Here is a 288,358-nt window from a genome sequence, read left to right on the forward strand (position 1 = left end):
ACGTAAAATGGTATCTTCTATGATTTTAATTCACATCTCCCTGATGACGCATCATGATGGACACTTTTTCATGTGCTTATCAGCCATTTGGGTTTCGTTTACTGTCTGTGTGGGAACGTGATTCTCCTGCCTCAGCCTCCCGAGTAGCTGGGACTACAGGTGTGCGCCATGACGCTGGCTAATTTTTGTATTTTTAGTAGAGACGGGGTTTCACAAGGTTGGCCAGGCTGGTCTCTAACTCTTGACCTCAAGTGATCCACCCGCCTCGGCCCCCCAAAGTGCTGGGATTACAGGCGTGAGCCACCGCACCTGGCCAAACTACTTTGTTAATCCACTGAAATGTGGTCCTGTTTCAAGAGTTAGAGCATTAAGTACCCTGATTAAATATAATCCCCTCAACTCTTTCTTTTCTCAGCATTTAGTTTGCCTTTGCACCTCACTAGTAGGCCTTTTGTTTTCACCTCTTAGATCCAATGCACTTTCTTTCTTCCAAATCTGGGGGGGAAATGTGTTTAAAAAAGACCCATAAGAGGCTGGGTGCAGTGGTCCACACCTGTAATCCCAGCATTTTGGGAGGCCAAGGCAGACGGATCACCTGTGGTCAGGATTTTGAGACCAGCCTGGCCAACATGGCAAAGCCCCGTCTCTGCTAAAAATACAAAAAAAAGAAAAAAAAAAATAGCTGGGTGTGGTGACAGAGTGAGACCCTATCTCAGAAAAGAAAAAACAAAAACAAACAAACAAACAAAAAATCCTCTACTGCTCAGGTCACTGGAACATTTATTCTGTTTTATGGAATGAAGTGTTACCCGATTCTAGAATTGTAAATAAAGCCAATTAAGATCTTTCAAACTAAGTTTGTTGTAATTTTGTCATTTGACAAATGTAATGGTTATATCCTCAAAAGATAGACAGGAGTCAGGGACTGGCCAGAAAACTAAAAGTTTAAGCCTGGATTCAGATTATAGGGACCAAGGGAAACTTCCCCTTCACCCTCTGAAAGGTCACTGAAAAATCAACTCACAAAAGGCAGATTAATTGGAGAAAAGGCATACACATTTTATGAACTGTACCCGGGGAGAAGCACAGAGTGACTGCCCAGGCCCCAGGGTGGTTCAGAAGCTTATACTCCATCCTGGCAAAACAGTTTATGGGAAGGGGGAGGAAGATGAATTCTGTTGAGGGGTTACTAGGAAGGATGAATGGATCAGGGAACAGAGATTAATTTGTACAGTGTTTTGTGAAAGTTTCTGTTGGTGTGGCTGGATTCTTGGTCTTACAGGGAGGGGAAGAAAAAGCAATTGTTTATTTTGATGGGTCTGGTTCTTAGGCAGATAAAGGTTTTGGGAGAGATGTTGAGGGGGGATATCAGAAAGACTTTGAGGCTTCTTCAGTTCAGCATGTCAAAGCGCCACATTCGGGTGTATTGGTTTCTTTCTTTTTTTTCTTCTTCTTATTTTTTTTTTAGACAGCCTGGCTGTCTCGTATTTTTAAAGTACTTTTAAAAAAGGAATTTTTTGGTGGGGTGAGACGTTTTGCTGGAGTGCAGTGGCATGATCACGGCTCACTGCAGGTTGGAACTCCTGGACTCAAGTGATCCTCAGCCTCCCGAGTAGCTGGGTCTATGGGCTTGCGCCACTGCACCTGGCTACATTTTTGTATTTTTAATAGAGATAGGGTTTCTCCATGTTGGCAAGGCTGGTCTAGAACTCCTGGCCTCAAGTGATCTGCCCACCTCAGCCTCCCAAAGTGCTGGGACTACAGGCATGTGGTGCCACACCCAGCTAATTAAAAAACATTTTTTGTAGAGACGAGACCTCATTATGTTTCCCAGGCTTTAGGTTCAAGAGATCCTCCCACCTCAGCTTCCCAGTTAGCTAAGACTACAGGTGCGCACCACCACGCCTGGCTAAGTTTTTTATTTTTGTAGAGATGGGGTCTCACTATCTTGCTCAGGCTGGTCTCAAACTCCTGGCTTCAAGCAATCCTCCCTCCTTGGCTTCCTAAAGTACTGGAATTGCAGGCATGAGCCACTGTGCCCAGCCGGGTCTTGGTTTCTGAGCCTCATCAAGATGATAATCGTGAAAAAGTAAGACTTCATGAAGGCAAAGTCAACAGGACTTAGAGATTAAGCTGATGTAGAGAATGAGGAAAAATAAAGACAAAAGTGACACCGAGGTTTTGAACTCAATGATTGGGTGAAGTTAACAGCCCTTCCTTCCAAAGGAAGATCTGATTTGAGGGAAGGTGATTTATGGGTTGGACATGCTGGTGGGATATCCAAATGAAAATTGCCAGCAGACAACTAGAAATGTGGGACTGACGTGTGCTGTGTCTCATCTTCCATTTCTTCATTCCTGCTTTTGAATAAAACTAATCTGACTAATCAATTTGAACTAAGCATATTAAGAAATGATAAGCCGGGCACGGTGGTGGCTCACACCTGTAATCCCAGCACTTTGGGAGGCCAAGGCGGGCAGATCACCTGAGGTCAGGAGTTTGAGACCAGCCTGGCCAACATGGTGAAACCCTGTCTCTACTAAAAATACAAAAATTAGCCGGGCGTGGTGGTGGGCACCTGTAATCCCAGCTACTTGGGAGGCTGAGGCAGGAGAATTGCTTGAACCTGGAAGGCGGAGGTTGCAGTGAGCCGGGATTACGCCACTGCACTCTAGCCTGGGTGACAGAGCGAGACTGTCTAAAAAAAAAAAAAAAGCTCCATGTCCAAATATAATCACATTGAGGGCTAGGTCTTCAAGAAGATATGAATTTGGGAGGCAGATACAGTTCAGCTCACAGCATAACATTTATTTGTCAAAACTCATAGAACTATACACCAAAAAGGGTGAATTTTTAAGCCATATATAAATTATACCTCAATAAACATAATTTGAAAAGTAAAAAGAGGCCTGGTGCATTGACTCATGCCTATAATCCCAGCATTTTGGGAGGCTGAGGCAGAAGGATCACTTGAGTCCAGGAGTTCAAGACCAGCCTGGGCAACCTAAGGAGACCTCGTCTATATTGCAATAAAAATAATCAGAAAAAAAAAATGGAAAGTGACAAAAATGGTGAAGGGGGAGTAAATCCTGAGAAGACAAGAAGCCAGACAGTGCTGAGCTGACCCTGGACTTCCAAGCATGCCTTCCACATGGAGGGGGCTCTGGCCATGCCCTTTTGTGTAGGGATTTCATCCTATACAGTTCACTGGTAAAATTAACTAGATTGGGCTTCTTTCTAGAATGAGTTGCATGGATGTTTTTAGGCTTGAGGTGAGAAATCGAAATAGAGAAATTCAGATGGGTGGAATTACCTAACACTATCAAAAATCCTAGCTCCCACGCTGTTAATCCGGGAGACAGTCATAGGCTTTAGTGTCACCAGCTTCAAAATAGCTCGGGTCAGCGTTGCCTGGGAGCTGCTGATTCAGGGCTGCCTGCGCAACTGTCGAGGTCTCCAGGAGCTCTGTTGTGCAGAGGTATTCCAAACCCTCGGAACTGTCCTTGGCTGAACTGCCTACTCCCCCAGGCCTTCTGAGCTCTATTTGAAGAGCTTGCAATTTAAAGAAGTGAAGAACCAGCAAATACATAGGGGTGAAAATGAAAAACATTTTCTCCAGGGTTAAGCTAAGTCATGGGGTTAAGACTTGTTAGTGGAGCCCACCTGCTATCCTTTTAAATAGATAAAAGACTTTTCAGTCTCTTACCGTGAAAAACTACATCCACTCCCCCGCCCCTGCTACTCTCCCACACCCTGCTTCCCCCACCCCCAAAACCCTATAATTAAAAAGGCTCTTTTCAGACTGGAACACAATTCAAGCACAATCATTATGAAAACCCTGCCCTGTTTCAGTGGTTACTGACAACTCCCTTTGTGTAAATCTCATTAAATCAAACCAGGGACTCTTACGTTTTTGTGTGTGACAATTTCTAGGAAGAGAAATCTATGTGGATTTAAGAAATAATGTTGCAAATCTTAGGTATGAGATTTCTTTGGATTAGAAAGTAATATTATTTATCTCTCTGAAGCCACTAACAAATCAACCATGAAAAATGGGTTATTGTCACCCAGCATCCTTTCTCTACCCTGGTCGTGTTCTCTATGTTTAATAGGAAGGGGAAACAGAGTGCTTTCCTTGATGGGCTATTTTATTTTCAGGCCTTTAAGAAGACAAATGAAACTACTAAAAATATTGCCTTAGAAAGTATTTTCAATTCATTTTCATGCTATACGTGTTTGGTACTTATGAGCTATTTGCTTCTATTTGATAAGAAAAATGATTTTTCTTCAAAACATACACAACAATGAGTTTTCTCTACATCCTGAAAAGCTTGAAAAGTAAAACGATTCTTATATCAAATTAAAGACAACAGTGAGATTCCCCTGAACCTTACAGAATAGCCTACAACATAGACTACTTACACATTTTTTCTGGGCCTTGAAGTTGTGGTAGCTGTTAATTATCTTTTCTTTTCCTTTTAATATTGTTATTTCTTTTTTCTCTTTTCTTTTTTTTTTTTTTTTTCTTGAGACAGAGTCTTGCTCTGCAACCTCTGCATCCCAGGTTCAAGCCATTCTCCTGCCTCAGCCTCTCGAGTAGCTGGGATTACAGGTGTGTGCCAACACACCCGGATAATTTTTGTATTTTTAGTAGAGACACGGTTTCGCCATGTTGGCCAGGCTGGTCTCGAACTCCTGACCTCAAGTGATCTGCCCACTTCAGCCTCTCAAAGTGCTGGGATTACAGGAGTGAGCTACTGTGCCTGGGCAAGTTTTGTTATTTCTATTCCCATTCCAGAATTTCCAAAGTTCTTAACTGTAAAGAGGTTCCTCTTCTTTTGTATCTTTTTCCATCAGTGGATATAAATGGCTTTGACACTTCCTTACCATCAAATGTCTAAATAGACTACATTGGGCACAACTGAGTACTACCAAAAAATGGCACTTGTATGACCCCATGTTCTGGTTTCTTGAGTTTATAGATGCATGTGCCTTTCTTTGTTTTCTTTGGCTCTTTCTTGCCGCTGTGCTAAGTCCTAGTGACTAGAACAAGCTCCTAGAGGGGTTCATTTAAAGGATTAATGTCTGCTTACTCACACGTCTTATGGGGATCTTCCTCATACCTTGCCTCACCCAAATGCATGCTGATTTTCTAACTTTCCACATGGTTCTGCCGTCAATAACAAATCTTCAAGTTAAAAAGAGGGGTACAACCAGGATGAGGAGAAAGAGGTGCATAGCTAGAATGGAGCCTCTGAATGCCACACAGCCCAGAGGTGCCACCGTCTCCACATCTCCAGGCTCCTCCTGGTGCCTGCTCTCTAACCCCATATGATCTCCCAGGGCTTCTGCTTTGTACTTCTATTTGCGTGGATTTCATTCCACTATTGATTTTTTTTTTTTTTTTTTTTTTTTTTTGAGACAGAGTCTCGCCCTGTCACCCAGGCTGGACTACAATGGCGTGATCGCTGCTCTCGGCAACCACTGCCTCCAGGATTCAAGCGATTCTCCTGCTTCAGCCTCCCAAGTAGCTGGGACTACAGGCATGTGCCACCACGCCCAGCTAATTTTTGTATTTTCAGTAGAGATGGGGGTTTCACCATGTTGGCCAGGCTGGTCTTGAACTGCTGACCTCAAGTGATCTGCTCATCTCAGCCTCCCAAAGTGTTGGGATTACAGGCGTGAGCCACCGCGCCTGGCCTCATTCCACATGTTGTTGCAGAGCGTGTTTCCCTTGTCTTTATCCTGCACCAGACTATAAGGTGTCATCCTTCTGGGTGCTCCCCTGGCCCCAGCACACTGCTCTGGCCACAATGCCCACGCGATGAAGAGAATCTTTTAGTATCAAGGAAGTATTGATGCCGGAGAATCTGCAGCTGTTGAGCCATGGTCAGATACACTTTGCAGAAAAAAAAATCACCTTCTGGTAGAATAATCTTCCAAGAGAGATAAATACAGCAAGCATTAGATCAGAACCAGAAATATCTTTACCCTGAATGAGATCTTGAAGGCCTAGGAAAACCTTAGGAGGCTTAGGAGTGGAGAAAAAAAGAGTCTCAGACAAAGGAAGGAGGGAGGAGAGGGCAAAAGGGTGCAGGATTACAGGGCCACACCCTCGTGAGATTGCGTAGTGATTAGCACAGTGATGATGAATATTTATGAAGGCAGTACTGATTATTTTACAAGGATTCATTTGAATAATCATGAATATGTTTCCATGCATTTGCACCTAATGGGATGGTTTGCAGTCTTTAATGAGGCATTGGCGCGTGTTTGAAGAGCAAGGGAGGGCAGAGAGATGGGAAAGAACAATGCAGGTCACAACGTTCATGCAGCATTTTCTTACTGTACTGACCTCTTGTCCCTGAAGTCCTGTCTGTAAAGAACGAGGTGGGAAATGTCTAAAGCATGCCTGGGGGTGCCTATCCGTGCATAGGCTAAAATGCTTTGCTGTTTCTTTTAAGCCTACTCTGTTCTTGAAGAGAGGGAAAACCTTGACACTTTCTTTGACCTCTCAGGCCTTCCAGTTTCAGGAATTTTTCACATGGCTATACAATGGCAAAACCTTTTCCGCCGGGCACGGTGGCTCACGCCTGTAATCCCAGCACTTTGGGAAGCCGAAGCGGGCGGATCACTAGGTGAGGAGATCGAGACCATCCTGGCTAACAGTGAAACTCCGTCTCTACTAAAAATACAAAAAAAATTAGCTGGGCGTGGTGGCAGGCGCCTGTAGTCCCAGCTACTCGGGAGGCTGAGGCAGGAGAATGACGTGAACCCGGGAGGCGGAGCTTGCAGTGAGCCGAGATCGCACCACTGCACTCCAGCCTGGGAGACAGAGCAAGATTCCGTCTCAAAAAACAAACAAACAAACAAAAAAACTTTTTCCAAGGTCACATGGCTATACATTGGCAGATCCATGCCTTCAGATCCCTGTCTCTTCCAAGCACCTGGGGTGAAGTGCCACCTTTGCCAGAGTCAGTGCTGGGTTGCGGGATTGTCCTACCCTAATTACTAATAGGCTGCTCCTTTCACTGGCAAAATTGTAACAGGGTTTTAAGTAATCTGTTTTGTTCAATGGTTTGAGGAGAGCAGCCGTTTGTTTCTTTTCCCTTCAGTCCCTTGCAGGATGTTAGTTTTTAAGGGAGAACTGGCAGGACGGCAGGGTGGGGGGAGCAGGAAAGGCCTAGAGGGACAGGAGCATCTCTGTGACCTGCGGAGTAGCTCAGCGGGCGGGAGGAGCTGGGGCCGCAGGAGGACTCCCAACGTGGATTAGTTTCAGCCTTCACATACTGAGATGACTTGCATCGCAGGGAAGGAGGACCTGAAATCAGCCCGCAAAAGGCAGGGGCCTACACCGCAAGGCCCATTTAGTTAATTTCTACCAAGAGTCCCAATCATGCTTGTGTGGGCGGGACAGGCAAGGGGTGGCCAGCTGATCCCGCACCTGGAGCTGGGCCATTCCAGCTCTTCCCTTTCCGGTGTCTGCAATTTGACCTTGGACGTGCCCTCTAGCTCTGCAAGCTTCCCCAGTTGGAGACTGGGCTGTGTGAGGCCGAAATGCAACTTAGGCTGTAGGCAAGTGCCTAGCCGGGATGCAGACAAACACAAGGGAGCTATTATTAGGCAGTTTCTGTCGGCGGAAGCGGAATTGCAATCGGGTCGCCAGCTCCGCGGGAGAGGGAGCGGGGGCGGTAGGCGGCGGTTCAGCTGGCGGCTGCGTCCTTCCCCACGCGGGGATACACCTGCCACATCAGCTGGCACCTCCCGCGGGGAAAGGTTCTGGGTTCCTCACGGTCAAAGCAGGATTCCGACTTAGTGTATTTTCCCAGGTTCTAAACTCACCGACCCCCCCTTGTGATTGACACATTCTTTCTTTAGATATGCTAATACCTTCAATTAGATTACTGTCTAGGCTTGCCTTGGCCGGCAGGCTTTGTCTCCTAAGGGGACTTTGCCCATCTCAGGCCTTTTACATTAGATTTTTTAATAGTTCACCTCTAAGGAGTCACATAACCTTAATTCTTCAGTGGCATCTTAATCCGGATATTCCCAACTCCGACCTCGGTGCATCCATTCGTGTTTTCATTCAACAAAGGCTTACTACTGTGACCTTAGGCTTTTTTTTTTTTTTTTTTTTTTTTTGAGACGGAATATCAGTCTGTCGCCCAGGCTGGAGGGCAACCTCCGCCTCCTGGATTCAAGCAATTCTGTCTCAGCCTCCTGAGTAGCTGGAAATTCAGACACACGCCACCACGCCTGGCTAATTTTGTATTTTTGGTAGAGACAGGGTTTCACCATGATGGCCAGGCTGGTCTCAAACTCCTAACCTTGGGTGATCCACCCTCCTTGGCCTCCCAAAGTGCTGGGATTACAGTTGTGAGCCACTGCGCCTGGCCCAGCCAATTTTTTTACACAGAAGAAGCTCCATCTAATTTTCCTAATGTATGAACTGGGTTTTTTGGTGTATTGTTATGAAGATGATATAAAGTAATCCTTGAAGAAGGATTAAATGAGAAAAGCTTGAGTACCATAGTGTATGGTGTCTAGCAGGCGCTCGATAAATGTGTTCAATGGGTGAATGAATAAACTTTACCTGTGATTCCTGTCACTCCTGCAGGGTGCCTCCGGCACTGTGCTACTCTTTGGGGAAGTAATGGTGAACCAGACACAGGAGGTCCTGCCCTCAGGGAGCCTGTAATCTACTCTGTGAGGGATACAGACAAATAAAGCAATCCCAGGACTGGGGGATAAATGCCAACTACTTGCGAAATTCTGAGCTGACTGGAGCTCCCATCAGGAGGACCTAACCAGTGTAGAGGTCTCCACAGCTCCCAGGAGGAAGTGGGCTCTAAGCTATGACGCAAATGGTGAGTAAGAGTTAGCCAGGCAGAGGGGGAGGATCTGAGTGATAGTTAAGGGACCGCCCTGATGCAAAGGCCTCCAGGCAAGAAAGTCTTTCTTCCAACCAAACAGACGCTGAGGAACTATAGGAATGTTGCTTGCCAGGGGATTTGGGCCAAAGAGGCTGGGGAGGTAAGCCAGGGCTGGACTTTGGAGGGCTGAGTAAATCCTAAAGTCTTAGGATTTTATCCTAAGAGCTATGGAGTGTTTAGGAGATAGGGGTCCACAGGCTCAATAAAAATTGGAATATGGGGCCAGGCACAGTGGCTCACACCTGTAATCCTAGCACTTTGGGAGGCTGAGGCGGGCAGATCACCTGAGGTCAAGAGTTCAAGACCAGCCTGGCCAACATTTTGAAATCTCGTCTCTACTAAAAATACATAAAATTCGCTGGGCGTGGTGGCGGGCGCCTGTAATCCCAGCTATTCAGGAGGCTGAGGCAGGAGAATCACTTGAACCTGGGAGGCGGAGGTGGCAGTGAGCCGAGATCATGCCATTGTATTCCAACCTGGGCAACAAGAGCGAAACTCTGTTAAAAAAAAAAAAAAAAAAAATTGGAATATGGTAATCCCAGCTATTTAGGTAGCTTAAGAGGGGAGAATCGTTTGAGCCCAGGAGTCTGAGAGTTTGAGTCCGGCCTGGGCAACATAGTGGGACTCTAAAAAATATATATTTAAAAAAACAAAACAAAACTGGAGCCTGGAGGAAGAGGTAAAGGACTGTGATGACTCAGAGCTTTCAAGTTCAAACTCCAAATCCAGCAATATGCAACAGATCAGGGCGCCAGACTGCCTGGGATTGAGAGTGACTCCTTGCTTGAAAAAGTGACCTAACCTCATTTGCAAACTTGGCTCATCACAGGCCCCAAGTCGTAGGTTTGTGAGAGACAGTGTGTGAAATAATTACAGAATGAACTACTTACAACAGTACCTGGCATAGAGTAAGAGCTCTATAGTGTTGGCTATTATCCATTCTACTCAGTTCCCAGAAGTCACAGGTCCTGCAGACCCAGCTATTTTTATTTATTTATTTATTTGAAATGGAGTCTCGCTCTGTCACGCAGGCTAGAGTGCAGTGGCGTGATCTCAGCACATTGCAACCTCTGCCTACCGGGTTCAAGTGATTCTTGAGCCTCAGCCTGCCAAGTAGCTGGGGCTACAGGCGCCTGCCACCATGCCTGGCTAATTTTGGGGTTTTTTGTTTTGTTTTGTTTTGTTTTGAGATGGAATCTTGCTTTTGTTGCTCAGGTGGAGTGCAATGGCACAATCTTGGCTCACTGCAACCTCCGCCTCCCAGGTTCAAGCAATTCTCCTGCTTCAGCCTCCCAAGCAGCTGAGATTACAGGTGCCCACCACCATGCCCGGCTAATATTTGTATTTTTAGAGAGACGGGATTTCACCATGTTGGCCAGGCTGGTTTCAAACTCCTGACTTCAGGTGATCCGCCTGGCCTCGGCCTCCAAAAGTGCTGGAATTACAGGCATGAGCTACCATACCTGTACCCGGCAGAGCTGGCTATTTAAAACACTGGGGAGGAATGCAGGGGGAGGGGGAAATTTACAAACCGCAGGATGATGTAAACTCCAGGAACTGTGAACTCCTCCTTTTATAATAGTTTAGTCATGGTCCTTGCAAATTTGGTTGATTTCAATAGCTGATTAGAAAGGAGAAGCTGCCAAGCAGGTCCACTAGGAATGGCAGAAGTAGTAATTCCTTCTTCCAGGAGTACAGCTCAAGGAAAACTGTGGAGGTACCATAAGGAACAGAGGCAAGACCCCAGAAGTATAGCAAACTAGCAGATGGTGGTCATTTAGAACAGAGGGCAAGGGTCTTATGCATCCAAAGTACACTAAAGACTTCACTGTACTGTAGTACAATTATCGAGCACTTAAAGGCTCTGTTCAGATTCCAGCATTAGAGTAGGAGGATGTTTCAGGAACTTGAGAAATAACATTATGTTGGACAATGGAATCAGACCAGGCACAGTGGCTCAAGCCTGTAATCCCAGCACTTTGGGAGGCCAAGGGGAGTGGATCGCTTGAGGCCAGGAGTTAGAGACCAGCCTGGCCAACATGGCGAAACTCTGCTTCTATAAATAATACCAAAAAAAAAAAAAAAAATTAGCCAGGCTTGTTGGTGCGGGCCTAGAGTCCCAGCTACTCAGGAGGCTAAGCCAGGAGAATCGCTTGAACCCGGGAGGCGGAGGTTGCAGTGAGCCAAGATCGCGTCACTGCACTCCAGCCTGGGCGACGGAGTGAAACTGTCTCAAAAAGAAAAGAGAAAAAGGCATACCTGACAATTTATTTGTATGAAGGCAGATGTTTTCTAGTGTGTTCCCTCCCTTAGTCCCCTGGGGGTGGGGGGGGGTGAGATTTGGGGCAAGCAAAAGAAAAAGGAAATTTGGCTTCCCTCTGCATGAAAACTCTTAAAATTCAAACCTTGGCAAGAAGCATTTACTTTCTGCTGCTGGATAGAAAAGGGGTGCTTTTGGGGCTTTAACCTCCTTTCTGGCTTCCTGCCTCTGTAAAATGCCCATGAGAGGAATGCCGGGGGTCACAATAGTTACTTAGCTGAGTAAATATACATGAGTGATTGAGAGAGAATTACAAAGTCTCCTCTAAGTAATGGAGTCAAAACTAACAATACTCAGTTGTCAGAACATCTGATGGAGCTGCCCAAACTATCACCCTAGACACAGCCAACTATTTTAAAGACGAGCCTTTGAGGACAATATCTGATGGATATAGTTTGGTTTTCTAGCTTATGGGAACTGAGCTCAATGGACAGTAACAGTGAATGAAGTTAGAGGAAGGAAATGCAGTGATTATGGGTGGGGGATACTTGGCAAGACAAAGAATGAATAGGGGTATGTTTAAAAAATTATTTTTACTTCCAAATTTATGGCTTAATTTTGATTTGTGTTAGTAGGATTTGTTAGCTGTTATTTGCCCGGGGTTTGGCAGTTTGGTATGTACTGGTGGTCTTAATCTGGTATCTGGACCAGAAAGCAAATGTTTGCATCCTTGGAATCCCCGTTACAATTGAAAAATTTCCGAGGAGACAGCCAAGGCCAGATGGGAATGCGGCATGAATTGCCCCGTTAGCACTTAAATCCTCTGTTGGTGCAGTCTTGCTTTGTGCTTTCTTTCTTCATTCCTTAACACTTAGCAGTGCCCAGCCTGATAAGGACCCAGAACACTAGATGTTGGGGATTAGAGCAGTGAATCCAATAGACCACACCTTTGCCACATCTGCTGAGGGCTGTTTGCATCATAATATGTTGGAAGGCATCACACAGAGACTGACTACCTGTGAGAGTGCAAGTGGGGACCAAACTCACTTTGTTTTTCTTCTTTTTTTTTTTTTGGAGATGGGGTTTCACTCTCGTTGCCCAGGCTGGAGTGCAGTGGTGAGACCATGGCTCACTACAACCTCCACCTCCCGGGTTCAAGCGATTCTCCTGCCTCAGCCTCCCTAGTAGCTGGGATTACAGGTATGCGTCACCATGCCCAGCTAATTTTGTATTTTTAGTAGAGATGGGGTTTCTCCATGTTGGTCAGGCTGGTCTTGAACTCCCCACCTCAGGTGATCCGCCCGCCTCCACCTCCCAAAGTGCTGGGATTACAGGCATGAGACACCGCGCCTGGTCTGTTTTTCTTTTGAGATAGTCTCTGTTGCACAGGCTGCAGTGCAGTGGCACAATCTCGGCTCACTGCAATCTCCACCTCCCAAGTTCCAGCGATCCTCCCATCTCAGTCTCCCAAGTAGTTGGGACTACAGGCATGCACCACCATGTCCAGCTAATTTTTGTATTTTTTTTTTCTGTAGAGATGGGGTTTTACCATGTTGCCCAGGTTGGTCTTGAACTCCTGGGCTTTCCCAACGGGGGAGAACTGCTCGAGCCCAGGAATTCAGAAGCAGCCTGGGCAACATAGCAAGACCCCATCTCTACAAAAAAAAGTAAAAATCAGCTGGGCACAGTGGTATGTGCATATAGTCCTGGTTACCCAGAAAGCTGAGATGGGAGGATCACTTGAGCCCAGGAGTTCCAGGCTACAAAAATAAAAGAAGCCTGGCTATGGTGGCTCACACCTGTAATCCCAACACTTTGGAGGCCAAGGCAGGAGGATCGCCTGAGCCCAGGAGTTTGAGACAAACCTGGGCAACACAGTGAGACCCTGTCTCTCCAAAAAATTTGCTTAAATTAGCAAGGTGAAGTGATACATGCCTGTACTCTTGGCTACTCAGAAGGATGGCTTGAACCTGGGAGGTCAAGGCTACAGTGAGCCGTGATCACGCCACCCACCACACTGCTGTCTGGGTGACAGAGTGAGACCCCGTCTCAGAAAGAAAGAGAGAGAGAGAGGAACGAAGGAAGGAAGGAAGGAGGGAAAAAAGAAAGAAAAAAGAAAGAGGGAGGAAGGAAGGAAGGGAGGGAAGGGAAAAAGTGCGTATTTGCTATTTAAAGGACAGTAATAAAAAGGTTTTTTTTTTCCCCCTCTGTGACGGGTTTCCTACAACAGAGACAGGGACAAACCAAGAAGTGTGGTGCCACTGAGTAACAGCCTGGTGGTGGAGGACAGAAGAGGAGGAACTACATTTTTGGACCTCCTGAGTTGGGAGTTGTTGTGGGACACAATGCAATTCGTTGTGATCTGGAATTAGAGGAGAGATCCAATCTGGAAACATAGATGTGGAATCATCAGAATAGACCTGAGGCCCTGAGAGCAAATGTGTTTCTCCAAGAAATGCAGATTTCAGAAAGAAGAGGGCCAAAGATAGGCCCTGGAGAACAGTTCATATTTCACAAAGGAATGAAGGAAAGTTAGCCAAGGAGGAAGACTGAGAAGGAATGGCTTTATGGAAAGAGAGAAAGTTGTCTTGGAAGCTAAGGGAAGATAATTTTAAGAATGGGCTGGTGGGCAGTGCTCCCTGCAGAATTCCCTAAGTAGGGGGAGTCTTTCAGTCTATAGAGTTATGTAGTTTCCCTGAGGGAGATAGCCAAAAAAGGGGCCAGGGGGCTTATCCTATGCCCCAAGAGAAAGGGCCTCTATTCCTTTTAACTTAATCTGTATTTAAAGGATAGGTGTAGGATGGACTAGGTGAAAGAATGGACAGACGCCAGGCGTGGTGGCTCACGCCTGTAATCCCAGCACTTTGGGAGGCCAAAGTGGATGGATCACTTGAGGTTGGGAGTTTGAGACCAGCCTGACCAACATGGAAAAATCCCATCTCTACTAAAAATACAAAAATTAGCCTGGCGTGGTGGTGTGCGCCTGTAATCCCAGCTACTTGGGAGGCTGAAGCAGGAGAATTGCTTGAACCCAGGAGGCAGAGGTTGCAGTGAGCCGAGATCGCGCCACTGCACTCCAGCCTGGGTGACAGAGTGAGACTCCATCTCAAAAAAATAAAATAATAAAATAAAATAAAAAAAATCCCAGCTACTCGGGAAGCTGAGGCAGGAGAATCTCCTGAACCCGGAAGGCAGAGGTTGCGGTGAGCCAAGATCACGCCATTGCACTCCAGCCTGGGCAACAAGAGCGAAACTCCATCTCAAAAAAAAAAAGGAATGGACAGATGGACAGCACCTGCAAGGGCTTATTTAATGCTTTCTTCTCAAAGTTACTTAGCATTACTATTATTATTTTTTGAAATGAAGTCTCTCTCTGTCGCCCAGCCTGGAGTGCAGTGGCACGATCTTGGCTCACCATAACCTCTGCCTCCCGGGTTCAAGCGATTTTCCTGCCTCAGCCTCCCAAGTAGCTGGGATTACAGGCGTGTGCCACCATGCCCGGCTAATTTTTGTATTTTTAGTAGAGACAGGGTTTCACCATGTTGGCCAGGCTGGTCTCGAACTCCTGACCTCGTGATCCACCCGCCTTGGCTTCCCAAAGTGCTGGGGTTACAGGCGTGAGCCACTGCACCTGGCTCAAAGTTACTGAGTTTTTTGTTTTGTTTTGAGACAGGGTCTCTTTCAGTAGCCCAGGCTGGTGTGCAGTAGTATGATCACAGCTCACTGCAGCCTCGACCTACCTCCTGGGCTCAAGCGATCTTCCCACCTCGGCCTTCCGAGTAGCCGGGACCACAGGTGCACACCACCACACCCAGCTAATTTATTTTTATTTTCTGTAGATACAGGGGTCTCCCTATGTTGCCCAGGCTGGTCTCGAACTCCTGGGCAAATGATCCTCCCACCCACCTTGGCCTCCAAAAATGTTGGGGTTACAGGCATGAGCCACTGCACCTGGCGCTACCTAGTTATATGCACAGTGCAGGGTGCCTAAGGCCTGAGGTAGCTTAACTGGTTGTAGTTTATGCTCTAATTTTTTCACAGGCTACAGTCAAGTTGACTGACTGTTATGTAGGATGGCCTCGGTTGGACAAGATGGTAAAAGAGAAGAGGCACTGCCAGAAGGGGGTACCCAGGAACTCTTTTTTTTTTTTTTTTGCGATAGAGTCTTGCTCTGTCGCCCAGGCTAGAGTTTAGTGGTGCGATCTTGGCTCACTGTAATCTCTGCTTCCTGAGTTCAAGTGATTCTTCTGCCTCAGCCTCCCTGGTAGCTGGGACTACAGGCGCCTGTCACCATGCCCAGCTAATTTTTGTATTTTTAGTAGAGATGAAGTTTCACTATATTGGCCAGGCTGGTCTTGAACTCCTGACCTGGTGATCCGCCTGCCTCGGCCTCCCATAGTGCTGGGATTACAGGCATGAGCCACTGCACCTGGCCTAGGAACTCTTTTTCAATGGTGCAGTGTAGACTCTTGAACATTTGGTCAGAGGTTGAGATGGAAATTCCAAAAGGGTGTGGTGAGAATATACTACTTGTGCTGTTCAAGTGGCCTTGTCAAACATAGCATGGGTATGATATATTTCCTTTTTTATTTTTCCTTTTTGAGATGGAATCTTGCTCTGTCACCCAGGCTGGAGTACAGTGGCACGATCTCAGCTCACTGCAACCTCTGCCTCCTGGGTTCAAGCGATTCTCCTGCCTCAGCCTTCCGAGTAGCTGGGATTACAGTTGCGCGCCACCACACCCGGCTACTTTTTTATATTTTTGGTAGAGACGGGGTTTTACCATGTTGGCCAGGCTGGACTCGAACTCCTGACCTGAAGTGATCCGCCCGCCTCGGCCTCACAAAGTGCTTGGATTACAGGCATGAGCCACTGTGCCCAGCCGATATATTTTGTTGAGTTATCTATCTGATACTCGGAATGGGTTTATTCAGGGACACATGTTTTATTTCTGCAAGTCTAGACTGTTGGTGAAGTGACACCATAGAGTAGACGTATTTTTACAGTGCAGAGCAAATTTGAGCTTGTCCACTTAGACAATTTTTCTAACCCAGTGACCTTTGTAGTCTTTGGATCACACCTCAAAATTTTTTGAGTATTCATCTCAATTATTCACTTATAATTTATAAAAATTAACTTACAGCTTAAATATAGTTAGTACTATCCTAATATGTATATTAAAAAAGATATACAGAAATAGAAATTAAAAAACGTTGAAATGATGATGGACTAAACAATACCATTAACATTTAATTTTATTTACTAGCAGTAGAAAATAATTTGCTCTTACTACAATGCTTAATATTTGAGGTATGATTGAATATGCTTCTCTTTTTTTTTTTTGAAATATTGGCATAATAGTGTGATAAAATGATTTGAGGATTTTACTCTGTTTAGTTTTTTCAACCTTGGTTATTTAAAGGGCTGTCCTAGTGGGAGAGGATGCCTTGCAGTTTTCTGCCAGTAGGAAGAGATAGATTATTTTAACCATTTACTTTTTTATTTTTATTTTTTGAGATGGAGTTTTGCTCTTGTTGCCCAGGGTGGAGTGCAATGGTGCTATCTCGGCTCACTGCAACCTCTGCCTCGCTGGTCCAAGCGATTCTCCTGCCTCAGCCTCTCGAGTAGCTGGGATTACAGGCGTTCGCCACCACACCCATGTAATTTTTGTATTTTTAGTAGAGAAAGGGTTTCACCATGTTGGCCAGGCTGGTCTTGAACTCTTGACCGCAGATGATTCACCTGCCTTGGCCTCCCAAAGTGCTGAGATTACAGGCATGAGCCACCTCGCCCAGCCGTTTTTACTGTTTACTTAATCATAATGCTCATTGCTCAATCTCATCCATCAGCTATGCAAAAGGTTTTAGTTGACATTTGGGTGGTGAGTTGCTGTTTGCCAATATCACTCAATTGTTTCTGCAATGTAAATTGGAAAGTGTTGAATTTGCATTTTGATATTTTAACTGAATCGGTGATATATTTTGTGTGTGTTGGAATTTTCGTAATTTAACCCCAGAATTTTAAATTCCTGTATAGAAGCTACTCCATTCATGGTTACTATTCCTGTTCTAAATAAAATGATATAATGTTTTGATTAAAGGGATCATTTATTGTTGATAATATACCTTCTCTGCTAAACACATGTTTTAGTGGTTCATAAAAAACAAGTGTTTTCAGGTGTGTCATCATGAGAACAGGGCAAGCAGATACCTTAAGCAGAGGCATTCAACAGTTGCACAAACCTCCCACACTGTGTAATCTGTTCTAATGTGTTTCTTTAAATCTACAGCAATATTTTCTTTCTTTTTTTTTTTTTGAGACGGAGTCTCGCTCTGTCGCCCAGGCTGGAGTGCAATGGCACAATCTCGGCTCAGTGCAAGCTCCACCTCCTGGGTTCAAGCGATTCTCCTGCCTCAGCCTCCCAAGTAGCTGGGACTACAGTCACCTGCTACCACACCCGGCTAATTCTTTGTATTTTTAGTAGCCAGGATGGTCTCGATCTCCTGACCTCGTGATCCGCCCTCCTCGGCCTCCCAAAGTGCTGGGATTATAAGCATGAGCCACCACACTTGGCCTACAGCAATATTTTCTAAGCATCTTCCAACTGTTTGCTGACAAATGAATGTATTTTATGTTACAGCCATATTTTCTGGTTATTATTTTCATATTTTAGCATTTGTTTTTTGTTTATATATGTCAATTATTATTATTCGTTTTTAAACTTTTCCAGAAATAACCACTGTTCTCCCAGTGACATGTGACTTCTAGTCTTTTGGTATTAAATAAGAAATCTCAAAAGAGACTTCAAAATAGTCATCATTAAGTTTAGCAGAAAATGTTAAAGTATTTGATCATCTTTTATCTTTGTCATTGGAAAAAAACCCCCAAGCCTTATAGGTGTTAATCCTGGTGTTCTGAGCACTTAACTTTTAGATTTTTTTTTTTTTTTTTTTTTTTGAGACAGAGTCTTGCTCCGTTGCCCAGGCTGGAGTCAAATGGCATGATCTCAGCTCACTGCAACCTCCACCTCCCGGGCTCAAGCAATTCTCCTGCCTCAGCCTCCCAAGGAGCTGGGATTACGGGCGCCCGCCCCCACACCCAGCTAATTTTTGTATTTTTAGTAGAGACTGGGTTTCATCATGTTGGCCAGGCTGGTCTTGAATTCCTGACTTCAAGTGATCCAGCTGCCCCGGCCTCCCAGGGTGCTGGGATTACAGGTGTGAACCCCCACATCTGGCCAATACACAGGACTTAGATAAGGAGGTTGTGAAGGGTGAGGAGAGTCTTCCAGAAAGCGGGGCCGGCATGTGCGCAAGCCTGACAGTGACAGGAAGTAGGTGATATTCAAAGAACAAAAAGGCAAGCCTGGATCTTGAAATGTGAGGATGGAGGGGCAGGGACGTGGGCAGGCAAATGGGTCGAATTGTGAAGAACCTTCTAAGTCACAGTTATAATCTGGACCTCATTCTAAGGACAATTGAGTCATCTGGAAACATGTGAGCAGAGGAGTGACAAGATGGTATCGTTGGAAAGATTCCTCAAGGTTTAGTGTGCAGAATGCATTGAACGTTGGCAAGGTTGGAGGCAAGGACTCAGCGACCAGTTCCACACTGGGATTATGGGCCTGAGGTTGGGTGTGCGTGATGTCAGCCAAGAGAAGGGATTGGGATCAATAGACACTTGAGAGGTGGAACCCTCCCAGCCTGTGGTGATGGAGCAGATGAGAGGGAATGAGGGTCGTTTTCTGAGAGGGCAGGTACTGCGGAGATGAATCTGGTTTGGGTGGGTGTCTCGGGCTGCGGTGCTGGAAACAGACCCTGAATAATCTTTGGAGATACACTTGTGAGGGACTGAGGAAGGCAGGATTAGAAAGGAGGAGTTGACCCACAATGCTATGGTGATTGAGGCCTCAGCCAATTTACAGGGAGCTCTGGGGCTGGGATGACCCTTCAGAGTTGGCCCAAATAAAGGCAAAAGGGCCAAGTTTTTCTATCTCTACATTGGCCAGATGTTGGCTGCTTCTTGGAAGTGGGTGTAGCCTTGGGCAAGACAGCTTCCAAGAACTGTCACAAGACAGCGGCCAAAGCAATTTGCAGTGAGGGAGTCAGCTGCGAGTAGTCATTAGCCAATATTCTTAGCAGCTAGGGGATGAGGGTGTATACTCTGAAGAGAGAACCTAGACAAAACACTACTGTATCCACTACAATAGCAAAAGCACTTAGGTTTAATTGGGGACATATTTACTTTTAGGTGCCTCTGGGTTCATTATCCATTCCTTAGTTCACTGATAATGTTAATTATGGGATGTACAAAGCATTGTGCCAAGTGGTGGTGATGGCAGGGATGATGAGGGCAGGATGGGAAGATGAAGTCAATATTAGCGCACGCATAGTGCTCAGGGTAGTGTCCGCACTGCAGGAGACCAGTGAGATTCCTTCTCAGGAGGAACTGGGTCCCCATTTCCTGTGTGTTCCCTTCTCCTTCAGGTAGGCCCTCAAAGGATTAAGCCTTTTCCTTTCTCAGATACCTCCTTAGGTTCTTCTTTTTCTTCCCCTCCTCTAGGACTTAGAGAGCAGAGAACAAACACAAACCCAAACACAAGTTTCTTTTAAGGAAGCCCAAATGTAATATAAAAAAGTTACAAAGGGTTAGGAAATTATAAAGTTCTCTACAGATTTCTCCTTTGGCCCAGTTTCTGCAGATGAATCTTTACCAGGATCCCAATCCCCGTACTTCTGGCTCTCCTTTCACTCCTGAAGGGAGGGCTCATAGAAGCTACCCACTTTTCTCTGTCCCTACACTTCTCAACTCTTTCCTTGGACAAGGCCAGCTTTCCAGCATTTAGGCCTACAGAGACAGCAGGAGGTAAGGATTAGTGGATTCATCCCGTAGCCAGGACCTAGGAGGTCATTCAAATATCGAGGGGCCTCCTAAATAATGCCCGATGCTGAGCCCAACCCCCACCCGCTTCTGGTCTCTCGGTTAAAGGCCTTTACAGGCATTTCCAAACTGAGGTTCAGAAAAGGAGAGGTGGTTTTGCCACATAAATCTATTTATGAAATCGCGAACAAAGGATAAGGGGAATCCTCTACAGTCTATTTCTGGCAGGCTAATAATAATTTAAACTTGGTTATGATTTCTTTCAAGGGTATGTTTTTGAATATAAAAAAACCTGATTCTATCCATATTTTGATGTTCTTAAAAAGAAAAGGTAGATTTTTGTTTTTTCCTTTTTCTCTGCTGGCTACCCTGCTACAAATCTTTAAATTATGGTGCTAGGATTGAACGGTGTAATAATTTCTTTAAAAAGAAGCTAACACATTTAACATATTAATCTCTCTATAAACCCCTAGGCTTAGCTTGGTTTCAAGCTAAAAATGTGTAGTTCAAGGCATGAGACTGCTCGGTTTAGTAGTTAGTTCCACAGGGCCTCTGGATGGTAAGATAAAGAAAAGGTGTTTCCTTTTTTCCTTCTACTTTCCCTCCAGGAACACACCTTCTGTGTGCTGTACCTAACAAACAAATTTCCTAATTTCGTAAGGGCATTTGGAGGGAAAGTATGATGATATTTACATGCTTCTGCAAAGCCGACTTCCAGCCACAAAAGATTAAAGAAAAAAGCTAGGATTTTGCAATACACTGATTGGAGGAAAAGCCAAGACATTGAGAGTTAGCAATAAAAACAGCAACAACAAAATCCCAAAGGGTTTGGAATTCCTTTAGTTTCTATTTGGCATAAGAATCATATGATTTATTTGTTCTGCCCTTCCTTATCGACTGCACTCAAATGATAGTTTTATTTCATTCTTGCAGTCAAGTGACTGATTCTATTGTTGCTCAAAGCAGAGAGGTGCACAAGAGAGCCTTACATATGTAGAATAATAGAATGAACCTTTTTGTATTGTGTTTTTGGATGAGGGGTAGTGTCTGCTTTAAAAAAACAAACAAACAAAAAAAAAACCCAGAATAAATGCTGTCTTTTCAGCTGTGAAATTTAGTGATTTTGCAAAATGGACTAAGACGGGTGCTTTGCTTTTAACTACTGGTCTACCTGGCAAAGGGGTTTCTCTGAAATCCTCCTTATAAAAATAGAACTGAGATAACTTGCAATAAAATATCTTTTACTTTTTATGATATTTAAAAGCAGATGCAATGTTATTTGTTGCCATTTGTGCAAATGATCAATCGTGTTTCTAGACCAAATTTCTTCCAGCCGAGGCTCCGGCTAAATCACTGGGCTTTGTACAAAGCCCTGCTCAAAAAAGTGTTTGGCATGATGAAGCCACGAGGCAGTTGTATAGCTGAAGGCTCTTTATGATAAGCATTTCAGACTTTAGTTTTGGTAGTACAACTCTTGTAACCATTCAAATGCTGCTTTGCTGTCATTTCAACTCTTAAAAGAAGGGAATGGGGGAGGGGCAAGAGCGTCTTTTAAGTAAACAAAGATCCCAAATCCATGAAACCTAGGATTTATCATGGTATGTACATTATGAAATTCCATATATTGTAAACTGTGTAGCATGTCAAGATTTCAAATTAGCAGGTCCTACTGTACTCTTCAATGCACATACGGTTTTTATATGCATATTAATAAAGGCCCATCTGTGGGAGAAGAAAAAAGGCTCCCTTTCAAATGAAATCAAGCCCAGGTAAAGCTGAAACCCAACCCACAGAGTACTGGCACCGTTTTCAGGCCATAAGAAGACAAGGGTTTCAATTTCATCATCTTGTAATGCTGATAAATGGGATGCTGTGACTGGCAAAATTTGCAGATTACATAGGTCTTTCTAAACGTGTGTAAATATGCAAATATGTATTCCAATTTATGTGCAATTCCAAACAATTTGCTGTTTGAAATTAAAGACCAACAACTCTTCTGTGAGACAATAATTCGGGTCATTTACATGAAAAGTCTTAAACAGCAAAAATGCTACTTGCAATTTACATCATACAGTGCTCCCATCACAGAGAACAATGGCTTCCTCAATGGAAGTTAACGCAGTAGAAAGGTATACTCAGATTTTTTTTTTAACTTTTCAGCACACTTTGCAAATACTAACCAATGAATCAAATTATCACTGCTACTTGAGTGTTATTTTTGTGTCTTCAGATTCCTATCAAACAGGAGTGAACCTTTTTAACAGGTTATGGTGACATTTTTTCAGATTCTTCCATTTTGTCCTATTTCCACTGTCAGCACAATTAGCTTGACTTGGGGGTTTCTGTCTGGTTTTGAAAACCTTTCAATGGAGTGCACGTCTGTTAACAATAAAGGAACGAGGACACGCGGCTGGGAAAACAGCATACCTCATCTGGAATGGAAATCTATCGTCTCTCGCCCTTGCACGGGTCACGATTATACACCTTCGTGACCTTTACCGGGCTTACATATGTATCTTTTTGTGTTCCGTAGGCTATGACCACCTGCTGTATGTACAATATGTGCTTGTTACATTTGTACACCATCTCCCTTCTAGAATTTAAAGACCTAGCTATTACATCTTGTTTACTCAATATCATTCCCCCATTAAGGAAAAAAAAAACCTACATGAACTGAACATGCCATGTTTCAATCTGGCCCCAGTGGCTTTTTCTCTGAAAGCAAACGTGTGTCTTTTACACCAGGGCTTTCTCCCCACCCCAGGGGGTGTCTTCCATTCTTTGTGGCTCAGTTGAAGGCGAAAAGGGCTCCAAACCACTAACTAACCAGAGGAGAGCCCCTTCTTCCACCTCCAGGGAGAATTTCAGATTTAATTTGTCCGAAGATAGCGTGCTCTCTTCTTACTTATTTGCCACCATTACAAGGAGAACAAAACACCACCTTGGCTTCAAGATCCTGGGTAGAGGCTCACGGTCTTTTCAACCATCTTTGGCGAGGCCTTGCTTCCTTCCACTCGAGTAAGTCGCGGCTTGGGGCCACGGAAAGGACTGGGTGAGAGCCCGCAATGTCGTTGGAAAAAAGCAGCCCTCCCTGCGCCCCCTCACCAGCCCCACCACCCCGCTCCGCTCCCGGGGCGAAGCCGCGAGCCAGCGGCCCCGTATGGGCGAGACTTGGCAGGTCCGCGGGGCGCCTTCTCGCCGCCGCCGAACTCGGGGCTCCGCAGCGGCCGGGCGTCGGCGCCCGCCGGCCGCGGGGCTTCGCGCTGCCGCCGCCCGGCTCCCGGAGCCTCCCTTCCCCCACCGGCCGCCCCCTCCCCCTCGCCCGCGCTCCCTTTTGTTCGCTCGCCGCCCGGGCCGAGCCGCCGCCGCCGCCGCCGCCGCCCGGGCCCGCACCCCCAGCCGTAGGCCCCGGCGTGGCGGGCCGGCCGCCGCCGCCGCCGCGCGGCCTAGAGCGCGGTGCCCGGGGAGGCGCGGGGCCCGGGCCGGGCGCTGGCGAGGCCCGGCGGCGGCGGCGGCGGCGGCGGCCGGGGAGCCCGGGAGGCGGCGGCGAGGCCGCTCCACCGCACACGCACACACAGACCCCGGCAGCGGGAACGCAGATGACACGCCCGTAACATGGAAGCCGCCGCCGCCGCTCCGACGACAGCAGCAGCAGCCACAGCAGCAGCCGCCGGCGGCGCCGCGCTGAACAAAGGTCATCCGAGCTGCGGCCCAGACGCCCGGGCTTGACCGCCGTGAAGGCCAACCCCGGGAAGGGGGTGGGTGTGCGCCTCTGGGGGTGCGGGGCGGCGGGAGGCGGCCGGGGCGAACGAGGGGCGCAGGGCAGCCGGACGCAGGGGCGCGGGTGGGCGCCGGGCAGAGGCGGGGTGCGGCCCCTCGTGCCCATTCCTGCGGGCCGGGGTGAGCGCGTGAGGCTCAGGCCCTTGGGCCTGCCCGAAGTGGCCTGTCCCACCCTGGTCTTGGGAACAGCCGGCCTTCGCGCCCCGCCAGCTGGCTTGGGGGGCCGAGGAGGAACCGCCCGGGCTAGGCCCCGCAGGTTACGAGAGGGGGGCCACGTGAGCGCGGCTCTCCTACTCCCCCCGCCGGCGCCGGCCGGGCACAGATGCGTTTCCAGAGGCCTCCGTGCCCCCTCTCCCACTGGTCCTGCCTTCGCCCCCCGCCCCCTCCCCAGACAGCCCTAGTTTTCTTCCCCCGAGGTGAAGGGATTTGGACTTCTCCCCCCAGGTGCTTGAAAGAAGAGAAGGTTGGAGGAGGAGGAGGAGGAGACTGGGGGGCTGCTGGTGGTGGTGACAGGGCTGGGAGAGAGAGGAGAGGGACGGAAGGGAGGAGGGGGCTGGGTGGGGTGGGGGTGACAGCAGAGAGGAGCCTGGTCAACAAGCCAGCACCACTGTGCTAGGAGGCCAGGCCGGCTCTGCAGCCGACGCATCCCGTGTGAGCAGACACACATAGCTCGCTTTCTTGGGGGCTCTTTGTCAGCCACCAACACAGAGAGCACACACTGACACACACGTACACAAAGATCTGAGCCAGGTTGTGGGAGGTAAGTGGGGGAAGGAGAAGGAGGGGGAAACAGTGTCTGCGGTGGGCTGTGGGGTGGAGGGGAGGGGGGATGGGCCCTGAGGGGCTCTGGGGTGCTTGCGAGGTGAGCATTTCCAAGGCTGTGTGCTCGTGGGGTGGGGGGACACACGATGACCTTCTCTTCCTCAGGAAGACCTAAGAGGGAAGAGCAAACCCCAGCGAGATCCCCCCTGTGCTGATGATTTTCAGGGACTTGTTGGCAACTCAGCGAGGGTTGCCATAGCTTTTTTATGTAGGGTGACCAGAACCGGCTGAAACTGGTTTGAGGCAGATCAGCTCCTGAACACAATGCAGTCACTGAGCTACTACAGTAGGATAGCAGCTTCCTCCCTTCATGGCAGCCAAAAGCAGAGGAGCTTGCAGGAAGGTACCATCCCTACACAGTATGTGAATGCACACTTAGACACCACACAGCACTGGTACGTGACTAATGGAGCCCTAAAAGATTCTGGGTAGAGAAGATGGAAAAAAAGGTGCAGGTTTGCAGGGTCTGAGATTACTTGGGCTTTTCCTGCCTTTTTCTTTTGCTTAAGGGATGGACAAGGAGCTGAGATTTATGACCCTTATTAGAGAAAAAAATGTGCCTTGCTAGGGTGGGGACACTTGGTTGATGCAGTCTCTCTCTCTCTTTCTCGGTGTTTATAACAAAACAAAACCAAAATGAACTGAGGGGTTTGTAATGGTAGTTTGTTTGTTGCTGGAGAATGCTACTTTGCATGCTTTTTTTCTCTTGCAGGGTATGTTCTGTCTTGTGCTTTTTCTTTTAGAAGCTACTAAAGGGTGTTGGGGATGCTTCTGACTATTATGAAGGCCAAAAGGTAACAATATTGTTCTAGGAAATGAGCATAAATGCATTCCAGTGATGCTGTTAGCCATACATGCTGTCTTTTTTTTCCTTGTAGGCCTGTTGACTGGGGCTGCTTTTAACCCTTTCCTATTTGCTGAGAATGCAGCCGTGTGACAGTAACTGAACATTGGTCTAAAGTCTTTCCAAAAGGTCAAGGTTCACAAGGTGAGATACGCTGTTTTGAGCATGAATTTAAATATTTATTTGCAGATCCATTTAGACACAGACGGACCGTGGATTGCTACCCAGGAGATAAAATTGGGTTCAGAGTGGAGAAGAAATGCTCTTAATGTTATCCCAGTTTAATGGGATTAGAGTGACTTTATGATGGTATTGCGATCAAGGCGAAATCTGAATGCCTTCATTAAATCGCATGTGTCTGGGCAATTGGGAGAGTCAGGCCTGGAAGGAAGCGAGTGTGGAGAATGGTAGGCGTCAGGGCCTTGTAGAGAATGTGCTGTTTTGCATAAGACGAAAGCAGTACACATGTGGCATTTTCCCGATGATTATAAGAAAAGGAAGGGCTTCACCAAATCGAGGCAGCCTAGCCACCTTTTTAGGATTTGAGGAGTCTGAAGGTAGATTTTTGCCTTTTGTTCATTCATCACCTTTCTTTTACCTTGCTCTCTTGTGTTAACCTGAAAGGTTTTTCACTCCGAGTCAAGTGGTGGAATGTCTTTTATTGATTTTGGGGGCTGTTGACGGTGAGTTCGCCATTGGATTCTTTGTGGCATATGTTTAATGTGGAATACTAATGCAATACCAGGAGGAAGCCGGGTAGTCTGGCTTCATCTGTGAAAAGATGCCTGTTAACTCAAAGCTGTACTGGAATGGGTGGTAGAAAATGTCTGATGCCTTTAAAGATCGCAGTTAGGTTTGAGCAGGCATTTTAATGCACCCTCCAAAACCAGAGGTTGGAGAGGAGAGGAGAGAAGGAAGGAGTAAGGAGAGTAGCAAAGTGAAGAACAAAGGCTGAGGGGGCTTACAGGAGAACACTCAACATTTTGCCTTGGGTTCCTTGTGAAAAGAACTGCAACTTCCCCAAACAGGAAACCAGCAGCTCCAGAATGGGATCCAGTGTGATCTCAACAACAGATAGAACTGGTCCTGCCTTTCTGCTGGTTTTTGGTAAAAGTACAGTCAAGAGGAGCCCATAGAAGACATGACTGAAAATAAAATTTTCCCCTACTTCGAAGTGGGCATTTTGTTCCTCTCCGTGTTCCGCAGAATAGGGGCTTTTCAGCAGTGCCGAGGATCTTGGAATTGGTTAAGTTGTGTGCTGGCAGTTGGTGGGCAGGATATCTGCAGTGAAGGACGTCAAGTATGCAAGGGTTTTATAGTTAAAATGTTTTTCATTTGGCTACAGAACATCCACTATGTGATAAAACTGGCAAAAGGGAAACAAGAGTGCATGGTTAGCTCAGAATACTTTATGGAGTATTTAATAGAGATAAATGTAATCTCGGACGGATATACCAGTAAATAGCTTACATGATGGAACAAAATTCTTTACAAATCACTGTGCTAAAATTGGTTTTCAATTCTCCATCATTTCTGACTGCCAGAGGTTCTGTGTATGAGTGTGGCAGGAATATGCTTGCGAAGCAGATCCGAATCCACGCTGCGCGTGGTGTGCTGCTTCTGCGTTTCTGATGTCAACTAAAACTCAGATGGCTAATATGATAAACCTTAATTAGCTTAATACAATAAGCTGTTTTATTATTTAGTCCTTCGTTCTTGTCTTTTGAGAGTCAGTGATTTTTGTTTAACTTTGACAGCTAACCCCTTGCCACGGCTATACAGTGCGAATATGTTTAAAAAAACCTCTTCGTAGGGCATTGCATGTCATGGAATGTTCTGGTTTTCTGTCTTGGTGGTTTTGAGCTTTGTTCCTCTCCCTCCCCCTTGAAGTCTCCTGAAGATAGCATTTGTTTTGCATTTAGACCAGTCTTTCCAGCTGCAAATGCTGCTGAGGGTTGGAGAGCTGGTTCTCTGGGGCGGGAGTCATGAGCTCATCTTGGATTGGAGCTTGTCTCAGGTGTTGATCTCATGCTGAGGTATAACAATGTAGCAGGCCCAGGCCTCCCTGGAGTGGGGAGAGTCTTCTGGGCTGGGGAATGTGGATGTGAGTGTGCAGGATGAGCTAGGGCATGTTCCTTCCTGGGAGAGCCAGGGGGGACCCGGTGCCTGCAGTTCCTGTCACCGTGGAGCCCAGAGCCCAGCCCCTGGTTGACAGTGCCTGTAGCAGGCTCTAAGGACGACCTGCGGTCCATCCCCTCTGGAGCAGGAATGTGTGGGTTTGGCCCAGGAGAGCACACTGGAAAGAAAGTGTAACTGGGTGTTGAACCCTTCTTGTTTTTATCCTTTGCCTATTCAGTCATTTTTTCCATGTTGAAGAACGTTGGAGCCAGGGCGTTTGGAACTCTCAGCGCAACCTTGTTCAGGAGCACACACGCTGTCTTTTTCTTTTGCTCTTTTCTCTGAGCGATTCCCTGCCCCCACCCACCTTGACTCATTTTAAGGAAGGTCTAGGAAGGAGGTTGCCAACTTGTCAGTAGAATCTTCTGATGCCTTTGACTGTGAGTTAGGATTTTAGGGTTTGTGTTCTCCCATCTCCCATTTATTTCTTCTCTTGAAATGTTCTCTTGGACTTTTCTGTGCAATACAGTCGCTCTCCAGTTGGCTTTGAACAACCTTTACCGTATCCTTGGTAGAACGCCAGCTGGCTAGTTCACAGCTGAAGCAGAGGTTGCCAACACAAGGGCAACTGACTCCATTCCCCATCATCTACTCCTAATCCCAGGACCATCAGAACAAGAACTACAGACTTGATAAACATGGAAACACACACCTTTGTGTTCATTTTATTTTAGGGCTGATCTTTAACCAAGTCATGGTTAAAGAATTAGCTTAAAAAAATTTAAAATTTGTGTACAGGAAAATTTACTCTGTGGTGTACAGTTCTGTGGGTTTTGGCATATGTATAGAGTCACTTATCCACCACCACAGGCGAAGCAGAACAGGCCCATCACACCAGAGCATTTCCTCTTGCTGCCCCTCTGTAGTCAGCCTCTCCTACCCCTGGCATCCACTGTCTCACTATAGGGACATGGTTCTCTCTTCCTAGAGTTTGGGCTTTCTAGAATGTCAGTTAGCAAGATGCGTTTCAGATTCATCCATGTTTCTCTGTGTTTCAATACTTGGTTCTTTGTCATTGCTGAGTAGTATTCTGCTGTATGGATGTACCACAGTTTATTCATTTGCTGGGTGAAGGACATTAGGGTTGTTTCCAGTTTTTGCTAATTGTGAGTAAAGTTGCTGTAAACATTTGTGTGAACAGGTTTTTGTGTGAACATAAGTTTTTATTTCTTTTTGCTAAATGCAGTCACGTGTCGATTAATGCAGGGGTACATTCTGAGAAATGTATCATTAGACAGTTTTGTCATTGTGCAAAGATAGAATGTACTTACACAAACCTAGATGGTGTAGCCTACTATAGCCTACTGTATACCTAGGCTATATGGTGTAGGCTATATGCTCCTAGGTTGTAAACCTATACAGCATGTTACTGTACTGCATATTGTAGGCAGTTTTAACACAATGGTAACTATTTGTGTTTCTGACCAATCTAAAAATATAAAAGGTACGGGAAAAATATGGTATTATAATCTTATGGGATCACTGTGTGTATGTGGGCCATTGTTGACCAAAATGTTGGTTTGCGTTACATGACTGTTCTTAGAATTGGGATGGCTGGATCATATGGTACATACATAAGAGTTAGGAGTTTGAATGAAAATAAATCCAACTCGTAACTCACAAAAAAGATCTAGCCTTGACAGCTGCAGTTAAGACTCCCAGAGAAAGAGATCGTAGTGAACATTGTCTGAAGACACACGAGAGATGATCATGATAATAGAACACTCTCTAATGGGATGACATGCTTTATAACCCTGAACTAATCAGAATTAGCCAAAAGTGGAAACAAAAAACTGCAAGTGGTAAAATATCCTTTATTTCCTGCAGCAATTATTTTTAATCTCTTCAGAAACATTTGGCAGTCTAATTTTTACATTCAGGTTCAATAAAACACAAAACAACAATAGAATAGAAATTTTGGAAAGTGATACCACAGATCTTTGTTGAAATCTTAGTTGTGTGTAAACAACTTCTGAATTATAATTTGATTTATGGACTGCCAAAGTATTGGGGTCATTTTATTAATAATATTTGAAGTTCTTCAGCTTTTATGTGTTTTTAGGAACTGAAAATGTTTAAGCAATAGTCAGTGAAAGCAGTGAAGAGGGGAGATTTGGAAGATTTGTTTGGAAGATTTTGCAAGATTCGTTTTTTTTTTTTGAGTTGGAGTCTCGCTTGGTTGTCCAGGCTGGAATTCAGTGGCGTGATCTCGGCTCACTGCAACCTCTGTCTCCCAGGTTCAAGCGATTCTCCTGCCTCAGCCTCCTGAGTAGCTGGGGTTACAGGTGCATGCCACCATGCCCTGCTAATTTTTTGTATTTTTAGTAGAGACAGGGTTTCACCATGTTGGTCAGGCTGGTCTCGAACTCCTGACCTTGTGATCCACCCGCCTCAGCCTCCCAAAGTGCTGGGATTACAGGTGTGAGCCACTGTGCCCAGCCCAGGTTGTTTTTTTTTTGTTTTTTGTTTTTTTTTTTTAAGGATAAAATAGCTTTCAGGATTGGGAAGAACAGAGAAAGGTAATGGTGGTACAGATGGAGGGGAGCCCAAGAAGTGGGACATGATGTTAACCTGGGGATTGCCTTGTCATTTAACAGACGCTTACTGAGTGTTTAAGCACTGGGTATTGTGCTAAGCACGGGAGTGCAGAGGGAAAAGGGCCCCAGGGAGAATAATCTAGTGGAAGGAGCCCCCAGAAGCTATGATAGGAATGTGAATAGGCCACCTCATGCCAAATGTCCACAGAGGAGCTGTGAAAGACCGGTAAGAATATGTGAGGCAGTCAGAGCCTGGGAGAGCATGTAAGTCCATGCAGCACACTTGGAAAGGTCTGGGGAGAGCTTGGTGTTTCGAGTGGGCTGTGGGTGTGTGAGGGGATGGAGCTGGAAGGCAGTTGAGGGCCACCTGATGAGGCCTTTTGGTGCAGTCACTTGAGGGTGGACTTCTGTGTAGGCAGAAAAGACGGACCTTTCGTTACAAAGGTCCTGTGGCAGCCCCATGGAGGATGGAATAGAGGCTGTACGGGCTGAAGGTAGGGAGGCCAAAGAGGGAACCAGCAATCCAGGAGAGAAAGGATGAGGGTCTTTCATCCCAGGTGTTGTTTGTGGGGATGGAGTGGTAGGTGGGGGCTGCTTCAGGGGGCCAGGTAGTGCCTGATTGGAGGATTAAGGCTGCTTCTTAGGTGGCCGTCTGGGGGTTGCTTGGAGACTGGGTGTTCCTGTCTTTGAGATAGCAAATTCCAAAGGCGGAATAGATTTGGAAGAGTGGAGGTGGAGGGACTTGATACAGTGAGTTCAGTTTTGGGCTCCAGTTGCCTCTGGCTCTGTGAGTCTGGAATTTAGGAGGGTTGCTTGGGCTGGAGGTCAAGATTGGTAGTAATGAACATACAACAGAGAGGATAGAAGAAAGGTGTTTTAAAAGGGGTTGGGTTTGGGTCCCCTAAGATAATGGCTTATGTAGTAAAAACCCATAAACGAAGCGGCAGGGGTGGCTGAAGAACTTAGAACCTGTGCTTTAGCAAGTTGGAGGGCAGAAGATTCCCAGGAAGGTAGAAAATGACACCAGTAGCTAAAACCTGCAGATGCTGCAGTAGGTGATGGCACTTTACGTCTGTTATCCCATTTTTCTGATTTTTAAACCTTTTCTTAGAGGTGGGGTCCTGCTATGTTGCCCAGACTGGACTCAAACTAGCTGGACTTGAACTCCTCGGCTCAAGGGATCCTCCTGCCTCGGCCTCCCAAGCAGCCAAGTAGCTGGTACTATAGGCATGCACCACCACACCAGCTATTATGTTACCTCATTTGATACCGAAATAATGAGAGGAGCTGTACATGTTTATCCCTGTGGTACCAGTGGGGAAACAGACAGAGACCCTCCCGGCTCGTAAGTGGAAGTGGAAACAGGATTTGAAACATGCTCCTTCTCACTGTGCTGTTCTGCCTTGGGGGAGCACAGTTTGGTGGACTGAGGGGTCAGCATGGAAGCTGTTTCAGGGTGTGGAGGTGCCCAGAGAGGGCACAGCAGGTGCTAAACAGCAAAGACACTGACGCCGTTCACGTTGGAGGTGATAGCTGATGACTGCCAGCGTGAGAATATGCAGTGGAGAAGTTTGAGGTCCACTCTGGGCCTTTGTATTTAGCCAGATTTTCCTGATTGTAGTCAGCACAGAGAGCAGAGCATCTGTATTTGCACCAGAGACAGCTCTAGAAATAGCATGTTGAAAAGACTTATTTTATTGGGCACTGGGATGAGGATACAGATTGGAGGGGAGAAAGGCTAGAAAGATGTATTTGTTTTATGTATTCTTTGAAAAGGCTGAGAAAATCAAAGCAAATTGAAAGTGGTGCCGAGAAGAATCTTTTGTTCCAACAATAAATAAACACAGTTTAAAGAATTCTTTGAATCATCTTCTACGGCAGGAAGTTCTATATTCTGGCTGTTTTATAATGAGGGAGAGCAAATTCTGTTTAATCTAAATCTGGAGACTGAAGTAAGTAATTTTTAGACAGACGCAGAGCGGCTTTTTTAGCTGTCTCACATATTCCTTACAAAGGATCACTCTTTAAGGATGGTCTTCAGGGGCCCCAAATGCAGATTTTGTATTCTTCTGTTTTCAGTCAGTTATTATTACAGCTTTACATAATTAGAGCTTTTAGACATCTTGAGTGATCCATGGAGACCTAAAGATAAAATCAGGGTGTTGTGGTTCTTGAACTGTTTTCTTACCATCAGCCTTTGCATTTTGGGACACAAACTCCTCCTTTCCCCAAGGCTGACTCCTGGGGCTAGTAATGGGTATTGATTTTATCATTTTCTTTTGTGAGGAACAAATTCTTTCTAGGGATTTGAATAGTAAGAATTAGATCATTGAAAAACCTAATAAGGTTAGAAAATTCAAAGCCCTCTGTTTTAAAGGACCCCATAGCTGGAAGTACTTCACACGATTGTAGTTATCTCATTTTCTACAGTGAGCCCACATTGGAGGGTGGGGCCATCAGGTAGCCAATAGCAGGTTTAGAACTGGAACCCAGCACTATAGTCCTAGCCCAAGACCGCATTCATCATTACCTTCTCTCTGCCTTCCAACATTTTTCTTTTTTTTTTTTGAGACCGAGTTTTGCTGTGTCGCTCAGGCTGGAGTACAGTGGCATGATCTCGGCTCACTGCAACCTCCGCCTCCCAGGTGCAAGCGATCCTTTTGCCTCAGCCTCCTGAGTAGCTGGGATTACAGGCATGTGCCACCACGCCTGGCTAATTTTTGTATTTTTAGTAGAGATGGGGTTTCACCATGTTAGTCAGGATGGTCTCAATCTTCTGACCTTGTGATCTGCCCACCTTGGCCTCCCAAAGTGTTGGGATTACAGGCGTGAGCCAACACGCCCGGCCTAAAACTTATCTTTATGTTTTATTTTTTTGAGGCAGGGTCTCACTCTGTCACCCAGACTGGAGTGCAGTGCTGCGATCTTTGCTCACTGCAGCCTTAACCCCCAGGGCTCAAGTGATCCTCCTACCTCGGCCTCCCACCTCAGCCTCCTGAGTAGCTGGGACCACAGGCACATGCCACCACGCCCGGCTAATTTTGTTTATTTTTTGTAGAGACGGGATCTCTCTATGTTGCCCAGGCTGGTCTCAAACACCTGGGCTCAAGTGATCTGCCTTCCTTGACCTCCCAAATTGCTGAGATCAGAGGCGTGAGCCACTGCACCCAACTATGTTATGTTTTGATGGTATTTAATCCTCCTATTTATAATCTTTATGTGAACTTGAAAACACGAGTTGATTAAGTTAAGCTTTACCCAGGTACTTGTTGAGAAGCTGGTCTTTAATGGTTTTGCTGATTTTTTTTTTTCTTTTATTTTTTTCTGGGATGAAGTCTTGCTCTGTCGCCCATACTGGAGTGCAATGGCGCAATCTTGGCTCACTGCAACCTCTGCCTCCTGGGTTCAAGCAATTCTCCTGCCTCAGCCTCCCAAGTAGCTGGTATAAAAGGCGCCTGCCACCATGCCTGGCTAATTAATTTTTTGTAGTTTTAGTAGAGACGGGGTAACACCATGTCTCTATCTCCTGACCTCAGGTGATCCACCCACTTCGGCCTCCTAAATTGCAGGTGTGAGCCACCGCACCTGGCCAGTTTTGCCGATTTAACCTAACAAGAATGGGAGAGGTAATTTGAAAACTGATTTTGCTTTGTGTTCTAGTGAAATCTGGGCGGTAAAGGCCATGGAGATTTTCACTTGCCTTTGCCCAGCTCTCAATGATATAAACCTGATTGCCTAACTGTCAATGATGTAAACCTGTGTTTTGCCACTTACTAGCTGCGGGACCTTGAACAGGTTATGTAAATTCTAAACCATACGTTTCCTGAGGGTTGTTAGGAGGATTAAATGCATATAAAGTGTTTAGCAGAATATGTGTGGTGAGTCCTTCCTACAATCTTAGCTGTTGTTTTGTGGTCTTTGGTCTCTGTTTTGGGAGAGTAGCCTTAGTCCCAGCACTTTTTTTTTCTTTCTTGGAGGGTATTGTCTCCTGTTCTGCCTTACCTCATTGGCAAGTATATTTGTTTTTGACCATGAAAACAGACTGTGTGTCTCCTCCTTGTCTCTAGAGTTTTAGTTACAGCTGCCCTATATCAGGTTAAAAGTGGGTGAAGTAGGCACAAGGGTAGTGTATTTGTTCTTACTTGGCTCTGCTTTCATTTGTGGTTGGAGAATCTTGTCAGAATTTTGTATTTATTTATTTATATTTTATTTTATTATTTTTTTGAGACATAGTTTTGCTCTTGTTGCCCAGGCTGGAGTGCAATGGCGCGATCTCGGCTCACTGCAACCCCTGCCTCCCAGGTTCAAGCGATTCTCCTGCCTCAGCCTCCTGTGTAGCTGGGGTTACAGGCGCCCACCACCATGCACAACTAATTTTTGTATTTTTAGTAGAGACTGGGTTTCACCATGTCAGTCAGGTTGGTCTTGAACTCCTGACCTCAGGTGATCCACCTGCCTCGGCCCCCTAAAGTGCTGGGATTACAGGCGTGAGCCACCGCGCCTGGCCTGAATTTTGTATTTGTAATCTAGTACTTGAACATTTTTTTGCTCCTGGAAAAATTTTACACTGAGTGGCTGTACTTTAGGTTGTCTGTGGGTGCAATTTACATTGACCAAAGTTTAAAACAAAACAAAACTTGATGGTGAAAATATGCCAGGTTAGCAAAAGCCTATATTCTGACCCTTTCCCCCGGCACTTCGCTTCCCATGTTTGTTTGACCATGCCTAGATACTTATATTCTGCACACTGGGATTTGGGGGTGATAGAAGGGTGAGTGGAGAAGGATCTATGAGTAATTATTTTATTTCTGGAACTACTCTGTTCAGTAGTATGGTAGCCACTAGCCACGTATGACTACTGAGCACTTGAAATATGGCAAATCCTAATTGAAATAAGCTGTAAGTGTAAGATACATATCAGGTTTTGAAGATGTAATGGAAAAAAACCAGAATATCTTGTTTTTTATATTGATTACATGTTGAATTCATAACATTTTGGCTATTTCACCTTCTTCCCCCCTTTTTTTTCTCCTTTTCAAAAAAATGAAAACTTTTTTTCCTGGAGATGAGTGTCTTGCTGTGTTGCCCAGGCTGGTCTCAAACTTCTGGACTCAAGTGATCTTTCCCACTCAGGCTCCCAAAGTGTTGGGATTATGGGCATGAACCACTGTGCCAAGTCCTTTTTTTCCTCTTTTTAAAATATGACTGCTAGAAAATGTAAAACTAGATATGTGACTTTCGTTATACTTCCCTTGGACAATGCTGTTCTGGAATGGTGGGTGGACATTTAAATAAATTTAGCAATGAAATTTTTCTGGTGCCCTGCAGTATTCATATTTGTTGATAACGTTGAGTCTCCTTCTGTTAACAAAGATAGTGCTAGTTTGGCCCCTTTTTCTCTCTCAGGTGTTCCTAATTCACGTGTCTCCATCACAGGTCTACACAGCCATGCTGGGTTGGTGTTTGCTTCATTATGGAAAGGGAACTAGTATTGATCACAGGTTTGCTGTGTGTTGGATGCCTTATACTTACTGTCCCCTGTAAGGTTATACTTCACATCCCTGTTGAGACTCACAGCTTGAGTGACCAGCTGAAGAATGCTGCACTAGTAGGTGATCGACCCTAGATTTGAACCAGGGTCTGGCCAGCTTTGAAGTTCTTTTCTGTTTCTACCACTTTGTGCATCTTTTCCGTGTAAAAGCTCCAGTTTGCTGCTGGTGTTCCGTACCTCTCGGGAGCCCTTGTCGTCTAGAGTGTACTTCTCACACTTTAGTTTGCATACAGATCACTTGGGGATCTTGTTAAAATACAGATAATGATTCTGTAGGGCTGGGATGGGCCCAAGACTGCATTTCTAAGTAGCCTCCTGGTGCTGTTGACCCTGCTGGTTCATGGCCTGTCATGCTCTGAGTAGCAAGGCTCTGCTCCTCCCTTGGTCTCGGACCTGCTTCCTCTCTGCTTCCAAAGCGATCAGATTCTCCAGGCCTTCCCTGACACCACAGGGACTTACCCTCTAGCTTGGCATGTGGTGCTAGCAGTGAGCAGACATGGGGGCCAGGACTGTTTTTTTTGATCACAGATGCCCTGTTCTGGCATGAATGCTAATTTCTGAGTACTCAGGATCTGACTGGATCCTGGGTTTATTCCTCTTCCTATGTTCCTGCATTACTCCACCTTTGATATTGTGATCCCTTTGACACTTGTAGTCTGATAAGACGGAAGATAATTTTAATATTGTGATTGTATGCAGGAGATGTGGCAAAGTGCCTGTTATGACTTCATGAAGACTGTCAGGCCTTAGATCAGCACAGACAAGTGACTTTGGGCCTAGTGCAATGGCTCACACCTGTAATCCCAGCACTTCGGGAGGCCGAGGCTGAGGTGGGAAGATCGCTTGAGGCCAAGAGTTTGAGACCAGCCTGAGCAACATGGTAAACCCCGTCTCTACAAGAAATAAAATTAGCTGGCTCTGGTGGTGTGCACCCATAGTCCTTGCTACTTAGGAGACTGAGGCAAGAGGATCACTTGAGCCCAGGAGTTAGAGGCCGCAGTGAGCTAGGATCACACTACTGCACTCCAGCCTGGGCAACAGAGTGAGACCTTGTCTCAAGAAAAAAAAAAAGCAGAAAAGAAAAGTGACTGTGCTATGTTTGGTTCATGGATTTAGTATCCAGTGAGAGATGCGGACTGAAGGCAGTTAGCCTGCCACTGTTTCTGCCCCCTTGCCTGATGAGGAATAGAGGTGACTTGGGAGTTTTCCTCAGAATGGGGGTTAGAAGAGCCACTTCATGTAGCAGTGTTGGAAAATGGCTAGTCACATCACCTCTCCAGCACGTGATGGAGACAGCCACCATTGGGTCCTTGGGTGAAGCTGTCCTGGGGAAGGTTGCCTTGGGGCCTGGACCAAACAGGAGATTGAGTTGCAGGAAGGAGTTCACTGTGTTATATGTTTAAACTCTTATGTAAGAGACTGGAGAATTTTACTTAGTGGGTTTATTTTACTTTGGGAAGGCACATTGATTAAGTCAGCTATAGCAATAAATCAGTGTCTGTTGCATGAGTTCAGTTACCTTCTCCTTCTCTCTACAAGAAAGTCTGCCATTTCACAGAAATTCTAGTTGAAATTTAGATCTTATTGGACATCTGGGCACTGAGAGTTCTGTGTTATATGAATCTGGCACATTGAATTGGATTTATTAGTCGTTGGCTAAGTCTGTCAACTCCCTGTGCTGTGCAGAATCCTGTGCCTGGCATGGTGACAGTATCAGCTCTGGGCCTGTGAGTGTGGCCCTTATGGAATCACAGATTGTTGGAAGGGGAGTGGAGTGGGGTTTGGAAGAATAGGGACAAAGTTGGGTGTGTCCTAAGGATGGTCAAGGCTGTGGGGCCAGCCCTGGAGGAAGGAAGTGGAACTATGGAAGTTAGTCACAGTTGGGGGGTGCGTTCAGAATGTAGCTAGGGCGGAATGTTGCCATAGCATGCCAAGAGTCAGAGTAAGTTAGGAGTCAGAGACTGGGCAGGTTGGCTGGGCATGGTGGCTCACACCTGTAATCCCAGCACTTTGGGAGGCTGAGGTGGGCAGATCAATAGAGGTCAGGAGTTCGAGACCAGTCTGGCCAACATGGTGAAACCCAGTCTCTACTAAAACGACAAAAAATAGCTAGGTGTGGTGGCACGCACCTGTATTCCCAGCTACTCGGGAGGCGGAGTCAGGAGAATCGCTTGAACCTGGGAGGCAGAAGTTGCAGTGAGCTGAGATTGAGCCACTACACTCCAGCCTGGGCGACAGAGCAAGACTCTATCTCAAAAAAAAACAACAACAACAACAACAAAAAAACCACTGGGCAGGTAGACCTTCAGAGGACATCAGAAGGCCAAAGATGATGGGCACAAGTCCGGTGAAATAGGCAAGGACAGGAACACATACAGATGCAGGACAGATGGCCATGCACAAGTGCAAGATGGCAGGAGTCGGCAGTCCGAGAGCTCTGTGATCCATGGTGCTGACAGGAGAGGCCCCCTGAAGGAAGACCGTGGAATGAATGAGTGAGTTGGTGAATGAATGAGGACCATATGATGAGCTACCAGTTCCAGTGATCACTGGATAACTGCAGCCTGAAGCGGAGCCAACTTCACCCAGCCTTCACATGGAGTGGTGACTGAGGGCCCCCGTGGCCCTGGTGGCTGAGGTGAGGGGTGTGCATTGGGAGAGGCAGTGTAGCTCCTTGCCTGGCAAACTTCATACAAGAAGGCTCTGAAAGACTAGATTGTTTAGAGTTTGCATGATTTGTAGGACATGATCAAGCTGTGCAGTAAGAAAGGCAGCTCATTCTGAGGCCCAGGGTTAGCAGCTGTCAGGAGGACCTGACATCAAGAACTCAAGCGTCATCTTGCACTAAGCTTACTCCACATTCTTTTGAGGACCACATGCCCTTGGTTGTCTCTTTTGCTTCCCCCTTAGTAGAACTTCTTTACTATACACATGGCCAAACAATGCTGTTCACAGGCCCTGTGTCTCCATGTCCTCATTTTAAATACTAGTGGACATCACCTGTAGTCCTCTGTCCTACTTGCAGTTCTCAAGGCCAAAAATCTCACTGGGCCTGGTTTAATCAGCTGTGGAGGGCAGGTTGTTCTTGTTCTTAGCCCTAAATAGGTGACAGTAGCCTTTAGTGAAGGTGGCCAGTGGGGTTGTGAGACACGCCCGGCGGGGCCTGCTACAGTAGGAGCCATAGAGGCAAATCTGATACATTAGCGTCTCCTGTGTCTGGCCAAGGCATTAAATGCGATGCTTTCTAGAGAATGTCATTGTGAGAAAAAAATCTTTGTTCAGACATTGGCAAAACAATTAAGTAAATGAGTAAAGTCAATGAGAAATGAGCTATGCATGTTTATTGGGTAAGCGTAACAAGCTGGCGGCAAAAAGGCAATGCAAGTGGCAGCTGCCTTTTCTATTTTTTTGAGAGGGATTCTCGCTCTGTTGCCCAGGCTGGAGTGCAGTGGCGCAGTCTCGGCTCACTGCAGCCTCCACCTCCCGGATTCTCTTGCCTCAGCCTCCCAAGTAGCTGAGATTACAAGCGCTTGCCACCACGCCCGGCTAATTTTTTTGTATTTTTAGTAGAGACAGGGTTTCACCATGTTGGCTGGGCTGGTCTCGAACTCCTGACATTGTGATCCACCTGCCCCAGCCTCCCAAAGCGCTGGGATTACAGGTGTGAGCCACCACGCCCGGCTGTTGGCAGCTGCCTTTTTCTATAGCATGTACTCTTGTTCATACATTAAGAACAACACTGTTGGCCAACAATTGTTTTTTTCAGTGGTAGGGATGGATTTTCCTTCGTTCATTCCATCTTTCATCTGTTCTGCTTACAGCCTTGAGCACAGAGTTGTTACTTGGCTGTACTGTTTTGGGGGTGTAGTTTGTAGCTTTGCCTTAATTCATTATTGTGAGAAAAGAACTTACCCGTAAGTAAATTGGATTTGTGTCCTTAACTTTTAACACAGTTTTCTGACATGCTTACGTGGATTCTAGGGGCAAGGACAGGATGAATACAAAAAAGGGAAGGATTGGATCCAAATAGAGGTTCTGAAAAAGATATTTTGGTGGAAGTGTGAAAAAAGAGAGGGATGGAGTTGGACAAAAAAGAAAGGTGATCCGGAGAGGGAATGGTGGGAACACTTAGCAGGAGAAGAAAGTGTGCAGAGGCTGCTGAGCATAGCTGTCTGGCTCGATAGACATTTGTTTGTTAAGAAATGATGAAAAGCAAGAGTTGCAATGAAGATGAGCTAATGGTTGACTTGGTCACCTTGGTAAAATGCAGCTAAGGAAACTGTTTATTTGGAGCCATTTTGAGATCTAAGTTGTTAGGCCTCAGAGCAATGCTGAAAAGTGGGTCATCTTATTATCCCACTTTATTCCTGAGGAACTTGAGGCTCAGAGAGGTTAATGGATATGCCAAGGCTAAGTTGGAGTTGGCATTTGTACCCGGGTCTTCCTGACCCTGAAGTCTGTAACCTTTACTGTTCTTTAATACAATTGCCAGAGTGGATGAGCTCTTTTGAGTGTGGAAAGTGAATCTTTTTTCTGTTTTCTCTTTACTCAGAAATCACAAAAACAGTATGTCTAGCTTGCAGTATTAGCTCCATAAATGCATAGCAAATGCTGGTTGTCTGAGTAATGTATTGGACTGAGACACTGAAGGTAGGAAATTTGGCCAAATGACTGGTGGAATTGTTCAAACCTAAAGTTCAAGGTCTTTTATAGGTACATAGATGTATATTTGAGCCCTCTCATAGGCACAGTGTGTGTGTGTGTGTGTGTGTGTGTGTGTGTGTGTGTGTGTGTGTGTGTGTGTGTGTGTGTGGTCTGTGGTGTGTGTTTGGAGCCCCTCAGAGGTATATATCTGGCAAAATGCAAGTCTGGTTTATCTGGCCAGTGTTAATTTTGGAAAAGATTAAGCACATAGTTTAGCACTTGATGTAATAATGTGATTAGCCTTTACTGCTTTTGATTTAGATGGCTCAGAATTTTAAAATTCTCTTCTAATCTTGAGTGTTAGGATATTACTGACTTCACTTGAAGTTTCAGATTGAGCTATAACATCTTTGGTTACACAGTGGTCTGATTTCAGGTCACTGAGGATAGGAAAAATCTGTTCTGCATCTGTTTTGCTTCTTTTTTTTTTCTTTTTTCTTTTTTTTTTTTTGAGAGAGAGTCTCGCTCTGTCGCCCGGGCTGGAGTGCAGTGGCGTGATCTCGGTTCACTGCAGCCTCTGCCTCCTTCAAGTGATTCACTGCAACCTCTGCCTCCTGGGTTCAAGTGATTCTCCTGCCTCAGCCTCCCAAGTAGCTGGGATTACAGGCGCCTGCCACTACGCCAAGCTAATTTTTTTGTATTTTTAGTAGAGACAACAGGGTTTCACCATGTTGGCCAGGCTGGTCTTGAACTCCTGACCTCAGTTGATCCTGCCTTGGCCTCCCAAAGTGCTGGGATTACACGTGTGAGCCACTGCACCCAGCCTGTTTTACTTCTTAAAAGACCTTGCTGGGTTGTATTCTGCAAGGGGCACGTAAGTTGAGGATGCTGTTTATCATATTGCATGTGGTTCTTGTAAATTTTGAGGACATCTATCTCGTTATCACCTATGGAAGTTAAGTCACTTGGTTAGAATTTTGTAACTTCTAAAAGGCAGAGCTTACCTCAGTTTGTCTTACTACAAAGCCCATGCTTTTAATCACCTACAGTGTCCTGTGGTTTATAGGTGTCATTTTTATAGCTAATTGGTGGCAGTCTCAGATATCTTTGACGTTCAAAGCCACTGCTAGGTCAACCAGTATTTCTCCTATTGTCAAGAGCCATGAGGCATTTCTTGCTTCAGGAGACTGATGTGGCTGTGCCTACTCAAAGTCCATGAACATTAAAAGATCTTGTGCTGCTTTTATTTATTTTTCTTCCTTTACAGTATATATGTGTGCCTACTTGTGTGCATTTTACAATACAAATAGCTTCTCTTTGGAAATACTTCTAGAACCATCAAACAAGGTTTTTTATTTTTTATTTTTCGAGACAGGGTCTTGCTCCGTCGCTTTGGCTGGGGTACAGTGGTGCAATCTCAGCTTACTGCAACCTTTGCCTCCCGGACTCAGGTGATCCTCCCACCTCGGCCTCCTGTGTAGCTTGGGACTATTAGGTGCACGCTGCCACGTCTGGCTGGTTTTTCTGTTTTTAGTAGAGATGGGGTTTCACCATGTTGCCCAAGCTGGGAACATAGTTTTTATAATCATTTCTATGGCATGAAACTTGAGGTGGTGTCTCTTTAGAAATACTTCTTCATTCTTGCTCTCCCTCCATAGTTGGAGATTTGTTAATTTGTTAAGTCATCTTGGGTTGATGCAGAGGTGTGTCTGGAGAGGAAGTACTGCCAAGAAAAGCATGGAGTTAGAGTTGTTAGGAAAATGGGCTGGAAGCGCCTCCCTCACATGATAACTGTAGGATGCATGCCTGTTTCCCAAAACCAGTTCCTAAAGAGAATATATTTTTAAGAGGCAGGGTCTTGCTCTGTTGCCTAGACTGGAGTGCAGTGATGTGATCTCCGCTAATGGCAGCCTTGAACCTGTAGGCTCAAGCAACCCTCCTGTCTCAGCCTCCCAAGTAGCTGAGACTGCAGGCGTGCAACACCATTCCTGGCTAATTATTATTTTTATTTTTTGTAGAGATGGGGTCTTGCTTTGTTGCTCAGGCTGGTCTCAAACTCCTGGCCTCAAGTGATCCTCCCATCTCGACCTCTTGTTGTGATTAGAGGTGTGAGACACCATCCCCAGTCTCCAAAGACAATAACTTCTTAAACCCGGCTTCACATTTGTCCCAGAGATATCTCATCCTGAAAGAGTCCAGCATCAGGTAAGCTTGGATAATGCTAAAGCCCTGGATCCCCACTTTCAAGATTCACACTGGAGGTTCATGTTAGCTCTGGAAAGTTCTGAGAAGCCTTGAGAAAAGAAATCAGGCTATGTGTGTGTGTATTTAATCTAACATTTCTCAAATTCCTAGACTGTAGAACCCCTTCTTCCCCTTTCTTGGGCGGAAAGTTTAGTAACAGGGGAAACATTCCTGGGTAAATATTCTTCCAAGCTGTTGGTGTCTTTAATGAAATTAATGAAAACTGAGAGAGGGCCTTGTGAGGAAGACTCAGAGGGTTTCATCCATCCTCTTCTCAATATAACATAATGATTGATATACTGATGTAATTAATTCTCTTTCTCTGTGTTTTTTTCCTGTTTTCTGTCCACTCCAGGAAGAGAACTTTTAAATGAATTGATTTTTAAAATCAACGGCAGTGGGCATTCTGTGAGTGATCACTGTGGGGGATGCTCTCAGACATATTTTTTAGATGAAAGGACTGTGTTTCAGAATTCCAAAAGTGTTTTAAGTGAATTTGGTATCTAGTGAGAATTGTTTCATGATTAGCCAGTGGCATCATTTTGGAGGATGAGAACAGCTGTGATACGTGTGCAGGGAGCCTATTTGTCCACTCCCTCAATTCATGGGAGAGGGCCAAGGTCAGGGTTGGCTGGAACAGAGAATTGCTACTGTCTGTATACTAGGACATGGCTCTGGCATGGATGACCGAAGCAAGCAGGTTTATTATGATTCCAGTAGGATTAAGTATTGGTGGGAGGAGGATAGGGTGATATAGGGAAGGCGTTCCTGCTCACATAAGCAGAGTTTTTTAACCTCAGCACTGTTAGCATTTAGGGCTGGATAATTCTTGATTGTGGGGAGGGCTGTCCTGTGTGTCTTAGGATGTTTAGCAGTATCCTTGACCTCTACCCACTATATGCCAATAGCATGCCTCCTCCCCTGAGTTAGAACAACCAAAATGTCTCTGGACATTGCTAAATATAATTGGTGATAGGTCACCCCAGTGGAGAGCCACTGACTTGAAGCCTTGTAGTAAGAACCATACTTCAAAACCTCAGGGGATGAAAATTGCAAAAGACAGACCTCTGTTGAGGGAAGCAAGCCAGTCAGCCTCGTGGACCTGTAAAATCCCCAGAGAAGTACGTTACCTTCAGCTACTAATTTTCTCTTCCATGTTTTTTAATGCTGGAAGTCTCAAAAAGTGTTTGCAAATATTAATATTTTAAATTTAGTGCTTAAAATTTAAAAATTTGGCCGGGCACAGTGGCTTACACCTGTAATCCTAGCACTTTGGGAGGCCAAGGCGGGCAGATCACCTGAGGTCAGGAGTTCAAGACCAGCCTGGTCAATATGGTGAAACCCCGTCTCTACTAAAAAGTACAAAAATTAGCTGGGTGTGCTGGCGCGCTCCTGTAATCCCAGCTACTTGGAGGGCTGAGGCAGGAGAATCGCTTGAACCTGGGAGGTGGAGGTTGCAGTGAGCCAAGATTGTGCCACTGCACTCTAGCCTGGGTGACAAAGTGAGACTCCATCTCAAAAAAAATTTTTTTTAATTGACAAAGTAAATGAGAAGAAGCAGCGACTATTGCTGATAGTTCGGAGCATTTCAGGGACAAAAGCTTCTGTGCAGGATTTACGACTTACGCACAAAAATGTAGAAGGCTTATTTAGGTGACAAAGGAAAATTACTTTGAAGTTATTCTTTTTCTATACTCAAAACATCACTTCTAATGTAGGAAATCAATATTTTGAAGCTACAGTTTTTAGAGATGCTACTAAAAAACATGGTACTTACAAAATGCCAAAGGAATGTTTCTAAAGTTGGTATGAGTTTTCCTCCTAAACCAGGAATCCCTTGTTACTTGTATTCACACAGATAAGTAACTTCTTAGTTTTGAAATATTAAAATTCATCAAACATGCTTCATTAAGGGAAAAAAAGGCAGTTTGTATCTAAACAGTAAAGAAATTTATAAATTTTTTCCTGTTTTCTCATTGTGAAGCTATTTGAATAACCCGTTGGAAGCGAAAGTTATCATGGATTTTCCTGAAGTTTATTAAAAGTGACAGGTTTAGCCTAGACCCTTTCAGTATTTCTGTAAACTCACTGATGAATTAGTAAGCCACCAGTACAAGGGTTTTTTATTTTTTGTTTTTTGTTTTTTTTGACATGGAGTTTCACTCTTGTTGCCTAGGCTAGAGTTCAATGGCATGATTATGGCTCACCGCAGCCTCCGCCTCCCAGGTTCAAGCGATTCTCTTGCCTCAGCCTCCCGAGTAGCTGGGATTGCAGGCATGCGCCACCATGCCTGGCTAATTTTTGTATTTTTAGTAGAGACGGAGTTTCTCCATGTTGGTCAGGCTGGTCTCGAACTCCCAACCTCAGGTGATCCGCCCGCTTCGGCCTCCCAAAGTGCTGGAATTACAGGCGTGAGCCACAGCGCTCGGCTGGGTGTTGTTTTTTTTTTTTTTAAGTTAAAAGAATGTATAGCCAGTGGAAAACAGAGCTTGTACAAAAGTACCTTTGACAGAATTGCCAGGATTGATGATTGTAGGAAATTTGTTATTATCTTCATTTACAGATATACATTATGACCTTCAAAGTTTGCGGGAAATTTAAATTTCCACCTCCTGCCTTTTGTGCACGTATGAGATTTTGAAAATGCAAACCTACACTTACGTGGATGAATTTTGAAAAAATTCTTTTTAGTGTTAGAAGAATACAGTTGGGACCGGGCACAGTGGCTCACGCCTGTAATCCCAGCATTTTGGGAGGCCAAGGTGGGTGAATTACTTGAGGTCAGTAGATTGAGACCAGCCTGGCCAATATGGTGAAACCCCATCTCTACTAAAAATACAAAAATTAGCTGGGCGTGGTGGCAGGCGCCTGTAATCCCAGCTACTCAGGAGGCTGAGGCAGGAGAATCACTGGAACCTGGGAGGCGGAGGTTGCAGTGAGCTGAAATCTGCATCATCGCACTCCAGCCTGGGTCGAGACAATGTCTCAAAAAAAGAAAAAAAAAAGTTGGAAGTAGAGAGTAAAAGCTCAAAATTTCTCTCACCCCGTTTCATAGCCTTTTAAAGCTGGGGGTCCGGATCTGTGGTGGCATCCTTCTGAGCCTTTCAATGAATTTTACTTTATTTATTTATTTATTTTTTTTGAGACGGAGTCTCGTTCTGTCATCCCAGCTGGTGTGTAGTGGCGCCATCTCAGCTCTCTGCAGCCTCCGCCTCCCAGGTTCAAGCAATTCTCCTGCCTCAGCCTCCTGAGTAGCTGGGACTACAGGTGTGTGCCACCACGCCCAGCTAATTTTTGTATTTTTTTAGTAGAGTTAGGGTTTTACCACATTGGCCAGGCTGGTCTCGAACTCCTGGCCTCAAGTGATCCTTCTGCCTTGGCCTCCCAAAGTGCTGAGATTACAGGCGTGAGCCACCGCACCTGGCTCTTTCATTCAATTTTATGTATCTAGGAATTTTACATGTCTATATGCTTAAATATAAAAACATATGCTTATTTTATTTTAGGGTAGTGTATGTATTGTTTTGTGACCTGATTTTTTTTTTTTAACTTAATGTTCAATCTTGATTGTTCCGCTTCAGTACTTAGTGACTCTAACCTTACTTTTAATCAGGGCATGGTACTCCATAAAAAAGGAATGTGCCAAAAACGATGTGAACGCACTTAACACTGTTGAACTGTGCATTTAGATATGGTTACCATGGTAAATTTTATGCTATGTGTATTTTTACCACAATTTGAAAAATAAAGGATGTACCATGATTATTACATAATTGTTTGTGTACCATTGTCATGGATATGTATATGATTTCTGGTGCTTTGCTGTGTTACAAATAACTCTGCACCAAACGTCTTTGTATATGTGATCCTCAATTTGGGAGATTTTATTTCTGTGGTTTAAAACATTGCCCCTGTGCCCTGAGATCAATAACATGTCATCCAGATATAGCACATAGAGGCCTTGCCCATTTTTCTTTAGGAATAACTAGGGGAAGAGTAGGTTTTTTCTATATGGATTTTGAGAATTTATTGGTTGTGGGTATGCTATTAGAGAGAGACTATCCTGTACTAATCTCCTTAGTTGGAGATGTTCTTTCATTAGCTTGTAATCTCAGTAGGTTCCTGGGGAAGCCCTGCCCAGAGCTCATTTTCACTTGTCCTTTACCAGATACCTGCAGGGATGGTCAGCTCCGGTAAATTACCTGGTTCCTAAGGCTTTCCTGACGATGAAATGAAGAACATCCTGAGGGAACACAGGCAGATGATGGAGTTCCGATAGCATTGTTAGGTGGCTTATTCCATAACACAGTTGTGTAGGGGCCCCGAGGGGCCCTGGGCAGCACCCAGGCCTTCTGGTCTCCTGCAGTGGTTTGGTATTTAGTAAACTCTTATGTGTTTGAATTTTTCTGTGCAGAACCACGGTTTTGAAATGCTAATCTGAGGGCAGTCTTGCCCTTTAAATGTACATTTTGTTTTCTGAAGAGAAACATGGGGCAGGTATTTTTGGAGGCTTTATATATTCAGTACGTAGATATTCCACTGTTCAAGAACCTTCACGCTCACAGCAAGTCAGCACAATTCTATTTTTGACTTTTGAGCAAGAAAAAGAAAACACTGGTCATGTGAATTGGCTGGAGTTGCTTAATTTGGTTATTGTTCGATGCATATTTACTTCCAGGGTGATGCACCCCTCTGCCTCTCATGTGTTTGGGGTCAGTTGGGTGGTCTGGTGGGAGAAGAGGGGAAGAAAGAAAATGGGTAGTCTGATGCATCATTGTGTGACCTGTCATCTTCCACCTGGGCTTAACACAAAACCACAAACCAAAACAGAACCCCCACGCTCACAGGAGGGACCGTCATGCAGGACTAGGCAGTATTGCTGGTTGTGGTTAGTGTCCTCTTCCCAATCCTAGGGCCTATCTGAAGGCTGGAGACCACACCGAGTCGGGGCGAGCTGCGGTCAGTGCCACTTCCTGAGGAAGTGACTGAGGCAGCCGGGCTTTGTGAAAGCTGCTTTATCCCTGCGTCCCCCGGGGCGGAGGGGAGCAGAAATAATATGCCAGTGGCTTTTCCTGCGGAATTAAAGGAGCCCTCCCCAAACATCTTTTTATTAGGTTAGAGCTTTGCGTTCATAAATTATTTCTAACTGCTCTCCTATTCTAGTTCTCAGAAAATGGAAGGAGCAGAACTTCATATCTTTAAGGATTTTCTGGGATTATGCTCTAATCTAAATTATGAAAACTTAATATATTTTAAAGGAATTTACTCAGTTGAATAATAAACCACAATCATCATGAGTATTTTATTTTATATAGGCAGACAGCATAAAACTTTTAGATAGTTCATTAATAGAGGAAAATTGAGCATTTTGGAACTTTCATGTGATTTTAGCAAACTGCAAATCAGTCAAATATTAAATCCGTTAACTCCATGTGAAAGTAAAGAATCACTTAGAATGTACAATGTCACGTTTTCTAATTTTATAAATATAAAATCAGATATTTTCCTTGTAAGTTTTCTTTTTAGAAATGAAAATATGGCCGGGTGCAGTGGCTCACGCCTGTAATCCCAACATTTTGGGAGGCCAAGGCGGGTGGATCACCTGAGGTCAGGAGGTCAAGAGCAGCCTGGCCAACATGGTGAAACCCTGTCTCTACAAAAATACAAAAAATTAGCTGGGTGTGGTGACGCACGCCTGTAACCCCAGCTACTTGGGAGGCTGAGGCAGGAGAATCACTTGAACCTGGGAGGCGGAGGTTGCAGTGAGCCAAGATCACACCATTGCACTCCAGCCTGAGCGACAAGAGCGAAACTCTGTCTCCAAGGAAGGCAAAAAAAAAAAAAAAAAAAAAAAAAAAAAAATATATATATATATATATATATATATATATATATATAAAATTTATACAGGCTGAGTATCTCTTATCCGTAATGCTTGGGACCAGCATTTAGGTTTTTTTATTCCAGATTTTGGAATATTTACATTATACTCACCAGTTGAGCATCTCAAGTCTAAAAATCAAAATTTGAAAGTTCCAAATGAGCATTTGAGTGTTAATTCGGCACTCAAAAAGTTTAGGATTTTGGAGCATTTCAGATTTAGAATATTCAGTGTACTTCTCCCCCAAACCCCTTACAAATCATGTTATCTCTTTCTGTGATTTTATTTCTCTCTCTTTTCCAAGCATTTTAGATATGTATGCCCAAGTAGTTAACACATAGAGTTAAAAAGCTCTGAAGTTAGCTAGATAGAGGTGAATAAACCCTCCTTGGGCGCTTCCTGTTTCCAGGTAACTGCCACAAATAAAGAGGGATGCTTGTTCCAGGTGTACCTGAAATTTATCAGGTTGTCTTTCTTGAGCCATATAACACATATCCATGTACTTGTACTTTTTCTGTAAAATACAGTTAGTAAGAAAATAGCACTTACATTAACTTGTACTTTCTACTTAAAAGGATATTTTTCCAAAAGTGGAGTGGGTGTTTAAGAAATACAAACTCTTGGCCGGGTGTGGTGGCTCATGCCTGTAATCCCAGCACTTTGGGAGGCTGAGACAGGCGGATCACTTGAGGTCAGGAGTTTGAGACCAGCCTGGCCAATATGGTGAAACCGCCTCTCTACTAAAAATACAAAAATTATCCCAGCTACTCGGGAGGCTGAGGCAGAAGACTCTCTTGAACCCGAGAGGTGGAGGTTGCGGTGAGCTGAGATCACGCCACTGCACTCCAGCCTGGGTGACAGACTGTGATTCCATCTCAAAACAAAAAACAAAAAAACCCCAAAATTTGGCTAGGTGCGGTGGCTCACGCCTGTAATCCCAGCACTTTGGGAGGCCAAGGCAGGATCACCTGAGGTCAGGAGTTCGAGACCAACCTGGCCAACATGGTGAAACCCTGCCTCTACTAAAAATAAAAAATTAGCCAGGTGTGGTGGCATGCACCTGTAGTCCCAGCTACTCAGGAGGCTGAGGCAGGAGAATCGTTTGAACCCGGGAGGTGGAGGTTGTGGTGAGCCGAGATCGCGCCACTGCACTCCAGCCTGGGAGATGGTGAGACTATGTTTAAAAATAATAATAATAATAATAATTAGCTGGGCATGGTGGCACACACTTGTAATCCCAGCTACTTGGGAGGCTGAGGCAGGAGAATCACTTGAACTCAGGAGGTTGGGGTTGCAGTGAGCCGAGATTTTGACACTGCACTCCAGCCTGGGGAGGAAAATATATATATATGTATACACGTTATATATGTATAAGAGTTTTATATATATATAGTGTGTGTATATATATATATATACACACACGTATATATATATATATACACACGTATATATATATATCACGTATATATATATACACACGTATATATATATATACACACGTATATATATACACACACGTATATATGTACATATATATACACGTGTATTATATATACACACGTATATATACGTGTATATATAGTACATATATACGTGTATATATACACATACATATATATAGTGTGTGTATATATATATACACACATATAAAACTCTTAAGTAAAATTAAGTACCCTGGTTAGTACTTAACTGTTACAACCTGGGTTTATCTAAATATTTGCTTTTCTTGTACCTAGAGGGCCGTTATTGTGCCTTTGACTCCAGTTTGATCCTTATTCTTTTTTTGATATAAAGGTGGTTCCATCATTATCTCCTTAATGACTTCTGGGTTTTTTTCTTTTTTTTAAACCTTAAACTGTACCTGGTATCTCCTTGCCAAAATCCCAGTGACCCCACATTGCTCTGTTACAGGAATTCTTTTCCCTCTGTCCTCGCACTAACCGCCCCCCATTTTTTTTTTGAGAAATTTAAAAAGTAAGGAAGGATATGTGAATTACTTATTAAGTACTACCTGTATTCTCACCAGTCACTGTAATGTGACTCTGTATGCCCAGTCTGTTCCCTCTCCCATTCTTTTTCTTCATCCTGCCCTCTAGCTTCTTCTTCCTCCCCCTCCACTCCACCTCTTCCTCTTCCTCAGACCTCTCCACCTCTTCTTCCCGGTAGGTAAATGGTTCCTCTCCTTCCTTTTTTTTTTTCCTTCTTAAACTATTTTTTTAGATACGGGGCTTCTGTCATCCAGGCTGGGGTGCAGTGATGCTATCATAGCTCACTGCAGCCTCGACCTCCTGGGTTCAAGCGATCCTCCCACCTCAGCCTCCTGAGTAGCAGGAATTACACACATGCCACCATCTCGGGCTAGCCGGGTTCAAGCGATTCTCCTGCCTCAGCCTCCCGAGTAGCTAGGACTACAGACGTGTGCCACCATGCCTGGCTAATTTTTTGTAATTTTTAGTAGAGACGGGATTTCACCATGTTAGCCAGGATGATCTCGATCCCTTGATCTTGTGATCTGCCTGCCTCGGCCTCCCAAAGTGCTGGGATCACAGGCATGAGCCACTGCGCCCGGCCTCTCTCTTTCCTCTTAAAAGGAACCTGGAGGCCTGGCCTGGTGGCTCACGCCTGTAATCCCAGCACTTTCGGAGGCTGAAGTGGGTAGATCACTTGAGGCCAGGAGTTTGAGACAGGCTTGGCCAACATGGCGAAACCCTATCTCTACTAAAAATACAAAAATTATCTGGGCATCGTGGCGCACGCCTGTCATCCTAGCTACTTGGGTGGCTGAGGCACGAGAATCGCCTGAACCCAGGAGGCAGAGGTTGCAGTGAGCCGAGATCATGTCACTGCACTCCAGTCTGGGTGACACAGAGAAACTGTCTCAAAAATGAATGAATGAATGAAACCTGGGATGCTTGTACTTATGAACATTTAAAAAATCAGGTAAAATGGATCACGCTTTGTAAGTGTGATTAAAAAGACTTTTTACTGTTGGTTTTGGTCTGTGTTCTTGCATGTGTTTTAAGCTTTTTACCTAAAATAGGAATTTATTTATAATGAGTTTGACTAAGGATCTCTTAGAAAGTTGGTTAACCTTCTCTGTTCTGACCAGCCCTCGTTTTGTTGTTGAATGTGCCATCCTCTTTCCCACCCTGGTGTGATACTAAGTGCCAGCTTATGCCAGTCTGTCCTCCCTCCTAAAGCTGGATAAACTCCTGGGTTCACGTTTACCTTGAGTTGGGGGAAGTAGTTTATTATTTGGAATAGAACATTCCCTTCAGGCCAAGATCCTTTAGGAAAATGAAAGTAAAAGTGCTAAAATACCAGCCCCCACTCACCCATAAGCAAGGCTGGTTTACTGTGAAATCAAGAATATATAGTATCTTGATGGATAAGAGCATGAGTAAATTATTTTAATGTCTCCATTTCTCTCATCTTTCATTTTATCGTGAGTTAAACATATGTCTTCAGGATTTTAAAGCAAAAGAGTGAAACACAACACTGTGTCTCAAAGGGTTTTTTTCTTTTTTTGTTTAATAAGAGTTCTTATTTTTGTAAGAATTTATGAAGAAAGGTTGTTTTTGTGGTTACTTGCTTTGGCTTTAAACTCTCTTTGGAGAATATCACAATCTAAATTTAAAGGGTACTCTTGAAAACACTGTTGAATTGACACGGAGTGTCTGATTTGATGGAAGCCCCGTAGACCTGGAACAATATCTGTGATATATTGCTGAGTGTGAAAATGCCTATATATGTGTATGTATATTTATGCTTATGTATGCATTTAGAAATCTGTATCCCAAATGTTACCAGTTGATCTCTGGTGAGGAGGCCTCCCAGAGGCCTTTGGTTTCTGTTGCTTATACTTCTGGGTGTTAGAGCATTGGCAAAGAGCACATAATACTCTTACAATAAAATCCAGGAATGAAAGAGGTCCATTTGAACAAAGGGCAGCCTGTTGTCTAAATAAAGCGCTTCACAACGATGCTAGTTTGGCATTCAAGTTTGAGCAGTTGTGATGCAGAAGCAATGTTTGTGTAGAGATTTCGAATCTAAGAGGTTCTGTTGGCTGAAGGTTCCCCAAGTGGGGGTGTGGCAGAGACAGGAGGGGAACCATCATCACTGCAGTAGAACTCATACAAGAGAATTCAGTTTGCTGCTGCTGGTGGGTGAAATGATGATATCTGCGACTGCAGTTTCGGTAGTACTCTGCAAAGACAGTCCCAAGGAATGCTTGTCAATTAACTGAGAGCAAGTCCGGTACTCCAGATTATCAACTCAGCAATTTCTGATTTGTACTTTCTTTTTTTTGAGATGGAATCTTGCTCTGTCGCCCAGGCTGGAGTGCAATGGTGTGATTTCAGCTCACTGCAGCCTCAGCCTCCCAGGACCAAGCGATTCTGCCTCAGCCTCCCGAGTAGCTGGGATTACAGGCGTGTGCCACCACATTCAGCTAATTTTTGCATTTTTAGCAGAGGTGGGGTTTCATGTGTTGGCCAGGCTGGTCTTGAACTCCTGACCTCAGGTGAGCCGCCCGCCTCGGCCTGCCGAAGTGCTGGGATTAAGGGCGTTATGTACTTTAAAGAATAAAAAAAGAATAATTAGAAGTGTCTGAGTTGATTTAGAAATCAGTGAATCTCTTGCTATTATTATGTTAATAGTTTGCTTTTAGAAATGAGATAACTAGTTGCCTGGTGCCTGGCGTGGCGGCTCACACCTGTAATCCCAGCACTTTGGGAGGCTGAGATGGGTGGATCGCTTGCCCAGCTTGGGCAACGTGGCTGTGGCGAAACCCTGTCACTACAAAATATCAAATATTAGCCGGGTGTGGTGGCTCATGCCTGTAATCCCAGCTCCTCGGAAGGCTGAGGTGGGGAGGATCGCTTGAGCCCGGGAGGTTGAGACCACAGTGACTCGTTATCACGTCACTGCACTTCAGTCTGGGCGACAAAGCAAGACTCTGTCTCAAAAAAAAAAAAAAAAGAAAGAAATGAGATAATTGGGAAGCTCTGTGAATTTTGGACCCACATGTTTATTGTATTGATCTGTTAGGACTGCTTGAGAGCTAACTTGTCACCTGTGAAATGGTTGGCTTGATATTTTGATATTTAAAGGTTTGCCTTTTGCTTCTGGTGGGTACAAGCCAGAGAGAGCAGTGGTTACATGGAGGTAGAATGGTGACTCGTTTTTACCTAACTGGATCAGCTGGGTGGTTCCTGAATCTCCTCACTGGGCTGATTGTGGCTCTTTGCTTGTCCTGTATTTACTGTCTGGTGGTGAGACAGAAGAACCACCATGTTCTTCTGGTTCTAGACTCAAACTACGGAGAGAAGGAAGAGATGTGCCTGGCATCATTTCTGTGTTGGAGTAACTTTGTGGTAGATTGCTGTGGCCTTTCCTTATGGCCTGTCACTTGTCTTACATTCTTCAGAGCATTTATGCACAGGAGCATAAATATATGATTTTCATCTTGCCATTGAAAGTAGACTTTCCAGCCGGGCGTGGTGGCTCATGTTTGTAATCCTAGCACTTTGGGAGGCCGAGGTGAGCAGATAACTTGAGGTCAGGAGTTCGAGACCAGCCCGGCCAACATGGTGAAACCCCATCTCTACTGAAAATACAAAAAAGTTAGCCGGGTGTGGTGGTATGTGCCTGCAATCCCAGCTACTCGGTAAGCTGAGGCAGGAGAATCGCTTGAACCTGGGAGGCAGAGGTTGCTGTGAGCTGAGATTGCACCACTGCACTCCAGCCTGGGTGACAACAGCGAGACTCCATCTCAAAAAAAAAGAAAATAGACTTTCCTTGGTCTAGGAAGAGTTTAAATAATGGAATAAGTGAAAAGGATGTTCTTACTAATCAAATCCAGTAAACTATGGCTTGTTGTGGGTATTAATTTGCTAGGCTTTATGAATATTGACCTCCTTATTCTTCCCTAAGGAAGTAATTAATCATTTGCCTTTTGTGTGGTCTTGATCTTCCTTTTATGCACCTTGTTTTCATTAGACTTGATGCCATCCTCGATTTTCAGGCACTACTTCGCATTTTACGAACAAACTACCCTGTCAATTTTTCTAGATATTTTAGCATATTTTCTAGGTTAATGTTGTTGTCTACTTGGAATATTTAGAGATTAATGTACATGAACATTTTGGGAGCTGGACATGGTGGCCTGTAGTCCCAGCACATGGAAGGCTAAGGCAGGAGGATCATGTGAGCCCAGAAGTTTAAGACCAGCCTGGGCAACATAGGCCTTGTCTCTGTAGTTTAGAAGGAAAAGCATTGTGGAACTCAGAGAAAAGTTACTATCCCACAGGAAAAGCCAAAAGAAATTGTGCCTGAGCCATTCTCCTTCTTTTCCCCCATCCCTGTGGCACAGAGCCATTGGCAGAGGCTCTAATTGGGCTTTTCTGTGTAAATTGTTGCTAAAGTTTGACCTAAATCGGCTTGCCCAACTTCAGTTTTCTGCCAGGGTGCCAGTCACAGATGGTATTGGTGGCCCTCCACTGAGCAGTAGCTACGTCGTCTTCTAGATGCTTGCAGCCTCTGTCTCACATTTGGCTGCAAAGGAACAGACGTGTGTCTTTAAGGCAGTATTTCCCAAAAGGGCACGTACACCTCCCAGATGCTGTTAGGGAAAAGAGAGTCCAGAGGTCAGATAGATTTGATAAATATTTTATGCTCTAGCCCTTCTTGGCGATTCAAAATGTGCTTTAATATATTAAAGCTCTCAAAGTGGGTTGGGGATAAAGATTTGGGGAACTCTTGTGGCAAAGAAACCAGTTTAAACTTTGTTTAACCATTTGACCCTAAGATCTCCTTTGTTCCTAATGTCTATAAACATTCTGGGAGACAGTGATGGACGTGCCTGCCTGTTGGAGCTGGCTGAGGCTGGCTGCCAGTCTATATCGTACGTGTCTCTTCCCAGCTCCACCAGGACATCTTGTTAGTAGCTTGAAATGTATCCCAGTGGGAGGATCTAAGTCACAGAAATGGGCAAAGGCTAAAAACCGGGGCTCCCCTCCTCTCACACTCCTTGTTGCTAAAGGTTGCTAGCATGTTGCTGGTATTTATCAGCCCATTTCCCTAAAGGTATCACAAGGGGTGCCAGACATTAGAATACAGTGCATTTCTCAAATCTTCACTTTTTTTTTTGAGACGGTCTCACTCTGTCGACGAGGCTGTACTGCAGTGGCATGATCGTAGCTCACTAGCAGCCTTGAGCTCCTGGGCTCAAACAGTTCTCCTACCTTAGCCTCCCAAGTAGCTGAGACCCACAGGTACATGCCACCATGCCTCACTAACTTTAAATTTTTAAAATAGAATGAGGTCTCACTCTGTTGCCCAGGCTGGTCTTAAACTTTTGGCCTCAAGCGATCTTCCCACCTCAGCCTCCCAAAGTGTTGAGATTACGGGCGTCACCCAGCCAGATCCTTGCTTTTCAATGCAGTGTAACTTTCTTCCCTGTTAAATCTAGCAGTGTGTGTTTTTTGTTGTTGTTGTTTGTTTTTTGAGTAAAATATACATAATATTTGTCATCTTAACCATAAGTGTACAGTTCAGTGAGATGAAATATGTTACCCTTGGTAAAACTTTTTCATCACCTTGAAAAAAAGCTCTGAACCAAATAAATAACTCTCCCTTCTCACCTTCCTCCTGCTTGTGGTAACTTCTCTTCTACTTCCTGTCTCTTAATTTGCCTATTCTAGGCACTTCAAGTAAGTGCAGCAGTTTTTATCTGGCCAATCTGCTGTGACCCAGTCAAGCCACCACCCATGTCTGGGCTGGGAAGGTGGGGAAAGAGGCTGCTGCACATGCTTGGGATGTCTTCAGCCATATGCATCTGTCCATCTGTTCATCCACCCATCCGTCTGTCCATCCGCCCACTCATCTATCTGTTTATCAAGGTATAACAAAGAGGTACAGCTTTTTTATTCCTCTCCCTCTGTACCCTATTTGGGCCTTATTTATGTTTCTCTTCTTATAAACCACCTCAGATCTTTCTGTAGAGGTATTTATTAAGTAAAACAACACCACCACATGACGGACATAAATACTGAAAAGACCAGTCGATCGGAAGGATTAATCAGTAGAGGGAGGTGTTTTCAGGGGCTTTAGACAGGAGGAAGATAGCCTAGGCTGACAAATGGAGCAGATGAAGATAAATCGGCAAAATAAGTAGGGAGACAAGATCCCTGTCCCATGTGACCATGCATTTGCAAGCAGGCAGCCCAGCGAGGTAGAGGCATGAAGGGCTGTAAGGACTGCGCTCTTCAAAGGGCTGTGGTTTTGTTCTGGGGTCTAGTCTTAGGGTGTAAGCTTTTTTCTCTTCTCTTTCTGTTTTTCCCCCAGGGCTTGAACAGATTCACAAAATATTCTCAGGGTTGGAATTTCTCTTTGATTCTGGTCTTGGTTAGCAGGGGTGGGGGGGATTGTTATGAACATTTCATTAGGTGTGTGTGCTCTTAGATATGGTCAGTTTGACTGAACAGTTGCTCTGTTTCTGCATTAAGAACATAATTTTGTAAGTTTTGTAGCTTTTTGGAATATAAAGTAGTTGAATACTTAAAGCTCCCCCTGCTGCCTTCCCTTTATTTTTAACTTGGACTGAGCAAGGTTCTTCTAAATGCATTGAGGTTGGGGGGAAAAAGACCTAAAAAAGAAAAATACACTGAATAATACTTTCGACATATACATGAAACCTGATTTTGCAATCTAAAATGACTGTTTTTGGGTTTTCAATTATGGAACATTTTCTGACAAATAATAGAATTTGCTGTATTTCACTGTAAACAGTTTTGAGAATGCGCTAAATGCAGCAACAACCTTAGGATTAGTTATCACGACAGATTGGCATTAGGAAAAATGATGAGTATATTTTCTGTTCTGGAGGAATGAGACTTGAAGAGCAGAGCAATTTTTAAGTTATTTACATCGAGGGAAGAGATGTAAAGTTAAGATTGGCTGGGCGCGGTGGCTCACGCCTGTAATCCCAGCACTTAGGGAGCCCGAGGCAGGTGGATCACCTGAGATCAGGAGTTTGAGATGAGCCTGGCCAACATGGCGAAACCCCATCTCTAATACGAAAATTAGCCAGAAGTAGTGGCAGGCGCCTGTAATCTCAGCTAGTTAGGAGGCTGAGGCGGGATAATCGCTTGAATTCAGAGGCGGAGGTTGCAGTGAGCCGAGACCATGCTACTGCACTCCACCTTGGGTGACAAAGCAGTGGGACTCTGTCTCAAAAATAAATAAGTAAATAAATAAATGAATAAAGATTATTACTTACCTCCTTTCAACAATTTAAAATTCTTTGTCAAAGTAATACATGTACGTAGATAAAAAAATAGTACTTTACATCATAATTCCCTTAGGCAGTGAATTTGAGTTTTTTGGTTTGTTCTGTTATTTCTAAATAATGTGCTTACACCGCTAAACTTGGACTTGTTCATTTGAGATAGTACCTGCTGACTGTGTGTGGTCAGAGAGAAGGTGACAGGCCTGGACTGTGGAGGCAGAATCCCCTTGCTCACTAGCCACATGTCCTTGAGCAAGACACTTAAACTTCTGTGTCTTATAGAATAGGAATAATCACCACAATCATCATAATGGCTCCGAGGCCTACCTTTAATGTTTGTAGGGCCTGGGGCAAGAGTACTAATGGAGACCAGGTGGCTAAATATTTAAAAGGTATATTTAAATATTTACAAGGTACGTATGATATGCCTAAATATTTAAAGCGTTCAAATCTAGCTCTGTCTATGGCCTGGCCCCTGTGTTCACCCAGGGCCTTGCAGCCTACTCTCCCTGAAGACCAGAGTCTAACAGACAGCCTCACACTTGGACCAGCCCTGAGCCAGGCCCCGGCGTCTGCCCCGGCAGCCCAGCGTGGATGCTGCGCTAGACCCGCTGATCCCAGGTGTAGTCTTGGCAGCTCAAGCTTCCCAGGAGCCTGTCTCCATCTAGGGTGATTTTATCGTATTCCCTCACACCTTGATTCTCTGATTTCCAGGCACTTCTAAGCACCTCCCCAAAACTGTACCATCTGTGCTGGGGAAATCAGGGAGCCTGTCCTGCCTAGACACCCACTTTTTCTCTGGTACCCCAGGGCAGGGGCTGTGATCTGCACATACATGCCCCCGCTTCCCCACTCACCTGTCTCTCCCAGAATTCCTTCTTGTTCAGCCAGTTTCCAAAATTAAAAGGGAATGAAACAAAACTTTCCCATGAGACTGAGAAGCATAGTCTCTGGCTTTCAGCGCTGGAGAGAAATGGGTTGTCTACCACGCAGGCTGGGGCAGAGCCCCCCTTGTCTGGAGGCACAGGTGCTGAGTGCGGGTAGATTGCTGTGGGGATCCATGCGCTCACAGCGGCAAGCCTCTTAAAATAGAGTCCGGACACAGCGAGTCTGTGTGATTGTTGGTTCTGCTGCTTCGCTTTTTGGAGCTCTGTAATTTCACTCCAGTGTGGACTTCTTTCCACCTCTTGTACTGGGCCAGCAGAGGTAGAGAGTTGTCAGACTTAGCAAATAAAAAATACAAGATGCTCAGATAAACAGTGGAACATCCTTACACTACAAGATGATTTGTTTTTCTGAAATTCAGATTTAACTTGGCATCCTCTATTTTTCTGGCAGCCTAATGAGGCCCTTTCAATTGGATTGTCTCCTTTTGTCTTGGGAGATGTTCGTGTGTTATTTCTGTAATAATGTCCTCTTTACATTTTCCCTTTCTGAAACATTTTATTTATTTATTTATTTTTTTTGAGATGGAGTCTTGCTCTGTCGCCAGGCTGGAGTGCAGTGGCGCTATCTTGACTCACTGCAACCTCCGCCTCCCGGGTTCAAGCGATTCTGCTGCCTCAACCTCCCGAGTAGCTGAGACTACAGGTGCGTGCCACCGCGCCCAGCTTATTTTTGTATTTTTAGTAGAGACAGGGTTCCACCATGTTGACCAGGGTGGTCTCAATCTCTCAACTTCATGATCTGCCCGCCTCGGCCTCCCAATGTGCTGGGATGACAGGCGTGAGCCACTGTGCCCAGCCTGAAACACTCTTTTTAGTCAGATTTTGGACCAGCTGGATTGAACTTTTAATTTTCATACCTTTTCTCTCCTATCGTCTGTCTTTATTTTCTAGTTATACTCTTGGGGAGTGATCATGATTTCCTTGACTCTGTTGTTTCACCTATTTTATCTTTCATTTCAGTTATTAATATTTATAATTTCCAAAAGTTCCTTCATAACTTCCTGTCCATTTTTCTCTGAGGATACTAATTGTACATATATTCTTTTCTTCCTCTCCTTGTAGCATCTCTGTCCTCTTTATTTTTGATTTTTGTTTTGATTCGGATCTCTTTTTGTCTAGCGGTTTTCCCATGCATCTGGTGATTGTTTAGGGATGAGGCTGTGGAGAGCTGCCCGGGAGCTCTGTCTGCACAGCTGCGGCCTGTCCTCCAGGGGCTTCTCTGTGATTCCTCGTGGAGCTGGACTCATCAGAGGATCGCAGCAGTCAGCATCCGGAATCTTTTCACTGGAGCTTTTGTTTTCCTAGGAGACTTGTCCATGCTTCTGCCTGGGGGATAAACTTGGCTTTATTTAGGCTGTAGGGCTGGAGGAAATGGAGGTCAGGCTCTCTGTTCTGGTTTCTGTCTCATGCTCACCCTGTGGCCCTGAACCCTGAGCTTCCACGGCTTTGATAGCCCAGAGATTCTCCTCTCCCTTCTCCCTAGCTTCCCCAGCTGATGCAGGGTCGGGGGCTCCCTGTTTCCAGCCCTGCCCCGCTCCCTGCTTCCTTTGCTGGGTCCAAGGCCTGGGTGTCTCTGCAGCTCTAGGACTGACCGTCCCCACCTCCATGGCAGCCTCCTACCAGACCTTAGGACGGAGCTTCGTGACCTGGCGGTCACCTGCCCCTTCCTGTCCTCCTCCTCTTCCCCAAACTTTGTTGATGCCTCACCTTGGCTTTGACTCCATTCTCACAGCATATTGTTTTTGGTAACCATTATTGAGATACAGTTCACATACCATGCCACTCGCCTCTTTAAAGCACACAGATCAGTCGGTCTAGCACTTTTCTTTTTTTCTTTTTTAGAGACGGAGTCTAGCTGTGTTGGCCAGGTTGGTCTTGAACTGCTGACCTCAGTCCTCCCGCCTCAGCCTCCCAAAGTGGGATTACAGGTGTGAGCCACTGTGCTTGGCTTCTGGCAGTTTTCAAGCGTCTGTAGAGCCATTGTGCAGAGGAGTTGCCTTGGGGAGCTGAGTCCAGGCCCCTCCGATATCTTCTTGGTTCAGAAGTAGAGGCTGTGGGCTGTGTGAAAATAGATAGGACTTTTAGTCACTTAATGTATTTTACTATGATGCATTTGCTCTTTAGCCAGCACCTGCTCTTTGGAGAGCACTGGTGTGGGTAATTTTGCAAAGTGGAATCTGGAACTCTAAACCAGTGAGGGAGAGAAGACAAATACACAAGCAGACAACAGTACCTATTACAAGTGACAATGAGTGCACCTGCGGGGGTGGAGTCACCAGTTAGCGTGGCCTAAGGATTGTCCCGAATGGGTACTGGCCTCATCATCCTGGCTGCTCCTGGAGAACCTTGTCCCCATCTCATCTGGAGCTCCAGGATTTCTTTGTTGGCTTCGCACCCCACCCTGCTCTCACAGCCTGCCTGGCTAGTGCTGACTTGCTGGTGGCCTGGCCAGTGGGTGCCCACTGGCTCCCCTCCCTGAGGATCTCAGTGGTCTCACTCTGTCACCCAGCCTCCCTGAGGCTGCCTCCCTTCCAGAGAACTGGACAGCTAGGAGTAGACACGTTAACAGCATGGTGAGGACTTCTTAGCCCACTTCCTCTTTGTCTTCTCTCTAACAGCAGTTTCTCCATGCCTGTTCTCCTCCAGCTTCTCTTAGAGTGTTTGTTTCGGGGCTTGGGGACCACTGCTATGGTTTGGGGTTCCTGGCTCATGTCACATTGTGGCTGCGCATCCCAGTGCTCTGCTCTCTGTGGGGCCTGGTCTGTGAGCCCGACCCTGTGCAGCGGTGTTGTCTGTGTCAGCATGGTGTGGAGGTGTGGGGTGGGCAGGGTTAGACGGGGGCGGTTGAGATCATAGCCCATCTTTGGTTAGTGCTTGATGGGGAAGACACAAGTCTCAAAGTCAAAAGCAAGAGTCACAGGGGACCCAGAAATGCTGAGATGTTTTGTGGATTGATGAAATTTTGTTGCCCTTTTTTTTGAGATAGGGTCTCCCGCTGTTGCCCCAGACTGGCTTGCAGTGGCGTGATCATTTTGCTGCCTTTTAAGAGAAACCTGTGCATTCTTTTTCATTTCTGAGCTCCAGGTGACCCTTCTCCTTTTTTTTTGAGATGGAGGTTTGTTCTTGTTGCCCAGGCTGGAGTGCAATGGCGCAATCTCGACTCACTGCAGCTTCCACCTCCCAGGTTCAAGCGATTCTCCTGCCTCAGCCTCTCGAGTAGCTGGGATTACAGGCATGTGCCACCACACCCAGCTAATTTTGTATTTTTAGTAGAGACAGGGTTTCTCCATGTTGGTCAGGCTGGTCTCGAACTCCCGACCTCAGGTGATCCACCTGCCTCGGCTTCCCAAAGTGCTGGGATTATAGGGGTGAGCCACCACACCTGGCCCCAAGTGATCCTTCTAGTGGCCAATACCTAGAGTAGGACTGGAGGTACATCCACATTAGGAGAAAGGCTGTGCTTTTGAAAGTGAATGAAATGCACTAGGGAACCGGTGCCAGCACTCTGCGAAGTACCCAAGAATCCCCTCATTTTTCTTTTTCCTCTGATCATACCATCATCACCTCACAACTTCTTCACTTTCTCTTCTCAAGAATATTAATTTAGTTTTTCCCATTTAATTTTTAGAATAAATAAAGGAAGAAAATAGCCTTTTAATGTCTGTGTGCTTGGCGTTTTCCATGTTACTTGTTTCCATTTGTAGAATAACCCTGTGATACGGCTGTTAACTATTAGTTCCCCTTTTGGAAGATGAGGAAATTGAGGCTCTTCCTTCAGTAGAACCTGAAGAATGAGTTCTTCATACTTGGCTAATGGAGATAAGTGTGTGTTGGGGGAGGCATTCCAGGTCAGAGGCTATCCAGAAGGGCAAACCAAGAAGGAAAGCTGGGCCTGCGAAAAACACATGCGGAACCGCAGCAGCTCATGGTTGGGGGCAGATTGTATTGGGAATTTGGTGTGAGGCCAAGGAGTTTGGACTTAATTTGGAAGGTGATTCCAGGATTTTTAATAGGAGGAGTGATAGCTATAATTAAAAGGAATTTTAGAAAGATTTATCTGGAAATTCTGAATGAGAGGCTGGAGACAGGGAGAACAGAGCATTGGTCTCGGTGTGAGATGAGATGGTCAAAATAGAGGACTGACAGCGATTATAAAGAGAATGAGGGTGCAGCTGCAAAACAGCGCCAGGGAAGCGGGCAGGGCCCAGGGAGAAGAATTGGAGGTGAAATTCTTAGTTTGAGAAAATAGTGGTATTGAAAGAGAGGAGTCTGATATTGAGTAAGAGATGACGAAGTTAGTTTAAGAAAGCTGAAATGGTTGTGGGATATCTGATTGTAAATACCCGCAAGGCACTTGAACTAGATATCTCAAGAAAAACAAAAACCAGATTTGAACCTCTCTGAAGTGAAGTGACCGTGGTTTGATGTGGGGGTGTTTACTGAATACAGTTTTAAAAAATCAGAAGTCTGAAGTTTAAACCGTGGACAATGTGTGCATTTATAGATTGCCCTTTAGAGATTTAAGAAATTTTCAGCATACATTGGGAACAGTTGAACTAATTTTTTAAAACTTCCCCTGCATGTCCTCCCTTGGTAATAATAGGTGGCCTTTTTGCTTTTATCGTTCAATATGTTCTTCATATAAAAATTGTATGCGGCTGGCCATGGTGGTTCATGCCTGTAATCACGGCACTTTGGGAGGCCGAGGCAGGTGAATTGCTTCAGCTCAGGGGTTTGGGACCAGCCTGGGCAACATAGTGAGACCTTGTATCTACAAAAATATAAAAATTAGTCAGGTGTGGTGGTGTGCACCTGTAGTCCCAGCTACTTGGGAGTCTGAGGTGAGAGGAATGGCTTGAGCCTGGGAAGGGGAGGCTGCAGTGAGCCGAGATCACACCACTGCATGCCAGCCTAGACAACCTAGCGAGACCTTGTCTCAAAAAAAAAAAAAAATTAATGTATACGGTTAAGATGGTAAATTTTATGTTTGTGTGTTTTACCATGATTAAAAAAAGCTAAATGTACACGTGGCTATATTTTAAAGGGAAACGGTAGTTCCTATTTATGGGTGTTAATTTTTAGAATTGAAAACCCAGTTATATTGCTGTTGTGGAAGGAAAGGCTAGCACTGTTAGACGATACCTGAAGGATGGAGAGAGAGAGAGAAATAATTTCTTTCCTTGTGACCCCTATAACCAAATTCTTAGGAGGGACCTATTGTTTTTTAATAAGCTGTTATTTCATATATTAAGTGATCAGTGATCCAGTTGTTGTGTTGTCTACCATTGGCCAAAAAGATAAATCAAATAAATCATTTATCATCTCCGGCCACAGACTGGGGCTGGCTGTAGTCGTGGAAGATCATCTCAATGATTTTGCATGCAGAAATCATAGAGAATGCAAACTTTTGAAATTCTATTTTTTCTTTTTTTTTTTTTTTTTTGAGACTCGGTCTCACTCTGTCACCCAGGCTGGAGTGTAGTGGCACGGTCTTCGCTCACTGCAACCTCCGACTCCAGAGTTCAAGCAGTTCTCGTGCCTCAGCCTCCCGAGTAGCTGAGATTACAGGTGCGTGACACCATGGCCGGCCAATTTTTGTATTTTTAGTATAGACAGGGTTTCACCATGTTGGCCAGTCTGGTCTTGAACTCCTGGTCTCAAGCGGTCTACCTGCCTCAGCCTCTGAAAGTGCTGGGACTACAGGCGTGAGCCACCAAACCCGGCCTGAAAATTGTGTTTCTAATAACCTATGGTTTAAAAGTTGCTACATCATTTTGATTAGTCGCTGACCTTGAGGCAGTTTACTGGTGAGAGGAGAACATGGAAAGCCAATATCTACATATCCAGAGCTGTTAAACACTGTAGGAATTACTTCTTTTTTTAGGTTGCTTTTCACCAATATTCTTTGGAAGTAAAAGGATTATAGTACACAACATCTCATCCCGGCTCCCCCTGCATTTTCACACTCCCAGGTTCTCCTCTTTTTTTTTTTTTTTTTTTTTTTTTTTGAGACAAGGTCTGGCTCTGTCGCCCAGGCTGAAGTGCAATGGCACGAACATACTCACTGCAGCCTCTGCCTCCAGGGCTCAAGCCATCCTTCCACTCCAGCCTCTGGAGTAGCTGGGACTATAGGTGTGCTCCACCACGCCCATGTAAATTTTGTGTTTTTTGTAGAGATGGAGTTTTGCCATGTTGTCCAGGCTGGTCTCAAACTTGTGAGCTTTTGGCCTCCCAACGTGCTGGGATTATAGGCGTGAGCCATCATGCTTGGCCAGTTCTCTTTAACTATTCACTATTTCTATCTTACTTTAAAAACAACCAACCAACCCACCACCAACAACTAAAGTCTGTGCCTTATTTGGATTTCCTTAGTTTTTACCTATTGTCCTTTTTCTGTTCCAGGAGTCCATCGCTAGGATATCACGTTACATTTAGTCTTCAGACTTTACTTGGCCATGACCATTTCTCAGACTTACCCTTGTTTTCCATGACCATGACAGTTGTAAGGAACACTGGTCAGAGATGTCGTAGGAGGTCCCACCGTTGGGATTTGTCTGATGTGTCTCCTGTGGTCAGGCTGGGGTAGTGTGTCTCTGGGAAGAAGGTCTCAGAGGCAGTGTGCCATTCTCATCACAGCCCAGGGACATACCATCCGTGTGACTTACCGCAGTTGATGCTGACCTTGACCACCTGGCTGAGGTTGTGTTCATCAGGTTTCTTTCTCCACGGTAAAGTTGCTTTTTTCTCCCCTTTCCGTACTGTCCTCGGAAGAAAGTCATTGAAGGGGCAGGGAGTTCTTCACTGCATAAGGGTGGGGCGTCTACATAAATTACTTTGGAACTTCTGCACAGGGGATGGTTTGCATATCCTGTTTAGTTATTCCATCATTTATATCAGTATGCATTCATGGGTATTTATTTAATATTTTGGGTTGTAACACAACACTACTTTATTTTGTTGCCTGGATTGTTCCAGTTTTCCATGGGCTTCTATGTCCCTTTGACACGCCCCATCAGTGTAGTTTTTTTTGGGTTTTTTGGAGGCAGGGGGACATTCAGCTCTTTCTTACTTTCTGACACTATAAGATTCATTGGTAGGTGCATTTCCTGCCCATTCTTAGATCAGTCATTTCTCCGAGGAGCCCTGGCTTCGTTCAGTGGATGGTGTGGGAAATGCAGCTCCGGGCAGGTTGTCTTCCTCACTTTTGGTTGTTGTCAGGCACCTGCACTGGTGCTGAGTTCACCCTCTCCCACGACCTCACTTTCTTCTTTTTCCTGTCTAGTTTTGCCGTAGATTGCCCAGCTCTGATTTTTACAGCTGTCAGGTTTTTAGAAGACCAAGCTAATACAAAATTATTATTACTTGAATGAGAAATTGACTGCTTCTTTATGTGATCTGAATTCCAGTATTAATACTACGTAGGAATCTGGCTGTAAAGATTGAGTTTGGATTGATAGTGTTTTTGGACTGTGATTTGTCTTTTATTACAGCGTCCAGGAACTTTACAGATTTATGAACCATAGTGAAATAGTTAAAAACTTATTAAAGTTAAATTTTAACAAAGACCCAAATCTCAGAGTTTTGCATTTCTGTATAATTCTTGGGGTTCCCTTGGGAAAACTCACTTGCGAGGTTCCTGAGGACCTGGAAAAGATGGCTCACAGGTCTCACCTCCTCCTCCACCTATCTACAGAGGAGACAGCCTCATGTTTTGCAGGGCGCAGAGAAGCAGGGGTCTTTTCAGATATGACCATTAAGGCTCCTGCTGCTGCTGCTGCTGCTTATGAGTTTTTTTTTTTAAAGATGGAGTCTTGCTCTGTTGCCCAGGCTAGGGTGCAGTGGCATGATCTCGGCTCACTGCAACCTTCGCCTCCTGGGCTCAAGCGATTCTCCTGCCTGAGCCTCCTGAGTAGCTGGGATTACAGACGCGTGCCACCATGCCTGGCTCATTTTTGTATTTTTAGTAGAGATGGGGTTTCACCACGTTAGCCAGGCTGGTCTTGAACTCCTGACCTCGTGATCCCCCCTGCCCACCTTGGCCTCCCAAAGTGCTGGGATTAGAGGTGTGAGCCACTGCACCCAGCCGAGAAGTTTTTTTTTTTGAAATGGAGTTTCATTCTTGTTGCCCCAGGCTGGAGTGCAGTGGTGCGATCCCGGCGGAGAAGTTTTATACCCAGTGAAGTGTTGTGTCTGTGTATATTCGTAATTGTGTTGTCATTTGGGGGCTACAAAGATCAGGAGGGTTCAGGAGAGGATGATCAGGTAGCTGTGCTTCCGGTCAGCATGTCTTCCGTCTGCCTCCCAGGTTCTGACCTGGTAGATTGGTCATTTGTGCTTCAGCCTCTAATTCTGATCTCTCCCAAGGCTCACTCCCAGCCAGTGGTTCTGTTTCTGACAAGGTGAGCCCCTGAGCTTCCCACAAGACTTCTAGCACCAGCCCTTCCCCGTAAGGATGATGCCCACTTACCTTCTTTCCTTCTTTTGCTGAAAGCTGCAGTCTGACTAGGAAGGTTAATAAATGAGATGACCACAGACTGCTTTCCTGAATGTGATTCTGGCCAAATAGGTCTCCTGCCTGGTTGTAGGTCTCTTTTCTGTGATTCTTAAATGAAAAGGGTAGGAGTATTCTTTGACATTCTCTAACCACTGGTCACTCATTGTTTGAATGTTATGCTGTTTTGTGCTGTCTGTTTAATTATGACAAGCCTCCCTCTAAATATCAGTAGCCCCTTTCCATATCCCTGGGGTTGAGTGTATGCTGTTATCCTCATTTTTTAGGTGGAAAATTTTTGGACACAAAGAAGCCAGGAACAAAGGGAATGCTGGTGCTGGAATGGAATCATGTTGCCACGGGTGTTGTGCTCTCCCACTTATTGTTTGTGTGTTGTGTAGCTGGGAAGTTAAGTGCTCTTTTTCTTCACGAAAGTTTGTCCGTAGACAATTTATTTCAGGGAACTGTATGGATAGGCTTTGTATGCCCTTGCTTATTAATAAATGACAAGACTGTAGATCGGTAAGTTGTTTCATGGAGCTGAAGAAAGAAATAAACAGGAAATTCATCAGCTCCCTGCATCCATTCATTCATCATTCATTGATTTATAACTAGCAAAAACGTAGGAGAAAAAAGTAAACATTCAAATAATAGGAAAAGTGAAATACAGTAAGGCATCTTTTTGTTGCCTTTGATATTAGCTAATAATGACATTAGCTTATGAAGTTGGGGGACAAGATGCAGTAAAAGTAACTCTAATGCATAATTTGCAACAATAAAAGTTTCTGCAGCCTTTTGGGAAATCATTTTGGCATTTGTATTCATGGATCAGAAAAAATGACCTGCAGTTAGATCAAAATTTGGTGACTATTGACATCCTTGTTTTTGGAGATTTGTAATACTCATTAGCATAATATTGGCTCTTGCCTGAAAGAAATCTGTTTAACTTAGGAAAATCCAGCATGTGCTATGTGCATTTCAGTCTTGTCTTTGTGAAAGACCTAATAACATCCTACAGAACTAGTATCTGTGTTTTATGGTTTGTGAAATGCTGCCTGAAGATTTTTTTTTTGGAGATTGAGTTTCTCTCTTGTCCCCCAGGCTGGAGTGCAGTGGTGCGATCTCGGCTCACCGCAACCTCTGCCTCCTGGGTTCAAGCAATTCTGCGTCAGCCTCCTGAGTAGCTGGGATTACAGGCATGCACTACCATGCCTGGCTAATTTTGTATTTTTAGTAGAGACGGGGTTTCTCCATGTTGGTCAGGCTGGTCTCAAACTCCCGACCTCAGGTGATACACCCACCTCAGCTTCCCAAAGTGTTGGGATTATAGGCGTGAGCCACTGCGCCCAGCCTGCCTGAAGATTTTTAATGTTTTCCTAGAGCAGGTGAAGGTCGTTGACAAAACATAGGATTTAGAGGAACATGTTGGGAGGGAATATGAGGGCTTTAGTTTTAAGTTTAACCTCGTGTAGGGAGAGCCAAGCAGAATATCATCCCAGCAATGGAAAGACGACTCTTAAGGCAGAATTAGGGCTAAAGGTAGAAACCTGTTTGTTCTGATTGTTGTGACCATGGGAGTTGCTGAGGTTGCCTTTGAACAAAGGTAGATAACAAAAGAGAGTCTGAAGGGACTCATGAAAGGAGAGAAGAGGAAGAGCCAGTGAGTCAGGAAAAGCCAGGTGAGCTTGAGGCAGTGCTGTGGGGTCCACGAGAGGAAAGGATGACCAGAAAATGAAGTTCTGCGGAGGTCACAGGCAACATGAAAGATGATTAGCAGCAAAAACAGGCACACGGGAACACGGATTGGGAATGGATTGTTGCTGGAGTGTTTTCTGGCTGTGAAACTACACTGTTCAGCGACGGCATGCACTTTCATTTGGACCCAGGAGGAAGGGCCACTCAGGGAGGTGCCGTGGCCACCTCAGGTCACTAGCTAATAGTAGTAAATAGGACAGCAAGTATTTCATCTCCAAAGCTGTCTCCTTTGTATTATGTCACATAGCCTGGGTTTTCCCTTTTTAACTTTTATGTTGAAATAATTTTAACTTAAAGTTTTGGCTGGGTACAGTGGCTCACACGTCTGTAATCCCTGTGCTTTGGGAGGCCAAGGTGGAAGGATCACTGGAGCCCAGGAGTAACCAGCCTAGACAACATAGCAAGACCCTGTCTCTACAAAAAAAAGAAAAAATAAATGTTGCAAAAACAGGACAGAGAATTTCTGTGTACCCATTTACCCAACTTTACTTAAAGCTCACATCTTGTAATTCTAACACACTTGTGAAAACTAAAAAATTATCATTCGTACAATACTACTAACTAGATTTCAGCAGTTTTTTACTAGAGGATAGTGTTTGTGCATGGTCCTTTTTCATTAGCCTTACAGTGTATGGTCATAATTTTGTTTTCTGAGTTGTTTAGGTTAGTTTTTTGTTCCCTGCACCCTTCAGTGTAGTCATGTTATTCATTTGTATGAATGACCAAAATTACAGTTGGTCTTAATTTTGGATGCCCCCTCCCATTCCTGGTTTTTATTTTTAAATTTAATATTTACACACAGTGAAATTCTCTAGTTTATTTATTTATTTTTTTTTGAGAAAGAGTCTCGCTTCGTCACCCAGGCTGGAGTACAGTGGCGTGATCTCAGCTCAGTGCAACCTCTGCCTCCCAGGTTCAAGCAATTCTCCCACTTCAGCCTCCCGAGTAGCTGGGATTACAGGCATGCACCATCAAGCCCAGCTAATTTTTGTATTTGTAGTAGAGAGAGAGAGGGGGTTTCATCGTGTTGGCCAGGCTGGTCTCAAACTCCTGGTCTCAAGTGATCCACCCGCCTCAGCCTTCCAAAGTGCTGGGATTACGGGCATGAGCCACTGCACCTGGCCTGAAATTCTCAAGGGTTTGACAGATGCACAGAAACATGTCTCCACTACCACATTTGTGATACAGAACTATTCCATGAGCCCTAAAATTCTCTCCTTCAGCCTGGATTTTTTTTTTTTTTTTTTTTTTCCTCAAGAGACAGTGTCTTACTCTGTTGCCTAAGCTAGATTGCAGTGGCGTGATTGTAGCTCACTGTAGCCTCGACTTACTAGGCTCAACCAATCATCCTGCCTTGGCCTCCCAAAGTGTTGGAATCACAGTCATGAGCCACCACGCCCAGCCCCGCCTGGATTTCAATGGTGGTTTCGAGAGAGTGGATTGTCAGAGGGCTGGGGAGATACTGGGAGGAGCAGGATATGTCCCAGTACTGGAGAGCTTGAGCCATGAAGGCTGCGTGGCAAGAGGACAGAGCACCAAGGGTTCCAGGGTAAGGCTGAGGGAGATCTCTCTATGCCACTAGGCAGATGGGATAGGAATTACCCAAAATAGAAGGGACAGACCAAGCTCACTGTGGAGGATCGGCTTGGCAAAGCCAGCAGTGAAGGTACAGGCAAGATTTGAAGGAAGTAAGCTGTGGGAGACCTCTTGACTGGTGACTATGATTTTTTTGTTAACCTCAGAAAGAAAAGGGGGGACGGAGTTTAGAAGAGGGAGAGATTAGTAATATCTGCAGGCCACAGCCTTAGGCCAGGCAGGGTTGCTCAAGCCTTTAATCCCAGCACTTGGGAGGGGAGGCTGGAGGATCACTTGAGGCCAGTTTGAGACCAGGGTGGGTGAAAGCGAGACCCCATTACTACAGCAAATAAGAATTAGCTGAGTGTGGCGGTGCTTGTAAGGATCGCTTGAGCCCAGAAGTTCAAGGCTGCAGTGAGCTATGATCATGGTACTGCACTCCAGCCTGAACAGCAGAGCCAGGTCCTGTATCAAAGGAAAGAAAAGAAGCAGCCCTTGTCTCTTGGCAGGACGGGAGTTAATAAGGAAAAACAAAATTGCAGTGCTAAATGATGCTGAGGACCTGCTGTGGAGGGCCACAGGCACGCCCTGAATTTCCCTGGAGCTTCTCTCCTGGAAAAAGCAAAGGAGATCTCACTGTAGCTCAGCTTTCGTTTTGACCCAGGAGAGCTTGGAGTTGGGGAGCGAGCTTCCTTAGAGAGCTGTGATGTGAGAAGTAGGCCGAGTGGGGGAGGTTGAGCTTTCAGAGAAGGCTGAGGTTTGTAGGGACGGGGACTTTCCCTTAGTTGCTCCTGATGTGCGAGGGGGGAATGGATGGGGGCGGGGAGCCTACTTGTATAACCTTGAGGGAGGAGTGTGGAATAACTGCAGCAAAGGGCTGGGGCTGGCTTCACTCCTCTATTTCCCAAGGTCGTGCCCTGGTTCGGGGCATTAGTAAGTGACTCCTGTGTTGGTATTTCCGAAGCAGTTTGAATTTCAGATCAGGAAATCTGTTATATTTCAGATCAGGAATATCAAGTGTTAGCTGAAGAAGAAAACATACTACCTTGAGCAAAGTATTTGTATATCCATGATTGGTATCATCAGGTTTAAGGAAACCAGTAAATATCTATTTTGGATAGTAGCAACTATATTTGCTAATTTCTTGTTACCTCACACAGAATTAACAAAACATGCATTTGTTCTTTGACTGTGCATATAAACTGTATTTGTACACTGTGTGTTACCCTGGTGTAGGCTGCTTAGAAAATGAAGCTCTTCTGCTGAAAGGGGGCAGAGTGTGATCACGGTGCCCAGCAGTGCTGACAGGTCAGAGGGTCCAGGCGAGTTGTTGGTGTCCCATTGTGTCAGCTTTCTTCCCTGTGGCCAGAGAGGAACCTTTAGACCTGCAAGGTGCTCTGGGCTGGCTGTCTCGACTTAATCAGGGTCTGACTAGTGTGAAGGCTAAAGATAAAATGAAACTTTTCTGTGGCATTTGTCACTGGCGTGGGACCTTCAGATGGCAAGTAATTAAGAGATTCCATAGCTTTTTTCGTAATTGCTTTTCTTTTCCACATTTTTTCATGTGTGTGTCTGCGTGTATGCTATTTTTTTAAAATCTGAGAATCTGCCATTTTTGGGGCCCAGTCTCTCCCACCCCTGCCTGCACTTCTAGAGAGAGGCAGTGAACCATGGCAGCTGCTCCAGAGGTGCGGCTGATGAGATTTTTTAAAAAAACTTGGTCCTCAAACTGACCCCTGTCCCCAGCTGGTTTAGGAAGAGTGAAGAAGCATGAGGTCGACCTGTGTAGCTGAACCGACATGGTGTTTGGAATGGAAATGCCGTGAGAAAATAGGTTTCCCTGATACGCAGTCGAGATTGAAGTGGGATAAAAGCGGCAGAAGATCAGTTGGAAGAGAAGAGAGAGGGTTTTTTTTTTCTTTTCTTTGGTGGAAGAGATACAATGTGCAGAGCTTTGGATATTCTAAAGATGTAACAGATCGGTGATGGAAGCAGAGCTAAGGTTTGCATAATGGGATAATGGGAAGAGCAAGAATTTGAATGTAGGCGGCCAGGAGAAGTCAATCCCTGTGTTTCTTGAAGATGTATAAAAACTGGGGATGCTAGCTAGATTCATTTTCTAAGAGGAGGAAATTAAATTTGAAACATTACATAATATAAACATATGTTATAAGAACATTTTATATTTGAAAGAAAGATAGGAAAGATGAAAACATGCTAGATCCATTCATTTATTGAATTATTTTTTTTGGGCCAGGCACAGTGGCTCACACCTGTAATCCTGGCACTTTGGGAGGCTGAGGCAGGAGGATTGTTTGAGCTCAGGAGTTCAAGACCAGCCTGGACAACATAGTGAGACCCCCATCCTAAAAGAAAGGGAAAGGAAAAAAAAAAAAAAAATATATATATATATATAAAAGAATTATTTTTTTTTTAAATTCAACGGAATAAAAAAGATACAATTAAGGGTCTCAGTGGCCAGATATTGCTAGAAAATAAGACTGGGAATCCCAAAGCAGACCTTGTATTATTACAGTTGTCTTATGGGAAGCCTTTATAATACTGTCAAGATAGTCAGTAGACTTTGATTTGTTTTTCTCTAAGTAGGACTGTTATGATTTAGAGGGTATTGATTTTCATTAGGGGAAATGTTAGTTTCTCTATTAAATAGGGAACCAGTGCTTTCACAGGTCAGAGGAGGCAGACCTTGGCTGGATTTAGGCGTGCGTCTGTTTCAGGATTAAAGTTGGGATTCAATGGTTAGGCTGTGCCTGTGCCTTTAATACTGACATTCTCTAATTGGAATTGGAAAACCAACAATTTTTTTATTGCAAAGGAAGAAGAATTTTGTTACAAAGTATGAGAAGTATGATTAAGGGGTGAATAGGTTTTTCGTACGTTTTTCTTTTGACTTCATAACTTTTGACTTCTGCCAACAAAGATGAAATAGCTTTTCATAATTCTCAGAGGCTTTGAGTAGGAAAGGAAATGTTTTGTCTCTGTGTCATAGGAGAAAATAAAGTGATCATGTGACAGACCTGAGTTCTTTCAATTTCCTTTTTTGTAAACAGGTCTAATTCTCTCAGATATTGTTGATGTCTTTGGGTGAAAGAACATTATACATTAAGCACAAATGCTATTAGTGAATTATAGGTCATTTATATAGGGTTTACTTTTAAATTAAAAGACCATTGGCCGGGCGTGGTGGCTCACGTCTGTAATCCCAGCACTCTGGGAGGCCACGGCGGGCAGATCACGAGGCCAGGAGCTCGAGACCAGCCTGGCCAACATGGTGAAACCCCGTCTCTACTAAAAATACAAAAATTAGCCAGATGTGGTGGCAGGCGCCTGTAATCCCGGCTACTCGGGAGGCTGAGGCAGGAGAATTGCTTGAACCCGGGAGGTGGAGGTTGCAGTCAGCCGAGATCACGCCACTGCACTCCAGCCTGGGTGACACAGCAAGACTCCATCTCGGAAAAAATAAATAAATAAAATAAAAGACTATTATCGCCTTTGAAGGGAGATGTATTTTATAGGGCATAAGTGAAAGACATTGTTAAAATAACTAAAGCTAATTCTGTTTGAAAATCAAACCGTTGAGGGAAAGGGAAGCTAAAATGAGATCGTTCTATTTTATCTTTTAAAAGAGAGGACTGAGATTTATTTTTGTAATGTTTTTAAGCAAAAGAATCTATTTTTAAGACAGTAGTACTTAGGAATTGGGGTGGAAAGTGAAGAAAACTTTCAGGCATAAACATTCCTCTTTGTATTCAGTATAACTGAGAAATGAAGTGGGAGTTATGCATTTTTTTCTGCTCCAAGTGGAATGGAACACTTGCTCTTGCCTTCCAGAATGTGGGAAGGGAAACGGTAATAGGACAATGTGATTGTGGGTATGAAAAACATTCCTATAAACCAAAAAAGAAGTGTGAAGTTACAGAGAGTGGTATCCATTCCATTAGTTATACAACCCCAGAGAGGGGAGTCCACGCACCACAGTGATCTCGGGTTTCAGACGACACGATGCGCTTTTGGTTGGCCACTGCACTCAGAAACACCCATTATGCATTTTTAGCTTCTAGTCAGCCTTTCTGCAGGTGAACTAGGATGACTGACTCACTTTTTAAAACTACCGTCAGTTCACTCTGACCTCTTACCACGTCCCACTGCTTCACACTGAGCTTCCCCGCCTCCGTCCCCCAAGAGAAGAGTATAAACCTTAGGTGGAGTAGAGGGATGGGGACAGGGTGAGGCTGGATCACTGTGGAGAAAGAGTTGCTTCTCAACCCATTGGGGAGTTTGCAGGCATGGGAGTTCCTCTCTGGGGCCTTCTAGATCCTAACTGCTTTAGCTGGGCAGGTAGGAAAAGATAGGGGTGGTGTGGAGGGCAACAAGTTTAGCATTAACTCAGTGATTCAGTACGGCTGCTGTGCATGCGTTTATAAATCAGGAGGTTCCTGTAGGTATAACAGCAGAAAAGGGTGAGACGAGCCATGTTAACCTTCCCAGGGTTCATAGGAATATCAGACAGTCGCACTGCCGACCACTCAAGTTTGGTTTCATGTGGTGACCTTTCCTCATTATTACGGTTGTATGTTCTGGGCCTCCCACCCACTGAGTATTTGAATTATCTCTTATCTTCTTTTTGTTCCTGAACCAACTGCCCTCTGGGATGAACAGTGTGAAACTGTATAGTCTTTTGCTCACCAAAGTCATAAAGAGAGGGCAAATGACATAAATCCTGTGAAGCTCGAAAGAAAGGGTGGAGGGACTAGGGCAGAGCCCCGCTACCGTGGGCACTTCCAGAGCCTGAGCCCAAGCTTTGCATCAGTTAAAAATCTACTTTTCAGGCCCTTTCAACCCTGGTGGGGCAGGGGGTGGTGTCTTGAGTTTTCTAATCACAGTGACCTCTAACTTTAGATCAACATGGTTGGTAAAGATAGATCACAGGGATACTCTGCTAATGGCAGCTTTATTGTGAGTATTCCATTTACAACACCAGGATGATGAATAGAAATAAGAGTGGTAACATTTAGGGATTATTTGTAAGTGGGTGGATTCTTTTGTGGATATAGTGCCTGACAGATGGCTTTTTCATTCCCCACATTTTGCAGTTTAAATGTTCAATTTCATTTAAAAAACAAAATCATAATCACAGACTTTCCTACTGGGTCTGACTTCTCATAGATATTTGTACGTCAGTATCCCTTTAGAGATGTTAATGTTTTATTTCCTGTGTACTTTTTGCATTGGTGGTAGTTTGGTGCTGGGGGTATGTTATTCCCCCTCTGTTTCCGCAGGCGCCCCCCTGAGAGAAGAGTGCTCACAGAGTGTTTTCTCTAGGCTGAGTAAGCCATCGAAAGAAAAGCACGTGTGACTTCTTCAGCTCGGTATTAACTGAGACAGGTGTGAATAGAAGCGGATTTATTCTTCAGCTCCCATCGAACCCTAAGTGTTGATTTCGCCTTCAACAGTAGTTTTTTCTAACCAAATTCTTCAGAGTGTTTGGATGTGTCCCCAGAGTGAGTTAATATGCTGAGGGTCTTAGCAGCTGTTGATAGATTTGTGGTGTATATGAGTTTTCTCAGGCATGTGTATTCTCACTGCGTAGAAATTCTCTCTTGACCCTGGAATAGTTACTTTTATTAGGAATGTGTGATGTTTTCTAGATTGTACAAGAAAAAAAAATCAAGTGCTTCAGTAAGATGTGGAAGGAGGCAACATGTCAGGGACCACTAAAGCAGATTTGAAGGAAGGATAATGACACAGTAAATACTGAAGGGCAGAGTCTGTCTAGGAACACGCATTTAAATTGGCTAGGTGAATTCTTCCACTGGAAGTTGCCTGAAGTCAGCTGCTACCCTCTTCCCTTCCGACTGACTGCTGCTTGCTTCATTCCCCTTTTTCTTTTCTTACTCTCTCCTCTTCCCTCTTTCCTTTCCTTCTCTTCCTGGCTGTTTGCCTCCACTGCAGAAGGAACAGATCCAAGAGATCCCCTCACTTGCTGAGGGCCCCAGAGCTAGTGAGTGACAGAGCTGGGTCCAGCCCTGTTCTTCTGTTATACACCCAGTGCCTGTCTTGGTGTTGCGTTAATTATTTGACATTTATGCTAGAAAGATGAGTGACACTTTGCCTGTCCTCAGGCAGCTTACAGGCCAGTCTGTAAGAGGAGACAAGTACACACAGACTGGAGTAGCGACCAGGAAACAGTAGAGTCCCAGGATGGAAGGCTGGGGGTCCAGGGAGCAGAACATGCCCCCTGCAGTGGAGGCTTTATCTCCCCCTGACAATCACTTGTCCTCTGTGGGTGGGGGAAGAGCCCCTTTTAAAGATCCCTCAAGCACTGCATGTATTCATATATCCTTCATGTTTAGTAATGGCTGTGACCATCCATTTTTCTAAAACTCTCCATCCTCTTATCATCTGGGAATGTTTCTTTTTTAACAAACATAATAGGGAAAATTAGGGTTAAATAAAAATGGACGGAATCAGCTCCTTAGGGTTTTTTTTTTTTTTTTTAAGTCCCAAATGGAATTTATTAGCAGATATCCTGCAGTGGCTCTGGATGCTCGTTTCTTTTTTCGGTGGATGAATATTGAAATCTGTACTTGGCTTTTTTGATTGTGGCATGTTTCTTTTAATAAGGTATCCCAAATCTGATGGTGAAGATGATAGTGATAATTTTGCCAGCGGAATTAAATACTGTCAAGATCAAAATATGTTGGAAGTAGCTTTTTATGAAAGGGACACATTTTCTAGTTGCTACACCAGAACCTGCTTTTCTAGGCTACAGCAGTTTCAATCAACTTCATTCTTGTTAGCTGGGAGCCACGCTGGTAACACCGTATAGCAGTATGGAGGGATTACTTTTGAAGCTAAAATTATCTAGGTCTTACATGTATTTTCTCAATGTTTGTCCACTTGGACTCAGAGTTTCGTAGTTACCGTAAATGCAGTTACATCCTTGCTCTTTCTTGGTAATCGTTAGGTTAGTGTGAATTGTATAGGGGTTTTGTCTCATTGTGAGGAAATACCAATTACTGATGGAACTATTTTCTGCTCATTTAACAGAACATCTGCTCAAATTCATGACCATGGGGGATATGAAGACCCCAGACTTTGATGACCTCCTGGCAGCATTTGACATCCCAGATATGGTCGATCCTAAAGCAGCTATTGAGTCTGGACACGATGACCATGAAAGCCACATGAAGCAGAATGCTCACGGAGAGGACGACTCCCACGCACCATCATCTTCCGACGTGGGTGTCAGCGTTATCGTCAAGAATGTTCGGAACATCGACTCCTCTGAGGGCGGGGAGAAAGACGGCCACAACCCCACTGGCAATGGCTTACATAATGGGTTTCTCACAGCGTCCTCCCTTGACAGTTACAGTAAAGATGGAGCAAAGTCCTTGAAAGGAGACGTGCCTGCCTCTGAGGTGACCCTGAAAGACTCGACGTTCAGCCAGTTTAGCCCGATCTCCAGTGCTGAAGAGTTTGATGACGACGAGAAGATCGAGGTGGATGACCCCCCTGACAAGGAGGACGTGCGATCAAGCTTCAGGTCGAACGTGTTGACGGGGTCAGCTCCGCAGCAGGACTACGATAAGCTGAAGGCACTCGGAGGGGAAAACTCCAGCAAAACTGGACTCTCTACGTCAGGCAATATGGAGAAAAACAAAGTTGTTAAGAGAGAAACAGAAGCCAATTCTATAAACCTGAGTGTTTATGAACCTTTTAAAGTCAGAAAAGCAGAAGATAAATTGAAGGAAAGCTCTGACAAGGTGCTGGAAAACAGAGTCCTAGATGGGAAGCCAAGCTCCGAGAAGAATGACACCGGCCTCCCCAGCATTGCACCATCAAAGACAAAGTCATCCTCCAAGCTCTCGTCCTGCATTGCTGCCATCGCGGCTCTCAGTGCTAAAAAGGCAGCTTCAGACTCCTGCAAAGAACCAGTGGCCAATTCGAGGGAATCCTCCCCGTTACCAAAAGAAGTTAATGACAGTCCGAGAGCCGCTGACAAGTCTCCTGAATCCCAGAATCTCATCGACGGGACCAAAAAACCATCCCTAAAGCAACCGGATAGTCCCAGAAGCATCTCAAGTGAGAACAGCAGCAAGGGATCCCCGTCCTCTCCCGCAGGGTCCACACCAGCAATCCCCAAAGTCCGCATAAAAACCATTAAGACATCTTCTGGGGAAATCAAGAGAACAGTGACCAGAGTATTGCCAGAAGTGGATCTTGACTCTGGAAAGAAACCTTCCGAGCAGACAGCGTCCATGATGGCCTCTGTGACATCCCTTCTGTCGTCTCCAGCATCAGCCGCCGTCCTTTCCTCTCCCCCCAGGGCGCCTCTCCAGTCCGCGGTCGTGACCAATGCAGTTTCCCCTGCAGAGCTCACCCCCAAACAGGTCACAATCAAGCCTGTGGCTACTGCTTTCCTCCCAGTGTCTGCTGTGAAGACGGCAGGATCCCAAGTCATTAATTTGAAGCTCGCTAACAACACCACGGTGAAAGCCACGGTCATATCTGCTGCCTCTGTCCAGAGCGCCAGCAGCGCCATCATTAAAGCCGCCAACGCCATCCAGCAGCAAACTGTCGTGGTGCCGGCATCCAGCCTGGCCAATGCCAAACTCGTGCCAAAGACTGTGCACCTTGCCAACCTTAACCTTTTGCCTCAGGGTGCCCAGGCCACCTCTGAACTCCGCCAAGTGCTAACCAAACCTCAGCAACAAATAAAGCAGGCAATAATCAATGCAGCAGCCTCGCAACCCCCCAAAAAGGTGTCTCGAGTCCAGGTGGTGTCGTCCTTGCAGAGTTCTGTGGTGGAAGCTTTCAACAAGGTGCTGAGCAGTGTCAATCCAGTCCCTGTTTACATCCCAAACCTCAGTCCTCCCGCCAATGCAGGGATCACGTTACCGACGCGTGGGTACAAGTGCTTGGAGTGTGGGGACTCCTTTGCACTTGAAAAGAGTCTGACCCAGCACTACGACAGACGGAGCGTGCGCATCGAAGTAACGTGCAACCATTGTACAAAGAACCTCGTTTTTTACAACAAATGCAGCCTCCTTTCCCATGCCCGTGGGCATAAGGAGAAAGGGGTGGTAATGCAATGCTCCCACTTAATTTTAAAGCCAGTCCCAGCAGATCAAATGATAGTTTCTCCGTCAAGCAATACTTCCACTTCAACTTCCACTCTTCAGAGCCCTGTGGGAGCTGGCACACACACTGTCACAAAAATTCAGTCTGGCATAACCGGGACAGTCATATCGGCTCCTTCAAGCACTCCCATCACCCCAGCCATGCCCCTAGATGAAGACCCCTCCAAACTGTGTAGACATAGTCTAAAATGTTTGGAGTGTAATGAAGTCTTCCAGGATGAGACATCACTGGCTACACATTTCCAGCAGGCTGCAGATACGAGTGGACAAGTAGAGTATCATTTAAATTTTTGTGTTTCAGTGATGAGTCTGTAGGCATGAGTGCTTGATAAGATGCCCTTGATTTTAGGGTGGGAACGCAGTGAAATGGACGAGTGTGTGTGTGTGTGTGTGTGTGTGTGTATGTGTTGGCGGGGCGGCGGAGAATGCCTGTGCAGCCAGGCACATGATCCAGTAAGGATTGTTTTCATAGAATAGAAACAATTAGCTGGGGATGTGGTGGTGGCAGTGGTGTTGGAGGTGGTAGCAGGAGGGGTAGTGGCGGTGGTGGTTGTGGTTGTGGCAGCAGTGGCGTGTGCCTGTTGCCCCAGCTATACTCAGGAGGCTGAGGTGGGAAGATTGCTTGAGCCCAGGAGTTCGAAGCTGCAGTGAGCTGTGATTGAGCCACTGCACTGTAGCCTAGCATTGGGGCGAGATCATATCTCTTTAAAAAAAAAAGAATAGAAACAATGTTGAAACATGAATCTTATTTTAATAAAACAAGAGTTTTTTGAGGGGAGGATAATATATACGTACTAGTTGAGTTGTGGAACTTTAGATTTTGGTAATCGTTTGGTCATTGGAATGTATATTGAAAGTCTGAGATTTAGCGGATTATAGTGTCATTCCATTGTATTAGGTGTTTGAGCCCGGCTTCATCATCAGAGTTCCTGAGTTAGTGACAATTTTGATATTTAGAAAAATACTTACTGTTATTTATTTATCTATCTGCTGGCAGCTCTACTGAGCTTACTGTTGTTATTTATAATGCTAATCTTTCTTTTATAGTTAAATGCATTTATCAGTACCCACTTCTGTGGCATGTCTGCTTACTTAAGATGGTGGTCCAGAACTGTGTTCAGTAATATCCTTCACTGCAGTGAGTTTAAGCCACAAATGGCAAACCCATCTCCAATTAACAGAATACCTTTGTGTGTGTTTGCAGCTTTTGTTTTGTAGTGAAGTGCAGGTCGATGTTGGTGAATTACATTTCACAGTGGGCATCAATCAGCCTTTTATCTCCATCATTTGCTACTTCATGAGGCAACTTTTAGCTAATAGATAAATGTATTTATCATAAATATATAATCTATTATTTGGAAGTAATTAGAGATGTTGAATGAAATAAATTCGAGTTAGACCATGTGACATATTGTCCAAACCAGAAAGCTTGTGAAATTTCGCTGGGCACAGTGGCTTATGTCTGTAATCCCAGCACTTTAGGAGGCTGAGACAGGTGAATTGCCTGAGCTCAGGAGTTCGAGACCAGCCTGGGCAACGTGGTGAAACCTCATCTCTACCAAAAATACCAAACATTAGCTGGGCTTGGTGGCACATGCTGTTGGTCCCAGCTACTTGGGAGGCTGAGGTGGGAATATCACTTGAGCCTGAGAGGTGGAGGTCACAGTGAGCTGAGATCATACCACGGCACTCCAGCCTCAGGTGACAGAGCAAGACCCTGTCTCCAAAAAAAAAAAAAAAAAAAAAAAAACTTGTGAAATTCAAAGGGAGCACTAGTTTGAGCTAATATACTCTGCCACTCAAACATCTCTATAAAGATTTAACAGTAAACTGGGCTTTCCTTTTTTTCTCCCTCCAATATTTTGTTAATTAATTAGGATGTTTATGCTGCAATTCAGAAGTTTGGTACTATCTTGGTGATTAGTTCCTCAAGGGTAATTACTGGTTTAAGTTCTTTGTAGCATTTTGAGTTTGGGGAACAAAAGATCAAGAATACCCCGGTAATTTTTTTCTCTGGTTTTTCAGTTCAGTGGAAGTGGAAGCAATAAAGAGTTTTGACAGCATTCTTGCAGGTTTGAATGTTAAATGTTTCATTGGATCTGGCAGTAAAATGCTCAAAAAACAGGAAAGCAGCAACTTAGTTCAAGAAGGCTGTGATGGCTCCAGCTGTTAACCTAGCCCGGTGACAATGCCTGGGTTCTGTCTACATGGATGTCCTCCCATCTTGACACAGCTTCATCAAAAGGATAATATTTCTTTTCATCCTAACAGGATGCAGTAAAAAAAGGGGAAAAAGCCAAAAAGCTCTTTCTTCATTTCTGTTGTCCTTGTGTCTGTGTCTGCTGGTGGGCTGTGTAGAGCAGTCGACTGTGTCCTGGCTTAGGAGGGTTCTCACTATGAGCTGTGTGCTCTGTATCTGGCCTTTGGAGCTACCCTCAGATGTGTCTGTCTGAGACCTCCTTCTCTGAGAGCAAGGAAGAGCATGAGCAGGCGGGTAGGAATGTCCTTCTTCCCTGTGTTTCCCTAGTTTTTGTTCTTTATTAACCTTTTAGGCTCAACAGCCAAACTAGGGTGAAATGGGTGAAGCTGTGTCCCCAGGAGAAGAGATGAACATCTTTTCTTTTGTGTGTGTGGTTGCTTTGGCATCACTTTTGTATCTTGCTGGGACGAGTACGCAGATCACCTATTTGACGCGGAATCCCAAGGAGTGAATCAGGGCAGAATGTATATTTAACTCTCAGACCAGATACACACAAGCAAAACACTCACCTCCTGATCTGTTTCCGTTTTGCAGCCATCCACTCATCTATGTAGGCCACTCAGCTCACCAGCAAAGGGCGTTGGTTTGTAGTGAGCTTCAACCCACTGCATAGCCAAGCACTGCAGGACCAGCAGTGTGAAAAGGCCCCATAGCACGCTCTTCTCCTGTTCCTCGTCTCCCCTTTCTCACTGGATCCAGAATGCCTCTCCACAGCTTCCCATTTTCCCAGACTCAGCCAGACTGTGTCACTCAGACCCAAGAGGGCAGTGTGGCTTCTGCCTCAGTAGGAATAGCTGCTGTGTCTTCAGCATTCATGGTTTAACCCAACCTGGAGTCTCTTCCTTGGTTCTAGGGGCTCAGTAGGATGCCTGTGGCTGTTGCCATCCTAGCCTCCACATGTGGCCATGGGGGTTCTGGACCATTACTGTTGCCTAGGGTGCCATCCAGCAGCTATGGAAGTGGGAGGTGGGGGCTGCAGTAAGACAGGGAGAAAAGAAAAGAGAAAACAGCCTTTGTTTCATCCTTCTCGTTTGCCAGTCACATGACTGTTGGCCGGTTTACAGTTTGTTCAACTGGAATGGGAAAAAATTACACAGAACTTGGTTTCTGTCTGAGGATGGCACTTGAAACACACATGACTGCTTACAAATCTAGAAATGGACACAGGGGAGCTTGAAGTACCGGTGGCTGTGCCAAGCCCCTCCTTTCCTCTGTTGTACAACATATTCCATATATATATTTTTGAGATGGAGTCTCACTCTGTCGCCCAGGCTGGAGTGCAGTGGCACGATCTCGGCTCATGGCAACCTCTGCCTCCTGGGTTCAAGTGATTCCCCTGCTTCAGCCTCCAGAGCAGCTGGGATTACAGGCACACATCACCACCCCCAGCTAATTTTTGTATTTTTAGTAGAGACAGGGTTTCACCATGTTGGCCGGGCTGGTCTTGAACTCCTGACCTCAAGTGATCCACACGCCTTGGCCTCCCAAAGTGCTGGGATTATAGGTGTGATCCACCCTGCCCGGCTAGCATTCCGTGTATTTTAACACTTTAACTCCATTTCCCCATTGACCTCCACATTCTTGTTAGCTCATGGGTGAATTGGAAGAGTATACCAGTCCACATTGTAACATTTTTCTGGTGCTCACACCTTGGCCTGTGCTTTCTGAGGTAGGAACCCAGTGCAGTTTAAGCCTGTGCCTGTGGCTCTGGGGCAGGATGCCCTGGGTCTGCACATTAGTGTCTAGTTAGTCTAGTCTTGTCACCTGAAGTGGATTCCTGAACCAGCCTTGCTGCCACTGTTCATGGTTCGGAAAGTGTAAAGGGTATGGCCTCTGGGCCTTGCTAGACTGGCAGGTCCATCGCCCTTCACTCAGTGCCTTTCAGCTTCTTGGTTTACTGGGTCTGGAGAAAGGTATGACTTCATTAGCAGAGGGACCTCCTTTTTTTTTTCTTTTGAGGTAATTGTAGATTCATGTAAGAAATTATACAGAGAGAACTTGTATACCCTTCATCCAGTTCCCCACAATGGTAACATCTCACAAAACTATAGAACAGTATCACAACTGGGACATGAGCATTGACTCAATCAAGATACAGAGCTTTTCCAGCACTACAAAGATCTCATATTGCTCATTTACAGCCACCCACACCCTCTCCTCACTCCTTAACCCCTGGCAACCACTAAGCTGGTTTTCATTTCTATAATTTTGTCATTTCAGCAATGTTACATAGATGGAATCATATAGCGTATAACTCCTTAGGATTGGCTTTTTTTCACTCAGCATAATTCTCTGGTTGTTGCGTATATCAACAGTATATTCCTTTTTATTGCTGAGTAGATTCCATTGTATGGTTGTACTATAGTTCATTTAACCATTCACTTGTTGAAAGACATCTGCATCGGATCCAGTTGGGGGCTATGATGGATAAAGCTATTATTAACATTGTGTATAGGTTTTTTTGTGGACATAAGTTTTTATTTTTCTGGGATAAATGCCTATTTATCATCAGAGTATAACTCCTGTCTTACATGGTATTTGCACGTTTAGACTCTTAAACTGTTTTTCAGAGTGGCTGTACCATTCTGTATTTCCAGGAGCAACGCACGAGGGATCCAGTTTCTCTGCATCCTCCAGCATTTGGTGCTGTTACCATATTTTATTTTAGCCATTTTGAAAAATGTGTGGTATTATTTTATTGTGGTTTCAATTTGTGTTTCCCTAGTGGCTAATGATGTTGAACACCTTTTCATGGGTTTAATTTGCCATCTGTTTTTCCTTTTTGGTGAAATGTCTCTTCATATCTTTTGCTCATTTCTAATTAGGTTGTTTGCTTTTACAACAAATCTTTGAGTTTCCCAGGTTCTTGATAGAGCCTAGATACTAGTCTTTTGTTGGCTATGTGGCTGCAAGTGTTTTCGCCCAGTCTATGGCTTGTTCTTTCATCCTCTTCTCTAGCAGAGCAAAAGTTTGTAATTTTCATGAAGTCAAGTATATTAGTTTTCCATTTTATGACCTCTGCTTTTGGTGTCAAGTCTAAGGCATAGCTCTAGATCCTAAACATTTTCTTCTGTGTTTTTTTCCTCAACGTTTTATAAATCTGTGATTTACATTTAAGTCTGTGACTCATTTTGAGTTGATGTTTGTATCAGGTGTGAGATTTAGGTGGAGGTCATTTTTTTTCCCCCATACATGGCCATTTGTTGAAGATGCTGTCGTCTTCCAATGAGTTGCTTTTGCCCCTTTGTCAAGTATCAGTCAGGCATTTGTGTGGGGCTATTTCTGGGTTCTTTATTCTGTTCCATTGATCTGTGTGTCTGTCCCTCTACCAGTATCTGTGGTCTGAGTACTGTAATTAGGTAGTCTTCGAGTCTGGTAGATGGATGCTTCCAATTTATTTTTCTTTCCAAAATTGTTTTCACTCATCTAGTTCTTTTGCCTTTTCATATAAATTTTAGAATAATGTTGTCTGTTTTTGTAAAACAACTTGCTGGGATTTTGATAGGAATTGCATTAAACCTGCATATCAGTTTGGGGGAGAATTGACATCTTTACTACATTGAGCGTTTCAGTCCATGAACATGAGCACAGATTCTTCATTTATTTATACTGATAAGAACAGATACTACACTTGTTCTTAGCCAAAAGGCTGAGAAGTGATTCTTCATTTATTTATATCTTTGATTCTTTGTTTTGTAGTTTTCTTTTCTTTTTGTTTTGAGATGGCGTTTTGCTCTTGTTGCCCAGGCTGGAGTGCAATGGCGCGATCTCGGGTCATGGCAACCTCCGTCTCCCGGGTTCAAGAGATTCTCCTGCCTTAGCCTGCCGAGTAGCTGGGATTACAGGCATGCGCCACCATGCCTGGCTAATTTTATATTTTTAGTAGAGACGGGGTCGAGATGGAGTTTCTCCATGTTGGTCAGGCTGGTCTTGAACTCCTGAGCTCAGGTGATCCGCCTGCCTCAGCCTCCCAAAGTGCTGGGATTATAGGCGTGAGCCACTGCACCCAGCCTTGTAGTTTTCATCATATAAGTCCTGTGCATGTTTTGTTAGATTTCTTTTTTCAAACAATCATAAGTGGTATATATTCTTGGTGAGGACACATTCATCGCTATTAATTTTTATACATTTTTTGTGTATCCTTTGACTCTGTTGAACTCAGTTATTGGTTTCAGTGCTTTTTTTGGATAGAGTATATTGATTTTTCAGATATCAAAATAGCCTTGCATTTCTGGAGTGAATCCCACTTGGTCAAGCTGCATATTTCTTTTTATATGTTTTGAATTATAATTGCTGCTATTTTGTTAAGGAGTTTTGCGTCTATATGCATGTAGGTTTCCTTTTTGGTTCTGTTCTTGTTTAGTTTGAGATAGGTTGATACTCAACTTTTTAAAGAATTGAGAAGTATTCCCTCCTTCTTCAATTTTTCTGGAAGAGTGTGTGTATAATTGGTGTTAGTTTTTCTTTGTTTGGTAGAATTCTTTGTTTGGTAGAATTCTCCAATGAAACCATCTGGGCCTAGAGATTTCTTTTCTAGGGTTTAAAAAAAATACCTGCTGGGCTGGTGGTGGGGGAATTGGCAGAGATGAAAGTTCCCCTTTGCTACTGGCCTCTGACACCCACCATCTGGGTAGGGGCGTTGGGACAGACAGCTTGTTACAGTCTCAAGAGGGCTGAAGTCTTGGCTGCACCTCTACTTGGCACAGGTTGGGGTGGGGCCATATTGTTTTCTGTGGGATTTGGCTGGAGTAGAGCAGTCTTCCTTTAAAAGTTTTCTGTTTTCCTAGGCACTCCTTTCCTGGTGGTCAGCTACAGAGCACAGGCTTTTCTTGGGAATTTTTTTTTGTCTCTACCCATTGGCATTTTGGGTTGCTAGCTTCTTCAGCTCCAAATCTGGGATATATGAGGCAAAGAGAAACCCAGGGAACTGATTACCCTGTCATTCCTAGGGTCTTGAGATCCCTAGCTAATCTTTCACTCCACCTTTCAGAGTCCTTTTATGTTTGTTTTATATATAATGTTCAGGGTTTTGAGTTGTACTTAATGGGAAGAATAGGGAAAGTTACTTTATTCCATTTTCCTAAAAGTGGACGTTTTACTCCATGTTTAAAAAAGATCCTAATGTAGCTGTCCTGTCTTCAAGGAGAGATTGTGTAATTGCATTATTGTGCTCTGCTGGAGACTTTCAGACCCCAATCTCTGTTTTTGCAATTAGGCTTCCTGGGAGGGTGACTTTCCAGTTGACTTCCTGGGATTTCTGTTGTCTCTGAATGGAAGACATTTTCTCCGCCCAGCATAAACTTCCTTTCTTAGCCCGGTCTTTAAAAGCAGTTAAGAGTGAGAATTGCTTCTTTTACCTTTCACATCTGGTGAGCTGAGCCTCTTTTAAGACCTCAGCCTTTCTCTTAAGAACATACTTTTCTTGATTTAGCTCAGTCACTATCCCCTTTTTTAATCTTTCATTTTATATTTTATTTTTCCCTTGTTATCATTTTCTATTTTGACCTCTGTTTATGTTTTGAACAGAGCCTGTCTCAGTTTCCCCAGGGTGCTTCTCTGCACCCAGCAAAGGGTCTGTCTGCCTGTGAGCACCAGCTGGGACTGTTCCTCCCACGCCTCTCACTACCTCCCTTTACGCATGCCTTTAGCCTTCTGAGACTGCCTGCCGGTATGCCATGGGTTAAAGGAAGGTTTGGGTGGCATTTGGTACATTCTCTTTGCCAGTTGCTGCTGCTCCTCCAAGTGTTCTGTAGACAATCTATGCAGAAGTAACAATTGCCAGAGAGACTCAAAAGCACCACTTCCTTATGAACTGGCCTATGCTCAGTGACCCCCAAGAGCAGGTCTCTGGTAAGAGCGGTGTTGGAATATATGGTTTTAGCTCGAGGCTCTCTTTGCCATACGTTCCCAAAGCTGTCTTGGGATTTGATCACACTCTGGTACATGATCTGGGCCAGGAACCGAAAGCCTGCTAGGCTGAAGTTAGACTGCCTGCGTGCATCTGCTTACCCCTTGGAGGAGACAGTGGCAGAGGGAGAGAGCCTAGAGGACTGAGGACCTTGCGGGGATCACTACCTTCCAGGGAGCATGGAATCAAGCAGTAAATAAAAACATTTCTGAGCAGTTGACTCTTTAGCCATTAAATCTGCCCCAGTTAGGGGTTTGTATTCTGATCTATCTGCTTAATAATCCCTGCTTTGGGTTTCGTTGAGAAAAGGGAGTGGGCAAGAGACCAGAGGAGCTTTCCTCTTCTCCATGAAGTATTTAAGAGCTGAGGACTGTCGTTTGAATAATTGATATTTTAATGTGTTGGGATGTCATTGCTTCACCTCCTCTTAAAACCATGTCTAAATTTAACCAGCTACAGACTGGAAATGCTTTCTGTAACCCCTTAATTTTAAAAACCTGTTTTCTTCTTGTGGAATTTATATCAGCTGTAGAATCACAGAATGTTGTAGGTCTTTTGGCCAGCCCTTTTATTTTACAATTGAAAAAACAAATGCCCAGTTGGTGGCAGAGCTGGGACTCAAGGCAAAGTTTGTGTATTGCTGGTTCATTCTTTCTGCTTCTCTAAGATGTCGAAGCATAGGCTCTTACAGCCGGAGGGACCTTAGGAATCACATAAGGATGGATTCTTGGGGTTACTTCCGAGTCACCTTCAAGAGTGTGGATAAAGGTGACATTTCCAGTGGTCCTCATTTTCGGGGATTGCTGGTTCACTTTAGTTTCAGGAGCTTTCTGGGCATCGTTAATACAACATACTAATTGTATTCTCATGAGCAGCCTCTGCTGGTTCTCATTTCTAGATCCTGCTCTGCTCAGACAGCTTCCTCTGGAAACCAGGGAGCTCACCTAAATTCCTCCCCTCCGCCATCTCCCAAAATACCCTTATTAGCTGAAGACTCATGACCCTTGGCTTTTGGTCCTGCTCTTCTAAGTGTTTAATTTAAATTTTGGTCAAGACTAGTCCTGTCCTAGTTTGTATTTTAGTGTTATCAACCTTCAATTTACCCGTATTCTTCAGTAATAAGCATCTAAGTAGATGATATGTGTTGGCCATATAGCTTTCTGTAAATTTGTTCATTTAACTGTCAACTCTTATTAGGGATTTTTTTGTGTAGCAGAATGATTTGAGGACAAAACCAGCACAACCAACTAGCTCTGTGAGCAAAAGGCATATAAAGCCAGTTCTGCTGTATTTGCTTGGTATGACTTCCATTTAAGTGAGATCTGAAATGAAATGCTTTCTTTGTGTTCTCAGTGTGAAATTGGACAAAAGTGAAAGTCACAAAACAAACTGGTATACTTTATTATTTTTGGATAATTATACTTTAGGCAGAAGATTATGGAACTTCTTTTAATGAGGTGAGAGTAATTTACTTAGCATAATTGTTAAGCTGGTATTGTTTCTGCCTTTAGCTCCAATGTTTCATGTTGGTGTAGGCTTTTGGTCTGTTTGAAATTTAAGCATAAATATACAGCCATATGTTTCTCTAGCCTCTCTCACTCTCATGTACCTCTCCCAGGCTATTTTTCTGCCTAAAATATGAGCAAAAACACGTAGAATTATTTTTCTTATTACTCAGCTAATTCCTCATCTATAGAAAGAGGATGTCAAGCTTGAACACCCTCTGATTCTTTAACTGGCCAGAATGTACCTGGTTCCCCCTTCCCTGTAGCCTGCATTTGCATGCCCTTGATCAATTTCAGTGACAGGATTGTATAGAGAAGGCTCAGTAAGAGTACAGTCGGCCGGGCGCAGTGGCTCACGCCTCTAATCCTAGCACTTTAGGAGGCCGAAGTGGGCGGATTGCCTGAGCTCAGGAGTTTGAGACCAGCCTGGGCAACATAGTGAAACCCTGTCTCTACTAAAATACAAAAAAATTAGCCGGGCGTGGCGGTGCATGCCTGCAGTCCCAGCTACTTGGGAGGCTGAGGCAGGAGAATTGCTTGAACCTGGGAGGCAGAGGTTGCAGTGAGCTGAGATTGTGCTGTTACACTCCAGTCTGGGCAACAGAGCGAGACTCCGTCTCTTAAAAAAAATAAATAAATAAGAGTACAGTCATCTCTTAGTTTCCTCAGGTGTTGGTTCTAGGACCCCCTTCAGACACCAACATCTGAGAATGCTCAAGCCCCTGTTATAAAATGGCATAGTATTTGCATATAACCTAAGCACATCTGCCTGTGTCCTTTAAATCATCTCAAGATTACCTATAATATCTAATAGTGTAAATATAAATAGTTGTTATACTGTATTTTTTATTGTTGTATTGTTATTTTTTATTTTTTTCCCAGATATTTTTGATCTGTGGTTGATTGAATACATAGATGCAGAACCTCAGGATACAGAGAGTTGATTGTAATTGCAAAGCGTGGAATGTGGGTACTTTTCAGCTTTATTTTCCTATAGCTTTCTAGTATTACCTATTGAAAAGTAATGTTTACTTTAAAAAGTAACAGTTTAACCGAGCAAATAAGGCTGCCCTAGAATAGAAATTAACTGTTTATTACCAAAGTACCGAAAACAGTTATCCATTTTTAGATGACATAAGTAAAATGTCAAGACACACAAAACCACTTAGGTGCCCTTTATTATGCTGTCTTCTATTGAAAAGGCAGTTACTGTCACATTAAACTGCTTTATCCTCTACTAAGGAGCTTCAGCTTGTGTAGTAGAGTGTTAGAATTTTAAGATATATTTTAATTTACTTGATTAAGAAAAGTAAGGAAAGTCAGTCATTACAGGCCACAAAGAAATCCTTGTCTGCCCTCATGCTCAAATATATCCCCCAAACCCAGAGGATGTTCATCATTTTCATGAATTCAAAGCATTCCAGAAAAGCTAATAGAAGATACTCCTTTGTGCTGTGAAAATGCATCACCACTATCATGGGAAGCAGGGGATGACAAGTTTTCTGTAACAGGAACAGTGAATACAACTTGAGGGAGTACAGTTAAGCAAATGATGTCATATGAGTTTGAAACTATTGATACCATGCAAACATCAAGGAGGAGGATGTCTCCAACCAAAATAGCATGTTTTTTTTTCTCAAAATGGAATGGAGCTGGCATGGTGGCTCACACCTGTAGTCCCAGCACTTTGAGAGGCCAAGGCAGGAGGATCGCTTGAGGCCAGGAGTTTGAGACCAGCCTTGACAATATGGTGAGACCCTGTCTGTACAAAAAAAATACGAACATTGGCTGAGTGTGGTGGTGTGTGCCTGTGGTCTCAGCTATTGGGGAGGCTGAGGAGTGAGGATTGCTTGAGGCCAGGAGGTGGAATCTGCAGTGAGCTGTGATCACACCACTGTACTCCAGCCTGGGCAACAAAGTGAGACGCTATCTCAAAACAACAACAACAAAAACAAAACCCAAACCAAATGGAGTCAAGGAGTAGAGGAGGCAGGTAAATAAAGATAGAAATGTGGGAGTAACTAAGTGTCTGTATGTGGATATGCATGCATGTACAGAAACTAAAGGCAAGGTCTCTAGTGTCCAGCGTGATTCCCCAGTGACCATTTTCTCCCACTTCAGGAATTGCAAAGTATGAAAGCATTTTGATTTGAGGCTGTAGTCCCTATGACTCCCTCTTTCTCCTTGTGCTTCTGTATCGAAAGTGGGTGAGGAGCCTCAGCTGATGGGAACGAGTGAGTGCAGAATCCTGCAATTGGGGTGGGGAGACATGATGATGATACATTCCAATGAATTTAAGTAATTCCTTGTGCATCTTATATGTATTGTGGAGGATAACCATTTGTAGTATATCTTGATGAAAATGTGAAAATTTTTTTCAGGGAACACTGCCTGCTTTTTAGATTTTCTTTCCATTTTCTACCGTTCTAAAAGTAGTGCAATCACACTACTTTAGATAAAAGAGAAGCAGCAGGGGAGGGGACTCACCTCTACTCTGACATGCTGTGGTCATTGTTGGCATTCAGGTATATTTGCTAATGGTTTTCCCTGTGTGTTTTTGTTTATTCATTCATTATATCCCCACCCCACTCCTAGACTCCAGTTCAAATCCTGGTTCTTCCACTTAATAGATATGGAGCCTTGGGCGAGTTTCTTAACTTTACTGAGCCTCATTTCCTTATCTGTAAAATGGAGATGTTATCTGCTTCATAGGTTATGAGAATTAAATGAGATGATGTACTTCAATTTACTTAATGTATTTAAAATACCTAGCTTACCATTTGACTCATGGTAGGATGGGACCAATCTATATATTTTAATATAATATATATATACACACACATGCATGTACGTGTGTATGTATATATGTATGTATGTATATAAGTGTGTGTGTGTGTGTGTGTGTGTATATATATATATATATATATATAAATGTTTTTTTACTTCTTTTAGTATAGAAAATGCTAACTTTATTCCCAAGTAAGTGCAAGACATTTTAAGATGCCTGTGGAAGTTCAGACATCATAATTCCCTGCCTGGGACTGTGTGAAGGTAGATAGAAGACTTTAGTTCACAGAAACAAATGGTTACCTATGGTAATGTAGATGTTAACAGGATCTGTTATTAATGAATCTGTTGACTGGTTTTCCTTGCTGTGGCTTGTTCTAACTTTTGAAATATGTGTTATGAGAAAAGGAGTGCTATTTTTTTAATGATGCTAACTTCATCAAAGCTACCTGTAATGTTCTTATTTTGTGATTATAATAAACATTTTATGGGATGAAATTTGTATTTTAGTCCTTTCAGGAGAAAATCAAGAAAGAATTTTCAAGTGAGTTTCTTATTTTTCTTAGTCTAAGTCACTCGGAAGTTTAAACCTTAATTTTTGGGCATGCTTCAAAAACTAGAAGAATAAAAAAAGTCTTTTTAAAATTTCTTAACTGTTGTCAATATAAACAAATGCTTTAAATCTTAGCAAGAATCTATATTTTGAGGCTTTCTTTGGCTTTAATACAAATTGTACATTTTAGAAGATGGTAGATAATTTGTGTTTGCCTGAATGTCTGAAAGTATTTAAACACAGTTTATGTCATATGCTATGTGAGGTTTATTTTTGGGGTGGAAGTAATAAGTCCTCAGTTTATGTTTACTTTAAGTTTTTTTGGTTTTGTGTTTTTAAAAATATACCATGTTTAGTGCCTATATCTAAGAGGATGAAAAATAGTGTTTTGGGTTTTCCTGGATAGTTAATGATATAGAGCCTTTTCCAAAGAGGATTTCACCTTTAATTTTATTTTATACATAATCAAGATTTTAAGCTCTATAAAATTTTAATTTAATGTCTAAATTTATATACTTGAACTTGAGTTCCTTGGTTTTAATTATAAATTATATCATGGCCAGATCATCCATTTAAAGGCCAATTTAAGTGCAAAAAGAACAAATAATTGCTGTAGCCATTCTTTTGCATTCCTGTATTTCAGATTTCAAATAACTGGTCGGGGAACAATTGGATTAGTTTCTAATTAATTTTTATTATTTTGGAGAAAGCTTTTTATGAATTGTGAGGACTGTGACTACTGTCAAGATATGTATGCCTATAAACTTGTTACTGTATATTAAAGTCGTTTGCTCACATAAAGTTGTAAGAATACCTCTTTGCCCTAAGCAAAATGCAAAAGTAATGGAATTGGAACTCTGCTAAAACGGGTGTTTTTAGCTCATACTTTGAGATGAGCCTGACTACATAGCACATACTGTGATTTTACAGGATAAAGAACTGTACGCTGGACATGTAACTTGCAAGTTGGCTTTTCCCTTGGGCTTAGAATCAATTACTGTAGTGTTTGAAATGAAGGATGTGTAATTATCTGGAGGTTTAACCAAGGTTCTTTGCATATTAGAAAGTACTTAGTAGGACCAACCCTGTTTCCCCCTTTGGTTTGTTTAGAAGACTTGCACTATCTGCCAGATGCTGCTTCCTAACCAGTGCAGTTATGCATCACACCAGAGAATCCATCAGCACAAATCTCCCTACACCTGCCCTGAGTGTGGGGCCATCTGCAGGTCGGTGCACTTCCAGACCCACGTCACCAAGAACTGTCTGCACTACACGAGGAGAGTTGGTTTTCGGTCAGTATATCATTCACTTATGTGCAAGTAAAACTCGTTCACTTACAACCGCACAGCATTTTGAGTGGTTTGCACACACAGTTTTCTGGGTCATACGGTGATACCTCGATTAACAGATCCTCTGGGAACCTAGCTCGTTTGTAGAGTCCATCTGTTTGAATCCTTTTAATGTAATATTGGCCCTGCTGGTCCGCACAAAGTGGAGGGTCATGGGGCCCGTCCTTTTAGGCACACTCTTGCATGTGTGCGGGTGTGGCTTTGACTGTCAGCTTTTTTTGTTTCTGTACCCTTTGTAGCAGACTTCTGTTATCATACTCTTTGCATTTTAACCCCTGCAAGAAAACTATGCATCCTGCACCTTTTAATATTTCCCCTTCTCTAATGAAAACAGAAATAGTGCAATGGTCTTTTACTTTTATTTTGTCCACATTGAAGGATGGGTGTATATTGTACTCCAAATAACCTTCTCCTCCTCCCCACTCCTCCTCCTCCCCACTCCTCCTCCTCCCCACTCCTCCTCCTCCCCACTCCTCCTCCTCCCCACTCCTCCTCCTCCCCTCTCCTCCTCCTCCCCTCTTCTTCTCTCCCTCTTCCCTTTTTCCTCCTCCCTTTTTCCTCCCTCTCCCCCTCCCTTCTCTACCCTTCTCCTTCCCTCTCCCTCCTCCCCCTTACTCCTCCTCCCTTCCTCCTCCCTCTCCCTCCTCTCCCCTCTTCCTCCTCCCCCCTCCCTCCTTCCCACTCTTCCTCCTCCCTCTCCCCTTCTCCCTCCTCCTCATTTCCTCCTCCTCCCTTCTCCCCCCTTCCTCCTCCTCCCTCTTCCCCCCTTCCTCCTCCTCCCTCTCCCCCTTCGAGTTCTCTCATTCCTCCCTTGCCTCTTCTGCATATCTTCACTGTGGTCCCTTTTACTGTCCTTCAGGATTCTCAGATGTGCGTTGTACAACATCTGGCAAATCTAATGTTAGTTAGTGTTGAATGATTATACATTTGAACTTTTTTCTCTATCTTATGACCTTTCTGTGCCTTTTATATTTTCACTAAGAAGATTCCACCAAGAAAAACATGTCACTGATACACAGTGTCTTTGTTAATAGAGGTATTACTGTATTATATGTTTATCTTAACATTAAATATTTGCTTACCTGGTAACTTTGTTAGATTGTGAATATGCAGTGATTTTTTTTTTTACCTGTAATAAATTATGTTTAATAAAAATGAAGTCCAGTTGGCATGATTTGACGGTTTTATTTAAGTTTAGGTTATGGTATCATCAATTCCTAGGTGGTTCTGCCCAGTTTTGCATTAAAAAACACTAAGCTATGAGACTTAACTTCACATTTTATCTCATGCCTCCAAACTTGTAATGCACAAATGTTTTATGGATTGAGATCTAGCCTGGTGGAAACCTTTGGCTTGGAAATCAAGAAACCAGTTTTCTTGTACCACTTCTGCCAGTAACTAATTATGTGATAATTCACGTATTCTTTCTGTGCCATGGTGCCTCTGTCTGTAAAATTGGTGCATTGTCTGTCTCCAGCTCCACTGGGATGTTACTGAGCAAAACAAGATAATCAAAGGTGCCCCAGATCTGCAAAGTCCATGCAGAATAATACTTTCGTTCTTGCCATCACGTTTCGAAACTATTATTAATGGATTATGTGTTTAATAATAGAAAGCAGCTCTGCAGCACTTCCCAAGTGCTCTTCTTTGCACTGATGTCAAATTTTTCTCAAATGTTTAGTTTTTCTAATATAATGAAAGTTGGTATGATTAAAGGAAGTATGACTTCTTCAATTTTAGCTATTGCTGATATCTTTCCTAAATTAAAACAGAAGCTCCACATGCAGGCTGAAAGTAATCAACTCACTTGGGAAAAGACATCCTTGCTGTTCTGTTCTTTTGCCCTACTCACAGAGTTGTTCAAATTTGGTATTTCGAATTGCAGATTTCAAGTTGTTAACCAAAAATTTTGTGTTAAGTGTAGATTTTTTTCTCCCTGGACTTGAGGCTATATGGGGCTGGTAAACAACGATGTGTTGTGAAGTTTAGTTCACGTTGACTGCTCCTTTAGAAGAGAGGAGCATTTTTAAACGTAATTCTTTTTCTCTGCTGCTTCATATCATGGTCCAGGTTCATGTTTAAGTGGGGCTTAGTAGCCCCGTGGCCTTGTCATGTTTTTTGCTCCCTTTGGCTCTATAGTTATTCATTTTCAATGTGTCTTTTCTTTAGTCAGAGGAGTCTAATGTAGCAGCATGGTTCTCACGCCTTACTTTGTCTCGTCTTGGTGCAGTGTGCCTTGCTGTCTCTCCTCTTGCTCATATTACATCTCCCAAATACTGATGGGTCATCCCTGGCTCCTGGTTAACTTGGTAAAAGTTATATATTGATAAAAGTCAAATATTTTTTCTGAATTTTCCTGCCTCTTGATACACTGGACTGTATATCTAGAAAGGGGAATGGTTATAGGATTTTATACTGTAAACATTTTTTTAATTCAAAAAATAAACTTTATTGCTATCCAGAATAGGACTTCAGGATATTACATATTTCTTAGTAGACAGGATTTTTCATAGCATTAAGATACTGCATGAGCCGTTCGAAGTCTGCCTTTCGTTGTCTTATTTACATCCCCCATTGGCCTCTGTTGCCCCCTGAAACTCCTCTTCTTCCTGTAGGCAGATGTTTTATGACTTTTTAAAATAACCTGCTTTCGTTTCTTACATTAAGGAGGGTTTCCCTTGGCCTCCATGGTGTTCTCTGGATTGAGTCATAGCCACTTCCTCTTGCTTCAAAAAATTCCACCTTTATTTTAGATACTTCCTTTTTATTTCCTGTACATTAAACCTTCCTCTCACTTTGAGTGACTTTAGGTAATTATTGCTTTTCTCTGTATTCCTTTTTGTCCTTCCTGGGTGTTTTGCCCTTTGAACACCATCTTTCTATCCTTCATGGGAAAATCTTCTGTTTATAGTTTTGGTGTGGTGGGTCCTTCAGTTTCATTAATTACTCATCTGCTTTTGTTTTACATAATCTTCCTCTTTCATGGGAGTTGTAGGCTTCTAGGTTTGGGAAGAGCTAAAAATGATCTATTTTAATTCTTCTCATTTTACAAATGAGTAACTGGCCCAGACAGGAGCATTAACCTGTTCAAGACAACCCAGTAAGTTAACCCAAAATAGTTTCAATATGCTTGGGTGGCTCTGTTGCCTGAAATACCAGTTCAAGTAGATAGGCTAGAGAGGCTGTCCTTTTATTCTCCTATTGTTATTTAGTGTTTAAACACAGCTGTTGCTGAACATAATGCCTTAAGTCACTGGAAATGCTAATGCAGTTAGTTATGATTTTTAACAGAATGCTTGCAAAGCCTAAATAGAATGCATACAATCCAGAACATGCCACTCCTGTGTAACTTTGGAAGCGTCTCCATGATTCAGAAGGGAGGTTCTAAGAATAGAAGCATCTTAGATTGTCATAGAAGTCTTTGGACACTGCCCCCTGGAAACCAGGCCCTGTCTACAGTCTTCCTTCCCTGGGTAGCTCACATCTGGGAGGACGTATGTTCAGTTGTATTTGAGGTCTATTTCTGGAGACTTTTGTACCTGCAGAGAGACCACTCTTAAATAGTTTTCAGGTGTGAACAAGGAAGACTTGGTCATCAAGTGGAGGTGTAAGTGTTGCTTAGAGTCTTTGTGTGAAAAAGATGAGATAGAGGAGAAATGTGTCTTAGATTTAAAGTTTGTCTTCGTTGGATTATATTTGAGCAAGGAATGAGCTAATTGTGAGATTATTAGAAATTCAGAAAGTAAGGAGGTTAGCTAGACAATTTTTTTTAGAGATGCTGAATTTTCAGAGGTTTATAATTCATGCAATTTGTTAAACAAATGCAAGTGTACTTAAATTTATTTTCTAGGAGACAAAACACCTAGGTGGTTGACCTTCTCTATCATGTGGACCACCATGAACCCCACATACATTGACCACATCAGTGTGTACCAGGAAACAGTGGGCCAAGGCCTTGGAGCCAGAACTTCTTTGTTCCTCTCTGCCCCTCTGTCCTTGGCATGTAGGTTTAAGACACTGAAGATTTCTTCCATTAGAAATACCATTTGGGTCCTGGAGATGGGTAGGAAACTCAGGGCCCTGGTGCCAGAATCCAGCATATGTAGGCCTCTCCAAAAACAGTGGTCTGGAGATTTGACATCCAGTCTTAAAAATGTTAAAGATGCTCCAAAAATAGACCATTTGAGTTTTATTTTTCTTCTTCATGATCTTTTCTCTTAAACATATAAAAATAGGCTGGGCATGGTGGTTTACACCTATAATCCCAGCATTTTGGGAAGCTGACGTGGGCGAATCACTTGAGGCTAGGAGTTTGAGACCAACTTGGCCAACATGGCGAAACCCCATCTCTACTAAAAATACAAAAAGTAATTGAGCATGGTGGTACACACCTGTAATCCCAGCTACTTGGGAGGCTGAGGCATGAAAATTGCTTGAACCTGGGAGGTGGAGGTTGCAATGAGCTGGGATCACACCACTGCACTCCAGCCTGGGCGACAGAGCGAGACGTTTTCTCAAAAAAAAAAAAAAAAACAGACACACACAAAAACATAAAAAATTAAGTTGATTTATAATAGGAAAAAAACTAAAATATACTTCCGAAGGGCCGTTAAAAACCTAAAAATGGGCTATGAAAGTGTGTTCATCTCACCCAATTTTTGCAGTTACACGTGTGTTATGGTCTTGTGCTAATGACCGTGTGTTTATTTTTCTAACAGATGTGTGCATTGCAATGTTGTGTACTCTGATGTGGCTGCTCTGAAGTCTCACATTCAAGGTTCTCACTGTGAAGTCTTCTACAAGTGTCCTATTTGTCCAATGGCGTTTAAGTCTGCCCCAAGCACACATTCCCACGCCTACACACAGCATCCTGGCATCAAGATAGGAGAACCAAAGTAAGTCATACCGACTTTCGAGTTTTACTCCACTGCTTTATTAGCAATTTAGAGGCAAGGTAGTAGTCGTTCTATTGAATAACATTTACCAAGATCTGAAAAATTACGCAGCTATGCCAATTTTGATGCTTTATGAAATATAGCTCATAGCTCATCCAAATCTTTCTATTCTTTCCAGGTAAAGACCTTGTCCAAAAATGTTACCTATTATTTATGCTCTTGTCACAAATTTTTGCTCAACAAGTAAATATTTATATATTTTTTTCTTAAGATGATTTTTTTTTTTTTTTGAGACAGAGTCTCGCTCTGTCGCCCAGGTTAGAGTGCAGTGGTGCGATCTCAGCTCACTGCAACCTTCGTCTCCTGGGTTCAAGCGATTCTCCTGCTTCAGCCTCCTGAGTAGCTGGGACTACAGGTGTATGCCACCACGCCTGGCCAATTTTTTGTATTGTTAATAGAGACGGGGTTTCAACGTGTTAGCCAGGATGGTGTCGATCTCCTGACCTCGTGATCCGCCTGCCTCGGCCTCCCAAAGTGCTAGGATTACAGGCGTGAGCTGCGGTGCCCAGCCTCTTAAGATGATTTTTAACAACTCCTAGGAAAACTATTTTTTAGAAACCCTGTCATCTTTAAATTTTTCCATAGTTCCTTTTTTATAGGGTACACTTTTGCTTCAAAAGTAATATTTTTAAGATGAAGGCAACTTAAGACACTGGTTACTGAATTTAACTTCATAGCCAGTATAAGTCCCTGATTAGTAAATTTTTTTTGCCTTAATTTTGCTCTTAATTTGATTGATTTTTGCTTTGTGGAGTCTTTAATAATGAAGTGGTTCTTTAGCAAAAAGGGGCTGCCGGCCTGCAGTAGGGGCAGCTTAACAAAGAGGAGGGAGTGTGGACACTGGAGCCGGTCGGAATCCTGCCACCCACCGGCTGGGTGACCTGGGACCTGCACTGTCTCAGCGGCCATCTTCTCCCCCATGAAGTGAGGGTCCTGCTTAAGTGAGGATGAGATGAGATGATGTGTTTAAAATGTGTAGCACAACAGTGCCTGTGTCTGGAGCATGGAGGGCTCTGTCAGCATTAGTTCCTTCCTGTGTGTCTTCGCTCCCTCCTTGTGCACACAGCACTGGATTAATGCTCCTGGTTGTGCTCATTTTATTCCTGGATTAGTTATGGCAACATAGAGTTTGATCATTACAAGAAGCTAGATTTGCTGTCCAAATCTGTTGGTGTGTTTTTGCCCATAACTCCATAATTAAGGAAGTATTAGGGGGAAGATACACAGATACGCCATATTTTAGACACACACACACACACACACACACACACACACACACACACACACTCTCCTGGCTTTTGTTGAAACATTTAGTTTTGGGGAAATGTGAATACTACAGAAGTGACTGTTTTATCAAAAAAAAAAAAACATGTCGAAGTTAAATTTTATTTTAGTAGGACCTTCATTCTGATCTTTGTAGGTTGATCCCAAAATGAAACACATTACAAATTAGGGAATCCATACATGTCTTGATGTCTTGACTCTGAAGAAGGGGATTAGTGAATTTTAGTGTCTTCAGTTTTCAGGACTGTTAGACTTCTGTGTACTAATGCAGCCTTTCCCCCGGGATGAATACAGTTTTTATTTGGTTCTTTATTAAAATAAATGAAATTTGATTGTCAGAAATGTGTGTGACATCTGGAACAGTAGTTGTTACCTCAGAATGTAAGGAAGCAAATGATTAAAATAGGCTAAAACAGTTTTCTTCAAATTTGGATATTGTATAGAAAACAATTATTCCAGTGTTTTCTTTTCTCTCTCTCTCTCTTTTTTTTTTTTTTTTTATGGGACAGAGTCTCATTCTGATCCAGACTGGAGTGCGATCACAGCTCACTGCAGCCTTGACCTCCTGGGCTCAGGTGATCCTCCTGCCTCAGCCTTTCTAGTAGCTGGGACCACAGGTGCACATGCACACCACCATGCCTGGCTGATTTTTAAATTTTCTGTAAAGATGGGATCTTGCCGTGTTGCCCAGGCTTGTCTTGAACTCTTGGGCTCAAGCAGTCCTCTCAAAGTGCTGGGATTGCAGGTGTGAGCCACTGCACCCGGCACCAGTATTTTCTTTTCTTTTCTCTTTTCTTCTTTTTTTCTTTTCTTTTCTCTTTTGTTTCTTTTCTTTTTTTCTTTTCTCTCTTCCCCTCACCTCCCTTCCTCTTTCTTTCTTTTCTTTCTTTCCATCTTTCTTCCTTCCTTTTCCTTCCTTCCTTCCTTCCTTCCCTCCTTCCTTCCTTCCTTTTCTCTTTTCTTCCTTCCTTCCTTTCCTCCCTCCCTTCCTTTTCTCTTCTCTTCTCTTCTTTTCTCTTCTCTTCTTTTCTTTTCTCTTCTTTTCTTTTCTTTCTACCTCCCCCACCCTGCCGCCCCAGTCTCACTGTGTTGCCCAGGGCTGGAGTGCAGTGGCGCGATCTCAGCTTACTGCAAGCTCCGCCTCCCGGGTTCAAGCCATTCTCCTGCCTCAGCCTCCCTAGTAGCAGGGACTACAGGCGCCCACCACCACGCCTGGCTAATTTTTTGTATTTTTAGTAGAGACGGGGTTTCACCGTGTTAGCCAGGATGGTCTCGATCTCCTGACCTCGTGATCTGCCTGCCTTGGCCTCCCAAAGTGCTGGGATTACAGGCGTGAGCCACTGCGCCCGGCCCCTCCCTTCCTCCCTTCCTTCCTAAATGCAAGCCTAAAAATAGGTACTGTATTTTAAATTATAAAAGTGAAACAAATTTATAGAAGAAGTGGTTAACAAAACTCCAAAGCCAGTGAAAGATAAGTTAATCGCATGGATTCAGTGTGAGGGCTGGTCTGGCTGCCTGGAGCCCTCACCCGCAGCCTGACTGTGGCAATGAGGGCCTGCTGCACAAGCTCTGTTGGGCCCGGTAGGCCTGTACTGCAGTGTTGCCGGAGATAATCCTCCCTCACCCCCTTTTCCAATTAAAGCTAAGGTAAAAGCTTTCATCCTGTGGCCGTTTGGCCTACATTTGACCCAAAGGTTTCTTTTGGCATTAAATCCATCTCTGTTCTGTTTACATCAGTCCAAAATGACTAAATAGTCCCAGCTTAGGCAGTGAAATTCCCCAGCAGTATTTAACAGGTGGTTTTACAAATAACATAAATGTATGCAAATGATTTGCATTAATTTTTTAAATGATCAGTGTTAAAATAACCTCTCACCCGTTTTTCTTAGAGAACATATGGATGTGTGAAAATACACCCGTGAAGTCCCATAGTCCCAGCATCCCAGTTCAAAAAGGATGGCACACGATTTTTGTTTAATTTACTGCGTTTACTGTGTGCTGGGTACTGTTGTAAGCACTTTGTTTCTTGTTTTCCAGTGTGTGGGCAGGCATAGGACCCTGCTGTTTAAAAGGAAACTTTGAGTACCCCTTAATCTTTTCTGGATAATTTGAGATCATTTTGAATGTCCATTACTATATCTTTTTTTTTTTTTTTTTTGAGACGGAGTCTCGCTCTGTCACCCAGGCTGGAGTGCAGTGGCGCGATCTCTGCTCACTGCAACCTCCGCCTCCCGGGTTCTCGCCATTCTCCTGCCTCAGCCCCCTAAGTACCTGGGACTACAGGCGCCCACCATCACGCCTGGCTAATTTTTTTGTATTTTTAGTAGAGCCGGGGTTTCACCGTGTTAGCCAGGATGGTTTCGATTTCCTGACCTCGTGATCCACCCACCTCGGCCTCCCAAAGTGCTGGGATTACAGGCATGAGCCACTGCGCCCAGCGTTTTTTTTTTTCCTTTTTTTGAGATGGAGTCTCGCTCTGTTGCCAGGCTGTAGTGCAGTGGCGCAATCTTGGCTCATTGCAACCTCCGACTCCCTGATTCAAGCGATTCTCCTGCCTCAGCCTCCTGAGTAGCTGGAATTACAGGCATGCGCCACCATGTCCAGCTAATTTTTGTATTTTTAGTAGAGATGTTTCTCCATGTTGGCCAGGATGGTCTCCATCTCTTCACCTTGTGATCCGCCTGCCTCAGCCTCCCAAATTGCTGGGATTATAGGTGTGAGCCACCACGCCTGGCCTATATCTTATGGTAATGAAGTTTTGTGTATACTTCTATTTTTTCTTTGACCGCTGATTAACAGCAGTTTCTTTTGCTGTGCCTTCCTTTTATTTGCAATTTCTAAATGTATATAAGTGGAGAAATGAGAACTTCAAAATAAGAATTATATAAGAGACAGGAGTTTTTGAACATGTTCCTAAGAAGTAAAACATGCAAAAGTAGAATAGCAGCATGAGAGACGGGTATGGAGTCAGAGGAAGCTGAATTTGAACTTTGGCCCTAGAATCTGTTTAACACCAAGCAGATTATCTAGTCTGCTAAGTCCTGGTGTCCCATCTGTGAAATGGCAGCAGTGTCATCTACCTCACTGTGGCTGTGGGGATTAGGTATATGATGCGGAGGGTGGTGCTTTGCCCCTAGTTGGATTCAGTTGATGGTAATGTAGGAGGTTTATGGCAGCAATTTCAAAGCTTGGAGTCTTTTATTTATTTGTTGTGACACCTGTTTGAAGTATTCTAGAGAGTTTGTTGCTGTAAATTTGACCTGAGTGTGGGTATTTGGTTTTAGCTTTTTATTCTTTTCTCTTTCTCCTTCCTTTCCCGCTCCCCCTCTCCTCCTCTCCTCCTCTCTCTCTTCCTTCTTCTCCTTCCCGTACTGCCTTTGTTGTGGTGTAGTCACCCTGCTACTTATCCAATCTTGCATTTAGGATTAGGTCCAGACTTCCAGGTTTGGCTTTGAAAGTCCTGCACAACTCTAAAGCACCCTCTCTGGCCACTCCCACACCCCTGGGAGTCCAGCCACACTGGGGTTCTCACTGTTTCCCAGCAAATGGTGCCCAGTAGACCCCTGCCTTTGTGCAGGGTGGTCTCTCCATCTTGAATGCTGCCCCTCCTCTCTGCCTGGCAGCCAGTCTCCCTGTGGATTTTCCGTTTTCATTGGAGAGTTTGCTCCATCCTCAGATTCTGCTCCTAAAAGACATGTCTGTGAGGTTTGTTGTATTTGGACTTAAAAAAAAAAATCAGCTGCAGTTTGTAATGGATTTTATCTTACAAAAAAAGCTGGAAGAACATGGAGAGAACGCGTACATCTTTTTCCCCCAGATTCCTCAGTTGTTAGCGTTGTAGTCATTGGTCTGTCTCCCTCCCTACTTTGTATTTAGGAGGAAAGGGGGACCATGATGTAAATGCTTTAGTGTGTTCTGCTCTTTTCCACAAAAGGAACTTGTGTAAGTAACCTCCGTGCAGCACCCTAGTCAGGAAGTCATTGTTGATTACAATACCATCCAATTCATTGACTTCATCCAGATTCCTCCCAGTTGTTACGCGTGTCTTTCTCCTCTGTGGTCCGAGATCTTCTCTGGGTGTACATTTTGGATTTACTTGTGCTGCCTTATCAGTGTCCTTGCGTCTGAAGCAGTTGCTCAGTGTCCCCTGTTCTCATGTCTTTGGCCGTCCAAAAGGGGACCCAGGCCTCTCCTGTGGCTGACCCTCACTTGGTCTGTCACTGCGCTGTCATTGCTGGACTCAGGCATGTGCTCTTGGCAGCAATGCCTGGGCCCTGATGCCATGCTTTTCTCAAAGGATCACTCTGGGGGCAAGGGCGACATCCACCTGTCCTACAAGGTAGTGGTGATGCTACCCTTCATCATCGAGGTGAGGCAGTGTCTGCCTGGTTTCTCCATTATAAAGTCACCATTTTCCCTTTTATATCTGTTAGTATTTTGTGGGGAGGGATTCTAATATTACACCAACAACCTGCTCAGCCTCCTCAGAATGATAGCTACGTAAATAGATAGTCTCCTGTTTTACACTTCCTGTTAAGACAGCACGTCCAAACAACAGAATCCCTCCCCAAAGGAATGTAGCATGAACAAAATGAGCTGTGGTGTAGCTGTGAAATAGTTATTTCTCAAAATGTGAAAATTGAGTTCTGAGCAATTTCTTAGCCTAGCTAGTAAATCTCAGTTATTTTCTTGAGGCTATCCTTATTTATTTTTTTTTTTTTGAGACGGAGTCTCCCTCTGTCACCAGGCTAGAGTGCAGCAGCGTGGTCTCGGCTCGCTGTAACCTCTGCCTCCTGGATTCAAGCGATTCCCCTGCCTCAGCCTGCCAAGTAGCTGGGACTACAGGTGCACGCCACCACGCCCGGCTAATTCTTTTTTGTATTTTAGTAGAGACGGGGTTTGACCATGTTGGCCAGGTTGGTCTCAATCTCCTGACCTTGTGATCCGCCTGCCTCGGCCTCCCAAAATTCTGGGATTACAGATGTGAGCCACTGCGCCCGGCCAAGTCTATCCTTTTTAAAACAATTGTCCTATGCCAATTACAGAAAAAACAGGAAGTAGAGACAAACAAAGCAATAAAAATACATATACTATCATCCAGCAGAGATGCTGACAAACCTATGCCTTCTCTTTCTTTTCTATGCCCTTTAAAAAATGTGATCATATCATACATTCTATCTTGTTTATCTTCTGTTTTAATTTGCATGAAAATCTTTCCATGCCATTGGTATAGGTCTGTGACATCATTTTAAAAAATCTTCATATAGTTTTTTTGTTTTTTTTTTTTTTGAGACGTAGTCTTGCTCTGTTGCCCAGGCTGGCGTACAGTGGTGTGATCTCAGCTCACTGCAACCTCCGCCTCCTGGGCCCAAGCGATTCTTGTGCCTCAGCCACCTGTAGCTCCCACACCCGGCTAATTTTTTGTATTTTTAGTAGAGGTAGGGTTTCGCCCTGTTGCCCAAGCTAGTCTCAAACTCCTGAGCTCAGGCAGTCCGCCTGCCTCAGCTTCCCAAAGTGCTGGGATTACAGGCATGAGCCACCATGCTGGCCTAGTTTTCTATTTAACCATTTATTTATACTCTTGGACATTTGGGCTGTTCACAACACCAAGCAGTTTCAAACAGGGAGGAAGTGAACATCTTTGTCACACCTGCTACGGTTAATGATGACAAATGATTAGTATACAACATTGTGCTGCATTGTACGGCCCTGAAAATCTTGTCTGCTCCTCAACACCCCCTCCCCCAAGGGTACTTGTGCTCTGCAGTAAAGTAGCTAACATCTCAAGACCTTGTAAAAACAGGCCAATCCAGTTAAACTTATAAATCTTGTGGGGAAAAAGAGAAAAAAGTTACATCTGTAACTTTGGACAGAGAATTGCCCAGTGAGGTTTGAAGCTACATGGGAAGTCCTCTCAGGGCCCTGAGAGAGGGAAGGCAGGTGGTTTTAGGAGGCGTTCCGTTCCGTTCTTCAACTTTGCCATAGGAATGCCAGGTAAAACCTCAACTTCTCTCTTCTCATTTCTGACCCTCACATCCAGTCAGCTTTTCTCTGACCTTTTCCTAAGCAGCTCCTTAGAATTCTTTGTGCCCATTCTCATAGTTCTCCAGAGGAAATACAGATGCCCCTAGGCCCTCTCCTATGCACCAGGGTGACCCAGAGCAGTGACTAAAAAATGGTGACCTGCTGCCATCAGAGCTGTTCTCAAATGACCGATCACACATCCATTGGAGGCAGAGGCTGGCGGCAGGGTAGACGCAGCCCTTTACCCTCTCGAGACTTCTCGTGCCCTCGTTTCAGTAGAGAGTGTGGATAGGCAGGAGGGATTATGTTCAGAAGGTTCAGGTCTGCTGAATTCATTTGAGGAGGCTGCTTGTTAGTAACATATTAGTCATGGAAATAGTTTGTCGGAGACAAGTGAATATTTTAAGTCATTTAAAGCATAAGAAACATTCAAGCATTGTTGAAATAACAGTGGTATCGATTTTATTTTCTGTTTCTTGATTTTACTGTATATTTGTTTACTGGCGTAGGGCTTCCTGTGTTAAGAACAGGTATAGAAATATTGACATTCAAATGTAAAATTGCTACTGACTCTAAATGAAAACTTTGGAGTTGAGTAGGCCTATTTAGTTTATTAATCAGATTAACATTCTTTTCCAAGTTAGGGTATCATCATTGCCTTGTCTGATCTTAAAAAAAAAATCTTTAAAAAAAAAGGATGCCTTTGCTCTGTGTTAAAGTAACATGAAGACTTTGTACAAACATGTGCCAGTTATAGATTTGTGAATAGTAAAATGGTCATTAATTTAGATTTCTAAGTAAATGTAGCCGAATGTATCTTTACTCAAAATGTTAAGGTTGATCTATGATTGAGTGATGCCAGTTGTCTTCAAAAGTTTGTTTCAAAGCTAATCGTTGTTCTATTTATTGTGTTTGTGTGTTCTCAATGTGCCTCTGCCTCCCAAATTCTTCAGCTATAAAGTAGCAGATCCTTTGACTTAAAGAGGCTGACTGACATGATCTCGCTGCACTCTTCTATTTTAGAATAATATATAAGTGTTCCATGTGCGACACTGTGTTCACCCTGCAAACCTTGCTGTATCGCCACTTTGACCAACACATTGAAAACCAGAAGGTGTCTGTTTTCAAGTGTCCAGACTGTTCTCTTTTATATGCACAGAAGCAACTTATGATGGACCATATCAAGGTGTGTGTGCATCTATCCTCTCCTTTAAATGAATTGCAGATCCATTCATTGGTCATAAATCAAGGCTGAGCTGCAGGTGACTCTAAAGCATGCCTCACTGTCGAGGGAAGGGATGGATGCTGGTCGTTGTCAGTGAGCAACTTACATGCTGTCATCATGTGTTCACTTGCCTGTGGTGCTTTTCATTCAGGAGTCCTGATCTGCCCACTAAAGATTAGTGAAAAGGAACCAATGTCTGCCCTGATTTTAAAAGAGTAAAAAAGTACTAAGTTTTTTGTTTTTTTTAATATGTGAAAATGATGACTGTGAAGTTTTTCTTTCCTTTCCTTTTTTTTTTTTTTCTTTTTGAGATAGAGTCTCCCTCTGTCTCCCAGGCTAGAATGCAGTGGCGCGATCTCAGCTCACTGCAACCTCCGCCTCCCAGGTTCAAGTGATTCTCCTGCCTCAGCCTCCCGAGTAGCTGGGATTACAGGCATGCACCACCACACCCGGCTAATTTTTGTATTTTTAGTTTCACCATGTTGGCCAGGCTGATCTTGAACTCCTGACCTCAGGTGATCCGCCTGCCTTGTCCTCCCAAAGTGCTGGGATTACAGGCATGTGCCACAGTGCCTGGCCGAAGTTTTCCTTTTCTTGAGAATTCTGTATTGTGTAAGACTTAGAAACAGACAAGGGCTCTGAGGAATTATGCTAATTCACACAAATATTGGTATATTTAGAAAAATGAAAGTTTTTTCCCTTGAAATTATTTAAGCAGTTAGGTTTGCATTGTAATTAATGCCCCTAAACCTTTTAGTTTCTTTTTTTTTTTTTTTCTGTAAAGATTGCACTGTAAATGGACTGTTAAATATCTAGGATATAGTATGGTACCTGGCACCTGGTAGTGTTCAGTTAATGAAATGAATAAATATCCAGTGTGGACTGTTTTACTCTCCAACCCCCAAAAGGGGCACAGAAATCTATTTATAGCCTTTGAAGCTTACTAAGGCCAGTGCTTAGTTTTAGCTGCTTAGCTGTCCACTGTAATATGTTAAGCATTTTTTTTCCTTGTGTGATTAGGAGATAATATCCATTGGCTTTCAGAGATTAAAATGACTTACTTTTTAAACAGAGAAACAAGAGACCCCATATTATCAGGAACTCAATCTCTTTCTTTTAGTTTTGCTCTTTTAAAAATACATTATACAGGCTGGGCACAGTGGCTCACATCTGTAATCCCAGCACTTTGGGAGGCCAAGGTAGGCGGATCACTTGAGACCAACATGGTGAAACCCCGTCTCTACTAAAAATACAAAATCAGCTGGGCGTGGTGGTACATCCCTACTTGGGAGGCTGAGGCAGGAGAATCACTTGAACTCAGGAGGCAGAGATCGCAGTGAGCTGAGATTGTGCCACTGCACTCCAGCCTGGGCGACAGAGCAAGACTCCATCTCAGAAGCAAACAAACAAAAAATTATACAAAAAAGGTCAGTTTGAAGCGCAAATAAAGTCCCTGAATTATTCTAGTCTCATATCGGCTAAATGCCTGGATTATGAATCCTTGACATTTCCTGTATTGAACATATGTGAGTTCAATAGAGTAATTGCTTAATGCAAATGAACATCTTGGAGATTCTCTCTTTCCAGGCAAGGTAAAGATAGTGGTGGTGATGGCATTACTTGGGTGAATAAAAGCATGGGAGATGCATTTCATCATTCTCACTCGAAGTACAGTAAAACCCTCTTAAGATACTTTAACTATTTTAGCTAAAATTACGTAATTATTTTGACAGTAAATATCTATTTAATGAAACATCAGGAAGAATTTAAAACTGCTAATAAAAATTTAGGGACGTTGGAATTAGACCAAAATATTTTAACATACTACATGTGTGCCAACAACAAAGAAAAGAACAGTTGCTTCTTAAGAGGCTTTTAAGGTATTTGGTTTCTAGAACTCATCTTTGCATCTGGAAGTTGGGTCATCGACTTTGTGGTTAGGGGCTTCCTTGTGTTAATAGTGAATTTGGAGGAATACAAGGTTCCAAGAAGTAGAAACTGAAGAGGGGTGGTAAAATCCTGTGGCCACAAGGAGGAAAGAATTGTTATTCATCTGAACCTGTGCAAGACTACATGATACGAAAACAGTGGGAATAATCACTTATGTTCTCATTTCACATATGTTCCATGCATTTAAAAATACTTCCCTGCATTTATATGTTTGGGGTTGGGTAAGCATAGTTTTAGGGGCATACTGTTGTGTTTTTTTTAATTTTATTTTTAAGATAATCTATTTAGCTCTTATTTATTTACATTGCCTCTGCTATGCAGTTTTTCATGAGGAAGGAAGAGGAAGTGGAACAGGCACAAGTTTTCTCCACATACATATTCACTTAAAGATGGGCTCTTGTTTGCCCAGTTTAATCTAATTTGTGTCATTTTCTTCTCCTACCAAAATATAAACTTGTAGGACCTCCATGTTGACATTTATATTTAAACTTTCAAGTTACAAACATTCATTCCAATTAATTATTGTTATAGGAGCTAAGGAAAAATCAATTTGAAAAGAAATAAGTTGTTTCTTTATTTAAAAATGACAATATGAATGAATGAATGAGGCAGGTCTTGCCATGTTGCCCAGGCTGAACCTCTGGTCTCAAGTGGTTTTCCCACCTTGACCTTCCAGACCGCTGAAATTATAGGTGTGAGCCACCATTCCCAGCTGACATTTGCTTTTCAGAGTCTTTTTTTTTTTTTCTTTTGAGATAAGGTCTCACTATGTTGCCCAGGTTGGAGTGCAGTGGCATATCAGGGCTCAAGGCAGCCTCCATGTCCTGGGCTCAGGTGATCCTCCAACCTCAGCCCCCCGAATAGCTGAGACTACAGGCATGCCCCACCACGCCTGGCTGATTTTTGTATTTTGTATTTTTTGTAGAGACAGGGTTTCACTATGTTGTCCAGGTTGGTCTTGAACTCCTGGGCTCAAGTGATTCTCCTGCCTTGGCCTTCTGAAGTGCTGGGATTTACAGGCCTGAGCCACTGCACCTGGACTTAATAGTCTTAATTTTACTTACAGTGTAACTTGTTGCTTCTTTTCTGTAATTTCTGTAGCACTTTAAGGTTATCTTGCAGAAGAATACTTTAATATTTTATCCTTTCTTCAGCTTATCAGTTAGTAAAAATGCATTTGCCTAGAAACTTATGAAAAGTTGCTAGAGGGTTTTAGGTTTTGTTTTCTTTAGGTTTTAAATAGTTAAAAATGGAAAAACTTAGCTTCTCTTTTGAAAAAGAGCAATGAAACACAGAAGCCTTCTGCCCTGGCGTGGTGGGCATGAAGCAAGGCATAGTTTTTGGCTATCAAGAAATCATGTCTTGCTCCAGATTTTCTCTTTGCAAAGAACATGGTTAGACAATCACCTCAGCCCCCGCTCCCCCACCCCGCCTTTTTTTTTGTTTGTTTGTTTTGAGGTGGAGTTTTGCTCTGTCGCCCAAGCTTTAGTGCAGTGGGGAGATCTCGGCTCACTGCAAGCTCCGCCTCTCGGGTTCACGCCATTCTCCTGCCTCAGCCTCCCAAGTAGCTGGAACTACAGGCACCTGCCACCATGCACGGCTAATTTTTTGTATTTTTAGTAGAGACAGGGTTTCACCGTGTTAGCCAGGTTGGTCTCGATCTCCTGACCTCGTGATCCACCTGCCTCAGCCTCCCAAAGTGCTGGGATTACAGGCGTGAGCCACTGCGCGTGGCCCACCTCAGCCCCCTTTTATGGGCCACTTTCACTGTTGCCTGTTTGGGTAGACCTTGTGATTTCAGCCAGTGAGAAAATGGTAGAACCCCTGTTTCCATCTGGGGAAAAATGATGTTGAAGAAGGCTAGCTAGTTCTTGGCACTGTTTAGAGAAGACCTTGCCTTGAGAAAATGTGATGGAGAGTGTCCTGAAGGAATGGCTTCTTTCTTAAACATCCAAGAAGGAATGTGGAGCTGAGGTCTATCAGCGTGAGTCTCTGTGACCCAGGGGAACTCGGATGTGTGAAAGCCTCTTACAAAAGATTTTTCATGTTGTCTTTCTGTAGATTCAGGAATTCATGGTTTAACCGCAAGCCTGACTGCTAGTAAGAAGAGACGGCCCTATTCAAAAATAAATTGTATATTGTATACAGAGGCAAAGATTTTATTTTTTGCTCTCCTCCACCCTCTTTTTTTGTTTCTGTTTTTATTTTTTGAGACAGGGTCTTGCTCTGTTGCCCAGGCTAGAGTGCAGTGGCATGATTGTAGCTCACTGTAACCTTGAACTCCTGGGCTCAAGCAATCCTCTTACCTCAGCCTTCTGAGTACTGGGACTTCAGGCATGCACCACTATGCCCGACTAATTTATTAATCTTTTTGTAGAGATGGGGTCTCTCTGTGTTGCCCAGACTGGTCTCAAACTCCAGGCTTCAAGTGATCCTCCTGCCTTGGCCTCCCGAAGTGTATAGGCGTGAGCCACTGCATACACCCCACCCCACTGTTTTTATTCCATGCTTTTAGAATACAAAACAAAAACCAAAGTGAGCTGGTCTTTAGAATCAAATTGCACTAATTTTACCCTTTTCAAATTTGAAATCCAGTGAGTTTAAGTTGAAGATGGCTGTTGTGGCTATTATGTTAATTATAATACTTAGCTAAGCAATTTTAAAAGACATGAGTATCTAATGTGTGTAGTTCTCAAGCCTGGCTGCCATCAGTAAGAAAGGATGGGTCGGGATAGGATGTAAGGAGATGAAAATTACTGACAAAACCCAGCAAAAACCCAGACTATTACAAGTATTCCAAGAATGTGAAAGGCATGAAAAGAAAAAGGCTTGCTATTTACTAACGTATTGATCTTAGATGTTTGCTCAAGTCAGTTTGTTCTAGTTGAATTCCTAATAATGTATTAGCCTATTTAAAGATTTCCAGGCTGATGGGAAAGGAGAGAGTTGTTCCGAAATGGTTTGTTGTAGAGAGGCCTCACCCTGGGATGTTACAGGAGGATAAAGTACCAGGATTAATTTGCGTTCAATACAGAAGTCTTTCTTTAAAGAATTTTAAAATGGTACAAATATATAGGCCTTTAAAAAGCATTTGGAAAGAGAAATGCATAACTTATAGCAGACTTTTATCTCTTTTGAAATGTATATTTAGCTTAGTTTTTTTCTTTATATATTAAATATTTCTGAATGAATGTAAAATAGTGTTGAAATGTGTACCACGTGTTAAGATAGCATACTTGTGCTTTCTTTTAGTGTTGTGATTTGTGATAGATATTTCTTTTCTTTTTATAATGTAGTCTATGCATGGAACATTGAAAAGTATTGAAGGGCCTCCAAACTTGGGTATAAACTTGCCTTTGAGCATTAAGCCTACAACTCAAAATTCAGCAAATCAGAACAAAGAGGACACCAAATCCATGAATGGGAAAGAGAAATTGGAAAAGAAATCTCCATCTCCTGTGAAAAAATCAATGGAAACCAAGAAAGTGGCCAGTCCTGGGTGGACGTGTTGGGAGTGTGACCGCCTGTTCATGCAGAGAGATGTGTACATATCCCACGTGAGGAAGGAGCACGGGAAGGTCAGTAAAGAATGAAAGCTGCTCTGGGTGAGTGCAAGAGAGGGCACTGGACTGGCAAGCTTCCAAGATGTGGGCTCTTGGCTTGGCTCTATCAGTAATTAGTGGTGTCACCTTAAAAATCACTTGGTATCTCTCTGCCTCACTTCTTTATCTGTGAAATAGACCTTTCCACATCCTTCAGTCTTCAGTTTTCCTGGTCATTGCCTTCACATGCACTCCTCCAGACTGGTGTGCATGAATGTGGTAAGTTACCTACCACATTCATATTTATAGCTTAGGAAAGAGAAAAATAGTAAACCAAGGTTAAAGACATTTGAATTTACCTCTATCCCTGTGCCAGCTAAGGAAGAAAGGAGCAGAGAAAGACAGTGGAAATGTTGAACAATGCCAGTAGCATTTGTGTGACTTACATGATTCTTCCTTGAGTTTGGTAGTGGGAAGAGGAACCACATCCTTTAACTTCCAATAGAAGCTCTGTAACTCAAAATGGCTGAAAAATCTGAGTCACATATGTATATCCTTTCTCTTTTAAATAGTAAGTATATGTCTCCAACTGATAAGGAATTTAAAAAATACTTATTATTAGACCTAATAATATTAGCAAAATTATTTTTCAGTATTATCTAATACTGTATTAAATACAATATTAGGCTGTATTCACATTTCCTATTGTCTCAAAGTTGGTTTGTTATAGTCAGGATCCAAAAAGTCCATATATTACATGTGGTTGTTGTGTAATTCTTTATTTTACGTAATCCTCCTTCCATTTTATTTTTTAACGTACGGTCGATTTGTTAGAAAAATTGGATTGTTTGTCCTATATATAGGTTGTCCCTCACTTTACTAGATCTGGGTAATTGATACTTTTTTTTTTTTTTTTAACTTGTTGACACTAGGAACCAACATGGAATTTGCTCCTTTTTTTTTTTTGAGAAAGAGTCTCACTCTGTTGTCCAGGCTGAAATGCAGTGGCATGATCTCGGCTCACTGCAACCTCTGCCTCCTGGGTTCAAGCAATTCTCGTGCGTCAGCCTCCCAAGTAGCTGGGATTACAGATGTGCACCACCACATTCAGCTAATTTTTAAATATTTTTAGTAAAGATGGGATTTTACCATGTTGGCCAGGCTGGTCTCGAACTCCTGGCCTCAGGCAGTCCACCCACTTTGGCCTCCCAAAGTGCTGGATTACAGGCGTGAGCCACTGTGCCCAGCTGGAATTTGCTACTTTGTGACACCGTTTAACTTGTTCCTCTTTATCTCATATTCCTGGAATATTGATTAGATTTGAATTTTTTAGGTAAGCCCTTGTCAGCTGGGCATGGTGGCTCATGCCTATAATCCCAGCACATTGGGAGGCGGAGGCAGGAGGATTACTTGAGCCCAGGAGTTCCAGGGTGCAGTGAACCATGATCATGCCACTGCACTCTAGCCTGGGCGATAGAGCGAGACCCTGTCTCAAAACTAAAAAACAACAAAAGAATATGTCATAGGTGCTGTATTCTTTTTGTATTTCATCATGAGGAACATAATACCAGCTACCAGCTTTCTCATTTGTAGTCCTAATACTGAGATTGATTAGTGAGTTCAAATACATGACGTTTTTAAAGAAAGTCATCTTACTGCTTTAACTTAAGCCAATAGAACAAAATAGTCATCCGTAGTGAGACTATATAGAGAGTACATAGGAATTGTTTTGTAATTAGTATACACTACATCTTTGAGAAGTTTGCTTTATTAAATGTGCTAAGAACTATTCTGTAATCTCATTTATTTGTACTATTTGTTTGAGTTACTCATGAAACTGACATGTTTTACTTTGTGATTATCCCAAATGGCCTATGAACATGGCTGGATCACAATATTCACAAATTGCAAAAAGATGTTTTTATTGTATTTGGTCTCACTACAGTGTGTCTTCATATAAAAAGTAGTTACTTACAGAATATATTTGGCTTTAGTGGCACATTGCTTATTTAATCATCTTAGTCTCAGGCTTTCCTACTAGCATTGTACAGTGTTCATTGTAAATACTGGGTAGTTTTTAAGGAGCAATACTTCAATAATCTACAGTATAAATACACTGCCGGGGTGCTGTCAGAGTCTGATGTGGTGGTTCTAGGGAGTCTTCACTTGGCACCCCTACCAGATTGCATAAGAGTCAAACAGGAGCTGGCCTTCGTCATCATCTGGTAGTCCAGTCCTTTCATTTCGTGAGATTTCTGTAACTATCTTGTAACATTTCAGAACTCTTTTCCTTTTTTAAAAAACTATCTTTATCTTACATTTGAGATAATGATTAGATCTAGGATATGAGAGGAGGAGATGGTTTCAAAAAGGTTAGTGGGATGAAATGTACCACTGATTGAAAGCCTTTGCTCTGGACCTGCAGCAGAGAGCCCACTCTGAATTGGATGTGTGTGCACACATGTGCCCTTGGTTTTGATGGAGATGTTCATCAGAATGGAAATGTCTGGCTTAGTAGGATTTTAGGATTAGCTTTGAAGGAGTTGAGGCCCTGCCTTTGGAATGAGGCACATCAGATTAGATTGTAGTTTCAATCCTGTTCCCTCAGCCTCCTGAGAGAATGAAGGAGATGAGTGGGTGAGGAGAGGGGAGGAGCGTCTTCATAAGCTAGTGAAATGAATGGTGTTGAGTGCGAGAGTTCCACCATGCCGAGTCTCACTGAAGCACCCACTTCCAAACACCCCTCTACAAGCATCTTGTATCTATCTCCATTCATTTCTCCTTTCCTAGAATACTTAAGTCACCCAAAATTTAAAGCCCCTGTGCTGTCTTTTCTCCGTCTTCCTTCAGACAACCAGGCGAGCACCTCGCTGTCTATATCTTTCCTTTCTATTTACCCTGGGCTTGCCACCTTATCACTGAACCCAGTTCTCTGGTGACCCCTTTGTTAAGTCTGCTGGACGTGTTCCTGTCTTTACCTCCACTCACCCCACAGCAGTATTTCACACGATTAGCAATTCTTTCTAAAAGCATTTTCTACCCTTATTGTGGAATACCACTCTCTCCTGGGTTCTCTCACCATTACCAGAACACCCATCAGGTTTCTGTCCTAGAAACATTTAACTTTCTCTTGGGAAAATTCAACCACTCTTAACAACTTTGCTTCTCGTGTACAGTATATATACACATAGCACCCAAATCTGTGTCTCCAGTTAGTTGAAAAGTATTTCTTGAGTTAATAGACCAAGAATGAGTTCTGATTTGGAAGACATCTAACTCCCCTTAGACTTAACCTCCTCTTCTTTAAAATGGGTACATGTTTAGTGATCTTCCAGTGTCCTGTGTTGTAAGTACCTAGAGAACTATATATGAGGTGATAAGTATTCTCTAATCCTTATGGGTTTAAGATGAGATATCAATATGAAATACGCTATACACACATAAGGGATCAAAAATTGTATTCGGCTAAAGGTCTCAGGAGAGAATACATTTTTACTTCCACCAGCCCAGAAGTTATTGGAAAGATCCAAATTTATTGGATTACCCAATGAAATATTATTACGCATTATGATAAATATGTCAGTGTTCTGAACCAGTGAACTTTGAATGTATACTTGATTTTAGTATCATAATTATGACTTAAAATACATATATATAGAAATAAAATAACTTGGGGAATAATCTAAATGTATTCTGCCAACCACAGTACAGTCATTACCTTAGTGTTACTGCTTCTAGTATGATTATTATTTTGATAAGATTTGGAGTAAATATTTCAGGTTAGGAGTAAATTTAACTGACATAAGTTAAAAATCTATGTCAAAACATTATAATTCACTGCTACTCATTTTAGTTGGCCATTTTGGTTTCAGTAATTGTTTTTGACCTTTCTTCCCCTTCTCAGTTCCCATCCAGAAGAACTTTACTAAAAAGAAATATTCTGTATACAGTTCCATTTATTAAGTAAAGATATTCAGTAGCTTTGTTTTTAAGATTCAGAACTGGCCGGGCATGGTGGCTCACGCCTGTAATCCCAGCACTTTGGGAGGCCAGTGCAGGTGGATCACTTGAGGTCAGGGGTTCGAGACCAGCCTAACCAACATGACGAAACCCCATCTCTACTAAAAGTACAAAAATGAGCCGGGCATGGTGGCAAGTGCCTTGTAATCCCAGCTACTTGGGAGGCTGAGGCATAAGAATTGCTTAAATCCAGGAGGCGGAGGTTGCAGTGAGCCAAGATTGTGCCACTGCATTCCAGCCTAGGCAACAGAGCGAGACAATGTGTCAAAAAAAAAACACAAAAAAACAAAAAAAAACGAAAACCTAATTCTGGCTCTGCTAGTTATTCAGTAGCTTTTCTGTGTCTCTGATGCTCTTTTTAAAAAATGAATTGTCAGTATCCATTTTCAGTGGTTTTTAACTTTTTTCCAGTTATTTGTCGTAATCTGATATCAAGTCAAATACTTTAAAAAAATATTGACAGATATTCAGTGCATATTTATTAAAGGCGTAATCATCTTAAAACCTACAATTTGCTGAATTACTGCTTTAGCTATTTAAAAAAGAAAAACAGTTAAAGCAGCAGCATTTTAAGAAGTTCTTGTTACAAATTCTGTATACAGAAAGCAGTGAAAAACTGATCAATTTCTCTTTTTAAAGTTTTTTTCTCAAATGCTTATGTATTGTCTAATTTTTATTGTGCTTTCTAAAGTTGGTATTATTGTTCTGTTATGGCCAAATTTTAGCTGTCCTTGTAAATGGTAAAGTCTTTGAGGGCAAGTTGTATGTCCATTTTATTATTACAGTCTTCTATGGTTTACAGCATTGTGCCTTGCAGAGTATCTCTGGAGTCACTGATTGAAGCAGTTCTCTTTGGATTGTTACTTGCACATATGGGAAGGGGCTTTGTGTTAGTCACAGATACACACAAGCTGTAGTCTAGGTTCAGGTACCTAACTAGCTTTCTAACCACAGAAATCCCACCACCTTTTTAGTCTCTATATTCTCAACTATAAAATCAGGAGGACAGGAGTATCAGTGTCACATTAACCTGATGATCTCATCCCAGCCGTGAGCCTTTCCTCAGATCCATGTACAAATGCACAGAGTTTTACATACAGTCTTAGGCGGGTTGTGGATCTCCTGCTCTTCTTTTTTGTTGTTCTAGAAGGCCTTTTAGGAACCAAACTAAGATCCTTTGAATGAGATAATATCTGAGGTCATTCTTAGAGATCAAACATTCTGTAATTATGTGAGCCAGTATTAAAATTAAAAAGAAGTTACATGTTATATGTACCTGTTCAAATCTAGAAAATTACAACACAATCTGTGATAATTGTAATCATTCTCTCATTTGCTGCCTGGTTCTCCTACACATCAAGGAACCTTAACTTATTAATTGAAATATCCTAAAGCAGAGGCGTATGTACTGAATTATGGAACTCTGGTGCCATCAAAATGAACCTTAGATCTTTTCAGTTTTTTTTTTTTTTTTTTTTTTTTGACAAGGTCTCACTCTGTTGCCCAAGCTAAAGTGCAGTAGGGTGATCTTGGCTCACTGCAACCTCCACCTCCCAGGCTTAAGCAGTACTCCCGAGTAGTTGGGACTACAGGTGTGCACCACCACACCCAGCTAATTTTTGTGTTTTTAGTAGAGATGGTGTTTCACTATGTCACCCAGTTGAACTCCTGGGCTCAAGTGACCTGTCTACCTCGGCCTCCCAAAGTGCTGGGATTATAGGCATGAGCCAGTGCACCCGGCCTCAAGATTCTTCATGATGTAGATAGATGTGGTCCGGTACTGTGTCTGTAACTTGGGAAGAGCCTGGGGGACTTGGGTGTATATTCTGGCACCACAACTACCAGTGTGACTTTGTGAAAAAATAATTAACAACCACCATCTTCCAGCATCAGCTTCAGTTTGCATAGGTCTAAAATGGAAATATTTACCACCTAAGAGTCTTTTGAAATTAAATAAAATGAGAGCATGTAGCACAGTACATAATAGATGTTTTCTCTCTATACTGTATTTCCTCTCTGAACACTATAGATTTTTTTAAAATTAAATTTTGCTAGAAAGAAGCTCACCAAAATGGAAGGTTCTTCATACAGAGACGTTATACATTTACCACTTCTAAGTAGATTTTTCTTTTCTTTTTTTTTTTTTTTTCTTTTTTTGAGACAGGGTCTCCCTCTGTCACCCAAACTGGAGTGCAGTGGCACAATCTTGGCTCACTGCAACCTCCACCTCCCAGGTTCAAGCGATTCTCCTGCCTCAGCCTCTTAAGTAGCTGGGATTACAGGTGTGTGCCACCACGCCCAGCTAATTTTTGTATCTTTAGTAGAGACAGGGTTTCACCCTGTTGGCCAGGCTGGTCTTGAACTCCTGACCTCAAGTGGGATTACAGGCATGAGCCACTGCGCCCGGCCTGCTTGACTAATTTAAAAAAATTTTTTGGTAGAGATGCCTTCTGATGCCCAGGCTGGTCTTGAACTCCTGAGTTCAAGTGATCCTCTCATCTTGGCCTCCCAAAGTGTTGGGATTACAGGTGTGAGTCATTGTACTGGGCCACTTTTCCATCTTTACATGGGGTGAAAGGAGATTGCAAATATATGCATGTCATGGAGAATGAGCTGTGGCCAGATACCCTGCTTGTGTGAAAGGAGAAGGTTGGGTAGATTTGGAAGATTTCAGATAAAGTCTGTCTGACCTTACTGAGCACAGCCATTTCAGAGAACAGATGGTGAAGTAGCTGGTTCCTGCCTGAGCACTGGGGAAAAGAACTAGGCGAAGACTAAGAACATGTGATTGCAGATCAATCTCCTTTTCTTTACAGAGGGACCAGTTGGTAGGCAGAATAACTGTCTAGACAGAAACTGGGTTTCAGCAAAGCTGTTGACAGATTCTGTCTGTTTTGATACTGTTCTGTACAGTGTAGTGCAGGAGGCCTGGGTGAAATATTGCATGGATAGCTGACTCATGGCTTACTGCCTTGTTGGAGAGAAAGCTTCCATCTTGGATCAGATTTTCTTCAGTCTTTCTATCAATGACTTAATTATAGGAAGAGAAGCTAGGAGGGATTTTGCAAGGCAGATCTTAAATGCAGAGCTTTTCACTTAAAAAAATTAAAAGTACACAGATATTATGTGAGGTAGATATGGCTTAGCTAAGTTCTATGAAAAAGTATTCTGTCTTTATTTGACTATCTTGCTACAACCCAGCCTTCTTTGTGGCTGCTGAGGTAGCATTCATACCAAGGAAAGCTAACACCCTTCCTTTGACTTGGCACCATAATCTAGCTAGCAGTTCCCAAAATTGGAGTGTGCATCAGAATTAACTGGAAGGCTTGTTCAGCTAGTTGCTGGCCTCCACCCCACAGCATCTGATTCAGCAGGTCTGGGATGGAACCCGATCATTTGCATTTCTGACAAGCCCTAGCTGATGCTGATGCTGATGCTGCTCATCTTGGGACCATGCTTTGCGAACTACTGGCTTAGTCTGTGTGACAGTACAATCCCCCAAAGCCCATTGATTTATCCAATAAAAGTTCATTTCTTGCACATACAGAGTTTGCTATGCAGAGTTTGCATTTCTCCGGGGCAGTCGTCCCTTCCACTGGCAACTCAGTGATCAAGGCTGTTTCTTTCAGCCCCATTGTCTCAACGTAGGTGTTACTGAAAAAAAGACTGGTGAGTCCTGCCTGGTCTTTACACGCTCGTTATTCTGGATGTGATGCACAACACGAGTCATTGGCCAGAATGAATTATGTGAGCAGCCCCAAATATATTCCCCCGTGTACCGCAAAGGGGAGGGAATGACAAGTAGTATTTGTCACTGGCAGTAAGGTGGCCACAGTGAATTTAAACGGGGGGAAAGATTCCATTGCACCGATTTAAGATGGATGCTGACAACTAGCAGAGGAGGGTAAGCAGAATGCTGAGTCTAGAAACAGTGGCAGGAGGAAGAGAGAAGTTGGGGTTAAAGGGAGCTTTGATAGCTGTCTTCAGATAGATGTCCTCCGTGTGAGGACCAGCATGTGATAATTCCAGACCAGCTGGGGCCATGCATGAGTGAAATGTCTGCCTATCTGTTGCTGGAAGTATTCAGGTAGTGGCCAGTTGCTCATCTGTAAAATAATGAAATAGAAAGGATTCTAGGGTCGGCTGGGCACGGTGGGTCACGCCTGTAATCCCAGCACTTTTGGGAGTCCAAGGTGGGTGTATCATTTGAGGTCAGGAGTTTGAGACCAGCCTGGCCGATATGGTGAAACGCCGCCTTTACCAAAAATACAAAAATTAGCTGGGCTTGGTGGTAGGCATCTGTAGTCCCAGCTACTTGGGAGGCTGAGGCAGGAGAATTGTTTAAACCCGGGAGGTGTAGGTTGCGGTGAGCCGAGATTGCACCACTGCACTCCAGCCTGGATGACAGAACGAGACTCTCTAAAAAAAAAAAAAAAAATGGATTCTAGGGCCAATGTGACCTTTCTCCTTGGACGCTGGAATGAAAGGAAACTGCCAGTGGTAATCTGTAGTAGCCATTGCTAGTGTGAGGTGGATATTTTAAACCAGTCAGTCTAAAAGTCATTCCATGGACTAACCAAGTCTCTGTAGAAAGCATTTGGTTTCACAGTTAACCTAATTTGTGGATCGAAACAGAACTTCTAGGAAGAAGTCCTTGTCAGCAGGAAGGCTGCAGGGGGAGCAGTGAGTCTGACTCGGTGGCTGCACACGAGAATCACCCGGAGAGCCTACGGCCCAGCACACTTGTGCTCCCCAGACCAGCTAATTGGCATCACCAGGGATGGGACCTGGCCCTGGCATTCTTTTTTTTTTTTTTTTTTTTTTTTTTTTTTGAGACGGAGTCTTGCTCTGTCGCCCAGGCTGGAGTGCAGTGGCGTGATCTCGGCTCACTGCAAGCTCCCACCCTGAGTTCAAGCAATTCTCCTGCCTCAGCCTCCCGAGTAGCTGGGACTACAGGCACCCGCCACCACACCCGGCTAATTTTTTGTATTTTTAGTAGAGACAGGCTTTCACCGTGTTAGCCAGGATGGTCTCGATCTCCTGACCTCGTGATCCGCCCGTCTCAGCCTCCCAAAGTGCTGGGATTACAGGCATGAGCCACCGCCCCCAGCCGGCCCTGGCATTCTTAAAGCTTCCAGGTGATTCCAGTGTTGCGGCAGGGCTGGGAACACTCATACCACCCGGGATCTGCCATGCACCTGCCCTTGCTGCTGATGCTCATTGCTGTGGCCCTCACTGTGTGACTTCTGTAGCACCAACACACCTTTGTTGAGTTTATGTTTTGGGGAAGGTTGATCTCAAGTGTATTTGTTTAAAGACTCCACCCAACGTTCACTCTTGGTGGTGAAGGCAGGGGACACAACTCTCTGGATGTTGGATTTACAGCATTAGTAAGTCTGTTCAATATAATTTAAAGCCTGATTATAAATGATTTTAGGATGTCTTAATGTTTCTGTTCTTAAAGCCTTTAAGAAAAGTCCATAGATTTCATCTGCATTTTCCATACAGGGTGCAGGCGATAGGTGATTTGAATACTTGCTATTTTGTAGCCTTTCCCATTCTGAAATTCACTTTCAGTTCACTCAGAGATGTAGGTGAAAGACAGCAGTGGCAGTGAAGGAAAGTGGGAGAATGAAAGGATCAGAGTGTGGAGAGATGACCACAGCCACTGAGGCAGGTGTGCTGTTGTTACTTTTGAAAAGAATGGCAGGGCAATCAGCTTGCATTTCCTAGTTTGGGACCACCATGCTTAGAGTCAGATTCACTGTGGAGCTTTGCAGAGACTCTCACTTGCACAGTATTTAAAAGAAAAAAAAGTGTGTATGTGTGTGTGCGTGTGTATGTATATGTATATAAATTTTTTAAGTGCCCACCTGGCCGGGTCCAGTGGCTCACGCCTGTAATCCTAACACTTTCAGAGGCTGAGGCAGGAGGATTGCTAGAGCCCAGAGCTTGAGGCTGCAGTGAGCCGCAGTCCTGTCACTGCACTCCAGTGTGGGCAACAGAGTGAGACCCTGTCTCAAAAAAAAAAAAAATTAATTAATTAAAAGGTGCTCACTCACACAACCTGGAACCTAGCCATGTGTATGAAATGTGTGGTAGGGCATAATTACCCCCATTAATCTCCCTGAAACTTGTTTAGAGAACTTTGTGAAATAAAACGTGACATCTCCATGTTGTTTCTGTCTTCATGCTGTGCTGTGGTGATGGCCATTAGTTAAGGGGATAAAAATACTGAAATACTGTCGAGTTTGCATAGTCCATTGCCAGATGGTTTCATTTTCATTCTTTTACTGTTAGAATTCATCCTGTTGTCATTAGGCATGCCTTACTACAAAGTCTCTTATTTAATCTAAATGTAGGGACATAATAGATTTTTATCCTTCTAAAACTCATCTTTTAGCTATGGTGACTTTGACTTCCTGCCAAAATCCTGTTACCCTAGTAACAGGTAAACAATTTTTTAAAAAACCAGTTTCTCCTACTTTTTGGCTGAGAACTTATTTGTGATCTCAAGGTTTTAGGAGAAATATCTTTAAATCAGTTGCATGTTCTCTTCTATCTCTGGTTGACTGTTAGAGAATGATGGCTTCTCACTTGATTCTGCATTTGTGTCAGATGTGATTAAAAGGCACATTAAGAGTTTGTATATTCATGCTAGAAATGTATATCACTGCTGGCTTTATGAAACTTATTTTTCATAGTTTTGGCCACTGGAATTGATATTTTGTTTGTGTGTGTGTGTGTGTGTGTGTGTATACACACACACTTTTTTTTTTTTAGACGGAGTCTCGCTCTGTCGCCCAGGCTGGAGTGCAGTGGCGTGATCATAGCTCAATGCAACCTCACACTCTTGGTCACGAGCAATCTGCCGACCTCAGCCTCCTGAGTAGCAGGGACCACAGGTGACCACCACCATGCCTGGCTAATTTTTATTGATTTTCATTTGTTTGTAGGGAGTTGGGGGCAGAGGGAGTTGTTTTTGTTGCCCAGGCTTGTCTCAAACTCCTGGCCTCAAGTGATCCTCCAGCCTTGGCCTCCCAAAGTGCCAGGATTACAGATGTGAGCCATCACACCTGGCTCACATTTTATTATAATTTTATTATATTCTAATTTTATTTTATTATATTCTAATTTTTGTATAATTTTATTATATTCTAAATATTTTTACTTTCTATATTTCTTATATATAATTATATATTTATATACTATATATCTTATATATAATATACTATATAATTTTTAATACTAATTTTATTTTTATTATAATTTATATTTTATTAGTTTATTTGATATTTTATTAGTATGGTTTACTATATGTAGTTTTCCGAAGTCCTCCACTTGATTTAATAAGAACTTTTTTTAATGTAAGGCTATAAATGTGTTGTAGAAAGGATGTTGAAAATTTTTGGTTCAGAGCGTATTAAAATACATATTGAACTATTGGTGATTTTGGTAGCTTGTGGCTAAATTGGAAGGTGGGGTGTTAAGGATACTGGGGCTAACAACTGTCTGAGGGCTTACCCTACTTACTATCTCATTGCAGCAGGCTCCTGAGGGGAGACAGTTACGAATCCCACTTTTAGGTGAGGAAATGTCTGAGAAAGGTTCAGTAACTTACCCCAGGGTTTTGCAGTCTGGGTTTCTAGCCCAGACTCTGCAGTTTGCACAGAATGAAAGCTGACATTTCAAAAGCTGCTTAATTTTAGTCTCCTTGAATCTTTCAATATAGATGTGGGACAGTTAGCAGATATGTCTTTCCATCCAGTTTTTACTTCTGCTTTTGATGTAGTCATTTTCATTTCATTTAGGTGTTCAATCTTGGTTAAAGTTGGTTATGCCATCGTTAACTGGATGTGTGTAGTTTTGGAAGACTGTCTGAGTGTTGTGGTTTGACATTCCTTAGCTGGGGCCTGATGCTTTACTGGAATTACTTGCAGTTGCTGTTAACAGCACCATGGTGTCATTAATTAATTGGGCAAATCTTCCTGCAGAATTATGAAATGTTTTAGAGTGGCTTGAATTTAGCAGTTGCCTGGGATGTATCTGGGGGCTGCATGGATTGTAGCAGGGCCTGAGCCTTATGAGGGACAGAGCCTCTTCCTGCAGAGTCTCGGAAATCTGGAGAAATGCACAAGAGGCCCCTTCTTGACTAGGAGTTATCTTAAAGCAGAGGCTCTCGAGGGAGAGAGCACAATTAGAATCAGGGTTTTTTTGAGTCTGGTTATGGGGGTTTGGGATGTGGAGAAGTGGGTAGGACCTGGGTAGGAGTGAAGTCTATTTTTAAATTTCTCTAGATAATTGTGTTACCTTCACACTTACATACGTTCCCTCCTACTCTCCTACCCTCTCTCTTCTCCTTGAGAAGTTCTGCTGTAAAGGGATTAAGCTGAGAGATAAGCTATTTAGGGGATTTTGCTCTTAATGCTGGAGAGTTTATAAAAGCTGCCTAACAGGAAGATGAGATTGGAGAATAATTTCAGTTTAGGAGTTATATATTTTAAAGAATAGCTAGAAAAACCATGAGTTTTTACTTTGGGAATTATCTTTCATTTAAAATGTTTATCTTAAAATTACTTGCCTTGGTGTTTATAATTTGTTTCTAAATTATATTTTATAACTATTATGTGTTTTAGCAAACCTGTTTATTTTTGGATCATGAACAAGAATCTGGAAAGCCCCAAGCTTGCCCCAGTCCCCAGTACCAGGCAGTTTTCACTGAACTGAAACAAAGTGAAAGATACAAAGAAGGAACCATAAGGTTTGCCCTCTAAATTGAAAGAAAATGAAATGACAAGCGACCAGATTCCGTTTCTAAAATTTACTGCTTATTTTTCCATTAGGGACAGAAAAATAAATCCTTTCAAGAAAGACTAACATGTTATTTTGAAAATGTGACACAAATAAGACTGTAAAATATTAGTCCACATCTTGTGTATAGCCAGAAAAGGCGTTTTTTTTTTTTTTTTTCCAGGTTCTTAGGAAGATATGCTCTTTAGTGTGACATGTTGGTGCTTGGTCAGATGTCTGTCTGTTGGAGGCATTTTTCTGTAAACTCACCCGAGGTTGCTATAAACAAGGTTGAAGGGCTATAAATGTGTATTTATGTATGTCCTGTTATGTGGTCGAAGGAAAAAGCTGTGGCTTTATTAACTCTTGTTATTGTTACGGTGTGCACGTTTTCTCATGACACTGCATGAGAGTATATTAATGTACATCCCACTGGATATTAAGTATAAAAACCCCACATCGAAGGATGTGCAATGAAATTATTAAAGTAATAGTAAGACAAAGGTGTTGAATCCAGTAACCAGGTCAGTGGGCTTCTTTCTGAAAGTCTCCTAGGATTTAGGGGCTGGTAGGCCTAGAGGTGGAATAGCTGGTGGTCCCAGTGTAGGGTCCCCAACAGAACCAATCCCCGTATCATTAGAACCCGTTGTCAGATAACAAAGCTTTCCGCAATAGACCCTACACAGCTACCAGAGCATCTCTTGGAAGTGTGCCTGTCACAGGCGGCCCTGGAGCCCTCCATGATCTTACCTTGCCACCTTTTCCACCTCTCCTCCCCCTGGACCCTTGCCTATTCTTGTTCCAGCAATACAGAGCTGCTTGCAGTTTCCTGACGTGTGCCACATTCTTCCTTGTCTTTGTTACTTTCTGCTCCTTTTGCCTGGACATACCTTTCCTTGCTGCATTGCCTGCCTGTGAGCTAGTTGTCGCCAGTAGGTTTCTCCATCCCCACTCTGCCCCGCCGTGCACCCTTCTGTGCACCTGTGGCCGCCTCCACCATACTTTTTTTTTCTGCCGTTGTTCAGCAGATTATAATCTCCTCAAGGGCATGGAGAGCCTGGCAACTTAGAGTAGGAGCTCAGTAAATACCGTGGAAGGAATTAATCGAAACACACGGCATTCGGTCTCCCACGGCCTGCTGGGTTGCTGAGGCTGCTTCAGACCTCAGTTTGGCTGAGGACTGGTGTGGCTACTTACTCTCACCGCTTTTTATTACTATAGATTTGTACCTTCTACCTTGCCGCATGGCAGTTGCAAGCCTTTGGCCAGAATTGCCGGCCGAAAGGGAGTGGTTCAGTGCAGGCTCCTTAAACATGTGTTAGAAAAAATCATTTACAGCACTTGAGCTGTGGATACCAAGCTGTATCTTTGCACATGAAGTACAGCACATATGGTACTCGTCTCTGAAAAGTCAGTACCCTACAAGGCATGCAGGCAATAACGGGTTAGAACATGGTGACTAAGATGTTTACAGACACTTCAGACATTTGTAGTTCATTGCCTACGAGGGCTGCTGTTATTTTGGAGGCCAAGGAAGATATTTCCTCCCCTGGCTTTTCCTGTTTATCTCTAAGGGGCCCAGAAGGTAGAGGCTCCCTTGACACTCGGGTGGTGCTGTTGCTGAGACAGGAAAAATAGGAGACTTGGTGCCTGTCTCTGTCTGCTTTGGGAGAATATACCAGGACTTCCTGGCCAAAAATATTTCGGATTAAAAACATTCCCATAGCCAGAGACTAAGCTCCCTCACTGTCACAAACAAGCACTTTTCCTTCCAGCTCGGCTTCCAGTGCCCATGGCTGCAGCGAGTCTAGCTCCTCACCCCTCTCTTCCTTTTGGCTTGGAGATTGGGTTCTGCTGTCTCGTCATGGTGCTCCCATACCTGGAAGCTTATGGATGGCAAAGCCTTGGCTTCTTGCAGACCCAGGCCAGTGCCTCCCTGAACCTTCTCCCTTGTCCTCTCTCAATCTCAAGTCCCTTCTTGTGACCCAGGGTTCCCTCCCTGTCCCTGGAATCCACGGCAGGTAGAGCGTAGACATAGATCCCTTGGGGTGGTGGGAGTGGGAGGAGTGTCGTATCTCTCATGCCTTGAAGAGCCCAGATTTGCGCTGGGATTAGGTTTCTTCATTGAATCAGTGCTGAAAAGGGTGGTTTGTCTCTGTTGCATTGGTCCAGTGTTGTGATTCTACTGCAGTGCCTGGTGAGGCTGTTTTGGACTTGGCCTAGAATGTAACTGTCATTTGTAATTTCTTTAGGAAAATGTGTTCCTCAATCCAACTGGTAGACCAGATTTTCAGATTTTAAGAATTTAGGACATGATTCTGTCTGTAAATTGACATTAACTTGAAACCTAAAACAACTAGAAAATAACTTAGCCACAGGTGGGGACATCAAAGGAAATAAGAGGCCATTCCCGGGCATGGTTGAATGAATAAGGACTTGTAAGACAGCACCAGAAGGTAACTGGGAGGTAGGAGATGCTTGCTCGCTTTAGTTTTAAGTTGGGAAAAACTTCAGACCCAGAGGGATTGCAGGACTTTTTGCAGAGCACTTTAGCCCTTGTGCCTGAGCCTCGGGGTGTGAGCTTTTCCGCAGCCACCTCGAGTTGTGAGTGAGAACACAGTCTTACTGCTTGGCAGGAGGAGAGCTGGGTGAGACCAGCACAGAGGAAAGTTCTGTCCAGTCTGCCAAATCCAGCAAGTCCACATTAATGTCCAGTTGGGAGGGTGGTTCAGGGAGGAAGACGGGCTCCACTCTCATACCCTTTCTTCATGTCTCCTCAAAACCAGTCATTGCAACAGCACAATCAACACCGACACAGAGCACAGAGGGGCGTCTTCATCGCTGCCCGGCAGCTTGGTCTCTCACCTGGGTACACAGCACCTTCCTGGGACACACTAAGGGGTCACTTGTGCACTGCCCTTTTTCTGTTATACCTTCAGATATGATGGTTGATTATACCTACCGGTGGGACCTTATTGAAGTGGTCATTCAGGCAGTTGGAAAGTTCCTATATGATGTGGGGCTGGGACTGTGGAGAAAGTGACATGTCATCATTAGGTTTGTTAGCTTTTTTGACATTTGTGTTTGCTTGTTTACTTTTTAATGTTGTTAACACATTTTTTATTGATCTGATAAAAAGCAATTATCTTTAAAAGGAATGATTAGTTTCTTTTGTCTTTTGATTTGTGGAAATAAATACTAGAAAGATTCTATGTAAGTCTTCAAGCGGTATTTAATTTTTATTATGTAGCAATATTTGTCCCTTTTTTTTTTTTTGCCCCGAGATGGAGTCTTGTTTTGTCTCCTAGGCTGGAGGGCAGTGGCGTGATCTCAGCTCACTGCAACCTCCCACTCTGGGTTCAAGCGATTCTCCTGCCTCAGCCTCCTGAGTAGCTGGGATTACAGGTGCATACCACCATCCCGGCTAATTTTTTTGTGTTTTTAGTAGAGATGGGGTTTCACTATGTTGTTCAGGCTGGTCTCAAACTCCTGACCTCGTGATCCACCTGCCTCGGCCTTCCAAAGTCCTAGGATTACAGGCGTGAGCCACTGTGCCCAGCCATATTTGTCCTTTTATAAAATACTAGCTATTATACGGGGAAAAAAATCTTTCACAGTGACCTTTTTCTGTTTCAATTGCTTTGTGATTAAAAAGGGCCAAAAGATTCTGTAACTACTGTACTAGAAGAAAATATTCTGTGTATTCCTGCCAGGGGTCCCTTTTTGAAGACTGGATTCTCTGAGAACAGGAATAATAAGAGAAATAACATGTCACCCATCTGTAGATGAACATCTTGGGAACCAGGGAGGCTTCAAAGGTAGGACAGATGCCTGCAAGTATAAGAAGGGGAATGAAGTTGAGCCAGATCCAGACAAATAGGGCAGCAAAGATTTTTTTCATAGTCAGGTGGTCTCTGGTGAATGTTTCAGAGTTTATGATCATGGCAATGCACGCCTCAAGGCACCTGTCAACCCTCTTTCCAGGGCGTCAATCATTGTGAAGAAGAGGCAGTAAAGATTAGTCAGGATTTATTTTGTCGGCTTTCTAATGAGGATTAATGAAGATGTACCCAGTGGATGGCACGAGGGTATTGACCCAAGAGTCCCCTGACAGAAGAGATGTGAGGTCTGTTTAGGGTCTGCAATGAGAGTCCCAAACCTCTGCTGCACATCCCCACTGGCCAGTGGAGGTGGACGCAGAGGCCTCTGGCAGGCGTGTACCCCTGGTAGCCCCACCATGCCCTGGCAGGCATTTCTGGGTTTCATTGGCATGATGCTGGCAGCTTGTTAGAAAGTTAGGTAGCCTTCCTTCAGCGCTTTCTTTTTTTCTCTGCCCGAGTGTCTGACATTGCTCTAAGCTCAGAAACTACGGTGCGACACGTTTCTTTGCCATCTGCTCCGGATTTGGCCTTCTGTTCTTGTGCATTTGTTACTGTTCTGTGCCATTACTTTTTCAGTTGTACAATGTCATCAGCAGACCAGACAGTCTTATAACCAGAAACTTTGGAGACTTGGTTTTGTTTTTGTTGTTTTAAATAAGCATAGCGGTAAGCACACGTTGGTTTAACCCTCTTTATTTCAAAGTTGTCACCTCGGTAATCTAGGCGCATGACAGTGATAGTGCTGGTTCTCAGAACCTGTTTAGAGCATGGCATATGAAAAAAAAAAGCATTCTTTTCATTTTATAGTTATGACTGGCTTTAGATTATCTACATAAATTTACATAAATTTGGTTCTGAATGATGGAGACTTGTCTCTATTTTCTATTGAATGTGAAACAGCGGTCTCAATCAGGGATCAGCAAACTGTGTTTCATGGGCCTGCCATCTGTTTTTGTAAATAATTTATGAGAACACAGCCACACCCATTCATTTAATTATTATCGTCTATTCTTGGTTTTAAACTACAAGGGCAGGGTTGAGCAGTTGCAACAGAAACCTTATGGTTTCTGGCCTAACATACCGTCTGGCCATTTAGAGAAAAAGTTGGTCGACTGTTTTACCGATCACTTTGGTAGAGTTGAAGACTAGAGCTGGTGTTGGAAACTCCCTTGGTGAACATGCTAGTGGTGGTAGAACGAATCTTTTTTAGCGCAGTTTGGCATTTAAAGAGGCTTATTTTTTTCACAACCTTTATATTGGAAAGACTGCCTTCAATAGTTTATACAAAGGAAATAATTGATTACGGAAATTTGTATCTGTAGTTACTAAGAAGTTGAGACAACCTGAATCATTAATAGAAGATAAACAATTCATGGTTCATTTGTGCAACAGAATACAATACACTTGTTAAGAATGCAGAACTAGCTGGGCATGGTGGCTCACGCCTGTAATTTCAGCACTTTGGGAGGCTGAGATGGGTAGATCACCTGAGGTAAGGAGTTTGAGACCCACCTGGGCAACATGGTGAAACCCCATCTCTATTAAAAATACAAAAATTATCCAGGTGTGGTGGTACACACCTGCAGTCCCAGCTACTTGGGAGGCTGAGGCACGAGAATCACTTGAATCCCAGGGCAGAGGCTATGGTGAGCTGAGATTGCACTACTGCACTCCAGCCTGGGCGACAGAGACTCTGTCTCAAAAAAACAAACAAGAAAACAACTGTCAGTGTGTGTAGATATGTGTGTTTTAAAAACACACAGAGTGAAAAAGAATCAGGTTAAAAGCCAATATGTATAATATAGATCTGTTTTATAAATATAAATACACGTCAGTGTGTATATTCAGAAAAGAAGTGGGAAGGCTGTGTCATTAGAAATTGACAGTGGGTATTTTGATGGGTAGATTGGAAGCAATCTTTTCTCTTTTACATTGTGCAATAAGCATTTGTTACTTTGATAAAGAAATAAGAAAATGAAGGCCACAGTTATTTGAGTCTGAAGTCTAGATGTACTATACGTGCTTCACTTTGAAAATGGAAGCTGCTGGGCAGGAATTCCCTCAATATCTGGGCCCCTTCGTCACCCACCCACCCCTAACTTTAATAAGCACCACACCTGTCCCCGGATGACGCCTTGGCTCTGGCCACACAGGAAGAGCTGTTCTTCCTGTGTCTGAATCCCTGTCTCCCTGCTCATTCATTCATCGCTCGCCTCTATCCTCAGTCTCTTCATTTATTACAGGCTCTTTCTTATCAGTATTTAAACACCGTCATGTCTCGCCCATCTTGCAGGAAATAAGCAGAGTTCCTCTGTGTCCAGCACTTTATCCTAAATTCGTTACTCCGTGATTACTTTGTAGAACCTGCCGATGTTTTCCAAGTAGACAATTTTGTTCAGTTGATCTTTATTTATTCATTCCCACAGTAAGTATTTACTATTTTCTGATGCAGAGATGAACAATTCACAGCTTCTGTTCTCAAGGAGCTTATGGGGGAGAGAAAATGCCCCCAAACATCCCTTTAATAATTAAAAAACAACAAAACTTTGGTTGTAGGCTTTTTCTTTGAAGAAAGAGGCTTACTGTAAGTTGGTGTTTTACCTACTAATTGAAATATATATATATTTTTTGAGACAGAGTTTCACTCACTCTGTCGCCCAGTCTGGAATGCAGTGGCGCTATCTCTACTCACTGCAACCTCTGCCTACAGAGTTCAAGTGATTCTTGTGCCTCAGCCTCCTGAGTAGCTGGGATTACAGGCATGCACCACTATTCCTGGCTAATATTTGTATTTTTAGTAGAGACAGGATTTTGCCATGTTGGCCAGGCTGGTCTTGAACTCCTGGCCTCAAATGATGCGCCCGCCTTGGCTTCCAAAGTGCTGGGATTACAGGCGTGAGCCACCGCGCCTGGCCAGAAAGATTTTTTTGTTACCTTAATAAGTCATTAGAGAAATACAAATTAAAACCACAACAAAATACTACTGGCCACCCTGTAGAATGACTGAACTAAATGAAGTGGCAATGCCAAATGTTAAAAGATGGCAGAACGGTGGGAGTTCCTCTCCACTGCTGGTGGACATGCAGGGGACAGCCGCCCCGGAAAACAGTTGGACAGTTTCTTATTTAACATATGACTTAGTAATCCCGCTCCTGGGTATTTACCCAAGGAGAAATCATATGCACAGACGAATGTTTATAGTAAATGTTTCTAATGGCTTTATTCATAATATCAAAAACTAGAAACAACCTAAATGGCTTTCACTTGGCAAGTGGATAAACACACTTGGGCACATCCACACTGGAACACTACTCAGCAGAGAACAGGAACAAATACCAATAGACCCAACAGCATGGAGGAATTATATGTGTATTATGCTGAGTGAAAGAAGCGAGACTCAAAGCTTCACGTGTACTGTATGGCTCCATTTATATGACAAATGGAGAAAGCAAAACCAGAGATAGAAAGCAAATCCCTGGCTGCCAAGAGCGGGGTCGAGGGGGTGGGGTTGATTACAAAGGGCACGTGGGAATTTTGGGGGATGACACAACCGTTCTATGTCTTGACTGTGGTGGCACTTACTTATTCATAGAAATCTACTTTTAAAAAAGTGATTTGATAAACTATATCTCGAGCCTCAATTTTTTTTGCGGTAAAATTTTTTTTGGATATGTGCTATATTTACATAGTTTAAAAATTTAAACAATATGAAGGAATATAGTGAAGTCTCAACTCCTAAGTTTCTTATCTTGAAGTCTCTTTATGCAAGTATTAGCATATATGCATATATTCTCATTCTTCTAATACAGAACACAGCTTCCGTCTATAATATTTTGTACCAGTACTTTCTCCGCTTAGTAGTTATGGTTCTTTTCGTATCAGTGCATTGAGATCTTCCCTCCATTTCTATAGCGGCACGGCATCTTGTTGTATGAGTGCATGCATGTATTTAGCCAGGTCTCCTTTGATGGACCCACCGTACACAATGGTGCAGTGAATAAACTCGAACACAGTCACTTCTGCTATAATGCTTATGCTGAAACAAATTTATTCCAGTACCACTGATCTATCAGAACAATGGGAGCTTAACCTGAATTTCATGCTTGCTTATGTGTGATTTCATCCCTGAGAAATACTAAGTGACTACAGAATACTGTGGAGTTGTGTAGGAAAACACAAAACACACACACACACAACAAACCTCCGATTTCACCAGGGCCTCCCTCTCAACTGTGGGTCACATCCATCCACAGCTGGTGTTGCAAGCTTCCCTTCCACAAAGATTGCCCTCCTTCCCCCACTTCACAGTAACTCACAAGCTTCAACCCTCTGACCTCCACAAGCTCACTGCAGGTCTTTTTCAAGGTAAAGTGGAGTGTTTTTTGCATTTCTTAACCATTTGACGTAGTTAAAACTAAATATTTTCATTCGATGTGTCACTGACAAAGTCTTGAGTGTTGTCTCCATGACTCCATTTTTGCTAGAGGCCCTGTTGTTTTGTTGAAGTTTTGCATAGTGCAGTGATTTTTAGGAGCACCGATGTTGCATTACAGCAGAAACGGGCTGTAGTAAGTATGCAGGTCTCTTCATAGAATAGATGGCCTAGTGGAAGGGGTCAGAGCTTTAGGAGTGAATTTTGGAGGGACTGCTGCTGTGCTATATTTAAATCATGTAATTGGCTTGGTTTTTCCTTTTTCATAAAAAGGTGTGAGCTGAAGGGCATGTGTCAGCAAGGGTTGAGGATAGTCCTGTACCCTGCAGTCTTAAGTTTGTGGGAGTTTCTGGCTGCATGGTGGTCGTTAAGGAGGCTCTTGCATGTTGGTGCAAGGCAGATACCTCATGGAGGTAGGACTCCCAGGACAAGGTGAGATGTGGATGCCTTGCCAGATCTGGGTATGAAGTTGTGACTTTTCTCCCTCTAACTTCCCGAAAGTCACCTGAAACAGAGACCCATAAGCACAGAAACAGAAAGGACAAGTTATTAGAATGGGAAGTTTCTGATTGTGAGGGAAGCCCCGTGGCAAACCGAGCCACGTCCACCAAGTGCCTTGCAGAAGAATGGCCTGCCGAGGCCATACCATCCCAAGCACAGAAGCAGCACGGGGTAGCGCACGCCTAGCATAGTCACTGGAGAAAAGGACGCGGGATTAATTTCCTGAAGCTGTGAAGATGAAAGTCAAACATGAGAGAGGAGGAAGAAAGTTTAGGAAGTGTACTCAAGTGTTTATTTTGATATTTTACTCTCAAAAAGTTTTATGTTAAAAACTTTGGAAACCCTACCAGCTTATTAGTTCACTATTTCTTTAAAGAGTTCTATTTAAAAACAGAGTAACTCAGAACTGAGTAGGAAGACATGTTCCTTTTCTGATCTTAGTTAACTATTAAAGCCCTCAATCTCAGCTTATAGTAAAGCCAGGAGGAAGCAAACGGCCTGAAGTCTTAGAATGATGACGGTGGGCTTTACACTGGAATGCTGTTTTCCCACTTTTTAAACTCATAAAAGCAGAAGGAGCTAGTAATATTGAGGAACAGAAGTTACGAAAATAAATTTGGCAAAGCACCTTTGAATAAGTTTGTATTTAAAATCTAACAGAGGAAGAAAGTCGTCTGTTAGGTAATGTGACCAGGCAGGTTTGATCTGGAAACTGGTGTTTTAAACCTCATTTTCTTGTCACCAGTCAATTGGAAACCCTGCTTATTTTTGAATTGCAGAGTTCATTTCTGCATTTTTCATAAAGATGCTGAAACAGGATGATGTCTCTCTCACATTAATCTTTTGAAAATAGTTACTGATTTGCTAAGCTGCTCTTCATTTTTTAGGGTTTTCTTACTGGCATTTCTGTATTAAAATTTTGTTTTGATGTTAATATTACTACACAAGAAGAAATAGAATATTAAACCCGTCACCTTAATAGGAAATCCGATTTTCCTTTCTGTGGGGTCTCTTGCCCTATTGTATTGTTAGAAAGATACATTTTTCTTTATAATCTGTTATGATTTGGTGAAGCAGTCTTGCTTTTAGAAAGATGACTTTCAGTTGATTTTTTTTTTTCTTTTGAGATGAAGCCTTGCTCTGTCTCCCAGGCTGGAGTGCAATGGCATGATCTTCTCGGCTCACTGCAACCTCTGCAGTTCTGCCCCAGCCTTCCAAGTAGCTGGGATTATAGGCACCCGCCATCATGCCTGGCTAATTTTTGTATTTTTAGTAGAGACGGGGTTTCACCATGTTGGCCAGGCTGGCCTTGAACTCCTGACCTCAGGTGATCCAAAGTGCTGGGATTACAGGCGTGAGCCACTGCACCCAGCCTCAGTTGATTTTTATATGTAGAAAATATAAAAAGCATTAGATACTAGATTTTTAAATATCTTCATTGAAATACAGAACTGTTCATGACTTTAAAGCTTTAAAATAAATAAAGGCTTGTTACCTCTTAGTCACTCTTTTGCTGCATAAATGCTAATCCAAGAAGTTAGGGATTGCTGCTGGCCTATTTTGTGTAATCAAATCTTTATGAGAGAATATTTCTGGAGGGCACCAGCTTGTTATTTGCTTTGTTCTCTCTCTTGTTGTTTCCCCCAGAGATGAACAGCATTGGTATAACTTTGACTTGGAGAAGAAATTTTCTCCTTTGCCCTGGTTTGGATTCAAGACCCTTTTGAATATCTACCAGACTGATTTGGTTTATTTAAAAGACAGTATTTTTCTACGCTTTTTGAGTGGACGTTGGCTGAATAACTTGACTATTACAAGAGCATTTCTTGAGTGATGTGTCCCATGCTGCCTGCCCCCTTTGTTAATCATCCCCGTGTTCTCGAAGCGTCCTGGGAGGCAGGCACTGTTGCAAGCCCGCCTCACAGGGGTGGGAGTGGACATTCATGTGGGTTGAGTAGCTTTCCCCAGGTCCTGTGATTCATGAGGCAGAGACCAGGTGCCAGCTCATCTTAGGTGCTGCCGGCGAGACTCAGCCACTCTGATTTGCCTGCCGGTTTGAACAAGGACATGTTTGTCAAGCGGTTATGGGAAAATGGTTTTAAAAAATGTAATCAGTCTAGGCACGGTGGCTCGCACCTATAATCCCAGCACTTTGGGAGGCTGACTGAGGCCAGGGGATCACTTAAGGCCAGGAGTTCGAGACCAGCCTGGCCAACATGGTGAGAACTTGTCTCTACTAAAGATACAAAAATTAGCCGGGCGTGGTAGTGGGCGCTTTTAGCCCCAGCTACTCTGGAGGCTGAGGCACGAGAGTTCCTTGAACCCAGGAGGCAGAGGTTGCAGAGCCGAGATGACACCACTGCACTCCAGCCTGGGCAACAGAATGAGACTCAGTCCCAAAAAAATGTAATCATTTCTTTATCACGTAGCTTGCAATCACTTCTTAGTGTTATCTCACATGAAAACTTCTTCCCACATCAGTCTTTAATGAGTTTAGAGCCAGATTTGGTTCCATTCATGAGGCTTGACAGCTCTTTAATTTCCTTGTGATAGGACATTGTTTAGTTCCAGACTGCTATGCATGTCATAACCATAGAATTTGTTTTAAAGTTAAGCCACTAATTTACTTCAAAGGTTCTGCATGGAAATATATTCAGTTAACATAATATCTCAGCCTGAGTGGGAAACTTCTAAATATAAGAAAATTCGGCTTACCTGCTTGACAGTGTTTGCTGTCTCTCTCTCTCATCCCCTAAGTATACCAGCAGGCAGCCTCCTTAAAGTTGTTTCAAAGTTCTGTGTTCTTGAGACGACCAAATGATATTATTTAAAACAAAAATCCTTCTAGAAAACTTCCCTTATATAACGAATAATTACTTAGTCATTAAAGGGTAGCCAGAGATTTCATTTAACATGGCATACTGAATAAAACAGCGTATTCTATCTACCACAAATTAGGTAGTAGCTTTACTTGGTATTTACTGATGTATGTTTTCATATATTATTTTTTCAGTAAAAAATTTACATAATGTTATTTCAAATACCTGGATGTTTGTGTTGAATCAAAAACCTGTGTTTTCGAGAGAGAATTTTTTTTTACCCTTATGATAGTTTAATCCATCCTCCTAAAATTAGCCCCATCATGGTTACCTCTAAAATTAGCCCCATTGTGGTTACCTCAGCCCTGTCCCTCATTTTTATTATGTATTTTTTAAAAGTTTTCTGGTTTTGTTACTGTATTCCTAAATACAGGTTGAGTATCCCTGAACTGAAAGTTTGGGAACAGAAGTGTTTCAAATTTTAGATGTTTTTGGATCTTGGAATATTCAAATATACATAATATCTTGGGACTCTAATTGTGATATTTATTCATGTTTCATACATACCTTATATATATAGCTTGAAGGTACTTTTATAAAATAATTTTAATTTTGTGCATGAGACAGTTCTGACTGACCTGTCACATGAGGTCAGGTATGACATTTTCCATGTGTAGTGTCATGTCAACCCTCAGTTTTGGATTTGGGGACCTGTAATAATGATTTAACTTAAGCTATTACAAAAGAGTTCTTAATTGAGTGCGTCTATTTTCATTCCCTTAAGTGAACTTTCTCTCCTTCCTCCAGCAAATGAAGAAACACCCCTGCCGCCAGTGTGACAAGTCTTTCAGCTCGTCCCACAGCCTGTGCCGGCACAACCGGATCAAGCACAAAGGCATCAGGAAAGTGTACGCCTGCTCGTAAGTCCTGGTTTCTAACGGAACGCAGTGAGAGGACTCAGGAGGAACCTCTGGAAGGTTTTTAGTGTAGTACCATTATCTTGCTGTGCTCCACAGTTCCTACATTACATTTCTTAATTGTATTATTGTTTTGGCCTAGAGTTTTTGGATTGGGTTGTCACACTTAAATATGAAAATAAAACGGAGCATTTTCTTGCATATCCCACATACATTGTGTGGTTTTTCTTTTTCCCCTGAGACGGAGTCTCACTCTGTTGCCCAGGCTGGAGTGCAGTGATGCAATTTTGACTCACTGCAACCTCTGCCTCCCAGGTTCAAGTGATTCTCCTGCCTCAACCTCCTGAGTAACTGGGATTACAGGCGCGTGCCACCACACCCAGCTAATTTTTGTATTTTTAGTAGAGACGGGGTTTCACCATGTTAGCCAGGCTGGTCTCATACTCCTGACCTTGGGTGATCCACCTGCTACCTCCCAATGTGCTGGGATTACAGGCGTGAGCCCTGGCACCCAGCCTGATCACTGAGTGGCTTGGGGGAGCGATTGATTGGCAGTACAGGGTCTCTCTGCACACGTCGAGTTGGCCGCATTGGCGAGGTGATTTGGCTAGCTTGTTTACTCAGGGCTGGTCACAGATTCAGTCCTCGGCTGGGCCCTTTGCCCTTGGCTGCAGTCACCACCAAAGGTAGGGCAGCCTGTGACCAAATGCAAGGGACTGGGTGGGCCAACATCAACCCAGACTCCAGTGGACAGTCATAAGCTGCTACTTCATACGTGAACACCAGAACGTATCTCATCATTAGTGAAAGTCTATCACTCAGCTGGAATGTACCTGGAGTGGGTTGATAAGAAGAAAGCATGTCTCATGAGAGAGACAAAGGACCCTGAGGCTAAAGCACTGAAATGTTACATGGATGTCAGTGCAGGTCAGATGGACCCTATGGATCAGGAGACTCATGAAGGTTGGCTGTCAGATTCGCAGGGGGTTATGATAACTGGGTAGGAATCATCTGATTCAGTGAAGTTGAAGCTGTTTAGTGAGATAAGAATGATTATGAATAAAGTCTATGTGTTGAGACCAAATCAAAAGAATCAGAATTTAGAAGGATGCTCTGGGCCAAGATGACGATGGGAGATCTGGCCCATAATGCCTCACTGATAGGTTTTGTTTATTTCCCCATGAACTCACTGTAAAGCAGTAAAATGCTGGGATTGTTCCGCTAACTTACAGCCAACAAAAAATTCATCCTCATGGAGAGCCCTTGTTCTTTGGGGGTGGTGCTGGTTCCTGCCACTGCCCTGCAAGGGTCTCTAATGGGAGGTCATCAGGGTTTAGGGCCAATCAGTATAAATTCCTCTGAAGCCATTTTGAAGGCAGATTTGAGACCACAAGAGACTTTTTGTCCTTTCCTGCAGTAGCATTCTTGATACCTGGTTTTATAGCATACATAATAACTAGGGCCATTACCTCTTTTTTTTCTTTTTTTGAGACGGAGTTTTGCTTTTGTTGCCCAGGCTGGAGTGCAATGGCATGATCTCGGCTCCCCCTACCCTCCACCTCATGGGTTCAACCAATTCTCCTGCCTCAGCCTCCTGAGTAGCTGGGATTACAGGCATGCACCACCATGCCCGGCTAATTTTGTATTTTTAGTAGAGACAGGGTTTCTCTATGTTGGTCAGGCTCATCTCAAACTTCCGACCTCAGGTGATCCGCCCGCCTCAGCCTCCCAGCGGGCGTGAGCCACTGCACCTGGCCAACCTGTTTTCTAAACTATCTTTGGCCTCCTTTACTAAAATAAGTTTTTCTTTGAAAAATAATCGACCTATTTTTGATCTGCTTATCATCTACTGAGTGACCATACACACTCGACTGCCATGAGTATAAACATGCATGTTGCTTTTGTGCTTGGAGGAATTTGGCGCTGGACACTCATGTCTTTGTCAAGGCAGAGGATAGGAATAATTAACAGCAGCATGAAGGAGTCAAGGAGGGACCTTATACTAATGTGTTCAGCATGGTGCTCATTCTGAGAGAATACTGAGTCATTGTGAAAACTTTTGAAATGCAATATTTTCCCTTTAAAATTAAAGCCATCTAGACCTGTAAATTAAGGGCCACTCCTAGCAAAATTGCTGATTGCGTGTTGAACCATGGCGTGAACTCAGCTCATTGGACCTGTCTGTGTGAACTGACGGCTAAGGAGCACCTTCGACCGTGAGTTCTTCCACAGGAGCTTATTTTGTCAGCAAGTGCGTTATCTCCTTGCCTTTCACCCCACAGGCACTGCCCAGACTCCAGACGTACCTTTACCAAACGTTTGATGCTGGAGAAGCACGTTCAGCTGATGCATGGCATCAAGGACCCTGACCTGAAAGAAATGACAGATGCCACCAATGAGGAGGAAACAGAAATAAAAGAAGACACCAAGGTCTAACATTGCAGATGTTTGCTTTACAGTGAAATTGTGTTGACTTGCTTTTCCCATTCATTTATTTCAAGTTTCTGTTGCATAGTTACAGTTTTAAAAATTCAGACTGACTGGGCGCGGTGGCTCACGCCCCCCACTTTGGGAGGCCGAGGTGGGCAAATCACGAGTTCAGGAGTTCGAGACCAGCCTGGCCAACATGGTGTAACCTCGTCTCTACTAAAAATATAAAAAATTAGCTGGGCGTGGTGGCGGGCTCCTATAATCCTAGCTACTCGGGAGGCTGAGGCAGGAGAATCGCTTGAACTTGGGAGGTGGAGGTTGCAGTGAGCTGAGATCATGCCACTGCACTCCAGCCCAGGCAACAGTGCGAGACTGTCTCAAAAAAAAAAAAAAAAAAAAAATTCAGACCAAGCTGAAAGTATAAAATAATGGTTAATCTCCCCATAGACCCATTCTGACCTCATTGTCAGGAGTTCGAGACCAGCCTGGCCAACATGGTGAAACCCCATCTCTACTAAAAAATACAAAAATTAGCCAGGCGTGGTGGCAGGCGCCTTAATCCCAGCTACTTGGGAGGCTGAGGCAGGAGAATCGTTTGAACCCAGGAGATGGAGGTTGCAGTGAGCCGAGATAAAGCCATTGCACTCAAACCTGGGGGACAAGAACAAGACTTTTTTTTTTTGAGAGAAAAATTTAAAGAAATAGTTTAGGCCGGACACGGTGGCTCATGCCTATAATCCCAGCACTTTGGGAAGCTGAAGCAGGTGGATCACTTGAGGCTAGGAGTTCGAGACCAGCCTGGCCAACATGGTGAAACCCCGTCTCTACTAAAAGTACAAAAATTAGCCAGGCATGGTGGTGCACACCTGTAATCCCCAGCTACTCAGGAGGCTGAGGCAGGAGAATCGCTGGAACCTGGGAAGTAAAGGTTGCAGTGTGCCAAGATCACACCACTGCACTCTAGTCTAGGCGATAGAACAAGACTGTCTCCCCCCCAAAAAAAAGTTAGCAGATACTTAAAAAGCCTTCCTGTCTTCGGTGCTATGCAAGATCTGGAATGTACCCAGGTAAAAGCTTGTATGTGCTTTCATTGAGTAAAACCTCCTCAGAATATAAGTCAGACTGGTGTGGCATTAAAATGCAATACTTCAAGTTCTCCTGGTGGTGAGTTAAAGAATATGTGTGAAGCCAGGCGTGGTGGCTCACACCTATAATCCCAGCACTTTGGGAGGCCAAGGCAGGCAATCACAAGGTCAGGAGTTCGAGACCAGCCTGCCCAATATGGTGAAACCCTGTCTCTACTAAAAATACAAAGATTAGCTGGGCATCGTGGCGCACATGTATAGTCCCAGCTACTTGGGAGGCTGAGACAGGAGAATCGCTTGAACCCGGGAGGCAGAGGCTGTAGTGAGCCGAGATCGTGCCATTGCACTCCAGCCTGGGCAACAGCGCGAAACTCTATCTTAAAAAAAAAAGTGTGTGCAAAGGTAGCTTCAGGTCATGGCCACGGGTGAAGGTGCACATGAACAGAGCAGAAAAGCTGGGGCACAGAGTGCGGAGAGGAGGGGCACGTTGGCTTGGGGAGGGGATTCAGAGTGGGATTTAAAGATAAAGACAGACGCAGTAGGGGAAATGATGTGAAGGTGAGGAGGCAGGAAAGGGTGGGGAAAGCTTCCAGAGGCTCTCAGTCCAAAAGCAAAATCCTGACACTCTTTCCCACAAGGGGCGTTACAGTTCACCTCCTGCGGTCTCCCTGAGCACTCCCTCCACTCTGGCCCCTCTTCTGTCCCCCACTCACAGGCCTGTTCTCCCCTTGGGCCTTGGCACTCACAGCTTCCTATGCCTGGACTGCTTTCCCCACACTGCGTCAGGTCTCTTTTCACATGTCACCTGTCACCAGGCTGTGCCTGACCGTACCACATCACCTAGCAGCCACACATACACCCGTCTTGCTTCTCAAGGCCTTCATCCCACCCTGCTTGGCTGTCCTGGGTCTGACATACTGCATATTTTCTCATTTCTGTTCATCTAACTCCGCTACCACAAATTCCAGGAAGCTAGGAGCTCATTTGTCCACTGCTGTGCCCCGCTGGCTAGAGCAATGCCTGCTAACAGCAGCTACTAGGTTTCTCTCTGGAGTGGAAGAAAGGCATGGGCCTCTGGGTGGGGTGGCAGACACAGCTTTAAAGCCCCTAAATCCCAAAGCGTTCAGCACATGTTTTCCTGGCAGCTCTAAAGTAAGAGAACTGATGATGTATCAGCCACCGTGAAGGATGGTTTTCAGTCGTGTCATTTGCTTTCTTTCCCTGAAAGGTCCCCAGTCCCAAACGGAAGTTGGAAGAACCAGTTCTGGAGTTCAGGCCTCCCCGAGGAGCAATCACTCAACCACTGAAAAAGCTGAAAATCAATGTTTTTAAGGTTCACAAGTGTGCCGTGTGTGGCTTCACCACCGAAAACCTGCTGCAGTTCCACGAACACATCCCTCAGCACAAATCGGATGGTTCTTCCTACCAGTGCCGGGAGTGTGGCCTCTGCTACACGTCTCACGTCTCTCTGTCCAGGCATCTCTTCATCGTACACAAGTTAAAGGAACCTCAGCCAGTGTCCAAGCAAAATGGGGCTGGGGAAGATAACCAACAGGAGAACAAACCCAGCCACGAGGATGAATCCCCTGATGGCGCCGTGTCAGACAGAAAGTGCAAAGTGTGCGCAAAAACTTTTGAAACTGAAGCTGCCTTAAATACTCACATGCGGACACACGGCATGGCCTTCATCAAATCCAAAAGGATGAGCTCAGCCGAGAAATAGCCACAGATGCTCCATGAGGAAAATCCCTGTCCACATTGGAATAAAAAAGACATTTTTGTTACAAAAAGTTTGCAGTATAATAGAGTTAACAGTACTGTCTAGGCTGTTGCAATATATTCTCTTTCAACGTACCTTCCTTCACCTCGTCGTATATATCCTCGATAAGTATTAAAACAGTATTTGAGTTTAAAAGAGTTTGTATATATTTAAATGAATAACTTTTTATACTCTTTGTTACATGTTTGTATCAGTATTTAGTGGAAAACCATTTGAGTTGTTTTGGGTTAGAATTTTTCTTTTTGTACTGTTTCTTTAAAACAGAGTTCTTAGTAACAACAGGGGCAGTTCCTGAATTCAAATAAACCATTTTGTATGTTTGGATTTTGAATGGGTTAACTAATTACAGGCTAAAATAATGCCTTTTTTAGTGTTTTTAATTTTTAGAATTCACTACATAAATTGTAAGTAATTGTGGGTCTCAAAAACACTAGGAACTTTTAAGTGTCTTAGCACTTCCTCGATGTGCCTGCCCTGAGGGAGTGAGTTCACATTTGAGACAACTGCACTCCAGTGTGGGCGTGCCTTTGTCTTCAGGCCACGCTGAAGGGTGTTTAAAGCAGTCTTGCAGGTCGCTCCTTTTGCAGCCGTGGATAAAAACTGAAGCCAGGAATCTAATAAGGAATGCTGATTTCCTCAGTTCCATTTTGAGGAATGGGGAAGGCTATTCTAAAGAAAAAAATGGGACTTGTTTTCTCGGCAGATCTGCAAGGCTGGCTTTAAGAGCACAAGGAGGGAAAGTAACGAAAGGGCTGGACTACTATAAAAGTTACAAATACGTAGTTAGACCAATAGATTTATATAGTCAGGTTTTTGTCATGTAATTTATTAACTATTACAGAAACACAACTAAGAATATCAAGTATTTCTCTGGCTCTTGACAGAAAAAAAAAATCAGTTGACTTAACCCTTTGCTGTCAAAAGAGTTGGCGTTTCCTGTTCTGGGTGCTACTGCCAAACGTTCTGGTACTTAGAGTCGGGATGCACAACTTCAACCACCGACTTATCAATGCAGCCGCCTGTGTATTGCAATTGGCCGTTACCTTAAGCACTGAGCCACCTGGGTTTAGTTCAGCCATTTCAAGAAGTATATTTAACGTCGGTAGTTCTGCTTTATTAAAATGCAGCAGAGGTACTCTTCTGTCCCTTCCGTTTATAGTTCTCTGAGAGAGTTCTATTTTTTGGTTTTGTTTTGTGTTTTCTTTTGCATTTTATATCTTGTATTTATCCCCTGAACATGTTTTGTACTTTTTTTTTTTTTAAGAAAAGGAATTCTTTTGTGTATATATAGATACTTGCATGATATACTGTAGTCAACGTTCGGTTCCTCAAAAGGTCTTGCTGCTGTCAGGTGTTATGCACTCCATCCATCATAACTGTATGAAACACATTTCATATGTAAATAAACGTGGGACATTTGGCCCTTGTGCTTCTGTGAGAGAATTATTGATGGTGGGTCTCTGACATCTTTGTGAAGTTTGGGAAGTAATTAATTGCAGGGACAGGCTACAGGGTGTTGCAGAATTCTTCCCACTCGGAAGAATGGCATATTCATTCTCATTAGTAATCAGCTATTTTGTCACTTTCTTGTTGACTCCATCAGTACATCGGTACAATCCGAGGGTGTGAATTTCAGCTTGAAATTCCATTGCTGTTACTTGTTATGTTTGTATTGCTCTAAGTTGTATTCATAGCACTTTCATGTGTTTCTGCATTTGAACCTTGCAATAAGCCTGTGTGGTAGGCCACGTAGGTCCGAATAACCTAGTTTTACAGTTGAGGAAGCTGAGCTCAGAATCAGTTCTTTGCCGAAGCCCTCATAGTTGGTAAGTGGCTTTGCATATTAGAACCCAAATATTTTGCTCTCTAAATCTAATGCTCGCTCTATGTGGTTATGTACATATTGACAAATATTCATTTATTCAACAAATAAAAAGTACGTACAAAACATGATGCAGAACTTCTGTTTTTGGCACTATGGCTTTATAAATAACCTGAAAGTCTTTCTACTTTTAAATACCCAGAGATGCTTAATATAAAATTAACACCTGTTAAATGCATAGGTGAGAATACAAGAAAGTTTTAAAAAATGTCCAGAGGTCCAAAATGAAACTAAAATCTAGATTCTAGAAAAACACTACCCAATGCTGTAACCCTAGGGGAAAACCTGGATTGTTCAGCTGAAGAGGGAATTGGTAAAGTGGAAGATAGCCCTTGAGAAAATTAGCCTCAGCACAGAGATAAAGGGATGTTTCCAATATGAAAGAGAGGTTAGGAATCAAGGACAAAATGAGAAGATCCAGCTTCAGCTTAATGGAAGTTCCAGAAAGGGGGACTAGAGAGAACTGGGAAGGTCAGTGTAGAAAATCTTAGCCATTAATGAAAGACATTAATACTTGGGTCAACAGTGAATGCTCAACAAAAATCATGCTGGGACATAAATTCTGCCCATTCTTCATTAGTTGTAGATGCTGGGTGTGGGCATTTGAGGAGGAGGATAACGTGAGGTATGCTTAATGCTTAGGAAGTCCATGTACTCGAGTGCAGAAGTGAGAGCTAAGCCTGGAAGCATAGGCTTAGGCCAAGTTGTAAAAACCCTTGAATGAGGCTGGGTACGGTGGCTCGTGCCCGTAATCCCCATATTTTGGGAGGCCGAGGTGGGTGGTTCACCTGAGGCCAGGAGTTCACAACCAGCCTGGCCAACATAGTGAAACCTCATCTCTATTAAAAATATAAAAAATTAGCTGGGCGCAGCAGCAGGTGCCTGTAATCCCAGCTACTCCAAGACTGAGGCAGGAGAATCACTTGAACCTGGGAGGCGGAGGTTGCAGTGAGGGGAGATGGTGCCACTGCCCTCCAGCCTGGGCAACAAGAACAAAACTCCATCTCAAAAACAAAACAACAACAAAAAAACCCTTGAATGATAGAATGAAGGGATTTGTGTTGCTAGAGATAGTCATTAGGACAGGGGAGTGATAGGACCAGATTAATTGGTGGCAGTGTTTAGGATGGAGTATATCAATCAGGATAGGTCGGGTTATGCTGTAGTTATGACCTTAAGTCTAAATAGCTTATCACAAGACATTTCTTGTTCACATTCAGTGTCCACTGTGGGTTGGCTGGAGGCATGACTCCGTATCTCCTTGTCCCGTTACCCCACTATCAAAAAGTTGCCAGTTGCTGTGGCAGAGGGAAAATGCAATGAAATGCTGTGGCCCAGAAGTGACAGATGCCATTTCTCACAAGTCACTGGCCAAAACCAGTCATACGGAGCCACCTAGTCACGAGGAGGCTGGGAAGTGCAATCCTCCCACGTGCCCAAGAGGCTGAAAATATTTGGACATCACAGGAATAACGTTTAAATTGGCATAGCTATGGTGCTAACACAGTAGGAACACTTGACCTAGGGTAGTGGGAGTAGGCTTGGAAAGAGGCTTCAGTTGTAAGCAGCATTTCAGAAACAGTTTCCAGAGGGTTTCTTAATGTGGAATACAGAGAAAGTCTGATCTGAAAGTTCAAGCTTATGTGATTCCTTACATTTTTTCTCAAAGTTTAGGTTACTTAAAAATATGGAAGTAGGCCAGGCATGGTGGCTCACACCTATAATCCCAGCACTTTGGGAGGCCAAGGGAGGTGGATCAACTGAGATCAGGAGTTCAAGACCAGCCTGCCCAACATGGTGAAATCCCATCTCTACTGAAAACGCAAATGAGCCAGGCATGGTGGCGCCCACCTCTAGTCCCAGCTACTCAGGATGCTTAAACCCAGGAGGCAGAGGTTGCAGTGAGCTGAGATGGTGCCACTGCACTTCAGCCTGGGTGACAGAGCAAGACTCTATCTCCAAAAAAGAAAATTTTATGTATGTATAATATATAATACATATATACAAAATACATATATAATATATAATACATATATAAAATATATAACATATAATACATACTATATGTATATATGTAAAAATTATATATGTAAAAATTAAGAGCTGATTACCAGGAAGATGATCTTAAGTTTTAGGTATACATACAAATTATGCTTTTGTTTTTATGTGTTTGGGTGATATATCAATAGCTGAGTAACAAATGCATACAAAAGAATGCCAGCAAAATGTTAACTTGCAAAATGAGAAAAAGGAAAATGTAGGCTTACATTGCATGGCAAAGACCACTTCTTCCTCCCAAACACATTTTCTGCAAATTCCTTACTCCTACCACAGCAAGTAGTCCAAAGAACAGCTGTTCTACCCTGAAGCTCTGGTGGGCATGCCTCACCAGTGTCAGCAGGCTAGTGAGTTTCCATCCTAGGATCTTTGACTAACAGTGAAATTTCCTCTTGAAATTTTTGGGCAGCTAAGAAATTTATAAAATATGACTCAGAGGAACCCTTCATCTATCCCAAAGGATAGTCTGAAAATAAAAAGTAATGTGCTAAATGTAGGATGCTATTTATGCAATTTACACACACACGCATGCACACATGCACACACACGTGCGCGCACACACACGCTTTGCAAATATCAGATGCTGTAAGGATTCTAGATTATAGCTCTTAATTTTAACATACATCTTCTAAATAAAGAACCTACCCTTAGTTACCTTAAAAACTTGGCTCCTACTCAGGAGGTGTAACTCTGCTTAAATGGATCCTTGAAACTTCTTGTTTTCTTTGATAATTTTTGTTTTCCTTTTCTCAGTTATGAATCTCACACCCTTACCAAGTTAGTTGTAAGCCTTTGGAATATGACAATGTTAATGTCTTTCTTTATAAAGATCATGGTAACCAGAAAACAATCTATAGTAGATGCACAGAACATAAATAGGATTATTCATAACATCCCACTACAGCAAACTGTCAAACCACAAACCATCCAGCAAGACAGGGAGAAACAAAATACATCCCCAACAACCAGAAAATAAATTACAAAATGGCAGTAATAAGTTCTCACCTGTCAGTAGTTGCACTTTGAATGTAAATGGGTTAAATTTTCTAATATGAGGACAGAGTGGCTGAATGGATTAAAAAAAAAAGACCTAAGTACCCGACTGTGTGCTGCCTACAAGAGACTCAACTCTCTTAAGGATGTGCATAGACTGAAAATGAAGGGATGAGAAGATACTGTATGCAAATGGAACCAGAAGAGAGCAGAGGGTAGCTATACCTACATCAGACAAATCAACTTTAAGTCAAAAGCAATAAAAGAGACAAAGGACATTACATAACAATGAAAGGGTCAATTCATCAAGAGGATATAACAATTATAAATGTATCCAACATTGAATGAAGCACCTAAATATACAAAGCAAATATTAATAGATCTGAAGGGAGATAGAAACTATAATACAATAATAGTAGGGGACATCAATACCCCACTTTCAATAATGGATGACCAGACAGAAAATTAATAAGGAAACGGTGGACTTGAACTACACTTTATGACCTGACAGACATATACAGAACATCCCATCCAACAGCAACAGGATACACATTTTTCTCAAGTATACACAGAACTTTCTCCAGGATGGATCATATGTTTGGCTGCAATACAAATCTAAACAAATTTCAGGGGATTAAAATTACATCAAGTATCTTTTCTGACCACAATGGTATGAAACTTGAAATCAGTAACAGGAGAAATCTTGGAAAATTCACAAATAAGTAGAAATTAAACAACATGGGTCAAAGACGAAATAAAAAAGAAAATCAAAAAAATCTTGAGACAAATAGAAACAACATACCAAACACCTATGGGAGGCAGCAGAAGCAGTTCCAAGAGGGAAATTAATAGCAAGAAGTGCCCATATTTCTGCGAAAAGTCTCTCTTCATGCTACTAGAAGTTTCTGCAGTAGCCAGTTGTCATTCTATAGTCACTGTTACCCCCAATCAACCCATTCTGAACAGCCCAGCCTCAGTTTACATGGTTTGAGTATAAGGCTGAATTTGAGACTAGGCTACTCTCAGTCTTTTCAGAGTATTTTCTTTTCACATCCATTTTTTCTTCACAGTCCCAATGGATTTTGAATGTTTTAGTAAAGATTCAATACATTGGATAAAACTTAAATGATCTTAGCCTACATTTTTCTAGGCATTTGCTCATTTATATTTGCTGCCTTTCTTTGGAAATCTAGATTTGGGGGTACCCTAGATCCTTTTTCAATTAAGGTCTCAGCAGAATGCAGTGCAGCACACTGCAAAAGGTTTAACTTTCAAGAAATTAAGGAAGGGACTATACACAGAGCTGTGCGCTGGAACAAGGCCTGAGAAGCGTGAGTAGGGGTGGGAGCTGGAGCTGTGGGAAAAGGGCACTCAGGAAGAGCCACTGCCAGAGCTACAGTGAAGCCAGGAAGGTGTGGGGAGCGGAATCACCAGGAGGCCGTCTCATCACACTCAAAGATTTCCTGCCTGCACCTCCCACCTGCCAAAGCTAAATACAAGCTAGATGACAAGGCAGCCACAGTAACAGTCTATAGAGGTCCGTGTGTTGGGCACAAAACAGGACAAAGAAGGGTGGATGAAGGATCTGGGTTTCTGAGTGGGAGGTTATAATGATCACCGACACGTGGCACGCACTTTCAGGAGTGCGTGTTCTATGCCTGTTTTGTCGACATGCATTTCGTCCCCTACAGGCAGGCTCTCCGATGGAATACGGTACTTCAGATTCTACATTTACCCTTTCAAATTACCTCGCCAGGTTTCTCCTGGAATTATACCTTTTCCCTAGTGGTTTTTATGCAAGGAAACAGAATTGCATTTCCCAGAAGATATTCCTTACCAGTTTCTAAATTCAATTTATGAGGTTAGTTCTGACTCATCACATAGCGCTATTTATAATGTTTCCCAGTATTTAAGGGAACTGATTATTAAATTTGCTGTGCTATTTTATTGCAAGCTGCTTTATCCTCGAGCTTTTCTTATGGTTAGAACTGTACATTACATGACCATGGCAGATCCGTTTGCAAACACAGTCCTTGGCAAGACCATGTTTTCACCCGGGAGAGTTCTATAATTAGAGTCCACCATAGCACACCTCCAAGTCCAACTGAGTTCCAGAAAGTGTGGGTTTCGCCCCCGAGTCCATGAGTCATTTCCTGACCTTCAGGTCATGTCATGCTTAATTGGATTGGTTATTTTTGGAGAGCAAATGCTATTTATTTTTTAAAAAAGAACAAGGTAGGCACAGGTCCGCTGATCAGAGAGGATGGTGTGATGTTGACAAGAGTTAACAGGAAGTAGAGCAACATCTTCCACCCTTTCCAAGGTGGAAACAGATGCATCTGTAAGCAGGAGTAATGAATGTCTCTACTTTGCCAGTTCAGCACCTGAACTTCCATTTCCAGTGTTGGGGGCACCTGCCATTGTATGAATCTTGGCAAGAGATAGATCTTACCTCCCACTGCAGAATCCAGAAGGTCACTCACCCTGACTCCCAGCAGCCTAACTTCAGGCATGGGATGACCAAAACTATGCTCCTGCTCGACTCTTCAGTAGGTGATACAAAGGAGCGGGCCAGTTCAACACCATTTGTCTGGTGGCGTGATGGCAGCATGGTGGCAATGGCCGTGGTGACTCTGAATTGAGAGTAGACTTGTGAACTGTTTGTCAAGGTGAGGGAAGTCAGTTTGTCTTTAAGGAACTGCTGAATGTCTTGGACACAAGCAGTGCCAACATCATGGGGAGAACCTAAAGTTTAGACTCTTGGTTCCCTCTGAATAAGACACCAGCTAAACAACATGCCAGTATCTGTTGTTTCAGAAGAGACCAAAATAAATGGAAGCGAATGCCCTTCAATTGCTATAAGACCAGCCCTGGAAGACCTCCCTGCTCCCGTCACCATACCTAACCTCACTTCGTATCACTTCCCCCTACTCCCACGTCACTCTCTCTTTTCGTTCCTATCCACAATTCATATTCCTGTTACAGGACTTCAGCACATCCTCTTCCTTCTCCTGGAATGCTCTTTCCCCAGTTCTCATGAGGGCTTTTCACATGTTTCACATCCGGTCCACACAGAAGTCCCCTGCCTGGAGAGCCTTCCCCGATTCCCTTACTGAAATGTGCCCAACCCACTGAGCACACACCTGCTTTGCCACTCTCCATCTCTGCTTCCCGTTATTTTTCTCCCTGGCACTTATCACTGCCTGACATGATATGCTTATGTGCTAAGTGTCTGCCATCCCCTGGAAGAATGTTCTAAGATTTTCCATGAACTCTCTGCTTGCTTTCTAATCTGAAACTGCCATTTCCTCTCATTGCAAGAGGCATTCTTCCTTTTGCAGCCTGAGAGCTGTGGGTATTAGTTATATTTTCCCCTTTGATCCTTATTCTGGACAGTCAAAACTGATCCTTGTTTTCTCAAACCCATTGCCAAGTGACGGGAGGCCGAATGCCCTTTCCTTTTCAATAGTTACTTGAATAAAGTGACCATGTCATAAATAATAGCACCAGCCGGTTGATTGCTGCTGCTTCCGGAAACGTTAGAGACCTGCTTTCAGGAAACGAAGGCATTATTTATTTTCACATCCTATTTTTATGCCCAGCAAACTGCTTGCAAAAAACAAAAAACAAAACAGGTACCTAAAATATTTTCGTAAAATGACTGAGCTTCCTTGAGCCTTGATTAGTCATAATTTTTTTTTTCTTAGGGGTTGGGACAAACAGAAGGATCTTGAGCTATTAATTAGCCAGAAGTAAGATCCTCTCTTTCCTTTTTATTTAGGTAGTATTTTTAAACCATCGTATGTGGTTTTTATTCCTAATGATTAAAATGTGGAGGTGGGTTCTGCTCATTATATTTTTTCTCCACTTGAAAAAAGATGAACTATTTAATGCTGAATTCTAAAAGCAATGTCATTCTTACTTTCAGTGACTACATGACATCAGCAACTAACCTGGGAATAAATCCAAGTTTCAGAAATTTTTCTGTTTAATCATTCATACAGACTTCCCTTGGTATTGGCAGTGGAAAAGTTCCAGAACCACTTCCTGTGGATATCAAAATCCACTGATATTCCTGGATATAAAATGGTCTAGTATTTGCATATAATCTACATTCTCCCCTATACTTTAAATCATCTCTACAGTACGTACAATACCTAATACGATGTAAGTACTTGTTACACTATATTGTTTTATTTGTATTTTTAAAAGTTGTTTTTTTTCCCTCTGAATCTTTTCTTTCCACCATTGATTCAATCCATGGATTTGAAACCAGCAGACTGCATTCAAATTATCTAAACCTCTAGTTTCTTCAATCTCCTCTCTCACCCTTTCCTAAGGTAGAAAGATGGTTAAGCAAAACAAAACCCAAAAAGCAACTTGGCAGTGAGAGCTCTAATGCTAACAAACATTTATTTAGGACTCGGGATTCTATAAATGTTTTTGTATCATGAGCTTTAAGTTCATACTACAACGCAACTGTGTGAACTAGGCTGAGTTCATAATTTTACAGATAGGGAAATTGAACCTGCTTCTGTAACAGCCAGGACTTAAACCCTGGTTTCTGGCACCAAATTCAGTTTCCTTTTTCCTACAAGTTGTTGATTTAGCTATATATTCCAAGTTGGATGCTTTCATTTTCACATTGAAATTTCAATGTCTACTTCAATTAGACAACAACTTTCAGAGGTGTTTAATAATAACCAACACATTAATGGTAAAAAAAAAAAAAAAAATCCTTTTTGTATTTTTGTTTGCTTTTGTAGAGATGGGGTTTCACCATGTTACCCAGGCTGGTCTTGAACTCCTGAGCTCAAAGAAATCTGCTTGCTTTGGCCTCCCAGAATGCTGGGATTAGAGGCGTGAGCCACTGTGCCCAGCCGAAAATACTTTTGAAGGTAGATGCAGAGGATTTCAAAGTTAGAGACCTGAGAGTTAATTTGTACAAGGACCATCTGAGGCTTGAATCTCTCTAATGCCTTCATTCGTGGTCAACAAACAGCTGAGCACCTTCAAGGCTGGAGACTGTGATGTCATTTGAAAGAGCCCCAGTTCATCTTTGAGTAGTTTTGACTACTAGAAAATTATTTGTTTTAAAGCTGCCCCCTTTGTAACTTGGATCTAAATTATCTGGTTTTTTTTTTTCCCCAGGGAACTATTTACCTGATAGTGTGTTAACTACTTCAGCTTGTGTGCCTGAATGTTTTTTTCTTTAAGCCAATAACAAAAAAATCCTAAATTGCCATAGTACCTACCGTTTATTAAGGGTCTACAAAAGGTCAGATACTGTAGTGTCCCCTTGTAGATACATTATCAGGATATCTAGTATATATATTATCTGCCAGGTATGTAGTGGGCATTTAGAATATAAGGACAATACATAGTATTTCTTGAGTATTTATAATAGGCCAGGAACTCTTTCAGTACCGTTTGTTTTTTTTGAGACAGGGTCTTGCTCTGTTGTCCAGACTGGTGTGCCATAGCACAAACACAGCTCACTGCATCCTTGACCTCCTGGCCTCAGGCAATCATCCCACCTCAGCCTCCCAAGTAGCTGGGACTACAGGTGTGTGCCACTATGCTTGGCTAATTTTATAAATTTTTGGTAGAGACAGGGGTCTCACCATGTTGCCCAGGCTGATTGACCTCCTGCGCTCAAATGATCCTCCTGCTCAGCCTCCCAAAGGGCTGGAATTATAGACATGAGCCACTACGCCCAGCCTCTTTCAGTACTTTTAAAATTTTTGTTTTTTTTTAGACATAGGATCTTGCTCTGACATGCAGGCTGGAGTGCAGTTGTGTAATCATAGCTCACTGTAACCTCTAACTCCAGGACTCACGCAATCCTCCTGCCTTGGCCTCCCAAAGTGCTGGGATGGCAGGAATGAGCCACCACACTTGGCCTTCTTTTAATACTTCATATTAAATTTCATAATTCCAAGGTGTAGAGACTATGATTATCTTCATTTTCAAGATAAGATCAATGAGACAGCACAATTGCTCTAGGTCACACAGCCAGTAAGGAACAGCTTCGGCTCTTAATCACTACCCAGAAGGCCTGAGAACATTCCAGGATGATTAAAAGAGCACAGTGCCTTCCCTCCTGGAGCTTCCAGTCTATAAGAGAAAAGGAGGCAGAAATAGATACCTTCAAAGTGAGGAGGTAAAGGGAGTGTGCAAAGCAATTAGGCAGCAGAGGGAACAGGCTATTCTCATAGCCTACTCTCAGAGGGGAAGCCCAGAAGGGCTTCCTGGAAGAGCCAACACCTACTTAGAAGAATAAGTAGGAATAGATGAGGATGCCCAGCAGGAGGGGAGCTGGGAGAAGGTTGCTCCAGACAGAGGGCAGGGCACGAACAAAGGAACAGAAGTCAGAGTCGGCAGGGTGTGTGCATAGAAAGGAGTGGTCTGGGATGCTAGAATAGAAGATGCTCTGAAGCCAACTGGCAGCAGGAAGCACAACTGAGTCACGGCCACCCACAAGTGCAGATGTGTTCCAGCAGTGTAAACAAGATCTACAGAAATTGCTTCCCATTTTAAATGGAGATATGGATGTTACTATTTAAAGCAAGCCTTTCTGGAAAAAGAATATTTACACCATGAGAAATCCAGATCGACACGTTTTATGTCTTCTTAAAGTACTTGCGTACTATTCCCATGGTCCTTCATCAGCGTCTGACTTCCCAGGATGTGTTTTTGAAACTCCCACATGTGGATGTGTGTGCATATTTGTCCTACTGCAAACAACTTCCTTCCCACGGGGCAGTTCAACAGTCCCACGCTGATACCACTCTCAAAGTCCAGCACACGCTTTAATAGATGCATACCCTATGCAGACCATCACAGAGAAACCCTTCTTTATCATTCATCCAAATGTTTTACGAGTTCATCATCCTTCTTGGACAAAAGCCAAATATCGCCACTTAACATAGTCGCTATATTTTTGAAACCCAGAGACGTACACCAGGCCATCTAGCTAGAGAAAATCCAGCATTATCCATGTTAACTGGAAATGTTAATCTGCATAACTAAAGGAAGCCAGGTGGTCAGCAGCCCCCACATCCACAGTGCTGGGTTACTCAACAATAACAAGTTGTATATAAATTGGTTTCCATGGTTTGTTCATCTCAGCCACTTTGCAGGTAGCTGGAGATGCAGCTAGTCTTGCCGCCTGTTAAGGAGCAAGCATGTCCCATTTACCCGCGACATATTATACACCAGTGTTTCATAAATATAAGGCTGTTTGTCAAAGACGTGAGCCTTATCCTAACAGGTTAGGAGACAATGATGAGCCTGACTCTACTATTTTGCCTGCTGTCTTTTCAATTTCCTTTTGTTTTTCCTGCAAGAAACATTTCTCTGAAGTGCATGCAAGATACTGATGAATTCCTTTCCGATCTGAATTCAGTGAAGCCCAAAGAATACGCTCTAAGAAGTAAGTAGGTTTCCCTGGCCCATTGTGTAGGTGAACACAGGGCAGTGGAGGTTTGTGCTGGGAGCATTCTAAACAAACTCTTGAGAATTAAAGACACAGAACCAGAAAGGAAAGAGAAGATGAGCCTTAATTTGCATTTCACTAGGAATCAAAGAGGGAGGAGGAATTTTTAGTGGAGGAGGCTCTACCTTCAGTCTAGCCAGAAGAATCTCAAGACGACCAACCTCTTAAGATGAGAGGCCGGGTACGGGGGCTCACATCTGTAATCCCAGCACTTTGGGAGGCCAAGGTGGGTGGATCACTTGAGGTCAGAAGTTTGAGACCTGCCTAGTGAACATGGTAAAACCCCGTCTCTACTACAAATACAAAAATTAGCCAGGTGCGGTGGTGCACGCCTCTAATCCCAGCTACTTGGGAGGCTGAAGCAGGAGAATCACTTGAACCTGGGAGGTGGAGGTTGCAGTGAGCAGAGATCACGCCAGCCTGGGCAACAGAGCGTGACTTCTTCTCAAAAAAGAAAAAGATGAGAATAGTTTATACACTGTATAATGCTATTATTAACATCATTGATGTCATCAATATGGGTAACATTTCACTGTTATATGAGATATCTTGGGTTTTTTTTTTTTTTTTTTTTGAGACAGAGCCTCACTCTGTCACCCAGGCTGGAGTGCAATGGTACGATCTTGGCTCACTGTAACTTCCACCTTCTGGGTTCAAGTGATTTTCCTGCCTCAGCCTCCTGAGTAGCTGGGATTATAGGTGCCCGCCACCATGCCTGGCTAATTTTTGTATTTTTATTTTCACCATGTTGGTCAGGCTGGTCTCGAACTCCTGACCTCGTGATCCGCCCACCTTGACCTCCCAAAGCACTGGGATTACAGGCGTGAGCCACTGCGCCCGGCTGGCTTCTTTTTCTAGACATTTAGTTTGCTTTTAGTAATGAGTTGCTTCCTTATTTGGGGAAAAAGTCTTGCCCATTCTGTGCTTGATAGTAAATGCTAAGGAGTGTGTTGGTAAATGCACGGGCTCAAGCTGGAAGGAGTGAGACTGTAGCCACACCTCTTGGCATGTGATATAGATGGACTTCGGATGGTCAGAAGTTTATTATTAGTATTTCCCAAAATCATTCCCACAACTAAAGAGACACATACTTTCCTGCTGGAAAGGGACAAAAAAATCAGATGTGTTTTCATTGGGGTAACCTCTTTTTCAGAAGAATGATTCATAGCTGATGCTGATGGAAACCACTAACAAGGAAAAATGTAAAAACTTGCTTTTTCCAAAGCCAGACAAATGAACATAGCAATTTCCATTCACATTTTGAATGCATGACTAACGTACTTTGTATTGAAAAACACTTAGTAGCATAATATCCATTGTAAAGGTAATCAAAAGCATTCATCTGATATTCTGTAATTCAAAATAGCACATAATATGAGGCAGTTGCCATTCTACACGGGATTAGATGTCCGGATACTTAATGAAACAGCGAGAGAATACAAATCCAATTGATTTACTAGCCATCTTCTTCAAGTCCCATTTTGAAATTGATTGTGTTTTGCTACAACACTTGCTGATGTTGACAGGGAACATTCTGACAAACTGGGGCCAAATAAGCGGGCCAAGAAAATCCAGAAGGTGCCATGGCTGGCTCAGATTCCTGGTGATGAGGTGGTGGCACATATTGTCATCATTAGTCACAGCCATGTTAATGTTATATTTGCCTTGTAAGTCGCTCTAGTCATGCACTGACCTTGTTTCATCTGTAGGAGCCTGAAAATTGAAAATCTTTTAAGTTAAAAAGATATCTCCAAGATAAATGGTTTGGGAAAGAACTGAATGATTTACCTAAGTGGATAGATGACTTAATTTATTTTAACAGATGAATACAATAATCGGTAGTTTTTTAAACTGATTTTCATTCTAATGTACCGGAAAATAATTGGCGCTGTTGCTCTGACATTTTGCCTGAGATTTTTGAGCACAGCATGTCGTTCTGACCTTAGTTCTCAGCTTGGTTCTCCTGGCAGTCACGCGGATGGAAAAAGAATAAGAGTCACTGGTGAGTGAGTACTTTTATACGGCAGACATCATTCCGAGGCTTGGGCGGGAGCGGTGCCATTTAGTTCTAGCAGCCACTATGCAGGGGAGGACAGCGTTAGTATCATCTCTTTTATAAAAGAGGAAATGGAGCCACAGAAATGCCAAGTATCCTGCCTGCAGTGGTAGAAATAGTATTTCAGCTCACATCATCCGATTCCTGAGTCTGCACTTTTAATTGTTGAATAAAATAAGCAACAACAGGGCCGGGCACGGTGGCTCACGCCTGTAACCCCCAGCACTTTGGGAGGCTGAGGCAGGCGGATTGCTTGAGCTCAGGAGTTTGAGACCAGCCTGGCCAACATGGCGAAACCCCGTCTCTACTAAAAATTGAAAAGTTAGCCTGGTGTGGTGGCGCATACCTGTAGTCCCAGCTGTTCAGGAGGCTGAGGTGGGAGGATCACTTGAGCATGGGAGGTGGAGGTTGCAGAGACCCAAGATTGCTCCACTGCACTCCAGCCTGGGTGACAAAGCAAGACTCTGTCTCAGAAAAAAAGCAATAAATAAATAAATAAAATAAGCCACAACAAGAGAAACAAGAAAAACAGAATAAAACCCAATAGCAAGAAGAGTGAAGCAGAGCTACACATATCAATATGGAAGGATCGCATGGAAATAACATCAAGAAAAAAAAAATAAGCTGTAGAAGTTATATACATATATAAGTTTAAACAAATGCAATTTAAGGTGCTATCTTGCTCTATGTGGTTCTACATATGTAGTACAAATGTTCAGAAATGCATGAGAATGATAACCTCCAAATTCAGTCCAGGGCTAGCTTTGGTGGGGATGCAATTAGGAATACACATTTCAAATGATTGGTCAAGTTTTATTTTTTAAGCTGGGTGGTGGGAACATAGGCATTTGTTTTATTGTTTATGCGTTTTTAATGTATTAAATATCACACAATAGCTTTTTCTTTTTTTTTTTTTTTTTTTTTGAGACAGTTTCACTCTTGTCACCCAGGCTGGAGTGCAATGGTGTGATCTCTGCACCTCTGCCTCCGGGATTCAAGCAATTCTCCTGTCTCGGCATCCCAAGTAGCTGGGATTACAGGCATGCGCCACCACGCCTGGCTAATTTTTGCAATTTTAGTAGAGACGGGGTTTCGCCATGTTGGCCAGTCTGGTCTTGAACTCATGACCTCAAGAGATCTGCCCGCCTCGGCCTCCTGAAGTGCTAGGATTACAGGCGTGAACCACCACGCCCAGCTGCATGACGGCATTTTTAAATGCCACCTCCAATCCCCAAACACAAAGATGGTGGCAGGCATGGGCTGTATAGGAGCTTGGATAATCGGCCAGGGCCTGAGGAATAATGTGGAGAGAGTCCTTGAGTCATGGCTGTTCTACAACAGGAGACAGACTGATATTTAGAGAGACTCAATCCAGCAGTGGGCAAGATGGATTAAAACGGGCAGCCATGGTAGGAAACATTGTAGTAATCTAACTCTAAAAGGAGACTCCGTTTCAACCTTTCCACCATCTTTTTCCATTTGCTTTCTAACATTCTCATGTCCACCATCCTTACAGAAACAAAATCCACCGAGTACTTTTGCGTGCTTTGGTTTTGCCATCCTCCAAGGATCTTGGGGTTTTTATGTCTCTTTTCGCTGCTGAAGTCCTTAGCGAGTGTTCTGGACTCACTCTTTCTGGTTTTGTTGCTGTTTTTTTAAACTCCATAAACCTAAGAAGTCCTACATTCAACCTCTTATCACGTACAAAAACCACATCCAGGCCAGGCACAGTGGTTTATGCCTGTAATCCCAGAACTTTGGGAGGCCCAGGCAGGTAGATCACCTGAGGTCAGGAATTCAAGAGCAGCCTGGCCAACATCGTGAAGTCCCATCTTTACTAAAAATACAAAAATTAGCTGGGCATGGTGGCAGGCGCCTGTAATCCCAGCTACTCGGGAGGCTGAAGCCGGAGAGTTGCTTGAACCTAGGAGACGGAGGTTGCAGTGAGCTGAGATCACTCCATTGCACTCCAGCCTGGGTGACAAGAGCTAAACTCCATCTCAAAAACAAAACAACACAACAAAAACCACATCCAAAAAGATCACTGGTATCCTCTCTCCTGGTTATTTTTAAATGTTCTTTCTCCTTAATGTCTACAAAGAGTCAAACTCTGTAAAATACTTGAAGAGATCTATTCTGAGCCAAAATGAGTGACTGATGTCCTGTGACACAGCCCCAGGAGATCCTGAGAACATATGCCCAGGTGGTCAGACTGCAGATTGGTACATTTTAGGGAGATATGAGACATCAATCAATCCATGTAAGATGTGTATTGGTTTGGTCTGAAAAGGCAGGACAACTGGAAGGGGGTGGGGTGGCTTCTAGGTCATAGGTGGATTCAAAGATTTTCCTATTGGCAATTGGTTGAAAGAGTTTATCTAAAGACCTGGAATCCATAGAAGGAAGTGTGTGGGTTAAGATAAGGGATTATGGAGACCTAGGTTATTATGCAGATGAAGCCTCCAGGTAGCAAGCTTCAGAGACAATAGGTTGTCAATGTCTCTTATCAGACTTAAGTCTGTTCTCAGTCTTACGTTAACAGAATTCAGGTTGTGCCTGAATTCTGAAAGGGAGGAGGCTGTAATGAGGGATGTCCCCCCTCCCTTCCCCTTGTGGTCTGAACTAGTTTTTCAGGTTGACTTTGGAATGCCCTTGGCTGAAAGGAAGAGTGCATTCAGATGGTTGGGGGTCTTAGAATCGTATTTTTGGTTTACATTACCCACCACGGAATGAGCTGCCCTTCCTCTTTCTTCATACTTGTCTATTTCTATTGTAATTCAGGGTCGGTCCCCTGTCTGGGCTGTCCTTCTGTGTTGATAATTGATCTCTTTACTCCTTCTCTTTCTCTCTCTGCCTGACCCCCTGAACCTTCCCACAGGCACTTTGTTCCTTTCCTCATTGTACTTCTCTTGTAAAAGAATCAAGGTTTAGAGACAGGATACTAAGCAGTGGAAATTGTGCTAGGCTGGCAATGGTAAGGCCTGGAACCACCTCCTGGTTAGGCCAATCACCAGCTGTGTGGCCACATCATCTTGCTTAACACATCACCTTTAACAAGGTTCCTCACCTGTAAATGGCCAGGCTGTGTCCTCAATTCTGGAAATCTACAGCAACTTTAAGGAATTCCAACCAAACCCTCATGACACATAGTTTACCTGTAACAAACCTGCACATGTACCTAGAACCTAAAATTAAGAAAAAGGAATTCCAACTCCTAAGCCCAGCAGTGTGCTACGGGCAGTCTGTGCTGGCTTGAGAGAGCCAATTGTTAAGTGTCAAGGTGGTTGTAAAATATAATTATTTTTAGGGGCTAACTCACGCAAATTTACAATTAAATTATATATTAAGAACAAGAGTAATAATTTTTTTTTTGAGACAGAGTCACTCTGTCACCCAGGCTGGAGTACAGTGGGGCAATCTTGGCTCACTGCAGCCTCCCCCTCCTGGGTTCAAACAATTCTCCTGCCTCAGCCTTCTGAGCAGCTGAGATTACAGGTGTGCGCTGCCATACCTGGCCAATGTTTCTATTTTTAGTAGAGACAGGGTTTCACCAAGTTGGTCAGGCTGGTCTCAAAACTCCTGACCTCAGGTGATCTGCCCACCTTGGCCTCCTGAAGTGCTGGGATTACAGGTGTGAGCCACCATGCCCAGCCCAAAAGTAATAAATATTCAAAACTCATCACTTCTAACAATTTCACTACATTAAAAAAAACTATCTGTAGGCCAGGTGCAGTGGCTCATGCCTGTAATCCCAGCACTTTGGGAGGCTGAGGTGGGCATATCACGAGGTCAAGAGATCGAGACTATCAAACAAAAGTTAGCTGGGCGTGGTGGCATGCTCCTGTAATCCCAGCTACTCGGGAGGCTGAGGCAGGAGAATCGCTTGAACCTGGGAGGTGGAGGTTGCAGTGAGCCAAAATTGCACCACTACACTCCCGCCTGGTGAGAGTGAGACTCCATCTCAAAAAAACAAGAAAAAAGAAAAAAAAAATCTATCTGTATTCTTAAAGTTATTTACAGCTCTCATGTCTGTATAGTGGAAGTCACTGCTATGCTACTGTGCGTGGCCTTCTAAGTTCATGTTCAGGGATGTCACCTTGAGAGCTGGGGGTCAGCCACGGGGGCTGTATCTTCATCAGGGAAGTTAGCAATTGCTACAAGTCAGGGCTTGATTTATTGTTTTATTGTCTAGACTGAGGAAATTAATGGATAAAATGTTGAGTGCAAATTAGAAGTGTATAATGTCTAACCGTTACATTATGAATAGCACAAAAAGATAAGGAAGTATCTTCAGTACTCCAACTGTCATAAAATTCAGCACAAAATTTGCTCACATCATGGACAAATAAGTTCTGACATACATCTTCCTTGTTTCACATCTGTATTACTCATTAACTTGAATGAAAATATCAACATTCATGTTGGGATGATACTTAGTCAACTGAAACCATAGATTGGCTACAGATACAAGAGTTGGGCAAAAATCAATGAAAGTATTCCAAGAGAATCAATTCATTAAATGTGGAATTGATACTAAGAACCTCATTATGATACTGTAGGCTTCATTATTTGTAATTTGTGTATGTTATGGGCTGAATTGTGTTTCCCTCAAATTCGTATGTTTAAGTCCCAGTACGTCAGGATGGGATTCTATTTGGAGACAGGGTCTTTAAAGAGATAATTGGGCCAGACCACAGTGATTCATGCCTGAAATCCCAGCTCTTTGGGAGGCCAAGGTGGGCGGATTGCTTGAGCCCAGGAGTTCAAGACCAGCCTGGGTAACAAGGTGAAACTATCTCTACAAAAAATACAAAAAATTAGCTGGGCATGGTGGCACATGCATGTAATCTCAGCTACCCAGGTGTCTAAGGTAGGAGGATCACCTGAGCCTGGGAGTTTGAGGCTACAGTGAGCTGTGATTATGGCACTGTACTCCAGCCTGGGTGACAGAGTAAGACCCTGTCTCAAAAAAAAAAAAAAAAAAGATTGATTATTAAACCCAAATGAGATGAGTTGGGGTGGGGGTTGTTTTAACCAATAACTGGTACCCTTATAAGAAAAGGAGCTTGGGACACAGACACGCCTGGAGGGAAGAACACATGGGGACACAAGAAGGCGGTCTCCTAGAGGACAAGGAGAGAGGCCTCAGAAGCAGCCAGTCCTGCCAGCGCCTTGATCTCAGGCATACAGCCTCCAGAACTGGGACAAATGAATTCCTGTTGTTTAAGCCTCCCAGTCTGTGGTACTTCATTACGGCAGCCCTAGCGAATGAATCCAGTGTCCCGCATGGTTTTTATATCAGTGTAATCAATACTAATCCCCACCCGGTGAGTGTTATAGGTTGAATGTGTCTCCCCAAAAGATATGTTGAAACCATAACCCCTTGGTTCCTGTGAATGTTAAGTTACTTGGAAATAAGGTCTTTGCAGATATGTAACAGGAGGTAATACTAGATTAGGGTATGCCCTAATCCCATTATTGCTGTCCTTATAAGAGGGAAATTTGGACACAGACACAGAGGGAGAACGTTCCATAAGGCTGGAGAAGAGATTGGGGTAACGCCTCCTGGCCTAGGGCTGCTGGCAACCTCTAGAAGCTAGGAGAGCATGGAACTAGTTCATCCTTGGAGCCTCTGAAGGCAACCAGTGCTGCTCAGCCCTTGATTTCAGATTTCTAGTCCCCAGAACTGTGAGATAATACATCTCTGTTGTTTTAAGCCAACCAGTTTGTGGAAAATTCTGAAGACAGCACTAGCAAACTAATAGAAAGAACTGTGTATTAACGCCTCTCAAACGCACCCTAGAATCAAAAGCATGCATTTATCATCCAGAATGGGGGGCAGGGGTGGGGGCGGGAAAGCAAAGCACTGTGTCAGGTAGGCCCAGGGACTCATTTTCCTTGAGATGTAGCAGAGCATTTTTTTTTTTTTTGAGGAGTCTCATTCTGTCGCCAGGCTAGAGTGCAGTTGCACGATCTCAGGTCACTGCAACCTCTACCTCACTGGTTCAAGTGATTCTCCTGCCTCAGCCTCCCAAGCAAGCTGGGACTACAGGTGCACACAACCACACCTGGCTCATTTTTGTGTTTTTTCTAGTGGAGATGGGGTTTTGCCATGTTGGCCAGGCTGGTCTTGAACTCCTGACCTCAGGTGATCTGCCTGCCTTGGCCTCCCAACATGCTGGGGTTACAAGTGTGAACCACCGTGCCTCGCCCCAGAGCATTTTCTTAAAGTGCAACCAGCACCATGTGTGTCTACAGCAGAGGACTTGCCGCGGACGGACGCTACTGATGCGGAATTTTAACTTTGCTCAGCAGATCCTGGCTCCTCCCCAGGTTTCATGTGATTGCTGCATTTTGCTGCACTTGATTCCTCTGGGACAGAATGAGGAGGGAGGAAGGGAGGCCTCTGGATCCCAAGCAGCCTGCGGGGCTTTTCATTTCCTGTTTCTCTAATCTCATCACATTCTTGAAATTGTCCCCAAGCAGCTACTTTTGCTCTGAGACTTTCTTAACCCTTCAAGTCCCTCTTCCCTTGTTCCTATACCAAGCCCTGAGCCCACCCTGATGGCCAGGGCACTGAGCTTCCTACTCAGGTCACTTGCTCCCTTTGGCTTCCTCGTTTCCCTCCTGGAATGCTTATTTCATGTTTCTTGTCCATGTGCCTCATCTTCTCTCCTGGAAGCCAAGGCCACGGCTGATGCCTTGTCGGAGGCAGGGGTCTGCAGGCAGACACTGAATGGACCAGCACCCATCACGGGCCCCTGGCCGAGCCTCCGTCCCCTGTCACCAGGGCAGGTCTGGTCATCTTGATTTTCAGTCTCTGAATGTTGCCTCTTTTCCCACCCAGCTGTTAGTCTGGAGGGCATTTTACTCAAGGCCTGACCCTCTCCTGGTGCTAGAGCAAGGGACAGAAAAGATGCTGAAATGAAGCAAAGGTTAAAATAAAGGGTGAAACTGGGCTTCACTGAAATTCTGGGTTCACTGGATACCAAATATCCATGCTGCAGTAGACTGAAACACGGTCCCCCAAAAGACATCCCAATTCCTGGAGCCTGTGAATGTTACCTTATATGGAAACAGGGTCTTTGCAGATATGATCAAATTAAGGATCTTAAAATGTGGGGGTTGTCCCGGATTATCCAGGTGGGCCCTAAATGCAGCCCCATGTACCCTTAGAAGAGAGAGAGAGGCCAGGCTCACGCTGGTAATGCCAGCACTTCGGGAGGCCAAGGCAGTTGGATCACTGAAGGTCAAGAGTTTGAAACTAGTCTGGCCAACATGAGGAAACCTCATCTCTACTATAAATACAAAAATTAGCCAGGCATGGGGTCAGGTGCTTGTAATCCCAGCTACTTGGGAGGCTGACGCAGGAGAATTGCTTGAACCTGAGAGGTAGAGGTTGGAGTGAGCTGAGATGGTGCCATTGCACTCTAGCCTGGGTGACAGTGAGACTTAATCTCAAAAAAAAATTAAAAAGGGAGACAGGAGGAAATATGCATCCGCCACACATGCACACGCAGATGATGTGACCATAGAGGCAGAGTTTGGAATGCTGTGGCCACAATCCAAGGGGGGCTGGCAGCTGGAGGAAGGAAAGAACAGATTCTTCCCTGTAGCCTCCACACGGAGTGCAGCCCTTGCTAACGCCTTGGTTTCAGTCCAGTCATATTTATTTTGGATTTCTGGCCTCCAGAACTGTGAGAAAATAAATTTCTATTGTTTTAAGCCATGAAATCTGTGGTAATTGTTACAGTAGCCACAAGAAATTAATATCCATGCTATTCTTGTTCTTTCGGTCTAAGGTTAATAGCTGACCGGACACAAAGGGGGACTGCCAGGAAGTGTCTGCTAAGAGCCTGTCTTGGGAACTAGGCTGTGAAATGGAGAGCACATTCAGCTCTTTCTTCACCACAAGGAAATCTCGGGCACTAGATAGTTAGCATTTTACTGTATGCCCTGTATCATCAACTATAAGGCAAGGACTATTCTCGTTTTTAAAAATGTCCAGTGTAACGGCAATCTGGTAGGTGCTTAATAAAAGCTTCAAGGTCATAATTCCTTTCAGGATTTGTTTCTGGCCTGGCATTCCAGAAGCTTCCACTGCCTTCAACTTCATGATGTCAACGCATCATATTTAAAAACTTGACTGTAGACCAAGGTCTCCTTTTTCCTCTATTCAAACCCAGAGATTAATCAGCTGTGCATTTTAATATCCACATTTCATCGCCACCAAGTGAGAAAGAAAACTTGCCTGCCAATTAGCACAGAATTGAAACAAGTTGTTTTTAATCTTTTGAAAATGAAACTTGGAACAACTGCCATATGATTTGACGTAGCAAGTGCGATTAATCATTCATTTATTCTATTTCTCCCTCCCATGACAATCACAATGTATTTTGATTTGGAGGGTGCCCATGCCCTGGCATCTCTTAGGTTCTTGACAGAAGCTAATTAAGGATTAGTTTGGAAAAGGGCAACTTGTCCATTTGAATTCATACTCAGAAAGGAAGCAAATGCAATTTGAAAATGTGCATAGCAAATAATATGAGCTCAGCTAGACAACCACAAATGCAATCAGTTTAGAAAGCAAATACCAACTGGAAAGAAAACAAGAATTTAATCTTCTCAAATGAAGAACGGGATATTCTTCATGTGCCCTTCGGGATTTACCCAAGGAGGGAGACAGCCTCAGTTTTGACATCTCTTTTGTTTCTGTCTCCTTCAAGGCTTATGGTTCCAGACCCTTTCTTACACTTTAGGCTACAGAGTTGGGGCTACTCCGTGACGGAAAAGGGGATTTGAAAGTCATTTAGTCTGTTACAGGCCGGGCGTGGTGGCTCATGCCTGTAATCCCAGCACTTTGAGAGGCCGAGGCAGGTGGATCACTTGAGGTCAGGAGTTTGACACCAGCCTGGTCAACATGGTGAAACCTCATCTCTACTAAAAATACAAAAATTAACTGGATGTGGTGGTGCACGTCTGTAATCCCAGCTACTTGGGAGGCTGAAGCACGAGAGTCGTTGAACCCAGGAAGCGGAGGCTGCAGTGAGCCGAGATCATGCCACTGCACTCCAGCCTGGGTGACAGCAAGATTCTGTCTCAAGAAAAAAAAAAATTTAGTCTGTTACAGTAAATGCATCCAGTTTTTTGTTATTGTTTTGTTTTTCTGACACAAGGAGGACTTCAAAATGTCTCTGTGGAGCTGAATTTTGGGCATTTGAACTTAGATTTTTTAAAGTTTAATTTGATTCAGCAAATGTTCACTGAGCTCCCACTCTGAGAGATACAGGAAGACATAGCGCCTCCTCCCTCCCCTCACCATGGGAGACAGACAGGTACACAATGACAACATACCTTTAAGTGGGGTATGTAAGCAAGAATCTGGAGTGCTTCTTAGGGAAGAACATCCTTCAGCCTAGACTTAAAGAATGACTCAACATTTGCCAGGCAGATGGAAAGGAGGAACATTCCAAGCTTAAAGACAGCGTCGCCTGGTGCGATCTGTATCTCGGAGCAGAGGAAATGAGCGTAGGTTGGGAGGGCGAGACCAAAGGGGCAAGCCAGGTTACGAAGAGCCTTTTAAACCATACTCAGGAGTCTGGAATTAATCCTAAAAGTCAGAGCAGGCAAGCCTGGCTGCTATTAAAATCACTTGGAACATTTTGAAAACCAATTAAAGCTCAAGCCTCACCCCTGACCAACTAAGTCATTCTTTGTGGGGGTGGAGCCTGGGCGTGAGTTTTTTTTTTTTTTTTTAATGTCTCAGGTGATTGGAATGCCCACCAGAATTCCCACCAGAGCTGAGAATCACAGCCCTAGCTAACGGGTGTGCAAAGTTTTTCCCTAAAGGGCCTGATAGTAAATATTTTCAGCTTTGTCAGCGATAGGGTCTCTCCTACAGCTACTCCACCCTGCCATTTTGTGGGAGAGCAGCTCTGACAATATGTAAATGAATGAGCATGGCCATATTAAAAATAAACTTTTCTTAAAAGACAAGCAGGGTTATAGTTGGCTAACCCCTACTCTAGATGATGGGACGCCATTAAGAATTTAAGAAGTATATTGATTCAAAATTTTTTACAGATTATTACATGAATAATACATGAATTTGTTCACACTGTAAATGAATCTAAATAATGCAGACAAAGTTAAAGGCCTTTAAATTCCCTAATTCAAATACCAATCCCTTTCCTAGATAATAAGTGTTATCAATGAGGTATAAATTTTTCTAGAATTTTCTCCTTCCTCTTTTTGGTATGTACTAGAAAGACATAATTTTGTTTTGTAAGTTTAAAAAATATATTTATTGTTCTTGCTAGGCATGGTGGCCTGTAATCCGGCACTTTGGAAGGCCAAGGTGAGAGGATCACTTGAGTCCAGGAGTTCAAGATCAGCCCGGGCAACATAATGTATAGACCCTGTCTATACAAAAATAAAAAAATGAAATTAGCTGGGTGTAGTGGTGTGTTCCTGTAGTCCTAGCGACTCAGGAGGCTGAGGTGGAAGGATCGCTTAAGCCTGGGAGGTCAAGGCTGTAGTGAGCTGAGATCATACCACTGCACTCCAGCCTGGGTGACAGAGTAATGTTCTCTCTCTCTCTCTCTCTCTATATATATATATACGTGTGTGTATATATATGTGTGTATATATGTATATATGTGTGTATATATGTGTGTATATGTGTATATATGTGTATATATGTGTGTATATAGGTACATATATGTACATATACATATATACACCTATATACACACATATATATATAGGACACAGTCTGTGTCCAATTTTTTGCCATTACAAGAATTACTGCCACAAGCATCTTGCAATGTGTGCTCATGTGTGTATCCCTGGGGCAGATTCTGAGACGTTGACTTGCTGGGTCACTGTGCCTAGCAGTTAGAAAGGAGTCTTTGGTTAAACCCCAGACACTGACTCTGGCAAACTTCAACATAAAGGAAAGCTATTGGCGAAGTATGGGGCAGTCAGAGGAGGGAGGGAAAGGCCAAAGACCTGCTTCCTGGCAGATGAGTGGAGCCCAGGCTTGGCTTTGGGCCCTGTCTAACTTCACTAAAGTCCTGACAGAGGGTTGACTGTGTGTCACAGTGATGGGGAGTAAGGCTGGGTGTGGCTTCCAGGGATCCCTTTGGGCTCTGTAATGAGAGGACAGAGCACCTTGATTTTTTGGTCAAGATTGTGCACAGTTGGGGAGTGGTATTCTCTAAAAGAAAATCTAGTTGCTTACTAAGAAGTGAGAATGGCTCCCAGGAGATCAAAAAAATTTCCTCAGGCAGGGTGTGATGGCTCACTCCTGTAATCCCAGCACTTTGGGAGGCTGAGGCAGGTGGACTGCTTGAGCTCAGGAGTTCAAGACCAGCCTGAGCTACATGGCAAAACCTCATTTCTATCAAAATAAAAAAATAAAAATAAAAAAATTTCTTCATATTCTTACTGTCTTAGTTCATTTTCTGCTGCTATAACAGAATATCATAGACTGGGTAATTTATAAAGAGATTTATTTTCTCACAGTTCTGGAGGCTGGAGTGTCTAAGAGCATGGTGTTGGCATCTGGTAAGGGACTTTGTGCCGTGTTATCTCGCAGTGGAAGGTGGAAGGGTAAACGAGAGCGAAAGCATAAGGAACCAGGCTAGCTTTTATAATAACCCACTCTCTACACAAGTGACCCAGTCCTGCAATAATGACATTAGTCCATTATTAGGTCTCTTATTAGGCCTAATGAGCTCTTATTAGACCTTACCTTCCAATACTGGTACATTGGGGATTCAGTTTCCAACACATGAATTTTGGGGGAGACAGTCAAACCATGACACTCACCAACACTTAATTGTATTAACTTTAAAAATTTTAACCAATACAGTAAGTAGAAAAGAGTGGTATCTAATTGTTGTTCACTGGCAAGGCTGAACAGCTTTCTCATACTTATTAGTCAGTTGGATTTCCTTCTCCAAGGGTTTCCTGTTCACATCTTTTGTGGATTTTAAATTAGTTTCTTTGACTTTTAAAAAATGTTTGCTTTGTGCCAGGTGCAGTAGCTCACGCCTGTAATCTCAGCATTTTGGGAGGCCGAGGCAGGTGGATCATGAAATCAGGAGTTTGGGACCAGCCTAGCCAACATGGTGAAACCCCGTCTCTACTAAAAATATAAAAATTAGCTGGGTGTGGTGGTGCATGCCTGTAATCCCAGCAACTTGGGAGGCTGAGGCAGGAGAATTGCTTGAACCTGGGAGGTGGAGGTTGCGGTGAGCTGAGATCACACCACTGCACTCCAGCCTGGGCAACAGAGTGAGACTCCACCTCAAAAAAAAGTTTGCTTTGTAAGGGTTCTGAATGCAATTCTTTATCTAAGTTATAAATATGATGACTGTGTTCTCTCCTTACCTTTTAACTATGTTCTTGGTGCCTTGAAGAGGTTAAAGGAGGGGAGGGACATGGTCAGTCTTGTGATTCAGCTCAGTCTAGAAGATCACTGATGGCTATAAATGGCCAAGTTGGACACTAGCTCTAAGGTTCCGAGTGTGGTGAGAAACAAGGAGACTCAAACTCATTGGAAGAAAAATGGGAGGGTCAGTAATTCTCATTCCAGCAAAAACCTGGAATAATGAAAACCTATGGAAAAGAGGTCACTGATAACCAGCACCCACTGGCTGAGCCCAAGAGGTCTGATGCAGTGGAACTGGCCAAAGAAGAGGTGAGGGCTCCTATCAAAAGCCAGTTAACCCGGTGAACTTAGCAAGTACCGTTTGTCAAGTTAGGACCAGGATGTTTTCAAAATAACATATTCTTTTTTTTTTTTTGAGACAGAGTCTCACTCTCTTTCTCAGTCTTGAGTGCAGTGGTGTGATCATGGCTCACTGCTGCCTTGACCTTCCCTGGTGAGGTAATCTTCCCACCTCAGTCTCTGGAGTAGCTGGGACTACAGGTGCAAGCCACCATGCCTGGCTAATTTTTTTGTATCTTTTGTAGAGAGATGGGGTTTTGCCACATTGCCCAGAGTGGTCTTGAGCTTGTGGGCTCAAGCGATCCACCTGCCTCAGCCCCCAAAATTGCTGGGATTATAGGCATGAGCCACCGCACTCGGCCTACATAGTTCCTTTTTTAAATTAATTTATTTTTTTTAAAGCACACATGTAAGCAAAATGCAGTTCCTTTAACCTGATTTCCAGACTAAATCTCAGAAATCCAATTGCAGTAGTTAAGACAGAAATGCAGGAGGAGCTGGGTCATTTCACAAGCTCTACTGGGGTTTTCTCCCCACTCCTTTTAAGGAATACCATTACTTTAGTTATGTCTAAGAATCCATATTCCAAACTGACAAGTAAAAACTGTGTCCTTGTGTCTATTTGAAAGAGTAAGAGGTTATGAATTCAGCTTAAACTGGGTTTGAATACACAGCTCTAATTCTTGCTAGCAATTAAAAGGAGGTAGGTTTATGTTGTTGTGTCTATTACTTATCATTTCTGAGCCTCAGTTTTCTCACTTTTACTACCCTTTACTGGTAATGTGACCTTGAGTGAGTGACATGACCTCCCTGTGCCTCAGTTTCCATATCTGTAAAATGGGGGCTATAATGATTACTTAGCTCATAACATTACACAGTTGTGTGAGGGTTAAATGAGACAATGGACAGAAAGCAACTCAAAACATGCCTGGCACACTCTAGGGCCTACGTGTTAGTTGTTATTGTTACTGATGTCAAAACTGTGAGAAGCCTTTAGGGTGCTGAAGGCTGTCACCGGTGTGTATGGTGTGTGTGTGTGTCTGTGTGTCTGTGTGTGCATTTGTATGTGTGCAAGTGTTACTGCCTACACAGTGGTCCTCAAAGTGGTTCCTAATCAGCAGCATCCGCATCACATGAGACACATGTTATACCTAGTGAATCAGAAACTCTGGTTGTGGGGCCCAGCATTCTGTGTTTTACCAAGCCTGCAGGGACACTGAAGCACACTAGCCTATGAAAACCGCAGGCCACCATTGCCCCTGAGAAAGAAATCCACAGTAGCAGCCAGGGTAGCCTCTGTCTGAAGCATTCGCGGCAGGGCAGGGCTCTGATCCCACCCTGCTGCCCCTTCTCCTTCCTCCCTGGGGTTAGGGGCTGACCAATATTCCTGGTCATTCACTCATTCACCCTTCTGCCCTCTGCCTTCTGCCCTCTTTCTTCCCTAAGAAGCTGGGGGATCACAGTCACAGGAGATTATGTCTTCTCAGTGCTGCTTCTTTCAAACAATTTGAGAGAAAATTCCAGACTGAGAGAGTTGCTTGGTAAGGCTGGAATTGCCGCTGATTCTGCGTGCCAGGGTTTTCTGCCCTGAGGGTCATGCTCTCTTCTCTACACTCTTTAAATTTCTGAGGTGGCACACACTCTGGGAGTTGGGCCGTCACATGTTCTTGAACACACGCATTTCACCAGACAGAGTGTAAGAGTGCACAAGCAAAAACCCCCAAATCCTTGAGGAGCAGGCACATAAAAGAGGGACACTGAATTGAATAAACATGTGTACTATGTGAAGCTGAATGATTGGAACAGGTGGGTCATCAGGAATTTTAAAAAGCACAATAAATATAATCAGAGATAAGGAAGAATATGACTGATACAAAGCATGAAAAAACAATCATGAAAAGTCAAGAGGAACAGTTGAAATCAAAATAAAATTGATGGGATAGATAGTAAGATGGATAGAGGCCAAGAAAAATCAGTGAGCTGGAAGATCAGTTTGAAGATCTCTCAAAACAGTGCAGAAAAGGATAAAGAGATATGAAGGTAAAAGAAAAACCAAAGAATTCTGAGGCTAAAGGTGTTAACAGTTGGATAATAGAAACCAAAAGGAGAAATGTAACAAAGCAAACGGAAGGAAGGCAATATTTCAATGCATAATGACAATACTTTCTGTGGAATTAAAGGAAGATTAAAAATATCAGATTGAAAGGGTTTACAGTACGCTAAAACAAATAAAGAAAATTTACACCTGAGTACATGTCAGTAGAGATAAAATTAAGAATATTAAAAGCAATGAGGAAATTCTGAAAACTTCTGGAGAGAACAGCAATCAGATTGACATCAGACTTCAAAATCACAGAAGAAAAGCTGAAAGAGAAACCTTCTCTGTGTGGAAACTAAGTATTATATTACCAGCTAACTCTTTGTAGAAAAAAGAAAGTGTACTGGAAAGGAAAGTTGTGCGCGCACACACACACACACACACACACACACTTAGAGCTGAATGATAATGAAAACACCAGAGGTCAAAATTTAGATGCAGATATAGCAGTACTTAGAGGGAAATTCCTAGCTCTCAATACATGTTATAAGGACACAAGAAAGGTTGAAAACATGAGCTAAGCAATCAACTCAATACATTTATAAAAGACAAACAGATCAATCTCAAAGAAACAATAAGGACATAATAAAAATAAGGTCAGACCAGCCTGGCCAACACAGTGAAACCCCGTCTCTACTAAAAACACAAAAATTAGCTGGGCATGGTGGCGGATGCCTGTAATCCCAGCTACTCGGGAGGCTGAGGCAGAAGAATCACTTGAACCCAGGAGGCGGAGGTTGCAGTGAGCTGAGATGGTGCCACTGCACTCAAGTCTGGGCGACAGACTGAGACTCCATCTAAAAAAAAAAAAAAAAGTCAGAAATCAATGAGACAGAAAAGAAACAAACCCATAAAGAATACCAAGATTAGCAAAACCAAAAGCTGATTGTTAGAGTCCTCAAGCAATAGTGAAGGAGAACAAGTGAGAAAAGATAGAAATAAAAACTGAAGAATGAAAAAGGGGTAAATATAGATACAACAAAGAATAAAAAATGATAAATGAATATTTGGAAAGCAAAACAAAATGAATAAATTAAAAAAATTTTGAATGATTCAAAAAGAAATAGAAAAATGGAAAACTATTAAACATTAAAAAAATGGAAATGAAGACCTTTCTTCTCACCGAATTATAGACTATGATGGTTGAAACAGTTCCATTCTACCCAACTTCTTACAATATACAATCCCACTTGTTTCAGCAAACTTCGAAAGTGTGAAAGTTGCCCATCTCACTTTACTTTTTAAAATGTTTTTGTTTTAAATAATTATAGCTTCACAGGAAGTTGCAAGACTAGTTCAGCAATGTATCAGTTGTACCCATGGGATTTTAATTTATGGAAGTGACTTAGCATCTCCATTGAAAGGACAATGCCATTGAAAGATGATTTTTTAGGCTGGGCATGGTGGCTCACGCTTGTAATCTCAGCACTTTGGGAGGCCCAGGCGGGAGGATCATGAGGTCAGGAGTTCAAGGCCAGCCTGGCCAACATGGTGAAACCCCATCTCTACTAAAAATACAGAAAAATTAGCTGGGCGTGGTAGGGTGCCTGTAATCCCAGCTACTCGGGTGGCTGAGGCAGAGACTTGCTTGAACCTGGGAGGCAGAGGTTGCAGTGAGCTGAGATCGCGCCACTGCACTCCAGCCTGGGTGACAGAGTGAGACTCCGTCTCCAAAAAACAAAAAAGATGATTTTTGTTACTTGCATTTCCTGGAAGGAGGGGCCTGCCATGCCACACAGAGCCACCTGGGGAAGCATATGGTTGGCCAGGAGGCAGGAGGGTGAAGGAGAAGCATAGGTCACTGCCTTTGTCAGGGTTTCTGCAGGGAAGCCAGGCAGAGCAGGGTGAACAGTGCGGGACTGGCTGGTTTGAATACTGTAGGTGGCCTCTGGGTAACATGAGTGATCTCAGATTGTCTGGCACCTGGCCCTGGGGTGCTTTAGGGTAGAGGAACATTGACTTGGTGTGTGAGAGTTTGATAAAGGCGATAGCTGGGGTCATGGGCTCTGGATTGATTCATTTGCATGTTAATGGTATGCTCCTAGGATAAGCCTTTGCTCCTTCTAAGAATTGGGTAGCCATGGGAGGGGCAGTCTCTTCTCAGTCAGCGAGGCCACACATATCAGAGCTTGACAAATACAGAAAATAACGAAATGTAGTTAACACAATTGAGTGATGAATGAGTGAATGCCAAATAGACAAATACAAAAATCTATGAAAACACAGAACAAGAAGGGTTTCACATGTCTTTCATCCAGTTTTCCCCAATTGTGTCAAACATAATTATAGCATAATTTTTTTTTTTTTTTTTTTGAGACAGGGTCTCGCTGTGTCACCCAGGCTGGAGTGCAGTGGTGAAATCTCAGCTCATTGCAACCTCTGCCTCCTGGGCTCAAACAATCCTCCTACCTCAGCCTCCTGAGTATCTGGGACTATAGGCATGTACTACCATGCTTGGCTAATTTTTTTTTTTTTTGTATTGTAGAGACAGGGTTTCACCATGTTGCCCCAGCTGGCCTCAAACTTGAGCGATCCACCTGTCTTGGCTTCCCAAGTGGAATTACAGGGGTGAGCCACCTCGCCTGACCTATAGTACAATTTTTTTTTTAAAAGGAAATTGACGTTGATGTAATCTGTGGATATAGTTCTATGTCATTATGGCATGTGTAGATTTATGTAAGCCACACTCCAACCAAGATTCAGAACAATTTCCTCACTAGAACGTTCTCTTTTGTTTTACACCTTTACAGCCATATATAACCCACTTCCCTCAACATCACTAACCCTAGCAACCAATAGTCATTACAGCTGTTCCTGAAAGCAAAAAAGTGTGAAAGCTGCCCAACTCACTTTGTAAATTTGATTATAACTTTAATTCCAAAACTAGAAGAGGAAAAAAGAAGTGGTACAAGGATTAGAGAGGGAGAAATAAAACTGCAGAACTAATAAGAAAGTTCAGCAAATTCACCAAATATCAGAACAAATTATAAAAATCAATAGCATATTTCTATGTCAGCAACAATCAATTAGAAAATATAAACTGAAAATAAAATACCATAGAAAATAGCCAACTCTACTCTATTTAGGAGTTGTTTTATATAATCTGTTTTAAGTTTACCAAGGAAAAAAAAGTAAAATTATAAGGATACAAAAAGATTTGCATAAATAGCATGGTCTCCAATGACGGCTCGGTATAAAAATAATGTCAATTCTTCCTCAACATTAATGTATAAATTCAAAGCAATTTTAAGTCAATAGTCTAGTTGGATGTTTTGAGGAACTCACCAAACTTTTTTCTGAAATTTGTATACATGATTAATTGTCCACAACTAACTAGATCCACTTTGAAAAAAAAAAAAAACTAAAGGCAGAATGCCTGATATACTACAAATCCATAATAATAAAAACCATATGGTTTTGTTTGTTTATGCTTATTTATGTCTTTTTTCCTTCATTTAAAAAATTCATTTCCTTTCATCTTTCTTCATCTCTTCCTTTCCCTTTCTCAAATTCCCCTCATTCCATATATGTGTGCTGTGTATCCTCTCATTTATAGGTGTTCTTGTTTTGTGTATGTTTATTTGCCATATGTATGAATGGTTTTATGCTTCCACTCTCCTTCTGTCATACAGTGCTACATTTTTACAATTTTATGTGTATCTAGTCCAGTGCTAGAATCAGGGCTGGCTCCAGGGCATGTAATTCCTGCAGTCAGACAGGGACCTACACTTAAAAGAGCCTCATGCTCGGCTGAAGTGTGATTTGCTGTCATCATCTTCAAATTCTTAACCATTTTTAAACAAGGGGCCCTGCATTGTCATTTTGCGTTGGCCCTACATGCTCTGTAGTCAGTGTCATCTCAGATAAACAAAATAAACCAGAGAGCTCAGAGGCAGATCCATGTATATATGAGACCTGGATATAAGAAGAAACTTGCTCCATGAATCCATGATGAAAGGGAAAACTATTTAGAGGTGGTTTTGGGATAACTGGCCCACCTTTTGGCAGGAAAAAAAATGCACCATGACTCAGATGGATTAAAGACTTAAATACAAAAGGTAGAACTATAAAGATGGTAGGAGGTAATATTAGAAAATCCTCTTGTGACCTAAGAATGGGGAAGAATTTCTTAGGAAAACACCAAAAGCACAATCGATAAGCAAAATATTGGTGGATTTCATGATACCAAAACTATGGGTTTCTGTTCAATGAAAGACACCATGGAAAAGCCAACTGACAGATAACTGCCAGAGTGTCTACTTTCAATGACTCAGACAGACAGAATCAAGGTATAGAATAATAAGCAGCTCTGGCAAACCAAAAAGAAAAAAATCTATAAAAAATTGGCAAAGGACACATGGGTTCAGAAGAGAACATTTAAATGGCTGACTAATCAATAAAAATACCCTGGCTCATTTGTAATTAGACAAATGAAAATTAAACCAGTAATTAAATATCATTTTATATCCATTAACTGCCAAAAATTAAAAAGCTAAACAGTACAAAGCAAAAAAGCAAAAAAAAAAAAAAAAAAAAAAAAAAAAAAAAGAGCCAGCATCCCTGGGGAATATAGATTGAAGGAGTCCCTTTAGCAAGTAATCTGGCTGGATTAACACAGACTAAGTATTTGCATGCCTTATCATTCAGCAATTCCACTCACAGGTAGAATCTGAGCTCCATCTTCATGTTGCTCTCTAAAGGGACACATATAAGGATGATCACTGTGTGTTTCTGTGGGCTGGAGTCATCTATCCATCCATCATCTGGGGAATAGTTAAGTCAAAGGTGGTGATGGATTATTATACAGAAGTTAGTGGCCCTGGACTAGATACACATAAAAGTGTAAAAATGTAGCACTGTGTGACATATATAGAAACAGAGGGAGAGTGGAAACACAAAACCATTCATACATATGGCAAATACACATACACAAAACAAGAGCACCTACAAATGAGAGGATACACAGCACACATATATGGAGTGAGGGGAATCTGAGAAAGAGAAAGGAAGGGATGAGGAAAGATGAAAGGAAACGATTTTTTTTCAGTGAAGGAATAAAGGCCATAAATAAGCATAAACAAACAAAAAAGACTCTGCAGGACCAGGGCTGAAAATGCCATGAACTGTGGAACTTCATCACTCCAATCTTCCGCTCCTAAGGTTAAATGAAAAAAGAAAAAAATTAACTCTTTCTAAAGTAAGGTCCCACAAAACTCGATAAAATTTTTTAAAAACATGAGTATTTTCTCCTGGGTATACGTGGAGGAGAAAGAAAAGCTATCAAATTTTAGTTATACCTTTTCACTCCCCAGAAAGCATTTGTTTTTTAAAAGAAATCAAACTCTTCATCTTTTTCAGGACTGTTGGCAGACAATGTAATAGCACGAAAATTCACACCTTTGTTCTCCCAGCATGATGAGAGGGGCTGTGTATGCAAAACATAGGCTCAAAGAGTAGCATCTGACTAGATCTGTTTCTCTTCTTTTTCAGTCATATAAGTTTGATAGATTCAGAAGGTAGAGCTGAGTACCTATCAATTTATTTAAAAGTGACTCCAGAAAAGTAATTCTGCAAATTTATCTTGCCTTGCAATTCAGTGTATGACTCTCTGGGAAAGCTTGGGAGCAACATTTTCAATGGAAACATGGACAGGCTGGGATCATACAGCGAGTGTCTTTCCACCTATGCTCCCAAGGGGAACTTCCGAGGGCAGTACTGCAAGCTTCATATACTGCAGGTGAGTGTGGGGGACCTGCATGTTTGCTCTTGCAGGACAAATGAATGTCATGATATAGAACAAAATACAACTCCATTGATTCCTTTTCTTAATTAAAAAAAAAAAAACTATTACGATGTTTTGCAAAAAATAAAAACTAAGTTTTAAATACTTGACAGAAACCTGCTCAGCATCTTGAGTGTGGGACATTAAATGAGACTGTTGTTCACAGACCACATAGGACTCGAGATTTTGCTTCTACCACACTGTATGGGGCAAGACCTCTGGACAACTTTCACTGGGAATCCAAGGTCAAACACTGGCCAGCAGCTTCTACAGCTTCAAATGTTATAGCTCTCTTTTTGAGAGCTATTTTGAGTTTGCTGGTAGCTCTCTTCTGCCCTTCTCTGCTGCGGTCCAGTAGGGACTCTCCTCTACTTCAGGTTTTGAGGTCCTTTACCAAAGGACCTCAAAATTTGGATTTGGTCCCAGACCAAATCCCCATTCTGTATCCTTGCTGTCAGGGAACCGCATCATTACTTGGTATCAGGTGGATTAAGTCAAGGAGCTTTAAATGCACTCCTGATTCATCAACAGCTTTTAGAATACCAGAGGCAGGGTGGACTTCCCATTACCCTTAACTCTTTTCTCAGAAACAGAACTCTAAACATGAATTTGAGGTTATCCCAGCAGATAGGCCATGACTTTTTTGAAAACGTTACTAAATCAGTTGACCAAGTTTGCAGGGCTATCTTCAAAGCATGTTAATCCTTTTATTGCTCAGGAACAAAACAAACAAACAAACAAAACAAAAACAAAGACAAAAAACAAAACTAGGAAGAGCATAGCCTGTTATTAAATACAAAGATAGACTTTATGTGTGTCACACAGTACTAAAGGAAAATTACAAGTTGGCTAGTAACAATTGTATAAAGTAATAATAAGAAATCCAAGCTCTCTGATATTAATGCTATAAAACGATCTTAGAATGGTGCACCATGGAGGCAGGGAGATGACCACCTAGCTCCACTTGTCCTGCTGAGGGTTGGGATAATGATTGCTTGAGGGGATTAATCAGTGCATACAAATGTCTTTTTCAAAGCAGATTAATGGTTTTGATATTGGAGAAAAAGGTCAGGCCTACACAATCCTCTAAATTACGTGTTTAAAACAATCACCTCAGAATGTTTTATTTATAATTTGATGTTTTCTTTATTGGGACAGGCATTCTAGTTATTGGCTTGATTTGTTAATAAAATCTTGATTTGATACAATGTGTCCTGCCACCAAGAAATGGCAACTCGGAAATTGTATTGAAAATTGCAAGAGATGCAACTCTTAATGACCTCTAATATGGAAGAGACAGGCAATGGGGCAGATTATCCAAAACTAGTGGTTGCTTTTTAAAGAATCAGCTACATTAAGCCTTGAGGCATATTTTTAAAATATGCATGTGTCCGATGCTCTGGAACTTCACTTGAACTACTCAGTAATGGAAAAGTCATCTTTTAAGAAGTTAGAACACTTTTCTTCTTCCAACATCCTTCTCTCCCACTCCCAATCTGATTATTTAGCAGCAAACTTACTTGGGATGATCATGCATATATGTTATGAATGCCAAAATGAAAGAACATTGTGGCGTTGTGTTTCCTAGGATGGGGCTGACTACAGTGTGGGCGTGTGTGTCCCTGATTCTTGTGCTGAAGAGGATGTGACTCTGATGTCTCGGCTGGGTAGGTACAAAAGAATATCCAGTGAAACTATCATCTCACAGTGTAATGTTGGAAAAACCCCAGGTCTTAGAACCAAGAAAGGTAATTCCTTCAGGATTGAACCAACCTTTCATCGTGATCAATCTAATAAACTGAGCCTAATGGAGGTTTGAGGGGCTCAGGGGTAAAGATGGTGGAATACTAATGGAGTAGGTAGGAAGGGAGACAATAAGGAAGAGATAGAGCAGAATCTTTATGTAACAAAAATGTAAAGTTAAACAATCTTTCCTCACCCACAGCTGCCTGGTTAGGCTGAAGAAAGGAGGTAGGTGGTGTTTGGTTTCAGTATTGTGAGTGTTCTGTGCCCTGGCCCATGTGTGGCAATCTGCCACCTGCCATATCCAGAGGCCATTCTGAATGAGGACTGTGTGCGGTCAACATGTTGTAATGGATTAGCGTTAAGAGCCCAGCATTTGGTCCTGGTTGTCACCTCCCAGCTGTGTGATCCTGGGCCAATCACTTAATCTCCCCAAGTTCAGTCTCTTCCTCTGTACAGTGAGGGGTGGCCCTGCATGGCTCTCTCTATGGCCTTCTAATCACTTCTCTCTTCGCTATTTAGAAGGAATACATTTTAGTCTCCACAGAAACTGATTTGACTTCCCCTAAGTCTTTCAAAGTTTTCAAAGCAAGAATTTTAAACCTCGATTTTTGCCACTAGTGTCTTTTATATTTATTCTGGTCATCCAGAGAAGAACTAACACATACTAAAGTTATACATTATTAGGAGTGAGAAGAACTAACATATAATAAAGTTATACATTATTAAGAGTTCTCCTTTAAAGTATTGATATTGCAGCTAGTTGTCAAAATCTTAAATGGTCCTTTGCATTTGTGACGATTCCTGTAGCTTTGGGTATATTATCTATCTAGCCAGGTATTTCATGTGCTGTTTAAAAAAGCAATAAATCATTGCAAATCAAATTCAAATTTCAATTCTTGTTGGATAAGCCATAAATATCCTAGAAACAAAGATAAATGTGTAGTTATTATTAAATTAGCATTTCAAGTGACTAAGTGACTCTGTAAGTCTAATGAGTTAATAGTCCTTATTATTTAACAGATTTGTCAATTAGCCTAATTTTTCAGACTAATGCCAAGCTTTCTAGCCAGAGTTGACATTAGAATAAAATAAAATATTAGAAATAATTGCCATTGATAAAAAAGATATTTTGAGAAAGAAGCATTCAAAGAGAAACATTCTCTTTGAGGAACCAGGAAAAGAAAACGGCCTGGTTGTTGTGAGCTGAGCTGACGTGGGTGGATGGATTAGGGGAATTTAGTCTTTGCTGCCCAGGCATTTTTCCAGCTCTGGCACAGAGGCAGCAGATAGAAATTGGAGGTCTTTGCCCAGGGTAAAAGGTCCCCATCTGGAAAAGATTTGTCAGCTATTCCTTAAAGCTCTTTGATGGAGCTGCCAATATTTCCTCTACGGATGTGAGACAACCAGCTCAGCAGTACCAGGTGGAAGCTGTTTGCACGGACCGCACTCACCCAGAGGAGGGGAGCAGGAAGGGCCGGTCTCAGATCGGGTGAGAAAAAAAGGCCCCAGTACTGCAGAGGGAGAGCAAGATCCTGGCAGGTCAGGACGTAACTGCTTTTGGCCAAAGGCTAGGGCAAAACGCTGCACAGTTGTTGTCATAGAATGTTATAAAATTTCACCCAACAGACTTTACCAGAGTTCCTAAGAATAAAAATATGTAACACCAGAATGCTGAGAGCCTGGATGGAACTTGGATGTGGTGATTATGAAACCCAATTATGGGATATTTTCCTAAAAATCCAGACCCATGCATTTTAGTGTCATTAATAGTCCTTTCCCATCACTGCTGTAACAAGTGACCACACACTGGGTGGCTTAGAAAGACAGAGATTCATTCTCTCGCAGTTCTGGAGGCTAAACCTCTGAAGTCAAGGTGTTGATGAGGTTGGTTCCTTCTGGAGGCTCTGAGGGAGAGTCTGTTCCTTGCCCCACTCCACGTGCCTGGTGGCTGCCAGCAATTCTTGGCACTCCTTGGCTTGTAGCCACATCATTCCAACCTCTACCTCCACCCACATGTGGAGTTCTTCCCTGCTTGTCCAAACTTCCCTGGCATAAGGACACCAGTCATACTGGATTTAAGGCCCACCCTAACCTCATCTTAAAGTTGATTACATCTGCAAAGACCCTATTTCCAAATAAGATCACGTACGCCATACTAGGAGTTAGGACTTGAAACTTTTTGGAGGACACAGTTCAACCCAAAAGACTACATAATACCTATGTCCTAGCCTGGCTAGATTATCTGAGTTCCCTTTAACAAAACAGGGAATTGGGAGGATGGGGACTCACAGCCCCTTAGCTCAGGACCCTGCTCTTAGAATATGCTTGACGAATGTTAGATAATCTTGCTGAAGTTTAATTGTGAGGCAGAGGCAATCTACCTGGCCACAGGGATAACACAAGAGCTGACAAAGAAGGGGCTTGGGTGTTTTTGTTTTTGCTTTGTTTTTTTGAGAAAAGATCTTGCTCTGTCCCCCAGGCTGGAGTGCAGTGGCACAATCATGGCTCATTGCCGCCTTGATCTCCTGGGTCTAAGCAATCCTTCCACCTCAGCCTCCCAAATAGCTGAGATCAGGCATGCACCACCACACCTGGCTAATTTGTAAATGTTTTGTAGAGATGGGGTCTCCTTATGTTGGCCAGGCTGGTCTCAAACTCCTGGAGTCAAGCGATCCTTCTGCCTCACCTCCCAAAGTGCTGGGATTACAGGTGTGAGCCACCACACCCAGCCTGGGGCTTGTTTTAAAGGTCTGTTTAACACTGAGTTGTGTCTGATTTTATCCAGACACAACACTGAAGAGCTGCATATTTCCATTCTCGGGGACTCACTCTAAGTCTAAGACACACTCACTCTAAGTCTGTCCCATTGGAGACTTTATAACGTTTTATGATGATCACACTGTCCCAGTTTGCAGTGGCCAAAAGCAATGAGTTCCGATCGCTTAGAATCAACGTTTAACAGTCCTTTACAATAAGCTTTAAACTGTGCTCCTTCCTATGCTCTATTAGGCTAATTTCACCTTGCTTTACCTATGAGAATCACTAGGCCTACACAGCAGAACAATGGTGCTAGAAGCACAAGGGAAGATTTTTCTCCTCGAACTCTCTCTTACAGATTCCCTGAGCACCAATGGAGAAAATGGAACTCTTTTAATAGTAACTCCTTGAATTACCATAGAATTGCCTTTCTGGCTAAGAATTCAAAAGGAATCCAAAACATTTCACAGAATACCATTTTGTGTTCTCAATTCAATTTAGAAAATATTTATTGAGCAATATTCTCTCTGGCCTTTGTATGAGACATCACCTGTACGGGCTGGGCGGGGGGCGGGGGGGGGATCAAAATGATTGGGAGTTACTCGTTTCAAAAAAATGTACAATTTAGTTAGGAAGAACAGTGTGTGTGCCTGAGCTATTAGGGAACACTGTCAGGAAAAAATTGTCCAATCTCACATCAAGTGCTGGAGCTGGGCATTCAAGCAGAGCCCAGCATGGATAGAGTAAGAGTGGCAAATTTAGACAGGGCTTGAGCTCACCTTGTGTTAGTGAAGAAGTCAGGGTGGGGTGGGGTGAGAAGTTGTTGGAAAACAGATTCAACAGAGGTTTCCAATAAAGGTTTCATATTCCCCTTGTAGATCTGGAATCTAGCACAGCATAGACACTTACGGCTGATTACTTAAGGCTAATTGGATGTGCATGGGCTGCCGGTTGTCTTTGTTTACTATGGCAGGATTTAGAGCTGGGCCGTGGTTGATTGACAAAAAAACCAACCAACCAAAACAAAGAAAGCAAACCAAAACAAAAACGCCATTCGATTCCTTTAAAATTAGAAATAGAACTTCCAAAGGGAACAGACGTGCGTTGGCTGGTCAGTACACTTCGTTTTCAGTGGAAGAGTTTAGTTTGGATACCCAAATACTAACAGGAAGTAGCTCCAGGGAGCGTTGGTTCAGAGCAAATGGAATTGGATTATGAAAAATTCTGCTGCCAGGTCTCCTGTGGGAACCTGCTGGTAACCTAGATCAAGCACCCCAACTCTTGGCCAGGGCTGAGGACACACAGATGACCTTTCCTTCTTGTTTCTACCCTTACTATGCTACAATTAAGAATCACAGTTAATCATATATTATTAGTCTTTCAGCAGCATTTTTGGACATTTCAGAAACCCTTGGGTCACAGACTCATGGGAACCTTGAGGGTTAGAGATGAAAAGGACATTAGAATACATCATGTCCCTTGTGTTTATTGCAGCACTATTTACAATAGCAAAGACTTGGAACCAACCCAAATGCCCATCAATGATAGACTGGGTAAAGAAAATGGGGCACATATACACCATGGAATACTATGCAGCCCTAAAAAAGAATGAGTTTATGTCCTTTGCAGGGACAAGGATGAAGCTGGAAACCATCATTCTCAGCAAACTATCACAGGAACGGAAAATCAAACCCTGCATGTTCTCACTCATAAGTGGGAATTCAACAATGAGAACACATGGACACAGGGAGGGAAACATCACACATGGGGACCTGTCGGGGGGTAGGGGTCAAGAGGAGGGAGAGCATTAGGATAAATACCTAATGCATTCGGGGCTTAAAACCTAAATGACGGGTTGATGGGTGCCACCATGGCACGTGTATACCTATGTAACAAACCTGCACATTCTACACATGTATCCCAGAACTTAAAGTATAATAATAATAAAAGAATACATCGTGTCTGACCCACCCTTCACTGTTACATGGATGAGGAAATGAGACCCAGAGAGATGAAGTGATTTGCTCAGGGCCACACAGCAAGCTAGCTCAAACTTGAGCCTCTTGAATACAAGACTAGGCAATGTGGTGTGGTGAGATGAGGAACACCCAACATTTATTAAACTTACTGCCTGTCCTGCACTGTTCTAAGGCTTTACAATCATTGCGTCACTTAGTTCTCATGACAACCCTAGAAGGTAGGTACTATTATGATCCCCATTTTAAAGAAGGAGGAAAACCGTGTCCCCATCCTTTGTGGAGATTTTGGAAGTCCCCTGGTCTTAATTCTAACTGTGTGTTCCTGGGATTCACAGCAAGAGCACCTGTAAACTTGTCAGAAGTGCAAAGTCAGATTCCACCTCGAACCTCCTGGATCAGAAACTTGCAGGGAGGGGAGACAGAGAGCCAACAGGCCCTCAAGGTAATTCTGAGGCTTGCTAAAATTGGAGACAACTGCCCTAGTCTTACCAGTAAGATCTTTAGGCGCAATTTCTTCCAGTGCTCATCAGCTGTGTCCTGACTGGCTGCTTCTTACCTTCAATTTCAGATGGCACCTTTCCCCAGACTATGGGCTGCAATTGTATATTTCCATCTTATATTGCATTTCTCTCTTGGGGGGTTTGTTCACAAATAGATTTGAGCCAGCAATGGCACGTGTTTAGGTTTTTTGTACCCAGTACCGTGTGCTAGGAAAGACCAGGAGAACAGACTGATTCAGGAGACCCAGGTTTACTTCCAGCTAGGCTAAGAGTTCCTCATTCTGTGAGTTTCCACATTTTTGTGCCCTGTTTCCCTCCAGCTGTAAATCAGATATATTCAAAACTAGCTGTCCCCGCCCTGTTTTTTTGGAGACAGTCTCGCTCTGTGGTCCAGGCTGGAGTACAGTGGCATGATCCCGGCTCACTGCAACCTCTGCCTCCCGGGCTCAAGTGATTCTTGTGCCTCAGCCTCCCGAGTAGCTGGGACTACAGACATGCACCACCATGCCTGGCTAATTTTTCTGTTTTTAGTAGAGACGGGGTTTCACCATGCTGGCCAGGCTGGTCTCAAACTCCTGACCTCAAGTGATCGCCCTGCCTTGGCCTCCTCCCAAGTGTAGGATTACAGGCATGCGCCACTGCGCCCAGCTCCAGCTGTCCCTTTTTACTGTAAAAGTTTCGTTTTGAAATAATAGATATGAAAACACTTGGAAAAATGTAAGGCATTATTACAAATTAAATGATTTATACAATCTCTTTTTCTTTTTTGGTAGATACTTTAAGATTCAGAAATACTTCATTTTTGGCCCCTTCCCTCTTTCTTTTTACCATAAATTCTTCCTCCTTGTCTGATGGGAGTGTGGCCAGATGTGCTGCTGGAAAGTTCCCCCTGGACACATTTGCTGCCGTGTGTCTGTGAGTATGGACATCCGAGGTACCTGGGTGGGTTGTGATCTGTTGGTACTGTTTTACCAACTTCCCCTCATCCACTGCATTTCACTATTAAATCTCATTCATTGCACAATGTCTGGCCAGTGCTGCCTGTTTCAGGATATTATGGTCTGAGTGTTTTTGTTTCCCCCACAAAATTCATAAGTTGGAATCTCACCCACAATGTGATGATATCCAGAGATGGGGCCTTTGGGAGGTGCCTGTCATGAGGGCAGAGCCTTCACGAATGAGGTCAGGTAGTTTAGACAAGGGACCTCAGAGAGCCCTCTTGCCCCTTCCAACATGTGAGGACACACCTAGAAGGGGCTGTCTATGAACCAGAAAGTGGGCTCTCAACAGACACCGAATCTTCCAGCACTTTGATCCTGGGCTTCTCAGCCTCCAAAACTGTGAGAAATTAATTTCTGGGGTGTATAAGCTGCCTAGCCTATGGTATTTTGTTATAGCAGCCAAATAGACTGAGACACAGGGAGATCACCATTTACCTTTTTTTTTTGAGACAGAGTCTTGCTCTGTCACACAGGCTGGAGTGCAGTGGCATAATCTCAGCTCACTGCAGCCTCCACCTCATGGGTTCAAGCGATTCTCCTGTCTCAGCCTCCCGAGTAGTTGGGACTACAGGCGTGTGTCACTGCACCCGGCTAATTTTGTATTTTTAGTAGAGATGGGGTTTCACCATGTTGGCCAGGCTGGTCTCGAACTCCTGACCTCAGGTGATCCACCCACCTTGGCCTCCCAAAGTGCTAGCATTACAGGCGTGAGCCACCATGCTCAGCCCACCATTTACCTTAAACAAGAAAATGCACAAGTGTTCAAGGGGAAGGCCGACCATGCCCAGTGTGATTGGTTTCAGGACCACTGAGAACTGTATTCTATCCCAAAACATTCCTGTTCCTTGCTGTCAGGTGACCACTGAAAATTAATCTTTTATTTGAGGCATTGCCTTGCCTACAGACATTGCAGCAAGTCACCCAATACTTTTTGGGTGTTGCCCAGGCTGGAGTGCAGTGGCATGATCTCGGCTCACTGCAACCTCCACCTCCCAGGTTCAAGCAATTCTCCTGCCTCAGCCTCCCGAGTAGCTGGGACTACAGGCACATGCCACCATGCCCGGCTAATTTTTGTATTTTAGTAGTAGTATAGACGGGGTTTCACCATGTTGGCCAGGCTGGTCTCGAACTCCTGACCTCGTGATCCGTCCGCCTTGGCCTCCCAAAGTGCTGGGATCACAGGTGTGAGCCACCGTGCCTGGCCTCTTAACATAAATTAAATAGAAGTACAATTGCTGGGTCATAACTCTTGAATCATTTGATGTTGTTTTCCTGAACAATTCATTTTTCCTGCCCCCAGTAAGAAACTCTCATGTGTTACTTTACCCTCTCACCAGCATCAAAAGCTACTACCTTTATAAAAAGTGGAACCAATTTGATAGGTGAATACATTGGTTTAATTTACATCTTCAAAAAACTGGCAAAGAGGGTTTTTCTGCCACTTGTATTTTTCTCTTGTAAATTCGTATTCTTTACCCCCTTTTCCATGTGTGTATTAGTTAGGTTCTTCTTCCTTTTTTTTTTTTTTGAGACAGTCTTGCTCTGTCACCCAGGCTGCAGTGCAGTGGGGCGATCTCAGCTCATTTCAACCTGTGCCTCCCGGGCTCAAGAGATTCTCTTGCCTCAGCCTCCCGAGTAGCTGGAACTACAGGCACACACCATCATGCCCAGCTAATTTTTGTATTTTCAGTAGAGTTGGGGTTTCACCATGTAGGCCAGGCTGGTCTCAAACTCCTGACCTCAGGTGATCTGCCCACCTAGGCCTCCCAAAGTGTTGGGATTACAGGCGTGAGCCACCGCACCCAGCCAGGTTCTTACTAATTTTTAAAGTTTATTATGTATATAAAGAATATTAATTCTGAGTCATATCAGCTGCAGACATCTTCCTCAGTATTTTGGTTGCTTTAAGATTTTAAAAATAATTATGACAAGTTAAGTGAAATCCATTAATATTTTCCTTTATATTTTTTCTTTTTTTTCATTAGTTTTATTCTTAGGGCATCATTCTCCGTCCTTAAAATTGTTAAAGGTTTTTCTACATAAGTATGCAGCGGTTTGCTTTTCACAGGCCCGTTTTCTCGGCGTCTCGTTTCGGTGCCCCGAGATGAGGGAAGGCGCAGCTGTTGCGTCTTCTTCCTGCAGGTTCATCACCTTGCTGGATCTCACCCTGCCTCTGGCTGGAACAGTCTGCGTAGCAGCTAGGGAATGGGGGTCAGCCTGCAGGACATCGCGGGAACACGGGGCACCTCTGGCCACTTACGGGAGTCTGCCATTGAGCGAGGCGGAGAACAATGAACAAAGAAGCGGAATCCCACGGACGCACTGCCCGGCACATCTCCCCCTGTCAGCAGCCTCGAGCAGAGGAAAAAGTAGGCATTTGAATGAAACTAAGACCACCCAGGAGAGGTGACTTAGCCGAGCGTGCAGTTGGAAACGAATGCCTACAGTGCTGGCTTCTAGCGAACGCCAGACAGCTTCCAAATGTCAGTGTGGAGGTTGGATCTCTGCTCTTGACAGTCCCGTCTTTGTTTACCAGCAGCATGCTAAGGTCAGGCAAGGTCGCTAAAAATGCTGCTTTATTTTGTGGGTACAATTATCCAGTGTGTTTTTGTGCTGATCAAAGACTAGAACAGGGCTTGGGGTTTCACTGCAGCAATTCTCTAAGGAACAATTCCATGGCCACAGTGTCTGCTTTCAGTGTCACACTCACACACATGACCCGTAGAAGCTTCCTGACATCACCAGGAAGGTGAATGATTTACATAGAAACTGAAGGGAGGGTGTTGAGTGTGCAACACAAGCTAATTCACGCAGCACGGTATGTGTGAGCCAGAAACAGATTAACCCAGCATAGGTAGTGAGAGGTCGGATTTTGATGAGATAGACTGCATTGTGTTTTAGTGAAAAATCAAGAGCATTGCCTTCATTTCTACCTGCCTGCCTATACACCAAGGCAAATAGAATATATTTCTCTCTCACACAAAAAAGCCTGGTCACCCAAGTACCTTCAGAACACGTGGAATAAGAGGGCCGGGCTCAGTGGCTCACGCCTATAATCCTAGCACTTTTGGGAGGTCAAAGGTGGGAGGATTGATTGAGCTTGGGAGTTTGAGGCCAGCCTGTGTAATGTAGCGAGACCCCCATCTCTACAAAAAAAAATTTTAAATTTAAAAAAAATTAGCCAGGCAACAGAGTGAGACCCTGACTCAAAAAAACAAAACAAAACAAAACAAAACAAAACAAAACAAAAAAAAACCAAAAAAACAGAACACGGAATAATATTTGACAGATTTCTTTTAGGTCCACACAATTATCCTTTGTTACTGCAACTAGGGGGATAAAAATAAAATGGAATGGCCGGGCTGGGTGGCTCACCCCTGTAATCCCAGCACTTTGGGAGGCCGAGGCGGGTGGATCACCTGAGGTCAAGAGTTCGAGACCAACCTGGCCAACATGGTGAAACCTCGTCTCTACTAAAAATACAAAAATTAGCCAGGCATGGTGGTGGGTGCCTGTAATCCTGGCTATTTGGGAGGCTGAGGCGGGAGAATCACTTGAACCCGGGAGGCAAATGTTGCAATGAGCTGAGATCGTGCCACTGCACTCCAGCCTGGGTGACAAGAGCAAGACTCTGTCTCAAAAAAAAAAAAAAGAAAAGAAAAGAAATTTCAGTGAATGAACTAGAAGGATATGAATGGATATGAATACATGATAAACAGCTTCAGGGAATATGCCTACTGTGGCATAGAAATTATTTTCTCAAATCCTATTCAGATTTTTTTTTTTTTTTTTTTTTGAGACAGGGTCTCCCTCTGTCGCCCAGGTTGGAGTGCAGTGGCATGATCTCAGCTCACTGCCACCTCCGCCTCCTGGCTCAAATGATCTTTGTATTTTTAGTAGAGATGGGGTTTTGCCATGTGTTGCCCAGGCTGGTCTCAAGCTCCTGGGCTCAAATGATCCACTCGCCTCGACCTTCCAAAGTGCTGGGATTCTAGGCGTGATCCACTGCGCCCGGCCCTATTCGGGTCTTAAGGCCAAAACAAAAACAGTAGCAACACCAACAAAAAGCTCAACAATAAGAAAAACAAAACACATGTATGTGTAAGCAGAGATATGATATAAGAAGGAGCCAAGAAGGCCTAGAGGTCCCTGGCACAACCTCTTTCACAAAGCTGGAAGCAGCTCTAGCAGCCGGGTGGCTTCCTGCGGACCCATCTGTGATGGGAAGTGCTGGCTGTCAGGCTTCCGAGCAAGAGGCAATCCCTGCTGTCCTGTAATTCCCACCAGGGGCCCTAGTTTTGCCTTCTAGGGCCCAGAAAATAATCATGCTCTCTTGTTTCTATTGCAGCCCCATCAGATGTTGAGGGCAGTTATGGTGGCCCTGTCCAAGTCTCAGAATCCCTCAATTACTTCACACGATGTGGTTCTAGACCTCTGTCTCTGTGCCGCTCCCCGCCCCCAACCCCGCACTCCCACACCGGCAGCCTGTAGACAGTTCCACAGTCAGTGTGGCAGAAAGAGCACATGCTTAGGAATCCTGTCACCCAATCAAACATGCTTTGATTGCTAACTCTGACCTTGGTGAGATTGTGTGACCTCTATGAACCTCAGTTTTCACATGTGTAAAACAGGAGCATAGAATGGGATCTGTGGAAGGAATTAAATGAGATCATGAGCACTTACCACCTCCTCCTAAATTCATTCCTTGTTTCCTCATTCTCTTGGGTTAAGCCAGGAGAGGAAAGAAAGGGTAGAGGCTTAAATCTGCCAAGGCTACATGCTTGGGCTGCTCTGACCTCGCTCAGTGAGCAGCAGGGTCAGCTGGGTTGCAGGGACATGCCACGTCCACAGAGCTGGGTTGCAGGGACATGCCATGTGCTTCCAACCCTCTGATGGGAGTGGAGCCCACGGTCATCAGAATTCACCATTGGGTTCATCTGTGCTAGGCTGGCCCTCAGAGCCCGACCTTTTAAGGCTGGATCACAGGATTTAGGCCAGCCACACCTGGTATGGTGTTAGGGACTGAAACTTTAGGTTCCTCACCCAAAATGAGGCACCCTATGATCAGGACATTAAAGTTGTGTTAGCTTTTTTTAGCGGGCACATTTAACTGTGGTCTCAAAATGGGGGTTTTCCATGTTCTGTTGCCATAACAACTTTTTAATTTTTATACTTAATACCATCAAAGGATGCTGGGTGTGGTGGCTCATGCCTATAATCCCAGCAGTTTGGGAGGCTGAGGCAGGAAGATTGCTTGCACCCAGGAGTTCAAGACCAGCATGGGCAATGTGGCAAAAGCTCGTTTCTACAAAAAAATGCAAAAATTAGCTGGGCATGGTGGTGTGTGCCTGTAGTCCCAGCTACCCAGGAGGCCAAACCAGGAGGATATTGCATGAGCCCGGAGATGGAGGTTGTAGTGAACTGAGTTCACACCTCTGCACTGCAGCCTGGATGATACAGCCAGACCCTGTCTCAAAAAGAAAAAACAAACAAAAACCCGTCAAAGGTAAAATATCACATCTCTGAATGTTTGAAAATAAAAATCAATTCGGAGAGACCCAGAGATTCAGCATTTTTTCCTGTCTCCACTTTTACGTTAATCAGTGAGTCAAATCAACATAAGACCACCATGTCTTCTAGAAGTTTAGAGCCAAATTAGGTATTTGGATTCCTGACTCTTTATCCTCCAAATAACCGTTGCATTTGCTTAGAATGGTTTCCTGTTACATGAGCCTGTCCTTTGCTCTTTAGATGAGAAAAATATGAGCGAATATATAAGGAAGTTTTCATGACATACATACATAGCTATGGATTCAGCCCCTGGGCAACAGGGCTCTTACTTAATGGCCTGTTGCTTAAAGTGGGCTCACAGTGATTGAGCAAATCCAAAGTGGCTGCAAGGTTTTTTAGAGCAATGTCACAACCAATGGGTCTCAAACTTTGGCGTGCATCAGAGTCACCTGGATGACTATTACAGCACAGATTCCTGGGCCCTGACCCAAAGACTCTGACCTTGTAGGTCTGTGGTGGGGCCTGGGAATCTGCATTTCTAATAAGTTCCCAGGTGATGTTGAAGCTGCTGGCTCGGAGACCTCCACTTTGAGAACCGGTGATTGCATGCATCGTTTCATCCAATCCTCCCCACATCCTTATTGTTTATAACACTTTCCATTTACAAATGAGCTAAATGAGCCTCAGGGAGGTTGTCTTCCCTCTAAACCAGTTATCTTCAAAAGCCTTTATAAACCACTGATGGGTAAGTTCATTCACTAGCAGAATTTAGATGGAAAAGACATAGTAACAAAACATATTGGGCACTAGCTTGCCACATTAGGCATCAAACCAGATATTTGATGTTCTAGAATCCCCATTACAACCCTGCCAAAAATTATGCCCATTCTAAAAGCGCGGAAACTGAGGCTCAGGGAGGCTAAAGAAGTTGGCCAAACCTGGCAGAGCCCGGGTCCTGTATCTCCCCACTGCTCGGGAAACTGAGGAGGAGCAGGTGAATCAGCTCTAGGAGGCCGCTGGTTGTGCTGTAGTCATGGCCAATTCTTGAGTGAAAACCCCTGTGAATGAAAAGGGTTGGTGTGGTGACTTCAGACAGAGACGCAATCACAAAGAGTGACTTAAATGGAAAAACTTGTATTCACGGCTGGAACTTCAAAATGTTAGGTAGTTAAATTCTTCAATTTAAGAAATTGATTTAGATTTCCAGAGCTTGGTTATGAGCCAGACCTCATTTGTGAATAAGTTTTAATTCTGCAAAGACTTCTTTGTGCCCACAATGTCGAAGGCACGGGGTTCTGTCCAGGAGGAAACGTGAGTCTCTTGGAGCCGGCTTGAACTTGGAGGCCCCTGTTTTGCAATTCCAGACACTTGCTTCGTTCTCAGAATAGGTAAACATTAAATTCTTTAAGAAAGGGAATGAATTAAGAAGATGGTATTAACCATTCTTAAAGTGATAGGGCTTAAAACAGTGGTGGTAGTAGTTGTGTTCTCACGAGTACATACTAGGTTGCCTCTATTAATGTGATTTATAAGCATTATCTCATTTGTTCTTCATGATAATCCTTTAAAATCTACTTGATTATTTTGCAGGTGTGGAAACTTAGACACAGAGAAATTAATTCACTTGCCGGGGGGTCACAGAGCTGATAAATGACAGAATCAGAGCCAGGAGCATCTGGCTATATGGCCTGTGCCCTAAGCTCCTGTGCCACTGGTCCTTCGGTTTTCATGCCTATACTTTGACCTACATTAGGGTTGTTATTCATTATTATTATTATTATTATTATTATTTTTGAGGCGGAGTCTCACTCTGTCACCCAGGCTAGAATGCAGTGGTGCAATCTCAGCTCACTGCAACCTCCACCTCCTGGGTTCAAGCGATTCTCCTGCCTCAGCTTCTGGAGTAGCTGGGACTACAGGCATGCACCACCATGCCCGGCTAACTGTATTTTTATTAGAGATGGGGTTTCATGTTGGTCAGGCTGGTCTCAAACTCCTGACCTCAAGTGATCCACCTGCCTCGGCCTCCCAGAGTGCTGGGATTACAGACGTGAGCCACTGCGCCTGGCTCATTATTCATAAGCAACTAGTCCTCAGGATTGCAGGGGTGTTCTTTCAAGTGAAAGGCTTGCTTTGTGGATCACATCGATTCTTACTGATGTCTGCGTTCTCCTTCCCTCAACTCTTCATCAAGCAGGACTGGGGTCAGGGGTTGGCATCTCTGGGGCCTGAGCTTGGGCAGCGTATTCTGTGCAAAGCATGTGGGGCACCAAACTCAGGTCAAGTCTGTTAGGGAAAGTAAAGATTCAAAAGAGAGGGATACCAAGTATGAAAGTCCACAGATAGATCAAGATGGAACCACGGAGGCTGAACTGAGAAGCCCAGGGTCAGAGCAAGAGAGCCTCCGTGTAACTGCCAAGATCTGTGGATTGCGCTTTGGTTCTTGTTGTGGGGTGGTGTGTGGATACCCTGGCGGTCAGGGTGGACAGTAACACCTCTGCTCTTGCCCAGGGTTTCTAGGAGCCGTGGCTCATGCTCTGGAGTGCTTTTCTTGGCAGAAGAATGTGCCAGCCATCTGGACTACAAAGACACCAGGTGGCACCTGCTCTGCACTGAATGGCATTCGTGTCTTGAGTCTTCTCTGGATCATCTTGGGACACACCAGTCAGATGACTGCATGGCTGTCTTTGGGTGCGGAGAGTTGATGAGCCTTTACTCTAGGAGCAGTCAGGGAAGAGACACGCTTTGGTATGGCGGGATCACGTTGGCCAAAGGATGGGAGACTGGCAGTCTTCCCATGAGCAGCCTTCCTTCTGTTTTAGACACACTGTGTGTGACCTCCCATCAGTAAGCTTTCCAGGCCAGTGTCTAGTGGCTCCTTTCACTCCCTCTAGGTATAAATCAGGCACCTGGCTGCCAGGTGAATACTGATATCTGGGTATTGTATTTTTGTTATCCAAAGAGCCGAGTTCTCTCTCATCATGGTTAGCGAAGCCAGGACCTAACATTTATTTTCCCTTGAAAAGCAGACAAGCATAAACATGGTCCACTAATATCAAATCAGTGTTTCTCCACCTTCTCCCTGCTGCTACCCTCCTGAAGCGCTCCTATCAGTAATAGTGGTACTCTCTAAACAGGGGGCAAACACAGCCCAGGGCAGATTGAAGAAGCCTCCCGGGTGGTCTGCACCAGCCCATGAATAGGTGATGCTACAGCCACAGGGGCTGTGGCCACTGTGAGTGCACAAAGGAGCTGAAAGCTCCTGAACAACTGGTAGGGACCTCAGTCACCACCTTTTATTCCCGGTCTAACTTCTCCTCCTACATGAATTATAGTGATTCTTCTTCTTTTTTTTTTTTTTTTCTTGAGACAGAATCTCACTCTGTCACCCCCCAGGCTGGAGTACAATGGCATGATCTCGGCTCACTGCAACCTCCACCTCCCGGGTTCAAGTGATTCTCCTGCCTCAGCCTCCCAAGTAGGTGGGATTATAGGCGCCCACGACAATGGCTGGTTAATTTTTTGTATTTTTAGCAAAGACAGGGTTTCACTATGTTGGTCAGGCTGGTCTTGAACTCCTGACCTTGTGATCTGCCTGCCTTGGCCTCCCAAAGTGCTGGGATTACAGGCATGAGCCACTGTGCCTGGCCTATAGTGATTCTTAAAGCCTGCCCAGTACAACTGAAAGTCGAAGGAGTTCCTCTTGCTTTTTCTGAAAAGAGAAATCACATGATTTTCTTCTATGAAACAAAAAGACGCTGCTTTTTAATGTTTGTTACAGATAATGTGCTTGAATGGAAAAGCAAAGTGCTTAGAAACCCACTGTACGTTTACTCTCGGAGCGGTCCCTTCTATCTTGGAGTTGATACATTTTTCCTGATCAGGTAATAAGGTTGAACTACATTTTCACTGCTGTGGGGCTTGTGGTGTTTGTTTTGGGATGTGTGTATGCGAATGTGTTACCATTCTCACTCTAATGAGAAAAGCTGAATGATCCACATTTATTCACCTGGGCCTTTGTCCATTTCTAGACAGTGCTGTTGTCACAAGAGACTCTCCACTGTATCTTCCGTTTATTACATGAGTTAGGATGGCTCTATAACACAGGCCTTTTACAAACATTGATTGTATTCATCAAAATTGCTTATTTCAGTGCTTCTCAAATTCTGGCCCACAGAGTGGTACACGTGCTTGATGAAGTGAAATGGGAAAAATTCAGAAAATGGCATGATATTTCATAAAGTTACGTTTATTTATATGAACTATTAAGAGGTAAAATTTCTTAACTGAGAAATGTCAGGCACTGTGGTAAGCACTTTGAAATAATATCTCATTTAATCCTCATGAAAATTCTCATTTTTGTTTTTAAAAATTGGGGTAAAATTTACATAACATAAAATTAACCACTCAGTGTAAAATTCTGGGCATTTAATACATTTACAATATCACACAACTACTTTTTTTTTTTTTTTTGAGATAGAGTCTCACTCTCATCCAGGCTGTAGTGCAGTGGCGCAATTTCGGCTCACCACAACCTCTGCCTCCTGGGTTCAAGCGATTCTCCTGTCTCAGCCTCCCAAGTAGCTGGAACTACAGGTGCCTGCCAGCACGCCTGGCTACTTTTTATATTTTTAGTAGAGATGGGGTTTCGCCATGTTGGCCAGCCTGGTCTCGAACTCCTCACCTCAGGTGATCTGCCCACCTTGGCCTCCCAAAGTGCTGGGATTACAGGTGTGAGCCACTGAACCCAGCCTGCACAACCACTTTTATCTAGTTCCAAAGGTCTCAGAAGGCTTGTCTGATGGATGAGGTGCTATTTCAGCTGGGACCAGAATGGCAAGAAGGAGCTGGCCATGGGAAAATCTGAGATAAGAAAGTTCAGGCAAAGGATCAATTAGTGCAAAGGTGCTCAGGCAAGAGCCGGGGAGCCTTGTTAAGGAGAAGAAAGAAGGTTGAAGCTTAGTGAAGGTGAGGAAGAGTGGCAGAAAACACAAGAGAAGGGCAAGGCTAGACCATGGGGGACCTTGTAACAACACTAAGGAGTTTAGACTTCAGTCTTGGTGGAACGGGAAGGAATGAGAGAACTTGTTTTAATCTGGACAGTGATGTGATCTGATTTATTTGAAAAATGATCACTCTGGCTCCTATGTGAATAATGCACCTAAGAAGGGCAAGAGTGGAAGCAGGATCGACTGGGTGACCTTTGCCCTATTTTAGAAGAGAAATGGTAAGGCTGGGGTGATGGTGGCTGGAATCAAGAAAGACGGTCACATTCAGGATGTGTTTAAGATGTGGAATTGCTAAGGCTTGTTGATGTATCAGATGTGAAGTGTGAGAAAAGAGACGAGTTGAGGATGATTTCTAGATTTTGGTTTCAGTGTCTGAGTCGGTGGTGATGGCATTCATTAAGATGGAAAAGGTGGGAGGAGAAGCAGGGTTTGGAGGGAAAACCAAGCTTTCTGTTTTGGATGAATTAAGATGAAGGGGCCTTTTAGACAGCCACGTAGAAATGTCAGGTGAGCAGCTGACCTATCATAAGTCACATCATAACTTGTGATATGATAGCTGACATTCATAAGTCATATCATAACTCATGATATGGTAGCTGACATTCGTAAGTCATATCATAACTCGTGATATGGTAGCTGACATTTGTAAGTCATATCGTAACTCGTGATATGGTAGCTGACATTCGTAAGTCATATCATAACTCGTGATATGGTAGCTGACATTCATAAGTCATATCATAACTCATGATATGGTAGCTGACATTCGTAAGTCATATCGTAACTCGTGATATGGTAGCTGCCATTTGTAAGTCATATCGTAACTCGTGATATGATAGCTGACATTCATAAGTCATATCATAACTCGCGATATGGTAGCTGACATTCGTAAGTCATGTCATAACTCGTGATATGGTAGTTGACATTCGTAAGTCATATCATAACTCGCGATATGGTAGCTGACATTCATAAGTCATATCATAACTCGTAATATGGTAGTTGACATTCGTAAGTCATATCATAACTCATGATATGGTAGCTGACGTTCACAAGTCATGTCATAATTCGTGATATGGTAGCTGACGTTTATAAGTCATATCATAACTTGTGATATGGTAGCTGACGTTTATAAGTCCTATCATAACTTGTGATATGGTAGCTGACATTTGTAAGTCATATCATAACTCATGATATGGTGGCTGACATTTGTAAGTCGGGAGATCAGTGGAAACATCAAGGCTGGAGACATAAATTTTGGAGTCCTTGGGATATAGGAGGCATTTAAAGCCACAGTATTGAATCTGATCACATTAAGAGGAGAATGGAATGACCGACGGGGACTGAAGGCCAGGACCTCTGGTGTTCCAACCTTTAGAAGCTGAGAAGAACCCACAAAGGAGTCTGAGAATGAGTGACCAGTGAAATGGGGCACAAGTCAGACACTGTGGGGACCAGGAAGCCAACAGAAGAAAGCGCCTCAAGGAGGAACACTGTGGTCAGCGGGGCCCAACGCTCCGGGAGCTGATTGTGTAAAAAAACAATCTTTGGCTTTGGCAACCAGAAGCCTTTTGGTGACATTGTCAGGAGCAAGGTCAGTGACGTGGTGGACATGGAAGTCTGGTGGAGTGGGGTGAGGATGGGAGAATGTAGACACAATGACTTTGGATAACTCTTTCAAGACGTTTTGCAGTTTAAGGGAGAAAAGAAATGGAGTGGAGCTGGACTCTGTATGGGGCACAAAGTAAGGTTGTTAAAAGAGAAGGGACTCAAGACATACCTATGGTATGTTGAGAATGACTGAGGAGAAAGGGGCAAACTGATGGCTGCTGGAGGTGCTATTGTAGGTCAAACTACAATAGCCACAGAGCAATGTTTTCATAAGTGCCCCTGTTTTTTAAAAAAGGCCATTAAGGCCGGGTGTGGTGGCTCACACCTATAATCCCAGCACTTTGGGAGGCCAAGGCAGGCTAATCGCTTGAGGCCAGGAGTTCGAGATCAGCCTGGCCAACATGACAAAACCCGTCTCTGCTAAAAATACAGAAATTAGGTGGGTGTGATAGTCCCAGCTACTCGGAGGCTGAGGCAGGAGAATCGCTTGAACTTGGGAGGCAGAGGTTACAGTGAGCCGAGATCGTGCCACTGCACTCCAGCCTGGGCAACAGTGAGACTCTGTCTTGAAAAAAAAAAAAGTCATTAAATTCAAATGTGTGTGAGTGTGACCCACCCAGTTAGGGGAGAACTAGCTCCCACGCTGCACAGAGCAACAGTAAGGGATTACTAATCACCAGCCACTTTCTGTGACACTTACCTCCCTAACAGCCTGGTAGCTCGATTCCTCTTCTTCTTCAAGTTTTTACACAGCAAAGCCTTCCTCGTCCCCTCTGTTTGAAGTGCAACTACCCAGCCTTCTTGACTTCATTTTTTCTCTTGATCCAACATACTATAGCTGCCATTTTTGATTGATTGATTAATTGTCTGTGTCTCTCCAGTGGAGTGTAAGGCAGAAAGTTTGTTTTTCTGTTTTGTGTACTGCTGTGTCACCAGGTCACTGAAGCAGTGCTAGCCACAGAGTATTGTTCAATAAGTCATTGTTGAAATGAATGATTTCTTGTCTTATCTCCAGAATCTAGTGTGATAGTTTCTTGCGGTAATGCTGAGAAAGAGGGATGCAGAATGAGCTTAGACCTGTCCATTAAGGATCATGCTAGGAGGTGGCAAGTAGCCCAGACAGGCCAGGCTCAGGGTCCACAGTATGCAGCAAACCCAGCAGTGATACGGGAACCCGTGGGCTCCAGACTTTCCAAGACGGCGGCACTGGGTCTCACCAGGCAGGGGAAGCCCAGCTGCAGAAGACCAGGAGTGAGCCCCTGGAGGACGGGGAGGGTCTGCCCACGGGTCAGCAGGCAAAGACTAGAACTCTGTTCCCTACAAGCCAGGCAAAAACGTCTGTATGCTGGGGCGGGACTGACTGGCAGGGTCCAAGCCCTGGGAGGGACACTGGCACAGACAGATCAGGATGACAGGCACCGAAGCCAAACTCAATCTGGGGACTAGGAAACCTGTCACTAGGATGGAAAGATGGAGGGCACGAAAGACCACTGGTCATCTCTGAGCCATCAGTGGGAATCAGAGACACTAGAGAAGCCACGAGGTCAGTCCTGAGATATCTAAGGCACAGGCCAAGGCTATTGAAATACAAAACAGCCCAGAAAACTACAAATATGTAGATGATGTATCTCCCACCTGGGTTGGTCTGGGGTCAGGGAGGGCCGTGCCTTATGTCAGTGGTCCTCAGAGAGCCGTCCTGGTGCAGTTTCACCAGCATCACCTGGAACTGGTAGAAGTGCAAATTCTTGGGCGCCACCCCAGACCCACTGAATCAGGCTTTCTAGAGGGATGGGTCCAGCAATCTGGACTGTCACAAGCTCTCCAGGTTGTGCCTGCTGAAGCCTGAGAAGCTCTGTGTGAGCCCAGGCAGGAAAAGCTGAGGCCAACAGAGGTGACGGAAGCCAGGAAGATTCTGACAGCAGCCTAGAGACAGAGAAGTACATTTCTTTTCTCTTTAGCCCTATTTGCTTCCATTTCTCACCATCAGTCTCAATGACTATCTTTTTTTCCTTTTCCTTCAGTTTTTATTGTATTACTTTCAAAGGTTCACATTTTCTTTTATTTAAAATTTTCTTTTGAACAATGGAACCATTATTAATAGTGATACCTAGTATTGCCATTATGCTAAGAGTGTGAAATATTTTATCCCATGCAATTCTCACAATAAACCTATAAAACTGGTACCCATATCATCCCCATTTTTACAGATGAGAAACTTCTTGGTGTTCAGTAATGAGGTAATTTGTCCAAGCCTACACAGTTAGTAAGGTTAGAATTAGAGCTTAAGTATAGCTTGTTTCACCAGGAAACCATGTCTTACTCACTATGTCACTGATATTTACATAGTAAAAGCAAAGCCTTCTGATTATCTTGAAGAATAATTAGTTGGCGACTGTTTTGTAATCCTCTCTCACCTCTCGGGCTGACTTCATCCAACACTAGTGCGTGCTTTGCTCTGTTGCAGTGTGTTCAGGTCTTTGGGTCTTAGCCCCTTGGAGCTAGCTATCTTGCTCAGAGCCTGTTTTCCTGCCAGTCTTTCTTGTTGCCCTCTCTTGATGAATTTGCAGGCCGGGAGGTGGATGCCCACACACACAGCAAGGCCCAGGCTTTGCTTAGCAACCGTGTTGGCAGAGGGAGAGCCAGTCACTCTGAAAAGAAAGAATTGCCCTGATTTATCCTTTCCTGAAATTAAGAGGAGGCTGGAATCAGAATTGGCTGCCCTGTTTCCTCCTCTTAGCACTGTCTTTTAGATGTCTCTATAAATTTTGTTCCTATTTAATGAGTCCAACTTGTTGCTTTTCAAAGGAAAATCTGGCAGGCAGAGAACGGAGACACTCTCCAACCCTCCCTGATCCCTTCCAAGTCCCACCCAACGCACGGCTTTGTTTTGCAATAGGAAATACATTAGCTCTTTAGGGAAACACCCACAAGGATCACTGGTATAAATGTCAAAAGTTTGAGAAACTCACATACTTGCTTACCATCCAGTAGCAATTAAAAGGCATAATTTTTGTTTCTTTAGCTGCACATTCTGGGTAATGAATTTGTCATCAGGGTGTGTTGGTTAAGAATTCTGTGATCTTGGGCAACCCTCTTAATAATCTCTAGGTCTCACTTTTCCCATCAGAGAAGCCGGAATGATAGTATCTTCCTTTTTACCGAATAGAGCTGTTATTCATCTATTATTCATCTATTCAATCATTCACTCAACAAACAACTATTTATTTATTTTTTTGGGATGGAGTCTCGCTCTGTCATCCAGGCTGGAGTACAGTGGTGTGATCTCAGCTCACTGCAACCTCCACCTCTCAGGTTCAAACGATTCTCCTGCCTCAGCCTCCTGAGTAGCTGGGACTTCAGGCACATGCCACCATGCTCAGCAAATTTTTGTATTTTTAGTAGAGGTGGTGTTTTGCCACGTTGGCCAGGCTGGTCTTGAACTCCTGACCTCAGGTGATCCACCCATCTCCCAGAGTGCTGGGATTACAGGTGTGAGTCACTGGGTCCCGCCAACAAACGTTTTTTGCAAAGTAGTTTGGTACGACTGGAGAAGGAAAAGCAATCTCATTAGTGAAAGTACTTTGAAAGTTATGTGCTACTACACAAATGGAAAGTCTTGATGTTATTATTTCAAAAGACCAAATGGTAGTCATTAATATTGTTCAACAAATCTTTCTGTGTCCCTCCCTTTTGGGCACTTGGCAACATTCCACTTCCTGGCCCCATTGTGATTGGGTGGGTCACATCATTAGTTCTGACCAAGTGGTACCTGGTATTGCCATTATACTAAGTGCTTTAAACTCTTATGCTAAGAGCTTTAAACGTGACACTTTTAGATAGATGGTTCAATTGCTAGTTTGTGGCTTTCCAGAATGCTGTTGTCATCTTCCATGGTCACTGGTGAGGTTTCAGATGGTGGCTGCTCTGTCAACCTGGGCATGCAGCATGAGCAAGAACAAAACAATTGTTTTTGGTTGGGCACTGTGGCTCACACTTGTAATCCCAGCACTTTGGGCAGCCAAGGCGGGTGGATCATGAGGTCAGGAGTTCGAGACCAGCCTGGCCAACATGGTAGAAACCCTGTCTCTACTAAAAATACAAAAATTAGCTAGGTGTGGTGGTAGGCGCCTGTAATCCCAGCTACTTGGGAGGCTGAGGCAGGAGAATCGCTTGAACCCGAGAGGTGGAGGTTGCAGTGAGCCGAGATTGCGCCACTGCACTCCAGCCTTGGTGACAGAGCTAGACACCGTCTTAAAAAAAATTGTTTTAAGACTTGGAGGTGCTTTGTTAACGCATCATAATTTATTCTATCCAGATTGGGACAACCAAATGCATCAATCAATGAACTGTATCATTGATAAGTAATTTCTGTGACAATTCTTCTTTTTCTTTTAGTGGTTGGTTAAGTGCAAGCTCGTTTTTAAAGATGCATCAGAATTCAGACAAAGGAATAATCCCCAAAGGCATACTCAGATACTTTCTCAGTCGCCTGGTAAGGTAGGTGTCACACGCATCCGTTTGAAGAGACCACCAAACAGGATTTGTGCGAGCAACAAGGCTGTTTATTTCACCTGGGTGCAGGTGGGCTGAGTCTGAAAAGAGAGTCAGCTAAGGGTCGTGGGATTATCATTAGTTCTTATAGGTTTTGGGATAGGTGGTGGAGTTAGGAACAATGTTTTGCAGGCAGGGGGTGGATCTCACAAAGTACATTCTCAAGGGTGGGGAGAATTACAAAGAACCTTCTTAAAGGTGGGGGAGATTACAAAGTACCTTGATCAGTTAGGGTGGGGCAGAAACAAATCACAATGGTGGAATGTCATCAGTTAAGGCTATTTTCACTTCTTGTGTGGATCTTCAGTTGCTTCAGGCCATCTGGATGTATAAGTGCAGGTCATAGGGGATATGATGGCTTACCTTGGGCTCAGAGGCCTGACAGTAGGTTTATTTACATAATTTCTCAATTCCTCATTGCTATGTAATGATTTATTAGTTTTCTGTCTTTAACCCTCTTTTAAAAGAATTCCCAAAGAAAAATAAACTGAAAGAAATAGTTTTCTTCCCTAAATACAGTTGATTTAAGCTGGTTTAATATTGTTCGAATTCTACTAGGACAAATACCATGAAAACTGGTATGTTCCACTGGCAAAAACATCCTTAGTCCTCAGCTGATGGGCAGCAGAGTTCAATAAATGCACTGTCAGATTTCCATGGAATCTGTATTCAACAGGAAAATTTGTTTGTCTGCAAATTAGTAGTAATTGGATCCTATAAATCAGAGTGCTAATGGTAATGATAAAAATAAAACAATACGTGACTAGGAAAGGAACTTGGTTGAAGCTCTGGGCCATGGCCATTCTGCTGGGAGGGAGGCAGGAAGAATGACAATCTCCTTTTTTTTTTTTTTTTTGGAACAGAGTCTCGCACTGTCACCCAGGTTGGAGTGCAGTGGCGCCATCGCCGCTCACTTCAACCTCTGCCTCCTGGGTTCAAGCAATTCTCCTGCCTCAGCCTCCCGAGTAGGTGGGATTACAGGCACCCGCCACCATGCCTGGCTAACATATATATATATATTTTTGTATTTTTAGTAGAGACGGGGTTTCGCTATGTTGACCAGGCTGGTCTTGAACTCCTGACCTCGTGATTTGTCCATCTCGGCCTCCCAAAGTGCTGGGATTGCAGGCGTGAGCCACTGTGCCCGGCTGACAGTCTCCTTTAGGAATGTGTGGTTGGTTGATGCAGAAGGGATTCCAATACTGGGGCAGAATACGGAATCAGTGGTAGCAGAGTGGCAGTGACGGAATGAGACAACCGAAGTTAAGGGAGGAAGGGCTGGGTACAGTGGCTCATGCCTGTAATCTCAGGCGTTTTGGGGAGGCCCTTGGGAGGCTGAGGGGGGCATATCACTTGAGGTCAGGAGTTTGAGACCAGCCTGGCTAACATGGTGAAAACCTTTCTCTACCAAAAATACAAAAAATTAGCTGAGCGTGGTGGCACACGCCTGTAATCCCAGCTACTCGGGAGGTTGAGGTGGGAGAATCACTTGAACCCCGGAGGTGGAGGTTGCAGTGAGCCAAGATCGTGCCACTGCACTCCAGCGTGGGCAACAGAGTGAGATCCTGTCTCAAAACAAACACACAAAAAAACAACAAAGTTAAGGGAGAAAAGGAAACTTCAGCTCCTGTCATCCAACCCTGCCATTGATATATTTCCTACGTTGTGGTTATTTGCTGAGCTGGAAGCCGGCACTCCTGACTCCTGGTTCACGTTCATCTTGTTATACCACACTGTTACAAAATAGGAAGAGGAATGTTGTCATCATCTTTGGGGCTAGTGAAATGCAGTGGGCAAGTACAGACTCTGTAGTTGGACTGCTGAGCGTGTATTCTGTCTCAATCATATAGCAGCGGTGTGACCTTGAGTTAAGTGTCTCTCTCAATCTTTCTGTGCTTGAGTTTGCTCATCTCTAAAATGGGAAGAATAGTGACATGTCACAGGACTCTTGTGAGGATTCAATGAGATAAGGTATGTAAAGAACTTGGAAGGGTGCTTTATACATAGTAAGCCTTCAATACGTAGGAGCTATCATTATTAGCATGGTGGTTATTTATACCTTTTAAGCTTTCCATCAAATAAGTGAAGAATGGGGAGAAGCTAAGGAATAGACCTTTGTTGGTTTCTTTTCACCACGGTCTTTGTGGTTTCTTCTAAGCTTTATAAAACGTAACCCTTCTCCAGGGAAGGGCAGAAGGCTTGTGATTTCAATATATTTTGGGTGTGTGGCACTGGGGTAAGCAGCCTGTCCTGCCCTGAGGTTTTCTGGAGGTGAGATGCTGGCATACAGGGGTCATGGTGATAAATGCTCAGAGGGGTTAGGTGGGGGTTGGGGCAGGGGATCTAATGGCTAATGGCATGGTGGGTTCTGCTTGGGAAACCAACTTTTTAATTTTATTTATTTATTTATTTATTTATTTTATTTATTTATTTTTTGAGACGGAGTTTCGCTTTTGTTGCCCAGGCTGGAGTGCAATGGCGCGATCTCGGCTCACTGCAACCTCCGCCTCCCGGGTTCAAGCGATTCTCCTGTCTCAGCCTCCCGAGTAGCTGGGATTACAGGCATGCACCACCATGCCTGCCTAATTTTTGTATTTTTAGTAGAGACAGGGTTTCATCATATTGGTCAGTGTGGTCTTGAACTCCTGACCTCAGGTGATCCACCTGCCTTGGCCTCCCAAAGTGCTGGGATTACAGGCATGAACCACCACGCCTGGCCTATTTATTTATTTTTTGAGATGGAGTCTTGCTCTGTTGCCCAGGCTGGAGGGCAGTGGCACGATCTTGGCTCATTGCAACCTCTTCCTTCCGGGTTCAAGTGATTCTCCTGCCTCAGCCTTTCGAGTAGCTGGGATTACAGGTACCCACCACCATGCCTGGCTCATTTCTGTATTTTTAGTAGAGACAGGGTTTCTTGTGTTGGCCAGGCTGGTCTCGAACTCCTGACCTCAGATAATCTGTCCGCTTTGGCCTCCCAAAGTGCTAGGAATACAAGTGTGAGCCACTGCATCCAGCCTTGGGAAACCTACTTCAGAGTAAAAGTCTGGAGCTGGGGATTGAGGAGAGAGGGGTTTTTTCAAGGTGGATAGAGCAGTGGTAGGGGCAGGAGGAGCACGGGGTGAGAGTCAGGTGATAGTGAGGCCTTGTAAGACAAGGACCCCAGTGAGTAAATTACTGCAGTATCTGGACAGGAGAGCAGGGTTTGCACTGGCAATTGGCAGTGGGAATGGAGAGAGGAGAAATCAAGGACTCAGGAATTTTCTGATTTGAGCAACATGGCAGGTGGTGCTGGCATTCTTGAGCTGGGGAACTCTGGAAGGGAGGCAAGTCAGAGTGGGAGCTAGGGAGACAATCAGTCCAACCTGGGAAAAAATTTTGTTGAAAATGGAGGGAACTGTCACCAACCCACAACTCGAACTCACCCTCACTAAGGTAACCCCAGTGAAAAAACAGTCGTGCTCCTGGCCATTTTGAGGTTCTCATGTGTGCTGGTATAACTCACTGATGCTACCTGGTTAGCACTTAACACTTGTCTGCTTATCTCCAGGAGGACGGAGGTCAGACTCTTTACTCACTCATTCTGTGTTCACTGGAGGCCCATTTTGTGCTAGGCGCTGTCCTAAGCCCTGAGAACGGAGTTTTAATAAGCCATGCAAAGGGTGCCTTCCAGCCCTAAGGTTACATTCCAGTGAATAGAGGCAGACAATAAATAAATGAATATGCAATTTGAAGTTGCAGCATGCAAATAAATGTATGCTAGGCCAGGGAGGATGGGTTCCACAAAGTGATCATTTGGAGAAGAGGCCGGGTGCAGTGGCTCACGCCTTACAATCCCAGCACTTTGGGAGGCAAAGGTGGGAGGATCCCTTGAGCCCAGGAGTTTGAGACCAGCCTGGGCAACATAGTGAGACCTCTACAAAACATACAAAAAATTAGCCCGGTGTGGTGTCGCGTGCCTGTGGTTCCAGCTCCTTGGGAGGCTGAGGCGGGAGGATTGTTTGGGCCCAGGAGGCAGACGCTTCAGTGAGCCGTGATCGCACCACTGCCTTCCAGCCTGGGTGACAGAACCAGACTTTGCCTCGAATAAATAAATAAATAAATAAATAAATAAATAAATAAATAAAAAATAAGAGAAGAAAGCAAGCTGGAGGCTTTCTCTGGAAGGGCAGTCAGGGCAGGTGACTTTTGGCCAGAGCCCAGAAGAAAGTAAAGGAATGTTCTAAGCAAAGAAAATCCTGTGGGGGAAGAATGGTCCATTCCGGGAGAATCGAATCACAAAGGTCCTGGGGAAGGAGGGGTGTCGCAGTGTCTGAAGAGCCTGAAAGAGCCCAAAGGTGCTCTGTGGAGTGAAGCAGCGATGTGGACAGTGGGATGAATGAGGTCAGAGACGGGCGGGGGCTGCCCTGAGGACTCTCACTGTTGTTCTGAGACAGAAACCTCTGAAGGGTCCCAGCAAGGGAGTGGCATGAGCAGATCTACATCTTGCAAGACTCACTCTGGCTGCAGGGCAGAGAATGGCTGTAAGGGCCAGATAGGGGGAGAGCATTTGGGAGCTATTGCAAGTTATAAGAAAATTGCCAAACCCAACTTCTAGGGGTAAGTCAGGACAGAGATTATCTAACAGGAAAGGAAGAGAGTAAAGCTCTAGAACCGTAGAACTGCCTGGTTATGTCAACTAGCAGCTACATTTTAAAAATTAGGGTTTTTTTTTGTTTTTTGTTTTTTATACCTTGTGATAAAAATGTCTAACTATAACAGAAGCTTATAACTAAAATAAAAGGTCCCCCTTCTAGTCTCACTCCACCCAGGACACCTGTATGTAACAGTTTCTTAGGAATTCTTGCAGAAACTTTCCATGTATTTATAAGCACTGTTCTCCTGCACGCATAGGATTGCAGTATATACTTCACTGTTTGTACATGGTATTTTCATTTATAATACAGAATTGGCCTATTTCTCTATAAGCACACAAGGACCCACATTCCTGATGTTAAAAGTTATCATCAGTATGGCACGGTGGGGTGTACCATTATGTATTTAACTTGCCCCCATTAGTGGGCATGGAGCTAATGTCCAAATTCTTTGCTGTCTTAGACAATGGGACAGTCTCTATATATTTTTGTGCACTTGGATAGACACGTTTGTGGGCTAAATTCCCACAAGTGGAATTGGGGGTTTGGGGCATTTAACATTTTAATGTGCATTTTCCAATTTACCTTCCCACCCACCAGGTATGAGAATCCCTGCTTCTCACCCCTCCACCACACTGGCCAGTACCCCACATTTTAATCTTTGAAAACCCACTTTGACTTTTATTCTCTTGGAAACTTGGACAAAAATGTAGCACATGTACATTTTAGGGTGGTTTAGATGTTTCAAACTGTTTTCTTGTTAGATTTTCAAAAAATCTTAGAAAGCAGAAATCCTCATTTCCCTTTTAGAGGAGAGGAAAGAGGAGACATTACATGATTTTCTCAGTGTGAAAAGTTTAGACGAGCTTGCTACTCAAGGCGTGGCCCACCCAACAGCCTGCAGACTCCAAGTCTGCATTTTAACAAGCATCCTGGAGAGGGGAGATTTGGCAGAGGTGAGGGATGCTGCCTGGAGTCGGGGGCAGGGGAATGCTCCCTTCTGCTCTGCTTCTGAAGGGAGCAGAGCTGGCTACTTTCCCTGGGGAGGGGAGGTGACAGATGGTGGCAAGGATAATCAAAAAGGCGGGGCCGGAGGCTTGTAGGGGCAGCTGCAGGGCAGCATGGTCAGATGGCAAACATGGCAGGACCCAGTGCCTAGGACCCAGGGAGGCTGTTGCCTGAGCAAACGTGCAGGCGAGCTGATCTGGGAAGCTGTGTCTTGACAGAGTTGCCTGCCTTTTCTCTATGACATTGATCAACAATTCCACTCCCTCTCCTAGAATGCCTACCGCCCTCCCACCCACCGGACACTCTCTATGTAGGACGTTCTCATTGTGGGGAGAACAGGGGAATCAATGGTCTCCGTCGCCGGGTGCAGACCAGAGGCTTGGTGCTGAGCCCCTCTCTGCTGGGGATGTGCCTCTAAGTGGAGACGCTCCAAGTCCTGCCAGTTCCCATCTGTGAACACCACCCCAGCCCCCACCCTCTCACCTAGATGTTTGGAGGTACTGCTGGGCCATTGTTCTGCCCTAGTTGAGCCAAAATTACTCTGGATTTTTAGCTATATTCTTTTAGAAGAGGGCTCTGACCCCAGCCCATGCAGAATCCATGCCAGTATTGTATGCGCCTCCAGGCTGCAATCTCATTTCTAAGCTCTAAACCCACACTGTCCAGCAAATAGCCACCAGGTAAGTGGCTAAGTGAGATGTGTTATGTGTGCAAAGCCCACATTGGGCTCTGAAGACTCAGTAAAAGGGAAAAGAATGTCAAATAGCTTATTAACGATGTTTCATATTGGGTACATGTTTGTAATGACAATATTTTGGCTATATTGGTCTAAATAAATAATATTAAAATGAGTTGTACCTATTTCTTTTTACCTTTTAAATTGTGGCTACTGGAAAGTGTAAAATTGGGGGCAGCTGTGCTTGCATCCTGTTTCTATTGAACAGCGCTGGTCTAGACACCTTACTCCTGATTCTTCCCCTTTGTAGCTGCTTCAGATCTTGCTTGGAGGAGGTAGGGCGTGAAGGAAGGGAGAAATGAAGCAAGGGAGGGAGGGAAGGAGGAAAGAGTTTTTCATCTTGTCAGGCCATGTGGAAAGAACATGAACCAGTGTCAGATCTTGGTACTGCTATATGGTTGGTGACCTTGGGCAAGTCACCCTATCTTCTCTTAGCTATAGTTTCTTCATAAAATGGAGGTCATAGCTACCTTGCAGGATTGTTTTGAGGTTTAGAAATCTCTAGCAGGCTCCTCCCACAGTGGTTGGCCTATATGACTTGCTCAATAAATAACAGTATTTTTAGTGGAACATGGTGGCATGCACCTGCAGTTCTAGCTACTTGGGAGGTTGAGGTGAGAGGATCGCTTGAGCCCAGGAGATGGAAGTCAGGGCCGTAATGAGTGAGACCCTGTCTCTTAAAAAAAAGAAATAAATAGCAGTATTTTTGCAGCAGTAGCACCTGAGCCAGTACATAATAGGTGCTCAGTAAGTGATCTTGAACTCGTGGATGCTTGAACGTTTGAGGTGTGGTTGGGTGGCAGCTGCCCACAGTACAAACAATCTGTTTTAGAGCACCTTATGCCCCAACCGCCATGTGCCCACTGAGGGGACTGGAGGGACCCCAGTAGAAAGTCACCTTCTTTCTCCCAGCTCTCTCCTGCCAGGTTGCAGCCTCTTCACCTGTATTCAGTGTGCTTGTTGGTTGGACTGTTCTCTCTTGTTCCCTGGGGACCTGTCTGGGAAGTGCCCAAATTCCACTGGGATAACTGCCGGCAAGCATGGTGGACAAATCTGCTGTTGCTAAATAACTTTGTGTCGGTCAAGAATGCGGTGAGTCTCGAGTTGCTGGCTTTGAAAAGGCAGAAGCGTGCAAACCTGGAGTCTCATTTCTTCAAGCAGTGTGGTGAACTTTCTAAGGGCCAACCTGATTCTGGTGTTTTCTCTGGAGTACTGGTGATGCTGTAGGAAGGTGGGCTGTGTGAGCGGGGGATGGCTTCTGGTCATGCGGTGGGTGTAACCCTACCAGGCTATGCAGGGGGCAGCCGCTGTGAACAGCAGAGGGAGGGGAGCATAGCAGTGGCCAACAAGGGGCCAGTCATCCTGGCACATGTCCCGGAGGCAGCTGACCCTGCCCCATCACTGTTCCTGTGCCAGCCCATGTTGCCCAACCGGGAAAGGACAAATTCTTCACCTCCGCCTGTTGAGTCTATACTGCAATGGGACATTGCATCACACCCTTACTATGTGGAATTCTACTCAAGTTCAAAGATCTTGTTGCTTTGGAGCAACAAGATCTATGTGTGTCTTGGCTTCTCCAAAGCCCCAGTTTCCTCATAATAAATTTGAAACAAGTGAAAGTGAAACAGCTGTAATGAAATTATATCACCAATTCCACATATGCCTTGAAATCAAGGCTGAAAAGGGAATCGCTAAAGCGTGGCAGGGCCCTAATCTTTGCACATAACCACTCACTAACTAGATGGCTGCCTTCCATTTGCAAAGGCCCAGCCATATGGACAGGCTTGCATCACCAGCTACCTGCCTGCAGGTGGGGCCCACTTGTCTGTGATGGGGACCCCGGGCTGATAATCTGGGCTGTTTTCCCCGATGCAAACTGATTTGGGCCACTTGCACGAAGCAGTGGCAAGGATACCAGCCAGTGGCCTTTTTGAGGTAGAGCCCACCTTAGATCCTTGAAAGCAGAGGTGCCAGGGCCCTTTGGAGAGAATTGCCCCCAGGGACTTCCTCACATTGAACAAAAAAAATACTGGTAACCATCTCATCTGGCACAAGCATGGACTGTCTGTGGAACTCATTTTGGCCAGGCGATCCCATGTCAATCATCCAAGGGAACTCTTGGGTTCTCCACAAAACATCATCTGGAGCCAAGCCCTGGTTCTAAATGAACATGTTCTTTCCACCTAGAGTTGGGGCATGGGGAGAGGCAAAGAAAAGAGAAAAACGTTGACCCCTCTGACTTCCAACCGCAACATAATGATGAGAAATTCTTACATTCCTGTAACATGACAGAGTGCATTTCCCACAACTGTCCTAGGAGACGGGCTGTGATCATTTTTCTTTTTTAAACAAAAGAGAAAATTTGTCTGAATCTCCATTTTGTAAAAGGCAGCAATAATACCCGCCATCCAGACTTGGTACAAGGCTCAAGATGAGGGATGTGAAATATGAATATCTCTAACTCAATTTCCTTTGTCTTCCCACAGAAATTCGCCCCACCCACCTACTGAATTCTTCCTCCTAGTCAGGGCAGGTGGAGAGTGTGGAGCGGAACTGGTAAATGAAGGAAGAGTGACCTTTGTTACTCTCTTTTCAGTGCAATGGCTGGACCTGGTACCTTGCCAATGACTTCCAGTTCCACCCCACCACACCAGTGATTATCTTCATCCACGCAAAGTGGGTCTGATTGGGACAAGCTTTTCTCCTCATGTGGCCTCTTTCACAAAACCCTCAGAAAGTATCCCAGTTCCGTGCAGAGCCGCTTTTTAAAATGTAGGAAACTTTACAGAAAAGTAAATACCAAATCCTCTACAGTTTGCCTTCTTCCTCATTCTCTTCCAACATTGATCCCACTCCAGTCAGTATGTGTTTTGCAGAGTTACAATCAGTGTGTGCATGTAATATCTAGTGCTCAGCTTTTTCCATTTAACTGTTCTTATAAACATTGCTACGTATTGACATAACCTGCATACTTGGCAGTTTTAGGGTTTATCTACCATTTTTATGGTTGGGTATCTAGATTGCAGCCAATTTTTCATGATTATAAATGTCACTGCAATGCATGCCTTTGAACACACTACTTTTTCTCTTAGTTATTTTCACGGGGGCAGATTTCCAAGTGGAATTGGTAGGTCAAAGGGTAGGAACAATTCTGTGGCACTTGTCACATATTGTGAGATTGCTCTCCAGAAAGAGTGAAGTAATTTACAACGCCCTCAGCCATGTATCGGTGCACCGGCTTTCCCACATTGGATATTTATCACCTTAATTTTTGTTAGTTTTAGAAACAGCTTAAGGCCTCAATAATTCATGGAGAGACTTATAGTTGTGGATTATTCATGCCATATTTTAAAAATTTATTGTTCTTTGTGTTAAAATATATGTTTGATTTAAGAAACATTGGAAAATATTAGGAGTTAAGAGAGGGGGGTAAAATCACCCCAGTTCCACTTTGTCAGTCAAGGGAAGGAGAATTTGCTGCTAATATTTTGGGGCTTATCCTTCTGGTATTTTTTCTGCTCAGTTTTTTTTTTTTTTTTAAGAGATGAGGGTCTCACTCTGTCACCCAGGCTGCTATAGTGCGGTGGTGCCATCATAGCTCACTGCAGCCTCCAACTCCTGGGCTCAAACGATTCTCCTGCCTCAACCTCTCGAGTAACAGGCATGGACCACTGCACCTTGCTAATTTTTTACCTTCTTTAAAGAGATGAGGTCTTGCCGTGTTGCCCAGGCTCTGCCCAGCTTTTGATACATGAAAGCATTCTGTATATACACCTTAATATCTTTCTTTCAATAGTTTTATGACACATGCATTTCCCTATATTATTTTATTTTTAAAGCAACATAATTTAAATGTCTGCATAACATTCCATTCCATGAACTAACTATATAATTTATGTATACCTTCTATTTTTTAATACTGGGATTATTTCCAATGTTATGCATTCATAAATAATGGCTTGATAAATATTTTCATGGAAACCATTTGTCTCCAACTTTGATATTTCTCTACAATATATATCTTTGAGGGGAATTAATAGGTCAAAGGGCATGAATGTCTTTTGCGCTCTTGAATCATAATGATAGATCACTTTCCTTAGAGGGAACATCAATATTCAGTCCTCTAGTCATCCAATTTAACTGTTGCTAGAATGGAATATTAATAATAAAACAAAACATCTGAGTCTTCACATGTTCTTCCTTCTGTGTCCAAGTTTCCTCTTCTTATAAGGACACAGTCATATTGGATTAAGGCCCACCCCAATGACCTCATTTAATGTTAATTATTGCTTTAAATACTCTATCTTCAAATACAGTCACATTCTGAATTACTGGGGGTTAGGATTTCAACATAGGACTTTGTTGGGGACATAATTCAGCCCATAACATTCAATGTCAGGAAGATTTAAGAGTTTAGTTGAAATGGTGCTAGCTGGAAGAGACTTGTGGAGTCTGTAGTGGAGATACTGATCTTGGAAGTAGGTGCCAGGGACTGGGCTCAAGTCCCCCAGGGAGTTAAACACATATTTACTCGGGAGGCTGTGGGTTTTTATTGGATGGCCTGACTACCACTTACCTAGGACACTGAGTTCTTATGCCTCCCCATTCTAGACTTGCCTGGGAACCCATGTGAGTGTCCTTGTGACTGAGGAGCACTGGCCCCAATGTCAGCATCTTCCCTAAAGGCTGTCGTGGAAGGTGGATTTCAGTCCTTCAGCTGAAAGCCCACACTGTCCAAACTTGTGACTATGCAACAAGATTTAGCTTATAAGTGGAGGGAAGTATAAAAGTAGGGGTTTTCTTCCTTTAGAGAATATAATTCCATGGAATGCCAGTGGAATCAGGTCTTTCTGGAGCTCAGTAATTCAAGGAGAGAAGAGCTAAGGGGTCTGGCAGAAGTCACAGTAAATATACATAAAGCATTATTACCATAATACCCTGCTCACCCTCATAGCAGACATTACTAATCAATCATAGCGCCATGGAGCTAGAATTCATCCTTCTTTCCAAATATTACACTAACATTGGTACTCTGGCTGAAAATAATTTTCTCCCTGTATCACTGTGGTGATAACTGAATAGTATCTATCTCATCCCTTCCTCATGAACAGCCATGGCAACTTTCACTAGCAGAATTGCATTGTCGAAGGCATTTTCCAGGTCAGGCTGTGCCTGGATGGTCTCGCACTTGTGTTTGACATTTCTTCCACACCACTGTGGATCCTCTTAATCCCAACCCTCACACTTCGGAGCAGGTACAACCAGACAGCGCCTCATTCTGGGTGCTTCAGGGAACATCCTAGTCTCATACATGCACAGTCCCAAAGTGTGGAGGAATTAATTTGTGTGGGACCATCCTTAACCCATGTGAGATAGAAGACAGTGGGAAAATGCTTCTCTCTTTCATCTCACAGGACAGTTTTAAGGTACACTTCGTAAGGCCCTGTGGAACATTCTGGAAGAACTGAGCATTGGCCACCTTGATAGCACATCCTGGTATTGGTTTTCCCTGCTTCCCTGTTCTCCTACCCTATCCCTCATTCCCACTCCCACATGAACTACCTGCACCCAGACATTTGTCTTAGGCTCTGCTCCTCAGTTGAAGGCATGCCTCGTTCCCCCTCTGCATTAGTCCGTTTTCACGTGCTATAAAGAACTACCTGAGACTGGGTAATTTACAAAGAAAAGAGGTTTAATTGACTCATGGTTCTGCAGGCTGTACAGGCTTCTGCTTCTGGGAAAGCCTCAGGAAACTTACAGTCAGGGCAGATGGGGAACCAGGCGCATCTTAATATGGTGGGAGCAGGAGGAAGAGAGCAAAGCGGCGAGGTGCTACACACTTTTAAAGAATCAGATCTCATGAGAATTCACTCACTATCACAAGAACAGCAAGGGGGAAATCCATCCCCACGATCCAGTCACCTCCTATCAGGCCCCACTTCCAACACTGGGGATTACAATTCCACATGAGATATGGGCAGGGACAAAGATCCAAACCATACCATCCTCCTTCTCGATCCTCTCTCCCCTGTGCTTGGAGTGGGTCCACCCCATGTCCCACCCTGCCTTTGACAGTCCTCTCTCCCAAATCAACCACCACTTGTGTCCATATCGTGTTTCATAGGTGACAAGGGACATTCCCAGGCATGGACTCCTTTTGAGCTGCATAGTAAGCCTCAGAGTGGGCAGACGAGGATGCGATTACTGTTCCTGTCTAGACCAGGAAACTCAAGTTCAAGGCCCTGCCCGGTGTGGCACAACTAATGGATGGTCAAGACCGAGGCTGCGTCAGGTCCTCCAGCCCCAGCCGAGCTCTCCCTGCCCCTCATCAGCCTCTCAAAAGCAGGGCCAGCAGGAGGTTCCTCTGATGGTCAGGATTTCCAGCCTTTCGTGCCATAGGAAGCGCATGTGTGGGGCAAGAAACTGAAAAGCACTCCTCTCCGTGTCCTCTCTTCTTTGCAGGAGTACACAGATCCTCATCCTCCTTGGGTCCATGCTGTTCTTGGTGTCTTTCACGGCCACCGCTCTGATCACATTGGCATATAAACTTCCTGTCGTGGCTCCATCAGAAAAGCCAGGTAACGCGGTTCCCCAGCCTGCCCCTCTCTGGCCAGGACTTCCCGCGGAGGGCTGCTGAATGCCAGGCTGTTCACCCTGTGCCCTTTGGTTCATGGAAAAAGTGGGTATGAAACTTGGTCTGGATGGGAAAGCTGATTGCCTTCTTGCTTCCAAACTTCTGAACCTTTCAACCTGCACCGGTAGGTCCTCTCTGAACTCACGTTGCCCATTGAAACGCTTCTCAGAGGAAAGGAGCGCCCTCATGTGGCTCTACTGTGTTTCTCCCCCAGCAGCCAATTGCTCTGTTGGATGGAGAGACTGAACCTACCTTTTCAAGGTCACACAACTAGTAGGTGGCACAGGTGTGACTTGAAGCTAGGAGTCAATTCACAGTGCTATTTCGCCTCCCCAATGAGGCATGTATGACAATTACACAGGAAAAACTGGTATGATTACCTGCTAATCTTCTCTCAATGCAGTGACACAAATGAAAATCAGATCATGTCAGTCATCTGCTCGAATTCCTCCAGTGGCCTCATTGGTCACCCTCCTACCTGCTGACACTGGACCAGCCACACCAACTCATCTCAACACACCAAGCATGCTCCCCGAACCCCCTTCCCCACCCTCCCCAACCCGGGGCCTTAGCACTTGCTGTTGAGCCTGAATTACTCTTCTGTTAAAATCTAAGATCTTGGCAGGGTTTTCTCCTTCACATCTTTCAGGTGTCTGTGCAAATGTCACCTTCTCAGAGCAGCCTTTGCCGATCTTCCAAAATAAAATGGCCAGAACCATTCGTGGCATGTGAGTGTTCCATGTGAATCTGTGAGTGGGTGGCATGTGAGAATAAATGAATGAATTGGTGACAACATCCCAAGCCTCCTGACCAGGAGACTATCATGCCCTTCCCATATCATGGCATGGTGAAGTGATTGAGGAGGAGGCTCACTCATGTCCAGCCCAGCGGTTTTCAACCCTGGCCACATATCAGTGTCGCTTGGGAGCTTCTAAATCTACTGATGCTTCCAGCCCCACCCACCTCCAAACGATTGAATCGGAATCTCTGGGCATGGGGCCCAGGCAGCTGACTTTTGTAAGCACTCCCAGGGTATTCTAATGTGCAGCCACAGTTGAAGAACCGGACGTCTAGTCCTCAAACCCCTTCCCTTCCTCCAGTGGTCCCTGCATGGGCAGCTGGGGGTTGAGAGTGTGTCTAGCTTCAGTGGGGAAGGGTGATAATTTTAACGGTGATAAATTTAAAGCAGGGGTTCTCAATCTGCATTTGGGAAGCTCAGGAGAGTTTTAAAATTTCTAGTCCCTGGGTCCCACGTGCAGAGATGATGATTCCATGGGCTTGGGTATAACCTGGATGTCTCCCATGAAGGTCACTATTTAGGCAATGCTTTTCAGCCTTGAGGGGGTATCAGGGTCACCTGGAGGGCTTCTTAACACACAGATGGTTGAGCCCACCACCAGTAGGTCAGGGTGGGGCCCATGAGTCTGGGTTCCTAATAAGTTCTCAGGTGATGCAGGTGTTTTTGTTTTTGTGTGTTTTTTATTCTATTGCAACAGAGTCTCACTCTGTCACCCAGGCTGGAGCACAGTGGCATGATCACGGCTCACTGCAGCCTCAACCTCCTGAGCTCAAGCGAACCTCCTGCTTCAGCCTCCTGAGAAGCTGGGACTGTAGGCATGCGCCACCAGGCCTGGCTAATTTTTTTTTTTTTTTTTTTTGGTAGAGATGGGGTCTCCCTATGTTGCTCAGATTGGTCTCAAACTCCTGGGCTCAATGATCCTCTTGCCTCGGCTTCCCAAAGTGCTGGGATTACATGTGTGAGCCACCATGCCTGGCCTGATGCAGCTGTTGATGTCAAGGGACGAAACCTTGAAAAACACAGCTTCAAAGAATAGTTTTTGGTATCCTCTTAATGGCCTGGCCTGGACCTCTCATCACTTCTCTCTCAGGACAGTCTCTGTCCTTGGGACCCTTGGGTTCACATCTGGGTGCTACATTTTTAGAGCATTCTGACATATTGGCCACCAGACACAGCTATTTAAAATGAACACACTCATCATATTTCTTTGGGATCTTGGGTGGAGGGGCCTGAGGGAATTTGGAACCTATACAAGCCAGCTTTGGCTGAGGTGGGGCCATGAGGTCACTGTTTGCGCACCGTGACTAAGGAAATGAACAAGCGTGCCCTAAATGTACCTTTGGGCTTGCTGATTATTCCAATGGACATCTCAGGGATTTGGATTCCCTTTGCCATGTCCAGATCAAACATAACATTTTGCCTTATTTCCTTGTATTTCTCAGTGAAGAGGCGACTGTATTGTATTTTGTGGAGTACTACACAAAGCCCTGCTGCTGATTTGGGCCATTTCTTGTAGGCCTCTTTCTGAGCATTTACATGCACCAAAACCACCAGGAAAACATTCTCAGAACCAAGGTATGATTTCCCGTGCCTCACTCTATGGGCATGGATCTGGCTGGGACTGTGTGGCCCACCTGGCCAGGCTCTTCCAAAGCTGTGGATGAAGGAGTCAGCCTGCTGGGTACTGTATTGTGCTGTAGAGTGTTATTGATGTCTCTCCATGCTAAAGAATCAGAAGGAATTGGCCAGGTGCAGTGGTTAATACCTGTAATCCCAGCACTTTGGGAGGCTGAGGCAGTAGGATCCCTTGAGTCCAGTTCAGGACCAGCTCAGGCAACATGGTGAGATGCCCGTCTTCATTTTTTTTTTTTTTTTTTTTTAAAAGGTAAGGCCTTTATCTTCCTGCCAGAACTTGATTCTCTGCTTTCTTCACTGACCTTTCCTTATGATCCTCCAGATTTGGAACCCAGTGTGGTCCCATTTGTAGGAGCCTTGGTACTGACCCAGAGAAACCACCAATGTGAGAAAACATACCCAGTGAGATTACAATGGCGAGACTTTCTTCTGGAAGAGGATACTGAGTTGGGTTGGATTTTTAACAGCACATGCTCAATGGTTTCTATATACAAGATTCTTGGTCAGATTTGATGGTTGTGTCTGGGAATCAGGACGTGAGGTGTCTAGAGGGGAAGAAGCTGTTACTTTGCTTTTCCAGATGTACCCTAAGCACTCATTTTCTTCTCTGGCTCCTTTGTGGGCAATCATTCTAGTTCACCATCCAATCTCGTTACTCAAGCTGGAAACCCGGGTTCATCTTGGATGCCGCCTCCTCACTGACCACCACTGTCAGCCAATCATCCCCCACGCCCTGCCGATGGTTTCTTCTGCCATCCTCTCTCAGCCTTTTGAACTGACCTTAAAGCTCTTCTCATCTCTTGCCTGGATGTTGTCACTTGTTTTCTTGCCTCTAGTCTTACTGATCTCAAATCTACTCTTGGGGTGATCTATTTAAGACACCACCTTGGCTGTGCCCTTGAACGGTGCAAAATCTTTCAATGACTTCCTGTTACATCCATGATAAGGCTTGATCTGTTCAACAAGGCCTTCAGAGTCCCCATGACAACACTCTGCCTGTCTCTCTAGCATCATCTCTCTCACCACTCTCTGCCTTGCACTTTGCACGTCAGTGATACCAACCTGCTCACAGTGCCCTTGACTGCCGCCACTGACACACACAAGCTGTTCCTGGCATCTGTGCAGTTGCTCATGCTTCCTCCTCCGTCTGGAATCTGCCTCTACTCCCTCCCCTCTACTCACCTCTCCCTTTCATCTGACTTAAATCCTGTTTTGCCTAGAAGGCTCACCTAGATTTTCACCTCCGGGAAGTCTTTCCTTATCCCTCCAGGCCAGGCTGTGTCCTTCTTTTGGGTTCCTCTGTTCACTGTGTATTCTTGGGCCCTGGTTTGTACCGCATGATAAAGCATTTATTCACCCCATAGACTGTGAGCTCCTGGAGTTCACTACTTGTCTCACCTCTGAATCAGCATCTGGTTCTGAGATCCTGACTCACTGAAGATACTCAACACATGAATGAATGAAAGAGAATTTTATTCTCAATGAAGGACGGGCCAGGAATTAGGATACAAATCCTGCCCCAAACCCCTCTGCCAGGTGCTACCTTTGTTTGCCTAGGCTTTGTGGGTACCTTACCTAGATGTTCCAGAGAAGAGGCCCTGGTCCTTGGAAAACCTTGTGTTGCCCATGGGAAGAAGAGGAGATAAGATTTTACCAAAAGGAATGAATATACAGAAGCTATGTGACTTTTTCTATAGGTTGCAGTTATGATATTTTCCTGGAAATGCACAATTCAGTTGTAGATTATAACAGAGCACTATTAAAGAGAGGCTTCAACATAGTCCCGGTTACATGGGGGCCCAGGGAGAAAATGCGTGTCAGCAAAGGGCGAAACTTAACTTGAAGAGGGAGCATTTGGGAAGACTTCCAGGGCCAGGGTCAGGACCAGGAAGCCCGGAGCTGAAACACAAGCCAAGTTAACCTGGAGAAACGCGAACAGCTGGGTACACCAAACTCAAAGCTTTAGAAGCTAGAAAATAAAGACACAGGGTCTAAACTGGAGGAAGCTGCCAGGAGTGAGATAAGGCAGGATGCCCCATAATAAAGATAAGCAGACAAGGACAGAAAGAGAACATGATACCCAAGATGCATTTTGAGACTCTGCAGGCCCATTTGGGCCAGGGAAGTAGCAAAGGGGTGAGGGAGATCCCAGGCTAAGAGAGTGGAGTGCCCCTGAGTATGTACCTTTTCTCTCCTGCAGCCAGGAACCTGAGACCTAAGCAGGTCTCAGAGACAAGACGGTGGACTGATCCGATGTTGGTTCAGTGCAGTGTAGACATCATCACAGCAGCTTGAGTACAGCACGGAGAAGCAAGAGAGCTCCTTGGAAGACAGGTCTGGGTCTAAAAAGGTCAACTCAGGCGACGCAAGGTCAAGATCTTGAACCAAGTAAGGTGTTAGGATTTAACTCATGGTGCTATTCTTTGAACTGAAGTCTTCTCATCCTTCCATTCCTTTCACTTGACTAGGCCGCTGCCCAGGCTGGGGCTGTGTGCTGGAGGCCCTCACGTTTGTGGTGAAGGCAGAAGCTATCAAGGAGCCTTAATTTGGTTAAGGGACAAAATGGGAGATTAGGAGTGGGTTAGAACATTACTTATTGATTTTCTTTTCACTTTCATTTTGAAATGATTATAGATGCCCCAAAAGTTGCAAAACTAGTACAGAGAGGTGCTGTGTGCTATGGCTCCCCAACAGGCAACGTGTGACATAACTATGGTACCTGACCACAGCCAGAAAATCACATTGGCACAACAGACCTCAGATCCACCAACTCTGCACATACTCATTCACGCACGTCTGTACGGTTCTGGGTAATTTTGTCCCATGTGCAAATTTGTGCAACCACCCCCACAGTCAAGGTACAGAACTCTCTGTCACCACAAAAATCTCCTGGCCACCCCTTTTAAATTACAACCTTCCATTTTAGTCAAATCTATGCTGACTGAGGTTTGCAAATAAAGACCTAAGTGACAGTAATAACACCAAAAAACAAGTTTGTGTAGGAGGAGGGAATTATACAATGGCTAAAAAGGGCTGGGCCCCACCTCTCCTCTCCCCGCAGATGCAGGTCCTGCTGGGGTGGAGCTGCTCCCTTGTCACCCTATTTGCGGTGACCGCTCTGGCATACATGGTGGATGACTCCTCTGCTTCCTCTCTAGTAGCTGCAGCTCTCTATCTACCAAGCCCTCCACCGGACCTTGTGGGCGGCGGCCGTGGGCTGGGTCCTTTTTGCGTGCCACGGAGGATATGGAGGTATGGAAGCGGCTCCGGGCTTTGCTGTTGGTTTCACACCCTGTTCCTTTAAAGGTGACAAATTGAACACACAAAGAGTGTACCAGAGCGATTTCTGTTTTCTGGAGTGGTTGATGAATGACTGATATTGATTCAAAAATATCAATTTCTCTCTATGCTTGGAAAAGACAAAGGATTTATGTATAAGATTTTTACATGGATTTATGCACAAGTGTGGGTTCTGAAAGAAAAAGATGCAGCCTCTCCAATGCAGCTAGTTTAGAAGTTGGAAAGGGAATTCAGGAGAGTAATGTCACGAGAAAAAAAAAAAAATCAGTGCTTGGGAGCAAGACTTCCAGTCACAGCATCTTGAGCCTTGGTTTCCCCATCTGAAGGTGTAGATTAAATGCTTGCCAGGATCCCCTTTGATAACTGAGTTGCCTTTCAACATGCAGAGAGCCAAGCAGATAAAAGGCTTCAGTGGAAAAGAATCTTCTCCAGGTTAGAAGGGTGTATCCAAGTCACCTGATGCTTTTCTCCCTGTCCTCTCTATTTGGCGAGAGGTAGGAACTGTGTGCTTGGGATGTCAGCAAACAGCAGGACAAGGCTGGCAGGAAGCTCCCAGAAGAGATTCTGGCCTCAAGCGACCCAAAGCCCTGACACAGGAGCAGTGGATCTGGGGGGAGGTGTGCCCGCTTCATACTCTAGGGAAATAACCCATCAGGAGGAGTTTCAACTTAGCCTGTAAACCCACGCCAGTCAGCCTTAGCAAAGGTGGTGGGAAATAATGATTTAAAGAGAAAAACAATGGTATGATAAACAATTCCAGCTGATCAAGTACATGCTGTATACTAGACCTTGTGGGAAACATCACCCAGATCCCTGGTAGCACTGACCACGCCCCTGGGAGGAAGACCTATAATTAGCAATGAGAACAACCATGTCTGGAGAGAAAGCGACACAGTCAAAGTCCCACAGCTGGTGAGTGGCTGAACTAGAAGATGAACCCAGGTCCCAGCACGAAGTCCAAAGCCAGTGTTCTTCATTCCTAAGTGATAGCACTTCTCCCAGATGTTAATTAAAATGGTTCCTAAATTTTACAAGTATTTTAATATAACGATGCCCTTTAATGTTTTAATTTTAAAATGAGCCTTAATGATCTTTCATATTTTAATTTTAAAAGCTTTCCCTTATATGGAAAAGTGATACTAAAGAGGAAATGGACTGCGTTCTCTCTGACTGATGTATTTGCATTTATGGGAAACTCTGGGATATGTTACCACAACCCTGCTGCCTCACCCCATGACCATGTCCCTGAGCTGTCATAGAGCCTCATAAACAACTACTCCCCGTGGCCTGGCACAGGCCATTTACAATGTTGCAAACATCACAGTATTCCTCTCTACTGTGAGAGCTGCTGCTGTTTATCAAAAATAACTAACTAACATAAATGATATTAGGAATGACTTAGGTTAAGTTAGAAGATTAAACAAATTTGCATTATTATTACTATTATTATTATTTTGAGACAGACTCTTGCTCTTGTCACCCAGGCTGGAGTGTAATGGCACGATCTCAGCTCACAGCAACCTCTGCCTCCCGGGTTCAAGTGATTCTCCTGCCTCAGCCTCCTGAGTAGATGGGATTACAGGTGCCTGCCACCACGCCCGGCTAATTTTTTTATTTTTAGTAGAGATGGGGTTTTGCCATGTTGGCCAGGCTGGTCTCAAACTACTGACCTCGTGATCCACCCGCCTCGGCCTCCCAAAGTGCTGGGATTACAGGAGTGAGCCACCACGCCCAGCCTGCAGCATTATTATTACAGTGGAACAAGCAAATGCTCTCCATCATTAGTCTGAGTAAGGATGCTATCTCATCACCCAGGTGATGAGCAAGCGAGTTTACTTATTCTTGAGCAATTTATCATTCAAAGGTGTGTTGTCACTAGCCAATCCACAACTGTAGGGGCACCTGATGTCCTAGATTTGTATCTCCAAAACTATCTATAAGATATCAAGATTGATTAGTGGGTGAATGTAGGAGGTGATAGCTTAAATACATTTTTGGAAAATATGTGTCTACCTGGCTCACACCTGTAATCTCAGCACTTTGAGAGGCCGAGGCAGGTGGATCGCTTGAGCCCAGGATTTCAAGACCAGCCTGGGAAACAAGGCAAAACCCCATCTCTACTAAAAATACAAAAATTAGCTGGGCATGCTGGCGCACATTTGTAATCTCAGCTTCTTGGGATGCTGAGGCAGGAGAATTGCTTGAACCTGGGGAGCGGAGGTTGCAGTGAGCCGAGATCATGCCACTGTACTCTAGCCTGGGCAATAGAGTGAGACCCTGTCTCAAAAAATAAAAAAGTGTCTAGCTGATGATCTTTAGAAAAAAAATAAGAGTTTGAATAAGAAGAAATGTTTAGTTGAGACTTTCAGGACTAGAAGGGATCTTGATGATTCAATGAATCTTTAACCATCTTTGCTTGGTAGCAATGTAAACCATGCTGGTCTTGTTATGCTCAAAGTTGTCTTCTGTTGAGCTGCCAGAATCATCTGACCACATTACTCCTTCAGTTAAAGCCCTTCAGTGGTGGTCTGTCACCTACAGCTTTCATCCTCAAATTTAAGTATATGTGGGCCTATTCTAAAGAAATAAGAATTCTTTTGGATTCTTGGTGTTGGCCCAAATTATTTTTATTCTTATTTTTTCAGTGCATTTTCTTTCCTGGGAACATAGATTCAGTTACCCTGACTATATGCTCTTATTTTTGTTCCAATTTTGCCTAAACATGAACAAACATAAACCTAGATACAACATTTTATGTTTATAGCACATGCATTCAGAAAGCCAAAACAAATTTATGAAGTAATCATAAAACTATAAAACCAATAAAATCTGCATTAGCAACATTAATATGATATGATGAATAGTTGCTGGAATCACTTGTGGCTCATAGTATGAACACGGTATTGTTTGCTTTAGGGCGCGTTCTTTTGTGTTTGGCTTATCTGCATGAGCATGGATTCTTTGCTGACTTCATTCTTCTACAATTACTTTGTTTTGTTCTACAGTGAAATTGTGGTTTACCTTTTATAGCCTTCACTTGGGGGAAAAGCATATTTGTCTGTAAGTCCATCTGTGTTTATTCACTTAATTACATAAAATACTTCTTGAATGCTTATTCTATGCCAGGTACTGTTCTAGAATCTGGGGATACAGCAATAGACAAGAAAAATCCGTCCCTTATGAGAGATTACAATAGGGTCGGGGGAAGTTTAAATACAGTGAATAAAGATAAAGCAGGGATTAGTGGGTAACTAACTGGACTAGGGGTACATTTGCAAAGATGTGGTATGAAAGCATTCTGGGCAGATGGAATGTGAAGGCAGAGGTCTCTAGACTGGAACGAGCTTAGTGGCTTGGAGGAAGAGCAAAATGACCAGTGAGATAGGAACCAAGGGTCAAGAGGGAGAGAGAGGTGGAAGGGAACTCAGAGAGGAAGGTAGGACCCAGGTTAGGCAGAGCTTTCAAGGCCATGGGAAGAGTTTGGATTTTATTTTAAATGCCACGTCACATGAAGTCCTAGTCCATTTCAGCTGCTATAACAAAAATAAAGCCCCATAAATGAGGTGGCTTAAAAACAACAGAAATTTATATCTCACAGTTCTGGAGCTGGGAGGTCTAAGATCAAGGCACCAGCAGATTTAGTGTTTGGTGAAGGCCTGCTTTCTGGTTCTTAGCTGGAACTTTCTAGATGTGTCCTCGCATGGTGGAAGGGTAGAGCTGTCTCTCCGGGGCCGTTTTTATAAGAGCACTAATCCCATTCCTGAAGGCCCAGCCCTCGTGAACTAATTGCCTCTCCAAAGACTCCACCTCTTGATACTATCAACTTGGGGATTAGGATCTCAAGATATGAATTTTGGGGGAATGTAAACATTCAGATCATAGCCCATGATTTGATTTGTGGATTTGTAAAATTTATTTTCAAATTGACGAATAAAAACTGTATGTATTTATGGGGTACAATGTGATGTTTTGGTATATGTATACATAGTAGAAAGATGAAATCAAGTTAATTAACATATGCATCACTTCACCAAGTTATCTCTTTTTTGTGGTGAGAATGTTAAGAATCCTTTCTTTTAGCCATTGAAAAATATCCAGTACCTTATGATTAACTGTGGTCACTATGCAGTGCAATAGATCACTAAAACTTACTCCATCAGTTTAACTGAAACTTTGTACTCTGTGAACAATATCTCCCCCTTCCCCATTTCTCCCTGATATGTGATTTTAAAAGATTACTCTGGATGTGGTATGGGGACTATAGGGTGGCAAGAACAAGAGCAGAGACCAACAGATCCACTGGGAAGCTACCATGGAGGCCCACGCAGGAGGTGATGGAAGATTCACGAGGGTGTTAGCCATGGAGGTGAGGAGCAATGGTCTGATTTGAGACACATTTTTGGAAGCACTCTATGGAGTCTGGAATGAAGGGAGTCTGGGATGGCTCCAGAGATTTATCCTGAGCAAATTGTGATGCACTACTGAGCACTTTTAATAAGGCTTGTGCAAAGGAGAAACGGAAGTTATATTTTATTTCTGTGGCTTAAAACAACAGAAATTTATTCTCTCACAGTTCTGGAGGCTAGCTGTTAAAAATCAAAGTGTCAGCAGGGTTGGTTCCCTCTGGATTTTCTGAGGGAGAATCTGTCCCATCCCCTCTCCTAGCCTCTGGTAGCTGCTGGCAAGCCTTGGCATTCCTTGGCTCGTGGACTCTTCACTCCAGTCTCTGTCTTTGTCATCACATGGTTCTCTTCCTTGTGTCTCTCCTCTGCATTTGTGTCTCCTTTTCTGTCTCTTATAAAGACATTTGTCACTGGGTTTAGGGTCCACCCTAATCCAGGATGATCTCATCTCTAGTTCTTTCTCTTAATGACATCTGCAAAGACCCTTATTCCAAATAAGGTTACATTCTGAGGTTCTGGGTGGACATATCTTTTGAAAGATCACCATGCAACTCACTAGAGATAGCAATAAGTCCTATTCAGAAAGGAAGTTTTCATTGCATTTAATTTTAATTAAGTTAAATAGCCACAAGTGGCTAGGGGCTATTGTCTGGGACAACACAGTTCTAGAATATATACCAAGTTACAGAATATTTGTCCTGAAAGGCACCTAAAGTGTGATCAAATGCAAGCCTCTCACTGACAGATGAAGAGTTTGAGGCCTGGCAATGTTAAATGCCTTATCCCAAGGCCCCCCTGTGGCTGCATCTTGATCTAGAACCCAGGTGAGTATGAGGAATTTATACCTTGTTTTATACATGGAATGTTTTATGCTCAGGATAAAACATGTAATGTTTTATACATGGAATGTTTTATGCTGAAACCATGTATCTCTCTTGTGTTATCATAATTCTTGCAACAGAAAGGTGGTTTTTGGTTTGGTACATTGTCTTAAAATGATAACGCATAAAGACTTTCTTAGGAAAAGTTCACAGACTTAGGGCGCAGAATGCAACGGGAGCATTGATGGGATGATGGAGCATCTTCACCAGCCCAGAGACAGGCTGTAGCTTCCTGCATCAGTGCTTGCTCCCTCCAGGTCTGGTGAACCGTGTGCTTTCTTGGGACATCTGGAGTTTCCTGTCCAGCATCAGTTATGCTTGCTACTTGGTGCCTCCGATTCTGATCATCCTTTACAATGGCCTTCAGGAAACACTTATTCACTACACCGACACCAACATGGTGAGTCAGCACGCAGCTCCTAGTTCTGTTACGGTATGTTATGGTACCATAGCTTGTTCTCTTCTTGAGCAACAAGGCAACCTATTTGCCTTTGTGGAAGACTTTTTTTTTTTTTTAAGAGCTTCATTGTTCTTTGCTTTATTTGTGGGAGAAAGAGAGAGGGCTTCAGCACAGGATAATATCTTTTATTTTATTTATTTTATTTTAAATATGTAGCGCTGATTGTCCTACAGATGCATTTCATAGAGCTAGGATGGTACACTTTACATCTGAACACAACAGGAATCCCAGAGTAAAACTGCCCACTTTCTCTCCAGTTCTATCTTTTCTCTGGACACTGTGTGCTGACCTTTGTCACTGGGCTGGCCCTGACGCTGTTCATTGAGAAACCATGTCAGGAACTGAAGCAGCGCCTGCTGGGCCATGAATGTTCTGGTTAAAACACAAAAGAATGGATGGGGCTTGTTGGTAATGACGAGCAAAGACGAGGTGGCCTTGTTTATGCAATGAATGCTTGCGTTCCTGAGAAGGGGTGTGAATCTCATTTTGTGAAAGTTTAATATATACATGTTCTTTGTATTTAATATGTGAAAGAGTTCTTAGTGCTTATGATGTAAGAGAGTTCTATAAATTTTTAGTAGCACAATAATAAACTTCTGTTGTACCATTTTAGCAAAAAAAAAACACACAAAAACTGGATTTCTTTTTGATTTAATCTGCATTTGATTGTCTGTATCAATGATCACAGGAAATGATTAAATGTCGTGAATTTAATGTAATTTGGGTTATGAAGCTCATTTGGGTTATGCTCTTCACTTTTCTCTGTAAAATTACAATATGCAGTATGCACTTTCCCACGACAGAATTGTTTATGTGTTATTATGGCGTCTTTGCAGACTTGTAACTTTATCCTAGAACCTCAGTGGTATGACCTGCTAGCATGCATACTTCATAGGTCTGTCATTATAGGGCCTTTCAAATATCACCTATTCTTCACCATAGTCCCTGTTTTGGACTGAATTGTATCCCCTCCCCCAAAAGATCTGTTGAAGTCCTAACTCCCATTGCCTCAGAATGTGGCTTTATTTGGAGCCAGGGTCTTTATAGAGGTAATGAAGTCCAACGAGGTCACTGGGGATGGAGACTCTAATCCAATATCACTGGTGTTCTTGTAATAAGCAGAAGTTTGGTCACGGAGACAGGCATGCACACAGGGAAGACGATGTGAAGACCCAGGGAGAAGACAGTCATGTGCAAACCCAGGAACACCAAAGCAAACCCCAGAAGCCGGGGGAGGTAAGGATGGAGTCTGCCCTGGAGCTGCCGGAGAGAGCATGGCCCCATGGGACACCTCGATTTTGGACTTCTGGCCTCCAGAACTGTGAGATAATTCATGTCTGTTGTTTCAAGCCACCCAGTTTTTGGTACTTTGTCACAGCAGCCCTAGATAGATGGATATCCCTATGTACCAACATAGGGCCTCAACAAAAACTAACAGAGAAGGAAGAGACCTCAGCCAGTGGCTTCCAGCCCAACTCCCTCAATTTGCAGCGATGAGACCTAGAGATGAGGAGAGACTCGCAAGGCCAAACAGAGATGCTGGGATCCAGGCTCTCGGATGTGTGTTTTTTCTTGGTGTATAATTTTGCATTAACTGTCTACAGTTATGGATTAATTAAGTCCATTCCATCGCTTATAATAAAGCTCTTTGTTTATTTAATCATTAAAGTATTAACAACTGCAGGCTACAGGGTCCTTATTAGCGTGGGATGCGCCACATCTGAGGATGCTCTTTGCTGTCCAGTGCGTTTGCAAAGATGACCAATGGGGAGGGGAAGGCTGAACGTTTCACACACTCTGATGGCCATGGACAGCTAACCTTGGCCTTGCCAGCCAGCCACAGGGGTCAAGCCTCATCTCCCTGAGGTCTGGTACCTCTGCTGCAGAAGCCAACCTGAGGGAGTGGGGCACCAAGGCTCAACACGCGCGCTGTAAGAAGGCAGCCAAACTGGCTTTTCAGTGAACGCCGAAGTTCATCGAGTTCCTCGGGAGCCCCCTGGTGGCTGCTTTGGCACCTGAACCCTCTCACTTCATCAGGCTTCCAAGGAGCTGTTGAGGACTGGTGGCATTTTCAGGGTAACACTGCCACATGGGTGGACTTCGGTGGGAGATGACTCACATACCAACATCGTTCTGCAGCCAAATTGCCAAATGCTTCCAGTTATGAGGCCAGAAATCTGGAACCCGTGGAAGTAGCTAGCTAATGACTGACACAGCATTGGAAAGACTTTTTTATAAGGGAAAAAACCCAACCCGCCCGCTGTTGTAATTTTATATAACATAAGGCAGGGTTAGAGAAATTCAGTTTTGGCCGGGCGCGGTGGCTCACGCCTGTAATCCCAGCTCTCAGGGAGGCAAGAGGCGGGAGGATAGCTTGAGCCTAGGAGTTCGAGACCTGCCTGGGCAATATAGCGAGACCCCGTTCTCCAGAAAAAGGAAAAAAAAAAAAGACAAAAAGACAAAAAAAAAAAAAAAAGCGAGAAATCCAGTTTTGTTCTTGGTTTGTTTCAATCTAGAATTCCCCAGAAGTTTAAGTTTTATAGATTGTGTATACCTTATTTGGATTCTGAAACAAATTGTAAAAAAGTATTATGATGTTTATAAGCCTGGAAATTTAAATACTGATTAGGTGATTTGATGATATTAAGGGCTGATTGCACTTTTTATGTAATAATGGTATTGTAGTTATATATTACTACATATATATACATACATTTATATCTCTTATCTTTTAGTTGCATACTAAAATATTTATGAACAAAATGATATAAAATCTGATATTTGCCTCAAAACAATATTGGGTGGAACTGGCATAGATGAAATAAGACTGGCTATGTGATTAATGTTTGAAGCTGGGTGATGGGTCCATGTAACCTCATACTTTTTCTCTATTTTCATTTTTATTGTTTTAGAGACAGAGTCTCGCTCTGTTGCCCAGGCTGGGATGCAGTGCAATATCACACTGCAGCCTCAAACTCCTGGGCTCAAGTGATCCTCCTGCCTCAGCCTCCCAAGTAGCTGGGACTATAGGTGTGTGCTGCCATACCCAGCTAATTTTTTTTTTTTTTTTTTTTTTTTTTTTTTTTTTTTGAGACAAGATCTGGCTCTGTTGCCCAGGCTGGAGTGCTGGAGTGTAGTGGTGTGATCACAGCTCACTGCAACCTCTGCTTCCCAGGTTCAAGCAATCCTCCTGCCTCAGCCTCCCAAGTAGCTAGGATTACAGGCATGTGCCATCATGCCTGGCTAATTTTTGTATTTTTTGTAGAGATGGGGTTTCGTCATGTTGCTCAGGCTGGTCTTGAACTCCTGGGCTCAAGCAATCCACCCGCCTCGGCCTCCCAAAGTGCTAGGATTACAGGTTGTGAGCCACCCCACCTGACCTCCCAGCTAATTTTTTTAAGTTCTTGGTAGAGATGGGGTCTTGCTATGTTGCCTAGGCTGGTCTTCAACTCCTGGCCTCAAGGGATTCTTCTGCCTCGGCCTCCCAAAGTGCTGGGATTTTAAATACCTAGAGCAGGTATTTAAACCCCAGAAAATTCTGTAAAGGGGCTCTTGAGGCCCTATGCTCAGGCCACTCCCACCTTGGGGTGTCTACTTTCGTTTTCAATAAATCGCTGCTTTTGTTGCTTCATTCTTTCCTTGCTTTGTTTATGCATTTTGTTCAATTGTTTGTTCAAAACACCAAGAACCTGGACACCCTCCACTGGTAACACTTCTAGTGAAGCTCAAAGTTGAGAGGCCCCAGGGCCCTTGAAGGGATGAGAGGCCTTTAGAACTTTAGTCCCTAGATCCCAAGTGGGATTTAAGTCAACATTGCTTGTATATGCTCAGAGGCGGCCACTTTTGGTGGCCTACTCACATGTACACCCCTTCCTCTTTCACTACACAAACTCTGATGTTGTTCCCTTATCAAGGTGCCCATACCAAGGGAAATCATCATATTTGGTAGAAACCAATAATGTTTCTTTTTCTTTGACAGTGACTGGCACAGTTTTGGGCACGTGACCCAGCTCTGACCAATGACACACAAGGAGAAGTGCCCTGGGGACTTCTGGGAAAGATGGGCATGGCTGAAGAGGGGGGCGGGCATCATGGAGAAAGTCCTTGTCTTTACCACCTTCAGCCTCGTCATGCTTCTAGATCTGTAAGTGTGAAGAAGGACAAGGCTGATGCTCAGAGGCTGACAGAGCAGGATCTCTAGGCTGAGGGAAGCCAGGAGGATGGGGATTCTACGCTAAGATCAGAAGAGATCAGAAGAGTGAGGGCTGTGTGAATACCGCATCCTGGAGGCTGCCCGATCCCTGCCGGACAGGCCTTGACCCTCCAGGCAGAAGGTTGGAAGCTGCTTCTTTGGGGATTCTGACTGGCCCAAGATGAAATCCCTAAAAATATTGATATTAAAGGCTCTTCCAGAAAAGTCCCAGCCAGATCCCCTCCAGTGAAGCTCACACCATGGGCTGAGAGTAGGGTGATCGACTCAGCCTGGCTTGCCTGGGACTTTTTTGGTTTTGGTGCTGAAACTCCCACTTTCTGGGACACCCCTCAGTGTTGGTCACCCTGACTCAACGCTTCCAGTCAGCTTCTAAGTCCTTCAACCTTAATCATGAGCACAACCAGGGTTACCACAAACCTAGGAAAAGCCTTTGACATCTGGAAGGGGTAAGACTAAAAGGAATCCACAGAACAAAGGAATTTTGAGAGAGGAGATTATGCAGAGAGAAGAAAACTTAATGAAATGATCACTATCCTTGTAGAGGTTAAGAGAAGATCTTGCCCCAGTAAAATAGAAACAGGATGTTAAGACAGAGAAGTGATTCTTCCTTCTTTCACTCGTTTGGTTATTGACTCAGTCATTCAGTCAATAACCAAATATTTCTGACAGCTACTTATTATAAGAACATCAAGAATATTAATATGAATGTCAGAAATCTTGTTCTGTTCCAGCACTCAGAGCAGGGAGAATGAGCTGAAGTTGCCTTTTGCTTTGCTCTCGTTTAAGAAAGGGGTAAAGTGCTGGGTATTTCAGCAGATTCTGTGATATAAATGCATTTATTATTATTAATTCAAATGTTGATTGAATTTTTAAAATGTATTGATTACACCTAGGAATGCATTGATATATGCTTCCAAGTAACAATTCAATTTTATATAGTATTTCCTTTTTGTTAGGTAAGAAACTTAAAATAATGTCTAATTCTGCACCTTTTGTTCCTACCATTATTAGCAGATATTTTTTCATTAATGTATAATTTTCATACAATAAAATTCACCTTTTAAGAAGTGTACATGTCTGTGAGTTTTGACAAATGAATAGAGTTGTATAACCACCACCATAAGCAGGATATAGAACAGTTCCATCACTCCTGAAAATTCCTGGGGCTCCTCTGTAATCAACACCTACCCCCATCCCTGGCCCTTGGCAACCTCCTATCTGTTTTCAATCCCTATAGTTTTGCCTTTTCTAGATGTATTTATTTTAAAATGTTTAATTTAAAAAACTAAAAATTTCAAACAAGTCTAGAGAATGAAACAATTCATACCCCATATATCCACAATCCCAATTAAACACAGGTTAACATTTTGCCATTTTTCCTTCAGATGTTCTTCTTTTTGTTTGTTTAAAAAATAAAACATTGTAAACTCAATTGTAGACCTCCCTGCATCCCATTTACTTCCTCCCTTTTATCCAAGTTTCACCCATTTTTTTTAACCAACATGCATGTGTCTATAAATGGTATACTCTTTGTTTTTAAGCTTTATATAATTGGGACCATACTGTACTACCCTTTAAAATATGATTTTCGCATTACACATAGTTACATAGTCCGTTAATTTGTAATGCTAATGATATTCTATCATGTGCACGTGTGTCTTAAATGTTTATCCATTCCCCAGTTGGTAGATACTTGGTCTGTTTCATTTTTCACTATTTCAAACATTATTGTAAACACCCTTTGATGGTGTGTCCTTGTGGAGATGTGTTAGTTTTTTGGGGTATGTGTTCAGGAGAGTAATGGCAGAGTCAATCTAACCTGATAATGCTAGACAGTTTTCTAAAGCGATTTTTACCATCTATGCCTCTACTAGTGGTGTATGGGAGTAGATACTATCACTTCAGTGCCTGTTTCCCAATACTTGGTACTATTAATCTGTTCATTTACTGCCTCTGATGAGTGTAAGGTAGGATGTGATCATTTCAATTTGCATTTCCTATCTACTAATGGGGTTGACCAGTTTCCAAGTGTATTGGCCATTCAGAGTTTCCTCTTCACAGTTTGCCTACCATATCCTTTGCCCAGTTTTTTATTGGATGTTTTTCTTTTTGTTATTGATTCTGAGACATCCCTTATTGATATGGTTTGGCTGTGTCCCCACCCAAATCTCTTCCTGAATTGTAGTTCGGGGAAAGACCCAGTGGGAGGTAATTTAATCACGGGGGCAGTTACCTTCCTGCTATTCTCGTGATAGTGAGTGAGATCTCACGAGATCTGACGGTTTTATAAGGGGCTTTCCCCTTTTTTCTTGGCACTTCTCCTTCCTGCCATGATGTGAAGAAAGATGTGTTTGCTTCCCCTTCTGCCATGATTGTAAGTTTCCCAAGGTCCCCCCAGCCATGCGGAACTGTGAGTCAATTAAACCTCTTTCCTTTATAAATTACCCAGTCTTGGGCAGTCCTTTATAGCAGTGTGAGAAGGAACTAATACAAATGTGCATTCTGAACATTAACCTCTCATCGATTATTTGTGTTGTAAATTCATTCTCCCCTATGGCAACTTCATATATGATGTTTTTCCTATGAAAGTTTTACAGTTTAATGTAGGCAAAATTATCAATCCTTTCTTTTTGGTTTTGTCCTTTTTTGGGTCTTGTCCATGAAATCCATAGAAATATTCTTTTATATTTTTTCTGTTGGGGAAAAAGGCTCCAGCGAAAATTCCTGATGTCGTGCTGTGGTCCTTTGAGTTCTCTGTTAAGTGAATTTGTAAGGTTAAAGCAGTTCTCAATGTGGAGGTGGGAGAAGGGGAGGCTTTTTTCCCTCCCTAGGGGAGAATTGGCAATGTCCAAGGGACATGCTTTATTATTCTTTAGTGAGTAGACACCATAGGCCGTGGATGCTGCTAAACACCCTACAGTGCAGAGGGTAGTGCACCCCCCACTCCTTGCAAAGAAATATCCGATAAAAATGTCAATAGTGCCCAGGTTGAGAAACCCTGGGTTAGAGAATGATGGTGATGATTGATCACTAAGTCTACACCAGCCAGGAACACTCAGGTGTGAAGGGCTGTCAGCACTTAGATAAGTAACACTGGGCCATCCTGTGTTAAACTTGGCAAACATACCCTGGCCAAGAGAGACGAGTCTATTGGAGGAAACTTGACTGAGTGTGCCAAACAGTCTAATATTTGCTCTAATCACAATAGGAGGAGGAGGAAGTGCTGTCAGTGCTTTTTAATCAGACCTCATTTCCATGCTAATGACCCCTACCATGCATGATTTGTATTATGTGCAGTTTCCAAGGGCACACACCATATTTTCTAGTCCCTAACAAATTATCAGCTAATTTCCATGTTTATTAAAAATTTCATGCCCTCTTTATTGACGTAGGGTAAAAGTGTGTTTCTGTTTCCTCCTTTGTAAAAAGATAAAATTTGGCCAGATTAGAGCCTGCTTGTCTGTACAGGCTGGTGGCAACAGAATCACCCGAAGAGCTTTTTAAAAATCTAGGTTCCCAGGATCTACTCCTGGAGATTTCCAGATTGGAGTGGGGCTTAGGAATCCGTGCTTTTTTTTTTTTTTTTCCAAAACTTGCAAAAGGATTCCAATGAGCCACAGGACTCAACGAGTGACAGGATTCGTTCTACATCATGGTCTCAGTTGATGACATTCACGTGCAAATAGCAACTTCTCCAAGACATGCACAGTCTTTGGCCCAACGTCAGCTTTCTTATGCCCAAAGGGCTTCCCTAATAGGCCCCCTTTGGGAGCCATAGTCATTCTTTCAAGCGGCCAGGTACCCTTTGGCCAAAGATCTCTTCCATTATGGGTTCACCCAGGAGCTTGGGGCACTTGCTCTCTGACAGCAGCCTCCATTCATTAATGGACTCAGGCCAGTACCAGTGCTCATTCATTCCTTTGTATGTTCAAGAAATATGTATTTGTCCTGCTGTGTGCCAGTTACTGAGCTAAGCAGTAGGAACACAATGTAGAGAAACACAGGTGCAATTTCTGCTCCCTTTGACCTTATAGTGAGTGCCCTGCATAAGGGTCATGATAATCATACCAAAAATACCTAATTTCAACTTAAGTGAGAACTATGAAAGCCTGACCCTAACTAGGAGGCCTGAAGTGGAATTTCTGAGAAGCTAGCCCTAAACTGAGATTTGTAAGACAGTAATACCTAGTATTTATTGAGGGCTCATTATATGCTAGGTACCTTCCTAAGCACTTTACAGAAACCAAGGCATTTAATCCTAATACAGCACGCACATAAGCACTATTATCCTCATCTACACATGGAGAAACTGAGGCACAGAGATATGTCATTGTTGCAAGGCCACATAGCCAGGTGGGAACACCAGGATATAAATCCAAGCAGTTCGAATCCAGAGCCCATATGCTCAGCCACCAGGTCCTGATGGGTTAACCAGGCAGGGGGTTTATGAGCAATTCTTTCCAGAAGTTTGTGAAAAGCAAGAGAGAGATCGCTGGAAGCTGGAGTGTGATGTGGGCTTGGAAGGTAAGAAAGACTTAGGATATTTGCACTCCTTGAGGATTCTGTGAGGTATTTTGTGTTTCCTCAATGCTTGAAGGAAGATGAGGACTAAGGAAGCTTAAAAGAGGGCCTTACAACCAGACCTGGGGGACCCAGGGCTCCTCCAAATGTGCTGCTTTTCCCCCATTGTCACACAGTCTCCCTGTATCTCCCCAGGAGGCCCCCTTGTTCCCCCCAGTTACGCAAACATATTCAGGATCTTCATGGATCTGGACCAGAGACAATAGAGGACACTTACAGAGACTGACACTCTGTGGTTTTCAGATCCACGCTGGTAATGGGATGGACTTGTGAACAGTGAGCTGGTGATATCTTCTTCTGGTATCAGATGAGGCTCACAGCCTCATAAAAGCTTCTGAGACATGTAGAGACCCTTTCTTGGGAAAGGTCTTATTTTACAGAGAATGAACCTGAGACCAACGGGCCTCAAGCAAATCAGCAAATCTGGTCATGTTGGACACAACAAATCAGTGTCCAGAAACCAACAGAACCCAAGTCCCATGAGAGACTTTCTTTAACTCTAAACAAATCCCCTACTACAATCTCTGGGCTAGAAGGGCAGTCATTCTCCTTGATAGCCTTTTATAAAACCCCTGCGAGAAACAGGGGAAGTCTGTTAAGGTTTTAGATACTCTACACTTCAGTGCTTACTGGATTGGGAGTTTGGAGAGGCACTGTCTAGCTGTTAATTACATTTTAAAAGTTCAAACTATTCCGCTCCATTGTGGTCTGACATATAGACACTTTGCTGGTGAAGCTAAGCATTCCCAGCTGCAGAAATTTGACTTTTCAGTTGCTACTTGGTATGAATAAGGTAAGCAGGTTGTGATGACTATGGTGATGAGGATAAAGGGGTTGAGGGGGTGGAGGCTTAGGGGTTGAGGGGGTGGAGGCTTAGGGGTTGAGGGGGTGGAGGCCTAGGGGTTGAGGGGGTGGAGGCTTAGGGGTTGAGGGGGTGGAGGCTTAGGGGTTGAGAGGGTGGAGGCCTAGGGGTTGAGGGGGTGGAGGCTTAGGGGTTGAGGGGTTGGAGGCTTAGGGGTTGAGAGGGTGGAGGCTTAGGGGTTGAGAGGGTGGAGGCTTAGGTGAACATCAGCAGGACTCTGCTGAGGGGAGGTGGCATGGTAGGAATGGAGGGACCAGGGAAGGTGGGAATGTCATTGTCTGTGTTTGCCTGAAAGGCTGCAGAAAACCACAGGACAGGCTGAGACTGGAGGGAGCGGGAGGACGCTTTCTCCACGCTGGAAATGGATCTGCAGTGGGGAGCTTCTCTGGCCCCAGACTGTGCCTTCCCAGCTGGCAGTCTGGGGGTTGCTTCCCTTTTAGGATTTTTCAATCTCAACCCCTCCTCAGTGAGGAGTGGACCAGTAAACCCATGATCTTCAGCTTTCTGTTCTCCAGCTGTCAGCCTTCTTCATCATGATGACTTTTGGCAGGGCAAAGAAGGAAGACCCAGCCCACTCCATTCTTGGAAGGGAAGATTTCTTTCATGAATGCTGAGGCTACACTGAACTGGCATATGGTTCTTCTGTAGAGTTTTATGAGGTTTAAGGCTCCATCTTGCAGATATGGGGGCTACGGCCACTAAAAAGAGATCGTTCCTGGGGCCAGACACTAGGAAAAAGGAAGTCCTTAGCCCAGGAAACTGAACTAAGAGGGCAGGCTGTGGATAGTTGAGAGAGACAGAGAATAAAAAAGAGAGCTACTTTCTTTTTGTTCAAGATTAGATTGTCACAAAATTTAGTGAAGACAAAGATTACTTGGGGATTTTGATAAAAATCCATTTCCTAACTCCTACATATTAACAAACATAAGTAAGTGATTCTGATGCCTACACTTCAAGAAACACTGATATTGACATTAAGGGCCTGGATGTCCCAGAATATGCTCCTAGAGGTAGAGGATATGAAAACAGCACCATCGTGTGGAGCAGGATGTGGAGAAGGGAGCCATGAGGATGAGGATGCTGCTAAGGTCAGATACTTCCATGGACAGCGCCTGCTCCAGGGCAAAAAAAGCAGCAAAAGGTTGCTGCTTGCCTTGCTTCTGGCTCTTTATGCAGCCACCCTGTACTTGCTTAGCGGGATTATCAGCAAGGCGGCATGCTGGCTGCATGGGGAGAGGCTGGCTCACAGCCAAAGAATCATGCTCATCCTGCTCACCTGAGAATTAAGAGCCTTATGTGCAGTGCTCTTCCATGATAGTAACGAGGGACACAATTATTGCCACACTTGGGGCTTATTCTGAGAAGGTCTTCCATACAACTTTCCCCAGGTCTTGTCACGAATTCCTCCAGTCTCACTTCTTCCAAGCTGTTAGTCATCTAGCTAAATGGTTAGCTGCTGCCTGGGAATTAGTGAAGATCTATGTATTTGGCCATCTCTTCTTCCAGGAATTCAAAGTTCTATCCATTACAAGGATTTCTCTGTCCTGCCAGAGCTACCCCCGAATGGGGCTATAATATTGTATCAACTTTCAGATGATTGTGTGGCACCTTCTGTAAACAAGGCTGAATGTTTTCTTAGTCAACCGATCCCAGGAAACCAGCCGTGAGGTCATGGCAGATGGCATTGTAGCAGGAGGAGGTGGTGCACTGAGATTGTACGGTCTCTGCTCCAGTGATGTACGGGCACTTTCAGGACCTGCCCCCATATTCCATATCCACTTATGATGGAGACCTCTGCAGGCATCCAACCTTATGACTCACTGGATTAGATAACAATTCATTATGGATAGCTTAAGTCACATGACCACTAATGTCCCATAGCCAGGTATTCTGTTTTTACAAGGGACCAATGGCAAGTTAGAAATTATTTTTTTTATTTTTATTTTTTAGACGGAGTCTTGCTTTGTTGCCCAGGCTGGAGTGCAATGATGCGATCTCGGCTCACTGCAACCTCTGCCTTCCAGGTTCAGGCAATTCTCCCTGCCTCAGCCTCCTGAGTAGCTGGGACTAGAGGCGCTCGCCACCATGCCCAGCTAATTTTTTTTTTGTATTTCTAGTAGAGACGGGGTTTCACCATGTTGGCCAGGCTGGTCTAGAACTCCTGACCTCAGGTGATCCACCCACCTTGGCCTTCTAAAGTGCTGGGATTACAGGCATGAGCCACTGCACTTGGCCACAAGTTAGAAACTTTTACTTAGAAGAATATTAATAGCCAAAAAAGGCTTGGCTTTGATCCATGACCCCAGAGACCTTTAAGGGTTTGTCATAGGTTTCATAGAGCTACTTGAGTTGCCACAGATACTTGGAGTACTATTTATAGGGGCCAGATGGCAAAGGTAGACCAGCTGGAGAGTCTTCTCTTGCCCATCGCTTTCAGGAATAATTCTCAAAGCCACATCTCAGTACCATGAGAGCTACTTCCCAGGAAGCCACGTGTCACTTGGAAAGTCATTGCTGCAGCTGCTAAAGCACAGCCATGCTTCCTCCACCATGTTTTGGAAACTAGTATAATCAGGAAATCTACCATGATCAGGATATCATAATATAATCATACACTGCCATGACCAGGAAGCTGCCACAGAAAAACCAGACATGTCCAGGATGTTTTCCAGCAGAAGCAGCAGAGGTTTTGTGTGTATCTCACTTCTACCTTCCAAATCCCATGTGAATGCCTGCTTGGCAGAATCTAAGTCTCAGTCACTGCCTGTGTTAGTTTGCTGTGACTTTCATGTTAAAATATCACCAACAGAGTGGCTTAAACAACAGAAATGTATTTTCTCACAGTTCTGCAAGCTGGAAGTCCTAGATCCTGGTGCTGGCAGGCTTGGTTTCTCCTGAGGCTTGTAGACAGCCACCTTCCTGCTGTGTCCCCAAATAGCCTTCTCTCTGTGAGCTTGCTTCACTGGTGTCTCTTCCTCTTCTTACCAAGACACCAGTCCTATTGCATTAGGGACCCACCCTTATGGCCTCGTTTAATCTTAGTTGCCTCTCTGAAGGCCCTATCTCTAAAAAAGGTCACATTGGGGGTTAGAGTCCTTCCTTCCTTCCTTCCTTCCTCCCTCCCTCTTTCTTTCTTTCTCTCTCTCTCTCTTTCTCTCTTTCTTTCTGTCTGTCTGTCTTTCTTTTGTTCTTTCTTTCTTTCCTTCTTTCGATGGAGTCTTGCTCTGTCACCCAGACTGGGGTGCAATGGTGTAATCTCAGCTCACTGCAACCTCCACCTCCCGGGTTCAATCAATTCTCTTGCCTCAGCCCCCTGAGCAGCTGGGATTACAGGCACCCACCACCACGCCCAACTAATTTTGGCATTTTCAGTAGAGATGGGGTTTCACCATGTTGGTTAGGCTGGTCTCGAACTCCTGACTTCGTGATTGCCCACCTCGGCCTCCCAAAATGCTGGGATTACAGGTGTGAGCCACCGCGCCTGGCTGGGGTTAGAGTTTTTACATGCTTTTCTGGAACACAATTTAGAGTATCTGATAACAGTACCCTAGCTGCAAATGTGTTTTTTAAAATTGTAACATTTAGCTTTCTGGTTTCTACAGTACAGAAGTGAGAAGCTGGGGGAATCTGTTTCTGGCCAGTCCCTTTATGGAACCCACAGCTGCTGCAAGGACCAGCCTATTAGAATCTTCAGCCATAGACTCTGCAGCGGCACCAGGGAAACAAGTTTGCCTAGCATCACACAGCAGCCTATGTTCAGCTGGGACCACCGAGCCTTTTGGCTCAGCACAGGTGCAATGCAAAGGAGCCTTGCTTTTCCTGGGCTCAGGGAAAGTTGAATGCAACCTGAGAATAGGTTGTTCCTGGGGAACGGTGTTGAACTTAACCCTCCTTCCTCCACTCTTTAAAATCAGGTAACTAGTGAACTGGCACCCACCCCAAATCTCTCCTCATGTTACATCGGGGCCCAGGATACGTGTGCAAACTGAGCTTCGGAGCCACCCCGCAATCCCACGGTTCCTCTACGTCAGTGATTCTGAAACTATTTGGACTCGAGATTTCTTTATATCTTCAACATTATCTGGGACCCGAAGAGCCTTTGTTTATTATGTGGGATATATCTATTGCTATTTACTATACTAGAAATTAGAAATGGAAAAAATGGGACAATATTTATAAATTCCTTTAAACATAATAAATTATACATTTCATGCTAACATATTTTTATGGAAAATACCATTTATTTATTTTGAGACAGAGTCTTGCTCTGTCACCCAGGCTGGAGTGCAGTGGTGCAATCTTGGCTCACTACAACCTCCATCTCCTAGGTTCAAGTGATTCTCGTGTCTCAGTCTCCCAGGTAGCTGGGATTGCAGGCATATGCCACCATGCCCGGCTAATTTATATGTATATATATATTTTTGAGACAGAGTCTCTCTCTGTTGCCCAGGCTGGAGTGCAGTGGAGCAATCACGGCTCACTGCAACCTCCGCCTCCTGGGTTCAAGCAATTCTCCTGCCTCAGCCTCCCAAGTAGCTGGGACTACAGTCGCGTGCCACCACACCTGGCTAGTTTTTGTATTTTTAGTAGAGAGGGGGGCTTCACCATATTGGCCAGACTGGTCTCGAATTCCTGACCTTGTGATCCGCCCACCTTGGCTTCCTAAAGTGCCAGGATTACAGGTGTGAGCCACCGCACCCGGGTAATTTTTATATTTTTAGTGGAGACAGGGTTTTGCCATGTTGGCCAGGTTGGTTTTGAACTCCTGACCTCAGGTGGTCAGCCTGCCTCAGCCTCCCAAAAGTGCTGGGATTACAGGTATGAGCCACCACGCCTGGCCTATTTTTTATTTTTATTTTTTAAGCTCAGGGTAGTGTATATATTTTCAAAACAAAAAATGCTAGCGAGAAGACTATCATTGTGCTACAGTTTCAGAAATCTCTTTAATGGCTGGCTAAATAGAAGACATAGCTGATCTTACATCCGCCACTGCTGTCAGTCTGTTGCAGTATCACATATCATGTAGCTTCTGGAAAACTCCAGCATACACTCACTCATAAAGGAATGAGAAGGGAAAAAAGCAAGCATCTTGGTTTTATTCTGAAAATAGTGTAGACCTTATGGATTCCCTGGAAGTCTTTCAGGAACTCCTGGAGGGTACCCAGATCACACTTTGAGAATCACTGCTCTAAGCCAATATGCAGATTAATAGAATGAATAACCGTGGTGTATTTCCTACCTAAAAGACGGGCTCTGTGCTGAAGACTGACACTGACAGCTTTCAGCCAGGAACTTATCTTTCCCAGCAACAAAGGACAGGGTAAGATACACATGAAAGTTTTAGGGGATCATGAAAAGAAAGAAAAAAAAATTCAGAGACAAGACAATTGGAATACCCTTGACTGAGACTCAAAAAGAAAAATGAAACTTTTAGTACATCATATTGAAAATCCCATGGACTCAAAAAGAAGGCAGCATGTATGTAAGCCAAAGTGATGGCATAAGGAGTTCTTTGTTAGAAAACAGGGAAAGAGAAGCAAGAAAGCAGGCAGGCAGAAGGGTGGCCAGGACCATCAGCTCGGGCACATGAAATGAGCCCAGGGAAAGAAAGGGGTTTCTTTTCTGTTTTGTTTTAAGTAGAATCATGATTGGGATGGGAAGGGACTTTAGAGATAATCTATTCAAGGACATCATTTTGTAGTGAGGCAACTGCCTTGTCTCCTGCCCAAGTTCACCCACCTGCTCTTCCTACCAGGCCACGTGGGCAGTGCACTGGAACAAAATCTCTCTCTCTATCAGATTATCTCTCCTCTGTTTGTCTTCCTCTCCACCTCTGCGTTCATATGCATAACACACACACACACACACACACACACACACACACGTTTTCTTTCCAAATTTCCTCTTAACAAAGTCTAAAGAATAATCACTGTTTCTTACCTCTATGATTTTTTTGACCTCCTCTGAACCCCACACATTGACGAAGTGCCAGCCATAGCAACAGTTTCAGACCCGTGGAATCACCTGTGCTGTAGCCGACCTCCATCACCTGTCCCCCTTTATCCTGGGCTCTGTTCCTGTGGATTTGAACAAATAGATGAGAGGCATCGGAAGAAAGCTTTAGCTGCATGTGTTTGGGTGACCACGAGAGGGCAGCACGTAAAAGACCAGTGTCAGCCCCGCTGCCTTCTTGAACACACCGGAAGCCTCCTAGGAAAACTGTAGACTTTGTCGGACTGTGAAGTAGAGGAGTCAAAGAGCCTTCATTGCTTCCTTTTAAATGACCAGCCTACTAAGGAATTTAGAATGCCCAAGTAAGGTTTTCACTTAATCCTTTAGGAAATAGATCTAATATTTCTAATCTATCATTTTCAATGGAAAACAGTATTTTTTTTTTTCAGTGATTCTCACTGCTTTCTTTCCGAGGAACTTGAAATGAAACTTATGTTTTATTTATTTTTCAATTTCTAAGGTAAAGACTGCTGGTCAGACTGGACTTCAAAGTTCCTGGATCCTTAAGACCCAATGTCCTGCTGTATCCTCCCACCCTCAGCTAAGGGACAGTGCTGGCTCTCTGGTGAGGGAGATCCTTGTGGAGGTCTCTGGCATTCCTGGGTCAGTGGATGGCTGGGAGAACTGCTCAGCTCCAGGTTCCAGGGCCTCTGATCAAAGCCAACCCTGGGGGCCAGCCAGAGATATCGCAAACCTAAGGACTAATGTGGAATCTACACCTGCCTTGGGAGTAAAGAACAAGCAGGGTGCTTTCCAGGATGGCTTTGGGATGAGATGCCCAAGACTTAGTGCCCCCTGGCATTGCTCAGCTCTCAGGCTGACTTCCACAGCACCCCCCTGGAGGCTTCACTGGTGCATCTTTGGGTCTTGAATGGAGTGCTACAATATTGACGAGGAAAGTCTCCTTGGAACCACAGGAAGACAAAAGTGCAGAGTGATTTGCTGGCCTTGGCTAGGTCAGAGTCCAGGGCGCAGCCAAGGGAGGGTGATCTAAGCCAGCCATTCTCCTAGTGTGGGTCCCGGACCATGCGCAACAGCATCACCTGGGAGCTTGTTAGAAACAATGGATCTCAGTTCCCATGCAGACGTCTTGCATCAGAAAATCTGGGGCTGGGGCCCAGCAATCAGTGTCTCCAAAGGCCCTGAGATCATTCTATTTAAGTTTGGGAACCAGCAACACAGCATTTAAGTGGAAATGTTTACAGCTGCAAAGCCAGGTGAAGCTTGAAATACATCATAGAGGAAATGAGGACAAGAATGTAGAAAAAAAGTAAAAACAGAGAGGAAAATAATTTACAAGCCATAATAGAGTGAAAGAGCTTCCCCCGCTGCCTGGGGATGTGGGAAATGAGAGTTGCACCTGCTCAGAAGTATTACCAGCAATTTAATGTCTATCTAGAGCTTTCAACCCTGCCATGTCAAATTTATTTAGCTAAAAACAACTCTTGTGGTGGTGACCTTTTATTCAGCTAATATTACTCCCCTCAATGCCTCCAAAGCACACAGAGAAATTGGAGGGCTGATGAAAATCTTTAAAGTCTACTAAATACTAAAGCCTTCCCAAACACTGTGTACTTTTCAGAGAGAGTTTCTTTTTATTGGAATTTCAGATTATTGAAAGGTTATCTGTCTCCTGTTCCTAGAGGGATTAAAATAAAACAAAAGCAAGAAGAACACATTGTGATGTGTGCTTTCCCCACTCAACTGGTGGTGCTTGTCTCACCGCAGTGATGAGCAGCCAGTGGGAAGATTCCAAAGTCCTTCCAGAGAATTTCCCCGGGAACTTGGGAGTCTGAATCACCAGAATGAGAAAGTTCTCTGGCATTCTGGGGATGCAATTCCTTCCACGTTGCTGCAGCCCTGTCTGCTGGAGTTGCATGTGACTGCCACATACCTCAGTTTCCTTTTCTGGAAAATGACAGCTTCAGGCTCTTCATGCTTCTGGCAGCCATGATTCCCCTCTGCCTAGCTGTATTCTTTCTCTCTCATTACCCTCCTGGTTCTTTTCTGTGTTACATCACCATTCCTTGGGTTTCTTTTCTCTGATCTATATATTTTGTTCTGTTTTATAATTTTACATTAGTTTGTATTTAATGCCACAAGCCACTCACCTGCTTTGAGCTCCACAAAACCTATGCTTTGAGGTAGAGTAGAATTGAAAGTTAGAAAACCAGATTTTGAATCTTTAAGCAAATCACTTTAGTTGAACCTCAGTTTTCCTACCTGTAAAGTGCTTGCCATGTGCCAGACAGAATTGTTTCATTTAATACACAAAACTCATAGAAATAGATACTAAAAAATCTTTCCAAGTAGATATTGTTAGTATCCCATTTTACAGTTGAGAGAAATGAGGCTCAGAGGGGTTGAGTTCCCCAAGATCACACAGCTCATAAATGGCAGAGCTGGGATTTCAATCAGGCAGTCTGACCCCAGAGGCTGCACCCTCAACACGACTTATTTTTAACAGTGCCTGTCCCTGCCTTGCAGTTTTGTTACAGAAGGAATTGAGACAACATCTGCAAGAAACTTTTGAAAAAACACAACCACTATGCAAAGGGAAGGAAGTGTGCTATACTTTTCCATTCATAGTGGAAACAGGGGACCCCCACTTTTCATGATCCCTGTTCAGTCATAGCTTTTGTTCAAGTTGTCTGGTCGAGTTGTTTAACCACGGTGGGCAAATAAAAGGGAACAAAACGCAGAACAATTTTAAGAGTCGGAAGCACAAAATCATGACAGAAACAAGATGAGCCTGAAGTGGAGGCTGGTAAGGCCCAGGAGATGGAATAGGCCCCCCTTCCTTACTGTAGTCACAGACATCCTCTTCTTAAACCCCAGAATAACAACTCAGCAACTGCTATGATGCTGTTGGCACTGATTGGAATCCAACCTCAGGGCTTTGCCTCAGCAACTGGAGTTTTTTCTTCTACTTATAATTAACTCTTCTTCTCCATTCTCACCTCTGTTCTCACTCTCTAATTCCCTCCTCTGTTTTTTAGAGCCAGGGTCTTGCTCTGTTGTCCAGGCTGGAGGGCAGTGGTGCCATCATAGCTCACTACAGTCTCTAACTCCTGGCTGCAACCTGGGAGGCTTTTTACAGGCCTGAGCCGCTGTGCCTGGCTCCCCTCCTTGATCTTCTCTCTTTATCCCCCCTTGTGAGAGAGACTGCTGTGTGTTCCCCAACATCTGTCTTCTCCTTTCATGATAGCAGACTGTAGCTAGGCACATGGTTGCCCAGCTGAGTGCCATTTCCCAGCCTCCCTTGCAGACATAGCCATGTGACTTCATATTCCCTGACTCAACAATTAGAGACATGTGTTTAATTATATATAATCTAGTTCACCCGACAGCTGGCTGTGTGATGTGGGCAGAGATGTGCTGGCCACACTTGATCTCAGTATCGCTGAATTCATCTGCTCTCGCTCACTCTGCTCCTCCCAATTCAGGTGTAGCCTGGCTCTGAAAGAATGCAGCTTGCCAGTGTTTCTTTCTCTGGCCGTCTAGCTTACTCATATTACTTTGATATCACGCTTTGTTAAAGCACAAAAATGCTCTCCCTGGGCTGGGCGCCATGGCTCACACCTTTAATCCCTACAGTTTGGGAGGCTGAGGTGGGTGGATTACCTGATGTCAGGAGTTCAAGACCAACCTTGCTAACATGACGAAACCCTGTCTTTATAACAGGGTGGCACCTGCCTGTAGTCCCAGGTACTCAGGAGGCTGAGGTGGGAGAATCACTTGAACCCAGGAGGTGGATGTTGCAGTGAGCTGAGATTGTACCATTGCACTCCAGCCTGGGCAACAGAGGGAGATTCCATCTCAAAAATAAATAAATAAATAAATAAATAAATAAATAAATAAATAACTAAAAGTTCTCTCTGCATGTGCAGAGGAATACACTGCCTAATTCTCTAACCCCTAGACTGTCAGGGAGCTGAGCCTGGAATTTGGATGCGGGGAGAGAGAAATGCGATTTCTTTTCATCCCATAGTAGAAATGACTCTAATTAACAGCTAATCGTCACTATCTAATGGGGTATGCTCTGATCTGCCACAACAAAAAGAGAACTCATTGAGGTTGCAGTGAGCTATGATCGTGCCACTGCATTCCAAGTCTGGGCGACAGGGCAAGAGCCTGTCTCTTAAAAAAAGAGAGAAAACCTATACTTGCTGCTGTGAACAAGGAGAGAGGGTTTGGTTAAGCAGGATGGACATTTTCCAGATGGGCTGCAAGGGGGTAATGCTTTTATCAGGTGTAAAAGTGAGTTTATTAATGAGTTAACATGGATTGAGGACTTACCATGTACCTGATGATGTACTAAACCCTTTAGATGGGTTATTTAACTTAATCCATCCCAAAGTCTCTACTATTATTTCCATACTATAGTTGAAAAAAGTGAGACTCAGAGAGGTTAAGTCACTTGTTCAAGGTCACACAGCTAGTAACTGACAGAGAAGGGTTTGAACCAAGGCCAGCTGATTCCCTGGCCCCTGCCCTTAATTAGCATTCTGATGAAGACTACATGGCAGTCCTTGGGATGGGAGATTCCAGATTATAGGAACAGAGATGCTCAAGGAAGCTTTGCAATGACCAGAGGCTATGGCCCATCAGGCACCTCCTTGCCACTTGCCTTTGTCCTCTTCTGATACCTGCCCTTTGGCTACAGGGTATGATCCTCCCTCATGTTCTTCATTGGTGGGCTCACTGAGCTCTCCCAGCCCTTCCAGCCTGATCCTCTAATTGGTGTCTCATGTAGAGGGCTCCGTGCTGGTGACTAGTGGGTGATGAGAGCTCTGGCACCTGTTTGGCCAGTAGACATGCTACAAGTCCTTGTACTCTCCTTTCCCTGCAATGTCTCTAAGGAGTCGGGGCGGGGGGTGCAGGAAGGGCCAGGAGCTTTCCATTCTGTAGGCCCAGGGACTTCTCCTCAGCTCAGGCCTGGGACCTCTGGCCACAGTTCCTGGGCCAGGGGACTTAGCCCACACAAAAGAAAGAACTAGGAACCAGGACTGTGAGACTTGAGATCACATCATGAGTGATGCTATTTTTCATAAAGGAAGTAAGAGGCCAGATGTGGTGGCTCATACCTGTAATCCCAGCACTTTGGGAGGCCGAGGCAGGTGGATCACTTGATGTCAGGAGTTCGAGACCAGCCTGGCCAACATGGTGAAACCCCGTCTCTACTAAAAATACAAAAAAATTAGTGGGGCATGGTGGCGTGTGCCTGGAATCCCAGCTACTCAGGAGGCTGAGGCAAGATAATCGCTTGAACCTGGAAGGTGGAGGTTGCAGTGAGCCGAGATCGTACCATTGCACTCCAGCCTGGGCGACAGAACAGGAGCCCATCTCAGAAAAAACAAAACAAAACCAAACATAAAAACAAAAAACACACAAAAAAAACAAACAAAAAAACCCAAGGCTCGATTCCTGAATACCTGTCTTGTTTTTCCAGTGAGAAAATACCTTCCTGGAAGGTGAAATATTTTTCTCCTTGAATTATGTGCTCTTTAACCCCTTTCAACACTTAGAATCTACCTAATTCATTAAATGGCACTAGCTTATTCAACTTGTCCCTTTCTTTCATCTGTATACAGCAATGTCTTTTGTATTAGTTTCTTAGAGTTGCAGTAACAAAGTACTAAAAAGCAGGTGGCTTAAACCATAGAAATGTCATGTCTCACAGTTCTGGAGACCTGAAGTCCAAGATCAAGGTGTCAGCAGGGGTGGCTCCTGCGGGCTGCGAGAGCAAACCCGTTCCATGCTCTCCCCCAGCATACATGGTTTGCACCCATTCCATGCTCTCCCCCATCGTCCATGGTTTGCATCCGTTCCATGCTTTCCCCCAGCATCCATGGTTTGCACCCGTTCCATGCTCTCCCCTAGCGTCCATCAGTTTGCATCCATTCCATGCTTTCCCCCAGCATCCATGGTTTGCACCCGTTCCATGCTCTCCCCTAGCGTCCATCAGTTTGCGTCCATTCCATGCTTTCCCCCAGCATCCATGGTTTGCACCCGTTCCATGCTTTCCCCCAGCATCCATGGTTTGCACCCGTTCCATGCTTTCCCCCAGCATCCATGGTTTGCATCCGTTCCATGCTTTCCCCCAGCATCCATGGTTTGCATCCGTTCCATGCTCTCCCCCAGCATCCACGGTTTGCAGGCAATCTTCAGGGCTCCTCAGCTTGCAGAAGCACCGCCCTGATCTCTGCCTTCATCTTTATGTGGCATGTTCCCACTATCTGTGGCCACATTTTCCCTATTTATAAGGATACTTGTCATGTTTGAATAGAAGCCCACCCTACACCAGTATGACCTCATCTTAACTAATTATACTTGCAATGACCCTATTTCCAAATAAGGTCACAATCCTGAGGTACTGGGGAGTAAGGGCTTCAGAATATGAATTTGAGGGGAACACAATTCAATCCATAACACCTTTCAAAACTTTAGGTTTCTTTTTCTTTTTTGAGACAGGGTTTTGCTCTGTCTCCCAGGCTGGTGTGCAGTGGTGTGATTTTGGCTCACTGCAGCCTCAACCTCCTAGGCTCAAGCGATCCACCCAGCTCAGCCTCCCAAGTAGCTGGGACCACATGTGCATGCCACCACATGTGGCTAATTTTGTTTATTTTTTGTAGAGATGAAGTCTCATTACATTGCCCCATCTGGTCTTGAACTCCTGGGTTCAAGTGATCTGCCCATCTTGGCCTGCCAAAGTGCTGGGATTACAGGTGGGAGCCACTGTGCCCAGCCTAAAACTTTAGGTTTCTAATAAAGCACTTCTAGGGGCTCTTTGAGACAATATTTTCCACTGTGAACAAGGAGGTATATGAAAGAAACTCTCTTAAAACACAGTGAAACTGCTGTCGACAAGACAGCTGCCTCTCGGCATTAAAATGCAAAATTGGCCAGGGAGAACACCATTCCCTTTGCTATGTGAGATGACACTGCCATCTTGGGCATGGCAACTGAGTGCACTTCCATCCTTGAAGTCTATTATTTTTGCAATGAGTTTCAAAACAGGCAGAAGAAACAGCTGCTCTGGTGTGAATTTGCTTTCTCCCCGTCACTCTGGCTCCAATTATCTGCTCAGAGACACCAGAAGGAAAGCACTTTGCTCTTCCTCCCACATAGATGGAGCTTGTCTTCCTTTCAGATCAACTAAGGGGCAGTTTGCAGCAGGGTTCTGCAGAGGGAGTCATTCTTGTTTGGCCTCACAATCTCTCCTAGTCTTATGCAGATTTCTGACAGTCTGTTATTTGCGTGGTCTTTGAAGACACAATGGCCCTGCAGCTGAATGGCACTGGGCAGGCCTGTGGCATGGAAACCAGAGGGCCATGGAGGCGCAACTTTTACAGCCACCCCCAACAATGGCCAAATGTGACTCAGCTTGATGCACTGCAAGGTGAGTCTGAGGATCACATTCAAAAGACAAGCTGCCACTCTGTTGTGTTTTTTATTGGAAGGGTTGGTGTGTGATTTGTCTTTCTGTTCTTGCCACTGACATTCCCCTTTCTAAAAATCCAATCAAATAACTATGCAGGTCTAAGGAGAGATGATGAGGAGATGATGGGTCTCCGTGAATGGCACAGAGGCTACATTCAGAGTAAGTCTGGGCATTCACTTGGGCATAGGAGGCTGCTTCCAATACCACTCATGTGGCCTGACTGAACATCAAGGAACGTAGGGACCAAAGTAAAGAGTGATGTCCCCAACCTGCCTTCATCCCAACCTTTGCCCTGTCTTCATGTCCGGGCAGGTGCAGCCACCCATCTCCTCTTTTGTTGTCTTCCCGTCCCTGAGACAGAGTTATGGAAAAGATTCTCTGATGGTTTAAATGTATGCCTTAAGGTCAAGGGCTTCTTGTTTTTCACTTTTCGCTTTCAGGGTCATTTTTCTTTTCAACAACAGTGCACATGATATTGCACTGGGGCTGTGGCCAGCCTTCTCCCCTGGTTTCTTGACTTGCTCCTCTTGGATCTTTAGAGAAGGCTGGCTGGATTCTTGCTTGTCTGGGATTCCTGCTGTTTTTCAGATTCCTGGTTGCCCTACATTCCTCTCCAATGTCCATGTTCTTCTGGAGGTTCTGGCTCTCAACTGCCTGCTTGGCTTGCTTCAAACCCTCTCACTTCCTTGGAGTCCTGGTTGCTAATCTGGTTTTCATCATCCCATCCCTCAGAAGTGTCATTCTGGAATGTTTATACTGAGCAGGGATATTGAAGCTAGGGACAGGGACCTGTGCTGATGTCAGCCCTGGGCAGATGGATTGAAGGAGAGCAGGGCGTGAGTACGGAAGGGCCTGGATCAGTAGCAGAGTGCCAGTAGTCAATGGTAAAATCTGAGCAAAATAAATGGCAAAATCTCAAGAAAACCCAAGACCAAGATAGCTGCAGCTGGTGTGGATATAAGTAAGAAACCACGTGTATTGAATGTGGCTGAAGTTAGTAGATTCTGAAGGCGCAGGGTGGTGTTTGAAGCCTGGCTTCTGGCATGCTGACCTCTTGAATGATAATTGCTCATAATTCTGGACCATTCCATGGGCTCCTGAAGACTACATCTGCCTTGGCTTTCTCTTCCCAGGGCTCTTTTGGGGCCTGCCTTACCTTGGTCATCACTGAAAAAGGCATCGGATTTATATTACCTGAGTTTGGACTTATCCATGCAAATAATTTAGCTAAATTGTATTAGAACTGGATTGCCTCTTCCTGGAGCATCTTTGGGGTTACGTGGATGCTTTGAGCAGGAAAATCTTTGAATCACAAAAGTTTATTAACATGATTTAGCCAATCAAAGAAGAAAATCCTTAGTTCCCTGGGGCTTCTGCACACAACTTTCGAGGAGCAGGTGTCACCGGAGTGTATCACCCAGCTCTTAGGTGCATCTCTCAAACATCTACCTTTATGATGTATTCACAAGAATTGGATAGCAGTATTGAAGAGTTCCTGAGATAATGGAGAAGAAGAAATTAATCAAATTCCCCATTAGAGCATCTCAGTTCCTTCCTCCTAAGTCCCTCTCCTCATCTTTCCTCCTTCTATTTGTATGTAGGGCATCTATGAATTCTCTATTTTGCCCCAAGTAACTCCTCTTTTTGCTTCCTAACTTGCCCCTTGAGAGTTTTAATTTGCCCATACTTGCTTTCAGCTCCAACTAGGAATTGTTAGAGACAGAGCACAGCTGACCTCAGCTGGACCCCCTGTCCTGGCTTCTTCAACCCTTGTTCTGTGAGCCACTGCTGCATAACTCAGTGGCCCTCTGAGCTTCTCTCTGCTCCAAGTGGTGTCTGCTGGGACAGGTTCAGGGTGGCGTCTTCACCCCATGTCCAGTGCCCCAGCAAGGATGGCTCAAATGGCTGGGGGTGGCTGGAATGGCTCTCTTAAGGTCATGTCTTTGGGACCTCAGTTCTTCCCACTGGCCTGGGTTCCTTGGCTCTTCTGCAGGTAGTCTCAGGGCTTGTGCTCTCCATGTGGCCTCTCCAGCAGGAGGTCCAGATTCTAACGTGGTAGCGCAGGGTTCTCAGGTACACAGAAGTGGAGGCTGCCAAGTCCTCCTAAGGCTTAGGCTCCGAACCACACAGAGTCCCTTCTGCCACTTTGTTGGTTCAAGCCGACTAGTCACAGGCCCAGCTGAGACTGAAGTGGAGGGAACCAAGCAAGGTATGAATCAGGAGGTGTGGTTCACTGGACTCACAAACTCAGCAGCCCACCACGCCCAGGACCCACTGCTGAGCAGTGAAATCCGTAGGCCTTGTGTTTTATTCAGATTCTGACTTCTTTTGATTTTGTTCTGTTTCTTTTTGCTCAATTTCCTGTTCTCTATTTCCTGATACTTATGGCTAAATTAAACCAGAAATCCCAAAACTTTGCTTAGTTTATGGGTATGGTGCAGACTCGGAAGAGTTTTGATCTTTCATGACACATTTATATTGATTTTGTGGTGGAATAAGGTATAATAAATGATATCGGCTATATGGGTCTCCTTCTGGCCTGTAAATCCATGTGAAGCAATGGATTTAGTGGCTGTTGGGATCAATACAACATGGAATTGACAAATAGTGGAGAAGAGGTATGCATGTGGAGTGAATTCTTCTCATATTTCTGATTACAGAGCCTGGCAAGACAGAACATTCCATTCTTGTTCACAGTATACACTTCACAGCGAGCTTTTACATAAATTCTTTTACTTGCTCTTCCATGGAGCAGAGAGGGCTGGTAGAATTATCCCACTTCACACAGGAGGACCCTGAAGCTCAAAGTCACCCTGCTGGTTAGAACCAGAGCTGGTTGGGACTGGCTCCTGCTCTTCTGATCTTGTGTCAGACTCTGCAGTCCTGGAGTCCTGGTTGTTAATTTAGTTTTGATCATCCCGTCACTCAGAAGAGTCATTCTGGAACGTCACACTGAGCAGGAATATTGAAGCAAGGGACAGGGACAAGTGCTAATGTCAGAAAAGTGCTGCTTTTCTTAGATCAGTACTTCTTAGATCAGTGGTTTGTTTTGTTTGTGTTTAAGCAGCCGATCATTTTCTAAAAACAGAAGTAGAATCCAATAAGTGAAACCATCATGGGCCAAACTGATCTAGCTACAATAGGGTAACAATCTTGGAGTCTTGTGATTGTTTGAAGAAATATCGAATGTCTTTCATGTGCTAGGTGCTGTGCAAAACTACCAAATTCACTCCTCAGATGGGCATCGTCTCCTGATTTTAAAGACACCAAGGATATGAGAGGTTGACAAGCCCGTCCAGATCACTCACCTGGTTTTCCAAGGTGTATTAGTCTGTTTTTTCACAGCTGATAAAGACATACCCGAAACTGGGCCATTTACAAAAGAGGTTTAATTGACTCATAGTTCTACAGGGCTGGGGAGGCCTCACAATCATGGCAGAAGACCAAGGAAGAGCAGAGGGCCGTCTTACATGGCAGCCAACAAAGAGAGAAGGAGAATCAAGTGAAAGGGGTTTCCCCTTAAAAAACCATCAGATCAGCCAGGCGCGTTGGCTCATGCCTGTAATCCCAGCACTTTGGGAGGCCGAGGTGGGTGGATCACCTGAGGTTGGGAGTTTGAAACCAGCCTGGCCAATATGGCAAAACCCCGTCTCTACTAAAAATACAAAAAATCAGCTGGATGTTGTGGCAGGCACCTGTAATCCCAGCTACTTGGGAGGCTGAGGCAGGAGAATCGCTTGAACTCGGGAGGCGGAGGTTGCAGTGAGCTGAGATCGTGCCACTGCATTCCAGCCTGGGTGCGACAGAGGGAGACTCCCTCTCAAAACAAACAAATGAACAAACAAACAAAAATACCCATCAGATCTTGTGAGACTTATTCACTACCACAAGAACAGTATAAGGGAAACTGACCCCATAATTCAATTATCATCTCCCACCAGGTCCCTCCCACAACATATGGGAATCACAGAAGCTGCAATTCAAGATGAGATTTGGGTGGGGACAGAGCCAAACCATATCACAAAGTGACGTGTGTTTCCCTCAAAGTTCAAATGTTGACAGCTAACCCCCAATACCTCAAAATTTGACCATATTTAGAAATAGGGTCATGGCAGATGAAATTTATTAAGATAAGTTCATACTGGAATAGGGTGGGCCCTATTTCAACACAACTGATGTCCTTATAAAAGGAAACTTTGGACACAGAGACCAACATAGACGCATGGGGAATATGATGTGAAGATGAAGGCAGAGATGGGGGGACGCAACAGAAGCCAAGGAACACCAAGATCACCAGCCAAGCACCAGAAGCCAGGGGAAAGGCAAGGAACAGAATCTCCTTCGCAGGCCTTCGCAGGAACCAACTCTGCTGACACCTTGTTCTCAGACTTCCGGTATCCAGAACTGGGAGATAATCCATTTCTGTTGTGTAAGCCCCCAGTTTGTGGCACTTGGTTACAGCAGCCTGAACAGATGAATACACCTGGCACAGACAGCCAGGAGGCAAATCCAGGCCAGGCTGCACGTCCCTCTGCAGACTGCAAGGCCAAGGTGTGCCATCTGCATGCTGGGCAGGAAAGACAGAGTCCCCAACGGTGCATCAGAAACATGTGTCTGAGTGTTTGGGAAGAATGGCTGGGAGTGAGGGGTGGCGCTGTGGGTTAATTGGCCCTCAGGGCTTTGTTTTCCATCCTTCTGTTTTCCCAGCACAGGCAGTGAGAAGAGGCAGGGAAAAGACAAACAGTTGCTGCCAGGTTTGATGACAGGTGCCCAGACATGCAGTGGGCATGTGGGGAGGGTCTTCTAAAGGAAGCATGTCCCAGACACACTCCACACAGTTTCTGAACAAACAGGTAATTGCAAATATGGTTTTGTCCTGTCTTCCGCCAGCTGGACTTTGTTTGCTGTTTGCAAAGGCTGGTCTCTATTAGCCTGCATGCTTCCATTTGGACACACTCTTCTGGCTAATAGCACTTCAGCAGGCTTCCTGGAGACAAACAGGCCTAGAATATTGTTGCTTTATTTGCCAGGTAAATAACAGGAAGCCTGTGTGAGTACAAAGCCCTCTAACTGGGAAGGCAAATAAAGTGATGAAAAATACATGATTTCTCAAATTAAAATAAAGTTCAACTGATCAGAGGCATTGAGGAAGATCTACTCATCAAATACTGAGAGCATGTGTGGATTTAGATCCTTGCTTCAAGGTCAGGTAGCCTTTCATCATTCAAAGGAAGGTGCCCAAGTCCGTCCAAATACACAGGGAAGAGTCTAAGAGCAAGGCTACTTACTATCTTAGAATAAAAGAAAAGTACTTTTTTTTTCTTTTTGAGACAGGGTCTCACTCTGTCACCGAGGCTGGAGTACATTGGTGCATCTTGGCTCACTGCAACCTCCGCCTCCCAGGCTGGAGCAATTCTCCTGCCTCAGCCTCCCGAATAGCTGGGATTATAGGTGCCACCATGTCCTGCTAATTTTTGTATTTTTGTAGAGACGGGGTTTCACCATGTTGACCAGGCTCCTGGTCTCAAACTCCTGACCTCAAATGATCCACCCACCTCGGCCTCCCAAAGTATTGGGATTACAGGTGTTGAGCCACTGAGCCCGGCCCAAGAAGAGTACTTTCTAATAAATTCGACTTTATCCTTGTCCATGGCAGAGAGCAGGACACGCAATTTAAAATGTAGATGATTGTTTTTATATGTAGCTCATTTGGTAAAAACAAAACAATAACAACATATCCTCAAACCATTCCTGAAAGTGGAATATTTTTGGGGGGTAGGAGGGAGGGGATAGTAAGTGAATAGATGTTTTCGTCTTCAAAATTCCATTTTAAAATTGCCCATCTGGGAGGAAGATTTTTGATGCATGTATTTTGTGCGTTTTGAATTTGAATTTGTGAATATAGAGCTACTTAGAAAGCAAAGCAAATGCCATTAAAACTATTTTTTTTTTAAATTGCCTACTTTTCGAAAATATACCACTGGCTTCCTTCCCCAAACACTCCCCCTCCAGGGTTCCTTTCCACCCAAGCTCCCGCTTGTTCTCATCATTCATGTGCACAAGGGGAGTTCATTTTCTTGTCTACACTGACTGATAATAGGTTTCAATTGATTTTGGTATCAGTTGTTTGCTGAACAATTGCAAAAGGCTCTATCCTAAATTAGACGGTTTGATGAAGACGTGAGACAAGCCACAGCCCCTTGATAACAAGCACTGGTGAGGATGTGGAGAAAAGGGAACGCTTGTACACTGTTGGTGGGAATGTAAATTACTACAACCACTATGGAGAACAGTTTGGAGTTTTCTCAAAAAACTAAAAATACAGCTTCCCTATGATGCAGCCATCCCACTCCTAGGTCTATACCCCACCAAAAGGAAATCAGAATTTTGAAGAGATATCTGCACTCCTATGCTTGTTGCAGCTCTGTTCACAATAGCTAAGATTTGGAAGCAATCTAGGTGTCCATCAACAGATGAATGAAGAAAATGTGGTACATATACACAATGGAGTACATTCAGCCATAAAAAAGAATGAGATCTTATCATTTGTAACAACATTCATGGGACTCGAGATCCTTATGTTAAGTGAAATAAGCCAGGCACAGAAAGACAAACATCACATGTTCTCACTTATTTGTGGGATCTAAAAATCAAAACAATGTTACTCATGAACATAGAGAGTAGAAGGATGGTAACTGGAGGCTGAGAAGGGTAGTCTGGGGCAAGGGAGGTGAGGAGGGTATGGTAAATGGGTACAAAAAAATAGAAAGCATTAATAAAACCTACTACTTGAGAGCACAACAGGTGACTATAGTAAATAATAACTTAATTGTACCTTTTGAAAGAACTAAAGAAGTGCAATTGGATTGTTTGTAACACAAAGGATAAAGGATAAATGCTTGAGGGGGTGGATACCCCATTCTCCATGATGTAATTATTATGCATTGCATGCCTGTAGCAAAACATCTCATGTACCTCCTAAAAATACACACCTATATGTACCTAAAATTTAAAAAAAAAAATGTTTTTAAAAAGACACAGCCCTTGGCTGCAGGATTTATTGAGGCAAGAGTCAGACCTGATAACACAAGAAATTTATGGCTGTCTACTAAACAATGAACCTTACCCAAAGAGCGTTCGGCACTTTGGCCTCTGCTCCAGAGAGGTGATTTCTAAGCCCTTGGAATGCCATGCCTGATAAGAGCCTGTTTCTCTGGGGGTTTTGAGTGGCACCAAATAGTCTAACAATATGATTTGTGAGGAGCTTTGGGTCATACTGTATCAGCTTGACCTTGGGAAGGACTGGAGACTGAGCTCAGCCACATGGGCAGCCACAAACGTCCACATGATGGTGCCCCAGTCAAATCTCCGGACGCCAAGGCTTGGGTGAGATTCTTTGGTTGGCAATACTCAGTAGACTGCCACTGTCACACATAGTTGCTGAGAAAGTCAGTACTCTGTGACTCCACTGGGGGTAGAAACTTCATGCTTGGAACCTCCCTGGCCCCTGCCCCAGGGGTTCTTTCCCTTGGCTGATTTTAGCCCGTGTCCTTTCGTTGTGATTTTAGCCGGTGTCCTTTTGCTGTGATAAACCATAACCATGGAAGGTTCTATGCGTCCTCTTAGTGAATTACAGAACACAGGGGTGGTTTGGGGGGACCTCTAACCTTGCAATTGGTGTCAGAAGTGAGGTTCATTCATTTTGGGGATCCCTGAACTCTGCAGTTGGAGTCAACTAAGTACCAAAGATTGAAAGAGTCTTAGGGGTTTTGTAATTACTCTTTAGTCAACATGTATTGAGTACTTACTATATGCCAGGTACTTTAACACTTTATCTCTTTCAAGCCTCATCGCAAAGTTTGAAGAAGATATTATTGAAATCTTACAGATTAGGGATTTGAGACTCTCAGAAATTTCCCCACGATGGACAGGGCCAAGCCTCAACTGAGTGAGAGAGCTTGTTCCCTGCAGCCATTGCCTGTGGTGGATTTTCACTGGGGGAAACCTTAGTCTCTACTCTCCGGGGTCTGACTCAGTGCGGGGAGATAGGTGAGTAGACATAGAATCAACACAGAGCACTAAGTGCTGTGGAAGGTAGAATGGACACTTATCTTTTTGTCTGACCAGCAACCCCCATCCTTCTAAGAACAGCTCCCCTGAGTATTTCTCCTCTCCTGCTTCCAGTCTGTGGCTCCAACAGGAGCTGCTGTGTCTTTGCACCCCTGGCCCTGGAACAGGCTTGGACTCCTGACCCAGGTTGGGCCAATGGTAAAACCTTGGCCATGGCTGATGGACTAGGGGTGAGCATCTGACCCAAGCCAGGCCTATCAGAGCTTTTCCTGGCAAGGTAGAACTTGAACTAGAAACAGGGCCCCTCTCTCTTCCTGGTGGTGGAGTCAGAAAACATAAAACTTGAGAGCTCACAGCAGACAGATCTGTGCCATGTGGAGGCAGCTGGTCTGTCCTGAGAGGAAAGGAAGAGGAGAGGAGAGGAGAGGAGAGGGGAGGTTAGGGGAGAGGAGGGGAAGGGAGGGGAGGAGAATCAATGGCTTGTCATTTCCTGGCTGCAGTTTTTTTCTGAGGCCCAGCCCCATCCCTCTCCTAGCCAATGTTCTGGGGACACACGTCCTTCAATTCTGGGTGGTATCTCACGGGCCTGCTAAAAAAGCTCCCTGTTTCTTAAGTGTGTTGAAGTTAGGTTGTTTTTCTGTCATTTGCAACTGACCATTAGGTTGTTTTTCTGTCATTTGCAACCGACGATTTTGGGGGAGTCCAGGAAGGCTTTCTATGGAGATGACAATGAAAGAACAGCCATTAATAAGAATCAGCCTAAAGCACACATTGAAGGACACGGGAGCTTGGCCTGGAAGAGAGTGGGTGGCAGTGCTTCAAAAGGAATTGCTTGCTGGCTAAATAAAAACTATCATATACCTTTATGATTTTCTAGGATAAAGATGCAGACAATTGTTCGAATGGTGAGTCTGGAAATTCTGCTAACTGGCCTGGCTCCACAAAAGTTTCCTGGACCTCCTTGAGGTTGCTTATAAAGCTTAAGGGTCACTCTGGGATATTTATTTGTTGGGTCAAAGCATCAGAGAACTTGAGCATCCTAGGCTAAAGGACAAAAGTGTGGAAATACCATTGTTCTCTGAAGAGGCCACTCCAACCTCTGCAGTCTAAACAATGAAGAAATGAGAAAGGCAACTTTAAAAAATCTCATGTAACAGGTAGGTCCACAGACATGGCAACCTAGACAGTTATAAAGTATGACTCAGTGATGTCACGAGGACCCAGATTCTTAGGTTCTTGCCATCCTTGGTAGATTGTATAATTGTTCCCAAATATTTACAGTCCCCCTGTGTTAGGATTATGCCACCCCCCTCTGTTCACTCAAGCTTGGCCATGTGATTTATTTGGGCTAGTGAAATGTGTAAGAGACACGATCCAGTTCAAACAGAAGCTTTAAGTGCCATATTTAAAGGTTTCATGTCTCTTTTCCTCCGCTAAGATGAGCAGGTCCCCTATAAGAGCTGTCTCCATAGACCAGCCTCAGAACAGAGACCCAGGCAAAGCCCATCCATGTGGGATATACAGCATGAGCGAGCAATAAACCCCTCATGTTGTAAGCCACTGAGATTTGCCCTTCGGTATTAGCTTCAATCTCCGATTGGGCACGAGATGGCTACAACGATTCCAGAATCACCTCCTGGCATGACGACACCCAGAACAAGAAGAGAGACCTACTCTTCCCAGGGGGTTTCTCTAAAAACAAGGGATGCTGAAAGGAGACCCACATAGACTTTCCCTCATCTTATTTGCTGCATGGGGGAGGTAGAAAGACATCTAGGTTCTATTGGTGCTAGAAGGGGTGGTGGCAGGGATTCACCCCAGGCAGGTGGTTGGTCTGCCTGATGCCTGCCCAGGGATAAGGCTTGTGGCCAGCACACTCCCCCATCAGGGCTCCCTTGAGTAGCCTGAAGGTCCCCTGTGCCCAGGAGGATTGCTCAACCACTGAACTTCTACTATTATCATTAACAGTAACAAAACATAATCAATAATCCACAAAACTGCACTCCTAACTCCTTTCTTTCTGAAATCACATTCCTATCTAGGTTTAGGGAAAAAAAGCCGGGAAAGTGTGTGCCGAGTTAAATATTTGTGTACTTATGTATGCATTCCGGTCACTGAAGAAATAAAGGATAGTATAAAACATAGATCCAACCCTCAGAAGCAATTTCAGAGTGGTGAGGGAGAGAAAAGAATCACAAAGGGCAAAGCAAGCCTGTGTGACCATCTCCAGAGTAACGTAGACAGAGGATGTAGGAACTCTGAGCACAAGAGGCTTTTCTCTCCCATCCACAAGAGGGCGAGGAGGGACGAAGGAGCCAGCAGGGAGTCTGCTCATCTGCACCATTCCTAGCATGTGGCAGGTGCACAGCAAGTGTTTCTCCAAGGGAAGTAAGAGGGCATCCAGGAAACTCTTACGCTCCCTCACTCTGAGCCACATTGCTTATTTCCATACTGATTGACCTTAAAATGGATTTGTGTGCGTGTGAAATTTGTCATGCTTACAAGAGGGTGCATAATGTACTTTTATAGCTCAAAGAAAAAAAAAATAACCATGTACCTGCCACCCATTTTAAGAAATAAAACATTTCCAAGCCCCTTGGATCTCCCTGGGAGCCCCACTCCAATCATTCTCTGTTCACTTTCTTCAGAGGTAATCACTGTCCTGAATCTGAATTGTCTATTACTTCTTTTCTTTTCTTTTTCTTTTTTCTCTTTCTTTTTCTTTCTTTCTTTCCTTTCTCCCTTTCTTTCTTTCTTTCTTTTTCTTTTTTTTTTTTTTTTGAGACAGAGTCTCACTCTGTCACCCAGGCTGAAGTACAGTGGCACGATCTTGGCTCACTGCAACCTCCACCTCCTGGGTTGAGGTGATTCTTCTGCTTCAGCCTACTGAGTAACTGGGATTATGGGTGCCTGCCACCACACTTGGCTATTTTTTGTACTTTTAGTAGAGAAGGGATTTCACCATGTTGGCCAGGCTGGTCTCGAACTCCTGACCTCAACTGATCCACCTGCTTCGGCCTCCCAAAGTGCTGGGATTGCAGGCATGAGCAACTGCGCCTAGCCACTATTACTCATTTTCATTCACTTCAGAGTTTTACCACAAATACATGTATCCCTAAACTTTTGCTTATTTAGATTTGCCTGTGTTTTAAACTTACATAAACTTAATCATACTGCAACTTGCTTTTGATCTGATATTATGTTTTTGAGGTATATCCATGTTGATACATGTGGGAATAAAATTTTTTTTATATTTAATATTTCATTGCTTGAATGCATCATAATTTATCCATTTTACTGTGGATGAGCATTTTGGTTGTTTGCAGTTTTGCTAGTGGAATAATGCTACTATAAACATTCTGTGTGTGTCTCCAGATGTGGATGTGTGAGAGTTTCTCTAGAATACATACCTAGCGGCAGATGGCTGCTTCACAGGTTTGTGCATCTTCAATTGTATTTAATAATGCTCGTCTTCTTCCACAGTGGTCCTACCAATTTACTGTGTCACCAGCAGACTGAGAACTTTTGTTGCCCCGAATCTTTAACCCTTCTCATCAGACTTTTAAATTTGGTTCAATCTGGGCAGTATGAAATCTCATTATGGGTTTTGGTTGTATTCCCTTCCTGGTTACTAATGAGGTTAAAAAATGTTTTATATGTTTATTAGGCATCCATGTTATTTATGTGAAATGCCTTTTGTTAAAGCCTTTTTTTTAGAGAATTATAGGATTTCTTTTATATTCTGGAAACTAGTTCTTGATTTATGTATTCTAAGTATCTTCTCTCAATTCGTGATATGTTTTATCGCTCTCTTTTAATGATATCTTTTGATTTTAAAAAGTTCTTAATATTAATGTAATTAAAATTTTCAATATTCTGTTTATTTATTTATTTTTTTAGAAAGGATCTCACTCTGTCACTGAGGCTGAGTGCAGTGGTACAATCATAGCTCACTGCAGTCTTGATCACCTATGCTCATAAAATCCTTCTGCCTTAGCCTCCCCAGTAGCTGGCACTACAGGCACACACCACCATGCCTGGATAATTTTTTATTTTTTGAAGAGACAGCTGTCTTGCTCTTTTCCCCAGGCTAGTCTTGAACTCCTGGACTCAAGCGATCTTCCCACCTTGGCCTGCCAATGTGCTGACATTACAGGCATAAGCCTGTATTTTCTTTTTTTTTTTTTTAATTATTATTATACTTTAAGTTTTAGGGTACATGTGCACAATGTGCAGGTTAGTTACATATGTATACACATGCCATGCTGGTGTGCTGCACCCATTAACTCGTCATTTAGCATTAGGTATATCTCCTAATGCTATCCCTTCCGCCTCCCCTGACCCCACAACAGTCCCCAGAATGTGATGTTCTCCTTCCTGTGTCCATGTGTTCTCATTGTTCAATTCCCATCTGTGAGTGAGAACATGCAGTGTTTGGTTTTTTGTCCTTGTGATAGTTTACTGAGAATGATGATTTCCAAGTTCGTCCATGTCCCTACAAAGGACATGAATTCTTCATTTTTTATGGCTGCATAGTATTCCATGGTGTAGATGTGCCACATTTTCTTAATCCAGTCTATCATTGCTGGACATTTGGGCTGGTTCCAAGCCTTTGCTATTGTGAATAGTGCCGCAATAAACATACGTGTGCATGTGTCTTTATAGCAGCATGATTTATAGTCCTTTGGGTATATACCCAGTAATGAGATGGCTGGGTCAAATGGTATTTCTAGTTCTAGATCCCTGAGGAATCGCCACACTGACTTCCACAAGGGTTGAACTAGTTTACAGTCCCACCAACAGTGTAAAAGTGTTCCTATTTCTCCACATCCTCTCCAGCACCTGTTGTTTCCTGACTTTTTAATGATTGCCATTCTCACTGGTGTGAGATGGTATCTCATTGTGGTTTTGATTTGCATTTCTCTGATGGCCAGTGATGGTGAGCATTTTTTCATGTGTTTTTTGGCTGCATAAATGTCTTCTTTTGAGAAGTGTCTGTTCATGTCCTTCGTCCACTTTTTGATGGGGTTGTTTGTTTTTTTCTTGTAAATTTGTTTGAGTTCTTTGTAGATTCTGGATATTAGCCGTTTGTCAGATGAGTAGGTTGCGAAAATTTTCTCCCATTTTGTAGGTTGCCTGTTCACTCTGATGGTAGTTTCTTTTGCTGTGCAGAAGCTCTTGAGTTTAATTAGATCCCATTTGTCAATTTTGGCTTTTGTTGCCATTGCTTTTGGTGTTTTAGACATGAAGTCCTTGCCCATGCCTATGTCCTGAATGGTAATGCCTAGGTTTTCTTCTAGGGTTTTTATGGTTTTAGGTCTAACATTTAAGTCTTTAATCCATCTTGAATTAATTTTTGTATAAGGTGTCAGGAAGGGATCCAGTTTCAGCTTTCTACCTATGGCTAGCCAGTTTTCCCAGCACCATTTATTAAATAGGGAATCCTTTCCCCATTGCTTGTTTTTCTCAGGTTTGTCAAAGATCAGATAGTTGTAGATATGCGGCGTTATTTCTGAGGGCTCTGTTCTGTTCCATTGATCTATATCTCTGTTTTGGTACCAGTACCATGCTGTTTTGGTTACTGTAGCCTTGTAGTATAGTTTGAAGTCAGGTAGCGTGATGCCTCTAGCTTTGTTCTTTTGGCTTAGGATTGACTTGGTGATGTGGGCCCTTTTTTTGTTCCATATGAACTTTAAAGTAGTTTTTTCCAATTCTGTGAAGAAAGTCATTGGTAGCTTGATGGGGATGGCATTGAATCTATAAATTACCTTGGGCAGTATGGCCATTTTCATGATATTGATTCTTCCTACCCATGAGCATGGAATGTTCTTCCATTTGTATCCTCTTTTATTTCATTGAGCAGTGGTTTGTAGTTCTCCTTGAAGAGGTCCTTCATGTCCCTTGTAAGTTGGATTCATAGGTATTTTATTCTCTTTGAAGCAATTGTGAATGGGAGTTCACTCATGATTTGGCTCTCTGTTTGTCTGTTATTGGTGTATAAGAATGCTTGTGATTTTTGTACATTGATTTTATCTCCTGAGACTTTGCTGAAGTTGCCTATCAGCTTAAGGAGATTTTGGGCTGAGATGATGGGGTTTTCTTTTTTTTTTTTTTTCTTTTATTATTATTATTATTATTATTATTATACTTTAGGTTTTATGGTACATGTGCGCAATGTGCAGGTAAGTTACATATGTATACATGTGCCATGCTGGTGCGCTGCACCCACCAACTCGTCATCTAGCATTAGGTATATCTCCCAATGCTATCCCTCCCCCCTCCCCCCACCCCACAACAGTCCCCAGAGTGTGATGTTCCCCTTCCTGTGTCCATGTGTTCTCATTGTTCAATTCCCACCTAGGAGTGAGAATATGCGGTGTTTGGTTTTTTGTTCTTGCGATAGTTTACTGAGAATGATGATTTCCATTTTCATCCATGTCCCTACAAAGGACGTGAACTCATCATTTTTTATGGCTGCATAGTATTCCATGGTGTATATGTGCCACATTTTCTTAATCCAGTCTATCATTGTTGGACATTTGGGTTGGTTCCAAGTCTTTGCTATTGTGAATAATGCCGCAATAAACATACGTGTGCATGTGTCTTTATAGCAGCATGATTTATAGTCCTTTGGGTATATACCCAGTAATGGGATGGCTGGGTCGAATGGAATTTCTAGTTCTAGATCCCTGAGGAATCGCCACACTGACTTCCACAAGGGTTGAACTAGTTTACAGTCCCACCAACAGTGTAAAAGTGTTCCTATTTCTCCACATCCTCTCCAGCACCTGTTGTTTCCTGACTTTTTAATGATTGCCATTCTAACTGGTGTGAGATGGTATCTCATTGTGGTTTTGATTTGCATTTCTCTGATGGCCAGTGATGGTGAGCATTTTTTCATGTGTTTTTTGGCTGCATAAATGTCTTCTTTTGAGAAGTGTCTGTTCATGTCCTTCGCCCACTTTTTGATGGGGTTGTTTGTTTTTTTCTTGTAAATTTGTTGGAGTTCATTGTAGATTCTGGATATTAGCCGTTTGTCAGATGAGTAGGTTGCGAAAATTTTCTCCCATTTTGTAGGTTGCCTGTTCACTCTGATGGTGGTTTCTTTTGCTGTGCAGAAGCTCTTGAGTTTAATTAGATCCCATTTGTCAATTTTGGCTTTTGTTGCCATTGCTTTTGGTGTTTTAGACATGAAGCCCTTGCCCATGCCTGTGTCCTGAATGGTAATGCCTAGGTTTTCTTCTAGGGTTTTTATGGTTTTAGGTCTAACATTTAAGTCTTTAATCCATCTTGAATTGATTTTTGTATAAGGTGTAAGGAAGGGATCCAGTTTCAGCTTTCTACATATGGCTAGCCAGTTTTCCCAGCACCATTTATTAAATAGGGAATCCTTTCCCCGTTTCTTGTTTTTGTCAGGTTTGTCAAAGATCAGATACTTGTAGATATGTGGCATTATTTCTGACGGCTCTGTTCTGTTCCATTGATCTATATCTCTGTTTTGGTACCAGTACCATGCTGTTTTGGTTACTGTAGCCTTGTAGTATAGTTTGAAGTCAGGTAGTGTGATGCCTCCAGCTTTGTTCTTTTGGCTTAGGATTGACTTGGCGATGCGGGCTCTTTTTTGGTTCCATATGAACTTTAAAGTAGTTTTTTCCAATTCTGAGAAGAAAGTCATTGGTAGCTTGATGGGGATGGCATTGAATCTGTAAATTACCTTGGGAAGGATGGCCATTTTCATGATATTGATTCTTCCTATCCATGAGCATGGAATGTTCTTCCATTTGTTTGTATCCTCTTTTATTTCCTTGAGCAGTGGTTTGTAGTTCTCCTTGAAGAGGTCTTTCACATCCCTTGTAAGTTGGATTCCTAGGTATTTTATTCTCTTTGAAGCAATTGTGAATGGGAGTTCACTCATGATTTGGCTCTCTGTTTGTCTGTTATTGATGTATAAGAATGCTTGTGATTTTTGCACGTTGATTTTGTATCCTGAGACTTTGCTGAAGTTGCTTATCAGCTTAAGGAGATTTTGGGCTGAGACAATGGGGTTTTCTAGATATACTATCATGTCATCTGCAAACAGGGACAATTTGACTTCCTCTTTTCCTAATTGAATACCCTTGATTTCCTTCTCCTGCCTAATTGCCCTGGCCAGAACTTCCAACACTATGTTGAATAGAAGTGGTGAGAGAGGGCATCCCTGTCTTGTGCCAGTTTTCAAAGGGAATGCTTCCAGTTTTTGCCCATTCAGTATGATATTGGCTGTGGGTTTGTCATAAATAGCTCTTATTATTTTGAGATACGTCCCATCAATTCCTAATTTATTGAGAGTTTTTAGCATGAAGGGTTGTTGAATTTTGTCAAAGGCCTTTTCTGCATCTATTGAGATAATCATGTGGTTTTTGTCTTTCGTTCTGTTTATATGCTGGATTACATTTATTGATTTGCGTATATTGAACCAGCCTTGCATCCCAGGGATGAAGCCCACTTGATCATGGTGGATAAGCTTTTTGATGTGCTGCTGGATTCTGTTTGCCAGTATTTTATTGAGGATTTTTGCATCAATGTTCATCAAGGATATTGGTCTAAAATTCTCTTTTTTTGTTATGTCTCTGCCAGGCTTTGGTATCAGGATGATGCTGGCCTCATAAAATGAATTAGGGAGGATTCCCTCTTTTTCTATTGATTGGAATAGTTTCAGAAGGAATGGTACCAGCTCCTCCTTGTACCTCTGGTAGAATTCGGCTGTGAATCCATCTGGACCTGGACTTTTTTTGGTTGGTAAGCTATTGATTATTGCCACAATTTCAGCTCCTGTTATTGGTCTATTCAGAGATTCAACTTCTTCCTGGTTTAGTCTTGGGAGGGTGTATGTGTCGAGGAATTTATCCATTTCTTCTAGATTTTCTAGTTTATTTGCATAGAGATGTTTGTAATATTCTCTGATGGTAGTTTGTATTTCTGTGGGATCGGTGGTGATATCCCCTTTATCATTTTTTATTGCATCTATTTGATTCTTCTCTCTTTTTTTCTTTATTAATCTTGCTAGCGGTCTATCAATTTTGTTGATCCTTTCAAAAAACCAGCTCCTGGATTCATTTATTTTTTGAAGGGTTTTTTGTGTCTCTATTTCCTTCAGTTCTGCTCTGATTTTAGTTATTTCTTGCCTTCTGCTAGCTTTTGAATGTGTTTGCTCTTGCTTTTCTAGTTCTTTTAATTGTGATGTTAGGGTGTCAATTTTGGATCTTTCCTGCTTTCTCTTGTGGGCATTTAGTGCTATAAATTTCCCTCTACACACTGCTTTGAATGTATCCCTGAGATTCTGGTATGTTGTGTCTTTGTTCTCGTTGGTTTCAAAGAACATCTTTATTTCTGCCTTCATTTTGTTTTGTACCCAGTAGTCATTCAGGAGCAGATTGTTCAGTTTCCATGTAGTTGAGTGGTTTTGGGTGAGTTTCTTAATCCTGAGTTCTAGTTTGATTGCACTGTGGTCTGAGAGACAGTTTGTTATAATTTCTGTTCTTTTACATTTGCAGAGGAGAGCTTTACTTCCAATTATGTGGTCAATTTTGGAATAGGTGTGGTGTGGTGCTGAAAAAATGTATATTCTGTTGATTTGGGGTGGAGAGTTCTGTAGATGTCTGTTATGTCTGCTTGGTGCAGAGCTGAGTTCAATTCCTGGATATCGTTTCTAACTTTCTGTCTCGTTGATCTGTCTAATGTTGACAGTGGGGTGTTAAAGTCTCCCATTATTATTGTGTGGGAGTCTAAGTCTCTTTGTAGGTCACTCAGGACTTGCTTTATGAATCGGGTGCTCCTGTATTGGGTGCATATATATTTAGGATAGTTAGCTCTTCTTGTTGAATTGATGCTTTTACCATTATGTAATGGCCTTTGTCTCTTTTGATCTTTGTTGGTTTAAGGTATGTTTTATCAGAGACTAGGATTGCAACCCCTGCCTTTTTTTGTTTTCCATTTGCTTGGTCGATCTTCCTCCATCCTTTTATTTTGAGCCTATGTGTGTCTCTGCATGTGAGATGGGTTTCCTGAATACAGCACACTGATATGGGTCTTGAGTCTTTATCCAATTTGCCAGTCTGTGTCTTTTAATTGGAGCATTTAGTCCATTTACATTTGAAGTTAATATTGTTATGTGTGAATCTGATCCTGTCATTATGATGTTAGCTGGTTATTTTGCTCGTTAGTTGATGCAGTTTCTTCCTAGCCTCGATGGTCTTTACAATTTGGCATGATTTTGCAGTGGCTGGTACCGGTTGTTCCTTTCCACGTTTAGTGCTTCCTTCAGGAGCTCTTTTAGGGCAGGCCTGGTGGTGACAAAATCTCTCAGCATTTGCTTATCTGTAAAGTATTTTATTTCTCCTTCACTTATGAAGCTTAGTTTGGCTGGATATGAAATTCTGGGTTGAAAATTCTTTTCTTTAAGAATGTTGAATATTGGCCCCCATTCTCTTCTGGCTTGTAGAGTTTCTGCCGAGAGATCCGCTGTTAGTCTGATGGGCTTCCCTTTGTGGTAACCCGACCTTTCTCTCTGGCTGCCCTTAACATTTTTTCCTTCATTTCAACTTTGGTGAATCTGACAATTACGTGTCTTGGAGTTCCTCTTCTCGAGGAGTATCTTTGTGGCGTTCTCTGTATTTCCTGAATCTGAATGTTGGCCTGTCTTGCTAGATTGGGGAAGTTCTCCTGGCTAATATCCTGCAGAGTGTTTTCCAACTTGGTTCCATTCTCCCCGTCACTTTCAGGTACACCAATCAGACATAGATTTGGTCTTTTCACGTAGTCCCATATTTCTTGGAGGCTTTGTTCATTTCTTTTTATTCTTTTTTCTCTAAACTTCCCTTCTTGCTTCATTTCATTCATTTGATCTTCCATCACTGACACTCTTTCTTCCAGTTGATCGCATCGGCTCCTGAGGCTTCTGCATTCTTCACGTAGTTCTCGAGCCTTGGCTTCCAGCTCCATCAGCTCCTCTAAGCACTTCTCTGTATTGGTTATTCTAGTTATACATTCTTCTAAATTTTTTTCAAAGTTTTTAACTTCTTTGCCTTTGGTTTGAATTTCCTCCTGTAGCTCGGAGTAGTTTGATCGTCTGAAGCCTTCTTCTCTCAACTCATCAAAGTCATTCTCTGTCCAGCTTTGTTCCGTTGCTGGTGAGGAACTGTGTTCCTTTGGAGGAGGAGAGGTGCTCTGCTTTTTAGAGTTTCCAGTTTTTCTGCTCTGTTTTTTCCCCATCTTTGTGGTTTTATCTACTTTTGGTCTTTGATGATGGTGATGTAAAGATGGGTTTTTGGTGTGGATGTCCTTTCTGTTTGTTAGTTTTCCTTCTAACAGACAGGACCCTCAGCTGCAGGTCTGTTGGAGTTTGCCTCCAGCTGCAGGTCTGGTCCACCCCAGACCCTGTTTGCCTGGGTATCAGCAGCGGTGGCTGCAGAACAGCGGATTTTCGTGAACCGCAAATGCTGCTGTCTGATTGTTCCTCTGGACCTTTTGTCTCAGAGGAGTACCCGGCCGTGTAATGTGTCAGTCTGCCCCTCCTGGGCGGTGCCTCCCAGTTAGGCTGCTCGGGGGTCAGGGGTCAGGGACCCACTTGAGGAGGCAGTCTGCCCGTTCTCAGATCTCCAGCTGCGTGCTGGGAGAACCACTGCTCTCTTCAATGCTGTCAGACAGGGACATTTAAGTCTGCAGAGGTTACTGCTGTCTTTTTGTCTGTCTGTGCCCTGCCCCCAGAGGTGGAGCCTACAGAGGCAGGCAGGCCTCCTTGAGCTGTGGTGGGCTCCACCCAGTTCATGCTTCCCGACTGTTTTGTTTACCTAAGCAAGCCTGGGCAATGGCGGGCACCCCTCCCCCAGCCTTGCTGCCACCTGGCAGTTTTATCTCAGACTGCTGTGTTAGCAATCAGCAAGACTCCGTGGGCGTAGGACCCTCCGAGCCGGGTGCGGGATATAATCTCCTGGTGTGCCGTGTTTTAAGCCCGTCGGAAAAACGCAGTATTAGAATGGGAGTGACCCAATTTTCCAGTGCCATCTGTCACCCCTTTCTTTGACTAGGAAAGGGAACTCCCTGACCCCTTGCACTCCCCGAGTGAGGCAATGCCTCGCCCTGCTTCAGCTCGCGCATGGTGCGCTGCATGCACTGTCCTGCACCCACTGTCTGGCACTCCCTAGTGAGATGAACCTGGTACCTCAGATGGAAATGCAGAAATCACCCATCTTCTGTGTGGCTCACGCTAGGAGCTGTAGACCGGAGCTGTTCCTATTCAGCCATCTTGGCTCGGGCTACCGCCTGTATTTTCTTATAAAGGCTTTTCTTAAAGTTTTCCCTTTACGTATTTAAGTCTTCTATGTGTTAGGAATTAATTTGATATGTATGATATCAGTTAGGTACCCTTTTTCTTTTCCTTTCTTTATTTTATTTTATTTTTTTTTTTGAGATGGAGTCTCACTCTGTCACCCAGGCTGGAGTGCAGTGGTGTGATCTCAGCTCACTGCAACCTCTGCCTCCCGGGATCAAGTGATTCTCATGCCTCAGCCTCCCCATTAGCTAGGATTACAGGCGTGCACCACCAAGCCCAACTAATTTTTGTATTTTTAGTAGAGACAGGGTTTTGCCATGTTGGCCAGGCTGGTCTCGAACTTCTGACGTCAAGTGATCTGGCCCCCTCAGCCTCCCAAAGTCCTGGGATTACAGGCATGAGCCACCACGTCTGGCCTCCTTTTTCTTTCTTTCTTTTTTACTTTTCATATGAAAAATAAACTAGCACTGCTTTAATCATTTGTTAAACAATCCATTGATTTCTGCTGAGAGTGGGTGCCAGCTATGTTTGCTTCCCATATTTGTGTGAGTCTTTTTTGCACCTTTATTCTATTTTGTCTGTCTACTTGTTTTCTCTGCTGGTACTACCACACTATCTTAATTTCTACTGCTTTGCAGATTATTTTACCTGATTCTTCTTCAGAAGTGTCTTAGCTATTCTTGATTTTTATTCTTCAATATAAATTTTAGAAGTCAAACCTGTTGGAATTTTGACTTGAATTCCATACAGCAGACAGACAAATTTAAAGAGAACAGATATCTTTTCAAGAGGGAGTGTTCTATCCATAACTTTGGCATATATTTCCATTTATTTAGGTCTTCTTTAAAGTGTTTAAAGAAAAGTTTCTAGTTTATGGCATAAAGATAATAAATATTATGTATTAGATTTATTTTTAGATATAACATACGTTATTGTAACAATTTTTAAATTGTTTTGTATTTTTATTGTTTTCTATTTTAAATTAAAACGTAGTTTTAATTTTCCATGTACCTGTCTCAGAATTGTGTTTTTATTAGTTATCTATAACCCCATAATATTATAGTCAAAGAATGTGATCTGTGTGATATTACTATGTTGAAAACTTTTGACACTTATTTTATAATCATGGATAAAACCAGTTTTTCTAAAAGTTTCACATATGCTTGAAAACGTGCATGCTCTTCACTCGTTAGGTATACTATTCCACATATCTCCATTACGTTAAGATTGTAGATTTTATTTTTCTAGTCATATTGATAGTGCTGGCTGCTTGATTGACGAGTTTTTTGTTTTGTTTTTTACAACAGGCTCTCGCTCTGTTGCCCAGGCTTGAATGCAGTAGCATAGTCATGGCTTGCTGCAGCCTCGACCTTCCATGCTCAAGTGATTCTCTCACATTGACCTTCCAAAGTACTGGGATTACAGGTGGGAGCCACCATGCCAGGCCAATTGTTCAGTTTTTGAAAGAGTGTTAAAATCTCCCAGTATGATGACGAGTTTTTTTATTTTTCCTTTTAGTTCTGTCATTTTGCACTGCTTGAATGTGAAGCTTTTTTATTAGGTGCCCACATATTTAGATCTATTATTTCTTCATGGTGAAGTGAGCCTTTCAGTAATATGTAGTGACTTTCTTTATCTCTAATGACGCCTTTTAGCTTAAAGTCTATTTTGTCTGAAGTTAATACTGTTACTCAAATTTTCTTTTGATTAGTACTTGTCTGAAATATCTTTTCTTTTACTTTCAACATTTTCATGACCTTATGTTTTGATGTGACCATTAAAAATAGCTTATAGCTGAAATTTTAAAAGTCAAACCTGACAATATTTATCTTTCAATTGGAGGCTTCATTTTGTTTACGTTTATTTTAATTACATATTTAGATTCATGTCTATCATCTTATTTTGTAGATTCTATTGGCTGTATTTTCTTTTTATTTTATTATACTTTAAGTTTTAGGGTACATGTGCACAACGTGCAGGTTAGTTACATATGTATACATGTGCCATGTTGGTGTGTTGCACCCATCAACTCATCATTTAACATTAGGTATATCTCCTAATGCTATCCCTCCCACCTCCCCCCACCCCACAACAGGAAGGGAACACCCCTTCCTGTGTCCATGTGTTCTCATTGCTCAATTCCCACCTATGAGTGAGAACATGCGGTGTTTGGTTTTTTGTCCTTGTGATAGTTTTCTGAGAATGATGGTGTCCAGCTTCATCCATGTCCCTACAAAGGACATGAACTCATCATTTTTTATGGCTGCATAGTATTCCATGGTGTATATGTGCCACATTTTCTTAATGCAGTCTATCATTGTTGGACATTTGGGTTGATTCCAAGTCTTTGCTATTGTGAATAGTGCCACAATAAACATAAGTGTGCAGGTGTCTTTATAGCAGCATGATTTATAATCCTTTGGGTATATACCCAGTAATGGGATGGCTGGGTCAAATGGTATTTCTAGTTCAAAATCCCTGAGGAATCGCCACACTGACTTCCACAAGGGTTGAACTAGTTTACAGTCCCACCAACAGCATAAAAGTGTTGCTATTTCTCCACATCCTCTCCAGCACCTGTTGTTTCCTGACTTTTTAATGATTGCCATTCTGACTGGCATGAGATGGTATCTCATTGTGGTTTTGATTTGCATTTCTCTGATGGCCAGTGGTGATGAGCATTTTTTCATGTGTCTTTTGGCTGCATAAATGTCTTCTTTTGAGAAGTGTCTGTTCATATCCTTTGCCCACTTTTTGATGGGGCTGTTTGTTTTTCTCTTGTAGATTTGTTTGAATTCATTGTAGATTCTGGATACTAACCCTTTGTCAGATGAGTAGATTGCAAAAATTTTCTCCCATTCTGTAGGTTGCCTGTCTATTTTCCTGTTTCTTCTCTTTTCTTACCTTCTTATGGACTTTTTTTCCAGCAGTATTTCATTTCTTATTATCTCTATTATTTGAAAGTTAAACCTTTCATAAATATTTCTTAGTGGAAACTCTAGAAATTTTCGGGACTAATTTATCATAAGTCTAAAACTGATCGATTTTCACTCTCTTGAATAATATGAGGATCCTAGAACATTTTAACATCAATCACTTCTTTTACAAACTATTATTGTAATGCATTTTAGATCTATTTTGATTTATTAAAACTGTATATATTAAATGTTATTTACATTGCTTTATATTCGTGTTCATTGAGATTTTACAATTTATCATTTAACCATTTTCTTTGCTCACCTAACATCACAATTAAAAGAACTAGAGAAGCAAGAGCAAGCACATTCAAAAGCTAGCAGAAGACAAGAAATAACTAAGATCAGAGCAGAACTGAAGGAAACAGAGACACAAAAAACCCTTCAAAAAATCCATGAATCCAGGACCTGGTTTTTTGAAAGGATCAACAAAATTGATAGACAGCTAGCAAGACTAATGAAGAAAAGAGAGAAGAATCAAATAGACACAATAAAAAATGATAAAGGGGATATCACCACCGATCCCACAGAAATACAAACTACCATCAGAGAATACTATAAACACCTCTACGCAAATATACTAGAAAATCTGGAAGAAATGGATAAATTCCTCAACACATACACCCTCCCAAGACTAAACCAGGAAGAAGTTGAATCTCTGAATAGACCAATAACACGCTCTGAAATTGAGGCAATAATTAATAGCCTACTAACCAAAAACAGTCCAGGGCCAGATGGATTCACAGCAAAATTCTACCAGAGGTACAAGGAGGAGCTGGTACCATTCCTTCTGAAACTATTCCAATCAATAGAAAAAGAGGGAATCCTCCCTAACTCATTTTATGAGGCCAGCATCATCCTGATACCAAAGCCAGGCAGAGACAACAAAAAAAGAGAATTTTAGACCAATATCCCTGATGAACATTGATGGAAAACTCCTCAATAAAATACTGGCAAACCGAATCCAGCAGCATATCAAAAAGCTTATCCACCATGATCAAGTGGGCTTCATCCCTGGGATGCAAGGCTGGTTCAACATATGCAAATCAATAAAAGTAATCCTGCATATAAGCAGAACCAATGACAAAAACCACATGATTATCTCAATAGATGCAGAAAAGGCCTTTGACAAAATTCAACAATCTTCATGCTAAAAACTCTCAATAAATTAGGTATTGATGGGACGTATCTCAAAATAATAAGAGCTATCTATGACAAACCCACAGCCAATATCATACTGAATGGGCAAAACTGGAAGCATTCCCTTTGAAAACTGGCACAAGACAGAGATGCCCTCTCTCACCACTCCTATTCAACATAGTGTTAGAAGTTCTGGCTAGGGCAATTAGGCAGGAGAAGGAAATCAAGGGTATCCAATTAGGAAAAGAGGAAGTCAAATTGTCCCTGTTTGCAGATGACATGATTGTATATCTAGAAAACCCCATTGTCTCAGCCCAAAATCTCCTTAAGCTGATAGGCAACTTCAGCAAAGTCTCAGGATACAAAATAAATGTGCAAAAATCACAAGCATTCTTATACACCAATAACAGACAAACAGAGAGCCAAATCATGAGTGAACTCCCATTCACAATTGCTTCAAAGGGAGTAAAATACCTAGGAATCCAACTTACAAGGGACGTGAAGGACCTCTTCAAGGAGAACTACAAACCACTGCTCAATGAAATAAAAGAGGATACAAACAAATGGAAGAACATTCCATGCTCATGGGTCGGAAGAATCAATATCGTGAAAATGGCTGTACTGCCCAAGGTCATTTCTAGATTCAATGCCATCCCCATCAAGCTACCAATTACTTTCTTCACAGAATTGGAAAAAACTACTTTAAAGTTCATATGGAACGAAAAAAGGGCCTGCATTGCCAAGTCAATGCTAAGCCAAAAGAACAAAGCTGGAGGCATCACACTACCTGACTTCAAACTATACTACAAGGCTACAGTAACCAAAACAGCATGGTACTGGTACCAAAACAGAGATATAGACCAATGAAACAGAACAGAGTCCTCAGAAATAATACCACACACCTACAACTATCTGATCTTTGACAAACCTGAGAAAAACAAGCAATGGGGAAAGGATTCCCTATTTAATAAATGGTGCTGGGAAAATTGGCTAGCCATACGTAGAAAGCTGAAACTGGATCCCTTCCTGACACCTTATACAAAAATTAATTCAAGATGGATTAAAGACTTAAATGTTAGACCTAAAACCATAAAAACCCTAGAAGAAAACCTAGGCATTACCATTCAGGACATAGGCATGGACAAGGACCTCATATCATTCTTCAATCTAACTTCTTCTTTCCAGGATCAATAATTTTCCTCCCATCCAAAGAACATTTTTAAGAAGTTCCTGGAAGGAATTGTTGGTAATATTCTGTTTCTTATTTGTTTAAATATATCTTTTTTCTTTATTTTTCTTAAAAGATAGTTTTGTTACTCATATATTTCTAGATTCTTAGTCATTTTCTCTCAGTATGTTGAAATAATTGTTTCACTATTTCTGGTTTCCATTGCTAGTGTTGAGAATCTCTTGTCAACCTAATTGTCACTCGTTGGTATATAATTTGTCTCTTTTTTCTAATTGCTTATAAGATCTCCTTTGCCTTGGTGCTCTGGAGCCTTGTTAATATTTGTCTAGATAAGGATTTGATGTTATTCATTCTTATCTTAGACAAGATAAGAATGAATAATCTATTCATTCTTATCTTAGACAAGATAAGAATGAATAATCTATTCATTATCTTAGGATAATAAGATAATAAGAATAGATAAGAATAATCTATTCTTATCTTAGGATTCATTGGAATTTCTGAAACTGAGGCTCTTCAGGCCGCTATAACAAAATATAGCAATCTCTTCAGGCGGCTATAACAAAATACCATAAACTGAGGGGCTTACAAACAACAGAAATTGATGTCTAACAGTTCTGGAGGCTGTGAAGTCCAAGATTAAGGTGCTGGCAGATTTGGTGTCTGGTAAGAACTGGGTTTCTCAAAGAAAGCTGTCTTCTCACTGTAACCTTACATGTCGAGCCAGAGGGGAGAGTGCTCTCTCTGGGGGTCTCTTTTATAAGGGACTAATCCCATTAATGAGAACTCTGCCCCTATAGTCTGATCACTTCCCAAATGCCCTACCTCCTAATGCCATCGCCTTGGGGGTTAGGATTTCATCATGTGAATTTGAGGGGACATAAACAGTCAGTCCATTGCAGTGTCTTAGGCTAATTCTAGAAAACACTGTGTCAAGTGATATTATCAATTGTTTCCACAAGGAGTAAACTCATGGAGACCCACAGCCACAAGTAGACAATTAAAAGACGACACTGGGACTGCATCAGACTTCCCAGGAAGCTCTTTAGTCTAGATGCATGTGCATTCCCAAAAGCAGACTGCTGATTTGAGATCTAGCAAATAAAGACTTGATGAAGTATGTCTGAATTAACCAATGAAAGAAATAAAATGTGGTTATTTGTTTTAAATATTGTTGGCATTGTTTTGATATTCTGTATTCTGATGGGCATATAAAGAGCCACTTTCGTTTCTTGATCTATTCCTAGTTCTTGATTTACTAGACTCTATTCTCACTAACTGAAACACTTTAAAAATAATATCCACCAGGTGTGGTGGCTCACGCCTGTAATCCCAGAACTTTGGGAGCCCTAGGCAGGTGGATTGCTTGAGGTGAGGAGTTCAAGACCAGCCTGGCCAATAAGATGAAACCCCATCTCTACTAAAAATACAAAAATTAGCCGGGCATAATGACACACACCTGTAGTCCCAGCTACTTGGGAGACTGGGCAGGAGAATCTCTTGAACCTGGGAAGCGGAAGTTGCAGTGAGCCAAGATGGCACCGCTGCATTCCAGCCTGGGTGACAGAGCGAGTCTTCATCTAAAAAATAAAAAAAAGATATCTTTTTCTCTTTGACATATCAAAATTCAGAATCAACTATTTTCCTGAGTCTTTTTTACATTGCATGGCAATGTAATTATTTGCATAAGCTCAGCAAAAAGCTGTCTCCTCATTTTTATTTTTAAACTAGAATATAATTAGACAAATTGATTGTATAACCAAAGGCAAACCTGGAATATGTTATTTGAAAATCAATCTCATTTTTTCTGATATGATAAGCCTATCAGTAAATAGGCCTAACTTCATAGGTAGAACAAATGTCTGCAAAATGCTCCCAGGAAACTGATCTGGTAAAAGGAGAGTCCCTTCTTGGCAGGCCAGGAAACTTAGGAAATGTGAGAACCACCAAGGAGAAAAATATTAATTTATAGCTGCTACAAATGAAATCTGGTGGAGATGAATTTTGGTTTTGTAGCCTAGGAATAACTTAAAAAAATAAGAGTGATTTTTAAAATCTCTGGAATGATGGAGGCTATTGAGAAAGCAAACTTGGATTCCTTAAGAACTTGCTGGAAAGAAGCTAATTGTCTGGCTTTAGTAGATGCTCAGCTCTTGATGATCACACAGTAGAGAGGCTTATATGTCCTAATACCACTTGCTGCTGTTTCTATGTGTGTGAACCAGGCCAAATAACAAACACATAATGTGATTTTAAATAATCTTTGGAGAATACCTAGAAACACAATGGAGAGTATTAAGAAAAGTTACCTGAAATTTGGAAGCAAGGCAAAAAGATGATCACCTGCCCTACGTTGTCATTTTAGGGCATCGTTTAACAAGCTGCCTAAAAGTCATCTGCCTCTCTAGATAGGGGAAAGAAACTTTTCTTCTTTTGCGATTTCTATTGATTAGAGCCCAGAAAGCTTACGACTCTAGAAAGTTAGATGTTAGTTTATAGAAAATAATTGCTGATGAGATGCAAACAATTTTTGTCTGGTAAAGGAGATAATTCCAAAAGCTATGGCTTTTTTTTTTGCCCTGTATGACATTAAGCCATTAAAACTATTCAGAAATCATTATCCAACATTACATATATATTTACACACACAAACAGCACACACACACATTTAGTGTCTCTTCCCTTGAAATGGCAACTGGCTTTGTCATTCTCTGGTTCTCATATTAATGAGTCAAATGAACATTGCCAAACATTGCTATGTATTTGTATGAGAAATAGTGGTTTTCTTTAACATTTTGAAAAGTATACTTGGCTATTCTTGTCCCCTGTGCATGTAGCCCATTAAAATCCAGGGTCTAGGCCACCAGATGTCAACAAATACCAGTAATAGTATTGCTTGCACTCTGGGTTCAGGCTTTATTGAGGAATTCCTTTACTTTCCTGACAGTTCAACTGTGCATTAAATTTTTTTAAAAAGTTCAGTGTGCTGTGCTGAAAGGAATCTCTCTCTCTGAATATCTAGTCTGCCATATTGATTAAAATGGAAGCCCTTCCAATTGACTTTTTAGGAGTTAGCTGTGCTTTATATTTTGTGAACCAGGGCATTCCTGGACAAGGAAAATGCCTCTGTGGGTTTCATATCACCCCTACTTCCAATTTATCTCAGGACCCTAAAGGGTGGGAGGATGGCTAGGGCAGGAAAGGGCAAGATGAGTTCATTCTGAGCCTGGGTCTAGTACAAAAGGAGGATTTGGGCAGCCGCAGGGCAACGTAAAGGCTCTGGATGTCTAAGGCACCGGAGGGAGGGAGGATTGAAAGGAAGCAGGGCAGAGGTGTAGTGGGGTAAGGTGTTTCATATCCACATCCAAAGTCTTCCTTTGGAACTGCAGTGTGCCTGGCACCATTCCAGGGTGAAAAGGAAGATCATGCAGAACGGCATCTGCAACATATCTGCTGCCTCCGGAGTAATCAGGCTGGCAGTGAACTTGGCTGCTCTGCCTGAGCTGGAAGGCACCTCCCCTGGTTGCTTTCTCCATGAAAGCTGGGTTTGCACTGCATTCACTCACACTTTCTGAGTCTTGCTCCTAGGACTTGGGGAGCTGACTGCAACAGGCAGACTGAGAAAAGGTTACATGGTTTAGGAGCGAGTTGCTATCCTTGGTTATACACACATGACTTGCCAAATCTTTAATTTCCCCCTTGGATGGTACCCTAAACTCTAGCAAGGAGAAGATGAGAGATTAAGAATAAAGAAAAAATAATAAAACACTGTCAAGTTGTGAAATTCAGTGTGTTTGAACATCTATTGTATGTGAAGCACTTTTTTAGGAGTATATGGTTCTTAAGAAAAAACTCCAGATTTTCTAAGACTGTCCTGATTTCGTATATTCTGCCCCAATTTCAGACTCATTCTCAGAATTTTTTCTTTGCTTTTAGATTGAAAACTATGTAACTATTCCCAGATGTTCTTAGTTTTTTTTTTGCAGTCTGGGATCTGCTATTTAGTAGTTGAATATGCACAGACAATTTGCCACTCTCTCATTCTCTGCCTCCTCTCTGCAAAATACAAAGACACCTACAGAGTGGATATCTGTTGTTTGGTTCTGCCTAGAACCTCTTCTGTCTTTCGAGAACAATGTATTTACTTGGGGAACAGCCACTTTCACACCATACCCTCCCGATCATGGGGATCTAGAGAGGGCTCCAGTTGTAGTTCCCATTATCCCTGGACACAGAGGTGACATATTTCCCAAACCAGTTAGAATCCTCCAGAGTTTTCCTTCTGGAATTAAGTGATTCCTCTCCTCTCTGGAGGTAAAGCTGGGAAGGTAATGGCCCCCTGAACTGCTGGATGCTAGATTTTGGCCCCATGGAAAAAGCTAGTCTGAGAGAATAAACTACCATGTTTGGAAAATGAAGGGAGAGAGAGAGAGAAATCTTGAGTCCTGGGGCTCAACTACTCTGCCTTCCCTGAGATAGGCTGTAGAAACCAGTAGAAATACCCCTTTGTGCCTAATCAGGTTTGAGTTAGGTTTCTGTCACTTGTAACCTAAATATTTCTGACAACTCCTGATGATCATAAGGATTATCCAAAGATTACGTAAATTTGTTAAGCTAAAAGTACTATGCAAATGTACAACAAAATTATTATTGTGAAATGATCCTGCATTCAGGGACAAGGCAGATGTAGAGACACTTGACCTGGAATATATAGTTCTAGTGTCTGAAAACACTGCCATAGACATAGAAGTGGACCAGAAGTAAATGGAAGTAGACCGGAAGTAATCCAGAAATGGACCAAAGTACCCCAGTGAGCATGTTTGCTAGTGAGGTTGAGACATGAAGTTATGAAAATCCTTGAACTTGTTCAGACCATGTTGTTTCTTGTGTGAAACTGTTGTTAGAGAACAGGTTCCTGCTGCAAATGCGAAGTGTGTGTGGCTGAGAAGCTCCTCTTGGCAAATTTGAACCCATTATTAATTGCTTCTAATCAAGATCTAATAAAGAAGAAAATTTGCTTCAAAGAAAAGGACTGCTGTTAACTGGAGAAGTCAACTAAATCTCACAGCATATGTGTGAGGGGAGGGAGTGGTTGCTTTACATATTATTGAAATTAGCTAAGAAGAGAAGGAAAGCCAGTTCGATTATTGACAACTGACTGTGAACTGCAGATAAAAGTGCACTGATGGCTCTCCCCTTTGGGTAGGGCATGGAGGGGGAGCAGCATGAGGTCTGGGGAGGTGTGGACATTAGGAGGTCTCTTATTGAGTCTCTTGGGCTGTCATTCATCAGCAAAAAGCCATCCCTGGGGCAGATCCCAGTTCAGTTTGGGGGGACTTTGGGTGGATGTTGGAGGCTCCCAGGGAAGCACAGCTTTGTGGGGCACACTGTGTTTTCTTCCTGCTGTGGAAAATCAAGTGGCCATCTACCAGGTGGTCTGTGACCCTCTCCAGGGCTCTCTGGGATCCTGTTCAATTTTAACAAACACACAACCGTGATGTGCTGGCACTTCTGGCAAAAACATGTTTTGGCAAAGGCAAAATTGCTAATGAAATTAAGTAACATTGTTCCATGACCAATTTACCAGCTTCTAAGAAAACTGGCACTTGAGCCTAGTCTCAGCCATCAGCTTCAGATGCTTCTTACCTGGGCTGCAGAGAGCCCCTGTGGGGAGAAGGGGTCAGGGAGGTTCGAAGGGAAGCATGCCGTGGCCCATCATTTCCTTCCGTGATTGAAGCCTGCACGGCCTTTCCCTTCCCACTGTTTCTATCTGTCTCTACCTTGAAAATTGTAAGGAGGTTTTGAATTGGCTAAGACTATATTTACCAGTATACTAAGTGACAGAAAGCTCATTTAGTCCAGCTTAAACCAAAGGGAGACTCATGAGAATACCAGGGGGTCTCGTGGAACCCCGGACAGGAATGTGGTTATGGCAGAATCTTTGGAAGGTGGAATTCAGCGGGGTCAGGGCTCGCTCTCCATTTCTCACCTCCCCCACTCCCTGTGCATCCCTTCACGGTCCCTTCTCCCTCTTTCTACAAACGCATTGTCTCTACTTCTCTGGTTCATGGAGGAAACATGACAGCAGGTAGTGTAGCCTCAACCACCGAGGGAAAGACCCTCACATGCATAGATTCTGGGAAAAAGCTCACTGTGCAAGCTGGGTCAGGTCCCCCAACCCAGAATGGGCATTAAGGTCACGGGAGTAGGCACTGTGTTCAGTCCAGCTGTGGTCAGGCATTTATGCCAGAACCTGTGGCTGGGGTTGGCCATATCCTATTGGAATATGAGGCTGCTTCTGCAGCCATGTGGGTAGTGAGTGGAGGGGTAAGTTCCTAGAAAAAAAGAGATTAAGGGTAACACAACCCTATAGCTGTCCACTACACCACCTGACTGGCCATGTGGCCTGAGTCCCTACATCTCCATTCTACTTTACTTGCCGATGAATTGCTCTTCCTGAAGCCCATCCTCCACATGTGACTCCTGCTCAGAACGTTCTCTGCCTCCCACGGCTTTGACAGTCAGGTCTCAGAGACCTAGAGTCTCTGACTGTGAGGTTCTTTAGAGCCCATCTCAACCTACACTTTACAAATGCATGAATTTCTTCTATAGTTTCCCAGAAGTTTCTGCTTGTGTATGTCCAGGGACCAGGAACTCACTACCACTACAGGAAAACCTGTTCCATTTTTCCAACTGCTAATTGTTAGATCTGTTCTCTCTCTAAAGTGACATCTTTCACTCATTGATCCTGGTTCTTCCTTCTGGGGTCTAATGTCTGATGTCCCCTAGAGCTAGTTTAAAGTATTTGCAATTCCACTCTTACTTTCCCTTCTGCATGTCTTCTTGTTTACAACCTGAATAACCTCGTTTTCATTTTCCCATATCTATTTCTTCTTCTGTGTGTGATTGTTTTTTTTTTTTTTTGTTTGTTTGTTTTGATACAGTCTTGCTCTGTTGCTCAGGCTGGAGTGCAGTGGCACAATCTCGCTCACTGGAACCTCTGCCTCCTGGGTTCCAGTGATTCTTGTGTCTCCGTCTCCCAAGTAGCTGGGACTACAGGTGTGAATCATCATGCCAAGCTGATTTTTATATTTTTAGTAGAGATGGGATTTTGCCATGTTGGCCAGACTGGTCTTGAACTCCTGGCCTCAAGTTGATCCACCCACTTCAGCCTCCCAAAGTGCTGGGATTACATGTGTGAGCCACCATGCCCAGCTCCCGTATACGTTTCTAATGTGCTATTACATTCCAATCCTCTCCGTTTTAAAACCTCCTCTCCTGATGTGCTGTAGTTTTTCAAGGATCCTCTTAAAGTGTTTTGTTCTGTACTGAAAACCATGTACCGGGAAGACCTCCTCAGCCCAGAGAAGAATGGATCCATTGCTGCAGACATTCTGAAGCTGATATTTGTACTCAATGACTCTCACTTTGGGCAGTCTCATCGCACTCATGATTACATTCAATTTCAGTCCATGGAAACTCCCTTAGTTCCTGTGATTTCGTCTAATGTTGAGCACAGGCCAGTTTCTGTCCCACTTCTTCCCATCAGAGCTGTCTTGTTCAGCCTTGCTGCAGAATCCCGAAGCCATCCTGACCAAAAGCAGGAAAAGACCCCTCCCCATTGGTCTGGTGCTGGTTGACCCAATGTCCCAGTCTGAGAATTGCCTTTCACCTTGTATTTGAGATCTGGTTCTCATCTCACACTCTACAGACATTTAGCAACCTGATCCTTGTGAGAATCAGCTGAAGATCCTGGCCCCCATATTAACCCATTTATGCCAGAGGCTGCAATGTTTTGTATTTTTGCATGAGTGAAAAATCAGACCTTGGTGATGACCTTGAGCAGTAGGATATGAGTAACTTTCACATGCTTAGCATTCCAATAATGGAACACTAGGCATAAGTGGGTTTTAATATCCTGAAGCTCTGCTAGGTGGATGAGTTGTTCTCTTGCTGAGACATTTCCTGCAGATAATGAGCCTGCTTACTGAGCTTCCCCCATCACCTCTTCCTGGCTCTTCTCTAGCTCTGCTGTCTGTCTGGTTACTGTGTTCATAGGTATTGGCCCCAGAAGCTGAGGCTTGATTACACACCCACTGTCTTCTCTTCTACCACATAGGACATTGAGTTATGCCTGTACTATCTCCCACAACCTGCCATGGAGACCGAGAACCCCTAAGATGTCCTGCTCCAGGGGATAGTGGTAAATTCAGATCTTAAATCTTCCCAAGTACCCTCATGTCTAAAAGTTTGTTAAAAGGAATTCTGTTATGAAATCAAGGAAAATTTAAAAAAGTGTTTTTAGTGCACAGGTTAGAGTGTGTGTGTTAGATTAGACACACATAGGCTCAAAATAAAGGGATGGAGGAAGATCTACCAAGAAAATGGAAAAAAAAAAGGCATGGGTTGCAATCCTAGTCTCTGATAAAACAGACTTTAAACCAACAAGCATCAAAAGAGACAAAGAAGGCCATTACATAATGGTAAAGGGATCAATTCAACAAGAAGAGCTAACTATCCTAAATATATATGCACCCAAACAGGAGCACCCAGATTCATAAAGCAAGTCCTAGAAAGAGACTTAGACTCCCACACAATAATAATGGGAGACTTTAACATCCCACTGTCAACATTAGACAGATCAACGAGACAGAAAGTTAACAACAATATCCAGGAATTGAACTCAGTTCTGCACCAAGTGGACCTAATAGACATCTACAGAACTCTCTACCCCAAATCAACAGAATATATATTCTTCTCAGCACCACATCGCACTTATTCCAAAATTGACCCCATAGTTGGAAGTAAAGCACTCCTCAGTAGGTGTAAAAGAACAGAAGTAATAGCAAACTGTTTCTCAGACCACAGTGCAATCAAACTAGAACTCAGGATTAAGAAACTCACCCAAAACCGCTCAACTACATGGAAACTGAACAAACTGCTCCTGAATGACTACTGGGTACATAATGAAATGAAGGCAGAAATAAAGATGTTCTTTGAAACCAACGAGAACAAAGACACAACATACCAGAATCTCTGGGACACATTTAAAGCAGTGTGCAGAGGGAAATTTATAGCACTAAATGCCCACAAGAGAAAGCAGGAAAGATCTAAAATTGACACCCTAACATCACAATTAAAAGAACTAGAGAAGCAAGAGCAAACACATTCAAAAGCTAGCAGAAGGCAAGAAATAACTAAGATCAGAGCAGAGCTGAAGGAGATAGAGACACAAAAAAACCCTTCAAAAAATCAATGAATCCAGGAGCTGTTTTTTTGAAAAGATCAACAAAATTGATAGACAGCTAGCAAGACTAATAAAGAAGAAAAGAGAGAAGAATCAAATAGACACAATAAAAAATGATAAAGGGGCTATCACCACTGATACCACAGAAATACAAACTACCATCAGAGAATACTATAAAGACCTCTACGGAAATAAACTAGAAAATCTAGAAAAAATGGATAAATTCCTGGACACATACATCCTCCCAAGACTAAACCAGGAAGAAGTTGAATCTCTGAATAGACCAATAACAGGATCTGAAATTGAGGCAATAATTAATAGCCTACTAACCAAAAAAAGTCCAGGACCAGACGGATTCACAGCCGAATTCTACCAGAGGTACAAGGAGGAGCTGGTACCATTCCTTCTGAAACTATTCCAATCAATAGAAAAAGAGGGAATCCTCCCTAACTCATTTTATGAGGCCAGCATCATCTTGATACCAAAGCCTAGCAGAGACACAACAAAAAAAGAGAATTTTAGACCAATATCCCTGATGAACATTGATGCAAAACTCCTCAATAAAATACTGGCAAATCGAATCCAGCAGCACATCAAAAAGCTTATGCACCATGATCAAGTGGGCTTCATCCCTGGGATGCAAGGCTGGCTCAACATACACAAATCAATAAACATAATCCAGCATATAAACAGAACCAATGCCAAAAACCACATGATTATCTCAATAGATGCAGAAAAGGTCTTTGACAAAATTCAACAACACTTCATGCTAAAAACTCTCAATAAATTAGGTATTGATGGGACATATCTTAAAATAATAAGAGCTATTTATGACAAACCCACAGCCAATATCATACTGAATGGGCAAAAACTGGAAGCATTCCCTTTGAAAACTGGCACAAGACAGGGATGCCCTCTCTCACCACTCCTATTCAACACAGTGTTGGAAGTTCTAGCCAGGGCAATCAGGCAGGAGAAAGAAATATAGGGTATTCGATTAGGAAAAGAGGAAGTCAAATTGTCCCTGTTTGCAGATGACATGATTGTATATTTAGAAAACCCCATCGTCTCAGTCCAAAATCTCCTTAAGCTGATAATCAACTTCAGCAAAGTCTCAGGATACAAAATAAATGTGCAAAAATCACAAGCATTCTTATACACCAATAACAGACAAACAGAGAGCCAAATCATGAGTGAACTCCCATTCACAATTGCTTCAAAGAGAATAAAATACTTAGGAATCCAACTTACAAGGGATGTGAAGGACCTCTTCAAGGAGAACTACAAACCACTGCTCAACGAAATAAAAGAGGACACAAACAAATGGAAGAACATTCCATGCTCATGGGTAGGAAGAATCAATATCGTGAAAATGGCCATACTGCCCAAGGTAATTTATAGATTCAATGCCATCCCCATCAAGCTACCAATGACTTTCTTCACAGAATTGGAAAAAACTACTTTAAAGTTCAACCAAAAAAGAGCCCGCATTACCAAGTCAATCCTAAGCCAAAAGAACAAAGCTGGAGGCATCACACTACCTGACTTCAAACTATACTACAAGGCTACGGTAACCAAAACGGCATGATACTGGTACCAAAACAGAGATATAGACCAATGGAACAGAACAGAGCCCTCAGAAATAATACCACACACCTACAACCATCTAATCTTTGACAAACCTGACAAAAACAAGAAATGGGGAAAGGATTCCATGTTTAATAAATGGTGCTGGGAAAACTGGCTAGCCATATGTAGAAAGCTGAAACTGGATCCCTTCCTGACACCTTATACAAAAATTAATTCAAGATGGATTAAAGACTTAAATATTAGACCTAAAACCATAAAAACCCTAGAAGAAAACCTAGGCAATACCATTCAGGACACAGGCATGGGCAAGGACTTCATGTTTAAAACACCAAAAGCAATGGCAACAAAAGCCAAAATTGACAAATTGGATCTAACTAAACTAAAGAGCTTCTGCACAGCAAAAGAAACTACCATCAGAGTGAACAGGCAACCTACAGAATGGGAAAAAGTTTTTGCAATCTACTCATCTAACAAAGGGTTAGTATCCAGAATCTACAAAGAACTCAAACAAATTTACAAGAAAAAAACAACCCCATCAACAAGTGGGCGAAGGCTATGAACAGATACTTCTCAAAAGAAGACATTTATGCAGCCAACAGACACATGAAAAAATGCTCATCATCACTGGCCATCAGAGAAATGAAAATCAAAACCACAATGAGATACCATCTCACACCAGTTAGAATGGTGATCATTAAAAAGTT

General features: G+C 43.5%; 2 protein-coding genes and 1 pseudogene across 18 annotated transcripts; 2 read left to right on the forward strand and 1 right to left on the reverse strand.

The window, feature by feature from the left end:
* The first annotated feature begins 20,437 nt into the window (after positions 1–20,437).
* ZNF532 (zinc finger protein 532) lies at positions 20,438–145,201 on the forward strand. Of its 17 annotated transcripts, none has more exons than XM_063653766.1 (12): positions 20,438–23,091; positions 25,388–25,469; positions 25,554–25,663; positions 56,258–56,455; positions 77,683–80,045; positions 93,899–94,080; positions 98,856–99,032; positions 107,424–107,586; positions 112,872–113,153; positions 138,368–138,480; positions 140,760–140,907; positions 143,221–145,201. In XM_063653766.1, exons 4-12 carry the CDS (start codon positions 56,386–56,388, stop codon positions 143,713–143,715), a joined length of 3,993 nt encoding a protein of 1,330 aa, XP_063509836.1. In that variant the 5' UTR covers positions 20,438–23,091; positions 25,388–25,469; positions 25,554–25,663; positions 56,258–56,385; the 3' UTR covers positions 143,716–145,201. The 17 variants fall into 17 exon arrangements, with proteins under 17 accessions (XP_063509836.1, XP_054316820.1, XP_063509831.1 ...); XM_063653763.1 differs by lacking the exon at positions 20,438–23,091 and adding an exon at positions 23,615–23,831; XM_063653773.1 differs by lacking the exons at positions 20,438–23,091; positions 56,258–56,455 and adding exons at positions 23,615–23,831; positions 64,237–64,358.
* On the reverse strand, positions 85,527–85,696 carry LOC129019227 (U2 spliceosomal RNA; annotated as a pseudogene).
* Positions 145,202–155,989: 10,788 nt separating the features above from the next.
* Positions 155,990–228,401, forward strand: LOC129018789 (O-acyltransferase like protein-like). Its single transcript, XM_054460644.2, is given in 17 exon segments — positions 155,990–156,140; positions 178,691–178,830; positions 180,464–180,542; positions 186,631–186,772; positions 189,001–189,227; positions 194,881–195,060; positions 196,151–196,253; positions 203,379–203,480; positions 210,836–211,001; positions 212,506–212,585; positions 216,372–216,487; positions 216,966–216,970; positions 218,792–218,917; positions 222,039–222,146; positions 222,148–222,229; positions 227,819–227,961; positions 228,279–228,401. Coding segments are annotated over 17 exon segments (2,073 nt in total).
* Positions 228,402–288,358: the final 59,957 nt, after the last annotated feature.

The sequence above is a fragment of the Pongo pygmaeus genome, chromosome 17 (assembly GCF_028885625.2).
Source record: "Pongo pygmaeus isolate AG05252 chromosome 17, NHGRI_mPonPyg2-v2.0_pri, whole genome shotgun sequence".
NCBI classification, from domain to species: Eukaryota; Metazoa; Chordata; class Mammalia; order Primates; family Hominidae; genus Pongo; species Pongo pygmaeus.

Excerpts from the sequence above, each read along its gene's own strand:
- ZNF532 (XM_063653761.1), top strand. The coding sequence starts at position 23,689 with ATGGAAGCCGCCGCCGCCGCTCCGACGACAGCAGCAGCAGCCACAGCA. Across the intron at positions 99,033-107,423 it reads ATCAAGATAGGAGAACCAAA|AATAATATATAAGTGTTCCA; the intron begins GTAAGTCATACC and ends CTTCTATTTTAG. Across the intron at positions 140,908-143,220 it reads AAATAAAAGAAGACACCAAG|GTCCCCAGTCCCAAACGGAA; the intron begins GTCTAACATTGC and ends TTTCCCTGAAAG.